Source organism: Anas acuta, unplaced genomic scaffold, assembly GCF_963932015.1.
Source record: "Anas acuta unplaced genomic scaffold, bAnaAcu1.1 SCAFFOLD_137, whole genome shotgun sequence".
Taxonomy (NCBI): domain Eukaryota; kingdom Metazoa; phylum Chordata; class Aves; order Anseriformes; family Anatidae; genus Anas; species Anas acuta.
This window is the reverse complement of record NW_027076073.1, coordinates 1-221,000: the sequence shown is the minus strand read 5'-3', so window position 1 is coordinate 221,000 and position 221,000 is coordinate 1. Positions and strand designations below refer to the sequence as shown.

Genomic DNA, 221,000 nt, shown 5'->3' with positions numbered 1-221,000 from the left:
TATATTTAAAAAAAAAATAAAAAAAATTGAAACTGTTCTTCTTGTTGGATACCCCGAGGTGATCCTTTTTCTAACTGAGGCTTTGCAATGAGACTTAAAGCACAGTCCGAACGGGTAGAAATTGGCAGGATCTGCACTCAGTTGTCCTAAATTTCCCTGCTGGTCAGAGTTAAGGGCTTGTGCATCCGTTCTGTAACTATAGGTGGCTACCTTCGCTATTGAGAGGACAAAGCACTTCTTTTGGCACAGAAAGATCTCCATTGGCACGCCACGGTGGCTGCAAATCGATCTTCTGATGGAGCGATGCTCTGAAGGCTTAAACGTAAAGCTTCTTCCTTCCTCCCCCCTTGGCACAACTCGATGTTGGGCACATTGTGAAGCTTCGGTGTTCTGATTTCTCGGACAGTTGATAGCCAAATCCTGGAGTTACTATGTCAACTCTTGACTTTTACTCGTGTATGCCATTGTTTTGACTGTACCCGTGTCAGATGATGAAGCTGTAGGGGTGTGAGGGAGCAGAATCGTTATTCCAGTGTGTTGTGGACCAAGCTTGCTGCCAGGACTGGGGGTGGGGGTCATCCCACCCAGCCTTACTTTCAATTATCAGGGATGATCAACTGGTGAAAAGCAGCAGCTCTGCCATGCGGCTCCGCTACCTCCACTCCCTTCTCTTGTGCTGTACCAAAGTTCCCCCAGGCTTTGGTTGGTGCTTTTTGCTGGTGTGAGTACTCCGGGGCGAGAAGTCGGGACTCTGCCGCAGTCGGAAAGGGTAACCCCTCCTTTTTAGTGGCTTTTTCTTGCTTACACATTAATCTTACAGACCAGGCTGCCACTTACAAGGAACAAACCCCTATTTTTAGGGTCACAATTTTATTATAACCTTATTATTGCCACATCAGGGCCCAGGGACCATCTCTGGAACCGGGAGCAGGGCCTCTGTGGCAGGTCCTGTCCCAACGGACACAACGGACCTGGTTCCCTGCAATGCGGACTTCTTAGATGGCGAGGCCTTATTGGAGAGGAACAGCCCTCCTTTCAAATTCCCAAATCCTCATGCTAGGAGATGAGGCCTGAATGTTAGAGTCCAAAGCCTCCTCTTTGGGTCCAAACACCCATCTGGAGGGATCAAAGCATCACTTTAGGATCCAGACAGAGGAAGCGAGCTGCGCTGTGCATGATTTTTAAGCTGGGTGCTTAAAAACAAGGCTGTGGTCTATACAGAGGAGCCTTGGTGCCATGCCTGTATGCTTCTCAGCTGCAAAGCAAAGGTGAGAAAAAGGATTTGGATCCGCAAAAGATGCTCTTAGCCCTGAAGAGAAGGGGAAATAGGGTGAAAATGAGGCATTTCGCCCTAATAGTGCGGCCCAGCATGAGGATTTGGGAATTTGGAATGGGGTGAGGCCTCTCAAAGAAGGCCTCAGCATCTAAGAAGGCTGCTTGTCAACTTACAATGAACGTGTGGACCCTAAAAACAAGGATTTCTTCCTTGAAAATGGCAGCTCGGGCATTGTGCCATTTTTAGGGCACAATGCCCGATTTTTTGGGTCCACATTTTCAATGCAAGGTGTAAAGCGGCCTTTATAAATGGCGAGGCTTTCTTTGAGAGGAACACCCCTGCTTTCAAATTCCCAAATCCTCATGCTGGGAGCCGAGGCCTGAATTTTAGGGTCCAAATCCTCCTGTGCGGGTCCAAAAACCTAGATGGAGGAAACAAAGCAGCACTTCAGGATCCAGACCCTGAGCTGCAGAGTCCAAAGGCCCAGCTTTCAGCTCCAAAGCCTGACTTGGAGATACAAGACACGCCCTCTCCTCCTCCTCACTGCCTCTTGCCTCCTCCCCTCCTGATATTTTAACCGTCTCAAACCTCATTATTAGGGCCCCATGCTTCCTTATTTCACCCCAAATCCCTATGTTCAGGGTCCACAACCTCCACTTGGTATCTGAACTCTTCTTCTGATTGCCTTATCCAAGGCAATCAGAAGGGCACGCCTCCTTTTAAATTCGCAAATCCTCATGCTAGGAGCCGAGGCCTGAATTTTGGGGTCCAAACATCCATTTCGAGGAAGCAGAGAGTGGAGGGCGGGCCGCACTGTCCAGCATTTTTAGGCCCCAGCATCACATATTAGGGCAGAAAGCCGCTTCCTTGGGCTTGAAAGCCTTGTCTGAAAGGGTAACCCCTCCTTTTTAGTGGCTTTTTCTTGCTTACACATTAATCTTACAGACCAGGCTGCCACTTACAAGGAACAAACCCCTATTTTTAGGGTCACAATTTTATTATAACCTTATTATTGCCACATCAGGGCCCAGGGACCATCTCTGGAACCGGGAGCAGGGCCTCTGTGGCAGGTCCTGTCCCAACGGACACAACGGACCTGGTTCCCTGCAATGCGGACTTCTTAGATGGCGAGGCCTTATTGGAGAGGAACAGCCCTCCTTTCAAATTCCCAAATCCTCATGCTAGGAGATGAGGCCTGAATGTTAGAGTCCAAAGCCTCCTCTTTGGGTCCAAACACCCATCTGGAGGGAGCAAAGCATCACTTCAGGATCCAGACAGAGGAAGCAGGCTGCGCTGTCCATGATTTTTAGGCCCCAGCATCACATATTAGGGCAAAAAGCCTCTTCCTTGGGCTCAAAAGCCCTTTTTAGAGAACGAACCCTTCTTTTCAGTGCCAGGATCATCATTTGCTGAGTCAAGGCCTGACAGTCACATCCCAAAGGCTCAACCTGAGAGCCCAAAGCCTCTTTTTTAGCACCCAGAGCCTTCTCCTTGGGACTCAAAGCCTCAGGTTGGGGTACAAAGGCTCATTTTCTGGGTTCAAAGCCCCATTTTAGTGTCCAGAGACTCCCATGCTAGGCTCTAAAACTTCATTCTTCATGGCTGACGTCTCATGCTCAGGCTCCAAACCCTGATTTTCAGGGCCCAGACGCTGCTTTGGGATCCTAAACCCCCTCCTGATTGCCTACCTACTCCTTTGTAGGGCCAAGAGTCTACTTTTTGGTGACCAAAGCCTTAATATTAGGGCCCAGAGACCCACCTCTTGAATTCAGAGCCGCCTTCTTGGGGCCTTCCTCATTAGGGCCAAATGCCTCATTTTCACCCTATAACCCCTTCTCTTCAGGGCTAAGAGCATCTTTTGCGGATCCAAACCCTTTTTCTCACCCTTTCTTTGCAGCTGAGAAGCATACAGGCATGGCACCAAGGCTCCTCTGTATAGACCACAGCCTTGTTCTTAAGCACCCAGCTTTCAGGACGTTTTCAGGACAAGAGAGCCTATAGTTGGGATCCAAAGCCGTCTTTGCTTACACGTCAATCCTACAGAGTAGGTTGCCATTTCCAAGGGGCAATTCCCTATTTTTAGGGTCCACAATTTTATTATAAGATGCAATGCGTCCTTCTTAGATGGCAAAGCCGTAAGTGAGAAAGCCCTGCTTTCAAATCCCCAAATCCTCATTCTAGGAGCCGAGGCCTGAATTTTAGGGTCCAAACATCCATTTTGAGGAAGCAGAGAGTGGAGTGTGCACCACGCTGCCCTGACATTTTTTGGCCCCAGCATCACATATTAGGGCAGAAAGCCTCTTCCTTGGACTCTAAAGCCTTGTTTGAAAGGATAATTCCTCCTTTTTAGTGGCTAATGATTTCTTGTATCCCCCTAACTCCCTCTCTCAGCCATCCAACCCGCAGGGCTCAGGACTTGTTGATGCTCTAAGGAAAAGCCTGAGGAGACAGAGAGCTAGCTGTGTGTCCAGCCCACAGGGTGCCGGACAACAGGCTGGCCAGGACAAGGAGACAAAGAACAGGCAGGCAAACTGCGCGAAAGAAGCAGGAAAGCTGGAGGAAGAGGTTCTGCCTCTGTTCTGCTGCTGGCTGGAAAGCGGATCTGAGAAGGGACAGCCTCGTTCGCAGCTGCTCGGAAGAGAGCCCCAGCTCGTGTCTGGAATGCTCTGGTGTCCCCAAGTCTGCCAGCACTGGGAACAGCCTGTTTATGGCGGTGCCTCCCCTTTCCTGGTCTCGCAGAGAAAGGGAAGCCCATGCAGGACCCCGTTGGGAAGGCCTGCAATGCCATGGGAGGGCCTGCATGCTGGAGCAGGGCAAGAGAGCGGGGACAAGCGGCAGAAGAGGCTGGAGAGGGGGGAAAGGTGTCCGCAGGTTGCTTGTAGCTTCTCCCTCCCCTGGCCACTTAGCGCAAGGCGAAGCACAGCCTGGACACTGGCGATTCGGGTGCAGAGCTTTACTCAGAAAAGCTGCCGGACGGCTGCCAGTCCTCACCCCCCCGCTGCCCCGCACGCCGGGGGGGCCGCCCCCAGCCCTGGCAGGAGGGCCGGGACGGTGGTGGGGGCCGGGGGGGTGGTATCCACGGGGGCTGGAGGGCGCTGGGCCGGTCGCGCTGCAGCCGGCTGGGGTGCGCTCGTCCAGGCCCGGGTGGCGGCTGCTGGCGCTGGGCCCGTCTCGGTGCCCGGGCTTCTGAGGCTGCGGAGAGGCGCCTGCGGAGAGAGGAGGCTGGGCAGCACCCGGCGGCCGCGCCGCAGCACCTCACCGGCGGTGCTGCAAGGCCAGCGGCAGCCGGCCGACGGGGAGCTGGGGCGAGAGACGGCCGCTCACTGCTGTCTTCTCCTGCGCAGCTGGATGACCCCGCAGCACAGAAGTGTGCTGAAGAGCAGGGAGCCCACGATTGCCGCCGTGCTCACGAGGCAGTGCTTGCGCACGGCGGCACCGGCCGAGGCACTCGCGCTCCTCTCGCCAGCCGCACCTGGAGGAACAGCTCTGGGCCTTAGCGCGTCCTCGCGCTGCTGGGCAGCCTGCGGGAGCTCTGGCAGTGCCGAGACGGTCGCTCTCCTGCTGCCAGCCTCTCCGGGAAGAAGCTGCCTTGCTTGCAGCAGAAGGCGCCGCCGCCATGCTCGCGGCTCCCGCTCACGGGCTGCTCAGTACCTGGATTCTCTTGAAAAAACTGGAACACCCCGGTGTGGCGGGCTTCTCCGGGCTCCGAGAGCACTGCCAAGAAGGAGAGAAAGGGAAAGCCTCAGCATGGCTTAGGCACAGAGGATGCCAAAGGACGGGCGGACAGACGGGTGGATGGAGAGGCTCCCTCTGCGAGTCCGTGCAGCCCCCTGGGCCGCAGGTCACAGGAGGGGTCCCACTCGCTGCTGCGGTGCTGCTTTGGGCCCCTGGGGACTTGGGCAAGCTGCGGGGCTCAGGTGCTGCGGGAGGTACGCTCCGGTACGGGTCACGGGCTGCAACTGGCTGTGGTGGGAGGCAGGCGATCCCCACCCACAGGCACAGAGGCCCGCCAGCATCTCTGGCACACTGCTGGCGCTGAGCTCCACGCGCCAGAGCCCACAGCCCTCCTGCAGAGCGCTTCCAGGCTCCTTTGGCAGCACCTGCTCTGTGCTAAGCATGCCACCGGACGGCAATTACCTGGCGGGACGGTCGCTGGCGCTGCCTCTGGCACTCCCTCCGAGCCTGGCAGCGTGTTTCCCCTGGGAAGCGCCTCCTTCTGCACAGCCTCTCCGTCCGCCCCTTCGGCAAGAAAGCGGCACAGTTGCACTGGGAGCGACCGCTCCTCAGCAGGAGGATGCTTCTAGCTGCAGCAGGCGATGCTTCTCAGCATGCACACGGCTGTAGCCAGCCCCTCAGGCTTCCCCGTGCAGCACACCCACCCTGTGCTCCCTCCAGTTCCTGCAGGATTTCCTGCAGGATTGCCGAGGTCCTCTGGGAGCTTTGGCCTCTTCTCGCTTGATGCCTTGCTCTTCGAGGACCCAGCGCGGAAGCTGGAGAGCCGTCGCCTACAGCCACACCTGCAAGCAAACACAGAACAGAGCAGCTCCCACCAAACAGGGCGGGATGCTTCTTCCCATCGCGCAGCTCCCACAGGGGATTGCTGCACGGCCCTGGACTCTCCCTCCCGCCCAGGAGCCTCTTGCAAACAGGCAGCAGGGGCCTGCAGTGCCAGCGTGCCGGGACAAAACGAACGAAGCGTGCATGCAGCTGCCCAGAGAAGGGCCTCCCCAGAGCTCAGCCCAGGCTCGAAACTCAAGCCCACCGTGCCCGCTGGCTCTGCAGCACGCATGGGGGCGGAGCGGCTGGCAAAGACAGCTTGGCAAGGCAAAGCGCCCCAGGCGTGTCACCGAGCCTGAGCCCTTCCCTCTCTGCTCTCCTGCGCGGCTGAGGCCAAGGAAGGCTGAAGGTCCATTGCAGGCAGGCAGCAAACAACAAGGGCAATGCTCGCTCCTCCCTCCCGCTGACTTACTTGTGGGATCGCCCTGGGGCACGAGGACAGGACCATGCTCGGACGTCCCGGACAAATCACCTACAGGCACAGAGCAAAACCGTTGCCAGTGCGTGCTGGGAGCTCCTTCTGCCCCAGCGCCCTGCGGTGGCTGACAGAGGGGCCGGGGCACGGCGCAGGGCCCAGGAGCAGGGCGAGCTGGCGGAAAAACACTCGTCCCCGCTTCTTGTGGAGAAGAGCCCACTGGCCAGGGAGAGGCTGCAGCACTGCTCAGCTGGCGCAGAAAGCCACCAACAAACCCCAAGGAAAGCAAGAGCCACACCGTAGCCCACGTACCTGTGGGGTGCCACCCAGTCTCAGGAGCAGGATTCCACGGCGCAGCTGGAACAGCACGGCCTGCGGGCACAGATGGGGGCCAGGACAGGTGAGGAGGGCTTCCACTGCGTGCTGCAACCAAGTCTTCCCTCGGGAAGCCCCCCTAGGGAGCGGACGACCCCTCGGAAGGGGGTGGTCTGCCTGCGCAGGACCTCCAGTCGCCCGCGGACCAGTGCTGCTGCTTTGGAGGCAGGGGACGGTGACAACTTACCGCTGGGCTGCCCCTGGAGCTCCACTCCAGGACCCAGCTGAGGAGCTGGGGAAGCGCTGCCGAGCGCATCGTCACCTGGAAGCAAGAAGAGAGCAGACACGTTCCCCTTGCCCGCTGTGCCCCCGAGCACCCTGCAGTGACGGAGGGGCCGGGGCACGGGGTGAGATGCCCGAGGCTGCGGCGGGGCTCAGGGACCTCCCGACGGAGGGGAAGGCTGGAGCCGGGGCAGCGCGGCGCATGGCTCGGCTCACAGGGGCCCCGGGGGGGCTCAGCCCAGGCTTCGGCCCCCAGCCCCTCCGGCGACTCGCCCGCATCCGGCCCTGCCGCTGCCCCCGGCGCTGGCGCCCACCTGCTCCCAGCGCTCGCCTTGGCATAGCCCAGGCATCCCGGGCACACAGCACGAGGAGGAGGAGGAGGAGGCGGGTGGGGGCCGCAGCCCCCCACATCCGCCCCATGCTGCCACCGCTGCGTGAGTGCCGCCGTTGGGGCCGGCGCAGAGAGGTGCCCGTGGCCTGGCACAGCATCACAGCGCGGCGCTGTGACCTCATGGCCGCACCCTGCTGGCACAGGGGCTGCATGCATGGGTTGGGGCTGCGTGGCATCAGCCACAGCCGCAGCTCCACTGGGCCACCCGCCCTCAGTGTGGAAAGTGGCCTCCTCCTCCTCCTCGTTGCCATCAGAGCTGGCCAGCAGCATCCTCAGCATCCTAGAGGCCTTGGGTCTGTACGATTCAAAATAAATAAATAAATAAATAGAAAACAAATAAAAACAGAGAAGGAAAAACAGAAAGAGAAAAATGGTGTTGGATCCTAAAAGGCTTCTTTGGTCCCTCAAAGCCTCTGGGCTGCATGGTCTGAAACCCAAAAGGACACTCAGTGCTGGCCAGAGTCAGAGGGGGCAGATCCTTCCTCCGGGAAAATGGTGAAGTGGAGAAAGGCAGCACTCCAGCACGCCCCTGCTGTCCCAACAGGGTGCTGGTTTTCCTCAGGTGGGCAGCCGAGTTCCAGCACGGCCGCTCTCTCCCTGCCCCTCCTCCAAGAGGCAGGGGGAGAAAATATGACAGACACATGGAGCTTGTGGTTTGAGATACAAAAAGTTTAATCAAAGGGAAAAGGGAGAGGGAGGAAAAAAATGAAGGGACGGGCAGGGCAGGGCAGGGCAGGGCAGGGCAGGGCAGGGAAGGGCAGGGAAGGGCAGGGAAGGGCAGGGAAGGGAAGGGAAGGGAAGGGAAGGGAAGGGAAGGGAAGGGAAGGGAAGGGAAGGGAAGGGAAGGGAAGGGAAGGGAAGGGAAGGGAAGGGAAGGGAAGGGAAGGGAAGGGAAGGGAAGGGAAGGGAAGGGAAGGGAAGGGAAGGGAAGGGAAGGGAAGGGAAGGGAAAGAAAATGGGGGAGACCGCGCGAAAGGCCAGAGAGAGGGCAAAAGAGCGAGGCCCCCAGGCATGGGGCGTGTGCGCAGAGCTGCGCTCCAGGGAGGGCTGCACAGTGCCCCCGGGGCTGGGGAGGCACAGCCTGCGTGTAGCTGAGGATGCTGCTGGCCAGCTCTGATGGCAACAAGGAGGAGGAGGAGGCCACTTTCCGCGCTGAGGGCGGGTGGCCCAGTGGAGCTGCGGCTGTGCCATCCCTGGCAGTGTCCCAGGCCGAAGCGGGGGTCTTGGAGCAGGCTCGCTGCTGGAGAGGCGCCGGCTGAAGCCCTGTTGTTCATGGGCTTCGGGAGCTGCTTCGGGCGTGCCCCCGGCACGCAGAAGGCCGGAGAAGTGGAGGCAACGTGCCCGGGGAGCGGGGCTGCGCCGCAGGCAGGAGGAGATGCCGGGAGCTCTCCAGCACGCTCAGCTGCCTGCCGGGGAAGAGCATCGCCTCCTCCACGCCTTCTGCAGCCTGGAGCACAGCTGCCGAAAGCTGAAGCGTGAGCGTGGCCTTGGTGCTTGCAGGATCAGCCCCGTCTGAATCGCCAGCGATGAGACCGACTCGCAGGGGTCATTTGCCAAGCCTCGCAGGACTGAGAGAACAGAGAAGGAGAGGCGAGGTGACGGCCCTGTACCCGCAGAGTGCCCGGCCCCCCGCAGACGTTGCCCCCAGCTCTCCGCACAGCCAGGAGGGAGCAGGGGACAGGCTCCTGCCATCCCCCTCCCTGGCTCACCTTGGCAGATGTCCTGGCTCTTGCTCTGGTGCTGATCCAGCAGGTGCCTCCCCACGAGCCCTGGGGACACACGGCCTGTCAGCGCCCCCGGCTGCTCCCCGGGGCACAGCACGAAGGCACAGGGACGGGGGACCCCAGGCTCGCGGCTCACCAGTGAACCTCACAGCCTCCCGCCGCAGGGGCTCCTGCAGGCTCTGCAGGTAGGGCAGGCTCTGGGCCAGGTACTCCTCTGCTGCGCTGTTCCTCCTGGCCAGCTGCAGAGGGAAGGGCGCGGGCTCAGCGCAGGGCGGCCCCGGCCCCGGCCCCGGGTGCAGAAGTGTGCGTACCAGGCACTCGCTGATCTTCCAGCTCTGCAGCGTCTCGGCCAGGTGCGCCAGCTGCCTCCAGCGCAGGAAGCGCGCGACACCAAGGAGGGCTTCCCGGGAGGCCTGCAGAACAGCTGAGATGGCAGCAGAGCCTGGGCAGAAGACCCTGCTCCCCCCCCCGCAGCCCCTCCGCAGGGAGGGGGCCTCAGTGGAGACTAACGCTGCCAGCAGCTGCAGCACCCCTGGTGCTCGGGGGCCCCCAAGGCAGGGCAGGGCAGGGCAGTCAGCATCGCCCTCCCCCGAGGAGCAAAATGCCCACCTTGGCCACGCTCTCGTCCTGGTCGTGCAGGTGGAAGGACAGCGGGAGCAGGCTTCTGTGTGCCACCTGCTGCAGCTTCTCTTCTCTGCCCTCCACAAAGCCCAGCGTGTCGAGGAAGAGGCGAATAGAGAGAAGCCGCACCGTACTTGAGTCCTGGGGAGGGCGAGAGGGGGACATGGGTCCCGCTGGGGGCAAAGTCCCCGAGCCCCCAAAAGCGCTGCAAAACGAGCCTGCCCAAGGGCTCGCGGCGCCCAGGGCTGGGAAGCGGGCAGGGAGAGCCCCCAGCGGGCTGTCCCAGGGACGCAGCCATGGGGACGCAGCCTTATGTCGCCAAAGAGGGCTGGGAGCTTGCCGGCCAGCTCCAGAGCCGCGAGGCTGAGCGTCCTCCCCTCCAGGAGCCGCAGCATGGTGCTGAGCACGGGCAGAGCGACAGCGCGGGTGTCGCTGTCTGCAGCCTGCAGCTGCTCCGTGATGCTCGGCAGCAGGACGAGCGTTTGCCTCGCCTGTGTGAACAAAACACCTTCCTTTGGGGAAAGCAATGACTGCCCCCTGGGCGAAAACACTCTCCCAGCCCGCCCAACGCCCCTTCCCCTCCCCGCTGCCTGGCAAGGTGCCGAGCCACAAGAGCCCGGGGCCAGCCCAGCCCAAGCCGCGGCACTCGTGGCGTTGCCGGCTGCCCCCGCTCACCGTGGCCGGCCTCTCGGTGAGCCCCAGGATCGCCCTGAGCACCAGGCTCTGCATGCCCAGGCACGGGCTCCGCAGGTAGCTGGCAAAGAGGCTCACGACGCAGTCCAGCTCGTCGCCGAGCTCTGTGCACTCCAGCAGCTGAAAAGGACGTGGGGCGCAGTGCCGGCTCAGCAGCAAGAATGCCAGGGCAGGAATGCCAGGGCACGGCCAAGCCTGGCCCCGAGGCAGCAGGGCTTGTGCAGAGCCCCACGTGGGCTCGCTGCTCCTGCTGCCCCTGCTCACCTTGCTGAGGATGACCATGGCCACCGTCTGCCAGGAGGAGGCCTCCGTGCGGAGCAGCTCAACCAGCTGGTGGATGATGGTGGCGCACAGGCTCCTGGGCAACTCCTTCATTTCCCTGGCAGGGAGAATGGCAAGCAGGCGCCGTCAGCCCCGAGCCGGGCGGGCCCAGCTCTCCTGGCTTTGCAGCGCTCTCTTTTGCCACCAGCCCAGCGGCCACGGGCACCCATGCTGTGGCAGCACTTCCTCCGAGAAGCCCCTGTCACCTCCAGGGCTGGGATGGTGCCGACGAGGGGCTCTCACCTGGCCACCACCTGCACGCCCCAGAGGTGGCTCTCGGCGCTGAGAAGCGCGGCCCAGCCGCCCTGCGCCTCGATGGCCAGCACCTGGATCCCCAGGCCCACGCTGCGGAGCAGCGCTTTCAGGGCCTGCACCGTGGACCTGCAGGCAGAGAAGGGCCCGGGTCACGCCGGGAGCCCCAGCCCTGGGCTCCTCTGAGCAGCAGGGGCCGGGGATGTGGCACCTGACGGGAGTGAGCAGGTCCTGCCGGTGCTTCTCCCAGAAGACCTGCACCTCCTGCAGCTTCAGCTCCGTGGTGAAGGACACTTGGAAGAGGAGGGCCAGGAAGAGCTGGGGGAAAATGGCCTTCGCCTCCTCCCGGCTGGTAGGCAGCAGGAGGATCTCGTGGAGGGGCCTTGCTGCCTGCAGGAAGCAGCTGGAGGCGGAGGCGTGGGCAGGGAGAGACAGAGGAGGACGCAGCCCCCCAGGCTGGTGCCCCAGGGTGCGGAGAAGGCTGGCAGGGGCCAGGGGAGGGGAGCGGGGCCCCTGCCCCTGCCCCTGCCCCTGCCCCTGCCCCTGCCCCTGCCCCTGCCCCTGCCCCTGCCCCTGCCCGACGGAGACGCAGACGGGCAAGCGAGGAACTCACGGCCAGGGCCAGGATGCGCGGGTGGTCCTTGGTGGAGGTGGATGTCTTGCAGCCAGACTGGTTCATGAGGATGCGGAGCAGCTTGCGCAGCACCCTCTCTGTGGCTGGGAGCTCAGACACCATCGCCCTCCACATGGTGACAGCGACGCTGTGGGACCCCCGGGCTGTCAGCAGGGCTGCCCCCGGCCCGGCTGACGGCTTTGGGGGTGTGCGAGAGGAGCCCTGCTGGGCCCCGTACCTGGTGCAGGTCAGCGAGCACTGCAGCAGGCTGGCAACCGTCTCCCTGGGGCGCTTGCTGGCCAGCAGCAGCAGGGCCCTGTCCAGGCTCTGAAGGGCCAGCACGGCTCTGACGGACGGCAGGCTTCTGTAGATGGCCCACACGATGTGGAGCACCTGCCGGTGGGACACGGCTGAGACTGGGCCGGCACCAGGGCAGGAACAGAACCCCGAGGAGCTCTGGAGGCTGGAGCCGTGGCCGTGGCTGGGGGTGCTGGCGGGCACCCACCTGTCCCGAATGGAAGTCAGTCTCTGCCGCCAGCACGTCCACCATGTGGGCAGCCAGCTCGGTGCTGTGGGGACTCGGGGCTCTCATGCTCTGGACGGCGGTGAGGAAGACGCCCAGGCGTTCAGAGGGCTGCAGGTACTTCATGAAGATCTGTGGGAGGAAGGGCAGCATGTCAGCCACTGCGAGGGCTGCGACGGCCCCGCTCAGCCCTGCTGCTCCCAGCGCCCCAGGAGAGCTGGGAGCAGGGCCTGGGCGACGGCTGGGGTGCGGCCGCGTGTGGGCCCCGTGGGGACCGGGCTTTGTCGGGGACAGCGCCGGTCCTCTTGCTGCCGTCGCAGGGCCGGGCTCTCCTCCGGGGCTCAGGGCTCGGGGCTCAGGGCTCAGGGCTCAGGGCTCGGGGCTGGCGCTTCTCACCATGAACATCCTGTTGCTGTTGCTGTCTTCGGAGAGCCACAAGGACAGCCGAGCTCGCCAGCCCTGCGGCTGCTCGGCATCCTGGTCGCACAGCCTTGTGCCTGGAGAAAAGCGGACACAGTGTCTGTCGGCGGGGGGGCCTGGGGAGCTGGCAGTGGCAGCCGGGGGCTCGGGCACAAGCCTCCCTGGCAGGAAGGGGGCATGCCAGAGCAGAGCCGGGGGCAGCGCGGCCAGGGAGGGCCCGGGCTCTCGCGCTCAGGGCAGGGGGAACGGCTCGTCAGCCCGCGGCAAGGCAGCCGGGCTCGCTTGCTCGCTCGCTCGGGTCTCTCCTGCTGAGGAGAGGGGCCCAGGCGGCCTGGTGCTGGCCTGGCTGTGCCTGTGTCTGGAGGGACCCGGCCCGACGCGGCTCCGCTCACTTCTTTGCTGTGTGACGAAGAGGCAGAGGTGGCACACAGCCTTGGCTGCCTCGTGGCTTTTTCCCTCGCTCTCACAGGTGCAGCACAGGAGGAGGTACCCCACCAGCCTCCCCAGCAAGGCGAAGCGGTGCTTCTTGGGGTGATGATGCCTCAGCACTGTGGCTCCTGCAAAGCAGGAGCTGACCTGGGGAGACAGGCAGCGCGGGAGCACGGCTGAGCGGGGCGGCAGGGCCCCAGCCCCAGCCCCGGCTCTGCGCAAGCCTGGAGATGGGGAGAGCCGCGGCCGGGGAGCGAGGCCGGGGGCACCGGGGCTGCCTGCAGCAGGGGCTCCCTACCTGGGGCTAGGAGCAGGTGTTGAGGAAGGCGGCCAGCCCGGCGATCCGCGCCATGGCCCTCTCCTCCACGGCCTCCGGCTGCTGCTGGGTGAAGGGCAGCAGGAGCTGGGGGGAGAAAAGCTGCTGGTGTGCCCGCAGCACAGGGCACTGCTCCTTCCCGTCGTCCCCCCGCTGCGCTGGCCAGGCGGGTGGCCATGTCCCCGTCCTGCTGAAGCCCAGCCTTTGCCCAGCCCCACCTTCAAGATGTTCTGCAGCTCCAGGAGACCGCAGGCGCCGGCGCTGCTCACCAGCGCCTGCAGCAGGCTGTCCAGGGCTTCCACGGTCTGCAAAGAGGAGGACAGGGCTCGGGGCGCCCGAACACGGAGCAGTGGCATCCCCAGAGCCCAGCCCGTGCATACCCTGACGTAGAGAGACGTGTCCATGTCTGTCCCGTCCTCGTGGCCAGGGAGGTGGAAGACCCCGCGGAAGCAGGCGCGCAGGAGGCCGTTGGTCATGCCCTGTGGCAGCAGCCGCGCTGTGCTGCAAGGGGAGGGGGGCAGAGGTGTGGAACGCCCCCTGTGCGGCACCCTGTGCCCCACTCGGGGCCCCTGGCCGGCAGTGGTGGCCAAGCCCGCGCTGGCCCAGGTACCTCATGGCAGCGATGGCGAGCATGGCTTTCTGCTGCACCTCCGTGTCCAGGCGATCGCTGGGCTCCTCCTGCAGCAGCGCCTGCAGGGCACAGCGCGATGGATGGCACAGGGCAGCATCTCCTGGCCAGCGAGCGGCTCCAGGGGCTGGCCTACAGCCTACAGGATGGCTGCCCCGTCCCAGACGGCTCCCGGTGACCAGCACCTGGCCAGAGGGTGCTCCCCGTGGGGCAGGGCGTCCCCTCACCTCGATGCTCTGTGCCACCTCCAGCTGGCAGAAATACACCGCGTCCCACGTGCGCGGGTCCGCGACGGCGGCTTGGCAGGCGTCGCAGACGGAGGCCAGAAACCTCAGCTTCTGCGCCTCTCACTGAGCCGCGGAGGGGAGAGATGAGCGAGTGGGTCAGGGGAGCCCAGCAGGGGCTGCCCGCAGGAGGCCAGCAGCCGCGGCACAAAAGCAAGCGGTACCTTGGGTCTGCGGCTGTAGCAAGCGCGGAGGAAGCTCAGGGTGTCCTCTTCCTCCTGATGCGCCACGGCCGAGGCAGAAGGGCCCACGCCTGAGCCAGAGGGCGCCTGCAGTGGCTGCACCTCAGTCTCCTCATAGGGCTGCGGCTGGGGCCTGGAGGCCGGGGAGGCCCCAGCCTCCTCCAGCCAGGCCGCTCGCGGGGAGCAGGGGGGTCTCCCTGACATCCTGCCGGGAGCGCTCAGGAGGGAATGTGGCTCCTGCTCCTGTGGCGGGGGAGGGATGCCACAAAGTGCCACCACTGCCACCGGCCCCAGGCCCCCGTGGGTGGCCCCAGAGCCCCGCGGGGGTCCTGTCCCCAGGGGACTGCAGACGCCAGCCCCTGTCCTGGAGGGAGGTCCCCCTGCCCGGGGCTGCCCCCAGCCCCACTGCTGAACCAGGCCCCATGGGACCGGCCCTGCTGCGCAGCCCTGGCAGCACTGCCCCACCTGCTCCTCAGCCCTGGCTCCTGCGCTGGGTTTCTGGGGCAAGGTGCCTGCGCTTTGTGCCTTTGCTTCGCACCTGGAGCACCTGGGAGCACTCCAAGCGGTCGCTGCTGCACGGAACCAGGTCCGTTGTGGGACGTCCATTGGGACGGGACCCGCCCCAGAGGCCCTGCTACCGGTTCCGGAGACGCTGCCTGGGCCCTGCAGTGGGCAGACTAAATTAGAATAACATCGTGGACCCTAAACACGGGGAACTGTTCCTTGGAAGTGGCCGCCTGGTCCACAACATTGAAGTGGAAGCAAGAAAAAGCCACTAAAAAGGAGGGGTTATCCTTTCAAACAAGGCTTTAGAGTCCAAGGAAGAGGCTTTCTGCCCTAATATGTGATGCTGGGGCCAAAAAATGTCAGGGCAGCGTGGTGCACACTCCACTCTCTGCTTCCTCAAAATGGATGTTTGGACCCTAAAATTCAGGCCTCGGCTCCTAGAATGAGGATTTGGGGATTTGAAAGCAGGGCTTTCTCACTTACGGCTTTGCCATCTAAGAAGGACGCATTGCATCTTATAATAAAATTGTGGACCCTAAAAATAGGGAATTGCCCCTTGGAAATGGCAACCTACTCTGTAGGATTGACGTGTAAGCAAAGACGGCTTTGGATCCCAACTATAGGCTCTCTTGTCCTGAAAACGTCCTGAAAGCTGGGTGCTTAAGAACAAGGCTGTGGTCTATACAGAGGAGCCTTGGTGCCATGCCTGTATGCTTCTCAGCTGCAAAGAAAGGGTGAGAAAAAGGGTTTGGATCCGCAAAAGATGCTCTTAGCCCTGAAGAGAAGGGGTTATAGGGTGAAAATGAGGCATTTGGCCCTAATGAGGAAGGCCCCAAGAAGGCGGCTCTGAATTCAAGAGGTGGGTCTCTGGGCCCTAATATTAAGGCTTTGGTCACCAAAAAGTAGACTCTTGGCCCTACAAAGGAGTAGGTAGGCAATCAGGAGGGGGCTTAGGATCCCAAAGCAGCGTCTGGGCCCTGAAAATCAGGGTTTGGAGCCTGAGCATGAGACGTCAGCCATGAAGAATGAAGTTTTAGAGCCTAGCATGGGGGTCTCTGGACACTAAAATGGGGCTTTGAACCCAGAAAATGAGCCTTTGTACCCCAACCTGAGGCTTTGAGTCCCAAGGAGAAGGCTCTGGGTGCTAAAAAAGAGGCTTTGGGCTCTCAGGTTGAGCCTTTGGGACGTGACTGTCAGGCCTTGACTCAGCAAATGATGATCCTGGCACTGAAAAGAAGGGTTCGTTCTCTAAAAAGGGCTTTTGAGCCCAAGGAAGAGGCTTTTTGCCCTAATATGTGATGCTGGGGCCTAAAAATCATGGACAGCGCAGCCCGCTTCCTCTGACTGGATCCTAAAGTGATGCTTTGCTCCCTCCAGATGGGTGTTTGGACCCAAAGAGGAGGCTTTGGACCCTAAAATTCAGGCCTCAGCTCCTAGCATGAGGATTTTGTGCCCTAAAAATGGCAGCCTGGCTAGTAAGAGTGTGGCTGGAAGCAAGGAAAATCTAGCTTTGGATCCAGAAGCAAGTGTCAGGGCCCTGACCCAAAGCACTTGGTCACTTTAAAGGAGCACCCTGTCTCTTAATTGGAAGGTTAAGGCAATCAGAAGAAGAGTTCAGATACCAAGTGGAGGTTGTGGACCCTGAACATAGGGATTTGGGGTGAAATAAGGAAGCATGGGGCCCTAATAATGAGGTTTGAGACGGTTAAAATATCAGGAGGGGAGGAGGCAAGAGGCAGTGAGGAGGAGGAGAGGGCGTGTCCTGTATCTCCAAGTCAGGCTTTAGAGCTGAAAGCTGGGCCTTTGGACTCTGCAGCTCAGGGTCTGGATTCAAAAGTGTTGTTTTGCACCCTCCATCTAGGTGTTTGGACCCAAAGAGGAGGGTAAAAAACAAGGTGTAAGCATCTTAATATCTTTATTATATTTTTTATAATATCTTTTTAATAATATCTTTATTATAAATGGAAGGCACAAAACAAGCCAGCAACAGAGACTGTCCAAGAGAAATACTTGGTGCTTTATAAAGAAACAAGGAAGTACCCTTAGGTGGGTGTGATAATCCTCCTCTAATGCGTTTTTGGAGTGCAAAAATAGATTTGTTCTTGCTCTTCTCTCCAGGACAAAGGCAGAATAGGCAACTGCAAAGTTAGACCAGGGAGGTCAGTTTGTTCCATACTGAGAAAGACAAGCCTGTAAAACAAACTAGACAGATTTTCTTGGTACTATTCATCTTCCTTCAGCAAAGGCAAAGCTTATGACACTTGTTGGTGTGTGTATATATATTTATCCAGTGCTCTCACAACAAAATTTTGATTTGAAGAGGGCACACAGATCTGATTTTTTTTTTCTTTTCCAGTAACTAGTATAATAAGCACTGGTATTTTTGTATAAAAACAGAAAAATACAAAACAAAAGACTGAATATTATGTGGTATGCATGACATCATTAAAAAAAAATGGTGGTTTCAAAGCAATATGTACCCTGGTGTGTTTGCCATATCCTAGAGTCCAGCTTAAAGTGCATCTGATCTGTATTGCATTTTGATATTAATCTCTGTGTACAATGTTTTGCATGTAATTTATATAGTTCTTGGGAGAAAAAAAAAAAAAAAGAATGAATTGTCAGTTAGCTTCTTCTGAGAAAACAGACTCCAAGCAGAGATATTACTCAAATCAGAAGTGGACGAGCAGTTGAGGGGTGGGAAAAGGGATACATATACAAAATTTAAAAATAAATAAATAAATAAATAAAACATGCTGGGGGTGGGGGAGAAGGGAAATGGTTTTGAATCAATAAAGCTTTGGCTGTTGAGCAGAAACAATGCGCGAGTGCATCCAGAGAATAAAATGTGCCCACATGTAACTGTGACGTCCTCAGTGTGTCCACCAGCTTGTGAAATCAATCCCACATCTTCTCGTGGTGCTGGATGAATGGCTGAGCTTCCCATCTGAGCAAGGCAGAGCGTGCAAGTAGGGCCTGCAGGGTGGAAAGAGGGATGGGGCTCAAGAAGCAAGCCCACTGCTATGACAGAGTCCCTATAGGCAGTGTGGGTTTTCTCTCTATGCAAGCCTCATTATTCAGAGGCAGAGTATGGCTTCGTCCATTCAAGGTCCAGAATCAGTTGTCAAATGCTAGCCAAAGCCAGTGGCTCCTGGGCTATGTGACAAACTAACCCTAGAGCAAAAACCCTCCTTGTCCTCTTACCTGGTGCCCTTTCTGCGATGCCTTTAGGGTGAGTCAAGGCTATGATCTCCACCTTCTGGGGCTGGTGTTTGAGCTATGTCCTACCTCAGTGCTGAGACTCTTTTGCCTCTGTAGAGGCCCTTTGCCATGACACGAGTGACGATGAGAACTAAAATCAGCTAGCCTCTGAAACGTTCTTGTTCCCAAGCACAGCTTTTTCACTGGATTGCTTGAACTCCTAGTTTTTGGCCGAGAAGCTATTGTTTCTCTGTGCCTTTAATAAGAGGCTTTCTCTGGAGCCAAGTCAGGATGGCAAGATTGAGCTGGGCAAGGCTATCGAGGAGGAAATTCAATCTTCCCAGCTGGGTGTCTGACCCTTGGAGCCCGGGCCAACTGATCTGAAGCGGCTGTAAAAGCTTTATTTCACAGCATCGCTGTCTTCCCTACTCGCATTCTAGGCACGGTGTTTCTGCTGACAGCATCTTCCACCTCCTCAGCAGAAGCTGCTTCTGTCTTTAAACGTAGTACAGGCTGGACGCAAAGAAAGAAACTGCTAGCGGTACTTTTAGCTATTTAAATGGGGAGAAAAACAGCCACTGTTTCTTTCTTTGTCCAGGGCAGCCACGAATGCTTGCGTGACGTGGGCTCCTCTCCCACGTCCTTAATTGCCAAGCCGATAGCGGCTCTGGTGACGTGTCCCATGGGTGTCTGTGCAGTGACGGGGCTGCCTCACCCCTGTGTACCCCAGGACAGACATTTGGGGGGCTCTTTGCTGCTACCACAGGGCGCAACCTGCGGGTCCTGGGGCAGGCAGGATGAGTGCTGCTGGGCCCGGAGGGTAGGCCTGGCCTGAGAGGAGACAGTAAAGGAGGCAGGTTTGGGGCTTAAAGCAGGCTTGTCCTGCCCCAGCCTTCTCCAGAACCTGTGTGCCTGGCTCTGGAAAGCCGTGACAAGACATAAAATGACTCGCAGCTTGCCAAGAGAGCTGCGGTGGTGGAGGAATGGCCGCCTCAAGGGGCTGAGGCCAGGCACCATCACGGGCAGGACTCGAGAGACGAGGCACGATCTTGGCACAGACAGAGAAGGGAAGGGGAAGCACTGCTCTGCTGGCCCTGAGCGGTGCAGCCCCAGGAGAAAAGAAAAATCTGTGTTTCCTTCCGCTGATGTCCACGCTGAAGGTGCAGAAGGGTTCCGTGCTGTTGCTTGGGTCAGCCTTGTTGCCAGGTTGGGAATGGTTAGCCTCCCGGTGCTTCGGTGCTGTTGGGCTGCACTCAGAGTGTGAGCTCTGGGCGTTATTTCTCAACTACTGCGTTATTGGAGCGTACAGACCCGAGATATTCTGCGGATAGGTGATTTAAGCCACGTCAGAAACACCGCTGTGGCATGTGCCAGCGTCGGACGCCCGTTCGACTGATCGGGCGGAGCAGGTGAATTGAATTTGGTGCTGGATGGCAAGGTGGTGTTGGGAGAAGAGCTAGGCTAAGGAGAGCTTCCTCTTGCTCTACCCCTTCCCATCTCAAATGGCCGCTTCCTGGGGAGATGGGTTCGTTGGGAGGTTAACTACAACGTTACAGTGAGGATGAGGAATCCTCTTTAGTCCCATAGGTATTTGCTGCCAGGCGGCAGCGTTGATTTCAGAAATTGTATTTCAAAAGGGAAAAAGAAAGGAAATCTGTATTCTTTGACATACTCTCTTTTCTCGGAGAGTAGATGTAGGAGCTTCAGCAGTGCCCTTCCTCCAGAAACGATTCCCAGTGTCTGCTCAGACACTGAGGAGGAAAATGGAGGAGAGCCACCCGCTATAAATAAAGGAAAGAAGGGGTCATGGATTAAGGGAGAACCACTACTTCAAAAATTGGTGCTCTCTACAAACCGGTTAAGGGTTTGGGACCTGCAGGTGCTGCCTACACCTGTGTGCGTTGCAGTCGTGCCTGTTGCCACTGAGCAAAACGGGGAGAGCTGCTTTGTTGAACGCGGCGTGTTAAAGCACGTGCCGCTGCCTGGAAGAAAAGCACGGACTTCTTCCCTCGTGTGGGACTTCTTCCCTAGCGATCTGTGGTTTACCTGATGGTTTCCCATAAGCTGTGAATGTTTAAAAGAAAAAAAAAAAAACAAAACCAAAACCCAACCCCAGCGTTGAGAGTGGTGAGGCAGATCCTCACCTGGGGACTCAGAATCAGCGGTGACATCACCATGCGAAGCATTGTGTGCGCTTCGGGTCGGGGCTGCTGCGAGCCTCGCAGCGGGGAGGGAGAGCGGATCCGGGGTGCCTCTGTGTCAGGCCTGTGCCCTGGTGGCTTCGTGAGCACTGAGAGTTTGACTCCTGTGTTCCCAGCTTTCGCTTGCGCACCTGCGGTGTGGCAGAGCCAGCGAGCTGCTTCCTCAGCTGGAGGAGGAAGAGGAGTGACCTCAACGTTGCCGAGGTAAAGCACAATTATTGAAAAGATTTGGCAAAGATGTGGGTTGTAGCAGCACGGCTGCTGCAGCTGCAGCAGATCCTGGAGTATTGGAGAAGATAGAGAGGGGTTTCTTGGTGAAAAGAATGCTGTTAAAAGTGTTTTCATGCCAGAAATTAGGAGAAACGCCTCTGTTGTTTGACATCCTCTATTGACCTGGCACATTGGCATTACAGCGTACCCTGGCACGCTGTTTGTATGGAAAAAAAAGGTCTTTTAGTCAGGGCAGGCCAGAAACCTGTCTTGGCACTTCCACATCGCAGCAATGCTTACAGACCCTGCATCCTGGCTGCCAGGCCAGGATCTAAATCCGATGGTGCTGTTGGTAAACTGAAGCTCAGGAAGCGCTTCTGGGTTTTTCTGTACTTCCATGTGAATTTTTACCCTCTGAAGATGGTGTATTAAGCTATTTTTGTAACAACAACTAGGTTTAAAAGCAGTTTCAGTTTAACATCTACATGCTTGGGTGTTATTAACAGAGCTTTGTATACTGAGCTGGTGCTTGGTAGGAGAAAAACCATAAATCTTCCCTGGGAAAGTTGGACCCCCTCAGCTACATACTGCTATGAGGAAACTCAGATGTAAGAACACACTTAAATAACACATCAGCAGAGCTGTTGTGCTCCTGACCACCAAAGGCACCTTTTTCCAACACCGTCGTACTGGAAGTTGATGCAGCTGGTTCCATCCTTAACGTGGGACTGTACAGTGCTGTAAAAGAAATATTTTTTCACAGCTTTGGAGAAAGTGAAGCAGAGAAAACCCCACCTAACCACTGATACCTGGACCCCAAACTGCCACAGACTGACAGCGATGCCCACTGGATATCTCCTGCTGCCTTCTGACTGCTCCAGCAGAAGTCCCGTTTGAATTAGCCAGCAGGTCCCTCTGAGTGGCTTTGCTGAAACTCCTGCCGTAGGAAGTATCCTACGGGAACCAAGTTGCTAAACTGATGTGTGGTTTTCCCTTAACCCCCTCAGCCCTGACTTTGCAGCTCCTGACGACACTGCCAACGTGTGCAGTGTCACCGTGTGCCAACTAGGTGCCAGCTGCCATGGTTTATAGATTGTAAAATGAGTGATTTGGGACTCGTGAGCACTGAGAACAGGTTAGCAATTGCTTAAGAGCTTTACTTGTGTCGCTCTGGGGCAGGGAGATGGGTGAATCATAGACCAAGAAGAACCAGCAAAAGTCGGGTGAAAAATGAAATGAAAAATGTTAAGGCCAGGCAGCTTGCTCACTGCAAGTGCTAATCTGAAAGCAGATGGAGTGCATCTTCATACACTCCATCCTGAGACACTCCACTCAACAGGCCAGCCCAGCTGATGAAGTGCATTGCTGTCCTGAAGTTTAATGTGATGGGCTACTTTTAAGTCTCTTGTTTATGCTGTAGTACTTGAGGTCTATGGCAGGACCACAGCACACTCTTATTTGTCTACCCTTCTTTCTTGATCGTGTGTGGGAAAGAGAGAACGTGCAGAGGCCCTCAGCCACATGTTGCACCTGTCACTCTGTGCAGCTACATCCCTGAGCCAAAGTACCAAACTTCATGCTTGTGAAAGGACTTTACACAAACTACAGAAATCTAAAATGAAGCATCCAAACACTTACAGAAGGGTGGGCCCTCTCGATGCACCTCAACGTGGGATCCACAAGTCCTCACGTAGTTTCATCCAGCACACTTCTCTGTCCCTCCTCGCTAAACTTGCTCAGAGGCAGCTGTTACCAAGGTGTCACAGTGACATCATTCAATTCTGTTTCTGAAGTCATCACCATAGGCCCCTGGCAGCGGCAACACAACACTCTCTGTTGCTAATGCGAATGTCTCAGAAACAAGTAGAGAAGTACCACTCTCCCCAAGCTGACTTTAATTGGAGTAGTTCCAAAATTATTCTCTGCCCCCCTACATCTGGGGAAGGTGTGTGAGAAATCTTTTCCTTAAGAAAGGATTACAAGCCAAAAAAAGCTTGCTTCTGATACGTTCCCCTTCCTTTTAGAGCTGTTCTCCTTTGATTTCCAAGGAAGAAAAAAGAAGGTGAAATCAACAATTCTCCTCCTCCAAGTTGGGAATATGAAATAAGCCCAATTATTTAGGAAGCCTGAAAAAGGAAACTATACGTGTCCTTGTTAAACACCTTGTTGCTTCTGAAAACTTTTCCAGTACTTTGCAGCTGCAGTGCTTTTCGGTGGGTGGGCAGCCGAGCTCCATCACGGCCACTCTCTCCCTCCCCCTCCTCAAAGAGAAAGGGAGAGAAAATACGATGCAAAGGGCTCAAGGGTTGAGACAAGGACAGGGAGATCGCTCAACAAGGATCGTGATGGGCAAAGCAGACTCAGCATAGGGAGACAGTAAGATTTCCTGCCTAACTACTACTACTACCAGGCTAGACAAGTGAGAACCAAAGGAAAGAAACCAAAAACACCTTCCTTCCCCCCATCTGAGCTCTTCCAGCTCCTCCCCCCGTGCAGCGCAGGGGAACAGGGGGACTGGACTGGGGGTTGTGGTCAGTCTGTAGCACTTCATCTCCACCACTCCTTCTCGGTCCCTCTCTGCCCCTGCTCCACGTGGGCTCCTCTCCACGGGCTGCAGCTCCGGCCCGGGGCCTGCTCCTGCGGGGGCTCTCCATGGGCCGCAGCCTCCTCCAGGCCACATCCACCTGCTCCACCGGGGGCTCCTCCACCCATGGGGGGGCTGCAGCGTGGAGATCTGCTCCATGGGGGACCCATGGGCTGCAGGGGGACAGCCTGCTCCACCAGGGGCCTCTCCCTGCACAGCCCACAGGGGAACTGCTGCTGCCTGCCTGCAGCACCTCCTGCCCTCCTGCGGCACTTCTCTTGGGAGCTGCAGGGCTGCTTCTCTCATGCTTTCACAATCCTCTCTCTCCCGGCTGCTGTTGCACAGCAGTATTTTCCCCCTTCCTTAAATCTGCTCCCCCGAAGCCCACCCAGCAGCACTCCCTACCTTGGCTCTGGCCAACAGCAGGTCCTTTTTGGAGCCATCTGCAGCTGGCTCTGCTGTGACATGGGCCAGCTGCTGGGCTCTGCTCACAGAAACCACCCCTGCAGCCTCTCCATTATCAAATCTTTTTCATGTGAACCCAATTACCCGACTTTCCACAGAACACTGAGAAGAGCTTAATATCAAAAAGTCCTTTACAGCCAAACGTTTACCACAAAGCAGTTCAACCATGATCAAATGTCTTTCAAGGATATTTCATTGCATGTTAGTTTCCAAGTCTCAAAAGAGTTTCAGAAACTGACAAATCAGTTTGCTATGGATAACAGGGGCAAAGAGAAGTAATGTGTCTTTATTGAACACTGAAAAAATATATATATATGTTGGTACCTATTTATAAGCAGCAGTGCACTTTTCTATTCCGTTACCTAGCATACAAAATGGATGTAGAAAATGAATGCCAGGACACAAATGAGGGTTGCCATGATGAGACTCACACTAAGTCAGTTTCTCTCCACCTTTAAAGACACATCACAAAGCATTGCATTGCATTATCTCACTCTCTTTCTTTAAAGTGCATAAAAACTATCCCTCCTACTAGATTCAGAATATTCCATGCCACATTTTTTTCTGAATCTTTTTCTCTGAGCGGAGAGAATGACAACTTCAGCCAGTACTGCAGAGTTATAGAGATAGTCATTTACCTCTGCTGGAAATCTTCTGCAAGACTTTTTATTGATGACTTTGGGCTCTTGCTACAGTTGGAGCAAGTTTGATCTGGGATTTCTGGACATTTTGTCTGAGCAGCATGGTCCATTACTTACTTACATGGTCTGTTACTTTCTTATGGGTACCAGAGAAGGAATGTTTTGATTTTGTTTTCCTTATATCTAGACTTTTGTTGCCCTCCACTGGACTCTTTCCAGGAGATCCCTGTCTTTTCTGTAGTGGGGAACCCAGACCTGGAGACAGTACTCCAGGTGAGGCCTGACCAGGGAAGAGTAGAGGGGGAGGATCACCTCCTTTGACCTGATGGCCACAGTCCTTTTAATGCAGACATTAAAAACTTCCTATAGTCAGCAGGTTAAAGATATTCAGAGAGTAAACACAGATCACATTGACGCATGGAAAGATCAATATCATCCAATTTTTGTAGTGGTGAAGAGTCTTAGAAAGATACTGATATTATGAAAATGCTACCAAAGTGAGAGAAATACATGAGACATGGTTTTGAAAGCTCTAATAAAAAAGTGAAATATTGTTTATTTGTAAATGGCACACTGGCCTAGTTATCAGTGAAGCATCTCAGGCCTAGTTATCAGTGAAGCATCTCAGATCCATGCTTTAAAATGAGATTCTGCATGCTGAGTCATTAATATTTTTATTCTTCATACCTTTAATTTTTCTCATGAAGTACACATTGCATTTTGACTGTACTTTCTTCTGGATCACTAACATCAGAAATGCAGTGTACCGATAACAAAACTAAAGGGAATTTTGGGTAACACTGACAAATTCAAATTAAAAGTAGAAAGAGGAAAAAATAACAGCTTTTTATATACTAATCACCTACATATAATAGTTAAAAATATTGCAAAATCTCACAAACATTTCCCTCTGTTACTCCTTTCAGTGCAATATCAGAGAAACGGGACACTAATAATGAAGTTGACAGAGCATCATAAATTAAACTCTAATATGTTTTTTTTTGTTGTTTTTGTTTTTGTGGTGTAGTAAATTTTCATAATGAAATGGGACACCCATTCATAAGTTGTATTTCCTTCTCAAAAAGTACTTAAAGCAGCTTTTAAATATATGGTTAAAATAACTCAAATTCATAAACAAAGATCAGAAAATGAGTTTTAAAAATGAGGTATTCATACTATAAAAGCCTGGCAGCTTTCTAAGACAAAGAATGTCACCTCCCTGAATGTGGATAATGGCTGAAAGAAAATAATTTTACCTCTAATGGCTTTGATTTTGCTAGCAATATCTCATAACAGGGTGCCTGAAAAACAGCTTCCAGACACAGCCTCCATAGTAAAGCAGGAATGAATGTGATAAAGGGAGCACTCTGTCAATACCACTTTACAATAAAAGGCCAAAGCAAATTACTCTCAACAATTAATGCAGACAAAATGAAGATTCAAACAGGATTTTTTTTAAGTAGGGGACATGGAGTGAATTTCTATATAAGCAACCCATAAATTTTGCACCCTCATTTTAAATTCCAAGAGATGGGGAGAAAAAGAACATGATAGGCCTTCAATCCACAGGACAGAAAAATGCAGGGATTTCTTGTTTTCCTTCTCTTCTTTATATCCCATGTAGACAATCTAAAAGAAGCTTGGTGTTTAAACTCTAATTTTTGACTGATTGTTTTGCCATGGCGTATATTGCTTTGTGCTTTCTCTGGGTCATTTTTTCCTTCCTGAATGTTGTGCAAATCTAATTTGCCATTCTGCTCTATTATCACTAAATGAGCTTGATCTAACAGTGTAGACGTACAGAGTTGCAAATCTAACTATAATGTAAATCTAATGAGAAAGGAAAGGAAACAAGAATACAGAATTAAATACAACCTTCACCATGTTACTTTCATGAAATAGAGTGAGATACCAGATGTGTAAGTACCTTTTGCTATGCTTGCTATACTGAGAGCTGCAGTGAGTGCAATTGGTCCTCTCTGGACTTTTTCACATATTGGTCCTCTTACCTTTTGTATGCCTTATGTAGAATAAACTACAGAAGAAGTTATAGAGAATTTCAGAATTTTCAGCCAGGGTACAGAGTAATGTAAACACTAACAACCCCTCTCTCTCTTCCCTTCATGATCCAAATAATTCCCTACATTTGTAAATTTAATTGGAATCAAAGCTGGCTATAAAATTTGAAGAGTGGTAAGGGAGTATGAATGGAAGGAAAGCAAGAGAAAAGATATAAAAAACTGCATGCAGAAAAGCATGATAAAAAGTGAACTTTGTGTCACATGAGTTCTGTGTATCAATTCTCCTCTTGTTTGTAAAAATGTTCACAAAGATCAAGGGATAGTTACACAGAAATGTTTGTGTTATTCAGAGTCCTGTCTTTGCAGATGACATGAGAAAAAAATCTTAATTACTTACTTAATTAAAAGCTGTTAAGAAGAAGCTACTTAGATTTCTATGCCAAGCACAAAAAGTAGGAATAGTTAAACATATGTTTCAGTGAAGCTAATCATACCTTGTTGGTGCATACACATCATAGTACAGATTTTATGAATTAAACAGCTTGCAAGATCATTTAGTTATTTTTGCGAAGGTCTGCTGGGCAGTTTTATAGAGATACGCTCAGCCCATCTGCTGATCTTTGTAAAGTAATTTGTGGGTCTGTGTGGTGATTTATTACTGAAACACTGTGAAGACGTACGAGGAACGGCTGAGGGTGCTGGGCCTGTTCAGCCTGGAGAAGAGGAGGCTGAGGGGAGACCTCATCAGAGTCTACAACTTCCTCGTAAGGGGGTGTCGAGAGGCAGGAGACCTTTTCTCCATTAACACCAGTGACAGGACCCGCGGGAACGGGGTTAAGCTGAGGCAGGGGAAGTTTAGGCTTGACATCAGGAGGGGGTTCTTCACAGAGAGGGTGGTTGCACACTGGAACGGGCTCCCCAGGGAAGTGGTCACTGCACCGAGCCTGTCTGAATTTAAGAAGAGATTGGACTGTGCACTTAGTCACATGGTCTGAACTTTTGGGTAGACCTGTGCGGTGTCAAGAGTTGGACTTGATGATCCTTACGGGTCCCTTCCAACTCAGGATATTCTATGATTCTATGATTCTAAATACAAGACAGCATGTAAGACATAGGGGATCTCTTAAAGAAATGTCCTAAACCCTGTTGGATACCAAGAAAAAATTCCTCATGATCCAGAGTCACTAGAATTAGGTATATGAACTAAGACTTCCTAACACAACAGAAAAAATACATAAGATACAGTCACACAAATTTCTTCTCAGATCTCTACAATTTCATTGCCTAGACATTATCAGATTAAATAAAAAATTATCAACAAAAAAAAAAAACATTAAAAAAAAACAAACAACACATTAAAAATAAAATATTAAATAACGTATAGGTACTAATACAGCAAGAATAATTCAAATACTTTAAAATCAACAATTAAATTGTGCAAAACTTCCACCATGTGCATATAAACACATACAAACTATCAGGAATAAGCAGACTGATAGCCTGTTAATTAAGCAATTATTGCAAGCATTATAAAATGCAAAGAAGTACCTAATGTGTCTCAGCAAATGTATTAGATTTCAAATAGATTCAATCTTTTAGCTCAGCAAGCTCTCTTGGAGTTTGCATCTCTTCTATTCTTGATTATAGCCCTCCTGTAGGTAATTTTTTTTTTGTTATCTTGGGTAAAAAATGGTCTTGCATATGAAAACTCACAGATGCCAGGCTGTATTTATAGCTTACGTACTAGCCCTTACAATGGCAATGCATATATTTAATGTGACAAATAAATTTTCCAGTTCCTTTCTCAATTTGCTTCTTTTTAATTGAGTAAGCAATCATTTTGTCTGTGTCCTGGTTACATTTGGGATAATTTTCTTTCTAGTAGCTCATATGGTAGCTGTGCTTTGGATTTAGGTTGAAAATACTGGTCATAACATACCAATGATTTAGTTACTGCAGAGCAGTGCTTACACAGAGCCAAGGACTTTTCAGCTTCTGGTGCTGCCCTGCCAGTGAGGAGTGCACCAGGAGCTGAGAGGGAACAGAACCAGGACAGCCGGACAAGACTGGCGAAAGGGATGTTCCATACCCTGTGGTGTCATGTTGAACAATAAAAATGGGGGAGTTGTCTCAAGTGCAGTGGAGGGCTGTTGTTTGGGGTCTGGCTGAGCATGACCAGCAAGTAGTGAGCACTTGCATTGTGCATCACTTGCTTTGCTTATATTCTGTTGTTGTTGTTATTGTTTCCCTTCCTTTTCTGTCTTATTAAACTGACTTTATCTCAACCCACAAGTTTTTTTACTTTGTTTTTTTTTTTTTTCATTTATTTATTCCCTCTCCCATCCCAATGGGGTCAGAGGCAAGGGGGTAGTGTACAAGCAGCTGTGTGGTGCACTCAGCTGCTTGCCAGGTTAAACCGCAGCAATCTCAAATACAGTTAAGTGAAGTTAAGACAACCAATGAAGTTATACTGGTAGAACAAGTGGAAATTCCTTGAAGTTATGCTATACATTGGACACAAGCAACTATACAAAGTCACAAGAAGTTTCAGGCATTTGGGCAAACTAACTTTTTCAACACAAGGTCCCTAACACCATATTCAGAACCTGGGAATTTCACATGTATGAATAAGAAGTTCATAGTGCTAACTACTCTGAAAATCATACCCCTTTTAACATGGATAAGTTTGGCTGTCAGGATTTAACTTGAGGGAAAGACATAGTGATATGTGAATGTCCTGTTGTGTACTATTCAACTACACAGTCCTGATATCTATAATGTATTTAACTACCAAAAGTATCAGGTGAACACTAAAAATTCATGGTACTTCTCTAAGCTAAACCTGGAAATTTATTAAGAATTGCTTTTCACTGGTAGAAAAGTCAAAATGTTAACTGTATTAAATTTAACAGTTAAATTTCAAAGCTTTTGCCATTAAAAAAGACACCAAATGCTACTCTACAATTTCTGTGAATAACAAGGTATATTTTTTCACCAATTGTCCATTTGCAATTATTTTAAGGAAAATGGCAAAAGTTGCGAAGAGAGTTTAAGGCATCACATAGCTCTGATAGAAGATTTAGTACAAGATATTAATTGAATAGTAAGCAAAATAATGAGACTATTGAAAGACAAAATAATGAGAATATTGAGAGACAAAAAAAAAAATAAAACAGCCCCAACCCCCCCCCCCAAAAAAAAAAAAAAAAAAAAATCTAAGCATTTAGAGCTCTCAGGGAAAAATGGGATGAAAAACAGCACTAACATTGCAAATCTATGCTATCTGGGAGGCATGATTTTTCGTCGGGAGCTAGGACTAATAGAAATGCTCTAAGGTATGAAATGAAATCATTAAATATTTAGACACAATATAAAGACTTTTTAAGTTCAGATTAATTAGCACTTATGTTATTTATTAGTTGGATTTGTTTTTACAACAGGAAGGATCTGTCAGGGCTTTGAGGGCACCAAAAGGTTTTTATGTCCCTGACCAGCCTCTCCTCAGGACCATACCCACACTTCCATAGACTTAAGTTCAGGCCTGGGCTTTCTGTCCTTGTCTGAATTATATTGTAGGTGTGCCTGTCTACAGTTCTGTCTCTTAACCTGGACAGTCTTTGGACCCATGCTTCAGGCAGCTTTTCTTCTTGGATGGTACACTTTGATGTATTCTATAGATTGCCCGTAGTCTCACCTTTGGCTCTGTCTCCTTTCACTCTTGACTGGATTCCTTGTGTACCACTGGATCTGGCTTATTGCTTGCTGTGTCTGAGGGTATTGATGTTACTGACGCAGTTACCAGCACCTATCTCCTGACTCACCTGGCTTTAGGGAGCAGCTAGCTTTCACTGCTTTCTGACAGGATTCTTTCTTTTATGAGATGAGCCCACTCAAAATAGAGACAGATAAGGCCTAAGAAGGAGTCCTTGCTTGGCTGCAACACTTAACAACACAAGAATGCAGATGTTATACATCTACATGTAGATAACTGATATATGAAGGCATTCAGAGGGACATTTGTTGTCGTTGTTCCCTGGCCCTAGTCTTTTAATGTTGATTTGGGGAGAAGTTTTCAATATCTTTCAGAATTTTTGTTGTTGTGGTAGTCATTATATTTTTTTTTATTATTATTTTTTTTAATGATAAACTTTATCTTTCACCTCCCTTGCCAGGTAATTCCTTACTTGAGGTACCACTGAAGTAGGGTTGGTATATGTTCAGATAGCTAGACAGTTCAGCAATGTCAGTGTGTGGATGCCACACAGGTGTATATGGAGGCCACACACAGTTTTCAGCTAGTAGCCATATTAGTCAATAGCCAACAGCTTCCTAAATTTACTCATTGTTAACTGTTTATAGTTTAAATGAAAATTGAAACCATGAGTTGAAGCCCCACAAGGGCTTAAACAAGTAGACCTCAGGTATCTACTCACAATTCTGTCCAGTGCCTTACATACATGCTGCCAAAGTGGTGAAACATGAGATCACTGGTGAGCTTCAAATATTTGGCACTCATAGGATGTTAAGGTAGAAACTAAGGTAGAAACTCTGGAAAGTGTGAAGATTCTAACAAGCTTCCTTTTTTTTTTTCTATGTGAACTCTAAAGATGTTACATATAGGGATCATAAATTTATTTCATTTTATATCTGCTGAGACAAGACATTTTATATCTGCAAGACAGCTTGTATTAATCTCATAGTCTATTATTATTATTATTATTTGTGTGTGACTATAAACTGGTGTTGATTTGCTCTCCTCACCTCCCTCATATATTTAAGAGAAAGCTTTGCAAAACAAGGGTTATTTGTGTTAATGTGTCAAGCTCATAAACACTTACCAGCTTATGAGTTCAGCCTAAATAAGAGTATTTATGTGTGTGGGGTGAACCATGAACCTAAGGCTTATTTCCTAAGAAAGAAAAATAAAAAATGTGCTAATTCATTACATCACATAACCTCCTCTAATTCTGAGCTCTTAAAAAAAAAAAAAAAAAAAAAAAAGTGAACTTACTCAATACAAAATTTCCCAGAGTTTACTGTTGGATTCACACTTGCAAACTTTATGAAGCAGGCATTATTCATAGAAGCAGTAGACAATATTAAAAGTAAATACTAATTTTGAAAAATAATTATCCCATTTGGTATCTACTAATGCAAGAACTCTTTTCAGATGATACAGTCTTTATGCTTTTCCATACAGACAACCTTTTTCTTCAGAACAAAGTCACACGGCTACCACAGCACAGATGTGAGAGGGTAGAAAAACTAGCCACCTGTGTAGATTAGAAAACATTTTGCTTTACACTTTAGATCACATGGTGTTTGAACAGTCTTTGTTGAGCTTATTAGCAGGCCATAAAATAACAAAGACTGAAAATTAAATTGATTGTACAGAAACAAATTGCAGTTGCATTGTGATACAAGCACCATCTTGTGATACAAGTTCACCATCTAGATGCCCTCCAGCAGAAGCAATATGGAGCACTACAACATACATATTTCTAGATATCAAAGAATCACAGAATTGAAGGAGTTGGAAGGGACCTCTAAAGATCATTGAGTCCAACCCCCCTGCCAAAGCAGGTTCCTCAGAGCAGGCTGCCCAGGTAGGCGTCCAGATGGGCCTTGAATATCTCCAGAGAAGGAGACTCCACAACCTCCCTGGGCAGCCTGTTCCAGTGCTCTGTCACCCTCACCATGAAGAAGTTCTTTTGCGTGTTGGTGCAGAACTTCCTGCGCTTCATCTTGTGGCCATTACCCCTTGTCCCGTCCCCACAAACCACTGAAAAGAGGTTGGCCAAATCCCTCTGTCTCCCACACGTCAGGTATTTATTTACATTGATGAGATCCCCTCTCAGCCATCTTTTCTCCAGGCCAAGCAAACCCAGGTCTGTCAGCCTTTCTTCATAGGGAAGATGCTCCAGGCCCCGTACTATCTTTGTGGCCCTCCACTGGACTCTTTCCAGGAGATCCCCGTCTTTTTTGTACCGGGGAACCCAGAACTGGACACAGTACTCCAGGTGAGGTCTGACCAGGGCAGAGAAGAGGGGGAGGATCACCTCCCTTGACCTGCTGGCCACGCTCCTTTTAATGCACGCCAGGATCCTACTGGCCCTCTTGGCCACAAGGGCACACTGCTGGCTCATGGTCAACCTGTCATCCACCAGGACCCCCAGGTCCTTCTCCTCAGAGCTCCTCTCCAGCAGGTCATCCCCCAGCCTGTACTGATATATGCAGTTGTTCCTTCTCAGGTGCAGGACTCTACACTTGTTCTTATTAAACCTCATTTGGTTTCTTCCTGCCCATCTCTCCAGCTGGTCCAGGTCTCACTGAATGGCAGCACAGCCTTCTGGCATGTCAGCCATTCCTCCCAGCTTTGTGTCAGCAGCATACTTTCTGAGGGCAGACACTATTCCCTCATCAAGGTCATCGATAAAGATGTTGAACAAGACCGGACCCAGCACTGACCCCTGGGGAACACTGCTAGTCACAGGTCTCCAGCCAGACTCTGTGCCACTGATCACCACCCTCTGAGCTCGGCCAGTCAGCCAGTTCTCAGCCCACCTTACTGTCCACTCATCTATCCCACACTTTCTCAGCTTTGCTATCAGGATGTCATGGGAGACAGTATCAAAAGCCTTGCTAAAGTCAATGTAGATGACATCCACTGCTCTCCCCCCATCTACCCAGCTGGTGATGCCATCATAGAAGGCAATGAGGTTGGTCGAGCACAAATTCTCCGTGGTCTTCAAAGGAAGAGCCTTCTGCCTTTAAATATTTCCCCTTTGTTGATGGTACTTCCTCTGAACAGTTTTCTGATAGTTTAAGGCCACTCCGCAGACCAGAAAACCCAGTCAATAATTTTCTTGCATAACCTACTTACTGACTATTCATGATTATAAATTAATATGGTAGGATATGGAATGTTTCAGGTGAATAAACACTGTATAAAATAAAATGAATTTGAAGAAATCCAGGACTTGTAAGCAGATGAGTCAGATTCATTCCATCATGAAACAAATGTGTCTTATTGGCGGAATCACTAAGAAGACCTGCGGAGCTAAAGATTGCCTAATAATGTTCTATCGGTCCTGACCTGTTGAGTTTGAAGGTAGAGAATATGGCACAGGTAACCACCACTTGCGGTATTTGCCATAGTTGATTCCTTTGATAGGAAACTACTAGTCAAGTAAGATCAGAGAGAGCTTTCCTGGACATCCTGAATTTGGAACAGGCCATTGTCACCTGGAACAGTGATAGTAAGCTACTGTGCCCTCCATTTTGTAGACTAAGGATTTTAATGTTAGTGAGGGTGCCATAGCTGGCCCCTCTCTCGCATGAACATCTTTGTGGACTAGTAGGTGTACTGTAGTTTCTTTGATTTGGAAATTCTTCAGACACAAAGCAATCCTTTGTGTGTGAAAAAGATAGTAAAAGTCTGATAATTTTTTATTTATATTGCTCCTTTCGTCTTGCTAAGATCTACCTTAAATTATTGATTCTTGCTGTTCTTAATCAAACTTACACCAAGAGTCTAGATCTCCTCCTGTAAGGGAAGAATATTGATCTCTTCAGTTTCTGTGTTGACCCTGTAATCTTGACCTTCTTCCCCACCCTCTTTCCATTCTTGTGAGAACAACACTAATGTTCACTTTGATTGCAGTTGCTTTAAACTGTACATCTGGAATATAATCTTGAGTTACCATAGTCCCAACCCTTCTTAATACCAGATGTTGCTCGTCTGCCAAATGCTCAAGCAGCAATTGTTCAGACCACTTGCAGTTCTGTGCTTCAGCCCACATCTGAAGTCAGTCTATGCACTGCAGAAAATCAATATTTCAGGAAGGTTTGCCTGTATTAAAGTCCTCAGACCTTCTCTGTTAGCAGCTCCATGAAGCTTCTGGCCTTTCTCTGAGATGTCATTAACAGCTGTCCCATGCCTTACGCACACATCCAGAATAAGATCAATTCCATAAAGAGATTTTAATAAGGCTACTAGAAAGCAACCAATACTTAGCCCCTTAGCTATACCGTAAAACTGCCTGCCCTGCCTTTGCTCAGACCCCCCATAGGCAGTTGCAGCTAACAGTATGGTTCACCCTGCTCTCATCTTACAGGAGAGATATGTGGCACAGATGCACCTGCCTCTGGCCTCTAGCATGGAACTTGTTTAGGGGTCTTTCTGCTCTTTTTGAACGCCATCACTATTCATGGTATCTAAGTTGGAGATAAGTTATTCCATTCTTGATTAAAAAGAATACTGACTTGCACATTAGAGCATCTTTCTTCACAATTTATTGTCTTCCACTGAATCCTCTACTTAGTCAAAATTGTACAATATGGATCAATTCAGATGGCATCAGTTCTGTATCTTAAAACTGAGGCTTACAAAGATTTTTCTCTCTCTTTGAATGTCCCATGACCTTGTCTGCCATTTTTAATGCAGCTAAACATTGTCCAGATGGTTTTAGTGCTAATGATCTTCCCAATGATACCACATAATGACCTGCTCTTTGCAATATGTGAGAAACATGCTGGCTATCTCATCTGATCAAATTACTAATTTGCTAAATTATTAGCTTCCTAAGCATCACATTTTCCTATACCTAAATAACCTTCATAAATGTAGTCATGAAATAAATTAACTTTGAGGCCAAAATTATACAATAAATTCAGAGAAAGGGGAATAAAAAATCATTTTCTTGGCAAATTTCAAATTTCAAAATATGTACATGCAAAAAATGCCAAAAAAAAAAAAAAAAAAAAAAGGAGTCAATGAATAATTTCAAAAATATTTAACTGTTTATCATCTGACAGGCACATTTTTTTTTTCAGTTAATTTGGTCAGGGAAACTTTACAGATGGAGTCTTTGTTTTTTTGCTTCGCCTCTTCATTTGCACACAGTACACATTTTTTACATGACTGCATTCTTTTCTTCTGAACATGAACATGCAAATAAAACTAACTCTTTACCCCCAGAGAAGTTTTGCAGAACCATAGTTACAGTTCAGACTGAATTATAACAACTAAATGGTTTTAAATGATACCCCATGTTCCAAACTAACAATAATCTCGGTGATGGCAAATTAGAGTTTCTATTGCTCAAAGCACAATTTAATTAAAGTAACTGCTCAAACTAAATCACCATAATTCAAATAGATAAATAAATAGATAAATTGGTTAGACTTTCTGGTGATTAAAAATTGGAACCACAAGTTGGAATTTTATTTTTTGCCTAAAATAATTCTATTTATCTTTTTCCAAAGCACAGGAAATTAGGAATTGGTTTAAAGCTTTACTGCTAAAATAGGACATGGTTGTGGACATTAGGAAAAAATAATAGAAAAAAAAAAACAAAAAACAAAAAAAGAAAAATCTAGAGAAAGTATCTTGGAAAGCAAGGAACAAACACCTTATTAAATCTATCTCTCTATATATACATATAAACTGTTTGCACTTTCTCTCTTTCTTCCACCCCCACCTCCCAATATATTTTCTTAGAAATACCAGCATCGATTAATTTTTTGCTGTTATTGCATACTAGCATTATATTCAATCTTCTTATTCACATTAAGTTTTTCTCTACTTATGGGCATCTGCTTAATTCTATTATGGGGCGATTGCCTATGGCTAAGGCATCTGGATGCTGATGAGCATTTATTTCACAAGAAAGCATCAAGCAGCCCTTGCCACTCAAGATAACACTCAAAAACATATTTTCAGGATTATTAGGGTGAAGTAATAAGGTGGAGCTATCGGAGGACATGTGAGAAAAAAAAAAAGTCAACAGAAGTAGCAGGTAAAACAGCAACAACAGCAAACAACAATAACAACAACAACAAAACACATTATTTCTGTTTTGGTATATCCAAGTATAATAAAATCTAAAGTTTAAGATAAACAAACTTGCTGCAGAGAGGCGGTTCTACTTTCAAAGTTTAAGTAAGGGACCTTTAGCAAACAAAACATGATTTGAAGGTTTTCCTTTTATATATCTCCCATGTAGTTATAAGATGCTTCTTTAAGTATGCTTGTCTGTGCTCTTGAATAACCATGGAGATACTGAACCACCACTGTTGCATCTGTTATCAACATAAGTATATGAAAATTAAGTCTGTTTAAGTTAACACTTCCCACCTCCCCCCCAAATCATGTTGGGTTTTAAAGAAAATACTTTTAATATTCAACAAGTACACAATAAAGTCCCAGTTCAAGGATAGACTTACAGCATAGGGAATTTCCTTTTTTTAAAAAACAAACAAACAAACAAACAAACTATTGTGTTGTCAGCTATGAGTTGAATACACATACACACAAAAGCTACAGTTTGTTGGGTGTTTCTAAAGCAAGTAAAAAGCTCAGTTTTTGTGGAACTAGAATGACTTTCTATCTGGGAAATTTCTGAAGTCATTTATATATATATGGTATTGATGCAGAGGTAGTGCTCATCTGGTATTCTGTTCTTCTACCTTGGCAGTTACAAATTGGCACCTTTTCCCCGAGTCACCCCAAGCTCTCCAAATATAAGTGAATAAATGTACAATGTTCTTTATTTGCAGACAAAAGGTCTCGCACATGTTACATGTATATCTATCAGATCACCTATCACATGAGAAAACATGCTTCCCTTCTGAAAACACATGTGTGGGAAAAGACTGGCTTCTGTTCCTACACAATCTTCTATGAACACCAGAGGAGCACTTCTGGACTAAGAATAAAATCCACTCTCCCATATGGTCTTGCAAAGTAGGTGGCAGATGAGGAAGAGACAGAAAGAGCCATGTTCTCTCATGTTTAATTACCACCAAAAAGCTGGTGCCCAAATGCCCTCAGCTTCAATTCAAATGTTTTCTTTACTTCTTTTTATTGGAACAGTGACCCAGAAGCTGGGATTTGACTAAGACAAAGGGTAGAAAGCCAGAGAATGAAGAAGGTTATAGAAAAACCCTTGTTTTCTATAACCCTGTTATAGAAAAAACCTTTTACCAATTGTAGACTCTGCCAAATGTAAAATCAATAAAATTATTCTATCTGCATTCCTACAGAACTTTATTCCTAATCAAAGGTCACCACTGTGAGAATGGTGAACAGACAATAAACTATTATAAACTAAATAAGTTTCAGGGGAACCAAAATAATGACATGTCAAAAGGGTATTGACTACACTACCCTTCTGCTGATTCTGTCTTTAATGATAGGAAGCAACAGCTAATTATGCTTTTAGCATATTGCTTTTTACTATGTAAGGTTTTCAAGGAATTTATGCATAGAAAAGGTCAAAGCATTTTCTCTAAAGACAGGACTGAAGAAGGTCACAGTCCAGTAAAGAAATCTTGCTGCAGTGAATGATGCTTCTAGGATGAAAGCAAAGCCAAGTTTTCTTTCCAATATATTAAAAACACACTTCCAAAGGAAACATCTTCCTTTTTGTCTACGTATGGGTGAATTCCTACTAATAGTGTTGTAGTGTGTTCATTCTGCAAACTGTATTAAGAGCTAGAGACAATGACAAGTGTTCATAAACACGGGAACGCGATTTAACAATCCATGCTTTTGTATTATGCTTTTGTGCATGGAAAGGTAAATGGATTTGTAGGCTCCTATTGAATCTGACCCCCTCCTCCCCCCCCCCCCCCCTTTTTTTTGTACCTGCAAAAAAACAATGATTATGCAATAAAGGCAGTAGAAAGGCATTCTGTAAACTGAGTCACGCTCTCGCAAAAGGTCATCTTAGAAATTCCCACACTTACCAGGAACCTTCTACAAAAACAAATGTACTTGCCTAACAGCCACTGAATCCCCAAAACATCACATAATTTCTCATATCCATATTTTCCAGTGTTATGAATGCACATTCAATGAGCTTTGTTTGGGTTTTAAAACAGCCTACTGCAAATATCCCAGGGTTTCTGAGCAGTTGAATTCACTTGAAAGCGAATTCACAGATGCTTATATTCTTATTCAAAACTAAGTACATACTGATGATGCAGTATGGCCAGACAGCCACACAGAGGTACAGAATCTTCTGGTCTGATAGAGATTTTCATCTGTAATTTGTTCATGCTGGGTTTCAACATTGAAGGGCCATGTAAAGTTGTGATGCCTTACCCTCCTTTCCATCGCTCCCTCTTTCCCCCAGCCTCCCCTCCACTAGTACCAGGAACAGAAAGCCAGGCATTAACAAAAGTCTTTGAAAATGAAGTAGAAGATTCTGAGATCGATAAGCAATTAATTGAAGGTGTAAACGGAAAGTGTTAGCTACAGGTTTAACACAAAGAACTGATGGGAGAGTTGTGATACTGTAGGATATTGGACAGTAATTGGAGAACATAAGAAAGCATGCTGGGGAGCTGAAATATTATAACAGGTTTTAAGTAGAAAATGTATAGGGCCTAATTTGTATACCATTGTTAGACAGGCCTAAAAGTAAACCTCAGACAGGAATCAAACCCCAAACAGGAGCAATAGGGAAGGGAAATGTTCCTGGGAAACAGGGGCAAATTGATTTTTTCAAACTCTCAAGAAAAGGAGGCTTTAGATGCCTATTGGTGCTAACAGACACCTTTTCCAGATGGCCAGGAGCATTCCCACATAGAACTAACAAAGCCAGAGAAGTGTCCAAAGTATTGTTGAATGAAATTATACTGAGATTTGGTGTACCCTCAGTAAGGTCTACTGACAGGGGACCACATTTCACTGCAGAACTGACCCAACAAGTCAGCAAAGTGTTGGGGATTGACTGGCAACAACACACTCCATATAGGCCGCAGGCAAGTGGCCACGGGAAAAAACATGAACCTTTTGATAAAACAACAGATTGGTAAAATCTGTCAAGAGACCAATATGTATTGGTAAAGATAAGCCTCTGTTGAGATATTGTATGGAAGGCCTTACCAAATGCCATACGAAGGAGAAGATCTAATGCAAGGAGGAAACCAATCTTTGCAACAACATCTTATAGTTTGGGGCAAGCAACTAGAACAAATCAAAAAGAATGTTTAAGCACTAGACCTTTTAGTTGCCTTCCAAGGGGAAGTATGCACTTTAATAAAGATTAGTTGCTGTATGTATGCAAATGAGACAGGACGAATTGAGACTGATCTCTCTCTCTATATATGTATTTGGAAAAGACCAAGATCCTACATAAGGTAGCTCAAGATGACACCTCATAGGGTTTTGGAGAATAAATTTACCTGCTTTATAACCATCCCAAGGTTGTAGACAGAGTCTGATTTCCGCAAGTCATTTGCTGAACAACACAGTAGAGCTCAGAACAGGTGTCGTCAACAGACTTCAAGTGACTGATCGGCTAATTTGATGAGCTAATATGACTAATTATCTATAGCTACCAGGACTAACAGTTGGGTCCTTGTGGAGAAATGAAGGAGTGTTCAAATGATGATGTACTAGTTTTGAAGTCTACGAGGATATTCCACCAAACTTTTGAAGGATAAATTCCATGCTAGGCCAATTGTAATGAAATTTTTCTATTATTTCTACAAAGCTGTCTCAGTTTGAAAACGTGAGACAGTTCAGTGTTGGGTAGTCATCTGTCTTAAAATGCTGAGAAGATGGGGCTGCATTCATTTCCAAACTGGCTGTCATAAAGGCCTTAAACTTTGCATTACGTTGAGGCAGTGGTGATCTCAGCCTTATTATATTTCCCTGCGTAATGTAGCTCCCAAAAGAGATCCCAAGGTCCAGAAAAGACATGGAAATAACTGTGGGTTGTAAGGAAAAATCATATTCCATTCTACAGCAACACCAGAGCTGTCTGGAGAGTTTAGGAGTCATCTGAAGTTATTTATGTTTGATTTGAACTGAGTAAGATCTTACTGAGTAAGTATTTATTAATAATTAATTATTTAATATTGCAGAACTTACTAGCACAGGTATTATGGTTGAGTTTGGGCCAGTGATCTTAATGTTGCCATGAAGATTTAAAAGGCAGTCCAGGGAAATGTCTTCCAAATATAGAATCATTAAGGTTGGGCCTTCAGAATCATCTGGTCCAACCATCTACCAACGTCACCCACTAAACTATGTCCATAAGCAACACATCCAACCTTTCCTTAAACACCCCCAGGGACGGTGACTCCACCACTTCCCTGGGCAAACTGTTCCAAAGCCTGACTACTCTTTCTGAGGAGAAATGTCTCCTAATTTTCAATTTAAACCTCCCCTGGCAAAACTTGAGGTCATTCTCTCTAGTCCTATCACCTGTGAGAAAAGGCCGACCCCCTAGATCCCCATAGATTCCTTTCAGGTAGTTGTATATGCATTACTACTATCTGTTTAAAACATCTGTTACTTTCACTCCTTATCAAGATGCAAGAGAGATTTCAGACAATGCAACTCTTCCACATCTGATTTTCTCCATAATTTTCATTTTTCATCTGAGACATCTCCACAGAGGGCACAAGTTCATAAGAACTTCCTTCATTCTGCTATAGATAGAGTCTACTTACTGGAGATGATTATGCTATTAACATAGCAGCAATTTAAATTACCAGAAATATGTGCACCAACACTGGGGAAAAAGGCCACAGTATTAATGTAATTAATAATAATCATCATCATCATCATCATCTAGGTAGGAAATTAGTATTTGCCTAAACTGTCTGAGAGTTGTATGAGTCAGCTGAATTTCTGCTGATATTCAACTTACTGTTACACCAGCCAGGATGGACTATTTTATAAACAGACTTAAATAAACTCCATAGTGCAGTGATTACAAAAGTATAAAAGCCTTATTAAAAACACAGATTAAATATATTGTTATTTAAATCTATTTCTGGAAGATGATGTTAATGTTCCCTTTTTAAGTACCAAACATAGCATTCACATTATTACAGAGCAGTCTTGGTCAGCCTTTGTAATTTTAATGAATCAACAACTGCAATAGTCTGAGTGCATGTGTATAAAAGGGGTTTGTAAGTATAAGTAAGCTCATGTTTCTTTTTCAGACTATGTTTTGCATGATTTCACACAAAACTGTGTTGCCATTGCCCATCAGACAGAATCCTGCCACAGAAAACAAAACAGGATTTAACTCTGCAAGGTATTGGATGACCAAGAAAATTATGTTTGAAATCATAAATGATTAAATTTTACTCAAAACATATTTTTTACTGATTCCACTACTAACACAGGAAGTCTCTGGAGCCAAAATGAAGAACGTGAAACACATGGATTTCACAATGGAGGAAATAATGTGGTGCCATGTTTGTATTTGGCTATCTTATTGCACTAAGGCACATATTTTCCTGACGGTGCAATGGAACGATTACAATGCAGTTATATACACTCCCAAAGTAATTACACAGCCCAGCATGACTGCATCTGTTCCCTCAAGAGACCCTTCTTGTTTTACTATGATGTTATCCTCTATAAACAGTTTTGGGTGAGACATTGAGCTAAATGAGGCTCATGAAATTGAAAAAACTTTGTACATAAGGAAAGAGGCTGGCCTTGTAGAAAAAAACTCTGCTTAAAAAAAAAAAAAAAAAAAAAAAAAAAGAATAAATTATATCACTGTGATTTCCTCATCTGGATGGGAGAATGGAAGCCAGACTTTGTTGTAGACACAATGGCTCCCACTGGGATAGATATAAAGTCATCCAGCCACAAATGTGTCTCCAAAAGAGATGAAGTGATTGCTTCTCCAAAGAAGAATCCTTCCTATTTGCCTGCAAGTAAGAAATATGTGTGTTTTGTGCCATCCCTTTGGATATCTGCAGCCTTCTGTCCAAGATGAATCCTGAGGCCCTTAGAAGAGAGAACAGAACAACATTTTGCATCCTTAGTTTTCTATAAGCCCTTAAATTATTCACATTCCCTACTAGCATTAGGAAGAACCCATTTCTGTTCCATAATTTCAGGGCTTTCCTCTACAGTTGTAGTAAGTCTTCAAAGGGCTAATTTCTTTCACTTCCTCTAACCCATTGTTTCTCAATGGACAAGACCAAACAAAGGGCAGGTAAAATAACTGGTGTGATGCTGCTCATGTGCTGTCTATGGTAATTCCATAATAAAAGTACAAGAAGAAAAGAAAGTTCAGATCAGTTTCCAGAGCATAAATATTTGGTGTTAACATCCCTCCTTTCACTTTTATTCTTAAACTCCTACTTTAGCCCCTACTTAAAATGGCTTTCACTTGCTTGACAAAAGTCCTGTGAATTCTCCAGTGAAATTAGTTTATTCTTTCTTCAAACTGAACTGAAGTTTCTGGAAAACCTGAAGTGATACTAAAGCCAAGAACTCCCTACAAAATGCCTTTGCATTTAGATGGAATCAGTGATTCTCTAGCATAAAGTGACACCTTCTTCTAAGAGTTAAATATTCAAAACTGAGATGTTTTGCATTTTTAACTTCCTTCCATAATAAGTATTACCATATTGATATTTATATTCATGTATTTTTTCACTCTATTTGTTCCATGTCTGATGAGTTGAAGCAAACATCAGTCTCCATTCCATACTTGCCTACACTAGCTGTTTATGTAGAAATATTCACTTGCTCCACACTTTGAAAAATCTTGAGAATGTAAGTCAATCCTCTTGATCAATTTGGTGTTTAAAATCTGTTCAAAGTCATATCTGCAAAAGCTAGCACTTGAGCTCACAGAGCCACATTAATGGTTAGTGAATCTACCAGGGGAGGTGCCCCGCTGGACATGCTGTTCACAAACAGAGAAGGACTGGTGGGAGATGTGGTGGTCGGGAGCTATCCTGGGCAGAGTGACCATGAAATGGTGGAGTTTTCTGTTCTTGGCGAAGTAAGGTGGGGGACCAGTAAAACCGCTGTCTTGGACTTCCAGAGGGCTGACTTTGAGCTGTTTGGGACACTGGTTGGTAGAGTCCCTTGCAAGGCAGTTCTGAGGGGCAGAGGAGTCCAGGAAGTCTGGGCACTCCTCAAGAAGGAAATCTTAATGGCTCAGGAGCGGTCTGTCCCCATGCGCCCAAAGATGAGCCAGTGTGGAAGAAGACTGGCCTGGCTGAACAGAGTTGTGGCTAGAGCTTAGGAAAAAAAAAAGAGAGTTTTTGAGCTTTGGAAAAGAGGGCAGGCCACGCAGAAGTATTATAAGGATGTTGTAAGGATGTGTAGGGACTGTGTAAGGATGTGTAAGGAGGACTAAGGAGAATCTTCATCCTTTACTGGATGCGGGGGGAAACTTAGTGAGGAGAGATGAGGAAAAGGCTAAGGTGCTTAATGCCTTCTTCGCCTCAGTCTTTAGCAGCAAGAACAGTTGTTCTCTGGATACCCGGTACCTTGAGCTGGTGGAAAGGCATGGGGAACAGAATGTGGCCCTCATAATCCAGCAGGAAATGGTTGGCGACCTGCTACAGCACTTAGATGTACGCAAGTTGATGGGGCCAGATGGGATCCATCCGAAGGTACTGAGAGAACTGGCAGAGGAGCTGGCCAAGCCACCTTCCATCATTTATCGGCAGCCCTGGCTATCAGGGGAGGTCCCAGTTGACTGGCAGCTAGCAAACATGACGCCCATCTACAAGAAAGGCAGGAGGGCAGACCTGGGGAACTATAGGCCTGTCAGTTTGACCTCAGTGCCAGGGAAGCTCATGGAGCAGATTATCAGAGTGTCATCACGCAGCGCTTGTAGGGCAACCAGGTGATCTGGCCCAGTCAGCATGGGTTTATGGAAGGCAGGTCCTGCTTGATGAACCTGATCAAGTGACATGCTGGGTGGATGAAGGAAAGGCTGTGGATGTGGTCTACCTTGACTTCAGCAAGGCTTTTGACACAGTTCTCCACAGCATTCTCCTCAAGAAACTGGCTGCTCATAGCTTGGACTGGTGTATGCTTCGTAGCATATTCGTTTACTATAAGACATTGCACCTTTGAAACTGATGGCTTTAGTATTGTATTGCTACAAGGTGTTTCTCTGCCAACATTGGCCAGTAATATCATATAAGCTTGATAGTTAAGATTTTATAAGGCCACTTATGAGTTTCTGTAGCATGAAGTTCTAGTCCCAGAAGTGGAACAGCTCTTACTCATATGGCAAATTCAGAGGACCATCAAGCAAGCCAGACTGCTAATGTGGTTGTGCTTAGGCAATAATGAGTATCTTGTTTTATATCTTTATATCTTGTTTAATATTGATGTATCAGGCATCATAATTTTGCAGACCCCTATTATTTGACACTCTTATAGAAAGTCTCTATTTTAGTTTTGCATACTGCTAGTAACACTTATGTGACACTAACCAAGAGCATGGAAGTGCATTTTGATGTTTGCCATTGAGCAGTATACAAAACAACACTTACGTAGTAGTAATACCTTATATCACTGTATTGCAGGACAGATCACAAACAGAATCAGCTTATCTAATAGAGAGGCACAACAAATATAAATTCTTTTAGATTTAAAGATTCAGTGGCTCAGTGCCTGGATGACAAGAAGGATAAAGATCTCTTGATGTGACGTGTGTGACATGTGACAGGCAACTTTTTACATTTTTTATGGAAAAAAAAAAAAGCTAATCAACCAAAGATGGAAAATTTGAAAAATTACTATACCTTTATGGAAAACAATTAGCTGCCATTAATACAAATAGCAGATGTATTGTGTGTACTTGGTGCTCAATTCAAAGACACTCTGCGATGTCACTGGGCTTTAAAAGGAAAATCAAGACCAGTTACTGTTTGCATATTTCATATGTAATCAAAGGTTGAATACAATCCAGAGATTCACATTCGCTGATATCTCTACTCAGACGAATGCTACTTGGTGATTGGCTGCAGTTGGCCTTCAAAAATTTAGTAAAATGATGTGTTTTTGAATGTACCAAACACAAAGCAGTATAGTCAGTGATGACTATACACTAAACAATTTTGCAACTATAAGCCTGCAGTTATAAGTGTGTTATTCATTTCTTGCTTTCAATAGGCTGTTTCACAGTATGTACCTATCTGTCTCAAATATTTGTCATGTATGTTTAAGAACCTGGGTTAAATAATGCTAGTTTACAAAACACTGAATGCACACAAAGTTATCCCGAGAAAGAGGTATGAAGAGGTAACGAGGAGTGAAGACTCCAAGCAGGGATTTTGGGCTGGGCAAGGAATAGATGAAACAGAAGAAATTTATGACTGAAACAGGGCAAAGACTGTTCCTTTTAGGAGTGGCTTTATTATAGAGCAGTTTGTGTCATGTATAAGTAGTTTATATTTTTAAAACATAGTACCCTTGCACTTCTGAAACAGGCCCCAAGCCAATCTTATCTGGTTTCAGATAACCATTATTAATTATCTCCTCTACTTCCAATGCTTCAGGAAAGAATAGGGGTCCATTATAATAGGTTTTATACAAATGGCTATTAAAAAAATTCTCCAACTGTAAATAGCTCACACACGGAAATGGTGGGGAAAGAAAAATAATATTCTTTGTTTACTCATAACCATCCTCAACATAATTAGTTTAGTAATTTAAAGAAAACCTTGAGCTGGAGGAATTAATAACTTCATGGTTATTCAAGTCATATGGCATGTGATATATTTCTTGATTACAGCAGGACTTGCTCCTAATATCTAAAACTTATTATGCCTCTGTGGCAATTAGGAATAAAACAGCTTCTGAGAAGTCTTTCATAAGCTACTCTACTTGTCATTAGTTCTTTAATTTTATGGTCTACACTACTCAAATACGTGCATCATGATCATTGGCAAGAAAAATTCATAGACAGTACAAAGTCAAAGAACTGCATGTGAACAGTAGAGAATGAGCAACTGTCACACTGTCTCGGAAAAGATAAAAGTTATTGGGATCCTTAAACTCAGCTTTTACGTTTTTTTGTTTGTTTGTTTGTTTTTTCTGTTATTTATTATTATTATTATTATTACTATTATAAAGATAGCTTGAGGCATTACTATAATTATATGAACAGCAAATGAAAATCTTTGTAATCTCTTAGGACAACTACAAATACAATTTTATAAAGAGATGAATAGAACTTGCCAAATTCAATTTGTATAGACAACAAACAAGCAGCTGCTGCAAACAGCTTGCTGTCTTCATTTTCCATTTGCCATTTTCATTTAAAATGTTGTATGTCAGCTACTTTCTAGACAAATAACAGGTGCTTCTACAAAACAAATGGATGGAGCACCTGAGTAATTGCATACACTATGGAATTACACACAGCACAATAAATAAATAAATAAATAAATAAATAAACAAAGGCCCCCCAGTGTGATCATTTTAAATTCTACCTGAGTAAGTAGGTCCTTTTGTTCATATTTATTTACAGGAATTTGTATTTATTAAATTTGAGAAGTTACCTTATTATCCTAGATCACATTTAAAAAGACACTCTCTGTCTGTCTCTACATTACTGACTGTGACAATAAATCAAATAACAAAAGAATTAAAAATTCATCTTCCAATTTAAAACTGTACATATTCACTCTCAAAGCCTAAATTTACCAGCCCAGTTTTATTGATAGCTTTACTGTAAAAAAAAAAAAAAAAAAAAAAAAAAAAAAAGAAAGAGGGAGAGGAGAGAGCGAAGCAGTACTAAAATGGTCTAAAACAAATCTCTCTAAACTTCTCACATTACTGAAGAGAAACAATAAAACACTACCTATTTTCTGTTCACAGAAACTCACAACAAAACCCTGAACAGATACCTGAGGATCAGGGAATTGGCCCACAAGGCAGACATCCTGGTGGGCGTCTGTTGTAGACAGCCAAACCAGGATGAAGAGGTGGATGTGGTCTTCTATAAGCAGCTGGCAGAAGTCACTCAATCAACAGCACTTGTTCATAGAGGACTTTAAATTCCTGGAAAAATGCTAGAAATACTATACAGCTCAAAGGAAGCAGGCTAGGGGATTTCTAAAGTGCATGAAGACAGCTTCCCAGCTCAGCTGGTTAGTCAGCCGGCCAGAGGGGGTGCCCTGCTAGACCTGCTGTTCACAAACAGAGAAGGACTCATAAGGTGGACTGGCAGGGAAGAAGAACAGCATGACTGAACAGGGAACTTTTGCTGAGTGTCGGTGAGAAAAAGAGAGTTTATGTCCAGTGGAAGAAGGGGCAGGCAACATGGGGAGAGTACAGGGAAGTTGCCAACATATACAGAGAAAAAAACAGGAAGGTCAAAGCCCAGCACGAGCTCAACCTGGCCACTATGGTTAAGGATAACAAAAAATGTTTTTACAAATACAATTACAGCAAGAGGAGGAACAAGGAGAATCTTCATTATTTACTGGATGCAGGGGGGAACTGAAGATAAGGAAAAGGCTGAGGTTCTTAATGCCTTCTTTGCATCTGTCTTTACAGACAGATGTCTTTACTAGCCAGACCACTTATCCTTGGCATACTCAGCCTCCCAACCTGGAAGTCTGGGATGAGGAATAGAAGAAACCCCCCACAGTTCAGGTGGGAACAGAGACCTGCTGCTCCACCTGGACCGTCACAAGTCCATGGGGCCAGAAGGGATCCACCCGAGCTTGCTGAGGGATTTAGTGGGTGTGATTGTTGGGCCACTTTCCATCATCTATCAGCAGTCAAGGTCAACCTGAGAGGTGGACCATGATGACTGAGATGACTGGAGACTTGCTAATGTGATGCCCATACATAAGAAAGGTCGTAAGGAACACCCAGGGAACCACAGACCTGTCAGTCGGACCTTCGTGCCAGGAAAGGTGATGAAACCAGTGATCTTGAATGTAATCACACAGTATATGCTAGACAACCAGGGGATCAGGCCCAGTCAACGTGGGTTCATGAAAGGTAAGTCCTGCCTGACCAACCTTGTCTTCTTCTACGACCAGGTGACCCATGTGGTGGATGAGGTGTTGATGTAGTTTGCCTAGACTTCAGCAAGGCCTTTGACATGGTCTCCCATAGTATTTTCCTGGAGAAGCTGGCAGCCCATCGGTTGGACAGATACACTCTTTGCTGGGTTAAACACTGGCTAGATGGCCAAGCCCAGTGAGTGGTGGTGAATGGAGTGACACCCAGTTGACTACTGGTCACCAGTGGTGTTTTTCCACTGGGGGCTGGGGCCCATCTTCTTTAATATCTTTATTAAAGATATTAAAATAAAGATATTAAGGATATTAAAGATATTAAAGATTATTAAAATTAAATTAAATTAATTAAAATTAAATTAAATTAAAGATTATTAAAATTAAAGATATTAAAGTGCACAGCTACATGGCTAGTGTAGCTGTGCACTGCATCAACAAGGTTCAAGTAATTCAGGTCAGTCCCTTTCTGCTTTTACTCCCCAGGTTTGGCTTGCAGGATCTTTTATCTGTCTTACAACATGCACTAACTTGCATAAAATAAACTTGATCTTTCTCTGAACTGTATTTTTGGAATCTTTTTATATTAAAGACTTTAAAAATGAAAATATAAATAATTTTTCATTTTTTCTGCTTCTTCCTCTTCCATACTCCATTAGTACTCATTTTATAAGAGAATAATCTCAAGAAGTCAGTCTCTGAAAACACAAAAAGCTGCAAGTTTCAGATCTATGTTTGATCTGTGAGAGTGTGTGGGTAAGTTAGTTACACTTCTCACTTGTCAAAAGGAGAAAAATTTTAACCTCTCCCTATTTTTCCTAGTACTTGAACCTATTAGAATGATTATCACAACTAGAATGATTATCACAACTTTAACCCAGATTCATAAAGCTTTGTACTCCCTTACACTTTTCAGTGGAAAAACTTTGCTGATTTAAATGAGCCTTCAGTGAGCTGAAGTCTCACTCTTTCAAACTTCAAAACTTCAAAAGCAAAGAACAATCAAGGAAAGAAGTTGGCACTCCTCTGCAATTGTGCATCTGTTGTATTGAATAGTCTTCACATTAATCTGAATAATAATCCTTTCCAATTTGCTGATAAAGTGACATTAAAGGCAGTGACACATTCAGCTTGGCCCCACAATTAATTTTTTGGCACTTTAGAGTTAATGCATCATCTCTGCAGAGCCTCTTCCAATAAAGTTTTTGCTGGCAGCAGTGTCTGTCCTTGTGAGGCATTAAGATGGTGAGAGGAGTCTCATGATGTAAAGGACAGCAGTGAAATTGCTAGACTGTCAGCCTGATGAGATCTTTCTGAAAAGAGCAAACAGTTCTGATTTAAATCCAGCTGGAATGTCATAGAGTTTAACTCACAACACATTGTTTATCTCACTCACAACACATTATGTTAATTAGATGGTGACAGCATCAGAAAAAAAATCAAAACAAACAAACAAAATCTTTTCTACAGGGGATGGTTTAGGATTGGATAAGACAGTGACACATGAAAACCTCTGAACAAAAGTACATCTGTTATTTGGCAGATTAAAATATTAAGGATTTGTCCATATATTTGTTGTTGTTGTTGCTTGTTTGTTTAGTTTGTTTTTATCTCATATACATACTGTCTGCATAACCATTTATTGCTGACAAGTTTTCACAAAACAAAAGCCAGCATAGACAGTACCGGGCAAGGAAGAGCAGAACTTTCCTGTCTCCTTCTGTGCCTAATGGCAAACAAAGAACTGTCTCACTGAGTCAAGAGAGTCACACTGGTGTAAAATTAGGGAAAGTAAGGGGAAATATAGGCTTTGTGAACTATAAAATCTGGAGTCTAAAAGCTGTCCATTTGGCTCAGTGAACTAATACTGTAATCTCTCTGACTGCTAGTGAATACTCACCAAGTCAATGAAGAGCTCACATTGTCACCTGTGGATCAGCTAACAGCTCTTGATGTATGCTACAGAGAAATCATCAGATGTTACTGGAAAGAGTACTTGAGCACTTTACAATAATATTTAATTGCTTTTTTAAATAATTTAAGATGTAAAGACAATAATTTAAGATGTAGAGACAACTACAGAATGCTGTAGAAGCCAGCAGGGGATGGGAAGGACTGAATTTGCTGGTGACCATGCAGAACGTAAAACAAATGGAAATGTATCATGTTAACAGGGAAGTAGGTGAAGTAGAGAATGCCTCTTAAGGATTACAAGCCACATGCCAGTAAGGGAACACAGTCAAAAGCAAGAAGGAAATGTACTGTTTTTTGAATCTGAAATGTCTCACTGCATGGTAGCCTGTTAGTTCAGCATCACCAACAGGCATCAGCTGCTTTGTCAGATTCTGTTTTCCATCTTCCTGAGCATGTGGTGTGCTCGCTATGAATATTTTCAACATGTTGATTCCAGACCAGCTGGCACAGTACTTGCTGCGTATTGAATGTGGCAGACATACAAAATTGTTTCCAACATAGTGAAAGGGCCCTCAGTAAAAAAAGTGGATGCTTTAAAAGAGGATTGTTTTGTCCTTCAATCCTTTTTGATAGTCAAGCAAGCTGTAAGTAGGAGCTCTATGGTTACCAATGGTTACTCAATGAATAGTGCACTGGCTCTAGAAAGTTTGCTGAGATTCTCCAAATGCTCTACCAGAGCATGTGCACCAATTTATTTATCACCCAGTTTCAATAAATAACTTATCTCATGAAGCAGAAAGAATAAAGTAGACTTAGGAAAATCTTATATATATATATACATGTATATATGGAATAAATAGAAAATTTTAAAAACACATACAAGCTCATTGTAATTTGTGCCATATACACATTAAGCACAGACTCTCTCAAGAGAGGTTTGCTGCCTGCCTGTGGCCCGTATTCTTGACATCACAAGGAGGCTACCGAGACTGGTCAAGCCAGGTGGTTACAGCTGAGGCCATGACAAAGAGACTCGGAAACATCAAAAGGGACTTTATGTCCTTTGGAATGATGCTGAAGAGATCAGGAACACAAGCAGTGTTCTCATCAATCCTTCCAGCTGGAGACTGGGATCAGAGGAGGAGGCAGTGTACGGATCAGGTGAATGATTGGCTGCATAGCTCATGCCACAATCAAGGTTTCAGGTTCTATGATCTTGGCATGCTTTTGAGAGACGGAGCATTCTGACACAGGAGGGGCACACCTGACCACATGAGGCAAGAGCAGTTTGGGTAGCATGCTGGCTGGATTCACTAGCAGGGCTTTAAACTAGATTCGGAGGGGAGCAAGTAATATTGGGGGAATTCACATCAAATTGTAATTATGAATACTGTAATTCTGGTTATGGCCATACTACTTGTTTGCAGAAGACAGGAAAGAGTCAGGACAGTTTTATAGAAACATGTTCTGTTGTATTTAGGAAATTTACTGATTTTGTAAACACAAACCACTAAAAAATCTTAGTTAAATGGCTTATAAATGTGAAAGTAACTGTCAAAATTAATTGATTTTGTGTCTAAGGATAAACCATATGCCCTCCTGCACAGCAATGAAATTAGATTAGTTTCTGCAGAAGTGCAGGAGTAAAATTCTCTGAAAAAAAACTGTCCTCTATGCAGAGTTGATTTAGTGGGACAGTTTCTACCTTTTCTGACTACTTTATTGTCTATTCTTCTGTACAGTAAGACAGAAACCAAATATCAGGGTGCAAAGACGATCCATACTGTAATGAACAAAAATTCCTTTCCATTTCCTCATATAGTCAAAATTTCAGTGACAGAACTGTAGAACTGCAGAGAACATTAACCTTCCAGGAGTGACCCTGTCAGACATACAACCACTAGGTCAGGTAGGACCTGATTCCCAGCACCTTTATGTGGCAGCATTAGACTGCAGTCATGAGGTCTTCATGCAGAACCAAATTCTCCATTATTTGTCTTTTCCTACACTCTAAATCCTGTCTTTCCTCATGTGTTTCCTTATAATGAATAAAGACAACAGGAATAGACAGAGAATTTGGAAATTTTCTCTTGCTCAGCCAAGACTTCAGCACTTATGTGAGAAAGAAGAGGAAATGAGAGGCAGATAGTAAACAGGCTGGGGAAGCTGCAGTGGAACACATTCAGAAGAAAGAATGATGGATTAAGTCTTAGCATGGTACTCTACAAGTCATTCTTATAGTGTCACAAGTCTATCCGTTGATAGTTACATAGCAGATCCTAACAGGATTTATAATACGTGGAAATTCCAAATTCAAATACATCATTTGTCCAATAAATTGAATTATAGTCTATTGGTGCTGCAGAATGATAGCTATCAGAACAACTCATGCTTTTTTAAGCTTCTTAATGCAAGGGCAGAATGTTTGCCTACCCAGATTTTTAATATTTTCTGTATATGTTAAAAAAATGGAAAAAAAAAAAAAAAGACAAATTTATGTGTACCTTGGTTCCTTTTATTTACTGCTTCAATTTTCAGCTCCTTAACTGGGTTTTTGCTGTCACTGTCGCTCTACAGGTTTAAATCAACTGTCCCAGGTATGTGTAGTGGCAAGGCTTTTGTAGTGGGGGGCATAGGGGTGGCTTCTGTGAGAAGAATCCTGAAGCTGCCCCATGTTAGATAAGGGGCCAACCGCTGGCCAGAGCCAAGACAATAAGCGATGTCATTTGCATTTCTGTGAGAACAGATTTAAGAAATAAAAAAAAAGAAGTGATGAAAAACAAAAAGAGGTGATGGGCACATCACCAGAAAAAGAGGTAATGGGCACAAACGGGAACACAGGAACACAGGGGCTTCTCTCTGAGCATCAGGAAGCACTTCTCTACTGTGAGGGTGATAAAGCACTGGCATAGGTTCTCCACAGAGGTTGGGGGGTCTCTTTCCTTGGAGACCTTCAAAAGCCTTCTGGATGTGGTCCTAAGCAACCATCTTGAGCAGAGGTTTAGACCAGATCACTTCTAGAGGTCCCTTCCAACCTCAGCCATTCAGTGATTTTGTGAGATAAAAATGAGACACTTTGCCCAGTGATTTTGTGCCTTCATTGGTGAAAACATGTAATTTTGAGAGAAATATAAGTTCTGTTCCAGGCTCTGGGAATAATACAATTAGAATCTAATTAGAGACAAGAATCTAATTAGAAAAATGAAATGGAAATAAATGGAAATTTAAAATATTATTCTATATTGTTTTTCAACATTAACTAATCTCTTTCTTGAGACGAGCCACACATGACAAAGAACTTGTCACAATTAGTGGCTTAAAACTCGTCTGATTTGACTTAAGTTGTTCTGCATCATTCACACTACCTCAGAACCTAAGCAGAAGAAATTTATGAATCTGAAGCTTTCCTGTTGTAAGACACTTTCTTACAGTTGAGATGCAACAACTAACAGTATGATGCTCTTGCCTCCTTTTTATCAGACCACAGCCCCAGTTCACACCCAGCACAGTTGGGTAATCAGTTAAAGAAGTGATTTCTGGTTCTTTATTGGACTACATTACTGTGTTACCTGATATACAGATGAATTTGAATTAACCATGTGCTATATTGTATAGGACAGTTTAAAATCTTTAGTGTCTCTAGGCAATGGAGTAAGATAAAAATGAGAAAACCCCTCACAGTTCTGATTCAGGTTTCCAGTAAAAGTTCCAGTCCCCTTTTCCGAAACTCCTCTTTGAATGTCATCACATTTCAATTCAATTCTTAATATTATCCCAGTGTCATGGGTGCACTTGGTTTCCTGCTGACCTTGTATCTGACTCCTAGTCTTACTGTAAGTTTATATTGCAGGAGTACATTTTTTTTTTCTTTAGAACTTTTTTTAAATCCTTTACTATTTTCGCTGAAATACTTCAGATCTCCAAGTCAGATCTACAGCATGAAAAACTTTAGTCTAAAAAAGATAAAAGCTCCTAACTGTCACAAATAGGATTTTATTGCAGAAACTCTTGGGCAACTTAAATAGACAATACGACGAGACCAGGATGAAATACTGTAAAGTATTTATTGTAAAGTATTGTAGACGCACTTAGAAAGAGTAATCTTTTATTTTTTTAAGGTGACAGCAGTTTCTCTTCTGAGGGCTAAATGTTTCTTTGACATCTTAAAGCATTATACTTTCTAAAAATATTTTTTAATTAGTCCTCTTGCCTACTGTCTTTAGGATCTCAGAGAATAGAATGTATATATATTAGAAGGAGGAAAATAAATCATTGTCTCCTGTGATTTTGATATCACTTTTATTAACGTGTAGTCTTAATCTCTCTCTCACGAAAGCCTTTGAATCACAGTTTGTAATGATGGCCTGATGACTCTTGTGATGAATGATTCTCACTGAGTTCCTCTATTCTAACAATCATGTAGTGTGCTTCAAGACATGTTCTTTGTTTTAATATACTTCCTAAATGTACTTGATTTCATAGAGCTATCTAGAATGAGTGCTTGGTTTAAAACAAACCACCCAGTACATCATGAAGTACAGACAAAAATCAGAACAGTCGCACACATGATAGAGACCTTCAGCCATCATGAGGTTTTGGTCTGCAGTGTGTTCCATGAGTGGTAGCACATTTTCAACGAAGCATTGTGGCTTTTCTCCAGTTCCCTAAAATGTGAATATACTGACTAGTAGAGAATTTCCATGTGGAACTAAAAAATCTGGATGATATCACCAGCAGTAAAAGGTAAGGAGTTATGAGAAGATTAAAATATCTTTATGAGTTTATGGTATTTAACCTCAGTCAGTGTTTTATGGGTATCCAACCTTTTTGGTTTTTGCTTTTATCTAAGGTAGTTGGCTCAGAAATTGCAGAGTCCAAGAAATAGTTTAGCAATAAATAAATCCTGTTAAAATTCTTAGACCTCATTTACTTCATTAACTGACAACCATTCTTTATTTCCTCTTCATCCAAAGCAGCCTGAATGCAATAAAATTCCATGCATTCTACAACTAAAAACAAATTTAAAGATAACAAAAATAAAAACAAACAAACAAAAAATGAAACCAAACCAACAACAACAACAAAAAATACAAACAAAAGGCAATGAAAAAACAACCCCCATTTTTTCCATTTTTCAGAGATTTTTGAAGAGGATAAGGAACTTTCATGAAAGGACAGAAAACCCTGAAAAGACTCTCTGGGAGTCCTTTCAATTATTATCTTTTTTTCATTGATGATTTCATTAATGGAAGAATTAGCTGTGTTTGAAGGTATGCAACATTTGTTCTTTTTTTTTCCTTTTTTTTCCAGATCTGTAGAGAATGGTTTACCAAGCTCTGCTGCAAGTGACAAGTTGATCGAGCTAGGAAAAAGAACATTTCATCAAGTCTTGGCAAAATAATTTTACAGTCATTTCTACAGTACTAAATTTCTTCCAGTACGAGAGAACAACAGTTTTCCCTGCACTGAGGTAACTTATGTTTGTGTATGAGTTTCAGCATTGGTTCATTTTGATTTATACAATAATTTAATTTCCCTGCTATGAGAATAAACAAGGAAAAATATTAGATCATGGCAATGGACCTTTTGGTAGGAATGAATATAATACTTATATAGAACAAAATCACTTTTTACAAGTTCTCAAAAGAGAACTGTTTTTGTGGTTGGTTTTCTGCTTGGGTCTTTTTCCTTAGGCAAGTATCAAAAAATCAGTTAGTCTGATTATATAGAAGTCAGAATGTGTGCTTCTGAGGAATGGAAGGAATACTTATAACTACAGCACCCCTACCATCATGGTAGAAAAATCTGCTTACTTAATCAGTGTGCAAATTCTGCTGACAACTATGCTGACAGCTTTTTAAGTTGTTAACATACTTCCCAGAAGCGCATCCTGTGGTCCCAAACTGAAAGGAACTGGTCTTGAAAAAGAACATAATGAAACTGTATTATTGTTTCAAATATTACACTTAAAGTCATTTTTCCTTCTTTCCTTCATCTTTTTTCTTTCTTCTCAGATTCAACCTGTTGACCTCAGAGTCCCTCCAATCACATCTATTCTACTCACACTGACATGGAAGAATTTGAAGAAACAGAAAGGTAAGAAAAACAGTCACTTGGGCATGTCTTTTTGCTGAAATCCTGGCGATATACCAAACTAAGTGACATCATGCACCAACATTTCTGAGAGGTGAAACTAAAGGTGAATGACCTGTTGATAAACTCAATCACAAGCAGTTGACAGATTTAATTATCTTGTCACCAGTTCAAGTGCTGCCTTATTGTACGTTTCACTGAAGCACAGGCTGACAGTAGCCAGAGGAACTGTGTCCCCACTTCTCCCATTCATCCATCATTAGTATTCATTCTGAGTTAAAAAAAAAAATAAAAAAATGTTTCTGGCACATTTATCCAAGTTGTCAGCAGAATTCCTAACATCTCTGTTACCTTCCAGGTGTCATGACTGCTCATTTCAAGTCAAGAAGCACTCATCTCCCTTAGTCATTTTTAAAAGTAGAGCAGATTACATGCCCTGACTTTAATTTTTTCCCTCATGGCACACAAAGTAATTTCTCTTAGGTTCACAGTAGTTCTTCTTGTCTTCAATACTTATTACTAAGAGATCAGACTAAAAAGAGGAGAAAAAGAGTGTTTCTGACAGAGGCTTCGATACAAAGCCCTAAATTCTTAGATGTTCCCAGCTTCTCAAGATAAAGTACAATATCTGCACTTACTTGCTAAGCAGTAGTAGATGCACAAGCCCAGACATCAGAGATAACAAAAGCATCTAGAAGAGCTGTGAAAACAAACACCAATACAAAAACAAGGCATATTTGTTGTTGGTTCATAAAAACAGGTGGATGTTCTGTGTTGGCCAATAACGAAAAGTCCTATTACATTAAGTATCTAGGTGTAAGCAAGAACTGGAACTTGACAAACCTTCCCCTGAACCTGTTCTTTCCCACAGAAGGACATGCCACTGTGCACCAACTACACCTTCTTTAAGGTTCACATGGTACACGATATGCATCCATAATGATGCATCAGCAATATTCTGTTATGACTAAGTAGAGAAGAAGCTATTGTTTCAAACTAAGTTACAAAAAAAGAAGATAGAGCAAGAGTAGCTTGGGAACAGAGAGAAGGCTAGTTTGAAGAACTGAAATTTTTAAGTAAAACAGAGAAAAGCTGGTCAAAAAGAGAACAACTACTCCAAGTGAGGAAAAGTCTGCCACTTTCATAATTTTTATCAGTGTAATAATTGTGAAGACTTAAAATTCAATTTATTCCATATGAAATGAGCCTATTTTCTACACATACTTAATGTTAGTTTGTAGAATTTGGCTGGTGTAGCCAGAAATCCACTGAAGATTATGAAAACTATTTTTAAGATTCCAGCTGCTTATGTATGCAAGAAATTAATCCGAAGCAGAATATCCTGAGCTTCATCCTTTTGAACTAGTTTTCAGAGCCAAATGAACAGGTCTTGGAAAACACTATAGAAGCTGATTGTGCCCATTAAGTTTTTCATGGACAATGCTGCATATTCCTGAGCACAATGAACTGTTACTTTATCTATGGAGATGTTCCTCCAGAAGAGTATTCCTGTATTCTCATGTCTGAATAGAAACATGAGGACAGCATTGTGGCGCTTTCAGGGGCTGTATGACAGAAGGATAGCTGTTCTTCAACTGTACATGCTGTATCTCTGGAGCTGCAAAATCCATTCTGAATACTTTTTTTTTTTTTTTTTAATAGAGTTTGTCCCATTCGAAATACATTTTTTAAAATAGTGTTTGCTTAGTCTTCATTCTTAAAATCTTGTGTTACCATTTTGCATATGTATACTAGCTATATCCAGTAACCTCATGAAACCCGTATGTATGTCATAGAAATTAAATTAAATCAAACAGAATACCTGGGCTTAAATTTCATTATTACCACAATGAAATAGAACATTGCCAGAGTTAACCCTCTGCTTAGAATACTTAGAGACATGACACAGCTCTAAAGAAAGGGAGACAGTGGTTAGGATACTTTGGAAGCCAGTCAGAGACAGTTGATGATAATCCAACCACAAAGCAATCTGTTGGGTCTGACATTAACTACCCCAACATCTAATAAATCCCAGTACCATTAAAGTACCCAACAGAAATCATGCAATAAGACTACATTTATGCTACATCTCCAGGGAGTGAACCAATGTCTGAGTGGTAGGGTGATATATAGGCCCAATTTCATTTCTCTGTATGGAGACTTGGCATTTTTTCTAGAGTAGTTTGCTTGTGGTTTGGGTTTGATACCTACTCTGTAGTCTCTATGTGGACATTCCCATGTAGTTCTTAGTTTCACAATCTGTAAGTCCACACTGGCCTGTTCACAAGTTTATCTGATACCCAAAGTAAGCTGCAATGATCTGCTTCAGTAACTTGCCCCATATGTTTTCTATGTAGATATCTCATCGCTCTTCTTCCATAAATACAACAACAGTAATATGTGACCATAGAGTCTTGATACAGCAAAGAAGGAAGCAAATATTTAATCATTACTGTTGCCAAAGTCTTTGGTAATGGTGGTTTTTTGTTTGTTTGTTTGTTTTAATAATAAAAAGAAAAAATTCAAGTGTTGAGGCACTTTCGAATGTAATCTCTCTCTTTTTATTAGAGACCACAGTGTTAACTAGCTCTAATGATTGAGATCACATGACAAAAAATTTTGCCATTTGACCCATTTTAGAAAAACTTTCTATTGAGATCCATTACATCATTTTATGCAAGAGTAGCATTTAATAAACAAATAAAATTACTAGAATGGTCTTTTTTTTTTCTTCTTCTAAAACAACAGTATTTAAGCTAATTCAGTATTGATAAGCTTACATCATGCCATATCACAAGTGAAAGCAGATACACACGTGTAGATTCCCTTCTCTGACACCCAATATAAAGTGGCATTACATTGAGAAAAGCAAATGCAACATTAAAACTGTAGAATCTTTTCTTTGTCAAGGATTCTGGAGAATTTCAGGGAAAGTAATATGATTTTCTTGATTCTCAGCTGACAACTGGGGTTACGAAAGAAGACAGACCTTAGTCATGCAGTAAAGATGAACAGAATTACACTAACAAAGGTGAGTTCTAATGCTGCCCACTAGTAGAAATGAATGGATTTCTATTTCACTTGACTATATTTTTATACTTCCTTGGACTATGAAGTAGCTTATTGTCAAGAAGCATGTTCACTGAAAACTATCCAGGGAAAGCACAAATAATACTAAAAGCAAACAACAAAGCAAAAACAACCCTAACAATAAAAAGGAGCTCTGTCCTGTTACATCTCCAGCTTAGTTCTCTTGAAAAGCAAAATTCTCATTCTTTTAGTGAAAACCACACCCTGGTTTCTGAAAGGTTGATTGCAGTCTAACTGCTTTCTGGTACATATGGTCAGCATCTGCCTTAGTAAACAATGACTAAAGAACTTTTTTTCTGTTAATCTTTAAATAAGTCTGTCCTCTTAATCTCAGTTAGCCAAATAGAGAATAACCTTACCTAACCTTATGGATATGAGAACAGTTGTAGTGCCAGGTGTTACTCTGTAAACTTCAAATGTAATCACTCTTTGAACAAAACTACAAAAATTTCAACTATGGTCTTAAAAAAAAAAAAAAAAAAAAGATGTTATACGTGCCCTAGCATACCAAAAAGATGGTCTGTATTGAAATTAATAAAATATTGATTCCTCAATAAATTGCAGAGTTACACTGTAGGAAGCTTTTAAATAAATATATAAATAGTTTTCAATATGCCAACTCATTAAGCTTAATTTGAACAAATCTCTTTGTGTCATAGCAGTGCATCAGTGATACAGCAGCACTTATCAATTAAATTACTTCTCATTAAATTTTTAAAAAGAAATGAAAACACAAGAGTTAAAAACTTCAGTACACCTAAATAACTAAACTTAATAGATACAACTTTAAGACAGTGCATAATTTATATATATAGGGAGAAAAACAACAGGAGAATACTTCCCATTTTTAATCAAATGGTATTGAAAGAGGAGGTGAGGCTGAGTACATCGATGACAGTAGAGAGGAGAGGGGGCAGATCCTCCTTTGGCATTGTATCTGAAAACAGTTTCTGCTCTAGTTTAGTTTCTAGACAGCCCTCTGTCTCCACTGACCGCACAAGGATCCTGGGGAGAATTGAAGTGCTGTATAACCTTTATGGCGTTGTCCCATTATCAGACCATGGGCAATCATAGGTGAATTTCTGATTAAAGGAAAGGGAAGTTCTATGTTCCCCTAAGTGGTATCAAGTGCTCAGTACTGAAGCCCAAACCCATAAAGTCCATTCTTCCTCCAGATGATAACAACATCATTTGTTTTTTATAAGCAGGTTCTTGCTGATATTTGATTTAAACAAAGAATAGAAAAGCACAGGATAAAAGTGTGTCACTTCCTTGCAAACCTAATTCTATTACTCTGCTTTCTCACTGTTGTTTTGACCAACATGTTTATTATTTCATAGAAGAGGAGTACTCATAGTAAAAATCTGAAGGAAAATGACATTTTTTCATTGTTTTTGTAATTGAAGTTATTGTTTTGCTACAAACTTGCAGTCTTCATTATTCTTATTTTTTGTCCTTGTGTGTTTACATCCCTCAGGTTTGGGGTGGAATAAATCATCAGGTGGAATAGCAGGTGAGGAGGAGAATATTGGCAGACAGATGATAATGCTGCTTAGCTTTCTGCACAGGAGATGCTTTTCTGGGCAGCACATTGCCACCTACCAGCAGCTTGGCTGAGCAGCACATTCCCCTTTATGGCTGAAGCATTTCCAACTGCACTGAAATGCAACGGGAACGGTGGAAATAACATGCAACACTGCAAGCTGCACTTAGCAAGTGCAGATGGAGATCTCCCTGGGCTCATGCAAAATAAGAAACTAAGGGCATGAGACTACCACATGAACTAGAGAAAGCCCAAATTTCAGCATCAACACTAAAAGGAAATTCAGTCTACCTTCATGGTGGTTTTGTAGCTTTACTTTTAACACCTTTCCATGCACAATCACTGAGTGCATTTGAGAGACCAGTAGCATTAGGGTTTTTAAGTAGTTGACCATGTTGCAAGGAGTAGTCTGATGCTTAGCAATTGTTTAGAAATTCAGACATAATTAGGCAGTTCCTCCAAATATACTGTTGTGCAGCAAATTGTTTAGGAGAATGCAGCTACAACAAAGAAGCTTCCAGAAAAATCTGAAAAATCTACCTGGCCATGTGATGAGAAATTCTAAACTGCGTGAGTCTTTAAAACGTGATCAACTTCTATTCCTTTCTTGCAGGGAAATAAGAAACTTTTTCAGTGTGCTCAGTGACCAAGGTGTATCTAGTTAAGCACATGGTTTCATAAATCCAAGCTCTTGAGGTGCTAGCTATTCTGAGAAAATAAGTCTTTGGAAATTTCTTTATGAAGTCTTCAATCTGAAAATATTTTATCTAAAAAATGCTACTTTTTAAAGTCTTCTGTGCATGAGCAGATTGACTATGAATCTCTTTTGTCACACCTGTAGAACTCTATTTACCATATATAAGCTAACAGTGACAAGCACTCCTTTGCTCTGCTCTGGGCTAAGAGCCAGCTGAAGTCAGCTGCAAGCAGCTGGCTTGGCTCCAGTGCACCTTACACTCTTTCCCACCATTGAATTATTACCAAATTCATCTTCTTAACAAGTCATCAATCCTTCATTCTGCTGCCCTGTGCTGCCCTGAGAAGCTGTCATCAGCCCAAGCTTTTCCTGTTGGTCTCTGCACATTCCCTAGTCTTTCCATTTTTTTTCCCAGCTGTGGATAACATATTGAAGAAGGATCCTGTAAACATCTGTGTCAGGTTTATCATTCATTTTAAATGAAGATACTGTTTTAGTATAATATCCAAGCTGGTAAACTCCTGACAGACTCTCTGAGATGCAGTTTCAGCACTAAAGCAAATAGGGAAACCAGAAGCTTCCTTATCAATTGCATTCTATAACAAAGAGAGAGACAAGAAAAAAAATGTTTTAACAGAGGGGAGCTTGCAGAATGACAGGCAAATGGAAGAGAATCTACTAGGAAATGCTACTACGGGAGTGTCTAAAAATAAGTATTTCTATTTTAAGATTGAAAGAAAGCACAAAGTACTGCACGACTACGTCCTTTTGTGCAACAAACGTGCCAAAGATCTATTTTTTGATGTGTTTGTTTTTTAAAGCAATTATTTATACAAATAAGAAAAATTGAAATATTGAAGTGAAATCTGCAGCTTAGGGGTTGAACAAGAGCAATTCAGTCCCTTATCCATAAGGACTGATTCACTGTCCTGGAACCGCCTCAAAATCCCAGTACATCCTACGCCTTCTTCCTCTTAATCAAGTAGCAGCAATAGTTCAGACCCATGGGCCATCTAGGTCGCAGCCAGAGAAAGGGATATCCAGTGCTATCCAACAGTCGTTTGCAATATTCCACAAAGGAAAGGGCAGCCAGCCAACAGACAGTAGCCTGGATTTGGTCTGTAATTCACACTGATTAAGGGTACAACAATGATGACCTCTGTCTGATATCAACTACAGAACACTGACATCACTGTTCTATGCCTTAGCTTTCAGTTTGAGATGGCTAGACAATAGCTGTTGAGAAATACTATCAGCTAAGATAGTATATCTTAACATACAAAATAACTTTAACTAAGAAGCAGAAAGATTTCTTGGATTTTGGCAGTCCTGGCTACCAACTTGAAAGGAAATTGTAAATATAACAAACACTCAGGATAAGACCTGAGTTTCGTAAGAGGACTGTAGATTCCAGCCAGATATTTGATTGAAACAAGGAGCATCCTTCTATCACTAAGTTTCGTTAGCTAATAAATTTTCAAACTCCTATCGAGCTGATGAAAGTCACAAACAAAACACTGTTTTTGGTGGCCTTCCTTAAGCACAACGGCAGTTTCCCAGATAATATTCCTCACAGCCTCCTCATCGTCTAGCACTTATCTTCTGTTTGACTTTGACTATGCTATTATAATAAAATGCATTGCAGAGCACTTTACCATTAAGCTTTAAGTCTGTGAAGCATATTGCAATGATCTTTTTTGCTTGTGTTAAAGGACCATGCCAGATTTAAGAACATGACATCTCATGGCATACAACTTGTCATTTGGAACACAAATGCATGTTGCAGTATGTCTGGTCCAGAAGACAGAAGTTTCACACGGTGAAACTAGTAAATTAACCGATATTGCAAGATGACCTCAGATAGCTTCACTGCAAAACACTCCCTTTCAGTAGACTGATTTAAGTAGTCAGAAACAACTTTCGGAGAATGAACCACCAAAATAAATAAAAGCCTTTTGTGTCCCATATAACTTTAAAGAACCAAGAGCCATATCAAACAGGTTGCACATTTTTTATCTCAGGTGTTCCTTGGTAAAGAAAATATACCAAGTTTATATTATTTCCATAAAAGGTCAGCTTCAGTGAAATTTCATTTCTCAAAGGCTAAAGAAAAGAAAAAAAAAAAAAAAAAAACAACAGAAAAAGAAAAATTAATCCAGGCAAAGTTTAGCTACAGTTGCATATTGTACACAAAAACTACTCTCCGCCTCCCACCCCTACATCCACCTTTTAAAAATCAGCTTGCCAGTTGCTATCTCCAACACATTCCTTGAGAGTTGAGGCATATCTTCTAATTTTTGCTATTTTCTGAAGCACCGGACATGTGCCATTTGCAAGCACCTTTTAAAATAGAGTTCTCCAAGGACAGCTTATACAGCATGCATCCAAAGTTTTAATAGAAGTAAAGGCAAAGACAGCTATTTGAGAACAAGATACGGGTATTGATCCATTAATAGAGTTTTAATCTTCACATAGATTATGATTAGACATTTTTCCTGTTTTAATAATATATTACATGAAGGATGGAATAACATTATACTGAAAAAGTACATTTGCTTCCAATTTGATTAAACGTAGTCTGTCAAAAATACTTTATCTCCTCCAGTATTCTTCCCCTTAAATTTTTGTTTCTTTTGTTCTTAATAAGCACAAAGCCAAACGTTAGTGCCCTGAAATCCTTTAAGAAATGGAAATTCAATCCTCAGCACACATGCTTTTGTCACATGTTTCTGGTTTTATTTTATTACAAGCCACAGCACCAACACAAAGCTTGAGTACAAGCACAATATTTCATGAATGCTGCAAAGTAAGCAACAAAATATAAAAATCTGTTTAGTAAAAAACTCGAGCAGTGTCTGCCTAGCTATAGTGGTGCTTCAAATATCTTCGGATTAGTGCCAAAGTAGTGCAGTATATGATTTAACAAGCACTTCAAATGAAGTGTTTATTTCATTGGTTATTTTATTTCATACACCATTCCCCCTAGATCTGCTAAAACATTTGAGAAACAGTAAAATGTAGTGGCAGACACACTAAGCCATACAACAATCTACTGAGGACTTTCTCAGACAGAAACAGATGCTAAGCTTTCCAACAAAATTTACTCAAAGAAAACAACCTTTTTGTTTTGAAAATTAATTTATTAAATGCTCTTTTAAGGTTTTAGAAAATAAATACTTAGTGATCAACAACATATTTCCAACATATGGCTTAATTAAATCAAATTGATTTGTAATCTTACAAAGATACTAAGGAATAAAACTAGCTCCTTAGCATTTAGGAAGGTCGTTCTTTTTTCCCCTGATTAAAACTCATAATTAAATTACAGCAGCTATGTTTTTCATCAAGGAAGTAGTTAAATTACTAATTTTATATAAATACATTACATGCTAGCTCAATAAATTAGAAAGAACAAGGATAATCTGGTTAGAATCCAATTCAGAGGAAACTGTGGGCGGATGGCCATTTACATGAGAAAGCACAGGATAAATAAGGTTCATAAATTATTCACAGCTCACCAACAAAATTTAGGGCATCAAATCTTTTTAGAAATTAAATGAGAACTGCTGGCAGAGTGATTCAATTTATTCCCCCTGAAGGGAGAGAAAAAATAATTTCCAATCTTCTAATAATTCTGATTTCTTTATTTTGTCAAAATTACCCTAAAAAGGAACCAGTGACACATCACACTGTCACCAGTACTGGTATTAACCGTCTTGCTACAGTTCCGATGTTTCAAGGCAGATAACATAAGATTTTTTTGATTAAGTCTTTCATTTAATTAATGAATAAAAATGGCTGGTATTCCATTTTCTGTGTGAGTTACTCACATTAAATGGAATTTGGCCAATTCAAAAGCCAAATTTTTTTTGCAGCTTTAGAAAACTGCTGGTAGTGAAGTAACAGTCTGCAACCCTGTCAGAAAAGCAGTCTGTGGTGTGCATCAGAACATTCTAACAAGCTGGTTTTTAAGCTGTTCCTAAATCTTCCTCTGTTCAGGATCTGAATCTACCACTATTATACTATGTGAAAAGTTCCAAATTTAGGTGTTATCTTAAAACAGAGTAGGGCTTTTCACCTCCAGAATCTTTTTTTTTTCCTCTTTCAAAAGAAGAAGAGCAAGACTTTGCTCTCCCTCCTTCCGGCTAAGCTAAGGTTCTTTCTTCTTGTGCCGCAATAAAAGTTATGATGTAATCCTTATTTTTCCACATATACTATCAAGGCTTTATTAAATTAAATCTTATGATTAATATGGCAGTTACAGAAAGGAAGCTGCTGTCATCATACAAGGAAGCATTTCCAGAACCATTACTCTCTTCCTCCCTGCCCTGCCTTCTTTAAGCCCTTTCCTTCTTCATGCCCACACTGTTTACAGAATCTTTCTTCAATAGCTAGTTAAAGCCAAGAAATATCTAAAAGGGAATGAATTGTACCTGCTTCTTCAATGCCTGAAGAGGGTGCAAAGTTCTGCAAAATCTGTGAAGTGTGAAGTATAGGAAGGTATTTGAAGCACAAAATCTGTCATGAAAATGAAACAGGCTGAAAAGGCTTTGCTATTTTGAGGCACCTCACAGGACTAGTCAGATTAGTGAGTTAGTTCTGCACAGATTTGTTTAGAATTTGTTGATTTGTTTAGAATGTAGTAATTTCTTACCGTATTTACAGTACCCCCAAACCATGTATCTCTTCTCTTTATTTTAGGAGGTAAATAATGGACAGAGAAAAATGGCTTCTCCTTTCCCATACAAACTAAGCCTGGGCCATAAAAACAAAAACAACCACAGATTTTACAAGTTTCTGAAGTTGTGTATTTTTTAATGTATTTGTTGTATCTGCACATACGGATTCAGTATTTATGTACTTGCAGACTGCTATGGTTTAATTTGACACTTCTCATCTTTCAAGTGGAAAATTTTTAATGATGTTTAAAAGTCAAACATAAAATTGTGAACAGGATGGGTTTTTTGTTGTTTGCTTTTTTGTTGTTGTTTGTTTGTTTTTGCAATCATTTTTAAGCATGTTTCTTGAAAGAATCTTCCCTTAGTCCTACCCATACTTAAAAAGGTTTTTCTATTTGTCAGTGTTTGCTTCATTTAAACAAGCTGGTACCTCGATTTTCTAGTGCACTTCAGCACACTGAAGTCATTCTGACTTCAAAAATTAATCTACCTGCCTGTCTATTTCATGAGTAATTAGTTACCAACTACTTTTATTAAGAAGCAAAACAAAACAAAACAAAATGTAATGTGTGCAATGAAGTGACCTGGATTGTTTTCTGATAGATAATCTATGCAAGTAGATTGAGGACAGTATCTACCCTAGACCTCCACTGTAGAAGAGCAAACTTGGCTAAGATACAGGCCTATGGCACCAGGTTTCATATTGGTCTATGCAGATTATGAGGTATTTTATCCTACAGAAATAAATTACTGTTCTAAATCTTCAGAGTACAGAAGAACAGATTGGAGTGCAGTTTTGTTACATTCAACAATAAGCAGCCCCATATCATTTTAGAGCATCTAACAAGTTTTTCCACCCTCAGCCTTTGACAAAGATTTCATTTTACAGACTTTTTACCTGTTGAAATCTTTTGGATACAGAACCAATGACTTGATTGATTCTTCTACTGATTTCTTGTGTAAGTTCATCCTTTGTATAACAGGAATAAAAAAAGATGAAGCACATAAGAATTCAGCCTCACCTTCACAACCAAAGTAGATTGTTTGCTGACTCTCAATGTCCAATATGGACTGTGTGGATATTTGCCAGGCTAGACTTAAACAGCAGAATATGAAACGTCATAAACTCATGTTCTGTTTCAATTTTTCCTCTTCTCAAAAGACTGACAGCAGAAGGTGGTCAAAATAATGGTATTTAACATGATCAAATGATTGCATCTGAACTTCCCAGCTAACCTTCTAAAGGGGCTAGTGCAATCTTTGGTTTGGGGCAGAATACAGAAAAAATAAATAAATTTTATTGAAAATTATCAGTGCACTTATGCTGCAGTCACTAACCTTTCAGATAACTGAAAACCCTTTCCAAATTGTGGAAACTACGTTAAAATACTTGAAGTCTTCACGGATTCTTGCCTGCTAGCTGTCTTAATCTCTGCTAATACAACTGTATACTTCTATACTACTAGCCCTGCTATGGAATGTGACAAATTAGTATTTTAATTTGGGACAGTCACAATAGCAGCTTCCACTGGCTATATGTATATTTGGTAATCATCATTTTCAACTCAGATAACAAGAACTGGAAAAAGAGTCAACCGCTCTGAGCAACCATATATTCATGATATGTCCATCCCTGGAGATATTAAAACTTGACTGGACAATTCACTTAACAAGCCAATCTAAACTGATCTGGATTTGAATATGACAGTTAACAAGATGTCTTTCAGAGACCAAATTATATAATTCTGATTTCTGTTTTGTACAAGTCCAAGCAAACATTCCCAGCAAAGACATAATTTTTTCCACTTACAGGTTTGGTACTATAGAAATGGACTGTAGGAGCACACATATTGATGTGATGGAAATATAGAAGTTCCTGTATTGTGCCTTGAATTGGTGTTACAGCAAGACCACAGGGACAGACTCTGAAGAGTTGAAGACTTCTAACAGTATATAAAGGCAGTTCTCAGTGCTTTTGTATTCTAACATATGATGTTTGGATAGATATTATTTCCTCTCTTCATTTTCAAAATGCATCATTTTTCTCTACTCCTGCACAGAATTTGATACAACATGGATTTTAAGATATTTTATCTGCTGTATCCCAAACAAAAATTAATTTATTCTTTTCCATGGGTAGAGAAGGAAGGAGATGACATTGGCCTAAAGCACTTGACTTTGCCCTGCATCATGTAATATTTCAAAATGATGCAATAGGAATTTTCTTCAGATGGAATCATTCTGTCATCAATGGTCTTAGCCTCAGATGTATCATAGCATCTATCTTCAGTTCTCAAAAATGTCCATGTAATCTCAATGGAACAATGATCCTTGAATCACAGAATAGCAGGTGAGACTGGATACAAAAGAGCCTTTCAGCTTGTGCTCACCAAAAATGTTATGACTATATTTCACAAAGCCATCTTCATCACTTCTTTCCTATTATGTCCATCTCTAGCCTCTACCACGCCCACAACTCTTCCTCTTACTACCACAAACTCCGTTTTGAAGCCAGCCTATTCTATCTGATCACAACTGATAAGCACTGGCTGTTGATACTTGTCTCAGCTCAGCACAATGAGAAGCCAATGACAAGATAAAAAAAGATCTGTTCGAGAAGCAACTCAGATGATCTTCCAGTGGTACAAACTACAACTAAATATACACTCTTCCTTCAGCTGGAAAGACAAAATATATGAGCCAACCCTTGACAATCATAAACATGAGCTTTGAACTCGGCAACCAACACTACCCTATTAGCTTGCATATCAAACACATTTCCAGGGGTTCATAGACAGAGATCAGAAAGCCAGTCTAATAAATATAGTTCTTGCCTTTGAAGTTAGAAGTGTTGAGGCCTACTTTGATTTATTTTTGCTAACAGAAACTGCACACGTAGTTGAAAGGAAATAGTTAAAAAAAAAAAATCAAAACAACAACAACAAAAAAAACCCTGCTGAACTGCTGCTGGAAGGAAAACAGAAGATTACATGTATATGATTGATTACTAGCCAGCTACAGTACATTGCAGAGCAGCCATAACAATTGTAAAACAAAATAAAATCAAGTGCTACACATGCATAAAGAAAAAAAAAAGAACAGACACTGTCAGAAAATAGAAGTGATGGGCATCAAGGGTTCAGTTATTCCTTGATGTTACAAGTGATACTGATGCACAGCATCTGGAGCATGCGCTGCCAAGTTCCTGCTATAGTTTGAGTAGAGAAGATGAAGGTTCCCCTCAGCTGCATTCACTTCCAAAAATGTATTTATATATCTCTCAAAACACTACGGAAAAATAGAGCCAATTATTCTGAAACAGAAAGGCCATGTCCTGGCTTAGTACCCATACAAACATAATGGATTATCCAGTTGATTTTAAAAGGGCTTTAAAATTTATGCCGCTGTTCTCCCTCTATTTTCTACAAAATTTTCTCTGCAAAGGTTTGCACTCAGCTTCAGGGTGGATATAAAATTCACACCACCTTATCTCCTTCCCTCAGCTACATCTGAAGCTGTGCTTAAAACCATAAATAATCCCATCAAGATGGCTATTTTACTGCAAGCTTTCAAACCTTCATACACATTTTAGAAAACATGGACAACCTGTGTATTGATTACTGTTTTGAGGTTCCATTTTGCATGGACCTAGCCAATTTTTTGGAAGGGTCCTCAAACCAGCTGCCCAGGTATACAGAAAAAAATCTACATGGAAAATTCTTTGTACACTGTCCTCCCAGTTTCCTGCATTATCTGCTCCCTTGTGAGACTGACATAACACCTACATGCTGTTGCTTCTTTACTTTCTGTTCAGCATCACATGTTCTCTATCTACTGACTGTCACTGTAAATGAAGCAAGTTATATATTTTTGAATGACACACTAATTTTCAGAGCAAAACAGTCAAACTTAGGGACAAGGCTGGTGCAGGCCAAAAGTAATATTCCCCCTCTGCTGTACAGGTGACAGAGCACTGGCACAGGTTGTCCTGAGAGGTTGTGGGGTCTCCTTCCTTGGAGATCTTCAAAAGCTGACTGGGCATGGTCCTGGGCAGCCTGCTGTGGCCGGCACTGCTTGAACAGCAGGTTGGACAAGATGACTGCTAGAGGTCACTTCCAAACTAAAATAGTCTGCAACTCTATGAGATGTGAGATAAAGTAGAGAAGAAAAAAATAAGTTCAATTTGGCAGGAATTTTGGATAATCTTCTATTTGTGAGAGAGATCAAAGTAACTGTTTACTATAAGTGATCAACTGTGCACTAAGGCAACAGACAATAGCTTGTAGGTGTTGGCTTTGTAGGTGTTTTTGTGGCTTTCTCCTATCACTGTCTATGACCAGAATAAGCATTTGCATGACTATATGAAAGAGGATTTTTTTGGTTTTCATCTTCATCATTAAGAAAGAAACCACTAACAATTTACAGAGATCACAGACAAAGGAACTAAATGACAGATGGTTCTGATTTTTAAGCGGCACAAAGTACCCCAAAACATTGGAAAGTAGAATTTACAAAAGGCCTGGGTGCTCAAACTAATGCTGAAATTGGTAAATTTCAGTCCCACAACTGATCATTCACCTGTGATACTACACATAGCTTTACAAGCAGCACCTGCTTCAGGTACAGTTTCAAAGAAGCACATTTCAAAAGTTTAATATCCTTTACTCAGGATTCATTTTGCACTGTTATAATTAATTGTGTGTGACCTGTACATAAGCTTAAAAGGTTCTAAGACATATTATCGACAGCTATGGCAGGCACAGAAGATTTTGAATATTGCACATTAGAAACTATTTTCTCCTTACATTTACACCTAAATTTAGCAGATTTGTTTTAAAGAAAAAGTTTAAGTACATGCCTATTTGTTGAGAAGCCTAGATTACAATTTTTTTCTTTTCCAATCTTCTGTTGCAGAGGTGGAACTAAGCAGTTGGTTGCTTCCAACCTTACTGAACTGATTCCATCTGTTTACAAAGAAAACAGCTTGACTTTTTTCCTCCTGGATGAAAAACAAGATTTTGTTTATAGCAGGATGGCATAAACCATCTGCAAGGCTCCTTCAGATCAGTGAGAGTGATTTAACTTCCGTTCAGTACAGCTGTAGATCTTGTACAAACTTAAAGCTGCTTTCATTTATAATTCATAAAGGATTGACCCCAGTTTTCCAGATGGATGTATATGCTGAAAAAATGTGTCACAGTCTTCAAAGGCTGTGATTTTGCCATAGCACACACTCGTTCAAGTTATGGCCTATTTTATGCTACTACCAGTTCAAAATAATTTAAATAGCTCTGACTAATTTAAACAAAGCAACAATAACATAGGCAAAAAAAAAAGCCCTCTCAGATGCCATTAGTATTTATGTAAGGTATCCTTCAGCTAGTGTATGTATTTTGATAAATAGATTCTTCATTTAGTTAAAAGAAATATTAGGGTACCCCAGTAAAACAAACCAAAAGTGAAACCATGAATTTGCAAAGTTGCTTTAGAATTTTACATTTCTGCTATTGGATTTCAAAACATATGTGGTATTTGACAACAATAAAACAAAATTAAAAGACCTTATAGTATACTGGGAATTACGCACTTATGATTGTATATATTCTAGAAAACAGCTTTATTTGTTGTTTTCATAACTACATACATTTATAAAACAACAGCAGAGAATCAGGAGGTAAGTACTGATATAAATATTTAGGTGTATCTCTTTAAATAAAAAGCAATTAGCCTTGATAATAATTTTGTTCTTCTGTCATATGTGAAATGTTGACTAAGATAATGGATGTCATTCCCATATGAATCATTATACTTACATATTTACAGAGGAGAAAGTTTCTTTGTTTTAGAGATAAAAACACTAAATTGTGATCCTACTTGCTTAGTCTTTGCATTGAATTTAATCGGAAAATTTTGTCTGACAATTCCAGATATTTAATACACATACAGCTGAGGAGCAAAAAAGTAAATAAACAAACAAACAAAAATCTGTAAGATCACTAGAACTACTAGTATAATACACAAAACAAAAAGTTTAAATATAGTTTTAGGATGAACAAGTAGATGTTTTAAATGAGTACATTTGGATGTCGGCATTCACACTGATCAGTTTAAAATGGCTTCTGTCAGAGAGGTAGAGATAATTGAGCTTTCTTTAGCTGGCAATCTTGAATCTGAGTATTAGTCACTTTTTCATTTCCAAAGTCATTCTTAGGGAGAAAAAAAAAATGTTTTTTTTTATTTATATATTCAGCTGTTCGAGACATTTATGCATTAATATAGAAATTAATGCGTTAATATGGAAAAAGCATTATGTTTCAGACTGAATATGTGTATGGAGAAAAAGCAATAGGAAGTTTTTATGATTAGAATAATCAGCTACAATGAAAATAAAATCTGTAACTAAAAGAAACCAGCAGAAATCTTTGAAAATTGCTACATAAACTGGTCTGGATGGATAAGTCTGTATGCACAATTATCAAGAGGGCAAAGTTCTGATATGGACATTTACTGACTTGCTTCATGGAAACGCTTCTTCTGAAGAAGAAGCCAGCATACTCTCTTGTGTTAGAAAGGGCCAACTGCAGTGTGCTGTTTGACACCTATAGCAGTAACACTTTGGTATAAACATAAGCCATCAAGCCAATAGCAACAAAAAAAGTTAAATAAAAATTCACAGGAGATAATATATGCAACCAGTGCTTTGATGTGAATTTTTAGTTTTAAGGCCACAGTAGCTGATAAAATGTTAACAACAGAGCTATATGATACAGCTTGTAGAGTAACCTGGATAGGAATAATCATATTTTATGACACCTCTCCATCCCCACTACCTCTGGAATATTGGGTAATCCAGAAAGTATTAAGAGACCCATTTGAATTTCCTCTCTGTCACAGTGAAAATCACAAGGTACTAATAAATATTATATCACAGCCACCCACTATAAGTGTTACTATAACCCAAGGCACTGTATGTCCTTCTCTACTAGCACCATAAATAACTGATTATGACACTCTAGGGAAGGTGGGTGGTTATTTTCAGTTATAAGCAGGATCCATGTTCAAAGAACAGATTACAGATAATTATGTGTGCATTTATCTCTATTAATTATTCATTAATAATTATGCATGTTTATGTCTCCTGTCAGCTCAGCCAGCAAATCACTGTTTTGAAGACAGTCTCATCATAAGACAGCTGGAAGCAAAATGAAGGCTTACACTCCATCTTTCAATAAACAGACACTATGCATTTTGTAGAACCTAGATATCTTCTAAATCAAAGTGTGTTCTACCTTACTAAAGTTTCACCTTCACCTTGTAAAATGCAAAAAGCTGAAACAGGAATACGACCAAAAACTTATATGCTTTCCTGATATTTAAAAAATAAAACATCAACATACATGTATATGCAAAATAATAACTACCAAACAAACAAACAAAAACACTTATTATGAATATTTGAAAGGGTCAAGCCAAAGAATTACTAGAACTTGACAAAACAGTAACAGTCCACAGTCACTTTACTGCAGAGTACTGAATTTCTTTTTAGATATCACTGAAAAGGAATGAAAAGGAATGAAGGGTACATCTGTCTTTTTTCCTGTTGGAAAGAACAGAATTTTTTTTGAGCCATAATTACTAGAAATGAGCAACAAAAAGGGAACAGGTCCTTCATATCACTCCCAGAGTCATCTATGCCACAGAACCACAAGTTCCAAGTCTGTGCTTACCAGCAGTAGCTGTAATGATAATCAGCCTCAGAATATTGCTGTGTCAGGACAGAACTGAAAATACGATGATTCAGCAAATCATGAAAAAGTTCACTGCTCTGTCAAGAGAATGTCACAAGATTTCACTGTTACATACTTTCCCATCTACTTCAATTATAATGTACATTTTAAAAATAATCTAGTTTATATTAATTAATACTAATTAAATATAAACACTTTACCAAATCAGAGCTATTGCTAGATAAATTTATTACATAAAATAAAGTGTAGGCAGTTTGTAGGTACTGAAATCTCTAAATCTTGTTAACAGTATGCACTGAGCATGTATGGTGAATGTGTAACAGGAAACTCTGTACCACAGCATGCCAGAAGATGAAGCATCTTATCTGCACAGTCCCTTCTCAGGACACTTCCCCAGCTGGCTCCAAAGGCAGAGTTGCTCATGGAACTGCCACCTAGGCTGGCCATGACAAGGTGCATGTGGAAAGATAATTGGGAAGTCCCAACATGCTAGTCTTGTGATTTCACCACTGAATTAGACAGTGAGAATCTGCTCTACAATTGTGCACTTCAAGCTTTATCTTTTAAAACTAATCTGAATGAGGTAGGCTTTTGTTTTTATATTACCCCATCAGCTGAAAAGAGTTTGATTCTATCATGCTGTCCTAACTTGGAAAACCTTACCTCTGCAGTCATTTACACAGAATAAGCAGATTCACTCTGCACAGACATCAACTGACATGATAGTTCAATCTCATTTCTCAACTTTTTTTGCTGGAAACAGTCTCTTTGTACTGTTGAAGAGAATTCCCCTGGAATATACTACTCAATTTTATTCAAATGTACTGTTACTTTTCAAGCATTTCCAGATAAACATACCTTCATTTTAAAAACAGCAACATAGTAACACAGAACACACAAAAGAGGAAGCCGGTGCGTAAAGGACATATGCCTTCAGTTATAAACCGAAATGATAAAGTTATGGGAAAAAAAAATCCAACTTGCAATGCTCTCTTCTTTACTCCACACCAATACATGTATAACTAATTAAAAGGGAAATTTATTATTTCTGTAGCTTCATTTCTTCTACTCTGTTACCACAGAATTTTGTTTTACTTCTGTTATTAACAAAAATGCTTAAGAATAGCAGTATTTATTATACAAATACTGTTGCTTAGTGCGTTTTCTAATACATTTACATTAATTAGGAGGAATTTATGCTTGCACAGAAAATTCAATATATCTTTCCCTGTTGCATTTTGTGTCTCTTAATATCTCTTAGTTTTCCTCCTCCTTTTTCTTCATTTCCAGGAAGTTTCTTGATCTTTGATTTAAAGTCAAAATCTTAAAAGTTTTGGCTCTCCTCATCAAATCATCATCATCATCTAGAAGAAACTGAGAACCATAGCTTGCTTTAGTTTTTTGAAAACATTTTGGGGAAGGAATGGAATAACAATCATTAAATATTTGTAGTCATCAATATAAAAATAAGCTTTGTTTCTGCTTCATTTCTCTCAGTCATTCTTCACGAATCTTCACCCATCACCACCACAACTAATACTTCATACTAACAGCATCTGCTTAGCATATTCTTTTCTATAAACTTCTTGTGGAAAGCTTTACCTGAACCTTGTTATGTAACTTAACATCAACTTTTCCTCAGAAGTCCATTTAATGACATTATTACTTGCAGTCTTGGAAGCAGAAGGCAATCTAATCCTTGTCTTTCGGTTCTACTCAGTATTTTCCCCAGTGAACAACTAGTCTGAGTACAACGATTTACAAATACTGAGCTAGTGTCTTCCTACACCTCCCAATTTGTCTCAGAAACTATTCTTTCTGAAGGTCTTATTGCCTGGCATAGGACGCTGGTGCAATTGCTAGGCCATCCCTTGTGAAAGCAGTAACTAATGCTCTTCTTTTAAGAAACGCAGCATTCCTCTGAGTTAATAAATACAACTTACCTTGCCTGAAATTCCCTTCTTTTAACTATTCTTGCCATCTTCTCCCAAGTCTGTAAAGCAACAGAGGCCATAAGTGAAGGAAGAAGAGGATAAAACATGGATGGAAACACAAATGGCAGTCACACACTGTGCAAGCAGAGATGCACTTTTCACACTGTGGGAGGCCTCAGTAGCTGTTCAAACAGCAGGGTCTGAGTAAATCTCAGCTAGTCTGCCATGAAGAGAGTTATTACTCCCATTTCCAGGGAATTATAGGCTACCTGGTATAAGAGACTAAGAAGCAAAAGAGGATGATGTCTCGAACTCTCAGCAGAAAAGGTTGTAGCCACATTTTAAATTGGCTTAGAAAAGAGCATCCTGCAAAAGCAGGAGAGCACTGTTCCAGGGCCAGCCTCCTGGAAACCATTTGAGACATCTCTGCAGCTGTGGTCCTGGCAGTGGGCAGAAGGGAAGGCCTTAGCAACACCTTTCTCCAAAGACCTTTCTAAAAGGTTCTGCACATGCAAAGTAATGGCTACTGGCTTATTAATGTGGTTATAGCTTGTTTTGTGATTACCTGAAATACATGAATACGGATATGCATGAGATTTTATGCCAGACCTCCACAAATCCACAAATGACTTCACTGTGAACTTCTACAGAAGAATTTTTTTTCTTCTAATAGAGAAAATAGTTTACTAAAAATAAATTTAACTGAAAAACACTTCTGAAGATCTAGCATGTTGGAACTTTGGATTTCCTGTCAAATGTCATTGAAGCATGAAACAGTAAGATTTGAATCCTGTTTTAATTGAAAATATTGCTACAATTTCAGCCAGGAAGCTGCTAACAAAGCTTTCATAATAAAGATTTTAAAACAAAATTGTTTGTTTCTAAACTCTACACATGCACTCAGTTTTATTTTGACTGAAAATGTAATTATATTCTTAAAGGCAAGAATTATATTCTCTTAAAACTGAGACTACTGCTGAATTATGCCAGTTATACAGCCATTTCAAATTCATATTGAGCTTTTTTTTTTTTTAAGAGAAAATAAATACTTCCAAACAATCCTTTGCTTCAGAAAATATAAGCATCCTTTCATGATAAATTTGTGTGTGTGTGCATGTACAAACACGTAAATGCATGAAAAAATAATTCTTCCCACAGTACTTGTCTTCAAGAATCTCACTGATCAATCCCTTATTCTATCATCCCTTATTCTATCATGGCAGCAACTAGGAATTAGTTTTATGCCTTGCAGTAGATGGCACCTTTTGTGTTAATCATGCTACAAAGCTTAAATTTTATAGCTAATAACTAAAATTCAACAATGTGAGGGATATGCTAAAGGCCACTTCAAACTTCAGAATAGCAAATCTATTTTCTGCTCATGGTTAAGTGTATTTACATTTCTGGAGGCCTGAATAAAGAGGTCCTATTTACACAAAGGGTCAGCCATTCTTGAATTCTGCATATTGAATGGCATATTTTCTTTTGTCACTCATGGTATGGGTACAGGACAAACAACTCAAGTTCAGGATTTCTACAGATATTCTTTACTTTTTGCAATGTGGAGGTGTGTCATTTCTCTGTTGTTAATATTTTTAATTCAACAACCTTCTTAGCAAAGAGGGAGTTGTTACATAAAATACAAGGACAGCAGTAACATGAAACTACTTAAATTTACAACTGAATTATGTTGTGATATTATTGCACACAGACATGAATTCAAGCAAGAAAATGAAACATTTAATAAAGCAAGATGAATAAAAAATAAAAATAAAAATAAAAATAAAAATAAAAATAAAAATAAAAATAAAAATAAAAATAAAATTTGCAACTTGTCATGACCACACTTGCACTTCCTCTCAAATCACTTTTGAAACCTGTTTTCATAACTTAACCAAGACTCTAATCTTGACTTCCAAAGCTTGAAGTCATTTTAAAAAATAACCAACAAATCAAACAATGAACAAACAATTCACAAGAATCAACTCACTTAGTTTGCTACACTGTCCTGGGTTCAAATGATATGACTGAGTTTGGGGAATTACACATCCAATATTGGTATACTACAATTTGAACTTTTGAATTTTTTGAATTTTTGTTTTTTTTTCATTTATTATTATTATTATTATTATTCCTATGGCTTCACAAAGATGGAAACAATTTTGTTTCAAGGGAAAAAAAAAAGTTTTTCTAGTTAGAAAACATTCTGGTTTAGGCCACTTACTTATTCACATTACACTAAAAGGGACCTCAGCATTTCACATGCTTCATTTCTCAGCACTATGACAGGAAAAGCTGTATCTCTAGATAGTCCTGACAATGATATTTCTAGAATTCTGGTAGGAAAAACTCTAAAAACTCATAGACACATGTAGCCCATTCCTGTATGATTCCATTACTTTTATATATATATTTTTTTTCTCCTGAAGTGTTGTCTGAAGTTCTTTCTTTCAGTTTATATCTGTTACATATCTTAAAATACATTGCCCAAATCTGAAATGGACACCTTTCTCTGTGTAGCAGACTTTTTTTATGGTCAAATATCTATGTTTCTAAATATTCAGAGTTTTTCTAAACTTCTTGGACTAAGCAGCTGCAATTCATTCACTTGTACCTAGCAGATAAAGATTTCTAGATCTCTGATCATGTTCATTTGTAGCTTTTGAGACACTGGGGATCAACTATCTGGGGGCTTGGCCAGAGTAATTCAGTTAAAATTCAAAGCTGAACTTTGAAAAAAAGCAATGCTGAGCACTTCCATTACCAGGGCTATAGCCCTGTTCATTCATCAGAGAAACAAATTTGCTAAACATTCCTTCTCTCAGTTAGTTTTTTTCTCTAGTTAGTTTGTTATTAAGCAGATAAATAAACAAATCTAATTCTTGTATATTATTCTAGCACTGGCAATTAAATAATTTCTTTCACATTTTTGTGTTTTGTTTTGTGTTTTTTTTTTTTGTTGTTGTTGTTGCTGTTCTCAAAATCATGTTATTTTAAGTACATTCCATTTGTTCTATTTTTCCTATTTTTGTCACTTTGTTGACTTCTTGATTAGACAAGTCTGTCGCTAAAAATGAAGTTCTCAAGCCATCCACCTTTCTTGTTCTTGCTGTACAAAAGTTGACCTACAGTCTGCAGTATCTAATGTTTTATTTTCTACTTTCTAGTTAGGGATTAAATTCTAGACCTCCTGCTCTTAAATTTTCTCTGAACAGAATGATCCCTCTGGCGTTATTCTCATACAGCACATTTCTGAGTTCCTTGAAATCACCTGTAACCCCTGATGACTCTCATGGAAAAGCATGTTTATGTGTTAAAATATGTATGCTCAGAGACAGCTAGATAAAGAAGCCCACTTTATCATGCAACCTTAAATCTGTGTGTGTGTGGTGGTTCTACTGTGCTAGGCAGCCAAACACCACAACCGCTCTCTCACCCCACCCCCCCAATACAGTGTGCAACAGTGTTATCCACCTTTTCTAGGATGCATAACTTACGAGCATCACCTGCTATTAACAAGTAAGCAAACACTTTCAAGCTTGACATTTCTTACAAATTGCTATAATTGTCTCATACGCAGAAACAGAGCAAAACCTGCCTCAGTTTTCTGTTCATGCTCTCTAATACAACAAAACAAACTAACCAAACATTTAATTTTACCATTTAACAAATACACTACTTACAAACACAGAGACCACAATACTGGCTTGTGAAATCAAACCCGATCTCCTGCTTGATTATTTACGTTTCAAAATCTGTCTTCCCTACTGAGACTCTACAGAGAGGTTCAAGTCATTGCAAGTTCTAGTGGAGACAATTGCCTATTCATTTGAAACCACATAAGCATATTTCATCTATACAGCTAAAAAAACCCCACCCATGAGATGGTAAGGTCTTGCTGTTTTATTACAGGGCTGCCTATGAATCAGTCGCTATACAGACAAAAAAGTTTCAGAAGTCTTTTATTATCTCTGAATCAGAAGTGATCCAAGAATCAGCATTTTCTCATTTATCTTCCTTCACTGAACATAATCAGGAATCCTCACTGATCAACAGAATTATTTTGCATAGGTTGGCACATCTGGAAAAAATGGATTGCATCACTCTTCATGCTGATAAATATTTTAAATTACAAACAAACTTTGATTATCATACTTATCCACTTATCCAAAGCATAGAGAAGCATAACTAGAAACATGGGAAAATTATATGCATAAAAGCAACAGACAAATGCAGCAAGCATAATTTAGGTGATTTAAAATGTAAGGATTTGGACCTAAGAAATATTCTGCCAAAAGTCTGTAAAATTTGGTTTTATTATTTACTGAACTATAAAATACAAAGTTCAGAAATGTAAATTTTGCACAGTGCAGATGACACACGATGTGAAAGTAAGCAAGTCACTATCACATTCCTTCAGAGACTGATGACGTCTAGTTGCATGATAAATGTGCCTTAGGGAGGCTGTGGTAAGCTCTCATAGGACTAACATGAAGATCAGTGTTTGCCTTGTGGCAAGCAGGTGTTGGAATAATTCGTTAAGTTTTCCTTTAAGAGCACTGTGTAAAAACAATAAGGCTATGCAAAGGAATAGTAAATGTTGTGAAATAAAAGGAAGCTGATTATGCTAGGTGAAAGGCCACAATCTCCTTTAAGCACCTGCAAGAACAACTGCAAAAATGCTGATGTTTATAAAGTAGCCTGCTGGGACTATAATGAAGATGTCAAAACCTCAGGCGGGCAGCCTTTCTTTAGTCCCCTTAAACCATCTGTGGATAATGTGTGGAGGGGGGGATGATCTCACAAACCATGTAATCACAAATTTCGTGTCTTTTAGTCTCTTAAAACAAATATATAAACAAAGATCAAAGCCACCATCTAGACTGTGCTGATTGACTTTTTGAAGAACAGCCCAAAGCTAGCATAAGCAAGCATTCAGAGTTCTAAACAATCAGTATCAAAAAAGACTAAACAAGAACATGTTTATCTACCAAATATCTTCTTGTATCCTTTTTCTGTTTAAATCTTCAGCCAGCTGGACATTCAATTTATTGAAAGCATGCCTTCATTTACTAAGAACATGAGTATATTCTTATGGATATGAAAATATATATTTATAGACAAAGTAGAGAGAAAATACATATTAAGCTGTACATAAAATGAGGCAAATGGCTGAGAAAATATGTACTCAGGTAATGCATCAGCTGGTTATCTTTATTTTTTCTTTTTTTTCTTTCTTTTTTTTTTTTTTTTAAATGGGAAGTTTTTATTACAACTTATTACATAGCTTGTAAAGTAATGTAAAATCTCTGATGTAAAGTCTTATATTTCATATTGAAATGCAAAGAACCTGGAATTAAAACTACCACTTAAAGATGATATTTTTATGGAAACTTGAATCCTATCACTGTTTTTGATTCGAAGTGTTCTGAATCATTATTTCTCATAATTACATGCAAATTAACATCTCATATGAACACATGGATTTCTATTTTATTTCATTAAGAGACAGAAAATAGCAATCACAAACAAAAAGTAACTGAACTCTTTCCAAAGTCTGAAAGTCTACAGACAAAATTTGCTTTGGTCTTTCAATAACCTAAGCACTTGCCCAAATTTTTAATCTTTCTGGATCCTGCTTCTCTGCAAGTCTTCCAATGTTTTTGCTAGACATAGCCTGATTTCATATGGCAATAAATATTTAAAACAAGAACAGACCCAAAAGCACAGATTTCCTGCAACAGACACCGAGATTTAACTCTTAGTTTTTCACTAATCCAGGAGCTCCAATCGTCAAAAATAATTTACAGCCTTTTTTGTCTTGGTCCCTCATTAGCTATGCTAAATGTCCTTGGCATCAAGAAATGAAGTAGCCATTTGCTCACTGTAGTATCCTTTGAATGGCTGTAAACCAGTAACATCAGGAAAGGTACTGCTTTGCCTCATTAGATTTATTGAACTAGCAGGGAACCATTCTGTTGCATGACTGAAGTCACTATTTGACTAAGTAAACATTTAATGTATTTTAACTAATGTTTCATGCCTACTCACAGCTTACAACTATTGCAACTATATATTTCAGCCATTTTCCTTTTTTTTCCATAACTGCCTCTGATTTTCTTCAGTCTAAACAAGACAAACTATAAAAAGGTCTTGCTCTGCCAAACTGCCAACCTGCATTGGTAATTTACATATTAATAATTACATACATAAAAGAGTAAAGCATTACTTAGCACAATTCATTAACAAAAAGCAGTTTGCATGTTGCCAGAGTTGAACATCACACAAGAATTGCAAGACCTGTCGCCTTTACATTAATATGCAATGCAGGACTTCAGCAGGTGCTCTACCTCCTGAAATCATTTTCATGAACAATTCGTCATGAAAAGTACTCTGATGGAAATATAATTTGCAATAGAGACCAGTGAAAAAATCAGATGTTGTCTCTGGCAACTGTACCAAAATTTCCAGTCACTTGTATGGGTCAAAAAAAAAATTAAATCCAGTTCCATACCCTCACGTCAAATAAAAAGATAAACTTATTAAGTACTGTCCATAAGGATATGAGTGTTTTTATCTGCTTTTCATGAAAAACAAAGAAAGAAAAACACACGCACCCTATCCCAAAGTATCACCTCTCCTAAGGCTTGAAATTTGCTTTTAATTGAAGTTTTAACACATCTGTGCTCCATTCCTACCTCATCTCTGTGTGCCAATGGTGTCCATACAGAAATACATACTTCATAAGAGAAAAAGAAAGATGATGACAGTCCCCTTGATCAATTTTTAGCAGGCTCCTCTAGGCAGCTGTAGCTTTAATCCCAGAGTCAGAAATTAAGACTAAATCTGTGAAGAAGTGCATTAAACAAATTTCACCCACTATGAGGGTGGTGAGGCAGTGGCACAAGCTGCCCAGAGGAGCTGTGGGTGCCCCATCCCTGGCAGTGCCCAAGGCCAGGCTGGATGGGACTTTGAGCAACCTGGTCTGGTGGGAGGTGTCCCTGCCCATGGCAGAAGGGGTGGAACCAGGTGGTTTTAAGGGCCCTTCCAATCCAAACCATTCTGTGATTCTATGAATTGTTGGAACTGTACTGTAGCATTCCAGCCAAGCTTTGTGTACTGGGTACACATGGTAAGGGTTTGGCTGCAGGGGTGAGCAGAGCCCAGCAGCTGCCTCATGTCAGAGCAGAGCTAGCTCCGGCCGGCTCCAAAAGGTTCTGGCTGCTGGCCAGAGCTGAGCCAGAAAGTTTAAATCACGAATTTAAACTTTCCACTTACCACAGCAAACTTCTATGTATGTCACCTGTTGGTTGCTTAGATCTCTTCCTGATGCACAGTAGCGCAAGGCTCAATTTTAAAAAGTCCCTTATTAGGAAACCAGGATGAATGTGACAAGGAGGGAACAGTTTATCACTTCATTCTTTCTCTAACTATCTCCCATTCTTCACTTCTAGGGCAGGACGCTCAATTCACTATAAGCAGTAAAAAAAAAAAAAAAAAAAGGCAACAGGCTGTAGCCACCAGGAAAAAAACAGCTATGATGGAAAGCCTTCAAGGCAAATCATTAGCTCCTAGACCTTTTTAAGTCCAGTCAACTGATCTCGTCATAAAATGAAGATGAAAGACATGGTCAATACAAATTCAGAAAATGGTAGAACAATCTGTTTCTTCAGACACAGAACGTCTGCATCCAGCTAGTTTGCAAGTAATCCAATGTGCACAGGAGGATCAGGTGGAGCAGTCAGTTTACTGCAATACTACTTTTCTCAACTTATAACTTTGTAAGTGCCTTGTTTTATCTCTGCTTGTCAAGCCTTTTGTACCAGGTATGTTTTTGTACCGTGCCTTCTGCCTATTCAGGAGAAAGCAGAATGATAAGGACAATATGCTTGCTTGCCTACTGCATGCTACAGTAGACAAATCATGGAAACCTGAAACATGGAAGTTAAAATTTTCATGAACGTCTTAAAAACAATAATAGGAAACTTCTTTAATAGTTGCTATGATCAATCTAAGCACAACTTTTAATTTCCAGACCACTTGTTTTCAATTTTTAATTTCTAGACTATGTCTTTCTAACTGTGGGATGGGAAGTGGACAATAAAATTAAAAAGAATCATGGATGGATTGAAGATAAATTAATACTGATGAAGATATATTTGTATTAACAGGCTGTGAGCTGTGTCTATTTTCAGATTAAAGTTTGCTATAAAAATACGAAGCCAGCATAAGTTTAAAGCCTTCAAATATATTTTGGGTATTTGCATAATTACACTTGCAAATTAAAATTCCACTATTAAATACATATACATACAAGCACACCTTTTTATTACTTTTTTTTTTTTTAATGGATTGGCACTGGACATTTTCTGTAACAAATCTTTAAATGATGTTTAGATGTAGAGCTTAGTGATATGGTTTAGTGGAGGACTTGTTAGTGTTAGGTCAGAGGTTGGAATAGGTGATACTGGAGTCCTCTTCCAACCTAGATGATTCTGTGATTTTGTAAAATATGAATGACCGTGATTTTACCACACTTATTACAAACAATTAAATATCATGCCAAGTTTATTACATCAAGGCACATATCTTTGTTGAAGAAGATAACCACAATGCAATTTTAACATTTAAATGATAGTACCCAGCACCACAATTAACCTAGTGCTCATGGCACTGAAAGGAAAAAAAAAGACAAAGAACTCCATATGCATCTGCACATTTCTTAGCAAACAGCAAATTAATTCTGAGTGAGCAGTTTTGAAGTTAGATACATCATGCATTTGTGTCTCTTGGTATGAAGTCAGTTTCTCTCGTATGCACGGTTGAGCTACAAAATAAGGAATTACCAAGCACCTGACCTGTTGTATGTCCACACAGATATGGAAATCAAGCTGAATTGTTTGCAGTTTCTATCTTTTCTAGAAACCCTAACAGAACGCAATGAGGATAACACAGGTTTAATTCCTATTTTCCAGACAAATGGCAGTCCTCCCTCTAACATAGTCTATACTTACGGGTTTAGCTTTAGACAAGTGTACTTCAGAGAACTGAAAGGATTGGCCATCTTAATGGTAACAAAGGAATTTCTCAGAATTACTGACCACAGAGATTCATAGGAGCAAAGAGTAAGAAAAGATTTTGTAAAGGTTTGTGTACTCTAGGAGACCACAATCTCTTTGTCCCCTCCCCCCCCCCACCGCTATAGCCAGAATTGCAAATGGCTCTGTAAATGTTATGGAGAGCTTTTCTGAAATCAATTCTAATAGCTTTGAATATAACTATAATCAGATTTTGTTTAAAGCTCTTGATATGTTCTTTGCACAGGATGGCTATCGGGCACATATAATTGAACATTATATAATAAAGAAAAAATACATTGGCTTTTTGTTCTAGGCACTAGTTTCCATGGACTACTTCTCATTGTATATTACCATTTTCATAAAAGCAGCTCCAAACAGTTGCAAAGACTTATATATGTAGTCATTTTTTTGCAATGCCCACAAGCTTTAACATTTCAGTTGTTCAGAATCTTACTGGCCTATGCCCCTTTCCCCAACAAAGGAAATAAGGGCACAAAAATAATTTCTCTTCTTGTTTTCTAATGTCTTAGAACAACACATATTCTACCTACACCTGAAGAGGCAACAAGTCACCAAATTTCAGGAAGCATAAAGCATTTAAGCAGGGAAGTCATGCATACACTATTTGGCATGTGTGAAAACCATTCAATTTCAAACATTCTTATCTGTATGGAGAATTTAGGCACTTCAGCAATTCCATGCAAATGGTCCAATACTGCTTTCACCATGTTCTCTCTTAAATAATGTTAACCTCATTCATCTCCAGAATCACAAAATTGGTGCAGTTTACTAAAATTTTGAATGAATTCTCCACCTATTTCCAACACTTGCTTGGAAACAGAGCTGAGAGTGACACCTTACCAAATATGTTTCATTTAGAAAAGATTAGAAGACAAAACGTAAGTTTACTGCAAGGAAGTACATAAATTTTAAATTAGTTAGAAATATTAGTACACACAAAAAGCAATATACTATTTTGAATAAATTCCTGGTGCATTACTAAGTAACTTTAGGTAAAATCATGTTTATCTAAGAGAAACACGGAATTGCTTTACAGGCAAGGAGTAACCTGAAGAGGGGAGGCTTAGTTTAGATATAAAGAAGAAATTATTTGCTCTGAGGGTGGAGAGGTACAGCAACAGGTTGCCCAGAGAAGCTGTGGATGCACTTACCCACAGAGAAGATGTGGAACACTTCCCCACCCCTGGAAGTATTCAAGGCCAGGCTGGATGGGTCCTTGGGCAACCTGGTCCTTGGGCACCAGGGAGGTGTCCCTGCCCTTGTCAGGGGGCTTGGAACTCAATTATCTTTAAGGTACCTTCCAAACCAAACCATTCTATCATTCTGGGATTCTCACATCCTCTTTCCTTACTACCCTTTTGGAAGTCAGTACTCTTCAGACAGCTGCAGGCCCTCTTTCAACTTACATTTCTGGGAACAAAAACAAATTTTCATGTTGAATTTATGTCTCACTTTTGAGTATTTGGGCTCCTTAGTGTTGTATTTGTAAATATTTCATTTCTCTGAGTTTGCCCTTTAAAAACCAAGGGCATTAAAGATCTCTACCTGTTTACCCATTTAAGTTAAAGCAAATCAATGAAGATTCATAGGATCTAAAGTTCTTTTGTTTTTTCCTAAAATTTTTCTTAATCCTCAATATCAGATTTGTCATGGCAAAGAAATCAATGAAGATACTGGTTGAATGTCAGTACCTAGGCTCTTGGATTATTACTACCATTTTTTTCCCCATAATCCATATTTAGAAAGCTAAAATGTCATATATGACTAGAGTGAACACTCCTATCTACTTTTTTCCCTTTAATACTGTTAGAGAGATCTACAGTTTCCAAAAACTACCTCATCAGAAATTCCTTAGTATCTCTTCCAGACTTCACTGACTCAAGAAACAATGTTATTGACCACACATCTTAGCTTCCTTTCTATTTTCTCTGAACATCATCTTAATTTTTGTAATTACTTTCATTAGTTAACCTATAGAGCTGGGGTTCAAGCAGATCAAGTTCCTATGTCTAGACATATGTTCCTATGTCTATGAGACTTCCCCCATTCCACACGAACACCTCTATAGTGGCATGCTGACCACAACTAATTAATAATCAAATCCATTCTTCAATGGAGTTACATATCTGGTTATCCCTATTATCAGTATTTATATCTTCCTTTTTCCCTTGCCATTTCTCCTATTACTCTTTTGCTATTTTTACTACATTTGCCATTTTCTTTTTTTAATTCTTCTTAAGTACTAAGTTAGTTTAAAAGAATTCATTACTTCTTCCGAAGTCTCATTTTTGACACTTTCTTTTACTATTTTTCCACTCTCAATTTGAAGATTACACTATTGCAGTGGAATCTATCCACCATGAAGAGCTTGATTTCGTTGAATGTTACCTTGTAGTCAAGTATTCTAAATGAATCTTGAAGTGATTTTTGTTTCTTTTTTAACTTTTATTTATTTATTTATTAAGGGGATTAAAATAATTTCACCCATATAGCCCCAGCACCTTTCCTAATCTTGGGCAATTACTCGTTAGAGCAAATAATTGTCATTTGTTCCAAGTACCAGTCTTTGCTAGTAGTGACATTGTTACCAGCTTACCGTCCCCCTCCATACTAGACACCCAAAATTTTCTTTTTAAGTGAAAGAATGTCCTTCTAGAGAATGGAAGTTTTTACCCTGACATCTTTTAAGGCACTGATCCTTTATTTCCGTCTTACTATTCTAATCTTACTAATTACTATTTAACCCCCAAACTACTCTTTCCCATTATGTTTTTGTTTGTTTGTTTGTTTTTTTAACATAATTTGCAAATTGCTTTCAGCAAAGCATTAAAGATAATGTTATTTCATTAATTTAAAATTAGTCAAGGTGATTCTCATGATATTTTCTGTTGTTCTTATGCACAAATTGCAAAACACAACTTTTATTAGCCTCACACTGAATTACTTAATTACAGGATGAAATCATATTCAGTAATAACAACTAAAGCACTTAGCCGTGTTCAAGAATGAAGTGAAAATCATTTAGATTCTTGCAAGTGCGTTCTCAGAGTTCCAATACATTTTTAAAGATACTTTTATATCACATAAAACGCATTCTTTTATATGATAGGACAATCCATAACAGAAGAAAATGAAGATCTTCATCCACTACAGCACTCTTTACTCTGAAAGAGAATGTCATGCTATAACCATTACAAAGAATTTCATTATTCTCTCAACCACAGCAGCCACCCAGTGGCTACTCTTTTTAATACTCAGACACGCATAAAACCAGGAATTTAGGAGATGGTCAGAACCTGCAATTTTCAGTGATAGCCTCTTGCATTAAATAGTCCTTTTATGTGAAAGAGGAAATAAAGCCATCAACATTTTTTCTTTGGAAGCAGACTCTACACAAACATTCAGAAGAAGAGGAAGAAGAAAAAAACAAAGATATGGATGTAAATGTTGTGAGGCTCTTTTGTCATTACTGTTTATATATATATGTGTCGATATGCTCGAGGGTAGGAAGGCTCTGCAGGAGGATCTGGATAGGCTGCACCAATGGGCTGAGGTCAACTGCATGAAGTTTAACAAGGCCAAGTGCCAGGTCCTGCACCTGGGGCGCAATAACCCCAAGCAGAGCTACAGGCTGGGAGATGAGTGGTTGGAGAGCTGCCTGGCAGAGAAGGACCTGGGAGTGATGGTGGACAGTCGGCTGAATATGAGCCAGCAGTGTGCTCAGGTGGCCAAGAAGACCAACGGCATCCTGGCTTGTATCAGAAACAGCGTGACCAGCAGGGCTAGGGAGGTGATCGTCCCCCTGTACTCGGCTCTGGTGAGGCCGCACCTCGAGTACTGTGTTCAGTTTTGGGCCCCTCGCTACAAGAAGGACATCGAGGTGCTTGAGCGAGTCCAAAGAAGGGCGACGAAGCTGGTGAGGGGCCTGGAGAACAAGTCCTACGAGGAGCGGCTGAGGGAGCTGGGCTTGTTCAGCCTGGAGAAGAGGAGGCTCAGGGGCGACCTTATCGCACTCTACAGATACCTTAAAGGAGGCTGTAGTGAGGTGGGGGTTGGCCTGTTCTCCCATGTGCCTGGTGACAGGACGAGGGGGAATGGGCTAAAGTTGCACCAGGTTAGATGTTAGGAAGAATTTCTTTACTGAAAGGGTTGTTAGGCACTGGAATGGGCTGCCCAGGGAGGTGGTGGAGTCACCATCCCTGGAAGTCTTTAAAAGACGTTTAGATGTAGAGCTTAGGGATATGGTTTAGTGGGGACTGTTAGGTTAGAGGTTGGACTCGATGATCTAGAGGTCTCTTCCAACCTAGAGATTCTGTGATTCTGTGATATATATAAACATATATATATATATATATAGTGTCTGTTTGCTTTTCTTTAAATAAGAGACTGTTAATAAGAAGATATATTGTTAATAAAGTTTTAATGGGAAAATATTTCTGTGTGATAGGCTATTTTTTTTCTTTAAACTATAAATCTAGAGAGAAAAAAAAAGTTATTAAATGGAAAAAAAGTTATTAATGGATGTTAAAAGTATCAAGAAATTTAGACCAACAGCACTGACAGATGTTTCTGAACTACATTATAACTCGTTATGAAAGTTTTGCAACAGTTCTCAATCTTGCAGGAACATAAGAGAATTTATTTCATGCCTTATTTAAGTGTCTTTTTGCGTAGGTGCCAGAAAATGGCTTCATATCCAAAAGCTTGCCTGTTTTTTTTAACTGTATTGGTCTAGCTAAAAATGTTACTCTCCCTGCCATTTTTGCCTTGAAGATATCCGTAAACCTTCACAGTTTCAATATTAGTGATTATTAGACACTTTAATATTTATAAAGCAATTATATACAGCCAAAGAGGAACTTAAATAATAAAATTCATTTAAGATGACAAGAAGCATGAAGTTCTTCATCCACATTCTTATGATCTTCCAAATACTCTACTTGAAACCACTTCTTTCCATTTTCTAAGTTCCAAGTTTAACAAAATCTGTGTACATAATGTTTCAATAATGAGGAAAACCTCTATAAAATTCAAAAACTATAACAAATATAAATTATTATCAATGAATAATGCATGTTACTACCAGACAAGAAGTGACAGACGATTACAAAGAAAAGAACCAATACACTTTGTTGTAAATGGCATCGGTTTCTGCTGTGCATACCTAAGTATGTTGGAAGATATATACTTATTGTTACAGGAGTTCCCTCCAGCAATCTTAATATTTGGAAACTGCTATAGTGCACTCTCATTTCAATTGAATGAATGCCATTCTTTGATATTCCTGTATAAGAAACAGAATCAGGAATGATTCTTTGAAATATAAACTTGTGTAATAATTTTGCATTCTTTCACGTTATTACTAGCCTCTACAACTGTATTACTTGTGCTTTCAGTAAACTGATAAAAATTTTTGCCATTTCATCTATAATGATAATGATCTCTAGGAAACAAAATACATAATTAAAAAATCATAAGCTGACCTTCAATGTATGTTTGACCAAAGTCTGGAATTTCTCTTTGAACTGAATCTGATAATTGTGTTCTGTGCTAGAGACGATCACGTACAGTCAGGACTATGCTGCAGCTTCCTTGACACAAAGCTACACAGTCAGTGTCACCAGTCTTCCATACATGTGTAGGACAAGCCCACTTTCTGCATCAAGCTGAGTGAAGGTCTACATGAAGTCTTTTAGCAGCACCTACAGATTCCTGTTTTTTTTTTGTTTGTTTTGTTTTGTTTTTCTCTCAGAGATAGCCACTTCTTTTTGTCACATTTTCTGCTTACTTAAATTTCTTTTTCTTCTCCATCATTATTAGTCCCCAACTTCAAGATGACCCATTTATTTCTGCCCATTTTAATTTGTAGAGGGTTCAGAACCTCTAACTGAGAACCCAGGAATCAAACATTTTGACACATCTACTTGTTGGTTTGACACCTGGAATTTGATATATAAGTTCAGGTTGAGGAACTGGTATGTTCTCCAAAGCAGACTGCAGGCAACACACAAAAAGTTAATGGAAATATGTAATTTCTTCATACATCATCCCTTCTCATGGAGGAAAGTAGTTACTAACTTATCTTTGTTCAACTCCTTAACCTGAAACTATTTGCTCTCAATAATTTATATTTGACTTTAATTACGTTTCAGTTCTAAGTTCCAATGAATTCTGATAGACCATATTACTGAAAACATTTGCTTAGTGTTTGCATCATTTAACCAAGGCTAGGGTAGATAAACATTAGCTAGCAGTAGGCCTACAGTCCTAATTTTTATTTTTTTTTAAATTCCTTCTGCTGGACTACAGTACTACCTGAAGCTATGACTTCAGTTTTTCCACTGCAACATGCTTGGCCACTGACAGACTAGGCTGTTGTATGGATAATACCCTTGCCAGAATTTTAAACCCTGCCCAGTGAGATTCAATTTTTATTGGACATTGGAATTAATAATGAAATCAGTTCTTAACTGAATTTAGCAAATCCCAAAGACCTTAAATTCTCTAATACTTGTTTTTTTATTTTCCACTTGGAGTTTCTGAAACAAAATGAGAATAATATTAATAAAGTAGTGGAAGTAAACAAAACCAAGCATTAATATTGGATTAATATTAATGATCCAATTAATGGAGCAGTTTGTCATTCACTGATGGATCATCAGATTAGCCATAAAACATGCAACATGTTACAAAGAAGGGTTCAACATATCCACTATTTAGAATAAACAACTGATGTAGTGTATGCCTCTGTACCTGATGTACGTAGTGTATAAGTGAATGAGAAATTTGGAAGAAGCAATAAAGTAGAGTGAGCCAGAGCACAAGACGGTATGAGAGATGAAGAGGGACAATGTGACTGTGTAAGAAAAAGACTTGGGCAAGCACACAAGACTAAGCATGAAGAAGCACGTGTGAGAAAGACAGAGCAAGAGAGCACGTGCCCATGACTGAACACAAAGGAGCATACAGAAGACTGACGAACAGCAAGTGAAAGGGCAAGAGCCAAGACAATGAGAGACAGCAAGTGAGCCAGAGGTAAAATGAAGAGAGGGCGTAACAGAGGGCACACGGGGGAAGGGGTGCACACCCAATAATGGCATGAGAGCACAACAGAGATACAGAGCACAAGGTCTCTTCTCTGGTATCTCTTTTAAAAATCAGTGCATTATAGCATCCAGATATTTTCTCATATTAGGAAAAATCAGGCAATGTTACCCACATGAGTGATCACCACTCAAACACTGTAACTTCGCATAGCATTTGGCATGAAAGGCAAATTACTGGTTTGGAAGGTGGGGGGGTTAAATCTGACAGCGAGCTAACACACACACAAGTGAAAGAGGAACTCTTCACAAGCTACTTTCGTGTACAAACAAGAATTTCATCACAGTGGAGCAAAAACATATAGTAGCAATAGCACAGGTGTCCTATGATCAGCAATATCAACAATAAAACCACAATCTTACCAAAGACAGGAGAGAATATTTAAGGTTTTAAAAACAGAGTCAAAAGTTAGTAATTATTTAAAAAAAAAGACTCACCCACTCACCTAGTGCATTTTAAATTGGAGAGCAAAGTTAGGAGAAAGACAGCAGCTGTCTCTTTCACCAATTACCTGCCAGTGCTAAAGTACTACATTTGCATCCGCAAAATGCAATGCAAAACTAAATTTTACTGCATTAAGAGAACTGCTTAGTCTATCGCTTCACAGTTCAGAGAAAACATAGAAGACCCAGAACAGAATCTTGATGCACTTCTGTTTTAAAATGCAAGTCCTGACAACCTGACAATGTTTCATGTAGCCCCTTTATCTCAAAAAATATATAATAATAATAAAAATTAAAATTAAAAATCTCTCTCTCATATGAAACTTGAGCTATCCCAGAATGTATTGTTTCATTTCCAGCACACATGAAATGTAACAAGATATTGCACTTTGGTTGCCTTTTAAAAACAGAAGCACAGCAGAACTCAACATTATCCATAATCCTTTCATTCACATATTTCCTCTCACCTCTTTCATTTTTTAATCAGAGAATTGAATTATTATTGGCCTTAAAAGGCTGATACTTTACCACATCTTGCAAAGTACAAAAGCAACTTTACCTTTTCCCTGCTGCAGCCTGCCTTTTGTTCTTCTTAATCTTTAGATTAGTCATTTTTAAAATCTTCTCCACTGTGAAATCAAATAAATACAATTAGATAACATTTCATTTACTGGGGCTAGCATACTTTATTATATTAACATCATGCTCAAATTTTTATTCTAAAGTTTATTTTAAAAAATCCATTATTTCTAATGATAAAAGAACATAAAGTGAAGGCATCCAGTATCTACCACACTGTGTTGGGTTTATGAGGCAAGGTTTTGGCAGAGATTGCCCTCCAGACTGTGGAGAAGACCACAGTGAAGCAGTCCTCCTGCAGACCACGTTGGTTGTGCTCTGAAAAATGCTGCTGCCCATGGAGAGCCCACACAGGTGTTTTTTTGGCAGAACTGTGGCCCAAGTTGGGCCCATGCCTGAGCAGTCTGCTGCTGGAGGACTGCACCCCACTGGAGCGTTCTTGAAGAATGGCAGCCAGGGAGAAAGGGGAACTTGTTAGGAGGAAGGAGTGACAGAGGCTACCTGTTACGAAGAGACCACAACCTCCACTGCCAGCCTCTCACACCATTCAGGGCTCAGGGTGCTGAGGTGGAAGAGTTGGGAGTGAAGTTGAGGCTGGGAAGAAGGAGCAGGTGAGGGGCAGCGGTTTTGGTTTGTTTCTCACCACGCTTCTCTATTTTTACTTGACAATAAACTATAATAAATTTCCCCTAGTCAAGGGTTTTTTGGCCATGATGGTAACTGGTGATTTACATGTTCTTATCACAGGTTAGGAGCTTTTCCACCCTGCCCTGTCAAGGACAGGGTGTGGGAGGCTGGAGGAGGCTAGGTGGGCACCTGGCAGTTGCCACGGTCAAGCTGTTTTACTGGTAAATAATATTCATGGTGTATTTGGGTGACCCCTGAAGAGACACTCCAGAATACAGACCCAGGTCTGTATTTCCATGAAAAATACATGCCAAAACAAGCTCATTTTAAAAATCTTACCCCCTTTGCAGAAACATACCTGTCTCTAAAGGGAAAGAGGAAAAAAAGAAAGAATTAAATGAAGCATTTGCCCTGCCAATAACCATTATTTATTAATGGCAACACCTCACACATAGTATGAATTAATCATATTGCTTACAGAGTTTGCATTTACTGCAAGGTAAGTTTTAAATTTTTATAGATGGTTAAAATATAAATGTATCCTAAATTCTCAGAAAGTTGCAAGCATAGAGGAGTAATGACTCTAAATTTCTTTACGAGCATTACGTGGGCAAAAATATATGCTGGGTTTTGACTGCGGATTGGATTCTTGTTAGAGAGAATACTTTTCTTCTTTTTTTTTTTTTTTTTTTTTTTGAGCAGAATAATAAGGGTGTATTCTTATAGCTCCCTTTCTACCTCTACAATTACTTTAAAATGTTGTGAAGACTCAGCTTCTCAGCACAAGCTAAATAGGCAGTTCTTTGCCAAGATCCCTGTCCATTGTGCATTCATGAAAGCAAACATGAATGCCATTGATCCCAGCAGGAAGGCTTGCAGGCTTGACACACTCTGTGCCAAAGCAAGGGCTCTAATTAGTGATCCTTCCAGCTGGACAGTAAAGGCCTTACCCTTCCTTACGGAATAATAAGACAGGCAATGTCTGAAGTCCCCAAGTAAGCTTTATAGAATAGGGAGCATGCAGAGAACTGCATTAAAGGCACTAAACCAGCCGACACAGGTGACCGAACAGTGAACTGTGCACTTGGCAATGAACAGAAAAATGCCTGCTACACAAGCATCATCTGGTCTTTGGTTCCTCCTGTTTGCCTGAATTACTGTCAGAATTCAAAGGACTGTAATGGATGGCGCAACTACTTAAAAGAAAGCAATAGATTTGTTGCAACAGTGATAGTTTTGAATATCTTCAAACCTTTTCTTCAAAAACAATGCTTGTTGACAATATAACATACCAATTCATAACATCACCATTCTTTGCAGAATAATGATAAAAAACTCATTAGCAGTAACAGGCTTTGAAAAATAGGCAGCATGTGTAATTTCAGCACTTCAAAACTGTTTGCAATAAAGTCACTTTTAATTATATTTCTTTATAAAGAAAAATTATCTAAAGGATTAAAAATAGAAAGTCCTTTCATAGTAAAGATTACTAGCACTAGACTGCAAACACTGTAACCAGAGAAAAGCACTTGTACATATATGCAAAGTGTACATCTAGGTTTCTGTATATAAAAGATCTTATACAACTTCTTTTATTGCATTGCTGCTTCAGAATTCTGACAACCACAATATTCAAAACGAGAGTTTCACTGAAAAAGCAGGATCTACTGAAAACAGTGGCTTATTTAAACATACTTTACATATAAGCGCATGAAATGTATAAAGAAGCATTGACATCTTGAAAGATTACAATGCCAAAAATTGCGTGAAGCTACAGTAGAAAAAAAATCCAAATGGTATATGCATATCCATTGTATACATCAATTATCTATTAACAAATTCCCAACGTAGATAAATTCCTCCTCTGTTAAAAAATAAAAATAAAAAAATCATAAGTTAACACTTTCAAAAATAAACTAGAACGTACAAGTTTACACCCTTCTAATCCAACCACATTTGCTTTTTGAAAGCAAATGCAAATTCTAAAAGTGAAATATTAAAAGTATTTAAAAATGAAAATTTTTCACTTAGAATTATTATCCTACCTTGAGAACTGCAGTTTCTTTAGCCAAGCAAAATGCTTGGTCCTTCTGATGTTTGTTCCATTTTCACATCAAGTGGATATTAATTTTAACTACTAGCTTTCACTGAGAATCTTTCATTCTTGAAGAGAAATAAGAAAATTACTTATTGAAAACAAACAAGTCTCATTTCAAGATAGCAGCTTTTAGCCAATAGTTTTCTGATTTTCTACCTTTTGTTTAATACTGGTTATTCTTACTTGCCTGAAAGACTGCTACATTTCTCTTATCAGCAACATTATTATATTTTTTCTAAAAATAAGATTGAAAAAAGAGAGGAAGAAAGGCTGTAAACAAAAAGCTGTAGAATACAAAGGCAGTTACAAGTTGGCTTCACAGCTCCTCAAAATAAATACTGAAGGATTATGATTCTGTAACCACAATCAGGATCTTTTTTACATCAAAGCTAGAGAAAAAGTAATGATATTAGTGCTTTGGACTCTAAATGGAACATACTGTTATTGCTGGGCAATAACTGTCCTTGTGCTGAGTGACAAAAAAAAAAAGGGGAAAAGGCGCACTTCCCCTCCCACATTCCCTGTATATCTCTAAAAATAAAGGACAGGTGAATATTCAAGGTGAAAATCAATATAATTTTTAAGATAGCCAGGAAGCCTTTAAATTACCTGAAGCACATTCTGTGCTCATTTAGAGAACATTCTGTATGCAGGCTGTAGTAAGAAAAGTATCTGTAGAATTAAGCAAAAGATCAATGAACAAATTTTCAGTGTACCACAAACACAAAGAATCCATAATGTAATAGTTATAAAACAATTGACTTAATGATTGTTTAATATTATCACAGGCTCATAGAGATGTATATTCAAGGTATTATAAGGTTGCATTAAAGAAGGTCACATTAAAGTGAGGACAATAGCTCTGAATCTCAAAGGATTTGGTCTAAGAATGTATTGAAAACGAGAGATTCATAATAGTTTTTTCAGCCTGTTTTAGCATGTTTTCTAATACCATGAAGTCTTATGACATATTTAAAGTCAGTTTAAAGCTTATTTTTCTTCATTAAGACAATAAAGTGTGTTTTTCCTACATTCATGCTATCTATAGCACTTTGGTTTGCACTTCCGGATGCAGCCCAGCTACTATGCATTTTCTTCTACATTCACTAATGAGGTGGTACAAAAATAAAAATAAAAATCAGGGAATAAATTAGGAGACTAAAATGCAACCTACAGTGAGATGCAATCTACAGGTGGAAAAACATAAAAATTGAGAAGTATGTCAGCGTAAATTCATAGAATCATAGAATCATAGAATATCCTGAGTTGGAAGGGACCCTTAAGGATCATCAAGTCCAACTCTTGACACCGCACAGGTCTACCCAAAAGTTCAGACCACGTGACTAAGTGCACAGTCCAATCTCTTCTTAAATTCAATCAGGCTCGGTGCAGTGACCACTTCCCTGGGGAGCCTGTTCCAGTGTGCAACCACCCTCTCTGTGAAGAACCCCCTCCTGATGTCAAGCCTAAACTTCCCCTGCCTCAGCTTAACCCCGTTCCCGTGGGTCCTGTCGCTGGTGTTAATGGAGAAAAGGTCTCCTGCCTCTCGACACCCCCTTACTAGGAAGTTGTAGACTGCGATGAGGGCGATTGTTAATTGATTGTTAATTGATTGTTATGCTCTGGTAAAAGACGTATTCAAGTGGAGAGAATATCTGTCCAGGCTTGGAGTCAATCATATGCAGTCAGTAGAACCTGGCTCAAATAACAAAACCAGTTTCTGACACTAGGTCCTTACTGCTTCAAAAATGAGCAGCTAGGTTCATTTGATGCTAGACACTGCCCCTCTGGTAGTCTACCCAGGGCCTAGAAGGGACATACCTCCAATCTCTAATGACCTAATAGGTGGGCTGGCAGGAAACTGGCCATCCAGAAAATGACAGGTCCAAGTTTGAGGTTTGATAGGAAGGTTTTGAGAGCTCTCGCTTTGTCACAGCCTGCCAGTTTTCTATGCCCAGGAGAGAGCTCTACTCTTTTTCTTCTCATGGTTTTATTCTCCATCTGAACACATAGAAACTGGCTTCAAAGTCTCAATTCTCCCCACACTGTGATCAAATAAATGAAGTAGTATCGAGGCTCATTCTGATCTCTCCACTCTAATTTATGTACCAGAGCTCTCTAAATGGCATCTGACAGACAAACTCCCTCTGCACCCATGTCTCTGGCTGGACAGCAATTCAAATTCAAATAATAATAATAATAATAATAATAATAAAGCTCTCTGTCTTTCCTTCCTTTTTTGAAAACTAAGCAGTTATCACAATGACAAAGAAAAATGACTGCCCTCCTTAAGACATATGCAAACAACAGATGATTGATGATTATAGAATTTGGCTTACAGAACCTTAGTAACCAGTCAGAAGAACTGCCAATGGCATATACATGTATACAATTTTACCACATGGCATCAACTTGTACCCACCTCTGACTGCCACACACCTTAAGTTAGCACCACTCAGTCTGCAGGAAGGGGCTGTTACCTGCCTTTAATGTTAAATGTTTAATGTCTAAAAAATACACTACTGTGTATAGAACTTGTTGGAAGTCTCTCACCAAACATAAGAAACTTAACTAGCTTAGAAAACGAGCCAACCTTTCAGACTTTATGTTTATCCCTACTACTGAGAGCAGTACCACCACGATGAGGCAGAGCTGAGAAGCCTGCATGTGTGGAAAGAAACCTCACTAATGTACTGCACGAGCACTAAGCTTTACATACTGCTCAACATGAGCATTAAAATAATGGTGTGCTTTGCAAGCCCTATAGTTTTTAACAAATAAAAGAATCTGAAAAGCTGAATTAGTAAGTATTTTAGGAAAGACTTAAGTGTTAAATATTCTGTATCACTGAATTAAAGCTGAAAGGTTCCCATGTTATCCACTCTAAAAATATCCACTACCCTGCTTTACAGCCTTTTGGAGGCTGTTTTCAGCTACGATGGGGGAATAGACCCCAGCTAGACCTCACACGTATCAGACAAGCCTCAACTCCAATGCAAACGGAGCTGTCTGACCACCAACTAAGGCTTATGAAGTGACTAAACACTTCCTTGACAAGTGCCAAACGCTGATCTAAAATTCCAGATATAAACATGTAGGTAACATAGAGCCACCACTGTGGGCTCTTTATACATACAGCAATTACTTTTTTTTTTTTTTTTTTTTTTTTTTTACTAATTCAGACACCTTAGCAATTACCTAAACTATAAACTTTAACGCTCCCACAATCTATTCCCTTTAGGTTTATTACAAATTTTCATTTGAAACAGAACACCAGAAGCAATAAAACTGCTAAGCACTCATATCTATCTTGAGAACAGTAGTTTCCTAAAACTACTATGAAAGAGCCCACTATATGAACTGCACTGTTCAAACCTTACACTAACCTACAGCTTTTGGGGATTTATAAAACTCCTTGCAGAAGAGAATGTGCAGCATTTGTACACTTGGCATGGATTCTGCTATTCATTAGAAAAACTTTATAAACACTGAGTTTTTTCTGACACCACAATGATCATTCATGTACATACACATATACATGCATGCATATAAAATGGGTGAAACCTATAATGCTTAAAAATACAAAAAATTGAATGTACTTATGTGTATTCTTCATGATGTCAGCCAGGTCCTTAGAAGTATACTGACCAGTCAAAAATAACAGTATTTTTTACAGTGCTTATTAACAGTTACATCAGTACAGACTTCTAGAGAAGTTTCATGGTTAAACTTCTGACTTTAAGATCACATTTTGTTTTTTGCTTGTTTGTTTGTTTGAACTGTTCGTCTGTTCATGCTGAAATTTAAGATCTGATTTCACAAATTCAACTTTCCAGATGCCTTAAGAGCCAAGAATTAAATTCTGGATAGCCTTACTGTCCACTATATTATGCATATATTGAAACAGACAGCCTCTTAATTAGCTGATTATACAGGGAGTTAACATCCCCTTTTTTTGCATGGAGTTACCTCATTTGGATACTCACGTTGCAGTCACATATTCCTCATGTTTCTAGCAGAAATACTTTATAGACTAGTCCATATAGGCAGCCTATAAGAAGGACTACACGAGGACCTACATGAGAAACCAGAAAATAATTTCTCTGCCATGCCATCTTGCAGGACGGAGGGGGAAGGAACCACCACCAAAAAACACTTCAGTTTCATCTCCTGTTTTCTAAAACACTGCCACCCCCCAGAGGCAGCGGTTCGCGAGCTGCAGCTCTGTCAGCTAAAATTTGCAAAATTCGAGCAAAATTTGAGCGCCTGAGAAACATTGCTGGGCGTTTTCGTGTTAACCGGTGCAGACAGAGGTAACCGTGATAACATATAATGGAAAACCAGCCTCCGTGAGCAACATCACACCGCAGGTTAGACATGATTTGTTCCCAGGTATTGCTACCTAACCACACACGGATGGGATGGCTGCAGCTGTATTTCTGCCTCTTTGGGCCCCGGTATTAGTTATGGCAATAACGGGGTGTCACGGCGAAGAAACGTGTCCGCCCCGGGACTCGAACCCGTAACCCCTGGGTCTGGAACCGCCCCGCCCCGCCCCACTGCCCTCTGCGTGCGCACCGAGCGGGCCTGCCAGGCGCATGCGCACTGGGAGCCTCCACCCCTCCCCCCACACACACACCCTCATGGCCGTGGGCGGTGGCCGCGCATGCGCAGTTGCAGCCGGGGGCAGCGCTCTGGGTGTCTGGTGCCGTGGGTGGTGTTCCCACTGGATCGGTCTGGGCAGATACACATGCAACCCCATTAACTCTTTTAGAGTAGAGCGAGGGGTTAAGCCATCACCTTAAGGCTTATTCTGTCTCGATTCGTAGAGGCTTGTTTTGTCTCTATTTTGAGTTGTAAGTGACTTTGCTACCGGCTCGGTATGCGAAGATACATCGGAGGACACGCGTCTCTATGTAGCTGCCAGGACCCAAAACAGGCTCCGCCGGTAGGGCGAGGTAGGGGAGAGGGGGGCGTGCGCATGCGCGGTGCGTCCGCGTGAGGCCGGCCAGCCCTGTGAGGGGGGTGCGGGCGCGGCCGCCATGGGGAAGCTGAACGTGGCCGTGCTGCGGTACCTCAGCGGGCAGCACTTCAGGGTGCTCACCGCGGTGAGACGGGACGGGACGGGACGGGGACAGGGGAAGGGAAAAGGGAAGGGAAGGGAAGGGAAGGGAAGGGAAGGGAAGGGAAGGGAAGGGAAGGGAAGGCGCAGCTCCCCCCCCTCCCCTCCCGTCCCCTCCCGTCCCCTCCCCGCTGATGCCGCCGACCGTTCCCTCTCGCTCCCCGGCAGGTGGAGATGGGCATGAAGAACCACGAGATCGTGCCTGGCAGCCTGGTGGCGCCCATCGCCAGCCTGAAGCACGGCGGCTGCAACAAGGTGCTGCGGGAGCTGGCCAAGCACAAGCTCCTGGCCTACGAGCGGACCAAAAGTGAGTGTGGGGCCTGCGCTGGGAGCCTCCTCCCGGCCCTCCCGGTTCTTCAGCGCCACAGAAGTGCGGTAGCTTGGTCATTCGGGTATCCGGGGCGTTTGTGAGCCCCGTCTCGCCTTGGGGCTAGCTGGGGAATGTGAACTCCTTCAGCAACAAATGGTGTTGGTGATTTCTGAAATTCATGGATTCGTTCGTCCAAATTCGTGGATAAAATAAATAATTGTTAGCTAAGGTAGTATTTAAGTTCACATAGGGATCAGCCCAAATGTGTTACAGTCTTACAGCAGACAAACTGGAGCGGACTGCAAAAACCTTATACCTTCAGCCAGTCAGGAACGATCACTAAAGTAGTATTTATTCTGTCCCATTCTGTTAGTAGCGTTGGATTTCCTTTAGTCTTGCACTTGCATCTGGCTTTGCAAGCACAATGTGGGAGTCTTCATGAAATTCATCTCCTTTTTGTCTCCATTTTTCAGACCATTAAGGTTTGGTTTAGGTCTTTGAAACAATCCTGAATCCTTGCCGTGTCTCCTAAGTAATCATCTTTCAAAGTAATCCTATGCAATTTGAACCATTGTCACTGCCTGCGTTACCAAGGGGCTAACAAAATGTCTACTTTTTATCCAGTTAGTTTTCAAAAGGCTTGCACAAATTTAAACTTACTGTCAAGTTGGGTTGATACTAGCCAACAGTGAAAATACTATTTGAGTGTTGTGTACCATAAGCAGGAAAAAAAAAAAAGAGAGACCAAAATGAAACTTCTTTTAAAAGAAATACATGCATAATATGGAATGAAATGTTGTGTAATTTATTTTTTCCTAGCTGTCCAGGGCTATCGGTTAACTAATGCAGGATATGATTACCTTGCCTTGAGAACTCTGTCTTCCCGGCAAGTCATCAGTTCTGTTGGAAACCAGATGGGTGTTGGCAAAGAATCAGGTAATTTAAAAAAGTGTTTTCAGTATATAATTTTTTTTTTTAGAAGAAATGGGTCTGTATTTTTGTTAATTTGTTGGAAACTTGGTGAATTTACCTTTGGATAGTCATATCAGTTAATCTGTCAAACACCAAAATTTATGGTCACTTCAAGTTCTGTGTGAGTCTTGACTACATCTGATTTTTTTCACAAGTGTTGTTCCACTTTGACCATTTTGTACAATTCTTGGATGGTTCCTTAAAAGGTATTTTGCAAACAGGTGACAGTTGTCTTGTGACTTGCAAAGAATTTTGAAGCCTTCTGTCAAAAAAAAATAACATCAAATGTTTCATCCCACCTAAAAAAAAAAAAAAAGTAATATACAGTCCAAACTATTGGAGTGCTATCTTGGTTTCTCATGCTCATATGTTGATTGTAATTTGGCACAGCATGTCTTTTGACATTAAAAAACGACGAAAAAAAAAAAAAAGAGGATTATTGGGGACAAATGGTAAAAATGAAACATAGCCAATTGCTAACACTGTTTTAAAGTAAGAGGTACCTTGAGTTTTCTGTCCAGTCAAGAGAAGTCTTTTCTAGTGTGCAATTAAGTTACTTCTTATCCCCTAGTCTGAAATATGTTTCAGATCAGATGGATTGTTCAACCAGATGATCTTGGAGGTCTTTTCCAACCGTAATGATTCTATGATATTCTACTAGTGGAGCAGCATAATCTCTTCACCAATGACTTCTTCTTGTTCAGATTTGTAATACATAATATACAAATTTGGTTGTCTTTTCTGTTAAAAGAAGTGTAGTAGACTTTGCTATTCCAGAAATAGCAGTTACATGAAGTCAAGTAACCGATTTCTCACTGCACTGTTGCATTATATACCTGTCAGATACCATTTATTTCTCAGATCTGTGCTGCTGTTTTTTCTCCTAGATATTTATATTGTTGCAAATGAAGACGAGCAGCAGTTTGCAATGAAATTGCACAGGCTTGGAAGAACTTCCTTTCGCAGCCTGAAAAATAAGCGTGACTACCATAAGCACAGGCACAAAATGTCATGGCTGTATTTATCCCGGCTAGCAGCAATAAAAGAGTTTGCCTACATGAAGGTAGGTGGTTGTTTGCACCATATTAACAACGATGTAATAGTCTGGAATGTACTTCTCAGATTATCTTCTCATCACTTCATATTTGCAGTATATGTTAGGATGTATGCTTTTTATTTGTTTTTTTTTAGTGGACTTAAAGTATACATTTCAGAGAATGACAGTGCTGATGCATTTTGTATACTTTCAAGTGACAAAATCAAACTTTGCTATGGAAGTCGTATGGAACTGAAGCAATTTCCATAAAATTTCAGGTGAAGCTGTCCAGTCATCTGAGTCTTAATAAAGGCAGTGAATAAACTATCGCCATTTCACTTAACCTTGTCTTAGGAAAGACTATATGCTAGGGAAAATTCGTGAAGTATCTACTAGTATTTTAGTCTTGTCAATTTGGATCACTTCCACAAACATAATTACAGAGTATTTGTTAGGTCTGTAAGCGATGAGTTTCAAACTGGGGGGAGAGCACACTGAGAGCAGCCCTGCAGAGAAGGACTTGGATGTTCTGGTGGATGAAAAGCTTGACATAAGCCAGAAGTATTTGTTTGCATCCCTGAAGGCCAGCAGCCTCCTGAGCTGCATCAACAGAGGAGTGGCCAGCAGGTGGAGAGAGGTGATTGTCTCCCTCTGCTCTGCCCTTGTGAGGCCCCACTTGGAGTGCTGCATCCAGGTTTGGGGCCCCCAGCACAAGAAGTATGTGGAGCTGTTAGAGTGGGCCCAGAGGAGGACCACAAAGGTGATCAGAGGGGTGAAGCATCTCTCCTGTGAAGAAAAGCTAAGAGTCAGGGTTATTTAGCTTGGAGAAGAGAAGGCTTAAGGGAATGCTAATAGCAGCCTGCAGTACTTAAGGGGGCCTACTGGTAAGCTGGGGAGGGACTCTTTCAGGGAGTGTTGTGATAGGACAAGGAGTAACAGTTTTAAATTAAAATAATGGTAGATTGAGATTAGATACTAGGAGGAAATTCTGTGCTCAAGATGGTGAGGCACTGGCATAGGCTGCCCAGAGAAGCTGTGGATGCCCCATCCCTGGAGGTGTTCAAGGCCAGGATGGATGGGGCTTTCAGCAGCCTGGTCTAGTGGAGGTGTCCATGCCCATGGCAGAAGGGGTGGAACCAGGTGGTCTTTAAGGTTCCTTCCAACCTGAGCCATTCTGTGAATCAAGTGAATGATTTGGTAAATATGGTTAGAGCAAGCTAACAGAGCTACAAAATACTATGGCCTACCTTTAGTTAATCTTTAATGTAGTGTAATACTGGATATTAATATTTAAGAAGTAACTTCTGCCTTACTGAGACTGAGTGTGGATTACCTGACCAGGCCAAACTGTATTTACAAGAACTGTTGAACCTTTTTCTAACACCCTATTCCCAATTATCTGCTGGTGGTTTCTTAAGCTAACAGACCAGATACGATTCTGCTGTTTTTCTATCCCGTTGTGTTTTCCTGCCACCTGCAGGATAACTAAACTCTGGAAAATACAGAAGCATAGTTAGTAGTGAAAGTTCAGATTGCTCTTCCTCCTTAAGCACATGATTTGACTTTTACAGTTAGCAGTTGAATAATGTGTAGGATGCTGCTTCCGCAATGGTGCTTAACTGCTTATCTTATATTTGTAGTTTGTCATGTATGTAATGTTTTCTTAATGGTTATCTTTTATTTTTTCAATATGTTGTCTCTTTCCAGGCTTTGTATGACAGAGGATTTCCTGTTCCAAAACCTGTAGACTACAACAGGCATGCAGTTATTATGGAACTCCTTGATGGCTACCCTTTGTAAGTTTGGAAGCTTGAAGTCTGTTTTACAGAAACCCTAACAACGATAGGTTCAGTAAGACAGCAGGGATGACGTTTTTCCTTATCGTGTGAGTCAGTTCTGATTATGCTGAATAAAGCATGAATAAAGTCAGGCCCAGAACGGCTAGGGTTCTGCTTCATTATATTTGGAGAAATTGGTGAGAGAAGGAAAACTAAAAACATACTCTCTTTGTCCAAAAAGACTGGTGGAAATAGACTTTTTTTTTTTTTTTTAAGTACGGAATACATCAGAGGAGCAATGTGATACAGAGGTTAGTGCTACAACCATTTTCTACACAGAAATTTTATGTTCTATATGTTATCTATTCAATGATATTCAATATTGATATATTCAGTATATCAAATATTCAGTATTGAGTTGTGTATCCTCCACGTTCTGAGCTCCAGTTCATGATCCATGTTGTGGTAAAGATTCAGGTAGGATTACAACTTGTACAGTTGCCATTGTAGAACTTCTGTGTTGATTTTTTTGGGGGGTGTTTGTTTTTTGTTTGTTTTATTTTTTATTTTATGTATTTGTGTGCATTGAACGCTGTTTTTTGCTCAAGGAAGATTACTTTTCTTCAGTTTTTCAACATCCAGAAACATGAAAAAATGTTGAATTTTGTATGTGAATGAATGGCTTGTTTTGTTTCCATAGCAGAATGCAAAATAGCTATTTCATAGAATCATAGAATCATAGAATATCCTGAGTTGGAAGGGACCCTTAAGGATCATCAAGTCCAACTCTTGACACCGCACTATTTGATACTCTATATAATGTACAGTAACAAAGGTTCAGTGTAATTAATCCCAAAGTATACAGTTGAAGAGTTAAATTGAAGAAGTGCCTTTTAAGACTTTATTCTATCCCGTTTCCCCGCCTTTGTTAAATAGTTCCACATCTGTCCTGTAGACAGAAAGCTTTAAAGTTACATGTGGGCATTGCAGGTGAGGCTTACCATGCTATCCCAGTTCTGCAATTTTAACTAAGCATTTCCTGAAGGAGATGCTGTACTAGATGAGAAATTATTTCAGGTGATCAGCATCTCAGAAGATACCAGTTTAGATGACTTCCAAATTCAAAGAACAAATGATATATTTTATGATACAGACCTCTGGCTATAAGAAATGTCACCAATTAATTTTGCTGTTAATATGAAAATATTCAACAGCAGCCTATTACAGAGCTGCTTGAATTCCATTGTGTTTTGTTTGTATGTGCAACTGATATGTTCTCATAACACTACAGTGTTGCATTCAGGCCAAAATATATCACAAATTAGCTGTAAATGACGGCTTCTTGACAGCTCCTGGTATAATAAGACAGCTGCCTATTTATTCTGCTTGTAAAAATAAGGTGATGTCTATTGTGCGCACTTTTGGGGCAAAACATATACTTTGCTTTTATTCTGGAGTTTATGCTGGAGTATATTCTGGAGTGCTTTAAGCTTTTTTTTTTTTTTTTTGGCTTTGCCTTATCCCCAGCTTAGTCTTGAAAACACTTTTTTGTGAGACATTTGAATGGCATTTGAATACAAGAAGACCTAAGTTACCTAAAACAATCCAGACATAAAAATTTGCTGATCCATTGTTTAAATTAGGCAGCATAACCATCGTGTTTGATAGGAGTACAAGAGACAAAGGGCTTTAGTTAAAATGAGGGATTTAACCTGGAGATAGGAGAAGCTTTCTCCCCATGAGGGCAGTGTGGTGGAGATCGCACAGTATGTTTCCATCCCTGGAAACTTTCAAGCCCGCATTGGTAGAGCTCTGATTAGTCTCATCTAATCTCAGAATTGACATAGCTGTGAGCAGAGTATTGGACTAGTAACCTCTGGAGATCCCTTACGACTCAAATTGTGACCCTGTCATTCTCTCAGATGTAACTCATATGCCTTGTCTATATTTTTAAATTAATTCCTTCAGGGTTCAGGATATTTTCTTTTTTATTTAACTTTACAGATGCCAAGTACACCACATCGAAGACCCTGCTGCTGTCTACAGTGAATTAATGGATCTAATTGTAAAACTTGGCAATCATGGTTTGATTCATGGGGATTTCAATGAATTTAATCTCATACTGGATAATGATGATCATGTCACTATGATTGATTTCCCTCAGATGATATCAACATCACATCCAAATGCTGAATGGTACGTACAAATGATGTATGCAAAATAAACCAGTTAAGTGCTGATAACAACAAATAGTCAACCATGATTTGTTTTCATAAGCCTGCTTCAAATTCTTTTTCTACTGTTTTCACCATACATTACATATACATCCAAATGCCGTAAATGTTACGGTGACGCAGAATTAGTTTCTCTGACTCTTAAAACCATATTTAACAGTCCTGGGGGATCAAGTATTAACTTAGTTTTTAATTTTAAATTTAATTTTCAAAATGCTAGTACATGTGGTGACCGCCTCTTCAAATATTATCTTCAAAATTTTTCTACTGTAGTTTGTCCCTTTTGAAAAGCAAACAATTTTCTCACATATTTTAAGAGCAAAGCTGATTCAGTTAAAAGGGTTTTATATCACTCTGAGCCCTTTCTCAAAGGGGAATTGTCTGTGTGTGTGTCAACATGTCCTTCATCGTTCTGTTTGCACAAGCATAATTTAAGTATTATATTTGTTAAAATCAAATTGTTTGCTTTCAGTAAGTGCTGATTATGAAGATGGAATCATCTTGTATGAAAGTCTGGTTCTGTTAGGCTACATTCTGCTAACTACCCAAAGCCCTGCACTGTAATATGTTACCTATGTTCCAATGGAGTATACTCTTTTTGTTAATAGCATGGTAATTATAGTCTAACTTGATAGTATTTTTAATCCAAAATACAGCATAATGATTTGATATATTAAAAGAAAGCTCACTTCTATTTCTTTCAGGAGAGAGAGTTCTCTTGACATAGAGATTGCTGCCAGTGGTTATACAAAGGAAATGCAGGAAGATGATGAGCTGCTTTTCCCAGAGTGCTCTGATGAGGATGATCATACAACAGAGGAGAGGGAATTTGTAGAAGATGCTGAAAGTAACGCCAACTTCCTCAGCCAAGATAAAGAAAACAATGCAGACTTCATATATGAAGTGGTTTCTGAAAGCAGAACCTCTGAAGACTTGTTATCACAGTGAAGATGCTGAAGCCACAGAAAGTAGTGAAAATTCACAAGGACTGAGTATGTCAGAGTTGAGTTCAGCCTTAGAAAAGGTTGAAGGGCAGCCTGTGCTTTCGAAGTCCAGTGAAGATACAGAGAGTTGTGCACTTGGTTTTTCTGAGCACAAAAGAATACCTGACAATGCTGCTGAAAATCAGACAGAGGGCAGCAGTGATAAGGACAACGATGAATGCCCTGATCTGGTTGACTTGTCAACTTTAAATAAGGAATTGAGACCTTACAGGTAAATACTTATATTTACTGTCTAGTGGTGTGGTGAAATTTTCTTCTTTTTTCTTTATTTGTAGTAATAATGTGAGTAAAAGTTTTTTTTTTTTATATTAAAACGCTGCTGCTGCTAAGTAGCTTTGACAAGTGAGTTTATAATTAGAGTGCTCTTTCTCAGCCTCTGCCCCTCATTCGGCTGAAATTAGCAAGAACAAGCTCTTTGGAATATATTATTCAAATATATTTTACTGAACGTCATACCATGTGGCTTTTAATGCCTTTACTGACACACTTGGAAATTCCTTCTTACCTTTAAGCTAACCCCTTCTTATATAAAATTCAAACTATTAGTTTGCAAGCTCCCCACGTACCTGAATGCATATATAAAGTTCATACACCCTGTTTTCTTTTTGAATTTTTCCTTTTTCATGAAATTCTACGCCTAGGCAATGTACAGAATCTGAATTAATCTTTTTAGTGTTCTGAAGCTTCTTTTTCTTACACTACTTTGTGTAGTATGTATGTGGCTATTGCACTATAATCCTTCCTGTCATAAAATGTGTTTTTTGAACTAGTGTTAATATTTCAAATGTAAATGTTCTTTCTGTAGTACTCAAATGTTCTGCTAGCACTTTTGATTGTATATCAAAAAAAATGACTGAAACATGATGCTCACTGAATGGAATAAAACATTAATTTACATATTTTAGAAATGAAGACAGTATGGTTCATATTGCGGAGCACAGAACAAGAACTAAAAGTACGTCAGCCAGCAGTGTTGGGAGCTGTTCAACCATTCCACCGGTAATTATTACTGCTACTGTCTAGTTTACTCTGATACCATCTTAGGACGTAGCTGTTGAAGATATTTTTACAAATACCTAGTTAGCAGTAACTGTCTTTAATTGATTACTACTATGTACATCTTTGGTTTGTAGTTCCATGTTCACAGAAAATAGGTCTGATGCTTTCTACATGTTTACAAGTGAATTATATCCAGTGCTGTACTTCATGTGTTGTTCTTTGCTCTTTCACAAAAGCTCTACTCCGGCATTAGCAACTTTAATTTCATTTCTGTTGCTAGAAATCAATTCTGTTGCCCATAATTAATGTTTTTGTATTTTAAATTTGCATGCGTGAGTAAAGATTTAACTTGGCCTTTTTTCATCTGTCTTTTTAACACATCTCTTACCACATTTCTGAAACATAGATATGAATTCATTATAGTCATGGTGTCTTTGGCAATATGAATTTGACTTTCAGCATTACATAAATCAATACTTTGTGGCAGAATTTTACATCTTTCTTCATCCCTACTCAGTATACTATCCATTATGGCTACCTCTATCACATTTTAAAGAGTGTGTCTAAATTTTAAATGGAAGAAAGGCCAGTTTTATGCATAAATAAATGTGTTAGGGAACAGCATGTTTGCAAGTTGTGTAAGACTTTTACAGGACTTCGTGTGAAGGAAAGAGAGACTTTTGTTAGTCATCCCTGTTCTTACTGTAGGACATGGCCTTGTGCCTTATTAAGGAGAAAAAGAATTGAATTATGAAATGAAGTAAAGAAGAGCTAGGATAAATGCTAGGATAAATGCTAGGAATCGCCTGGCTTCTGATCCATGCGATACATATTTTTTCCCTTTCAGTTTGCTAACCTAAATGTGTAGGATTTCTTTTTAAATCGCCTATAGATCCCTATTTGAAATTATATTTCTGTACACCAGTAGGTGGTAGCAGTGGTCACTCACTGTAGAAACCTTCCTGATTGTTTAGCGAACACATGTTTTTTCTGTAGGCAGACACATCAAACTTGTTAAAATATTCAAATGGCATTTAAGTACCTAATATTCTGTTCTAAAAGAAAGATAAAAGCAGAAGCAGCTTTCAAGAGATTCAGCCACATAAACATCCTGTGTCAATTTACTTTGTGTAATCTTTCCATTTATATGCTCTTACGCTAAGTAAAATGTTTCTGCCCATTGTTAAATCTTATTTGAACTTTTGAATACTAGAACTAAAGAAAGGATATGCATGATGAGCTATTTGTAACATCAGAACGTGATTGCAAAACTAAAAACACAAAAGGCACTGCAGTAAGACCCACTGAGCTGCTTAGAGCCAATGCCTGTTACTGCTTCTAGCACTTCTCTGTTGTTTATATAGCTTTCTCAATGAAGAAACACATTAAAACATAAGCAGGTTTCCAGATTAAACACACAGAAGGAATTCATATGGGCATGTATAAACAATAGCAGTAATAGCAGTAGGTGCAGTCATAGCTGGGTGACTGTGCCAAAAAGAAAGCCTTATGAGTTACAGACAATAAGCTATTCCAGACAAAATAAAATGTCTTGTTGTGCTTGTACAAATCTTTGTAGGGACTGCTGCAATTTAATTATAGGAAATAATGCAAACTATGCAAAAATTTAAATAATAAATGATAGATTTGTTTATTCATTTTGCTTACAGTCAGGCTTAGGATGATGGAGAGACTAGTGAGACTTGCATGCTGTGGTTGAGCAGTAGTATTTTGTGAATTTACATTTTTTGCATAGTGAAAATATCTGGTATTTGTATTGCAAAGTTTCTTCTAGCGAGCCTTGTATGAACTGTGAAGGAAGTCATCTGTCCACTGAAGTGGGAGAAGTAGAGAAGCCTTCTTTCAGAGCTCTGCCTATAAAAAGCAGAGGATGACAATTGTCTTACTGACAGAAGAAAAACATCAGTGGCCCAGTTTAAACTAGTTCTTACCAGCTTTCCTCAGGAATTTCTTCTGGAATATTTTTAAAGAGCATTCACAGATTTAATTTCCAAAATGCTCTTGTTTAAATACTGAGTTCTGCTAAGCTTCCGAGGAAAGAAAGACAGATCTTATACTACTCTTTTTATTCACATTTTTGATAGTCAACCTGCATGTGGTAAAGCTTAGGAAACTACTATTCAGGTGAATACTATGTAATTACTACAGCATTCTTACTGAAATCAGGATTGGGTACCTGGATTTATTTACTACCTTGTATTTGCATAATTTAGTTGTATTAGTCACAGCAGTTTTTAAACAGTGCCAAAAGAATTCTTTCTGGTTCCTGACTTAACTACCAACTTACTACTTAATGTGCTGACAGTATCATAAACAAAAAACAAGGCAAGAGAAATTGGGGTAAATGCAAAAGAAATGTTACTAGATTGTGGGGTAATTTTGCACCAGCAGGTCAAATTATTTATTTATTTAATTATTTATTTAATTATTTATTTAGGTCAATTGCCAGGGCAGGCCTGGGCAAACTCGAGTTAACCCTGGTGTGGATCACCAGCTGCTCAGCGCATGGTGGTTTTCTCGACAGGTTCACTACCACATGTTCATGTTAGTACTGAGAATACAGTATCATTATGGTAATGTTAGTACTAAATGATGTTCAAAAACTTTTGATACTGAATTGTTTATTTATTTGTAGGAACTGGTGAAAAGGAAGATAAAACGTCAGCTGACAAAACAGCAGAAGTCTGCTCTGAGGCGACGACTACAGAAAGGAGAGGCAAACGTTTATACCAAACAACGTCGAGAAAATATGCACAACATTAAGTCAAGCTTGGATGCAGCTAGTTTCTGGGGATAATTTATCATAGCTGCCACCGAACATGAGAAAACTCACAGTACATACAGCTAAAACAGTTACCTAATAACCAAGCATCCTTTTATACAGTGGAGGAAAAAGTTCTTAACAATACCGTGTATTTTTGGAAACTAATAAACATCATGCTGGTTCCTCTGGTTTTGTTTGCATGATTTTATTTTGTGTTCCTAGTTAAAAATATCGACTGTGATTTAAAATAAATTAGTAGTACTAGGTACGATCATTTAAGTACAGTATTTCCAACAGTATCTTGTTTTAGGTCAATTTTACTGTTTTTGTATAGATTAAGAATCTTCTGATGTGCAGAGGATTCCTCTTTAAAAATTTTCCTTTGTTCCTACAACATAAAATTTAAATGTGAAATTCTGCCCTCAGGTTACAAACAGATATTTGTTTGATTTAATTAAAAATCAAAAGGAAATAAAAACTGATAGCTTTTAACACTCTAAACTTTCTTTTGAACCTGTACAAGGATCATCAAACAACATGATAATGTACATTCTTTGAACCAAGCAATTCTTACTTGTTTTTCCTTTCACTCCAGGATCTTGTATAGATCTTGAAAAGATCTATAGATAAGAGAAAAGGAATAAATCAGTGCTGTAGAGATCTGGCAGTCACTCAGGTTTTGAATTTGGCTGTGCAGTTACCAATAAATCTAATTCATTTAACAATTTACATAAAGTGGTGAGCATTCTGAACTTCTCTTTTTAAAAAATATTACCATGTGTTTTTTTTTTTTTGTTATTTTGGGTCTCTGAAGACCTAGAAAAACAAGTATCTTGATGTATCTGTGATTTAGGTGAAGAGCCTTCCTAGAGACGTATGACATGGTAAAGTTTGTCATCAACCCATAGTTTGCAACGTTTTAAATCTTTTACTTGGCTGGGGAAATGAGGAAGTTTGGATTTGAGGTTGATTTTTTACTCACACCTGATACTATCTATATTCTACTTTACCCTAACTGAAAATCAGCTTTTAGTCTATTGAGAATTACAGCCTCTGTCCTGTCTTGCAGCATGCTCTGCTTTGAAAGTTTTCAACTTCTGTCTTTTTGCTCTTACAATAAAAAACCTAGTCTTAGCTAGCAGCGGTATACATTCTTAAAAGCATGGCAGGCCAGAGCAGAGATGTAATAGATAAGTGTTTCTTTTAGCATCAGAGCTGCAGGAAGGTCTGGTGACAGAAGTAAGGAAGTCCAATTAAATCTTAAATGTGATTGTTATCAAGGTATGTAGGGCTGTTTCCTGATGCAAATAGCTCTTTTTAGCACGGGCAGAAAAGCAGCCTAATTGAATTTAATTTTATTTCCATTTTAAATGTAAAGGGAAAAAACATATTTTTATGTTTCTACACTCTTATCTGTTAAGGGGTTGTTTCAGTGACTGCTTAATAAGATTTCAGTTGAAGCTCTTTGCATAAGATGTGCACACACTTTTTGGCTTCTAATTTAGAGCTTTTCACAGTGGGTGAGTTCTTTCTGGTGCATGACCTTAAGTCTGTCTTGGTAATGGGTTCCAAAAATATACAAAGCCTGTCCCGTTTGATTGTGCTCCATGAGAATAGAAAGGATGGAATGATGGAAATCCATGCTGTTTATTTTCAAAATGTTCCTTTAAAGCATCCATTAACTCTTTTAAAGGTATTCTAATGGATGGCTGTAAGTTACCATTTTCATTTACTCTGCCAGACGAGACTTTTCAGAGAGTAGAGTAAGTGAGGGAGTTACAGCTTAATATATCTTTATTAAGCCTTTTTTTTTTTTTTTTTTCAAAGCAGCAGAATTCCTGAAATATCTGAAGTCATCAAAGGTCGCCACAAAGTTTACACATGGGATGAAGTTTAGAGTTCTCTTAGAGTGAACTTGGAAAATGCAGAGGTTAAGACAATAGCATTATTGATTATCTTAGCGAATTCACCTAGCAAGGAATGTGCGGGTAATAACAAAATGGGTTTTAAATGTTTTAGTAAACAAACACAATGTTATTTCATTAATTTGTAAACAAAACATGAAGATAAAGAGTAGATACACCTTGTGCAATGCACACTCTATAAATGAAACAGTATGTACTGAAACTTGCAAGTGATGGAGATAAAAGGTTGCCCAGCAGTTACTGCTGCATCTTTAAAAAGAAAAAAAGAAAAAAATAATTTTTCTTTGGGAAAGACTGTACAGTAATTAAAGAACACACATCCTTACTTTGGGATTTTTTCCAAATCAAAAAGAAGACTTTACTGGAATTGAAATAAAAGTAAGCTGAGCAAAGCAACTATTTTGTACAGTTTATGACTCTTACACAAATGTGTGTGACAGCAATGTATTTACATTCGTGCTTCAAGCTTTTGCCACTGCATCTGTGTTTGCCTTGATTGGAGTGCCTCTTCAGACCTCTGCATATCCCACAGGTCCTTTTAGATGTAAACAGTTTAATTCACTGGTATTTTAATACATTTATTGTATAGGGAGTAAGGAAACTGCTTTTCAGGAAACCAGATTCAAATTGGGTTAACCTAATATATCACAAGTTTAATTTTGCTAATCGGATTAATTTTCTATTTGCCATTAATATCCTTCTTCTCCAGTTACATAGTTACAGGAAGAAAAAAAAAAAAAAAAACACCATACTTTTTATCGAATTTGTTGTTTTTAAACAAGAGCCTGCATGCTGCTTTCAGGCTATCACGTTTAGTATAGCTTTACATAAGTATTTCCTTATATTTGCAATCTTTTCCATAATTTGAGGGTTTGGGTGAGCAAGAGAGTCTCTTTATTCATTTGGTATGAACCAGAGAGGTCTTTGCCTCAGCACATCGCCAATAAACCGATGAAACAAACTTCTTTCTGGTGATTAGCTTCTCTCCCTGGCCTGTAGGTGGGTGTGTTTAACAGAAGGAAGGAGTAGGAATGCGCCTGTCAGCCTGCCTTTGCAGCTAATTAGCTCAGCATACAGCAAAGATAAGCAGTCCGGGGAGGTGGACCCTGCGGAGGGTCGTGGGGTTTGAGGCAATGCCTGATTGGGAGACGTGGGGAGATTCCTCAGGAATCCAGCGCATCAATGAGCTGCGGAAAGTTGGTACAGGACTTGCCTGACTCAGGCATGAGGGCAGCTTGTGGCTGCTTTCTGGAAAAGCAGAGCAGAGATGGACAGAACCTTGGAGTCTCTGCAACTTGTAATTGCCCAAGTTCTGCCTCATCGAGACCCTGCCCTGGTTTTTAAAGACTGTAAGTACCAAAGATAATGATTTTATTTCCCTGATAGTGAGTGTATTTAATTCAAATGTCTGTTGTACCCAACAAATTAAGAGAGAGAAGTAATTAACATGCTTGTACATGTATTCGTGTGCATACCACAAACTATCATTATTTTATCTTGCCTATTTGAAGGCAGTGTTGCTGCTTATTTTTTAAGTTTGCATTTCAGAAAACTGATTCACAACTTTTACCTAGGATATTTAATTACATTCTAATAACATGGTAAAAACTTTACTGCTTGACAATTTTGGAAAACTTTATGCCAACTCTCTTTCTGTGGTTAGTTTGTCCTATAAATTACCTTTCTTGACTGTAGTACTGCAAAATATCAAATATTGCAATCTTAAAACATAAGATGTTTTCCTGCAAGTATATGGAATGTGATTTCTCTCCCCCCCCCCCATATCAGACTTGACTATGGATGCACTTTTTAAACCTGGCCAAAACACTTATTTATTCTCTCTTTCTCTCTCATTTTACAAACTATCCCTTGTGAAATGTTCTGAAGTACCTTTCAGTAGATGGCACATAATAAACTGGCCTGATGCATCCCTTGAAACAGAGTTCAATGCAACTCACATCACAGAAATAAGAGTATTTAAATTTGAATTTATGATTTGAGTGGGGCTATGCATGGAACAAAGTGCTATTTAATTAGTAATTTCTTAGAAAATACATCCACAGATTTCATACAATGGAAAAAACCCTCTTCAACAGATCAAATGAAACAATAGTTAAATTCCATTGTTCTCAGTTTTCTTCACAGGTGAATGAGATCTCTTGATGTCATGCCCCCAAATCCGATCCTACATAAAAAATTTGATTGTAAAATTAGTATTTTGCTGGGTGTCATTTCAGTCTGAATCACCTAGTCAATCATTTAACATGCAAACAATGCTGGAACAATGTTAGATTTTTAGAAGGGAGTTTTATTTATTTATTTATTTAACATTCACTTCTAATTGTAATCTCCCGTGTGACCTGAGGCACACTGCAGAGACATTTATTTAATCTCCACTTCATTCTTTTGTCAACAGCTGTTAGAGTTAATAAAATCAGTCTCATACAGTCAACTGTTGCCTTCTAAACTTGCTGTAAAAGGAATAAAGACTTAAAGACATGGCTAGTGATGGACCTAGGGGAAAAACCCATGTACATCTGCATTAAACAACTCCACTTGCCAGATTCTTATGCTCATAGCCACACTGAAAAGTCAGAGGCTGACCCAGTAGTTCCCTGGAACTAAGTTGGATTTACTCTTGTAGAAGGATGCTACTCTTGTGTGAATGTAGCATAAGGATCTGTCCCAGAGCTTAGGAGTCTGACATCTGTTTCTCAGGCCATCCTGCAGGAGGTTTGTATGCTGCTGGGTAGGTTTGTATTACTGTTGCAGTCTTGGGACCTCGTGGAGCAGTCTGTGAATGTACACACATCACAGGAACAAAGAATTTGATCGGGGTGCAGTGTGGGGGGTGGGCTCAAGGAGAGGGGCATTCCCTTTCATAAGTTTCCACTGGTAACCAGTTCCTGCAGGTCTACTGACAAGGCTTTTATTGAAAGTGTACGTACAAGCTGCTTGGACAATGCATTTGTGACCACCCACAGATCTAAGGGAGGGAGAGATGATTAAATAGAAACAAAAGTGCGAGTGGATTCGAGTAGTTTTTTTTTTTTTCTACTTTAGATTTTCTGAGGTATGAAAAGAATTTTGAAGGCATTCTAATATAAATTTAACCTATACAGGCTTGAAGTTGCTGTGAGTGTGTGCCACTAATTCTGACTGGTGACAGACATTCATAGTGCTTTGTCTGTAAGTCAGATGAGAATTTACATGCATTCTTTTTATCTTCAGCAAAAAGTCATCTTTAGATCTAGGTGGTGTCCATCTCTGACTTTTAATCAGATTTAAATACAGCAAGCAAGTATTAGACTAGAAAGAACATAGTGTCTCATGTTTCCCCATGGGACCACGTCCACATCTCTTACAAACGCATTACTTTCAGACCTTATTGGAAAGAACAAAGTAAGAATGAAGTCCATTCAGGATCTACTTTGTTGCAGCAGCATCTACCCTTTTCACAATGTGGTGTGACTCAGTATGTCAACAGGACTGAGTTTTGCTAGGGCAAGATGTCAGAGCAAGTCTGCTCATCACTGCTCAGCACCACATACACTTTTTGTTCCCATTCCAACCTAGAGGTCTTGGCTTGCACTGTCCCAACACTTTGTTCTGTTGGGAATGTCTCACAGAGGGCTTTCTTCAACAGCAGCAGGGAGAGACAAGATGTTCAAAAGTCCCTGCCCTCCTGGGTGCAGCTTGCAGGAGCAAATACAGTGAGTGGTGCTGTGCCTGCTGCAGCAGTGCTCCTTCTGGGCTAGCATCTGCCCAGCAGAGGCAGAGATGATGGGATTTGGGAAAGATGCAAGATCATGGCTAGGTGCCCTGGCAACAAGACAGCAGGGATAATCTGTTTCTCACAAGTTCCTCCCTGCCATGAGAATGCTTTATCCTTATAGTGGTAGACAATCTTTGGCAGAGAGCAGGGGTCTGAGCAAGGCCCCGTGGTGCAGGCCTGTCACCAGCCCACCGATGGGGGACGGGGAACAGTGGGCTGCAGAGGGGCTGGCAGCTCCAGCAAGAATGGGACAGGCAAAGACATGGAGGAGGAAGGCAAGAAGAAGGAGCCCAGTGCTCAACTCATGCTACTGCAAGAGTGTTTGCTTTTTGGTGTGTGTGTTTGCCTGAACTGTGCGCTGTATGTAGCTTCCATCCCAGATAACATGATAAAAAGATAATGCTTTCTACCATGCAGACCTAATTAACCCCAGCACTGGTCTAATCCATATGCTGACCTTATTACGACTTCGTTTTCATATCAAAAAATATTATGGTATCAGGTAGGAGTTACGATAAAGCTTGGAAAAAAGCTAAGTACTTCCAGAAAGTCTTTTTAAGCCCTGACTTGAATTTATGGTTCCTAGCTGGATTGCTACTTGGTTGGTTTGTGAACATTTAGCAAAGTGATTTTACATCAGCTGAACAGCACTGTGTCTCCATTTCTTTTTACTGGTAGCAACAAATCGCACATTTTCCTTTGCACGTTTTGCCAGCAAAGATTTCAGGTCAGCAATAGATGGACAGGTTAGACTGTAGAGTTTTTAATAAGAAAGTATGTTAACTTATGGGGATCTGCCCATAATTTTTGGTAGAATCAGCCCAGCTCACTTTTCTTCATTTAACATTGAAATAGATTTGTCAGTGGGTACCATACTAGCTCTCTGATACAAGCTGTTAAATTGAAGTGCACTATAGCCAGAGTAAGTCAGTTGCCTTGGAGAAATATTACAAGATTAAAAGTTTTATCAAACAAACAGTCTTTTCCTTTCTAGATTAATGTTATTATTACTATACTATTCCTGTGCGAATCAGTTATACTTCTGATTATCACAAGAGATTGACCAATTTATAATTCTTTATTGCTATATTCAGATGCTGAAATTATACCAAAGTTCTTATCATTTTCCCATGTAATGCTACATAAGAATGTAGACCAAGCCAAGCTGTTCGGCAATGATTAACAGTTGTCTTCAGACTATCAGCTTAAAAACACCTGACTTTAGTATGTTTACTCATTCTGTTCCAAGTGATAACCTGCTTACTCAATTCATAACGCTGCAGGGATTGACTTTTTGCCTCAGTCCAACGGTGGTGTCAGTGAAACCCTCCCAGTCTCTACCCTTCCTTTCCCTAGCTGCATCTAAATCTGCTGTGACTACAAACATACCAATGGTTCACAAAGCCTACACCATTCTCTGAGCTGCTTGCCTCCAACATCTTCTTCTTTCTTCCTTTACTTGGTAACACGTTCAGAATGGCTCTTGAGGAGGCCATCCAGTTCATTTATTTAATTTTATTTTGTTCTTTTTCCAAATCCTTGAAGTCTAGGAACTGTCAGTCAGTGCTGGATTTAAGGTAGTCATTGCCAATTAAAGATGTTGCTTCTCACAAGTGGAATCTCACCCCACAATCAGATCTTCTTTTCCTGAAACAACATCTTGCTACTTTTTGTGCTTTTTAAGGGTTTTAGACAGAATCACCTAGTAGTCCACTGCTAGATCAGCTCACTCATATAGCATCCAAATCCATCATGGAGAAGGAAAAATGCCCCTGAAGTCCTCTCAGCATATTGTTGGTGTCCCAGTACATGATACTTAATAATGTTTTTATATATATTTAACAATATACCTAATTTCATTAGGTTTAGTAAGGATATGGGGCTTTTTATTTTTGTACATAAACATGGAGAACAGAATAGTATAGCATATGGACCAGAATATCCTAACAAAATCACTGCTAACATGCTAATACATAACATAATATATATGATAAATGCATAGTAAGATCATGGGAAAATTAATTGATATTGCCTACTCACATTTGTACCTTTTTTTTCCTAAAGCTATTATTTATATGTTTAAAAATATGCAAAATAAATCAAAAGAGAAGCAATAAAACCTTCCCTCAAAACAGCTGGATCCCACTCCAGTTGCTGCCTTTTTTTTTTTTTTTCTAGAGATTTAAACAGTATCTCTTTGCTAGCCTGAGCCCAATTTAACAGCTTCCCTAAGATGTATGCATTAAGTTACAAGCCTTAATAGGCTGCAGCTGGGGAAGGGTGCACTTGTAACTTATGAACTTTGTTTAAACGATATAGTTTTACTGATTATGTGCCATGGCTTGATTTAAGACATGTAAGGGAACTTTACTAGCCTCTCACTGAAGAATCTTCTTTAATAGATTTCATATTACATATTTCTTTCATTCAAAAAGCTTGTATTTTTCTTCTGCATTCACGTATTAAATTAAATCCACGAAGGCAGTTAAAAGGACTTTTAGAAACAGCTGTTTTAAGTTTTAAAATGACAAAGTAGGTGGTTATCTTGTGTGTGTGTTCTTTATACTCCACTCTCTCAGCAGTGAGACGTTGTCAAGTATATGACTCCATTCCACTTCAGTGGCAGAGTCACTTGGCTCCCACTCCGATTTGCCCTTCCAGTCTTGGCCAAAACACCCCCCTCCCAGTTGGCCAGCCTCCTGTTTATGGCATTGTTTGTTTGCCTTGGTTGAGGTGAATGCCTAGCCAGTATTTTTAGCAGTAATTCACAGAAACCTGGTGCTATTTTTCTTCTGGCATCAATGCAATGCAAACTTACTGACATAATCCAAGTTGGAGAGTTCTGTTTCCCACTTAGAATGATATTTAATTTGACTCACAGACTTCCTTGAGCAGAGGCAAGACAGTTGCTACTGAAAGGTGAGAAATTGTCTGGAAAACAATGTTGTGTTATAATAAATGTGTTATCATTTAATCCTCTTTCAAACACAGTTCACATCAAACTGTATTTCTGAACTCTCAAAAGAGCTCAGGGTTCATTTAGGGTAAATGCAGCTGTATAACCCACATATTTGTTGTTCCACAGAACTCGCAGCCTGTCCTAAATTCAAATATATATATATATAAATAAATAAATAATAAAAAGTCCTTAGAGTCTAGGAAAACTTCAAGAACTCTACCAGGATTTGCACTTGGGGACAGCTTCATTTGGTACAATGCTCAGCCCCTGGGCAAGAGGCTTTTCCAGCTGAGTAAGAAGCAAAGTAGAGAAGAAAAATCATCTTCTCACCTCGTAACTAGGCATTACAGCCAGCATCAAATAGACTGTTGTGGAACCATTAATATTCACAGATGGGAGAGTACTAAAGGAGGGTATATGGAATTCTTGCTCTTGAACTTGGTGATGCACGTACTACTATGAAACTCTAACTGAGAAAGATCTGAGGTATAAAGTGGATAAAATATTGTCTGAATGGGGTCTTGGCATTGCCTACAACAAAATCAATACTGTTAACTAATTCAGCAACTGACAGTGTACAAAATAAATTGTTTTAAAGCATGGATGATTTAATCCTGAAGAAAATTGTTTGTCGTTGCATACAAATACTATAAGCATTATCTTAAAAACTCAACCACATCATAGGCATCTTTCAAAATACGAAAGTCAATTACAATGAGAATGTCCTTTCAAAATGAGACGTAAATTACAGTATTTTGCTGCATTAAACCATGAATCTTGTTGTTTCATTTATGTACTTCTGAAAATTCTCATTGTTTTCCATACTGCATTTTTAGACTTAAGCCAGTTGGATGCCAAATACTGATATACAGCATAGAGACTGAACAACATTCTGCCTAGAATGTTTAGAAATGAAGGCAAACAATGCATGTGATTGCAGGAAAAATGAATATTGAGAGATCTTAATACAACATTAGTAATCATCATATTAGTAATCATTAGTTACTACCTTAGAATAGTAACTTAGTATATTTGATTGTGCATCTGATCATATGTATACATTTTTCACATCTTCCTAAACTACTACAAATCCATGTGATACATAATGAAGGAAAAAAAAAATAATAGTGGCTGTAGTGGCTGTTAGGCATAAATAAAATCTTTTTTTTTTTTTTTTTTTTTTAGTAGAGAACTGTTTTCACACACACCGAATTTTTACAAGTTTAGCTGAAATTGTTTTAATTATATATTTGAGATTGATATGCTGTTTTAATTTAATGATGATAAACATACTGATTCAAGCTAAACAGTTGAGTAAAATAAAATTAATTAAATCAAAACATAAAGAATTCTTAGGGAAAAAAAAGTTTGAGGCTTTGATATCATGGCTGCATTCTGTAGTTTAACCTGATGCATCTTCATGTTCATCACTGTTTTGAGGTGCTAGTTTTGGCTAGGATTGAAAAAATCACAGCAAAAACTGCAGTGATAATTTGATGCTGCCACTACATACATACCACCAAGTATTTCCTGCTACCATCCTCACAGCTAAGCCAGGTTTTATGTTTATCCAATTCAGTACAAACCCAGGCACTTTTAATTACTTAATTACAGAGATATCCAGCTGCACTGTGGGATAGGCACATAGCTTTCATTTGACAGAAATTCTAAACAGAATAAAAATGATGCTGCTCAGCTACTGTTTCTGTGTTAGTCATACACGTATTAGTTTAATCTGTAGCAGCTACTCACTGCTTACTAGTCCTCTGGTAAAATATTGCTTTATCTGTAAAATTTGAGACAGCTTAAGGCATGTTTCAGGATTTCAGGAAAAGAAGGGAAATATATTTCTGTTGGTGTATTGCAGTGAAAGTAGATACCTCTCTATAGCTCTAAAAAGTCTTTTGAATATTAGTTTTCAGAGTGGAAACTTTCAGCCAAGTGAGAGATGCAGGCTGTCTAAATGCTGAATTACCATCGAAAGGACTCATGAACAAGAATGGAAATTAAAACAGAAATTTTACACTCTGAACTCTTAATTTCTGTAAAACTAACAACAGAAGAGAAGCAAGGATCAGACACACAGCAATTTAGGTCACTTATTGCTATCATTGGTACTAAACAGTTTAAATACCTGTTTCTTTTATAGACCACTATACCAGTATAATTTCCTCTTGGTAAGCAAAAGCACGCATGATATTTATGGGTAGTTTCCCCTCCATCAATGAGGGGCATAGGATACTAAAATCTAGGGACTTGGACTGGACAAAAAATGATCATGCTTGGGATTTCCCTGTGCAGCTTTGCCAATTGCATTGTACATCTTCTTAGAAGACTCAGCAGTTTATTACCTACAGAATAATCGATCTCATCATGATGTGGGAGAAATCAAGCTTTATTAAAATTTATTTATTTATTGTTTTACCAAAAGTTGTATCATACAGGCTGAATGATGAGACCAGAAAGAGTACTGTGGGTTACCTACACCACCAAATTCATTATTCCTGTGGACTTTGCATTATTGTTTTTAAGGACTGCACTCTTGGACAACAGTTGTTTCAAAAACCAAAGCACTTTATGGAAACATCCTAAATCAGTGATATTCTTAAAGCTGATACTTTCTGTTGCTATCTATTTCAATACCAGTAAAGGACTGAATGTCACCAATACCATTCTCACACTGAAGCAACAGCTCCTACTGAATTGTCATGTTTAAACTTGGAAATTTTACATTCATGAATTTTATGTTCAAATATCAGTTTTCACTTAATGGGTTTAAAATTAGATTGTTACCCAATGTGTGCATGCTCTGTGGAGCAGAAGGTCTCATAAAAAAGAAAAAAAAGAAGAAAAAAAAAAACACTCAGATGTTTACATCAGTGAGGTATTCAGCCAGAGACCAGTTTCTGAAGGTGGATTACCATTTGGAGTCCATACTGGTAGCAGTTTCCCTGGCTAGTAGACCAGTTTTTCTCCCACATTCATCATCATTTAGAAAAGCAGAAGTCAGTTTCTGTGGTTAAGAGTTCCTCAATATTTCAGTTTTTTCTCACAGCTGCACTGAGACAGTGGTTATCCCAACATGTTTCCTGTTACAAATACAAAATTTATTCAGATAGCTTTCTTCTTTACGGTGAAGCAATATTCCAATGCCATGAGAGTTCTGCAGCTTTAAATGCCCACAATGCCAGAACTGGTAGGAGCCAACACTGCTGCTGCATCCGTGACACCATCCAGTGGCAGACAGCAGTGTGCTCCAAACACCCTGCCTCGCCTCCCCAGAGCTCAGACCACGCCACCCGCACTTCCTCATGGCTTGAGCACAGCAAAAAGGGAACTGGTGATGACCACACTCTGTGTGTCTCCCCTTGTCATGGCTAAATGCCAAGAAAAGCTGTTGTCTGTGAGAGCAGTGCAGCTGCCAGAAGTCAGGAAACAGGCGGTGACAATATTGGAGCTCACATTGCTCACCCTGCAGCAAACAGAGCAATGCCCTGTCCATAGATTGCATGTGAGCTACCACCAGGGTGACACTGTCTCAAAATGGATCACTTCTACATTATTCCACTACTAACAAGGTCAGACGAGATGAAGAAAGAGGAAAATTATACATGTATGAGGAAAATTATCTCTGCCACTGATTCCTGTATGCACTAATACTTGATACTGAACCGGTATCAGTACTCTGAAGGACCCATACTGCTGCCTAGGGCTTCCATACTTCCACTGGAAGGTCCAAATTAAGAAACATACTTCTTACCTTCTGAATTTAAATTTTCAAGTGAGAAATGATGAACATCATACACAGCTGTTTTTTTTTTGTTTGTTTGTTCATTTGTTTGTTTTTGCATAGTGTTGTGGTTTAACCTATCAGGCAGCTAAGCACCATGCAGCCATTTGCTTACCCTCCTCCCTCCCTCTGTGGGATAGGGGAGAGAATCAGGAAAAAGAAAAAAAAAAAAAAAAAAAAAGGAAAGAAAGCCTGTAGGTTGAGATAAAGACAGTTTATTTGGAGAGAGGAAAAAAAAAAAAAAAAGAAGAAGAAAAAAAAGGAAAATAATAATAATGATGATAAGAGTATTAATACCACTAATGTGTACAAAACAAGTGATGCACAATGCAATTGCTCACCACCTGCTGAACGATGCCCAGAAAGAAAGAAAATTATCTCTAAGCTACACATGGCTCTGTAAAAGGAGTCTAGATAAACTATACTAAAATTCTTTTTGAGTCCAAGCTGAAAAGTGTTGAGAAAACCCCAACACAGAACGTAAAACTTTGGAGTACTGGCTCAATAGTCATGATGTCAATTGGATTTCTGGTTTTCACATTTCTATTTTCACATTAGCCTGCAACTATTATCATCATAATATACAACACCTTTTTTTCCAGCTACTTCATAAAGTTTTGCATTAAAAGTCAGCTGCTTTCCTTGCATGACCATGTGTTTTTGTTTTGTTTTTTTTGAGAATGGAAAAGAGGAATCTGAGTATAACATTTTCTCATGTTTGAAAGTGAGCAGCTTAATGGCTGCTGTGATATCAAAGTTCCAACACATTGACTTAATAGTACAATATTGCTGACCTGCAATTTATGTACTACAGTAGCCTGCAATCCCAGAAAGTCCAAAATTGCCACAAAATCATATTTTTCACACCAGCAGAGATAATCACAGACATTTTATTATCAATAATAAATGTATCAAGCTCATATGTCTGCATTTCTTGTGTAACACAGAAAACACTAAGATCAAGGACATGTATGCATCCTACATTCAGCATTTTTATGTCTTTGACAGTGAATGTCGTAGCAATATTGCAGGAGTTCTGGGAAAGCAAACAGAAGCAGAAGGCCATATTCCCAAGCGAAGGCATCATTGTGTATGAATCACTGAGCTCCCTGGGCCCACCATTTGTGAGCTATGTTACCTTGCCGGGAGGAAGTTGCTTTGGTAACTTTCAGGTAAGTGTCAGCTTCCAATCTTTGCCAGGGGAATTTTATCTATTTATTTATATATTTATTCAGGAAAATTCTTTTGCCATAGAAGATACAGGACAACTACTTCTGTAACAATGAATACTACACTTGACTTTTCCAATCTCATTCTGTCCCAGCCCTCACCGACTTGAGAGACAAGGTACCTGAAGGAAAACAACACAGAGTTCTAGGAATGATTTTACCAGTCTTGTCTCTGGTTTCCAGTCATATCTACAATGAAGTGAAACATTATGAGTAACTCAAGCATTTCTGTCAGTTGAATCTAAGACCAAGGTGTTTGTAGTTTCTTTCTTTCAGAAAACAATAATATATTTTATGGTGGAGAAATAGCTTAGTATTTTATTTTATTTTATTTTATTTTATTTTATTTTATTTTATTTTATTTTATTTTATTTTATTTTATTTTATTTTATTTTAATTTTATTTTATTATGTTTTCCTTCAAAACAAGGGTCTGATTTGCGATCCGTAAAGTAGAATGACACTGAATTTCTTCCTGGTTCTGTGCTTCGTTTCTTTTAAACCAAATATACTGTGAGGAATTTTGAGGAGGTTTGACCACTGGAAAGGACAACTTGAAACAAGGTTGTCACCCACTGTTGTTCATTCCACCTGGCTGCAGAGCTGCTTAAGCTGGCAGTTGCTTGTGCTACCAGCTGCTGGTAGCTGCTGTCCTTGCACAGCTTACAGGGGGCTACTCACCAATTACATGTAAGTCTAACCTTCAGAAGCTCCAGCTCGTGTTAAATTTCTGTTTTTGTAATAAGTTATGAACAATTCTTAGCTTTTTCAACAAGCAATGCTCTCCATGGGCCGCAGCCTCCTCCAGGCCACATCCACCTGCTCCACCGGGGGCTCCTCCACCCATGGGGGGGCTGCAGCGTGGAGATCTGCTCCATGGGGGACCCATGGGCTGCAGGGGGACAGCCTGCTCCACCGGGGGCCTCTCCCTGCACAGCCCGCAGGGGAACTGCTGCTGCCTGCCTGCAGCACCTCCTGCCCTCCTGCGGCGCTCACCTGGGGGGCTGCAGGGCTGCTTCTCTCACGCTTTCACAATCCTCTCTCCCAGCTGCTGTTGCACAGCAGTATTTTCCCCCCTTCCTTAAATCTGCTCCCCCGAAGCCCACCCAGCAGCACTCCCTGCCTCGGCTCTGGCCAGCAGCAGCTCCTTTTTGGAGACATCTGGAGCTGGCTCTGCTCTGATGCTGACAAGATGGGGCTGCATTCATTTCCAAACTGTCTGTCATAAAGGCCTTCACCTTTGCATTACATTGAGGCAGCGGTGATCTCAGCCTTATTGTATTGCTCTGCGTAATGTAGCTCCCAAAAGAGATCCCAAGGTCCAGAACAGACATGGAAATAACTGGGGGGTTGTAAGGAAAACAATTGTATTCCATCCTACAGCAACACCAGAGCTGTCTGGAGAGTTTTGTTTCATTTGTTCTGTTCTGTTTTGTTTTCTCAGTAAGGTTTCTTAGAGAGAGAAGATTGAAGTGATCGTATTGCATGCCCATCCAGCCCTCCCCTTTGCTTGTCCAGAGCTTTTACCTTGTCTAGCACGATGCATGAACTTGGTCATAGGCACAGTTGTTTCAAAGACATTCTGCTGCTCGACCTGTTGTGAAAACAGAGAGCTAAGTATTTGGACGAGAACATGCTTCCACCTGCACTATGACCTCCACAACTAGATATGGAGCCATATCAGCCAGAAGGAAGTTTCCTTCACAGCTGCTGCTTCTTACACTATCTGGACTCTTACTTTTACTCTTACTTGCCTTTCCTGCATTAGCACAAAAAAAAATAAAAAAAATAAAAAAATTTGGGAGATTACCTTTGCCATCTGATGTCTTCGTTTCCAGAAACTACACGGAATCACCTTTATGAGAACTGTCCCACACTGCGAGCATGGGTGTTGCAGTCAGGCCAGATATGTCCCTTCCACGTCAATAACCAAACCTGTCAAGTTAAGAACATGGAATTAATGAAAAGGAAATCCTTCTATTTTGATCTGAGTTCACTTTTTTTTTTTTTTTTTTTTTTTTCTAGACCAAGAAGAACCAGCAAAAGTCGGGTGAAAAATGAAATGAAAAATGTTAAGGCCAGGCAGCTTGCTCACTGCAAGTGCTAATCTGAAAGCAGATGGAGTGCATCTTCATACACTCCATCCTGAGACACTCCACTCAACAGGCCAGCCCAGCTGATGAAGTGCATTGCTGTCCTGAAGTTTAATGTGATGGGCTACTTTTAAGTCTCTTGTTTATGCTGTAGTACTTGAGGTCTATGGCAGGACCACAGCACACTCTTATTTGTCTACCCTTCTTTCTTGATCGTGTGTGGGAAAGAGAGAACGTGCAGAGGCCCTCAGCCACATGTTGCACCTGTCACTCTGTGCAGCTACATCCCTGAGCCAAAGTACCAAACTTCATGCTTGTGAAAGGACTTTACACAAACTACAGAAATCTAAAATGAAGCATCCAAACACTTACAGAAGGGTGGGCCCTCTCGATGCACCTCAACGTGGGATCCACAAGTCCTCACGTGGTTTCATCCAGCACACTTCTCTGTCCCTCCTCGCTAAACTTGCTCAGAGGCAGCTGTTACCAAGGTGTCACAGTGACATCATTCAATTCTGTTTCTGAAGTCATCACCGTAGGCCCCTGGCAGCGGCAACACAACACTCTCTGTTGCTAATGCGAATGTCTCAGAAACAAGTAGAGAAGTACCACTCTCCCCAAGCTGACTTTAATTGGAGTAGTTCCAAAATTATTCTCTGCCCCCCTACATCTGGGGAAGGTGTGTGAGAAATCTTTTCCTTAAGAAAGGATTACAAGCCAAAAAAAGCTTGCTTCTGATATGTTCCCCTTCCTTTTAGAGCTGTTCACCTTTGATTTCCAAGGAAGAAAAAAGAAAGTGAAATCAACAATTCTCCTCCTCCGAGTTGGGAATATGAAATAAGCCCAATTATTTAGGAAGCCTGAAAAAGGAAACTATACGTGTCCTTGTTAAACACCTTGTTGCTTCTGAAAACTTTTCCAGTACTTTGCAGCTGCAGTGCTTTTCGGTGGGTGGGCAGCCGAGCTCCATCACGGCCACTCTCTCCCTCCCCCTCCTCAAAGAGAAAGGGAGAGAAAATACGATGCAAAGGGCTCAAGGGTTGAGACAAGGACAGGGAGATCGCTCAACAAGGATCGTGATGGGCAAAGCAGACTCAGCATAGGGAGACAGTAAGATTTCCTGCCTAACTACTACTGCTACCTGGCTAGACAAGTGAGAACCAAAGGAAAGAAACCAAAAACACCTTCCTTCCCCCCATCTGAGCTCTTCCAGCTCCTCCCCCCGTGCAGCGCAGGGGAACAGGGGGACTGGACTGGGGGTTGTGGTCAGTCTGTAGCACTTCATCTCCACCACTCCTTCTCGGTCCCTCTCTGCCCCTGCTCCACGTGGGCTCCTCTCCACGGGCTGCAGCTCCGGCCCGGGGCCTGCTCCTGCGGGGGCTCTCCATGGGCCGCAGCCTCCTCCAGGCCACATCCACCTGCTCCACCGGGGGCTCCTCCACCCATGGGGGGGCTGCAGCGTGGAGATCTGCTCCATGGGGGACCCATGGGCTGCAGGGGGACAGCCTGCTCCACCGGGGGCCTCTCCCTGCACAGCCCGCAGGGGAACTGCTGCTGCCTGCCTGCAGCACCTCCTGCCCTCCTGCGGCGCTCACCTGGGGGGCTGCAGGGCTGCTTCTCTCACGCTTTCACAATCCTCTCTCCCAGCTGCTGTTGCACAGCAGTATTTTCCCCCCTTCCTTAAATCTGCTCCCCCGAAGCCCACCCAGCAGCACTCCCTGCCTCGGCTCTGGCCAGCAGCAGCTCCTTTTTGGAGACATCTGGAGCTGGCTCTGCTCTGATGCTGACAAGATGGGGCTGCATTCATTTCCAAACTGTCTGTCATAAAGGCCTTCACCTTTGCATTACATTGAGGCAGCGGTGATCTCAGCCTTATTGTATTGCTCTGCGTAATGTAGCTCCCAAAAGAGATCCCAAGGTCCAGAACAGACATGGAAATAACTGGGGGGTTGTAAGGAAAACAATTGTATTCCATCTACAGGCTTGGGTGTTATTAACAGAGCTTTGTATACTGAGCTGGTGCTTGGTAGGAGAAAAACCATAAATCTTCCCTGGGAAAGTTGGACCCTCTCAGCTACATACTGCTATGAGCAAACTCAGATGTAAGAACATACTTCAAAAATTGGTGCTCTCTACAAACCGGTTAAGGGTTTGGGACCTGCAGGTGCTGCCTACACCTGTGTGCGTTGCAGTCGTGCCTGTTGCCACTGAGCAAAACGGGGAGAGCTGCTTTGTCGAACGCGGCGTGTTAAAGCACGTGCCACTGCCTGGAAGAAAAGCACGGACTTCTTCCCTCGTGTGGGACTTCTTCCCTAGCGATCTGTGGTTTACCTGATGGTTTCCCATAAGCTGTGAATGTTTAAAAGAAAAAAAAAAAAAACAAAACCAAAACCCAACCCCAGCGTTGAGAGTGGTGAGGCAGATCCTCACCTGGGGACTCAGAATCAGCGGTGACATCACCATGCGAAGCATTGTGTGCGCTTCGGGTCGGGGCTGCTGCGAGCCTCGCAGCGGGGAGGGAGAGCGGATCCGGGGTGCCTCTGTGTCAGGCCTGTGCCCTGGTGGCTTCGTGAGCACTGAGAGTTTGACTCCTGTGTTCCCAGCTTTTGCTTGCGCACCTGCGGTGTGGCAGAGCCAGCGAGCTGCTTCCTCAGCTGGAGGAGGAAGAGGAGTGACTTCAACGTTGCCGAGGTAAAGCACAATTATTGAAAAGATTTGGCAAAGATGTGGGTTGTAGCAGCGCGGCTGCTGCAGCTGCAGCAGATCCTGGAGTATTGGAGAAGATAGAGAGGGGTTTCTTGGTGAAAAGAATGCTGTTAAAAGTGTTTTCATGCCAGAAATTAGGAGAAACGCCTCTGTTGTTTGACATCCTCTATTGACCTGGCACATTGGCATTACAGCGTACCCTGGCACGCTGTTTGTATGGAAAAAAAAGGTCTTTTAGTCAGGGCAGGCCAGAAACCTGCCTTGGCACTTCCACATCGCAGCAATGCTTACAGACCCTGCATCCTGGCTGCCAGGCCAGGATCTAAATCCGATGGTGCTGTTGGTAAACTGAAGCTCAGGAAGCGCTTCTGGGTTTTTCTGTACTTCCATGTGAATTTTTACCCTCTGAAGATGGTGTATTAAGCTATTTTTGTAACAACAACTAGGTTTAAAAGCAGTTTCAGTTTAACATCTACATGCTTGGGTGTTATTAACAGAGCTTTGTATACTGAGCTGGTGCTTGGTAGGAGAAAAACCATAAATCTTCCCTGGGAAAGTTGGACCCCCTCAGCTACATACTGCTATGAGGAAACTCAGATGTAAGAACACACTTAAATAACACATCAGCAGAGCTGTTGTGCTCCTGACCACCAAAGGCACCTTTTTCCAACACCGTCGTACTGGAAGTTGATGCAGCTGGTTCCATCCTTAACGTGGGACTGTACAGTGCTGTAAAAGAAATATTTTTTCACAGCTTTGGAGAAAGTGAAGCAGAGAAAACCCCACCTAACCACTGATACCTGGACCCCAAACTGCCACAGACTGACAGCGATGCCCACTGGATATCTCCTGCTGCCTTCTGACTGCTCCAGCAGAAGTCCCGTTTGAATTAGCCAGCAGGTCCCTCTGAGTGGCTTTGCTGAAACTCCTGCCGTAGGAAGTATCCTACGGGAGCCAAGTTGCTAAACTGATGTGTGGTTTTCCCTTAACCCCCTCAGCCCTGACTTTGCAGCTCCTGACGACACTGCCAACGTGTGCAGTGTCACCGTGTGCCAACTAGGTGCCAGCTGCCATGGTTTATAGATTGTAAAATGAGTGATTTGGGACTCGTGAGCACTGAGAACAGGTTAGCAATTGCTTAAGAGCTTTACTTGTGTCGCTCTGGGGCAGGGAGATGGGTGAAACATCTTAGGCTTGAAAGTGATTCCCTGCAGAGGGACGTGCTCAGATCTGCACAACAGATCTGTCGTTTTGGTCACCTTATTAGATCCCTGCTTGAGAGGTTGCTTGCAAGAATCGATTCCTCTTCACCTTGATGTGTCAAGCTAAAGACAAATCTGTGCCGAAGCACTGTCTGCTCAGACGAGTGCCTCAGTTCAGGATTGTTCTTGGACAGCTCCAGAAACACCAGGACGATCAGCGCCTTCAGGAACAGATTAATTGGATCTCGAGGCTGTCATAAAACAGGTCCCTGAAGTTTGAAGACTCTTCCAATAGTTTGGGCCAGCAAGGAGCAGCTGTAGCTGGCGGCTGCGGTAACTCGGGGCTCAGAGTCTCAGAGAGCGTGCTGAAAGGTGACCCCCCGCTGGCTGCTGGAGGAAGCTGAGGCAGCGTTCAGCTCTAACCTTTGCCTTCTTGGCTGTCATCTTTGCACTCCTGCTGTCAGTGGGTGTTGAGTGTCCTTCCCCCCAGCCTCAGCACGTGCCCTCAGATGTAGGCAGCGTTTAGCAGCTAGAATTCACTCCAATATAAAGAGTACAAATCATGCGTTTTCTGCTTTTGCTTTGGAACTCTTAGCTTGAGGTTTTCCTGCAGGCCATGAGGTTTCTTGCAGCAGCAGGGATGAGTTCTGTTAGCAAGAGGCTGTTCTGTGCTTCGACTGTGGGAAGATGAATGGTTACCCGTGCACCGTTAAATAGAACTTGACACCTAGCACACCGCACTTGCAGCCTGTGGGGTGCTTTAACAAGCAGGTAAATCAGCAGAGGCTGTTTTGCAGCCGGGGTGATGCTGGGTGATTAAAAAGCAGGGGCAGAACAAGGAGTTTCTAGTGTTTGTTCTTGCTTGTCATCTGACTCTCCACTTCCACTGTTCGTTAGAAAAAAGAACAAAAACAAAACAAAACAAAACAAAACAAAAAAAAACAAGGGGTAAGCATCTTAATATCTTTATTATAAATGGAAGGCACAAAACAGACCAGCTACAGAGACTGTCCAAGAGAAATACTTGGTGCTTTATAAACAAACAAGGAAGTACCCTTAGGTGGGTGTGATAATCCTCCTCTAATGCGTTTTTGGAGTGCAAAAATAGATTTGTTCTTGCTCTTCTCTCCAGGACAAAGGCAGAATAGGCAACTGCAAAGTTAGACCAGGGAGGTCAGTTTGTTCCATACTGAGAAAGACAAGCCTGTAAAACAAACTAGACAGATTTTCTTGGTACTATTCATCTTCCTTCAGCAAAGGCAAAGCTTATGACACTTGTTGGTGTGTGTATATATATTTATCCAGTGCTCTCACAACAAAATTTTGATTTGAAGAGGGCACACAGATCTGATTTTTTTTTTTCTTTTCCAGTAACTAGTATAATAAGCACTGGTATTTTTGTATAAAAACAGAAAAATACAAAACAAAAGACTGAATATTATGTGGTATGCATGACATTAAAAAAAATGGTGGTTTCAAAGCAATATGTACCCTGGTGTGTTTGCCATATCCTAGAGTCCAGCTTAAAGTGCATCTGATCTGTATTGCATTTTGATATTAATCTCTGTGTACAATGTTTTGCATGTAATTTATATAGTTCTTGGGAGAAAAAAAAAAAAAAGAATGAATTGTCAGTTAGCTTCTTCTGAGAAAACAGACTCCAAGCAGAGATATTACTCAAATCAGAAGTGGACGAGCAGTTGAGGGGTGGGAAAAGGGATACATATACAAAATTTAAAAATAAATAAATAAATAAATAAAACATGCTGGGGGTGGGGGAGAAGGGAAATGGTTTTGAATCAATAAAGCTTTGGCTGTTGAGCAGAAACAATGCGCGAGTGCATCCAGAGAATAAAATGTGCCCACATGTAACTGTGACGTCCTCAGTGTGTCCACCAGCTTGTGAAATCAATCCCACATCTTCTCGTGGTGCTGGATGAATGGCTGAGCTTCCCATCTGAGCAAGGCAGAGCGTGCAAGTAGGGCCTGCAGGGTGGAAAGAGGGATGGGGCTCAAGAAGCAAGCCCACTGCTATGACAGAGTCACTATAGGCAGTGTGGGTTTTCTCTCTATGCAAGCCTCATTATTCAGAGGCAGAGTATGGCTTCGTCCATTCAAGGTCCAGAATCAGTTGTCAAATGCTAGCCAAAGCCAGTGGCTCCTGGGCTATGTGACAAACTAACCCTAGAGCAAAAACCCTCCTTGTCCTCTTACCTGGTGCCCTTTCTGCGATGCCTTTAGGGTGAGTCAAGGCTATGATCTCCACCTTCTGGGGCTGGTGTTTGAGCTATGTCCTACCTCAGTGCTGAGACTCTTTTGCCTCTGTAGAGGCCCTTTGCCATGACACGAGTGACGATGAGAACTAAAATCAACTAGCCTCTGAAACGTTCTTGTTCCCAAGCACAGCTTTTTCACTGGATTGCTTGAACTCCTAGTTTTTGGCCGAGAAGCTATTGTTTCTCTGTGCCTTTAATAAGAGGCTTTCTCTGGAGCCAAGTCAGGATGGCAAGATTGAGCTGGGCAAGGCTATCGAGGAGGAAATTCAATCTTCCCAGCTGGGTGTCTGACCCTTGGAGCCCGGGCCAACTGATCTGAAGCGGCTGTAAAAGCTTTATTTCACAGCATCGCTGTCTTCCCTGCTCGCATTCTAGGCACGGTGTTTCTGCTGACAGCATCTTCCACCTCCTCAGCAGAAGCTGCTTCTGTCTTTAAACGTAGTACAGGCTGGACGCAAAGAAAGAAACTGCTAGCGGTGCTTTTAGCTATTTAAATGGGGAGAAAAACAGCCACTGTTTCTTTCTTTGTCCAGGGCAGCCACGAATGCTTGTGTGACGTGGGCTCCTCTCCCACGTCCTTAATTGCCAAGCCGATAGCGGCTCTGGTGACGTGTCCCATGGGTGTCTGCGCAGTGACGGGGCTGCCTCACCCCTGTGTACCCCAGGACAGACATTTGGGGGGCTCTTTGCTGCTACCACAGGGCGCAACCTGCAGGTCCTGGGGCAGGCAGGATGAGTGCTGCTGGGCCCGGAGGGTAGGCCTGGCCTGAGAGGAGACAGTAAAGGAGGCAGGTTTGGGGCTTAAAGCAGGCTTGTCCTGCCCCAGCCTTCTCCAGAACCTGTGTGCCTGGCTCTGGAAAGCCGTGACAAGACATAAAATGACTCGCAGCTTGCCAAGAGAGCTGCGGTGGTGGAGGAATGGCCGCCTCAAGGGGCTGAGGCCAGGCACCATCACGGGCAGGACTCGAGAGACGAGGCACGATCTTGGCACAGACAGAGAAGGGAAGGGGAAGCACTGCTCTGCTGGCCCTGAGCGGTGCAGCCCCAGGAGAAAAGAAAAATCTGTGTTTCCTTCCGCTGATGTCCACGCTGAAGGTGCAGAAGGGTTCCGTGCTGTTGCTTGGGTCAGCCTTGTTGCCAGGTTGGGAATGGTTAGCCTCCCGGTGCTTCGGTGCTGTTGGGCTGCACTCAGAGTGTGAGCTCTGGGCGTTATTTCTCAACTACTGCGTTATTGGAGCGTACAGACCCGAGATATTCTGCGGATAGGTGATTTAAGCCACGTCAGAAACACCGCTGTGGCATGTGCCAGCGTCGGACGCCCGTTCGACTGATCGGGCGGAGCAGGTGAATTGAATTTGGTGCTGGATGGCAAGGTGGTGTTGGGAGAAGAGCTAGGCTAAGGAGAGCTTCCTCTTGCTCTACCCCTTCCCATCTCAAATGGCCGCTTCCTGGGGAGATGGGTTCGTTGGGAGGTTAACTACAACGTTACAGTGAGGATGAGGAATCCTCTTTAGTCCCGTAGGTATTTGCTGCCAGGCGGCAGCGTTGATTTCAGAAATTGTATTTCAAAAGGGAAAAAGAAAGGAAATCTGTATTCTTTGACATACTCTCTTTTCTCGGAGAGTAGATGTAGGAGCTTCAGCAGTGCCCTTCCTCCAGAAACGATTCCCAGTGTCTGCTCAGACACTGAGGAGGAAAATGGAGGAGAGCCACCCGCTATAAATAAAGGAAAGAAGGGGTCATGGATTAAGGGAGAGCCACTACTTCAAAAATTGGTGCTCTCTACAAACCGGTTAAGGGTTTGGGACCTGCAGGTGCTGCCTACACCTGTGTGCGTTGCAGTCGTGCCTGTTGCCACTGAGCAAAACGGGGAGAGCTGCTTTGTCGAACGCGGCGTGTTAAAGCACGTGCCACTGCCTGGAAGAAAAGCACGGACTTCTTCCCTCGTGTGGGACTTCTTCCCTAGCGATCTGTGGTTTACCTGATGGTTTCCCATAAGCTGTGAATGTTTAAAAGAAAAAAAAAAAAAAACAAAACCAAAACCCAACCCCAGCGTTGAGAGTGGTGAGGCAGATCCTCACCTGGGGACTCAGAATCAGCGGTGACATCACCATGCGAAGCATTGTGTGCGCTTCGGGTCGGGGCTGCCGCGAGCCTCGCAGCGGGGAGGGAGAGCGGATCCGGGGTGCCTCTGTGTCAGGCCTGTGCCCTGGTGGCTTCGTGAGCACTGAGAGTTTGACTCCTGTGTTCCCAGCTTTTGCTTGCGCACCTGCGGTGTGGCAGAGCCAGCGAGCTGCTTCCTCAGCTGGAGGAGGAAGAGGAGTGACTTCAACGTTGCCGAGGTAAAGCACAATTATTGAAAAGATTTGGCAAAGATGTGGGTTGTAGCAGCGCGGCTGCTGCAGCTGCAGCAGATCCTGGAGTATTGGAGAAGATAGAGAGGGGTTTCTTGGTGAAAAGAATGCTGTTAAAAGTGTTTTCATGCCAGAAATTAGGAGAAACGCCTCTGTTGTTTGACATCCTCTATTGACCTGGCACATTGGCATTACAGCGTACCCTGGCACGCTGTTTGTATGGAAAAAAAAGGTCTTTTAGTCAGGGCAGGCCAGAAACCTGCCTTGGCACTTCCACATCGCAGCAATGCTTACAGACCCTGCATCCTGGCTGCCAGGCCAGGATCTAAATCCGATGGTGCTGTTGGTAAACTGAAGCTCAGGAAGCGCTTCTGGGTTTTTCTGTACTTCCATGTGAATTTTTACCCTCTGAAGATGGTGTATTAAGCTATTTTTGTAACAACAACTAGGTTTAAAAGCAGTTTCAGTTTAACATCTACATGCTTGGGTGTTATTAACAGAGCTTTGTATACTGAGCTGGTGCTTGGTAGGAGAAAAACCATAAATCTTCCCTGGGAAAGTTGGACCCCCTCAGCTACATACTGCTATGAGGAAACTCAGATGTAAGAACACACTTAAATAACACATCAGCAGAGCTGTTGTGCTCCTGACCACCAAAGGCACCTTTTTCCAACACCGTCGTACTGGAAGTTGATGCAGCTGGTTCCATCCTTAACGTGGGACTGTACAGTGCTGTAAAAGAAATATTTTTTCACAGCTTTGGAGAAAGTGAAGCAGAGAAAACCCCACCTAACCACTGATACCTGGACCCCAAACTGCCACAGACTGACAGCGATGCCCACTGGATATCTCCTGCTGCCTTCTGACTGCTCCAGCAGAAGTCCCGTTTGAATTAGCCAGCAGGTCCCTCTGAGTGGCTTTGCTGAAACTCCTGCCGTAGGAAGTATCCTACGGGAGCCAAGTTGCTAAACTGATGTGTGGTTTTCCCTTAACCCCCTCAGCCCTGACTTTGCAGCTCCTGACGACACTGCCAACGTGTGCAGTGTCACCGTGTGCCAACTAGGTGCCAGCTGCCATGGTTTATAGATTGTAAAATGAGTGATTTGGGACTCGTGAGCACTGAGAACAGGTTAGCAATTGCTTAAGAGCTTTACTTGTGTCGCTCTGGGGCAGGGAGATGGGTGAAACATCTTAGGCTTGAAAGTGATTCCCTGCAGAGGGACGTGCTCAGATCTGCACAACAGATCTGTCGTTTTGGTCACCTTATTAGATCCCTGCTTGAGAGGTTGCTTGCAAGAATCGATTCCTCTTCACCTTGATGTGTCAAGCTAAAGACAAATCTGTGCCGAAGCACTGTCTGCTCAGACGAGTGCCTCAGTTCAGGATTGTTCTTGGACAGCTCCAGAAACACCAGGACGATCAGCGCCTTCAGGAACAGATTAATTGGATCTCGAGGCTGTCATAAAACAGGTCCCTGAAGTTTGAAGACTCTTCCAATAGTTTGGGCCAGCAAGGAGCAGCTGTAGCTGGCGGCTGCGGTAACTCGGGGCTCAGAGTCTCAGAGAGCGTGCTGAAAGGTGACCCCCCGCTGGCTGCTGGAGGAAGCTGAGGCAGCGTTCAGCTCTAACCTTTGCCTTCTTGGCTGTCATCTTTGCACTCCTGCTGTCAGTGGGTGTTGAGTGTCCTTCCCCCCAGCCTCAGCACGTGCCCTCAGATGTAGGCAGCGTTTAGCAGCTAGAATTCACTCCAATATAAAGAGTACAAATCATGCGTTTTCTGCTTTTGCTTTGGAACTCTTAGCTTGAGGTTTTCCTGCAGGCCATGAGGTTTCTTGCAGCAGCAGGGATGAGTTCTGTTAGCAAGAGGCTGTTCTGTGCTTCGACTGTGGGAAGATGAATGGTTACCCGTGCACCGTTAAATAGAACTTGACACCTAGCACACCGCACTTGCAGCCTGTGGGGTGCTTTAACAAGCAGGTAAATCAGCAGAGGCTGTTTTGCAGCCGGGGTGATGCTGGGTGATTAAAAAGCAGGGGCAGAACAAGGAGTTTCTAGTGTTTGTTCTTGCTTGTCATCTGACTCTCCACTTCCACTGTTCGTTAGAAAAAAGAACAAAAACAAAACAAAACAAAACAAAACAAAAAAAAACAAGGGGTAAGCATCTTAATATCTTTATTATAAATGGAAGGCACAAAACAGACCAGCTACAGAGACTGTCCAAGAGAAATACTTGGTGCTTTATAAACAAACAAGGAAGTACCCTTAGGTGGGTGTGATAATCCTCCTCTAATGCGTTTTTGGAGTGCAAAAATAGATTTGTTCTTGCTCTTCTCTCCAGGACAAAGGCAGAATAGGCAACTGCAAAGTTAGACCAGGGAGGTCAGTTTGTTCCATACTGAGAAAGACAAGCCTGTAAAACAAACTAGACAGATTTTCTTGGTACTATTCATCTTCCTTCAGCAAAGGCAAAGCTTATGACACTTGTTGGTGTGTGTATATATATTTATCCAGTGCTCTCACAACAAAATTTTGATTTGAAGAGGGCACACAGATCTGATTTTTTTTTTTTCTTTTCCAGTAACTAGTATAATAAGCACTGGTATTTTTGTATAAAAACAGAAAAATACAAAACAAAAGACTGAATATTATGTGGTATGCATGACATTAAAAAAAAATGGTGGTTTCAAAGCAATATGTACCCTGGTGTGTTTGCCATATCCTAGAGTCCAGCTTAAAGTGCATCTGATCTGTATTGCATTTTGATATTAATCTCTGTGTACAATGTTTTGCATGCAATTTATATAGTTCTTGGGAGAAAAAAAAAAAAAAAAGAATGAATTGTCAGTTAGCTTCTTCTGAGAAAACAGACTCCAAGCAGAGATATTACTCAAATCAGAAGTGGACGAGCAGTTGAGGGGTGGGAAAAGGGATACATATACAAAATTTAAAAATAAATAAATAAATAAATAAAACATGCTGGGGGTGGGGGAGAAGGGAAATGGTTTTGAATCAATAAAGCTTTGGCTGTTGAGCAGAAACAATGCGCGAGTGCATCCAGAGAATAAAATGTGCCCACATGTAACTGTGACGTCCTCAGTGTGTCCACCAGCTTGTGAAATCAATCCCACATCTTCTCGTGGTGCTGGATGAATGGCTGAGCTTCCCATCTGAGCAAGGCAGAGCGTGCAAGTAGGGCCTGCAGGGTGGAAAGAGGGATGGGGCTCAAGAAGCAAGCCCACTGCTATGACAGAGTCCCTATAGGCAGTGTGGGTTTTCTCTCTATGCAAGCCTCATTATTCAGAGGCAGAGTATGGCTTCGTCCATTCAAGGTCCAGAATCAGTTGTCAAATGCTAGCCAAAGCCAGTGGCTCCTGGGCTATGTGACAAACTAACCCTAGAGCAAAAACCCTCCTTGTCCTCTTACCTGGTGCCCTTTCTGCGATGCCTTTAGGGTGAGTCAAGGCTATGATCTCCACCTTCTGGGGCTGGTGTTTGAGCTATGTCCTACCTCAGTGCTGAGACTCTTTTGCCTCTGTAGAGGCCCTTTGCCATGACACGAGTGACGATGAGAACTAAAATCAACTAGCCTCTGAAACGTTCTTGTTCCCAAGCACAGCTTTTTCACTGGATTGCTTGAACTCCTAGTTTTTGGCCGAGAAGCTATTGTTTCTCTGTGCCTTTAATAAGAGGCTTTCTCTGGAGCCAAGTCAGGATGGCAAGATTGAGCTGGGCAAGGCTATCGAGGAGGAAATTCAATCTTCCCAGCTGGGTGTCTGACCCTTGGAGCCCGGGCCAACTGATCTGAAGCGGCTGTAAAAGCTTTATTTCACAGCATCGCTGTCTTCCCTGCTCGCATTCTAGGCACGGTGTTTCTGCTGACAGCATCTTCCACCTCCTCAGCAGAAGCTGCTTCTGTCTTTAAACGTAGTACAGGCTGGACGCAAAGAAAGAAACTGCTAGCGGTGCTTTTAGCTATTTAAATGGGGAGAAAAACAGCCACTGTTTCTTTCTTTGTCCAGGGCAGCCACGAATGCTTGTGTGACGTGGGCTCCTCTCCCACGTCCTTAATTGCCAAGCCGATAGCGGCTCTGGTGACGTGTCCCATGGGTGTCTGTGCAGTGACGGGGCTGCCTCACCCCTGTGTACCCCAGGACAGACATTTGGGGGGCTCTTTGCTGCTACCACAGGGCGCAACCTGCGGGTCCTGGGGCAGGCAGGATGAGTGCTGCTGGGCCCGGAGGGTAGGCCTGGCCTGAGAGGAGACAGTAAAGGAGGCAGGTTTGGGGCTTAAAGCAGGCTTGTCCTGCCCCAGCCTTCTCCAGAACCTGTGTGCCTGGCTCTGGAAAGCCGTGACAAGACATAAAATGACTCGCAGCTTGCCAAGAGAGCTGTGGTGGTGGAGGAATGGCCGCCTCAAGGGGCTGAGGCCAGGCATCATCACGGGCAGGACTCGAGAGACGAGGCACGATCTTGGCACAGACAGAGAAGGGAAGGGGAAGCACTGCTCTGCTGGCCCTGAGCGGTGCAGCCCCAGGAGAAAAGAAAAATCTGTGTTTCCTTCCGCTGATGTCCACGCTGAAGGTGCAGAAGGGTTCCGTGCTGTTGCTTGGGTCAGCCTTGTTGCCAGGTTGGGAATGTTTAGCCTCCCGGTGCTTCGGTGCTGTTGGGCTGCACTCAGAGTGTGAGCTCTGGGCGTTATTTCTCAACTACTGCGTTATCGGAGCGTACAGACCCGAGATATTCTGCGGATAGGTGATTTAAGCCACGTCAGAAACACCGCTGTGGCATGTGCCAGCGTCGGACGCCCGTTCGACTGATCGGGCGGAGCAGGTGAATTGAATTTGGTGCTGGATGGCAAGGTGGTGTTGGGAGAAGAGCTAGGCTAAGGAGAGCTTCCTCTTGCTCTACCCCTTCCCATCTCAAATGGCCGCTTCCTGGGGAGATGGGTTCGTTGGGAGGTTAACTACAACGTTACAGTGAGGATGAGGAATCCTCTTTAGTCCCGTAGGTATTTGCTGCCAGGCGGCAGCGTTGATTTCAGAAATTGTATTTCAAAAGGGAAAAAGAAAGGAAATCTGTATTCTTTGACATACTCTCTTTTCTCGGAGAGTAGATGTAGGAGCTTCAGCAGTGCCCTTCCTCCAGAAACGATTCCCAGTGTCTGCTCAGACACTGAGGAGGAAAATGGAGGAGAGCCACCCGCTATAAATAAAGGAAAGAAGGGGTCATGGATTAAGGGAGAGCCACTACTTCAAAAATTGGTGCTCTCTACAAACCGGTTAAGGGTTTGGGACCTGCAGGTGCTGCCTACACCTGTGTGCGTTGCAGTCGTGCCTGTTGCCACTGAGCAAAACGGGGAGAGCTGCTTTGTCGAACGCGGCGTGTTAAAGCACGTGCCGCTGCCTGGAAGAAAAGCACGGACTTCTTCCCTCGTGTGGGACTTCTTCCCTAGCGATCTGTGGTTTACCTGATGGTTTCCCATAAGCTGTGAATGTTTAAAAGAAAAAAAAAAAAACAAAACCAAAACCCAACCCCAGCGTTGAGAGTGGTGAGGCAGATCCTCACCTGGGGACTCAGAATCAGCGGTGACATCACCATGCGAAGCATTGTGTGCGCTTCGGGTCGGGGCTGCCGCGAGCCTCGCAGCGGGGAGGGAGAGCGGATCCGGGGTGCCTCTGTGTCAGGCCTGTGCCCTGGTGGCTTCGTGAGCACTGAGAGTTTGACTCCTGTGTTCCCAGCTTTTGCTTGCGCACCTGCGGTGTGGCAGAGCCAGCGAGCTGCTTCCTCAGCTGGAGGAGGAAGAGGAGTGACTTCAACGTTGCCGAGGTAAAGCACAATTATTGAAAAGATTTGGCAAAGATGTGGGTTGTAGCAGCGCGGCTGCTGCAGCTGCAGCAGATCCTGGAGTATTGGAGAAGATAGAGAGGGGTTTCTTGGTGAAAAGAATGCTGTTAAAAGTGTTTTCATGCCAGAAATTAGGAGAAACGCCTCTGTTGTTTGACATCCTCTATTGACCTGGCACATTGGCATTACAGCGTACCCTGGCACGCTGTTTGTATGGAAAAAAAAGGTCTTTTAGTCAGGGCAGGCCAGAAACCTGCCTTGGCACTTCCACATCGCAGCAATGCTTACAGACCCTGCATCCTGGCTGCCAGGCCAGGATCTAAATCCGATGGTGCTGTTGGTAAACTGAAGCTCAGGAAGCGCTTCTGGGTTTTTCTGTACTTCCATGTGAATTTTTACCCTCTGAAGATGGTGTATTAAGCTATTTTTGTAACAACAACTAGGTTTAAAAGCAGTTTCAGTTTAACATCTACATGCTTGGGTGTTATTAACAGAGCTTTGTATACTGAGCTGGTGCTTGGTAGGAGAAAAACCATAAATCTTCCCTGGGAAAGTTGGACCCCCTCAGCTACATACTGCTATGAGGAAACTCAGATGTAAGAACACACTTAAATAACACATCAGCAGAGCTGTTGTGCTCCTGACCACCAAAGGCACCTTTTTCCAACACCGTCGTACTGGAAGTTGATGCAGCTGGTTCCATCCTTAACGTGGGACTGTACAGTGCTGTAAAAGAAATATTTTTTCACAGCTTTGGAGAAAGTGAAGCAGAGAAAACCCCACCTAACCACTGATACCTGGACCCCAAACTGCCACAGACTGACAGCGATGCCCACTGGATATCTCCTGCTGCCTTCTGACTGCTCCAGCAGAAGTCCCGTTTGAATTAGCCAGCAGGTCCCTCTGAGTGGCTTTGCTGAAACTCCTGCCGTAGGAAGTATCCTACGGGAGCCAAGTTGCTAAACTGATGTGTGGTTTTCCCTTAACCCCCTCAGCCCTGACTTTGCAGCTCCTGACGACACTGCCAACGTGTGCAGTGTCACCGTGTGCCAACTAGGTGCCAGCTGCCATGGTTTATAGATTGTAAAATGAGTGATTTGGGACTCGTGAGCACTGAGAACAGGTTAGCAATTGCTTAAGAGCTTTACTTGTGTCGCTCTGGGGCAGGGAGATGGGTGAAACATCTTAGGCTTGAAAGTGATTCCCTGCAGAGGGACGTGCTCAGATCTGCACAACAGATCTGTCGTTTTGGTCACCTTATTAGATCCCTGCTTGAGAGGTTGCTTGCAAGAATCGATTCCTCTTCACCTTGATGTGTCAAGCTAAAGACAAATCTGTGCCGAAGCACTGTCTGCTCAGACGAGTGCCTCAGTTCAGGATTGTTCTTGGACAGCTCCAGAAACACCAGGACGATCAGCGCCTTCAGGAACAGATTAATTGGATCTCGAGGCTGTCATAAAACAGGTCCCTGAAGTTTGAAGACTCTTCCAATAGTTTGGGCCAGCAAGGAGCAGCTGTAGCTGGCGGCTGCGGTAACTCGGGGCTCAGAGTCTCAGAGAGCGTGCTGAAAGGTGACCCCCCGCTGGCTGCTGGAGGAAGCTGAGGCAGCGTTCAGCTCTAACCTTTGCCTTCTTGGCTGTCATCTTTGCACTCCTGCTGTCAGTGGGTGTTGAGTGTCCTTCCCCCCAGCCTCAGCACGTGCCCTCAGATGTAGGCAGCGTTTAGCAGCTAGAATTCACTCCAATATAAAGAGTACAAATCATGCGTTTTCTGCTTTTGCTTTGGAACTCTTAGCTTGAGGTTTTCCTGCAGGCCATGAGGTTTCTTGCAGCAGCAGGGATGAGTTCTGTTAGCAAGAGGCTGTTCTGTGCTTCGACTGTGGGAAGATGAATGGTTACCCGTGCACCGTTAAATAGAACTTGACACCTAGCACACCGCACTTGCAGCCTGTGGGGTGCTTTAACAAGCAGGTAAATCAGCAGAGGCTGTTTTGCAGCCGGGGTGATGCTGGGTGATTAAAAAGCAGGGGCAGAACAAGGAGTTTCTAGTGTTTGTTCTTGCTTGTCATCTGACTCTCCACTTCCACTGTTCGTTAGAAAAAAGAACAAAAACAAAACAAAACAAAACAAAACAAAAAAAAACAAGGGGTAAGCATCTTAATATCTTTATTATAAATGGAAGGCACAAAACAGACCAGCTACAGAGACTGTCCAAGAGAAATACTTGGTGCTTTATAAACAAACAAGGAAGTACCCTTAGGTGGGTGTGATAATCCTCCTCTAATGCGTTTTTGGAGTGCAAAAATAGATTTGTTCTTGCTCTTCTCTCCAGGACAAAGGCAGAATAGGCAACTGCAAAGTTAGACCAGGGAGGTCAGTTTGTTCCATACTGAGAAAGACAAGCCTGTAAAACAAACTAGACAGATTTTCTTGGTACTATTCATCTTCCTTCAGCAAAGGCAAAGCTTATGACACTTGTTGGTGTGTGTATATATATTTATCCAGTGCTCTCACAACAAAATTTTGATTTGAAGAGGGCACACAGATCTGATTTTTTTTTTTCTTTTCCAGTAACTAGTATAATAAGCACTGGTATTTTTGTATAAAAACAGAAAAATACAAAACAAAAGACTGAATATTATGTGGTATGCATGACATTAAAAAAAAATGGTGGTTTCAAAGCAATATGTACCCTGGTGTGTTTGCCATATCCTAGAGTCCAGCTTAAAGTGCATCTGATCTGTATTGCATTTTGATATTAATCTCTGTGTACAATGTTTTGCATGTAATTTATATAGTTCTTGGGAGAAAAAAAAAAAAAAAAAGAATGAATTGTCAGTTAGCTTCTTCTGAGAAAACAGACTCCAAGCAGAGATATTACTCAAATCAGAAGTGGACGAGCAGTTGAGGGGTGGGAAAAGGGATACATATACAAAATTTAAAAATAAATAAATAAATAAATAAAACATGCTGGGGGTGGGGGAGAAGGGAAATGGTTTTGAATCAATAAAGCTTTGGCTGTTGAGCAGAAACAATGCGCGAGTGCATCCAGAGAATAAAATGTGCCCACATGTAACTGTGACGTCCTCAGTGTGTCCACCAGCTTGTGAAATCAATCCCACATCTTCTCGTGGTGCTGGATGAATGGCTGAGCTTCCCATCTGAGCAAGGCAGAGCGTGCAAGTAGGGCCTGCAGGGTGGAAAGAGGGATGGGGCTCAAGAAGCAAGCCCACTGCTATGACAGAGTCCCTATAGGCAGTGTGGGTTTTCTCTCTATGCAAGCCTCATTATTCAGAGGCAGAGTATGGCTTCGTCCATTCAAGGTCCAGAATCAGTTGTCAAATGCTAGCCAAAGCCAGTGGCTCCTGGGCTATGTGACAAACTAACCCTAGAGCAAAAACCCTCCTTGTCCTCTTACCTGGTGCCCTTTCTGCGATGCCTTTAGGGTGAGTCAAGGCTATGATCTCCACCTTCTGGGGCTGGTGTTTGAGCTATGTCCTACCTCAGTGCTGAGACTCTTTTGCCTCTGTAGAGGCCCTTTGCCATGACACGAGTGACGATGAGAACTAAAATCAACTAGCCTCTGAAACGTTCTTGTTCCCAAGCACAGCTTTTTCACTGGATTGCTTGAACTCCTAGTTTTTGGCCGAGAAGCTATTGTTTCTCTGTGCCTTTAATAAGAGGCTTTCTCTGGAGCCAAGTCAGGATGGCAAGATTGAGCTGGGCAAGGCTATCGAGGAGGAAATTCAATCTTCCCAGCTGGGTGTCTGACCCTTGGAGCCCGGGCCAACTGATCTGAAGCAGCTGTAAAAGCTTTATTTCACAGCATCGCTGTCTTCCCTGCTCGCATTCTAGGCACGGTGTTTCTGCTGACAGCATCTTCCACCTCCTCAGCAGAAGCTGCTTCTGTCTTTAAACGTAGTACAGGCTGGACGCAAAGAAAGAAACTGCTAGCGGTGCTTTTAGCTATTTAAATGGGGAGAAAAACAGCCACTGTTTCTTTCTTTGTCCAGGGCAGCCACGAATGCTTGTGTGACGTGGGCTCCTCTCCCACGTCCTTAATTGCCAAGCCGATAGCGGCTCTGGTGATGTGTCCCATGGGTGTCTGCGCAGTGACGGGGCTGCCTCACCCCTGTGTACCCCAGGACAGACATTTGGGGGGCTCTTTGCTGCTACCACAGGGCGCAACCTGCGGGTCCTGGGGCAGGCAGGATGAGTGCTGCTGGGCCCGGAGGGTAGGCCTGGCCTGAGAGGAGACAGTAAAGGAGGCAGGTTTGGGGCTTAAAGCAGGCTTGTCCTGCCCCAGCCTTCTCCAGAACCTGTGTGCCTGGCTCTGGAAAGCCGTGACAAGACATAAAATGACTCGCAGCTTGCCAAGAGAGCTGCGGTGGTGGAGGAATGGCCGCCTCAAGGGGCTGAGGCCAGGCACCATCATGGGCAGGACTCGAGAGACGAGGCACGATCTTGGCACAGACAGAGAAGGGAAGGGGAAGCACTGCTCTGCTGGCCCTGAGCGGTGCAGCCCCAGGAGAAAAGAAAAATCTGTGTTTCCTTCCGCTGATGTCCACGCTGAAGGTGCAGAAGGGTTCCGTGCTGTTGCTTGGGTCAGCCTTGTTGCCAGGTTGGGAATGTTTAGCCTCCCGGTGCTTCGGTGCTGTTGGGCTGCACTCAGAGTGTGAGCTCTGGGCGTTATTTCTCAACTACTGCATTATTGGAGCGTACAGACCCGAGATATTCTGCGGATAGGTGATTTAAGCCACGTCAGAAACACCGCTGTGGCATGTGCCAGCGTCGGACGCCCGTTCGACTGATCGGGCGGAGCAGGTGAATTGAATTTGGTGCTGGATGGCAAGGTGGTGTTGGGAGAAGAGCTAGGCTAAGGAGAGCTTCCTCTTGCTCTACCCCTTCCCATCTCAAATGGCCGCTTCCTGGGGAGATGGGTTCGTTGGGAGGTTAACTACAACGTTACAGTGAGGATGAGGAATCCTCTTTAGTCCCGTAGGTATTTGCTGCCAGGCGGCAGCGTTGATTTCAGAAATTGTATTTCAAAAGGGAAAAAGAAAGGAAATCTGTATTCTTTGACATACTCTCTTTTCTCGGAGAGTAGATGTAGGAGCTTCAGCAGTGCCCTTCCTCCAGAAACGATTCCCAGTGTCTGCTCAGACACTGAGGAGGAAAATGGAGGAGAGCCACCCGCTATAAATAAAGGAAAGAAGGGGTCATGGATTAAGGGAGAGCCACTACTTCAAAAATTGGTGCTCTCTACAAACCGGTTAAGGGTTTGGGACCTGCAGGTGCTGCCTACACCTGTGTGCGTTGCAGTCGTGCCTGTTGCCACTGAGCAAAACGGGGAGAGCTGCTTTGTCGAACGCGGCGTGTTAAAGCACGTGCCGCTGCCTGGAAGAAAAGCACGGACTTCTTCCCTCGTGTGGGACTTCTTCCCTAGCGATCTGTGGTTTACCTGATGGTTTCCCATAAGCTGTGAATGTTTAAAAGAAAAAAAAAAAAAAAACAAAACCAAAACCCAACCCCAGCGTTGAGAGTGGTGAGGCAGATCCTCACCTGGGGACTCAGAATCAGCGGTGACATCACCATGCGAAGCATTGTGTGCGCTTCGGGTCGGGGCTGCTGCGAGCCTCGCAGCGGGGAGGGAGAGCGGATCCGGGGTGCCTCTGTGTCAGGCCTGTGCCCTGGTGGCTTCGTGAGCACTGAGAGTTTGACTCCTGTGTTCCCAGCTTTTGCTTGCGCACCTGCGGTGTGGCAGAGCCAGCGAGCTGCTTCCTCAGCTGGAGGAGGAAGAGGAGTGACTTCAACGTTGCCGAGGTAAAGCACAATTATTGAAAAGATTTGGCAAAGATGTGGGTTGTAGCAGCGCGGCTGCTGCAGCTGCAGCAGATCCTGGAGTATTGGAGAAGATAGAGAGGGGTTTCTTGGTGAAAAGAATGCTGTTAAAAGTGTTTTCATGCCAGAAATTAGGAGAAACGCCTCTGTTGTTTGACATCCTCTATTGACCTGGCACATTGGCATTACAGCGTACCCTGGCACGCTGTTTGTATGGAAAAAAAAGGTCTTTTAGTCAGGGCAGGCCAGAAACCTGCCTTGGCACTTCCACATCGCAGCAATGCTTACAGACCCTGCATCCTGGCTGCCAGGCCAGGATCTAAATCCGATGGTGCTGTTGGTAAACTGAAGCTCAGGAAGCGCTTCTGGGTTTTTCTGTACTTCCATGTGAATTTTTACCCTCTGAAGATGGTGTATTAAGCTGTTTTTGTAACAACAACTAGGTTTAAAAGCAGTTTCAGTTTAACATCTACATGCTTGGGTGTTATTAACAGAGCTTTGTATACTGAGCTGGTGCTTGGTAGGAGAAAAACCATAAATCTTCCCTGGGAAAGTTGGACCCCCTCAGCTACATACTGCTATGAGGAAACTCAGATGTAAGAACACACTTAAATAACACATCAGCAGAGCTGTTGTGCTCCTGACCACCAAAGGCACCTTTTTCCAACACCGTCGTACTGGAAGTTGATGCAGCTGGTTCCATCCTTAACGTGGGACTGTACAGTGCTGTAAAAGAAATATTTTTTCACAGCTTTGGAGAAAGTGAAGCAGAGAAAACCCCACCTAACCACTGATACCTGGACCCCAAACTGCCACAGACTGACAGCGATGCCCACTGGATATCTCCTGCTGCCTTCTGACTGCTCCAGCAGAAGTCCCGTTTGAATTAGCCAGCAGGTCCCTCTGAGTGGCTTTGCTGAAACTCCTGCCGTAGGAAGTATCCTACGGGAGCCAAGTTGCTAAACTGATGTGTGGTTTTCCCTTAACCCCCTCAGCCCTGACTTTGCAGCTCCTGACGACACTGCCAACGTGTGCAGTGTCACCGTGTGCCAACTAGGTGCCAGCTGCCATGGTTTATAGATTGTAAAATGAGTGATTTGGGACTCGTGAGCACTGAGAACAGGTTAGCAATTGCTTAAGAGCTTTACTTGTGTCGCTCTGGGGCAGGGAGATGGGTGAAACATCTTAGGCTTGAAAGTGATTCCCTGCAGAGGGACGTGCTCAGATCTGCACAACAGATCTGTCGTTTTGGTCACCTTATTAGATCCCTGCTTGAGAGGTTGCTTGCAAGAATCGATTCCTCTTCACCTTGATGTGTCAAGCTAAAGACAAATCTGTGCCGAAGCACTGTCTGCTCAGACGAGTGCCTCAGTTCAGGATTGTTCTTGGACAGCTCCAGAAACACCAGGACGATCAGCGCCTTCAGGAACAGATTAATTGGATCTCGAGGCTGTCATAAAACAGGTCCCTGAAGTTTGAAGACTCTTCCAATAGTTTGGGCCAGCAAGGAGCAGCTGTAGCTGGCGGCTGCGGTAACTCGGGGCTCAGAGTCTCAGAGAGCGTGCTGAAAGGTGACCCCCCGCTGGCTGCTGGAGGAAGCTGAGGCAGCGTTCAGCTCTAACCTTTGCCTTCTTGGCTGTCATCTTTGCACTCCTGCTGTCAGTGGGTGTTGAGTGTCCTTCCCCCCAGCCTCAGCACGTGCCCTCAGATGTAGGCAGCGTTTAGCAGCTAGAATTCACTCCAATATAAAGAGTACAAATCATGCGTTTTCTGCTTTTGCTTTGGAACTCTTAGCTTGAGGTTTTCCTGCAGGCCATGAGGTTTCTTGCAGCAGCAGGGATGAGTTCTGTTAGCAAGAGGCTGTTCTGTGCTTCGACTGTGGGAAGATGAATGGTTACCCGTGCACCGTTAAATAGAACTTGACACCTAGCACACCGCACTTGCAGCCTGTGGGGTGCTTTAACAAGCAGGTAAATCAGCAGAGGCTGTTTTGCAGCCGGGGTGATGCTGGGTGATTAAAAAGCAGGGGCAGAACAAGGAGTTTCTAGTGTTTGTTCTTGCTTGTCATCTGACTCTCCACTTCCACTGTTCGTTAGAAAAAAGAACAAAAACAAAACAAAACAAAACAAAACAAAAAAAAACAAGGGGTAAGCATCTTAATATCTTTATTATAAATGGAAGGCACAAAACAGACCAGCTACAGAGACTGTCCAAGAGAAATACTTGGTGCTTTATAAACAAACAAGGAAGTACCCTTAGGTGGGTGTGATAATCCTCCTCTAATGCGTTTTTGGAGTGCAAAAATAGATTTGTTCTTGCTCTTCTCTCCAGGACAAAGGCAGAATAGGCAACTGCAAAGTTAGACCAGGGAGGTCAGTTTGTTCCATACTGAGAAAGACAAGCCTGTAAAACAAACTAGACAGATTTTCTTGGTACTATTCATCTTCCTTCAGCAAAGGCAAAGCTTATGACACTTGTTGGTGTGTGTATATATATTTATCCAGTGCTCTCACAACAAAATTTTGATTTGAAGAGGGCACACAGATCTGATTTTTTTTTTTTCTTTTCCAGTAACTAGTATAATAAGCACTGGTATTTTTGTATAAAAACAGAAAAATACAAAACAAAAGACTGAATATTATGTGGTATGCATGACATTAAAAAAAAATGGTGGTTTCAAAGCAATATGTACCCTGGTGTGTTTGCCATATCCTAGAGTCCAGCTTAAAGTGCATCTGATCTGTATTGCATTTTGATATTAATCTCTGTGTACAATGTTTTGCATGTAATTTATATAGTTCTTGGGAGAAAAAAAAAAAAAAAGAATGAATTGTCAGTTAGCTTCTTCTGAGAAAACAGACTCCAAGCAGAGATATTACTCAAATCAGAAGTGGACGAGCAGTTGAGGGGTGGGAAAAGGGATACATATACAAAATTTAAAAATAAATAAATAAATAAATAAAACATGCTGGGGGTGGGGGAGAAGGGAAATGGTTTTGAATCAATAAAGCTTTGGCTGTTGAGCAGAAACAATGCGCGAGTGCATCCAGAGAATAAAATGTGCCCACATGTAACTGTGACGTCCTCAGTGTGTCCACCAGCTTGTGAAATCAATCCCACATCTTCTCGTGGTGCTGGATGAATGGCTGAGCTTCCCATCTGAGCAAGGCAGAGCGTGCAAGTAGGGCCTGCAGGGTGGAAAGAGGGATGGGGCTCAAGAAGCAAGCCCACTGCTATGACAGAGTCCCTATAGGCAGTGTGGGTTTTCTCTCTATGCAAGCCTCATTATTCAGAGGCAGAGTATGGCTTCGTCCATTCAAGGTCCAGAATCAGTTGTCAAATGCTAGCCAAAGCCAGTGGCTCCTGGGCTATGTGACAAACTAACCCTAGAGCAAAAACCCTCCTTGTCCTCTTACCTGGTGCCCTTTCTGCGATGCCTTTAGGGTGAGTCAAGGCTATGATCTCCACCTTCTGGGGCTGGTGTTTGAGCTATGTCCTACCTCAGTGCTGAGACTCTTTTGCCTCTGTAGAGGCCCTTTGCCATGACACGAGTGACGATGAGAACTAAAATCAACTAGCCTCTGAAACGTTCTTGTTCCCAAGCACAGCTTTTTCACTGGATTGCTTGAACTCCTAGTTTTTGGCCGAGAAGCTATTGTTTCTCTGTGCCTTTAATAAGAGGCTTTCTCTGGAGCCAAGTCAGGATGGCAAGATTGAGCTGGGCAAGGCTATTGAGGAGGAAATTCAATCTTCCCAGCTGGGTGTCTGACCCTTGGAGCCCGGGCCAACTGATCTGAAGCAGCTGTAAAAGCTTTATTTCACAGCATCGCTGTCTTCCCTGCTCGCATTCTAGGCACGGTGTTTCTGCTGACAGCATCTTCCACCTCCTCAGCAGAAGCTGCTTCTGTCTTTAAACGTAGTACAGGCTGGACGCAAAGAAAGAAACTGCTAGCGGTGCTTTTAGCTATTTAAATGGGGAGAAAAACAGCCACTGTTTCTTTCTTTGTCCAGGGCAGCCACGAATGCTTGTGTGACGTGGGCTCCTCTCCCACGTCCTTAATTGCCAAGCCGATAGCGGCTCTGGTGACGTGTCCCATGGGTGTCTGCGCAGTGACGGGGCTGCCTCACCCCTGTGTACCCCAGGACAGACATTTGGGGGGCTCTTTGCTGCTACCACAGGGCGCAACCTGCGGGTCCTGGGGCAGGCAGGATGAGTGCTGCTGGGCCCGGAGGGTAGGCCTGGCCTGAGAGGAGACAGTAAAGGAGGCAGGTTTGGGGCTTAAAGCAGGCTTGTCCTGCCCCAGCCTTCTCCAGAACCTGTGTGCCTGGCTCTGGAAAGCCGTGACAAGACATAAAATGACTCGCAGCTTGCCAAGAGAGCTGCGGTGGTGGAGGAATGGCCGCCTCAAGGGGCTGAGGCCAGGCACCATCACGGGCAGGACTCGAGAGACGAGGCACGATCTTGGCACAGACAGAGAAGGGAAGGGGAAGCACTGCTCTGCTGGCCCTGAGCGGTGCAGCCCCAGGAGAAAAGAAAAATCTGTGTTTCCTTCCGCTGATGTCCACGCTGAAGGTGCAGAAGGGTTCCGTGCTGTTGCTTGGGTCAGCCTTGTTGCCAGGTTGGGAATGGTTAGCCTCCCGGTGCTTCGGTGCTGTTGGGCTGCACTCAGAGTGTGAGCTCTGGGCGTTATTTCTCAACTACTGCGTTATTGGAGCGTACAGACCCGAGATATTCTGCGGATAGGTGATTTAAGCCACGTCAGAAACACCGCTGTGGCATGTGCCAGCGTCGGACGCCCGTTCGACTGATCGGGCGGAGCAGGTGAATTGAATTTGGTGCTGGATGGCAAGGTGGTGTTGGGAGAAGAGCTAGGCTAAGGAGAGCTTCCTCTTGCTCTACCCCTTCCCATCTCAAATGGCCGCTTCCTGGGGAGATGGGTTCGTTGGGAGGTTAACTACAACGTTACAGTGAGGATGAGGAATCCTCTTTAGTCCCGTAGGTATTTGCTGCCAGGCGGCAGCGTTGATTTCAGAAATTGTATTTCAAAAGGGAAAAAGAAAGGAAATCTGTATTCTTTGACATACTCTCTTTTCTCGGAGAGTAGATGTAGGAGCTTCAGCAGTGCCCTTCCTCCAGAAACGATTCCCAGTGTCTGCTCAGACACTGAGGAGGAAAATGGAGGAGAGCCACCCGCTATAAATAAAGGAAAGAAGGGGTCATGGATTAAGGGAGAGCCACTACTTCAAAAATTGGTGCTCTCTACAAACCGGTTAAGGGTTTGGGACCTGCAGGTGCTGCCTACACCTGTGTGCGTTGCAGTCGTGCCTGTTGCCACTGAGCAAAACGGGGAGAGCTGCTTTGTCGAACGCGGCGTGTTAAAGCACGTGCCGCTGCCTGGAAGAAAAGCACGGACTTCTTCCCTCGTGTGGGACTTCTTCCCTAGCGATCTGTGGTTTACCTGATGGTTTCCCATAAGCTGTGAATGTTTAAAAGAAAAAAAAAAAAAAAACAAAACCAAAACCCAACCCCAGCGTTGAGAGTGGTGAGGCAGATCCTCACCTGGGGACTCAGAATCAGCGGTGACATCACCATGCGAAGCATTGTGTGCGCTTCGGGTCGGGGCTGCTGCGAGCCTCGCAGCGGGGAGGGAGAGCGGATCCGGGGTGCCTCTGTGTCAGGCCTGTGCCCTGGTGGCTTCGTGAGCACTGAGAGTTTGACTCCTGTGTTCCCAGCTTTTGCTTGCGCACCTGCGGTGTGGCAGAGCCAGCGAGCTGCTTCCTCAGCTGGAGGAGGAAGAGGAGTGACTTCAACGTTGCCGAGGTAAAGCACAATTATTGAAAAGATTTGGCAAAGATGTGGGTTGTAGCAGCGCGGCTGCTGCAGCTGCAGCAGATCCTGGAGTATTGGAGAAGATAGAGAGGGGTTTCTTGGTGAAAAGAATGCTGTTAAAAGTGTTTTCATGCCAGAAATTAGGAGAAACGCCTCTGTTGTTTGACATCCTCTATTGACCTGGCACATTGGCATTACAGCGTACCCTGGCACGCTGTTTGTATGGAAAAAAAAGGTCTTTTAGTCAGGGCAGGCCAGAAACCTGCCTTGGCACTTCCACATCGCAGCAATGCTTACAGACCCTGCATCCTGGCTGCCAGGCCAGGATCTAAATCCGATGGTGCTGTTGGTAAACTGAAGCTCAGGAAGCGCTTCTGGGTTTTTCTGTACTTCCATGTGAATTTTTACCCTCTGAAGATGGTGTATTAAGCTATTTTTGTAACAACAACTAGGTTTAAAAGCAGTTTCAGTTTAACATCTACATGCTTGGGTGTTATTAACAGAGCTTTGTATACTGAGCTGGTGCTTGGTAGGAGAAAAACCATAAATCTTCCCTGGGAAAGTTGGACCCCCTCAGCTACATACTGCTATGAGGAAACTCAGATGTAAGAACACACTTAAATAACACATCAGCAGAGCTGTTGTGCTCCTGACCACCAAAGGCACCTTTTTCCAACACCGTCGTACTGGAAGTTGATGCAGCTGGTTCCATCCTTAACGTGGGACTGTACAGTGCTGTAAAAGAAATATTTTTTCACAGCTTTGGAGAAAGTGAAGCAGAGAAAACCCCACCTAACCACTGATACCTGGACCCCAAACTGCCACAGACTGACAGCGATGCCCACTGGATATCTCCTGCTGCCTTCTGACTGCTCCAGCAGAAGTCCCGTTTGAATTAGCCAGCAGGTCCCTCTGAGTGGCTTTGCTGAAACTCCTGCCGTAGGAAGTATCCTACGGGAGCCAAGTTGCTAAACTGATGTGTGGTTTTCCCTTAACCCCCTCAGCCCTGACTTTGCAGCTCCTGACGACACTGCCAACGTGTGCAGTGTCACCGTGTGCCAACTAGGTGCCAGCTGCCATGGTTTATAGATTGTAAAATGAGTGATTTGGGACTCGTGAGCACTGAGAACAGGTTAGCAATTGCTTAAGAGCTTTACTTGTGTCGCTCTGGGGCAGGGAGATGGGTGAAACATCTTAGGCTTGAAAGTGATTCCCTGCAGAGGGACGTGCTCAGATCTGCACAACAGATCTGTCGTTTTGGTCACCTTATTAGATCCCTGCTTGAGAGGTTGCTTGCAAGAATCGATTCCTCTTCACCTTGATGTGTCAAGCTAAAGACAAATCTGTGCCGAAGCACTGTCTGCTCAGACGAGTGCCTCAGTTCAGGATTGTTCTTGGACAGCTCCAGAAACACCAGGACGATCAGCGCCTTCAGGAACAGATTAATTGGATCTCGAGGCTGTCATAAAACAGGTCCCTGAAGTTTGAAGACTCTTCCAATAGTTTGGGCCAGCAAGGAGCAGCTGTAGCTGGCGGCTGCGGTAACTCGGGGCTCAGAGTCTCAGAGAGCGTGCTGAAAGGTGACCCCCCGCTGGCTGCTGGAGGAAGCTGAGGCAGCGTTCAGCTCTAACCTTTGCCTTCTTGGCTGTCATCTTTGCACTCCTGCTGTCAGTGGGTGTTGAGTGTCCTTCCCCCCAGCCTCAGCACGTGCCCTCAGATGTAGGCAGCGTTTAGCAGCTAGAATTCACTCCAATATAAAGAGTACAAATCATGCGTTTTCTGCTTTTGCTTTGGAACTCTTAGCTTGAGGTTTTCCTGCAGGCCATGAGGTTTCTTGCAGCAGCAGGGATGAGTTCTGTTAGCAAGAGGCTGTTCTGTGCTTCGACTGTGGGAAGATGAATGGTTACCCGTGCACCGTTAAATAGAACTTGACACCTAGCACACCGCACTTGCAGCCTGTGGGGTGCTTTAACAAGCAGGTAAATCAGCAGAGGCTGTTTTGCAGCCGGGGTGATGCTGGGTGATTAAAAAGCAGGGGCAGAACAAGGAGTTTCTAGTGTTTGTTCTTGCTTGTCATCTGACTCTCCACTTCCACTGTTCGTTAGAAAAAAGAACAAAAACAAAACAAAACAAAACAAAACAAAAAAAAACAAGGGGTAAGCATCTTAATATCTTTATTATAAATGGAAGGCACAAAACAGACCAGCTACAGAGACTGTCCAAGAGAAATACTTGGTGCTTTATAAACAAACAAGGAAGTACCCTTAGGTGGGTGTGATAATCCTCCTCTAATGCGTTTTTGGAGTGCAAAAATAGATTTGTTCTTGCTCTTCTCTCCAGGACAAAGGCAGAATAGGCAACTGCAAAGTTAGACCAGGGAGGTCAGTTTGTTCCATACTGAGAAAGACAAGCCTGTAAAACAAACTAGACAGATTTTCTTGGTACTATTCATCTTCCTTCAGCAAAGGCAAAGCTTATGACACTTGTTGGTGTGTGTATATATATTTATCCAGTGCTCTCACAACAAAATTTTGATTTGAAGAGGGCACACAGATCTGATTTTTTTTTTTTCTTTTCCAGTAACTAGTATAATAAGCACTGGTATTTTTGTATAAAAACAGAAAAATACAAAACAAAAGACTGAATATTATGTGGTATGCATGACATTAAAAAAAAATGGTGGTTTCAAAGCAATATGTACCCTGGTGTGTTTGCCATATCCTAGAGTCCAGCTTAAAGTGCATCTGACCTGTATTGCATTTTGATATTAATCTCTGTGTACAATGTTTTGCATGTAATTTATATAGTTCTTGGGAGAAAAAAAAAAAAAAAGAATGAATTGTCAGTTAGCTTCTTCTGAGAAAACAGACTCCAAGCAGAGATATTACTCAAATCAGAAGTGGACGAGCAGTTGAGGGGTGGGAAAAGGGATACATATACAAAATTTAAAAATAAATAAATAAATAAATAAAACATGCTGGGGGTGGGGGAGAAGGGAAATGGTTTTGAATCAATAAAGCTTTGGCTGTTGAGCAGAAACAATGCGCGAGTGCATCCAGAGAATAAAATGTGCCCACATGTAACTGTGACGTCCTCAGTGTGTCCACCAGCTTGTGAAATCAATCCCACATCTTCTCGTGGTGCTGGATGAATGGCTGAGCTTCCCATCTGAGCAAGGCAGAGCGTGCAAGTAGGGCCTGCAGGGTGGAAAGAGGGATGGGGCTCAAGAAGCAAGCCCACTGCTATGACAGAGTCCCTATAGGCAGTGTGGGTTTTCTCTCTATGCAAGCCTCATTATTCAGAGGCAGAGTATGGCTTCGTCCATTCAAGGTCCAGAATCAGTTGTCAAATGCTAGCCAAAGCCAGTGGCTCCTGGGCTATGTGACAAACTAACCCTAGAGCAAAAACCCTCCTTGTCCTCTTACCTGGTGCCCTTTCTGCGATGCCTTTAGGGTGAGTCAAGGCTATGATCTCCACCTTCTGGGGCTGGTGTTTGAGCTATGTCCTACCTCAGTGCTGAGACTCTTTTGCCTCTGTAGAGGCCCTTTGCCATGACACGAGTGACGATGAGAACTAAAATCAACTAGCCTCTGAAACGTTCTTGTTCCCAAGCACAGCTTTTTCACTGGATTGCTTGAACTCCTAGTTTTTGGCCGAGAAGCTATTGTTTCTCTGTGCCTTTAATAAGAGGCTTTCTCTGGAGCCAAGTCAGGATGGCAAGATTGAGCTGGGCAAGGCTATCGAGGAGGAAATTCAATCTTCCCAGCTGGGTGTCTGACCCTTGGAGCCCGGGCCAACTGATCTGAAGCGGCTGTAAAAGCTTTATTTCACAGCATCGCTGTCTTCCCTGCTCGCATTCTAGGCACGGTGTTTCTGCTGACAGCATCTTCCACCTCCTCAGCAGAAGCTGCTTCTGTCTTTAAACGTAGTACAGGCTGGACGCAAAGAAAGAAACTGCTAGCGGTGCTTTTAGCTATTTAAATGGGGAGAAAAACAGCCACTGTTTCTTTCTTTGTCCAGGGCAGCCACGAATGCTTGTGTGACGTGGGCTCCTCTCCCACGTCCTTAATTGCCAAGCCGATAGCGGCTCTGGTGACGTGTCCCATGGGTGTCTGCGCAGTGACGGGGCTGCCTCACCCCTGTGTACCCCAGGACAGACATTTGGGGGGCTCTTTGCTGCTACCACAGGGCGCAACCTGCGGGTCCTGGGGCAGGCAGGATGAGTGCTGCTGGGCCCGGAGGGTAGGCCTGGCCTGAGAGGAGACAGTAAAGGAGGCAGGTTTGGGGCTTAAAGCAGGCTTGTCCTGCCCCAGCCTTCTCCAGAACCTGTGTGCCTGGCTCTGGAAAGCCGTGACAAGACATAAAATGACTCGCAGCTTGCCAAGAGAGCTGCGGTGGTGGAGGAATGGCCGCCTCAAGGGGCTGAGGCCAGGCACCATCACGGGCAGGACTCGAGAGACGAGGCACGATCTTGGCACAGACAGAGAAGGGAAGGGGAAGCACTGCTCTGCTGGCCCTGAGCGGTGCAGCCCCAGGAGAAAAGAAAAATCTGTGTTTCCTTCCGCTGATGTCCACGCTGAAGGTGCAGAAGGGTTCCGTGCTGTTGCTTGGGTCAGCCTTGTTGCCAGGTTGGGAATGGTTAGCCTCCCGGTGCTTCGGTGCTGTTGGGCTGCACTCAGAGTGTGAGCTCTGGGCGTTATTTCTCAACTACTGCGTTATTGGAGCGTACAGACCCGAGATATTCTGCGGATAGGTGATTTAAGCCACGTCAGAAACACCGCTGTGGCATGTGCCAGCGTCGGACGCCCGTTCGACTGATCGGGCGGAGCAGGTGAATTGAATTTGGTGCTGGATGGCAAGGTGGTGTTGGGAGAAGAGCTAGGCTAAGGAGAGCTTCCTCTTGCTCTACCCCTTCCCATCTCAAATGGCCGCTTCCTGGGGAGATGGGTTCGTTGGGAGGTTCACTACAACGTTACAGTGAGGATGAGGAATCCTCTTTAGTCCCGTAGGTATTTGCTGCCAGGCGGCAGCGTTGATTTCAGAAATTGTATTTCAAAAGGGAAAAAGAAAGGAAATCTGTATTCTTTGACATACTCTCTTTTCTCGGAGAGTAGATGTAGGAGCTTCAGCAGTGCCCTTCCTCCAGAAACGATTCCCAGTGTCTGCTCAGACACTGAGGAGGAAAATGGAGGAGAGCCACCCGCTATAAATAAAGGAAAGAAGGGGTCATGGATTAAGGGAGAGCCACTACTTCAAAAATTGGTGCTCTCTACAAACCGGTTAAGGGTTTGGGACCTGCAGGTGCTGCCTACACCTGTGTGCGTTGCAGTCGTGCCTGTTGCCACTGAGCAAAACGGGGAGAGCTGCTTTGTCGAACGCGGCGTGTTAAAGCACGTGCCGCTGCCTGGAAGAAAAGCACGGACTTCTTCCCTCGTGTGGGACTTCTTCCCTAGCGATCTGTGGTTTACCTGATGGTTTCCCATAAGCTGTGAATGTTTAAAAGAAAAAAAAAAAAAACAAAACCAAAACCCAACCCCAGCGTTGAGAGTGGTGAGGCAGATCCTCACCTGGGGACTCAGAATCAGCGGTGACATCACCATGCGAAGCATTGTGTGCGCTTCGGGTCGGGGCTGCTGCGAGCCTCGCAGCGGGGAGGGAGAGCGGATCCGGGGTGCCTCTGTGTCAGGCCTGTGCCCTGGTGGCTTCGTGAGCACTGAGAGTTTGACTCCTGTGTTCCCAGCTTTTGCTTGCGCACCTGCGGTGTGGCAGAGCCAGCGAGCTGCTTCCTCAGCTGGAGGAGGAAGAGGAGTGACTTCAACGTTGCCGAGGTAAAGCACAATTATTGAAAAGATTTGGCAAAGATGTGGGTTGTAGCAGCGCGGCTGCTGCAGCTGCAGCAGATCCTGGAGTATTGGAGAAGATAGAGAGGGGTTTCTTGGTGAAAAGAATGCTGTTAAAAGTGTTTTCATGCCAGAAATTAGGAGAAACGCCTCTGTTGTTTGACATCCTCTATTGACCTGGCACATTGGCATTACAGCGTACCCTGGCACGCTGTTTGTATGGAAAAAAAAGGTCTTTTAGTCAGGGCAGGCCAGAAACCTGCCTTGGCACTTCCACATCGCAGCAATGCTTACAGACCCTGCATCCTGGCTGCCAGGCCAGGATCTAAATCCGATGGTGCTGTTGGTAAACTGAAGCTCAGGAAGCGCTTCTGGGTTTTTCTGTACTTCCATGTGAATTTTTACCCTCTGAAGATGGTGTATTAAGCTATTTTTGTAACAACAACTAGGTTTAAAAGCAGTTTCAGTTTAACATCTACATGCTTGGGTGTTATTAACAGAGCTTTGTATACTGAGCTGGTGCTTGGTAGGAGAAAAACCATAAATCTTCCCTGGGAAAGTTGGACCCCCTCAGCTACATACTGCTATGAGGAAACTCAGATGTAAGAACACACTTAAATAACACATCAGCAGAGCTGTTGTGCTCCTGACCACCAAAGGCACCTTTTTCCAACACCGTCGTACTGGAAGTTGATGCAGCTGGTTCCATCCTTAACGTGGGACTGTACAGTGCTGTAAAAGAAATATTTTTTCACAGCTTTGGAGAAAGTGAAGCAGAGAAAACCCCACCTAACCACTGATACCTGGACCCCAAACTGCCACAGACTGACAGCGATGCCCACTGGATATCTCCTGCTGCCTTCTGACTGCTCCAGCAGAAGTCCCGTTTGAATTAGCCAGCAGGTCCCTCTGAGTGGCTTTGCTGAAACTCCTGCCGCAGGAAGTATCCTACGGGAGCCAAGTTGCTAAACTGATGTGTGGTTTTCCCTTAACCCCCTCAGCCCTGACTTTGCAGCTCCTGACGACACTGCCAACGTGTGCAGTGTCACCGTGTGCCAACTAGGTGCCAGCTGCCATGGTTTATAGATTGTAAAATGAGTGATTTGGGACTCGTGAGCACTGAGAACAGGTTAGCAATTGCTTAAGAGCTTTACTTGTGTCGCTCTGGGGCAGGGAGATGGGTGAAACATCTTAGGCTTGAAAGTGATTCCCTGCAGAGGGACGTGCTCAGATCTGCACAACAGATCTGTCGTTTTGGTCACCTTATTAGATCCCTGCTTGAGAGGTTGCTTGCAAGAATCGATTCCTCTTCACCTTGATGTGTCAAGCTAAAGACAAATCTGTGCCGAAGCACTGTCTGCTCAGACGAGTGCCTCAGTTCAGGATTGTTCTTGGACAGCTCCAGAAACACCAGGACGATCAGCGCCTTCAGGAACAGATTAATTGGATCTCGAGGCTGTCATAAAACAGGTCCCTGAAGTTTGAAGACTCTTCCAATAGTTTGGGCCAGCAAGAAGCAGCTGTAGCTGGCGGCTGCGGTAACTCGGGGCTCAGAGTCTCAGAGAGCGTGCTGAAAGGTGACCCCCCGCTGGCTGCTGGAGGAAGCTGAGGCAGCGTTCAGCTCTAACCTTTGCCTTCTTGGCTGTCATCTTTGCACTCCTGCTGTCAGTGGGTGTTGAGTGTCCTTCCCCCCAGCCTCAGCACGTGCCCTCAGATGTAGGCAGCGTTTAGCAGCTAGAATTCACTCCAATATAAAGAGTACAAATCATGCGTTTTCTGCTTTTGCTTTGGAACTCTTAGCTTGAGGTTTTCCTGCAGGCCATGAGGTTTCTTGCAGCAGCAGGGATGAGTTCTGTTAGCAAGAGGCTGTTCTGTGCTTCGACTGTGGGAAGATGAATGGTTACCCGTGCACCGTTAAATAGAACTTGACACCTAGCACACCGCACTTGCAGCCTGTGGGGTGCTTTAACAAGCAGGTAAATCAGCAGAGGCTGTTTTGCAGCCGGGGTGATGCTGGGTGATTAAAAAGCAGGGGCAGAACAAGGAGTTTCTAGTGTTTGTTCTTGCTTGTCATCTGACTCTCCACTTCCACTGTTCGTTAGAAAAAAGAACAAAAACAAAACAAAACAAAACAAAAAAAAAAAAAACAAGGGGTAAGCATCTTAATATCTTTATTATAAATGGAAGGCACAAAACAGACCAGCTACAGAGACTGTCCAAGAGAAATACTTGGTGCTTTATAAACAAACAAGGAAGTACCCTTAGGTGGGTGTGATAATCCTCCTCTAATGCGTTTTTGGAGTGCAAAAATAGATTTGTTCTTGCTCTTCTCTCCAGGACAAAGGCAGAATAGGCAACTGCAAAGTTAGACCAGGGAGGTCAGTTTGTTCCATACTGAGAAAGACAAGCCTGTAAAACAAACTAGACAGATTTTCTTGGTACTATTCATCTTCCTTCAGCAAAGGCAAAGCTTATGACACTTGTTGGTGTGTGTATATATATTTATCCAGTGCTCTCACAACAAAATTTTGATTTGAAGAGGGCACACAGATCTGATTTTTTTTTTTTCTTTTCCAGTAACTAGTATAATAAGCACTGGTATTTTTGTATAAAAACAGAAAAATACAAAACAAAAGACTGAATATTATGTGGTATGCATGACATTAAAAAAAAATGGTGGTTTCAAAGCAATATGTACCCTGGTGTGTTTGCCATATCCTAGAGTCCAGCTTAAAGTGCATCTGATCTGTATTGCATTTTGATATTAATCTCTGTGTACAATGTTTTGCATGTAATTTATATAGTTCTTGGGAGAAAAAAAAAAAAAAAAAGAATGAATTGTCAGTTAGCTTCTTCTGAGAAAACAGACTCCAAGCAGAGATATTACTCAAATCAGAAGTGGACGAGCAGTTGAGGGGTGGGAAAAGGGATACATATACAAAATTTAAAAATAAATAAATAAATAAATAAAACATGCTGGGGGTGGGGGAGAAGGGAAATGGTTTTGAATCAATAAAGCTTTGGCTGTTGAGCAGAAACAATGCGCGAGTGCATCCAGAGAATAAAATGTGCCCACATGTAACTGTGACGTCCTCAGTGTGTCCACCAGCTTGTGAAATCAATCCCACATCTTCTCGTGGTGCTGGATGAATGGCTGAGCTTCCCATCTGAGCAAGGCAGAGCGTGCAAGTAGGGCCTGCAGGGTGGAAAGAGGGATGGGGCTCAAGAAGCAAGCCCACTGCTATGACAGAGTCCCTATAGGCAGTGTGGGTTTTCTCTCTATGCAAGCCTCATTATTCAGAGGCAGAGTATGGCTTCGTCCATTCAAGGTCCAGAATCAGTTGTCAAATGCTAGCCAAAGCCAGTGGCTCCTGGGCTATGTGACAAACTAACCCTAGAGCAAAAACCCTCCTTGTCCTCTTACCTGGTGCCCTTTCTGCGATGCCTTTAGGGTGAGTCAAGGCTATGATCTCCACCTTCTGGGGCTGGTGTTTGAGCTATGTCCTACCTCAGTGCTGAGACTCTTTTGCCTCTGTAGAGGCCCTTTGCCATGACACGAGTGACGATGAGAACTAAAATCAACTAGCCTCTGAAACGTTCTTGTTCCCAAGCACAGCTTTTTCACTGGATTGCTTGAACTCCTAGTTTTTGGCCGAGAAGCTATTGTTTCTCTGTGCCTTTAATAAGAGGCTTTCTCTGGAGCCAAGTCAGGATGGCAAGATTGAGCTGGGCAAGGCTATCGAGGAGGAAATTCAATCTTCCCAGCTGGGTGTCTGACCCTTGGAGCCCGGGCCAACTGATCTGAAGCGGCTGTAAAAGCTTTATTTCACAGCATCGCTGTCTTCCCTGCTCGCATTCTAGGCACGGTGTTTCTGCTGACAGCATCTTCCACCTCCTCAGCAGAAGCTGCTTCTGTCTTTAAACGTAGTACAGGCTGGACGCAAAGAAAGAAACTGCTAGCGGTGCTTTTAGCTATTTAAATGGGGAGAAAAACAGCCACTGTTTCTTTCTTTGTCCAGGGCAGCCACGAATGCTTGTGTGACGTGGGCTCCTCTCCCACGTCCTTAATTGCCAAGCCGATAGCGGCTCTGGTGACGTGTCCCATGGGTGTCTGCGCAGTGACGGGGCTGCCTCACCCCTGTGTACCCCAGGACAGACATTTGGGGGGCTCTTTGCTGCTACCACAGGGCGCAACCTGCGGGTCCTGGGGCAGGCAGGATGAGTGCTGCTGGGCCCGGAGGGTAGGCCTGGCCTGAGAGGAGACAGTAAAGGAGGCAGGTTTGGGGCTTAAAGCAGGCTTGTCCTGCCCCAGCCTTCTCCAGAACCTGTGTGCCTGGCTCTGGAAAGCCGTGACAAGACATAAAATGACTCGCAGCTTGCCAAGAGAGCTGCGGTGGTGGAGGAATGGCCGCCTCAAGGGGCTGAGGCCAGGCACCATCACGGGCAGGACTCGAGAGACGAGGCACGATCTTGGCACAGACAGAGAAGGGAAGGGGAAGCACTGCTCTGCTGGCCCTGAGCGGTGCAGCCCCAGGAGAAAAGAAAAATCTGTGTTTCCTTCCGCTGATGTCCACGCTGAAGGTGCAGAAGGGTTCCGTGCTGTTGCTTGGGTCAGCCTTGTTGCCAGGTTGGGAATGGTTAGCCTCCCGGTGCTTCGGTGCTGTTGGGCTGCACTCAGAGTGTGAGCTCTGGGCGTTATTTCTCAACTACTGCGTTATTGGAGCGTACAGACCCGAGATATTCTGCGGATAGGTGATTTAAGCCACGTCAGAAACACCGCTGTGGCATGTGCCAGCGTCGGACGCCCGTTCGACTGATCGGGCGGAGCAGGTGAATTGAATTTGGTGCTGGATGGCAAGGTGGTGTTGGGAGAAGAGCTAGGCTAAGGAGAGCTTCCTCTTGCTCTACCCCTTCCCATCTCAAATGGCCGCTTCCTGGGGAGATGGGTTCGTTGGGAGGTTAACTACAACGTTACAGTGAGGATGAGGAATCCTCTTTAGTCCCGTAGGTATTTGCTGCCAGGCGGCAGCGTTGATTTCAGAAATTGTATTTCAAAAGGGAAAAAGAAAGGAAATCTGTATTCTTTGACATACTCTCTTTTCTCGGAGAGTAGATGTAGGAGCTTCAGCAGTGCCCTTCCTCCAGAAACGATTCCCAGTGTCTGCTCAGACACTGAGGAGGAAAATGGAGGAGAGCCACCCGCTATAAATAAAGGAAAGAAGGGGTCATGGATTAAGGGAGAGCCACTACTTCAAAAATTGGTGCTCTCTACAAACCGGTTAAGGGTTTGGGACCTGCAGGTGCTGCCTACACCTGTGTGCGTTGCAGTCGTGCCTGTTGCCACTGAGCAAAACGGGGAGAGCTGCTTTGTCGAACGCGGCGTGTTAAAGCACGTGCCGCTGCCTGGAAGAAAAGCACGGACTTCTTCCCTCGTGTGGGACTTCTTCCCTTGCGATCTTTGTTTTACCTGATGGTTTCTCATAAGCTGTGAATTTTTAAAAGAAAAAAAAAAAAAAACAAAACCAAAACCCAACCCCAGCGTTGAGAGTGGTGAGGCAGATCCTCACCTGGGGACTCAGAATCAGCGGTGACATCACCATGCGAAGCATTGTGTGCGCTTCGGGTCGGGGCTGCTGCGAGCCTCGCAGCGGGGAGGGAGAGCGGATCCGGGGTGCCTCTGTGTCAGGCCTGTGCCCTGGTGGCTTCGTGAGCACTGAGAGTTTGACTCCTGTGTTCCCAGCTTTTGCTTGCGCACCTGCGGTGTGGCAGAGCCAGCGAGCTGCTTCCTCAGCTGGAGGAGGAAGAGGAGTGACCTCAACGTTGCCGAGGTAAAGCACAATTATTGAAAAGATTTGGCAAAGATGTGGGTTGTAGCAGCGCGGCTGCTGCAGCTGCAGCAGATCCTGGAGTATTGGAGAAGATAGAGAGGGGTTTCTTGGTGAAAAGAATGCTGTTAAAAGTGTTTTCATGCCAGAAATTAGGAGAAACGCCTCTGTTGTTTGACATCCTCTATTGACCTGGCACATTGGCATTACAGCGTACCCTGGCACGCTGTTTGTATGGAAAAAAAAGGTCTTTTAGTCAGGGCAGGCCAGAAACCTGCCTTGGCACTTCCACATCGCAGCAATGCTTACAGACCCTGCATCCTGGCTGCCAGGCCAGGATCTAAATCCGATGGTGCTGTTGGTAAACTGAAGCTCAGGAAGCGCTTCTGGGTTTTTCTGTACTTCCATGTGAATTTTTACCCTCTGAAGATGGTGTATTAAGCTATTTTTGTAACAACAACTAGGTTTAAAAGCAGTTTCAGTTTAACATCTACATGCTTGGGTGTTATTAACAGAGCTTTGTATACTGAGCTGGTGCTTGGTAGGAGAAAAACCATAAATCTTCCCTGGGAAAGTTGGACCCCCTCAGCTACATACTGCTATGAGGAAACTCAGATGTAAGAACACACTTAAATAACACATCAGCAGAGCTGTTGTGCTCCTGACCACCAAAGGCACCTTTTTCCAACACCGTCGTACTGGAAGTTGATGCAGCTGGTTCCATCCTTAACGTGGGACTGTACAGTGCTGTAAAAGAAATATTTTTTCACAGCTTTGGAGAAAGTGAAGCAGAGAAAACCCCACCTAACCACTGATACCTGGACCCCAAACTGCCACAGACTGACAGCGATGCCCACTGGATATCTCCTGCTGCCTTCTGACTGCTCCAGCAGAAGTCCCGTTTGAATTAGCCAGCAGGTCCCTCTGAGTGGCTTTGCTGAAACTCCTGCCGCAGGAAGTATCCTACGGGAGCCAAGTTGCTAAACTGATGTGTGGTTTTCCCTTAACCCCCTCAGCCCTGACTTTGCAGCTCCTGACGACACTGCCAACGTGTGCAGTGTCACCGTGTGCCAACTAGGTGCCAGCTGCCATGGTTTATAGATTGTAAAATGAGTGATTTGGGACTCGTGAGCACTGAGAACAGGTTAGCAATTGCTTAAGAGCTTTACTTGTGTCGCTCTGGGGCAGGGAGATGGGTGAAACATCTTAGGCTTGAAAGTGATTCCCTGCAGAGGGACGTGCTCAGATCTGCACAACAGATCTGTCGTTTTGGTCACCTTATTAGATCCCTGCTTGAGAGGTTGCTTGCAAGAATCGATTCCTCTTCACCTTGATGTGTCAAGCTAAAGACAAATCTGTGCCGAAGCACTGTCTGCTCAGACGAGTGCCTCAGTTCAGGATTGTTCTTGGACAGCTCCAGAAACACCAGGACGATCAGCGCCTTCAGGAACAGATTAATTGGATCTCGAGGCTGTCATAAAACAGGTCCCTGAAGTTTGAAGACTCTTCCAATAGTTTGGGCCAGCAAGAAGCAGCTGTAGCTGGCGGCTGCGGTAACTCGGGGCTCAGAGTCTCAGAGAGCGTGCTGAAAGGTGACCCCCCGCTGGCTGCTGGAGGAAGCTGAGGCAGCGTTCAGCTCTAACCTTTGCCTTCTTGGCTGTCATCTTTGCACTCCTGCTGTCAGTGGGTGTTGAGTGTCCTTCCCCCCAGCCTCAGCACGTGCCCTCAGATGTAGGCAGCGTTTAGCAGCTAGAATTCACTCCAATATAAAGAGTACAAATCATGCGTTTTCTGCTTTTGCTTTGGAACTCTTAGCTTGAGGTTTTCCTGCAGGCCATGAGGTTTCTTGCAGCAGCAGGGATGAGTTCTGTTAGCAAGAGGCTGTTCTGTGCTTCGACTGTGGGAAGATGAATGGTTACCCGTGCACCGTTAAATAGAACTTGACACCTAGCACACCGCACTTGCAGCCTGTGGGGTGCTTTAACAAGCAGGTAAATCAGCAGAGGCTGTTTTGCAGCCGGGGTGATGCTGGGTGATTAAAAAGCAGGGGCAGAACAAGGAGTTTCTAGTGTTTGTTCTTGCTTGTCATCTGACTCTCCACTTCCACTGTTCGTTAGAAAAAAGAACAAAAACAAAACAAAAAAACAAAAACAAAACAAAACAAAAAAAAACAAGGGGTAAGCATCTTAATATCTTTATTATAAATGGAAGGCACAAAACAGACCAGCTACAGAGACTGTCCAAGAGAAATACTTGGTGCTTTATAAACAAACAAGGAAGTACCCTTAGGTGGGTGTGATAATCCTCCTCTAATGCGTTTTTGGAGTGCAAAAATAGATTTGTTCTTGCTCTTCTCTCCAGGACAAAGGCAGAATAGGCAACTGCAAAGTTAGACCAGGGAGGTCAGTTTGTTCCATACTGAGAAAGACAAGCCTGTAAAACAAACTAGACAGATTTTCTTGGTACTATTCATCTTCCTTCAGCAAAGGCAAAGCTTATGACACTTGTTGGTGTGTGTATATATATTTATCCAGTGCTCTCACAACAAAATTTTGATTTGAAGAGGGCACACAGATCTGATTTTTTTTTTTTCTTTTCCAGTAACTAGTATAATAAGCACTGGTATTTTTGTATAAAAACAGAAAAATACAAAACAAAAGACTGAATATTATGTGGTATGCATGACATTAAAAAAAAATGGTGGTTTCAAAGCAATATGTACCCTGGTGTGTTTGCCATATCCTAGAGTCCAGCTTAAAGTGCATCTGATCTGTATTGCATTTTGATATTAATCTCTGTGTACAATGTTTTGCATGTAATTTATATAGTTCTTGGGAGAAAAAAAAAAAAAAAAAAAAAGAATGAATTGTCAGTTAGCTTCTTCTGAGAAAACAGACTCCAAGCAGAGATATTACTCAAATCAGAAGTGGACGAGCAGTTGAGGGGTGGGAAAAGGGATACATATACAAAATTTAAAAATAAATAAATAAATAAATAAAACATGCTGGGGGTGGGGGAGAAGGGAAATGGTTTTGAATCAATAAAGCTTTGGCTGTTGAGCAGAAACAATGCGCGAGTGCATCCAGAGAATAAAATGTGCCCACATGTAACTGTGACGTCCTCAGTGTGTCCACCAGCTTGTGAAATCAATCCCACATCTTCTCGTGGTGCTGGATGAATGGCTGAGCTTCCCATCTGAGCAAGGCAGAGCGTGCAAGTAGGGCCTGCAGGGTGGAAAGAGGGATGGGGCTCAAGAAGCAAGCCCACTGCTATGACAGAGTCCCTATAGGCAGTGTGGGTTTTCTCTCTATGCAAGCCTCATTATTCAGAGGCAGAGTATGGCTTCGTCCATTCAAGGTCCAGAATCAGTTGTCAAATGCTAGCCAAAGCCAGTGGCTCCTGGGCTATGTGACAAACTAACCCTAGAGCAAAAACCCTCCTTGTCCTCTTACCTGGTGCCCTTTCTGCGATGCCTTTAGGGTGAGTCAAGGCTATGATCTCCACCTTCTGGGGCTGGTGTTTGAGCTATGTCCTACCTCAGTGCTGAGACTCTTTTGCCTCTGTAGAGGCCCTTTGCCATGACACGAGTGACGATGAGAACTAAAATCAACTAGCCTCTGAAACGTTCTTGTTCCCAAGCACAGCTTTTTCACTGGATTGCTTGAACTCCTAGTTTTTGGCCGAGAAGCTATTGTTTCTCTGTGCCTTTAATAAGAGGCTTTCTCTGGAGCCAAGTCAGGATGGCAAGATTGAGCTGGGCAAGGCTATCGAGGAGGAAATTCAATCTTCCCAGCTGGGTGTCTGACCCTTGGAGCCCGGGCCAACTGATCTGAAGCGGCTGTAAAAGCTTTATTTCACAGCATCGCTGTCTTCCCTGCTCGCATTCTAGGCACGGTGTTTCTGCTGACAGCATCTTCCACCTCCTCAGCAGAAGCTGCTTCTGTCTTTAAACGTAGTACAGGCTGGACGCAAAGAAAGAAACTGCTAGCGGTGCTTTTAGCTATTTAAATGGGGAGAAAAACAGCCACTGTTTCTTTCTTTGTCCAGGGCAGCCACGAATGCTTGTGTGACGTGGGCTCCTCTCCCACGTCCTTAATTGCCAAGCCGATAGCGGCTCTGGTGACGTGTCCCATGGGTGTCTGCGCAGTGACGGGGCTGCCTCACCCCTGTGTACCCCAGGACAGACATTTGGGGGGCTCTTTGCTGCTACCACAGGGCGCAACCTGCGGGTCCTGGGGCAGGCAGGATGAGTGCTGCTGGGCCCGGAGGGTAGGCCTGGCCTGAGAGGAGACAGTAAAGGAGGCAGGTTTGGGGCTTAAAGCAGGCTTGTCCTGCCCCAGCCTTCTCCAGAACCTGTGTGCCTGGCTCTGGAAAGCCATGACAAGACATAAAATGACTCGCAGCTTGCCAAGAGAGCTGCGGTGGTGGAGGAATGGCCGCCTCAAGGGGCTGAGGCCAGGCACCATCACGGGCAGGACTCGAGAGACGAGGCACGATCTTGGCACAGACAGAGAAGGGAAGGGGAAGCACTGCTCTGCTGGCCCTGAGCGGTGCAGCCCCAGGAGAAAAGAAAAATCTGTGTTTCCTTCCGCTGATGTCCACGCTGAAGGTGCAGAAGGGTTCCGTGCTGTTGCTTGGGTCAGCCTTGTTGCCAGGTTGGGAATGTTTAGCCTCCCGGTGCTTCGGTGCTGTTGGGCTGCACTCAGAGTGTGAGCTCTGGGCGTTATTTCTCAACTACTGCGTTATTGGAGCGTACAGACCCGAGATATTCTGCGGATAGGTGATTTAAGCCACGTCAGAAACACCGCTGTGGCATGTGCCAGCGTCGGACGCCCGTTCGACTGATCGGGCGGAGCAGGTGAATTGAATTTGGTGCTGGATGGCAAGGTGGTGTTGGGAGAAGAGCTAGGCTAAGGAGAGCTTCCTCTTGCTCTACCCCTTCCCATCTCAAATGGCCGCTTCCTGGGGAGATGGGTTCGTTGGGAGGTTAACTACAACGTTACAGTGAGGATGAGGAATCCTCTTTAGTCCCGTAGGTATTTGCTGCCAGGCGGCAGCGTTGATTTCAGAAATTGTATTTCAAAAGGGAAAAAGAAAGGAAATCTGTATTCTTTGACATACTCTCTTTTCTCGGAGAGTAGATGTAGGAGCTTCAGCAGTGCCCTTCCTCCAGAAACGATTCCCAGTGTCTGCTCAGACACTGAGGAGGAAAATGGAGGAGAGCCACCCGCTATAAATAAAGGAAAGAAGGGGTCATGGATTAAGGGAGAGCCACTACTTCAAAAATTGGTGCTCTCTACAAACCGGTTAAGGGTTTGGGACCTGCAGGTGCTGCCTACACCTGTGTGCGTTGCAGTCGTGCCTGTTGCCACTGAGCAAAACGGGGAGAGCTGCTTTGTCGAACGCGGCGTGTTAAAGCACGTGCCGCTGCCTGGAAGAAAAGCACGGACTTCTTCCCTCGTGTGGGACTTCTTCCCTAGCGATCTGTGGTTTACCTGATGGTTTCCCATAAGCTGTGAATGTTTAAAAGAAAAAAAAAAAAAACAAAACCAAAACCCAACCCCAGCGTTGAGAGTGGTGAGGCAGATCCTCACCTGGGGACTCAGAATCAGCGGTGACATCACCATGCGAAGCATTGTGTGCGCTTCGGGTCGGGGCTGCTGCGAGCCTCGCAGCGGGGAGGGAGAGCGGATCCGGGGTGCCTCTGTGTCAGGCCTGTGCCCTGGTGGCTTCGTGAGCACTGAGAGTTTGACTCCTGTGTTCCCAGCTTTTGCTTGCGCACCTGCGGTGTGGCAGAGCCAGCGAGCTGCTTCCTCAGCTGGAGGAGGAAGAGGAGTGACCTCAACGTTGCCGAGGTAAAGCACAATTATTGAAAAGATTTGGCAAAGATGTGGGTTGTAGCAGCGCGGCTGCTGCAGCTGCAGCAGATCCTGGAGTATTGGAGAAGATAGAGAGGGGTTTCTTGGTGAAAAGAATGCTGTTAAAAGTGTTTTCATGCCAGAAATTAGGAGAAACGCCTCTGTTGTTTGACATCCTCTATTGACCTGGCACATTGGCATTACAGCGTACCCTGGCATGCTGTTTGTATGGAAAAAAAAGGTCTTTTAGTCAGGGCAGGCCAGAAACCTGCCTTGGCACTTCCACATCGCAGCAATGCTTACAGACCCTGCATCCTGGCTGCCAGGCCAGGATCTAAATCCGATGGTGCTGTTGGTAAACTGAAGCTCAGGAAGCGCTTCTGGGTTTTTCTGTACTTCCATGTGAATTTTTACCCTCTGAAGATGGTGTATTAAGCTATTTTTGTAACAACAACTAGGTTTAAAAGCAGTTTCAGTTTAACATCTACATGCTTGGGTGTTATTAACAGAGCTTTGTATACTGAGCTGGTGCTTGGTAGGAGAAAAACCATAAATCTTCCCTGGGAAAGTTGGACCCCCTCAGCTACATACTGCTATGAGGAAACTCAGATGTAAGAACACACTTAAATAACACATCAGCAGAGCTGTTGTGCTCCTGACCACCAAAGGCACCTTTTTCCAACACCGTCGTACTGGAAGTTGATGCAGCTGGTTCCATCCTTAACGTGGGACTGTACAGTGCTGTAAAAGAAATATTTTTTCACAGCTTTGGAGAAAGTGAAGCAGAGAAAACCCCACCTAACCACTGATACCTGGACCCCAAACTGCCACAGACTGACAGCGATGCCCACTGGATATCTCCTGCTGCCTTCTGACTGCTCCAGCAGAAGTCCCGTTTGAATTAGCCAGCAGGTCCCTCTGAGTGGCTTTGCTGAAACTCCTGCCGTAGGAAGTATCCTACGGGAGCCAAGTTGCTAAACTGATGTGTGGTTTTCCCTTAACCCCCTCAGCCCTGACTTTGCAGCTCCTGACGACACTGCCAACGTGTGCAGTGTCACCGTGTGCCAACTAGGTGCCAGCTGCCATGGTTTATAGATTGTAAAATGAGTGATTTGGGACTCGTGAGCACTGAGAACAGGTTAGCAATTGCTTAAGAGCTTTACTTGTGTCGCTCTGGGGCAGGGAGATGGGTGAAACATCTTAGGCTTGAAAGTGATTCCCTGCAGAGGGACGTGCTCAGATCTGCACAACAGATCTGTCGTTTTGGTCACCTTATTAGATCCCTGCTTGAGAGGTTGCTTGCAAGAATCGATTCCTCTTCACCTTGATGTGTCAAGCTAAAGACAAATCTGTGCCGAAGCACTGTCTGCTCAGACGAGTGCCTCAGTTCAGGATTGTTCTTGGACAGCTCCAGAAACACCAGGACGATCAGCGCCTTCAGGAACAGATTAATTGGATCTCGAGGCTGTCATAAAACAGGTCCCTGAAGTTTGAAGACTCTTCCAATAGTTTGGGCCAGCAAGAAGCAGCTGTAGCTGGCGGCTGCGGTAACTTGGGGCTCAGAGTCTCAGAGAGCATGCTGAAAGGTGACCCCCCGCTGGCTGCTGGAGGAAGCTGAGGCAGCGTTCAGCTCTAACCTTTGCCTTCTTGGCTGTCATCTTTGCACTCCTGCTGTCAGTGGGTGTTGAGTGTCCTTCCCCCCAGCCTCAGCACGTGCCCTCAGATGTAGGCAGCGTTTAGCAGCTAGAATTCACTCCAATATAAAGAGTACAAATCATGCGTTTTCTGCTTTTGCTTTGGAACTCTTAGCTTGAGGTTTTCCTGCAGGCCATGAGGTTTCTTGCAGCAGCAGGGATGAGTTCTGTTAGCAAGAGGCTGTTCTGTGCTTCGACTGTGGGAAGATGAATGGTTACCCGTGCACCGTTAAATAGAACTTGACACCTAGCACACCGCACTTGCAGCCTGTGGGGTGCTTTAACAAGCAGGTAAATCAGCAGAGGCTGTTTTGCAGCCGGGGTGATGCTGGGTGATTAAAAAGCAGGGGCAGAACAAGGAGTTTCTAGTGTTTGTTCTTGCTTGTCATCTGACTCTCCACTTCCACTGTTCGTTAGAAAAAAGAACAAAAACAAAACAAAAAAAAAAAAACAAAACAAAACAAAAAAAAACAAGGGGTAAGCATCTTAATATCTTTATTATAAATGGAAGGCACAAAACAGACCAGCTACAGAGACTGTCCAAGAGAAATACTTGGTGCTTTATAAACAAACAAGGAAGTACCCTTAGGTGGGTGTGATAATCCTCCTCTAATGCGTTTTTGGAGTGCAAAAATAGATTTGTTCTTGCTCTTCTCTCCAGGACAAAGGCAGAATAGGCAACTGCAAAGTTAGACCAGGGAGGTCAGTTTGTTCCATACTGAGAAAGACAAGCCTGTAAAACAAACTAGACAGATTTTCTTGGTACTATTCATCTTCCTTCAGCAAAGGCAAAGCTTATGACACTTGTTGGTGTGTGTATATATATTTATCCAGTGCTCTCACAACAAAATTTTGATTTGAAGAGGGCACACAGATCTGATTTTTTTTTTTCTTTTCCAGTAACTAGTATAATAAGCACTGGTATTTTTGTATAAAAACAGAAAAATACAAAACAAAAGACTGAATATTATGTGGTATGCATGACATTAAAAAAAAATGGTGGTTTCAAAGCAATATGTACCCTGGTGTGTTTGCCATATCCTAGAGTCCAGCTTAAAGTGCATCTGATCTGTATTGCATTTTGATATTAATCTCTGTGTCCAATGTTTTGCATGCAATTTATATAGTTCTTGGGAGAAAAAAAAAAAAAAAAGAATGAATTGTCAGTTAGCTTCTTCTGAGAAAACAGACTCCAAGCAGAGATATTACTCAAATCAGAAGTGGACGAGCAGTTGAGGGGTGGGAAAAGGGATACATATACAAAATTTAAAAATAAATAAATAAATAAATAAAACATGCTGGGGGTGGGGGAGAAGGGAAATGGTTTTGAATCAATAAAGCTTTGGCTGTTGAGCAGAAACAATGCGCGAGTGCATCCAGAGAATAAAATGTGCCCACATGTAACTGTGACGTCCTCAGTGTGTCCACCAGCTTGTGAAATCAATCCCACATCTTCTCGTGGTGCTGGATGAATGGCTGAGCTTCCCATCTGAGCAAGGCAGAGCGTGCAAGTAGGGCCTGCAGGGTGGAAAGAGGGATGGGGCTCAAGAAGCAAGCCCACTGCTATGACAGAGTCCCTATAGGCAGTGTGGGTTTTCTCTCTATGCAAGCCTCATTATTCAGAGGCAGAGTATGGCTTCGTCCATTCAAGGTCCAGAATCAGTTGTCAAATGCTAGCCAAAGCCAGTGGCTCCTGGGCTATGTGACAAACTAACCCTAGAGCAAAAACCCTCCTTGTCCTCTTACCTGGTGCCCTTTCTGCGATGCCTTTAGGGTGAGTCAAGGCTATGATCTCCACCTTCTGGGGCTGGTGTTTGAGCTATGTCCTACCTCAGTGCTGAGACTCTTTTGCCTCTGTAGAGGCCCTTTGCCATGACACGAGTGACGATGAGAACTAAAATCAACTAGCCTCTGAAACGTTCTTGTTCCCAAGCACAGCTTTTTCACTGGATTGCTTGAACTCCTAGTTTTTGGCCGAGAAGCTATTGTTTCTCTGTGCCTTTAATAAGAGGCTTTCTCTGGAGCCAAGTCAGGATGGCAAGATTGAGCTGGGCAAGGCTATCGAGGAGGAAATTCAATCTTCCCAGCTGGGTGTCTGACCCTTGGAGCCCGGGCCAACTGATCTGAAGCGGCTGTAAAAGCTTTATTTCACAGCATCGCTGTCTTCCCTGCTCGCATTCTAGGCACAGTGTTTCTGCTGACAGCATCTTCCACCTCCTCAGCAGAAGCTGCTTCTGTCTTTAAACGTAGTACAGGCTGGACGCAAAGAAAGAAACTGCTAGCGGTGCTTTTAGCTATTTAAATGGGGAGAAAAACAGCCACTGTTTCTTTCTTTGTCCAGGGCAGCCACGAATGCTTGTGTGACGTGGGCTCCTCTCCCACGTCCTTAATTGCCAAGCCGATAGCGGCTCTGGTGACATGTCCCATGGGTGTCTGCGCAGTGACGGGGCTGCCTCACCCCTGTGTACCCCAGGACAGACATTTGGGGGGCTCTTTGCTGCTACCACAGGGCGCAACCTGCGGGTCCTGGGGCAGGCAGGATGAGTGCTGCTGGGCCCGGAGGGTAGGCCTGGCCTGAGAGGAGACAGTAAAGGAGGCAGGTTTGGGGCTTAAAGCAGGCTTGTCCTGCCCCAGCCTTCTCCAGAACCTGTGTGCCTGGCTCTGGAAAGCCGTGACAAGACATAAAATGACTCGCAGCTTGCCAAGAGAGCTGCGGTGGTGGAGGAATGGCCGCCTCAAGGGGCTGAGGCCAGGCACCATCACGGGCAGGACTCGAGAGACGAGGCACGATCTTGGCACAGACAGAGAAGGGAAAGGGAAGCACTGCTCTGCTGGCCCTGAGCGGTGCAGCCCCAGGAGAAAAGAAAAATCTGTGTTTCCTTCCGCTGATGTCCACGCTGAAGGTGCAGAAGGGTTCCGTGCTGTTGCTTGGGTCAGCCTTGTTGCCAGGTTGGGAATGGTTAGCCTCCCGGTGCTTCGGTGCTGTTGGGCTGCACTCAGAGTGTGAGCTCTGGGCGTTATTTCTCAACTACTGCGTTATTGGAGCGTACAGACCCGAGATATTCTGCGGATAGGTGATTTAAGCCACGTCAGAAACACCGCTGTGGCATGTGCCAGCGTCGGACGCCCGTTCGACTGATCGGGCGGAGCAGGTGAATTGAATTTGGTGCTGGATGGCAAGGTGGTGTTGGGAGAAGAGCTAGGCTAAGGAGAGCTTCCTCTTGCTCTACCCCTTCCCATCTCAAATGGCCGCTTCCTGGGGAGATGGGTTCGTTGGGAGGTTAACTACAACGTTACAGTGAGGATGAGGAATCCTCTTTAGTCCCGTAGGTATTTGCTGCCAGGCGGCAGCGTTGATTTCAGAAATTGTATTTCAAAAGGGAAAAAGAAAGGAAATCTGTATTCTTTGACATACTCTCTTTTCTCGGAGAGTAGATGTAGGAGCTTCAGCAGTGCCCTTCCTCCAGAAACGATTCCCAGTGTCTGCTCAGACACTGAGGAGGAAAATGGAGGAGAGCCACCCGCTATAAATAAAGGAAAGAAGGGGTCATGGATTAAGGGAGAGCCACTACTTCAAAAATTGGTGCTCTCTACAAACCGGTTAAGGGTTTGGGACCTGCAGGTGCTGCCTACACCTGTGTGCGTTGCAGTCGTGCCTGTTGCCACTGAGCAAAACGGGGAGAGCTGCTTTGTCGAACGCGGCGTGTTAAAGCACGTGCCGCTGCCTGGAAGAAAAGCACGGACTTCTTCCCTCGTGTGGGACTTCTTCCCTAGCGATCTGTGGTTTACCTGATGGTTTCCCATAAGCTGTGAATGTTTAAAAGAAAAAAAAAAAAAACAAAACCAAAACCCAACCCCAGCGTTGAGAGTGGTGAGGCAGATCCTCACCTGGGGACTCAGAATCAGCGGTGACATCACCATGCGAAGCATTGTGTGCGCTTCGGGTCGGGGCTGCTGCGAGCCTCGCAGCGGGGAGGGAGAGCGGATCCGGGGTGCCTCTGTGTCAGGCCTGTGCCCTGGTGGCTTCGTGAGCACTGAGAGTTTGACTCCTGTGTTCCCAGCTTTTGCTTGCGCACCTGCGGTGTGGCAGAGCCAGCGAGCTGCTTCCTCAGCTGGAGGAGGAAGAGGAGTGACCTCAACGTTGCCGAGGTAAAGCACAATTATTGAAAAGATTTGGCAAAGATGTGGGTTGTAGCAGCGCGGCTGCTGCAGCTGCAGCAGATCCTGGAGTATTGGAGAAGATAGAGAGGGGTTTCTTGGTGAAAAGAATGCTGTTAAAAGTGTTTTCATGCCAGAAATTAGGAGAAACGCCTCTGTTGTTTGACATCCTCTATTGACCTGGCACATTGGCATTACAGCGTACCCTGGCATGCTGTTTGTATGGAAAAAAAAGGTCTTTTAGTCAGGGCAGGCCAGAAACCTGCCTTGGCACTTCCACATCGCAGCAATGCTTACAGACCCTGCATCCTGGCTGCCAGGCCAGGATCTAAATCCGATGGTGCTGTTGGTAAACTGAAGCTCAGGAAGCGCTTCTGGGTTTTTCTGTACTTCCATGTGAATTTTTACCCTCTGAAGATGGTGTATTAAGCTATTTTTGTAACAACAACTAGGTTTAAAAGCAGTTTCAGTTTAACATCTACATGCTTGGGTGTTATTAACAGAGCTTTGTATACTGAGCTGGTGCTTGGTAGGAGAAAAACCATAAATCTTCCCTGGGAAAGTTGGACCCCCTCAGCTACATACTGCTATGAGGAAACTCAGATGTAAGAACACACTTAAATAACACATCAGCAGAGCTGTTGTGCTCCTGACCACCAAAGGCACCTTTTTCCAACACCGTCGTACTGGAAGTTGATGCAGCTGGTTCCATCCTTAACGTGGGACTGTACAGTGCTGTAAAAGAAATATTTTTTCACAGCTTTGGAGAAAGTGAAGCAGAGAAAACCCCACCTAACCACTGATACCTGGACCCCAAACTGCCACAGACTGACAGCGATGCCCACTGGATATCTCCTGCTGCCTTCTGACTGCTCCAGCAGAAGTCCCGTTTGAATTAGCCAGCAGGTCCCTCTGAGTGGCTTTGCTGAAACTCCTGCCGTAGGAAGTATCCTACGGGAGCCAAGTTGCTAAACTGATGTGTGGTTTTCCCTTAACCCCCTCAGCCCTGACTTTGCAGCTCCTGACGACACTGCCAACGTGTGCAGTGTCACCGTGTGCCAACTAGGTGCCAGCTGCCATGGTTTATAGATTGTAAAATGAGTGATTTGGGACTCGTGAGCACTGAGAACAGGTTAGCAATTGCTTAAGAGCTTTACTTGTGTCGCTCTGGGGCAGGGAGATGGGTGAAACATCTTAGGCTTGAAAGTGATTCCCTGCAGAGGGACGTGCTCAGATCTGCACAACAGATCTGTCGTTTTGGTCACCTTATTAGATCCCTGCTTGAGAGGTTGCTTGCAAGAATCGATTCCTCTTCACCTTGATGTGTCAAGCTAAAGACAAATCTGTGCCGAAGCACTGTCTGCTCAGACGAGTGCCTCAGTTCAGGATTGTTCTTGGACAGCTCCAGAAACACCAGGACGATCAGCGCCTTCAGGAACAGATTAATTGGATCTCGAGGCTGTCATAAAACAGGTCCCTGAAGTTTGAAGACTCTTCCAATAGTTTGGGCCAGCAAGAAGCAGCTGTAGCTGGCGGCTGCGGTAACTCGGGGCTCAGAGTCTCAGAGAGCGTGCTGAAAGGTGACCCCCCACTGGCTGCTGGAGGAAGCTGAGGCAGCGTTCAGCTCTAACCTTTGCCTTCTTGGCTGTCATCTTTGCACTCCTGCTGTCAGTGGGTGTTGAGTGTCCTTCCCCCCAGCCTCAGCACGTGCCCTCAGATGTAGGCAGCGTTTAGCAGCTAGAATTCACTCCAATATAAAGAGTACAAATCATGCGTTTTCTGCTTTTGCTTTGGAACTCTTAGCTTGAGGTTTTCCTGCAGGCCATGAGGTTTCTTGCAGCAGCAGGGATGAGTTCTGTTAGCAAGAGGCTGTTCTGTGCTTCGACTGTGGGAAGATGAATGGTTACCCGTGCACCGTTAAATAGAACTTGACACCTAGCACACCGCACTTGCAGCCTGTGGGGTGCTTTAACAAGCAGGTAAATCAGCAGAGGCTGTTTTGCAGCCGGGGTGATGCTGGGTGATTAAAAAGCAGGGGCAGAACAAGGAGTTTCTAGTGTTTGTTCTTGCTTGTCATCTGACTCTCCACTTCCACTGTTCGTTAGAAAAAAGAACAAAAACAAAACAAAACAAAACAAAACAAAAAAAAACAAGGGGTAAGCATCTTAATATCTTTATTATAAATGGAAGGCACAAAACAGACCAGCTACAGAGACTGTCCAAGAGAAATACTTGGTGCTTTATAAACAAACAAGGAAGTACCCTTAGGTGGGTGTGATAATCCTCCTCTAATGCGTTTTTGGAGTGCAAAAATAGATTTGTTCTTGCTCTTCTCTCCAGGACAAAGGCAGAATAGGCAACTGCAAAGTTAGACCAGGGAGGTCAGTTTGTTCCATACTGAGAAAGACAAGCCTGTAAAACAAACTAGACAGATTTTCTTGGTACTATTCATCTTCCTTCAGCAAAGGCAAAGCTTATGACACTTGTTGGTGTGTATTTCCAGACCCCCAGCTACTGGCACTGTAGCGCATCTCTAATTCTTTGGTAGAAAAGGTTCAAAATCTCTTAATGCAAACATTTTACCAGCACCCTGGAGCAAAAAAAAAGAAATCTAAAAATCTTACCAACTTCTATTACAGACCTGCTGAATGCACCAGAGTTACTCATTTTTATTCAGGCTTTCAGGGACAACTTCAGCTGGTTTAGCGCCCGGATTGCCGTGTTAGCAGGTGTCAGTTTAAAAAAAAAAAAAAGCTTTTGAGGTCCTTTTTAAAATGAGACTGCTTTTTTGGAATTTAGGGCTGCGAGGTATGCTTGGTTTTGCTTTCTTCCTATTCCTTAGACCAGATCTATTCAGATTCTGAACAGTGTTCCTGGTCTGTTCAGGAAACTGGAAGGCAACAAGCAAAATGATGAGCTCCTTGGGCAGTCAAAAGAGCTAAATCTGGAGAGTGTTTTGAGTCAAACTTCCATGCTAAGGAGCACCAGTAATTGTTAGAAGTAGATGCAGAGGAACCTGCATGGCACTGGGTGTGTTTCTGAAGGTGCTAAAGGTGTGAAGTGACGATTCCTATCCATAGTAAAGAAGAGAAGGAAAGCTTGCACTTAACTACTGTTTTTATTCCCTTTGCCCAGCAGTCAAAAGCAGTAACTAATATGAGAAGCCAACTTTTCCTCTCTTTATCTTAGATTTGGGAAAATTCCCTGCCAAAAAAATATTTCCTGGAAAATTCACTAGTGTTTGTGTGAGTAAAAGGTTCCAACCTTTGATTATTAATTTGTAAGAACTATTTCATCCACTTTTGTCCAGAAGAGTCAGAAATAATTTGCACAGAAATGTGCAGCGTTTTAATGAAAGGATTCAGAATCACTCTAATTTGAACTTTATCTGGTCTGGTTGCAGGTTTTGTGTTTAGTGTCTTTAAAAAAAATAATAATTAAAATTTCTGACTTCATCTCAGAAAAAAGAAAAAAAAAATGCTTGTGGCTAAATAAAATCTGTTGCAGCTCTGCTCATCGAAAAATCATTGGCTGTTAAATTGGACCTAAGTCGTCTTCTCTAACCTTTCATGATCCTGAAGCAATGGATGAGGATGGATATATGGATTAGGGAACAGCACCTGGTGGCAAACCTGTGGTATTTGCTACAGCGCAGAAAGAAAAACCCAATTGCTTCCAAAAAATCCAACTAATTCAAAATCCTTGGCATCATGCAGTCATGCCACTGGCAAAGTGAGCATTCCCCTGCCTCTCAAAGCTTGCTGTACCCTTGATCTGCTGTCTTCCTGCTGTTAATTGATTGCAACTCTACGTGTCTGATCAGGGCTGATCAGGGCTACGAGTTGTTCTCGCTATGGAGATCATACAACATATACTGTGCACGCTTGTGTGTATAGATCTGTTTATCCTGTATGCATGTACATACGTCTGCATATTTGTGTGGTGGCCCCCAGATCACTCATGTTACAAAGCATCGGCCTCGAAGGCATACTCATCAAAATCTTTTGTAGAGCCTCCATTTTTTTCTAGTTCCCTCAAAATGAGAGAATTTTTACGCGCTCTCTGTGTCGAAAAGGCAAAAATTCTGATTTTCACTGTCGCTCTCGCTAACTTTCTCTCACTCCCTCCTCGTGTGTGTATAAACACAGATGTGTGTATGCGTATGCACATCTGTGGATTTATATGCACTGGTATGTTTTTTGCTGTACAGGTAATAAAGACGGGGAAAGGTTTTTGTGTTTTCTTAATAGGTGAAGAAATCTTGAAGACCAGAGATTGGAACATACCGAATTTTAAATTAAAAAAAAAAAAAAAAAAGTTAAATTGTCCGGCTGTGGAAGATGGAGCCTCATTTTTGCAGCCACTTTGAATCACGAGTTCATCTCTAAATGCGCTGGGTTTTTTGTTTTTGTTTTGTTTTGTTTTTTGGTTTTTATTTTTTTGAAGAGCTAACTAACCCTGGCTGTCTCCAGTCTGAGAGAGCATTCAAATGGACTTGCTTCCTCTATTAGTTATAAGCTGTTTAAAAGCACATCCTATGTTTGAATTGTGGATGAGAGGTTCCCTTGGCAAAGTGAGGAGGAAAATTCTTCCTACCCCTTTATTATTAATTCATGGATTCAGTCTTGGTTTGGCCTACAGGAGAAGTTAACTGGAAGTCTTTGAAGATCGATAACTTTGCTGAGGTTGTCCAGGTAGGTGAAATGGAAGACCCACAGTGCCTGGAACGTGCTGTTTAATGCGTCCTAACTGTGTTCTAGAGAAGTTATTTGTAGCCAGAGTTGATTATTGACTTGCATGTATGATCAGGTGGTTTTTTAAGGAGTGACTCCGTTTTCAGGCTTCCAGATGTGCTCCAAGTCATCTTACTGAGGATGTGGAAGAGAACACTTGCTGACAAAGCTCCTGGCAGCTTTACGGAACTTTCATATTTAGTTAGTTCATGTAACAGCTGATTTCAAGGCTTTGCTCTCTTCGAGAGACTGATAACTTGATTTGATGAACTGAAGAAAGCTGGAAAAATGTTGGTTCCTCATTATTTTTCACTTGTTACTTTCTTTAGGGTTACTTTTCAAAAGAAGATTTCCCTGCTCACAAGCCAGTAGAAGACTTTCAGCCCAAGCAAGGGTGAAGACAGCTCTCTCCAAGAGCAGAGGAAGGCCCTGTGGAGAGAAGCCGAGCTTGTTAGCAGAACTCGTCGGCATGTCTAAACAAGGAGACGATTGCTACTTCTATTTCTATTCTACCTGTACCAAGGTATGGCTGGCTTTCCTTTGCTTTGCTTTTTTTTCCCATTTTTTTTCAGGAAGGAGTAGATTAGGAGGAGGAAGCACGCTGGTCTTTGGTTAACTTGAGAACCAGATAGATTCTGAATTCAGTTGTAGCAACATTAGGCAGCAGCATGGCCATTTTTGAGGCTGTACTCTATTTTCCTCGTTGGTTTCCTTTTGGTTCCAGGGAGACAAATGTGCCTACCGCCACTGCGAAGCTGCTCTGGGCAATGAGACGGTCTGCAAGCTGTGGCAGGAGGGTCGTTGTTTCAGGAACGTCTGCCGATTCAGACACATGGAAATTGACGTGAGTGCCTAACGATGTGTTCTCAAAATCAATCAACAAAAGCATTTTTCAGTGCCGTAGGTGTACTGATTGTGCTTTTGCAGGATAGATTTGTTTGCTTCAAAATCATACTGGTTTCTGTTACCAAGAGAGGGGGTGGGAGGAAGCAGAGGAAAATAAAATCAATGCCTTAGGTATGTCTTAGCAATATATATATATATTTTTATTAGATGCTGACAGTTTTCTCAACAGATGCAGAATAGCTGTTAAATAGACTGCTAAAACCTGCTGGAGCAGGGGGGTAATAAACAGGCTGTTCTATCGTCATGGGAGCAGGCTTGATAATGAACTCTCAGGTCTCTTCTGACCCACAGTCCTTCTGATAACGCTGTTCTAGCTGCCTGGGGTAGGAAGTGGGGAAAGTTAAAGGTGCAGAAGAACTAAGTCTCCAAGAAGTAGTTCTAGACAGGGTTAACCTAGGCAATTTCAGATGTTCTTTTTCCCTCTGAATAATGTTAGTATAATCCTAGGTGTATTAGTTTAACCCACCCTCAACTGGTGTCTGAGAGTGCCTGTCTTCTCTAACTGAATGATGACAAATCTAAATGTGCATAGTGGTTGCAGCTTATGCAAACTTTGTGAATATGCCCAGAAATACTCCACTGAACTGAGAAACTGACCTTTGGAATGATGTTTTAGCACTGTGTTGTGACAGCTGTCATGATCTGGAGCTGCGCATCTCTTTGCAAGCCTCAGGTGCATGTTATCACAAGCTTTTCTTTCTTTCTGTCTTCAGAAAAAGCGCAGTGAGATTCCTTGCTACTGGGAGAAGCAGCCGGGAGGCTGTCAGAAAGCCAACTGTGCTTTTCATCATGCAAAGGGATGTTACATCGATGGACAATTCTTCCCACCAAGCAAGAGTGAGTTTAGGTCCTTTTTCTTTAAGCGCTGAAGACTTAATTTGGAGTATTACTTAGTGGGTGCCAATCCTGTAGGGGGCATCAGGTAACTGTTCATTTGTGAGTACAGGAAAAGGTCTGCAGTCATAGGTGTACTGCACCGAGTGTACTGCTGGTGTTTGTTTTCTGCTTTCGTGCTCAGCTTCTCTTGGCTTTGTGTGATGTTTGCCTTGCAGTTTGCTTCCTGTTGTTTCATCTTTTGCTGGGTGGTAGGGAGATGTGTTGTTGTTCGAAGGGAAGTCATTGTTGACGGTGTAAACAGTGATGGGGTGGGCAAAAGGAGATGCTGAATTCGTTGTCTGTGCGGGTTATCTGCCTTTCCTACCACCTCTTTGCTAAATTGTGGTCAAAGTTTTAAACTGTCATATTACCGATGATCCTCCTCTTCCTCTAGCTACACTGCCAAGTCCGCCTGAGTCCACGGACGATGCTTTGAAAGTGGCTCAGATGTCACTGCAGCAAAACAAACTTTCTGTCCAGTCAAATCCCTCTCCACAGCTAAGGGGGTGATGAAAGTGGAAAACTCTGAAAATGTCCCAAGCCCTACACACCCTCCAGTTGTAATCAATGCTGCAGATGATGATGAAGATGATGATGGTGAGCATGTTTTGGTTCTTGGAAGGAATTTGTGCTGTAAATGATTGTGTAAATCTTTGTTTCTTGAAGGAATCTGTGCTGTAAAGGAATGTAGAAATCACAGATGACCTGAGGTCTGACTAGCGATAGGGCAGGCAGTGTGGCCAGGTCACTGGTGGCTTTGTCCGGCAGTCAGTGGACAGAACCTGAAACGTTGGAGGAAAGCTTGGAACCACTCCTGGCTTTAGCTGGTCTGTTGTGTAAAGTTCTATGTGAAACTAGGAAGGAAATTTCTTTTTTCTGTCTGAAGAGCAATGTGTTGTGTAGTAGTTAAAGCTGCAGAGAGAATCTAGAGTCCTAGATGTTTTGTCCTAGTGTATTCTACTTAGGAGTTCATCAGGTCAACGTAGCTCTTTAAAAAACAAAACAAAACAAAAGAGCAACAAAGTTTTTTATATGAAGCATGGGCTGAAGTGTCACTGCATGAGCTACGTAATCATGAACAATCTGGTCTATGCATAACTGAATAGATTTTTCCCCTTCAGACCAACTTTCTGAGGAAGAAGAAACTAAAACTCCCGTCCAGCAACCAGCTGTGGAAGGCAAAAATGGATTACGGGTGATTTCCACTCGCAAAGGCAGTTCTACTGCTACTAAACAAGGTATTCCAGCACCTTAGTAGGATAAATCAGAAGAACTTGACAGTTAACTCAAAAGCAGTGTGGTGTAAAAACACAACAAAATGTAGGGGTGCTGAATGGACTCGGTTATTTCCATGATCTCATTTCTGCCATGAATACCATCATGTGCCCATTGGGTCAGAAAGGTGAACTCCTTTTCTTTACTTTTGGAGAACAAAACAGGGCCACAGCATGGAGTTGAAATGGCCGCACGTGCAGCCTTGCAACCACTGTTGATAAGCCATATCTAACGATAGAGGGATCTAATATCGTGTAAATGGATTAAAATTAAAACTACATTTTTAAGCCTGAAGGATGAAAGGAGGGGCAAAATGCCCTTGGTTCTCTGGCTCTTTCACTTGTGAGGAGTGTTGCCAGGCTTTATTCTAAATACTTCAGAAAGTTGCTGAGCGCTAAGAAGCCTGAGGAGCTGTGGTCCTCAGTGAGTGCCTCTAAGCCAGTCTCATGAACTGTTTCCTATTTTCAGAGGGCAATCTGAATTTTGGAATAAAAACACTTGAGGAAATCAAATCTCAGAAGATGAAGGAAAAAAATAAGAGACACAGTGGTGAGTTAGTACAGTCAGTACTTTAGGTGTTAGCTGAGCACGTGTTTCGATGATAGATGGTGGCAAATAAGCATGTTAGTAATAGACACAAGGAGACAGCGTGTGGGAAGATGCTCTTTTCAAAGTTCTTGGAAATCTGTGGCTTTATTAGTTTAGTTGAAGATGGAAGTGGTTCAAGAAGAACTGAGTTGTGTTTTTGGGCTATTCAGCGTATTTTCCTTGAAACAGTAGATCACCGTATTTAAAGCTATGTGGTTATTCCACAAATGCTTGAAAGTCTGCTCCTAACGTCAGCCTAGAGTCCTAAATTGTGATGTGCTGCTCATTTCTTTGTGGTGTTTGAACATTTGCCAGTTAACTGTAAATTCATGCATGTATAAAAAGCTGTACGCAGACCAGGAAGCTGCTGATGCTCCAACTGAGTTTCTGGGTGTGCATTACGCTCCTCTTAACATGTGTGTTGGGGGCTTACAGCAGTGCTTACAGTAGAGCTATTTGACCTGCAGTGTGGGTTAAGGTGGGTAACATAGAAAAGGGATTCGGTGTTACTGAAACACTGGATATGTTACTTTTATTATAGTTAGCTTTGTTACATCATGTCTAAAACTAGACTGAAGCTCTTCAGGGCATTGTCCTGTCTTCTGTTTCTGAGAAGTACTTAAATGCTTTAGGGAACTGAAGCTAGAAATACACCCTTTTGTTTCAGTCATTTCACAGTTTAGCTTTCTAAATGTCTCTTTGTTTATCAAGTCTTTAGGGTGGAGTAAGCTCTGTGTACTTACAAATTGCTGCATCAGACATGCTAAAGCAGTGTTCCATGTCATTAGTGGGACCGACTTGGTCTTATCTGTTGTTTTAATATAAAAATCTGAAATAATCCATTCACGTATGCTGACATGGTTTGTAGAAAAGCATGACCTACAAATGAGTAAAGCACTAAATAAATAAATAAATAAATTACTACTTGCTAGAAATAACCATTGCTATAATGTTGCCTTAAAATTATATGGTACATGTATATAATGCTCATCTTCTGTTGGTGATGCATGAATCTGAGTAACAGGTACTTTTGGCTGCAGGAGCTGTGTTCACAACTCTTACTGCTTGGAGCAGACTGCACAGAGAGTTGCACTAACAGCCTGCTAGTGATATGCAGATCAGAAAGTTGGGAAACTGGGTCATTTATGGGAGCTGTCAATCCATGCCATGATGGTGTTGCAACTTGGATTATTGAGGGCTCTTTTTGTAACGGGGTTACTTACTTCCTTGACACATTAGTGAAAGTCTTCTCTCAAGACTGTGGCTCTTGCTAATATATAACACAAATGGAAACAATTTCAAATACTTGCCAGCAGGCTTTGCTTCCTTTTACCTTCATGCGGATTTTTCCTGTAGCCTATGTAGTAGGGAATATTGTGTTCAGATAAATAGGGTTTGGGCAACAGGCTGTTATTTACTTCCAATATTTTACCGCACTTCAAAACTCTTCCTTGAAAACTACTGTAGAAGTTGAAATAATGCTTCAGGTCATAGTTTGATCTGTGGAATTCTGAAACTCCTTGTGGTATTTGATTAAGGAGGCAGTGGGGAGGCATTGGGGAGGCAAGGACAATCCCCAGACAAGGACTGTATATCTCGAAACAAGACGCTGCAACTCATGATAAGGAAGCGGCAGACGGACAGAGAAACAAATGGAAGGACTATAAATCTCAAAACTGGACATTGGAATTCATTATAAAGATACAACAAATGGAAGAATTAGCAACAACCAGCGCTTGCAATTAAGAAACATGCCAGCTCAGCAGATTCCTGACCAAAGGTGAAAAGTACACTGTGAGGAAGACTCGGGGTCTTCCTCCCAAAGACCCCTGCCCACGTCCCAAAGACCCCTGCCCACAATTCTTGGGAGGCTCTACGCAGGCGCAAGGTGTCAAAAGGCTAATTAGCATGAGAAGCGAGGGAAGGCAGGGATAGGTAAGGAATATGTATAGGCGCTTGTAGAATATTGATAGATTGATTGTATAAATTCAAGACTGCTTTCCGCCTTGGGTATGCACGATAGGTGGAGAGATCCCCTGTGCATCATCCAGCGCTGCAATAAAGAATATACCACTTCAAGGAATTTCGGCTTTGATCTTTGAATCATATTTGAACACTTTCTTTCTGTGATCAAAAAGCTTCCTTAAACACAGCCTCAAGCTCAATTACACCAGTGTGTTTTTAATTTTCTACGGCTGGTTATTTCTATAGCAATACAGAATAACACTGCTCATAATTCCTGAGGTGGGGGGAACTATACCAGCCTCTGAAAGGGTGCTAGCAAGCACCTCTAATTAGCTGAAAGCTTTTGAGGTATCAGCCCATTGTTTTTTCAGGGAGGGGGGAATGGGAGCCATACTTTGAAACTGAAGTGCTAGGTGCTTAATAAAATGGGTCTGCCAGAATTGTAGGTGTGGTGCTAAAATATGAAGCCTGGCATGGTGGTAGGCCTTGGTGAATCACTGGATCCATCTTTAGGTGTTGCAGAAGTGGGATAATTTGATCCTGCTGTAATATGAATAGTATTGAAATGTCCTACCAACTGAATTAGCAATGTTAACAACTATCTGCGACTCAACTAGAAAATAACCTGCAATCTCATGTATTTGCAATTCACTTTATAAACTCATTGCCATCCATTATGATGATGATGATGTAGAAACACCGAATTCAGGAATAAGGTTTTGTAAATTGATATCATGTTGTCACTGTAGTATTTCAGTGAATTGGAACAGCAGAATTCCATGGGTAGTACTTGTTAAATGTACTTGTCAGCTGGGCTCTTAATTGCATGCCAACTACGATAAGACAGCAAAGGTATACTTACTGGTGTATTTATATTGGTGTATTTATAGACGAAAGAAGGGAGTTTGCAGCCACTTTATGTACCTGTGTAGAGGTTCAGCTACGTGTAATTGTTTTCAGATTGTATGTGCAAAAAGAAGGATTTGGCAGCATTAGCCACTGCTGCCACTGTACAAATAAAGACTGTTGTGCCGTTGTACTGTTTACATTAACTATAAATACACCACAGTAGAGAGAGACTAGAAATTCCAAGCTTTTACTGAAGAGTCATACTATAGTTCTTTTTTTTTTTTTTTCTTAAGCCAAGCACAGCAGGGAGTCTGCAGACAAAACTTTGAGTGTTGTCTGCTTTAGAGCAACATCCAGCATCATAAGTTCTTGTGGAACATGACTGAGCACTTTTATCTGGTGCTTTTTCTTGCTGTAAAGATGCACCTGTAATCTTTTCTCTGAGCTTCAAGTTTCAACATATTTTGTGTCCAGCTAGTAAGAGCATGAAGTCTCTCAACTTTAACTAATTTCCTCAGCTGGTTAACTATATAGTTATTTAGCATTAAAATATTTGTCAATGTATGCACACGTGTGCATATGTGCACAGTCTTGTCTGCACAAAAATCCAAATGTATCCTGTTCTGTCATTTAAAGAGTGACAAATATGAATTACTTATGATGTAGATATGATTGACCTGTATTTTCTAGATACATAGTTGTGGTCTGATCAGCTAATCTGAATATCAGCATCAAGTAGATTCACAGCTCAATGGCCGTTTTCTCCTAAGAATGACCAGCTTCATTTTCTCTTCTTTTGAGAGAAATGGAGTTGAGTAACTTTGTGTGATGAGAATGCTCTTTTCTGTAACCTTTTTGTCTCCTGTAAACTTAAGAGTAGAGCATGGTTCTTTCATCTCTGGTAAGTGAAATGACATATTCCTTTTAAATCATTATTTTGGGGAATGGTCTCTGCCATGCTATTGTTGCATGTTGACATACCTGAGTATATATGGAGCACCTATACAATTTTGGACTGGAGAAATTCTGGAGTTAAGTGGTAAAGAGAGCCTGTGGAAACTTCTGCAGAGTCTCATGTTCTTTTGTAATAGTACTTAATAAGGAACAGATTTGTAGGTTATCTAAGCAGATAACTCAAGAACTTGTTTCAAACTCTAAAGATCCCTTTTGAACAGTAATTTCAAGAAGTATGTATTATCTCACTACACCTCTGTCATAATATGTCAGCATATCTAGATGTCTGTTTTCTATGAAATTTGTAATCAGAGATGGATATCATCACTTTCAATACTCTGCTAATTGACCAAACTCTGCATGGAAAAACTGCAGTTGGACAAACATAGATATACCCAGGATCTAGCTTTAATGCTAGGTAAATGATTTGATCTTTAGAATGGTGCCCCAGGGATGTACATGTTGCTTTTAGCTACAGGCAACAACAGAAGGCATAAGTGTTACTTAGTTCTGTCTCCTCCCAACGTATCCTCTGTGTCTTGCTGTAAGAACAGGTGAACTTGATGTTTGTGGACGGTACCAGCTGAAATGCTGGGTTCACCTCCCTGTGGAGAAAACTGCTTGCTGAATCTCCAGTGCATTGCAAACAAAATTAAACTTCTTGTAAAAGAAGAGATAAGGCTCCTTACCCCAAACTGGAGCTTGCGTATGTGTATTATCTACTTCATTTTTAAATTGTGTTTGTCGAGGCTCTGGGGATGGCATCTGAAATAGTTTTTAAGCACTAAATTATTCTATTCTATTCTATTCTATTCTATTCTATTCTATTCTATTCTATTCTATTCTATTCTATTCTATTCTATTCTATTCTATTCTGTCTATTTCCACCCAGAACATGAAGACCAGCTTCTTGTAGAGCCACCTTTTTTCCACGAAATCTCTCAAGAGCGAATGTATTAGCCTAAAATGTGTTTGGTAGACAGTTTTTTTTTTTGTTTTTTTTTTTTTTTTAATGTAATTCTTCTTTAGTTACCTAAGGTAATACAGTGTAGTCGGTTAAAATATAAATAAATTATACTGTATCTTTTTGATTTCTCCCTCATTCCCCCAATTCCAGCCCTGTCTTATGCTTTCTGAGCCAAAAAAAAGCCACTTCTGTGGTTTAATGATATGAATTATTGCTTGTTTGATCAAACAATGTTTTCATTCTACCTTCTGTGCTACTTTCCCAGGAAACTGATAATTAAAAGAAGCCAGCTCCCTAGAATTTCAGACAATGGCAATGGAATCTGCTCTAATCAGTTCAGTCCCTACCACTGCATCTCGTTTTGCCTTACTACAACTGGAAAGTGATACTGATTCAGAGCCTGGAAAAGGCAGAAGTGGCCGACGTGCTGGTAAATCTCTAGCTTCAGGGTGTAGATCTATAAATGTGAAGAAAAGAGAGAAAAGAAGAAAAAGGAGAGAACAGCAGCAGAGTGAGGTCAATGATGTAAAGGGATTGTATTTTCAACAGTGAGTAAGGTTGTTGTCTCATCAAGAGTTTTTGCTGTCCCTGAAAAGTCATTGGTTTTGGTTTTCCCTGTGAAAGAAGAACTACTTAATCGCAGATTACATCTTTACATTGTCCTGTCTTATGTTTCTGAGAAGTACTTACACGCTTTAGGGAACTGAAGCTGGAAATACACCTTTTTGTTTCAGTCATTTCACAGCTTAGCTTTCTAAATGTCTCTTTGTTTATCAAGTCTTTAGGGTGGAGTAAGCTCTGTGCACTTACAAATTGCTAAAGCAGTGTTCCATGTCATGAATGGGACCGACTTGGTCTTACCTGTTGTTTTTCATATACAAATCGGACAGAATCCGTTCGTGTTTTGCTCCTTGAGCTCTGTCGGCATTGTGTCTACAGATGTGTCTGTGTGGACGTGTGCCTGGGCACTCCCGGCGGCTGCTGGGCCAGCAGCTGCGAGCAGTTGTGAGCGTGGCTCGCCTACTTGGAGACCGCTTGTGTTTGAGGGAAAACTCAGCCTTTACCGCTGAGCTCCACCGGAGCCGTAAGGAGACGCTCTCCTCCATGACGAGCGCGGCGATGGAAGCCGCATTTCGCACCCCTGCTTTGACCACAAGCAGACGGCCCCCTCCACCCTCCCCAGGACTCGAGGGCGAGCTGTGCGCGTCCCTGGGGGCCGGGGGCTGCCCCCCGCTGCCCTCCGGTGTCCCCTCACACCCACCCCCCAACCCCCGCTCCGCCCGCGCCCTCCTGCCGCGGGGGGCCGCTGTGCGCGGCGGGGCGGCGCCGCCGAAGGTTGCGGCCGTTGCCTAGCGAGGCGCTGTCACCAGCAGCTCGGGCGGCCCAGGCGCGGCCCGCCGGCCCCTCAGCCCGCCCGGAAGCTGCCTCCCGCCGCCCGGAGCAGGTTTGGAGCGGGGAGCGACGGGGCCGGGGCTGGGGCTGGGGGGAGCCACCCCACAGCGCCGCTGAGCCGGCATTTTGCTTGGTGTTTGTTTGAGGAAGTAGGAAATGGGATCTCTCCCCTCCTCCGCCCCTCCCCTCCCGCGACTGGTTTGGGTGTCATTTTGGGAGGGGGGGGCGGGGGGGGGGAGTCAGTAAGTTTTCAGTATGTGCTCGTGATTGCCGTGCCCTTTCTGAAATGAGCAGGATTTCAGGCTCTTGCTTCTCTTTCTTGGTTTCCCTTTGCTCTGTTCTGTACAACAAGGCTTTTTGTCAGCTTCCAATGTTTCTCAGCTCTGAATGGACAAGCCCTCAATGCAAATGGGTGTGAGTGAAATGCCAAAACTCTTCTCTTTGCAACCACAGAAGACTTGTGTTTCAATCTGGTTGCATTTTCATGCAGGCTGAATTTGATGTGCTTAGCTGGTGAGTCCTGCCAGTTGGGTAACAGAGCAAAAAGGCTGCGTGGGAGTTGAGCAAGAAGGAAGTTCAGCAAACTTTCCTTTGCATGGCAAAGCCTCCTTGACTGAGAATCAGCAAGAGCAGAAGATGTGTTTGGGATCCGGCAGCATTTGATACCCATCGAGGCTTTGGAGTGTTTCTGGTAGACATTTGTAAAGAAATCCTATTCGATGCTTCTTCTTGTGCTTCAGAATTAATAGATGGGGGGCAGTATAAGGAACCATGGTTGCTGAAATATATAACTAATAAAAAATAGTTCCATATGGGCATAAAGAGACGGATTAAAATCAGAGGAATGCTTGGTGTGTAGTAATCACAACTATTTAAAATCATACCCACCATGTAAGCAATACGACAGCTTTCTGTGCTTCTGAAATTCTAAATACTTGGCCCTTGTAAGCAGAAGATGGCTTTCAAGCACGTGTGTGTCTATAGGTATAAATTCAGGATAAAAAGGTTTTGTTTGAATAATTTCTGTTGCCTATGCATCGGTACTGTAGCAGTGAGAAAATAAGGTTCATTGTAAGTCTATGCTTTATCAAGAGTTCATTAACAAGATCTTACAATATTGTTGCTTCATCCGGCAGTATAACATCCAAACAGAAAGTCTGACCACTTTCAGACCAAAGGTTAAGTCTGCTAGCTTAGAAGGTAATAGAAGCAAAATTAGTTTCTGCACTGGTTTAACAGTTGTTAACATATCTGCTTTTTTATCACAGTTCCTTTCCAGGGTGTAATGATGCTTATGTATTCTTTGGGAAACTCTTCAACATTCTGTTTCAGCAGGGAGTTAATTCTTTATTATTTAACTCGGAGAACATTTTTTCTTAGGTGCAGAAAATTGCAAATGAGGTGAACAGAGGAATTGTAACAGATCTCGTAATGACTTCCTGAATACCGAGTGGGGAGCACAGAGATGGAGGCCGGCATGGAGGAGATCCTGGTTAAAGTTGCAGTAAGGGTCAGACCTCTGCTTTCCAAGGAAGTACTTCATAACCACCAAGTATGCGTGAGATTAGTCCCAAATACACAACAAATAATCATTGGGAAAGACCGTGTCTTCACTTTTGATGTTGTATTTGGCAAAAACTCAACCCAAGAAGAAGTTTATCCAGTTTGCATTAAACCTCTTCTAGTGTCTTTGGCTGAGGGATATAATGCTACAGTATTTGCATACGGACAGACAGGTTCTGGGAAGACTTACACCATTGGAGGTGGTCACATTGGTACGTTGTAAAAAGTCTTTTTTTGTGTGTGTGTGAACAATGTAGTTCTGCAAATTAAGTATTTAATACATAACAGATGATGCTTGAGAATTTTTAAGAGATAATGAAAAAATGTATAGCAAAAAAAGACATATATATTCCAAAGTTTATGTGATGGTTGTGTTCTAAACACAAATTCTGTGTCCGTTAGGCTATACCAAAAGTATGAGAGAAAAAAAAAATAAAAAAAAATTAAAGTGCTCTTTCCCATTCTCTATTCTAACAGGCAACTTACACTACTTTCTGAAACACAGTGCTTTAGAAATTTTGGCTACATTTATCCTACTTAGAAAGTATCTGCTTTAGGTAATTGTATGAAGCAAACTCACTCTTGGACTTTTTTCAGAGTCTGACAAAGAGATTTCATAGATAAATTTCATGGAATAGAATCCTAGAATGGTTTGGGTTGGAAGGGACCTTAAAGACCACCCAGTTGCAACCCCCCGCCACGGGCAAAGATGTCACCCACTAGACCAGGTTGCCCAGGGCCCCATCCAGCCTGGCCTTGAACACCCCCGGGGATGGGGCATCCACTGCTTCTTTGGGCAACCTGTGCCAGTGCCTTGCCACCCTCTGAGTAAAGAATTTCTTCTGAATATCTAATCCAAATCAACCCTCTTTTAGTTGGAAAGCCATTCCTCCTTGTCCTATCATTACACCACCTGCCAAAGAGTCCCTCCAGAGTCCCTCCCCAGCTTTCCTGTAGGCCCCCTTTAGGCACTGGCAGGCTGCTGTGCCTAAAGCCTCTTCTCCAGGCTGCACAACTCCAACTCCCTCAGCCTGTCTTCGTAAGAGAGGTGCTCCATCTCTCTAAGTATCCCTGTGGCCCTCCTGGACTCTCTCAAATACTTCCACGTCCTCGTGCTGGGGGACCCAGAGCTCCAGGTGGGGTCTCACGACAGCAGAGCAGAGGGGGACAATCACTTCCCTCCCCCTGCTGGCCATGCTGCTTTTGATGCAGCCCAGGATGTGGTTGGCTTTCTGGGCTGGAAGCACACATTGCTGGCTCAGGTGGAGATTCTCATCATCCAACACCGCCAGGTCTTTCTCCTCAAGGCTGCTCTCAATCTGTTTTCTGTCCAGACTGTAGTTGTGCTTGGAACTGTTCCAGCACAAGTGCAGAACCTTGCATATTGGCCTTGTTGAACTTTATGTGGAATTCAAATTTTGCTTTTTTAAAGGCAGATATCTGAAACTCTACTATTCGACTTAGTTGGTATTTCCAAGTCAGTGTTTCTCAAACACCTGAGACTGGAAACTACTATTTTTCTGTATTAGTTCGCAGAAGAATTCTTCAGCTTCTGCATGTATACAATTTTGCTTTCTGACTTTCCCTGAAATCCTGTATCACCAGCTCTGGTTATCTTCCCTTCCGTATCGAGAAGTCACAATTTGTTTGTCTGTTCTGCTGAATAAGAGAGAAGAAGTGGAGTAGCAGGAATTAGAAGACTACCTGGATTTTTCTTGGTCCTTGATTCTGAATTTGAAACCCTGAAAATTATGTATTCGTTCTTTTTGCATAAAGGATTTGAAGTTTTATCATTAATTCATTAGCAAGTTCAAAATATTTTTTTCTTCTAGCGTGATTTTTTACTAATTTAATTTTCTTGTAGTCTCGTACCCGCAGAAAGTAGTAAAGTTCTGTATCATTTCCATGCATTTCTGATCAACAGAAAAGCAAATCTTTACATGAAAACTTGGGAAAACTGAGCTCTTCCTATTCCTTATTATATTGAGTGATAAACCTCGCAGACTTCTCTTTAGTTTTAGTCTTTGTAATTTGTGTGACAGAATGACTGCAAGTATCTGTGACATCTGTGTTTATATTTTAGCATCATTTTCAGAGGATGAAAAAGGCATAATCCCACGGGCTATTCAGGAGTTATTTCAGCATATTTCTGAAAACCATAACATCAATTTCCGAGTGAAGGTATCTTATATAGAGGTTTACGAGGAAGAACTTTGAGATTTATTGGAGTTGGAGACCTCTGTGAAAGATTTACATATCTGAGAAGATGAAAAGGGAAATACAGGTAGGATTTCAGCTCTAGAACTTTGTGCATTTGATTTCTGTTGTGTGCACAAATTATTGTTTCCATCTCTTGAAAAGAGAGCTTACCGATGACTAATACTAGACGAAGTCACGTTTTCAAAATATCAATTCAGTTTAGCTGATCTGAAGCAGCCTTCATTTGAGATTCCTATGAACAATATCAATGTTCCTCCAGAAGCAGCATCAGGTGGTAAGGTAGTACTGTTACTGTTTCTGCAAATTCAGCATAGAAACACAATTGTGCATGATTATTCAGTTGAATGAATGCTTTAAGATTAAGCCTTTGCTTCTCACTTCAAAGTTATATTTGTTAAGCTACTTATGCTGTAAATATCTGCTTCCATTCCACTAAGAACTATGTTCTTAACATAGGCTGGGAGTCACTTTTACTACAAACTTTCAAAATTTCTGTCTTTTTTTTTTTTTTAACTGACAAAGTAAGCTTTGAGCTAGGTTTGCTCATACTTTTTTTCTAGATAGCACTAGGTTGCAAATTGCATAAGACGATGTGTAAACACCTAAGTGTATTCTGTGTATTCTGTTTACAATACTGTTTCAAATGGTGTGACAAAATACACCCATATATTCTATTTCTGCAGGTTTCAGATGTGTTGTACTTCATGCTTTCCACATACTGTTTTATTTTATTTAGCTATGTGCTACGACCTTATAATAATGCAGGCTGGTATGCTTCTGTGATTTGTGTTTATAGATTGACTCTTCATAATTGCAGTAAACTTTTACTGAAAAGTTTAAAATTAATGTAATTATTCTGATTTTCTTTTGGTGTTTGAAGTGATTGTTGGTGCTAAGGAATTCCTAGTAGAATGTGCAGATGAAGTGATGAGCCTGTTGGAAAGTGGCAATGCAGCTCGTCACGCAGGCACAACACAAATGAACGAACACTCTAGTCGATCACATGCCATTTTTACTATCAGTATTTGTCAGAAACAATCTGCAGAGTCTCAAAAAAAATAGTGATCCACAGGATTCATCTTGGAAATCAGTCCAGATGATTGCTTCAAAGTTCCATTTTGTGGATTTGGCAGGATCAGAGAGGGTGACAAAGACTGGAAATACCAGTGAAGGATTCAAAGAATCAATTCAAATCAATAGTGGTTTGTTGGCCTTGGGAAATGTCATCAGTGCTCTTGGAGACCCAAAAAGGAAAAGCGTACATATTCCATACAGGGATGCTAAAATCACTCGCATTCTGAAAGACTCCCTAGGAGGGAACGCCAAGACTGTCATGATAACATGTATAAGTCCATCCTCATCAGACTTTGATGAATCTGTAAATTCGCTCAAATATGCAAACAGAGCCAAAAACATTAGAAATAAACCAGTTGTCAACTACAACCCTGATCAAGACCGGATTGATGAAATGGAACTTGAAATCAGATTGCTCTGAGAAGCTTTGCAGAACCAACAAGTTGGTAATCAGTGTTGACATGACTTAAATCAAGAAAGAACCTGAATCAGTTTGCTAGAAGAACAGCTCACCCAGCTTCAAGTTCAGTGCTTCAGCTACAGAAACTGTTTGGACGAAGCCTTCCCATTCCTGGTTGATTTGAATGATGATGTTAGCTTAAAAAGCAGGAAGCTCTCACCGTGCAGCAAATTGACACTGGAACTGGCACCATGCAAGAGCCCCATCATATCACAATTCTTCAGCTGAGGAGAGAACTAAAGAACTGCCAGGTATTTCTTTCTAAGTTGATTGTTTAGGTACCTATGAACAAATCAGGAAAGCTAATGTGTCTGTCTTGTAGGAGGAGGAGATAGAGTTCCAACAAGCTAGAATTTTATAAAATCAACCTATTTTCATTTTTCACACTGAATTCTGGTAAGCCTGTAGATTGTTACCTCGCAATCGCATACACAAATTCTGGCTTTTCTTGGTTCTCATCATCCTAAATTACAGCTCTGTTATTTATTCTTCATTTTTTTTCTCTGGCTTATTGTAAAGCTCTGCTTCCCAGGTTCAAAACAGTGTAAGAGCTGGGTAAGAGCTGGATACACTTGGTGGGTGATGCAAAAGAACGGAGAGGTGCGGTGTGTACCTCAAGGAGACTTAATACTGGGTGAGAATAGCCCATGAACTGAATTGTACCATGTTAATTAGTATATTACACTGTATGTTATCACTACCATGATTACTATAGGTGACTAATTAGAATGTATGGAAAAGAGTGTAACCTGAGCATGACATAAATGGTATGGAATAAGGGGTGGATAGATGTCCTGGTTTCAGTTAGCACAGAATTAATTTTCTTCCTAGTAGCTGGTGGAATGCGGTGTTTTGGCTTAGGATGAGAAGAGTACTGATAACACCCCGATGCTTTAATTGTTGCAGAGCAGTGCTTATACTAAGCCAAGGACATCTCAGCCTTTTGCTCTGTCCTGCCAACGGGCAGGCTGGGGGTGCAGTAAGAGCTGGGAGGGGACAGACCCAGGACAGGTGACCCAAACTAGCCAAAGGGGTATTCCATACCATCTGACGTCATGCTAAACAATATATAGGGGTGGCTAGCCGGGGGGGAGGGGGCCGGACTGCTCGGGGTTAGGCTGGGCATCGGTCAGCGAGTGGTGAGCAATTGCATTGTGCATCACTTGTTTGTATATATTATTATTATTTCCCTATTATCACCATATTATTATTATTGTTATTATTGTTATTATTATTTTCCTGTCTTATTAAACTGTCTTTATCTCAACTCACGGGCTTCACTTTCCATTTCTCTCCCCCGTCCCGGAGAGGGAGGGGGGAGGGTGAGCGAACGGCTGCGTGGTGTTTAGCTGCCGGCCGGGTTAAACCACGACAAAACTGAAAGATACCCAGGTAAGCATGCCATCCACAGCTCGGAGGAGATGGTTAGGGAGATGCTAAAATAAACAGGGCAATAAAGGCTCTTGAGCAGCTCTTAAGAGTTGTATTTACTTGAAAGATATAGGTTGTACAGAAAAGACAGAGTTGTACAGAAGTATCTGTCTTTAGAATAGTAAGACATAGTGTGTCTATACTTTGCATTTGGCTCCTAAAGGTTTTCTGGAAGGCCAACTACATTTGGAAGTAACCTTCAATCACTATTGGATCACTTACCCAGAAAAACATCTGAAAAAAAATAACATTATAATTTCTTTAATCTTTAGGCTCTTCTTTGAGATGAAAAATGAGGAGGGCCATCCTTATTTTTTTGTTTGAGAAGTGTATTAATATTATGATTGATGCTGAGATTTTACAGCAAAATCTCACAGCACACCGAAGAAAGTAATTGGATTTAAATACCCACTTTGTAAGGTAGTGTTGGTTATGGGTCCATTATTTCCTTTGGGAGAAAGAAATTTGTCAAAACAAAATCAATAGATGAGAAACAGAAGTAAAGAAACGACTGGTGGAAACCACTTTTGAAGGGAGCAGCTGATTCCCCAGAGGGCCATGCTGCCATAGCCACAGGGACCTTGACAGCCTAGAAAGGTGGGCTGACAAGAACCTCATGAAGTTCAGCAAGGGCAAGTTCAGAGTCCTGCACCTGAAGAGGAACAACTGCAGGCACTAGTGCATGCCGGGGGCCACCCTGCTGGAAAGCAGCCCTGCAGAAAAGGAGCTGGGCGTCCTGGTGGCCACCAAGTTGAACATGAGTCAGCCATGTGCCCTTCCTCCTAAGAAGGCTAGTGGTTTTGTTGGCTGCACTAGGCAAAGTGTCACTAACAGGTCAACAGATGTGATCCTTCCGCTCAGTGAGGCCACAGCTGGAGTAGTGTGTCCAGTTGCAGTTGCAAACTGTATTTTGTGGTGCGTTATACACAGCATAGGCAGCCAGTCAAAAGAGGTGATTCTCCCACCATATTTAGCATTGATGTGGCCTCACCTTGAGTATCGTGTGCTCAGGGGCACCCCAGTTGAAAAAAGGATGTGAAGATAATTGAAAGTGTGAAGAGGAAGGCAACAAAGCTGGTAGAAGGGCTGGAAGGCAGGTCCTATGAGGAGAGACTGAGAACACTTGTGTTGTCCAGTCTGAAGAATAGGAGGCCAAGAGGCGACCTCATGGCTCTCAGCAACTTGCTGAGGAGGGAAGGTGCTGGTCTGTGCTGCTGGTAACTGAGGGAAGAATGCATGGGAATGGCACAAAGCTGTGGGGGATGTCCAGTTCACGCTGGACATCAGGGAAAATTTCTGTACCATGAGGATGGTCAGACACTGGCACCGGCTTCCTAGCGAGCTGTTTGGTGCCCCATGCCTGTCAGTATTCAGGAGGCGTTTGGGCACTGCCCGCAATAACATGCTGTAACTTTAGGTTAGTCCTGAAGTGGTCAGCCAGTTGGACTTGATGATCTTTGTAGGTCCTTTCCAACTTCTCTACTGCATTCTGCTTGATTCTGTTCAGTTCCGGGCTCCCCCATGCAAGAGATTCAGGGACATAATGGAAAAAGTGCAGCAGAGGGCCACAAAGATGCTTAAGGGACTGGAGCACCTCTCCAATGAGGAAAGGCTGAGAGAGATGGGACTGTTCAGTTTGGAGAAGAGGAGGCTCAGTGGGGGATTTTAGCAATGTCTTACAAATACCTGAAGGGAAGGTGCAGTGAACGTGCAGCCAGGACAAAAGGCAGTGGGCATATACTGGAACACAAGAGCTTCTAGGCAAACATCTGGAAGCACTTGTGTACTGTGTGGTGGCCGTGGCTGTGCACTGGAACAAGTTGCCCAAAGAAGTGGAGTCATCCTCTGAGACCTGCAAAAGCCACCTGGACATGGTCCTGGGCAACCTGCTCAAGGTGGCCTTGCTTGAGCCAGGGGTTAAACCAGGTGACCTCCAGAGGTCCTTTCCAGCCTCAGCTGTTCTGTGATTCCATGGTGGGAGAATTTGCCATATATACGTCACAACTTTGCAGTTCCACTCACATCTTTGAACAACAAATAAATATATGTATGTATTTAATTTTCCAACGTCAAGAATAACAATGCCTGCTTTTCCACTGGCTGAATTTTCCTTTTATTATCTAGCAGGCTCTAGCTATGGATGAAGAAGTATTCAGCCAGAAGGATCATGAATTGAAGATATTGCAGAATCAGATAAAGACATTAATACAGGAAAATGAAGAGCAACTGGAATCTTTAAAGAAGGCTGAAGAAAGACATAGATTACAGGTATTTTTCCTCTGGCATATATTACATATATCTATATCAAACCATCCGTCCACCATAGGAATGTACTCATGATTTCAAGACAGATCCTTCAGAATTTTTTTGGATGTAAACACCTACCAGTCTTACAAGCACCTTGTTTGAATTAGAGCTGTATTCCCTAATGAGCTGAGATCATCTAGTGGGTGAATCACAGTACTGTGATTCCTGAAGTTTGTGTATCAGCCTAACTGTGCCACAGCCTTCCTGTATGATATTAAGTGGTTCATTCACCCTCTCTTTGCTTCCTGCCTTCCTCCAGATCTGTGTTGTTGCTAAGTTGTTTCAGGACGATTCATGATTTAGGACTTGAAAGGCTTTAAAAGATTGTTTAGAATCTCAAAAAGACCATCAAGTTCCTACAGAATGCTTTAATTGAAAGGCTGTGTAGAAACATGCTTTGTTATATCTTTATTCAGTGTGAGAGTAAAGTATTGTTGACTTTTGACTTTTTAAGACAGAATTTCATCCTAGTATTCTGAGAGTTTACTATTACAAGAAGCTGAGTGACACAGTGGAAACACTGCTTGCCTCCTTCCCTCTCTAGATCTTGTATATGCTAATGAAATTGTAATGGGTAGTAAGTGAATAGCATTTCAAGATCCAGGAGACCATATATAGGATAGTTGATAGATCTGACTTTATAGGATGATAGATCTGACCTTTTTTAAAGAGAACAGCATAAACATGGCTAGTTAGTACTCTTCTCCTTTTTCTCCTTTTTTTTCCTTATTCTCCTTTTCCTCCTTATTCTCCTTTTCCTCCTTTTCCTCCTTTTTCCTCTTCTTTGCTGATGGCTTGGGGAGAGTCAATGAATGAAAGGTAAGTACACTGGTCACCATCTTTTCCTTCCCTCTGTAACTTTTTTTCTGTTCTGTCATTTCTGGATAGGCTTTTTTTGTGTGTTTTCCCTTTTTAACCCATACTGCATATTGTCAGCTTATTAGACTAAAACAATCCATGCTTCTAATACACATAGATGCTTATATACGATTATGCTTATAATTGTATCCTATGGAGGATACGAGGCAGATGTTATGAACAGAAACAGTTGTACTGTAGGCAAAAGATCGCAGCTCTCACTTTTACTTAAAAACAGAAAAATCAGTATAATAATCAAATCAAATGCTTGTGTCAAATGGCTTAAAGTTGTATGCACAGGAAAGTGTCATTTCAATGATACATGACAGAATAAGAACTGTAAAAGTAGCATGTAAATGTTTGTACCCATGTATTTATGTAACAGGTTATGCACTATGGGGTTGTATGTACAAGGGCATAAGGGACAGAGTCTTATAGGGATTAAAAAAATAAAAAAGTTGTAAGGTGGAGTTGCCCATTACTACTTCCACAATCATAAAATGTATGGTATTGACATATATATTCTTTTTGCTATGACACAGAAATATTATGTATTGTATTCCAACAAAATGTCAATTTGTGGGGCATTGTCTATGTATGGGGAAAGGACTTGCAGTCTAAGAAGATGAGAAAAAAAGAATAAATAAAAAATATATGATTCAAAGTAGGAGAATGCATACTTTAGTTAACTATCTCTAGCTGTTATTCAAATTTCCTGTTGGTAGGCAAGATTTTCGATGTATTCTGAAAGGAACAGAGAAGACTGAAAATTGTATGGTCTTGGCCTTATGGATAAATCAGTTCAGTGAAGATATGTAATTTTGAACAATGCACAGAGATTGCTGTAGGAAAGGCAAGTAAGTTCTTCAAACTAGCATTACCGACAAATTTGAGGCTGGGTAGAAAAGAAAGTAACGGTTGATACAGGGGATCCTGGGGTCACGTACAATTTTATGAATGTTAATTAATAAAAATAATCTTTCAAGTTGGACCACTCCAAGAGGAAGAGGAAGCCTACATGTATGTACATTTCATTCTTTAAACTCAGACCATGTGCTTCATTTGAACATTTTTCTTGAATTACCGTTTTATTTATCCATGAACACACAAATAAGGCAAGCAAGGGCTGATAAATATGTCATCTACTTCTCACTAGATGTCTAAATCTAGCTGACATAATTTATATAGGACAGGTCCTTTAGAGACAAAAATGTCTCAAAAAAAATGATTGGAGTTTGGGGAGAGGTAAGATTCTACCTGTCATGCCAGAGAATTTTCAGTTTGTTGCAGAATTTGCCTGTGCACTGCAGAAGAATTTAGAGTTAGTGAATGATATACAAGAAGACTGACCTTTATAATGAATTTAGAAAGGTATGATGCAAACCTGATGATCAGCAACCGTTTTTGTTTTTGTTTTTTTCATATGAGAATGAAAAAATGGTGGAACAGCAAATCCTTATTGATCAGCTAAAAGAAAAATTAGAGAAGTTTATGGTTGTGAAAACTTGGGACTTCTCAAGTGCTTGTGGAGATGGGCCTGCTGTTACGGCATCTGCAAGAAGGCCATACAGTGTCCCACTCACAAAGAGTCTGCTACACTCGCTTTACCCATCTTCAGGGACAGAGACACGAAAGGTAAGGTCTACCTAAGCATTACATTTTTTTTAACAGTTATCGTTCAATAATTCAGTTTGGCGTGACAAATTATGGTGACCTATTGTCAGCTGCTGTTTAGCTTTGAAGCATTTTAGCATGGAAGACTGAAAAAGTACTTTTGAATGTCTTGCAACACACGCTATGTCCCAGTTGTCCAAAATCTATGGGCTTACATTTTGAATCCCAGAATGGCTGGAGTTTGAAGGGACCTTTAAAAATCATCTAGTCCAACTCTGCCATGGACAGAGACACCTTTCACTAGATCAGGTTGCTCAAAGCCCCATACAAATTGACTTAAAACACAGAATTTATCACAGTCATAAAGCTGTAGTCTTTAGTGATCTTTTTGTGCAATGTTTAACAGTTCAGATAGGAAGCATTACCAAAATGAATGATTATTCTGTACTGATAAACTGAACATTTTGGGTAATAAGTTGGTAACAGTACCTTCTTTTGCACTTGGGACAAGTGTTCTAAGCAGAACCTTCTCTTGCAAAACCTTCTGGTACACAGGTACTCAGAAATATTATTTAAACACCTGCAATTCTGCATACAAGGTCAGGTAGTGAAAGACTTTTAAACTGAAATACTATTGGAATATCAATAAAGAATTACTGAACTATTCCAAGTGTTTTTTTGGTGCTTTTTGGCAGGTGTATACCAGTCCCCCTGCTTTTTCCCTGGCTCGGATGATGGCAGGATTCCGTGCTCGTAGCCAGATGATACTGAGCTACATAGAAGATCAAGATGAAGTCCTTCACTGCCACCTCTCTATCAGAGTGATGAAGAGAAAGAAAATACAGACAGTCAAAAGTAATTTATTTTTTTTTTTCTCATTTAGGTAATTTTTTCTTTAACTTTTGTTACAGATAAATATATAGCAAATACAATATTACTGCCTAATCCTACTGTAATGTGAGGCCATTTGTGATACTACTTAAAATAAATTTGCAGGACCAACTAGGCATATTATGAAACTAGTTTAAAAACCACGTTTTTTTGATGCGATAAAGATTGCATGATCTTTGTTTTGGGGACATCATCCAACAAGATCAAGCATGGGAAGAAGAAGGTGCAAATGCTTATGTAAGCTTTCTCAGTTTGGCACTCTTCTCTTTAATATCATGTACTTTATATAAAGTTAAAAGAAAAAAAATCCCTTTGTGTTTAGAATGTATCATGTTTTCCATTCTTTCTTAGGCATTCAATAAACCAAAAATGGACACGAAAACAGGCTTCTCTGTGCTTTCCCTTTGAGCAAAGTGACATGAAATGTCAAGTTGACAAGTCCAGCTTATGTGACAAATCTGTGCCACAGACTGATACAGCCACAGGTAAAATGGAAGTCATGAGAGTAAATTGTGTTAGATATAGTACTAGAATATGCAATAATGTCTTTATCACATGTAATTATTTTTCTCATCAAAATGTCTTTATTTGCTACAAATACTTTTTTCATTATAGCTCAACATAAATTTATTTTTTAATTATTTTCCTTTTCCCTTTTCTGAAATTGACATCAGTGACCTTAATGTTTGAGTACTACTTACTAGCGAGAAAGCACTTGACCTACAAATCTAGTACTAGTTCAAGAAAAGGAAACATGCTATTATTTCATCAGAGATGCACTGAAAATGCTTAAATTAAATATGTTTTTTCTCTCTCAGATTAGCATTCATTAGCATTCTTTAAATGCTAATGCATGCTGTCATTTCCGTATTTAGATGGCAGGGAAAAGACTCTTTGCAATACTCTCTCCTTTTGGCTCTTTCGCTTCATCTGTAAGAATTCTATACATACTATATTTCAGATCACTGTCTTTTGGCTAAAGAGTGTATTCCTTTTATTCCATTTTTATTCCTTTTTTTTTTGGTTTCCACATTGCTTTGTTTTCTTTCAAGGTGAAGAAATCGACTGCCTCCAGAAAAGTCATGTTTTTAACATGCAGAAATTAAAGAATTCAGAGTTGAGACTCACTGAGGCCAAGCAAAAAATGGGAGAACTTGCACTTAACATCAAAATGAAAGAAGAACTTATTAAGGAATTAGTAAGAACAGGTAAGTGACTGAAAAATTGAAATGAAGACATTCAGAAATAAGCAAGAAAAAAGACACAAAACTTCTGAAGACCTGCATATCTTAGTTTTTGGGTAATTTTCTTCTGCGGGAATACTTCTGGTAACTTACAGTTTCCTAACTTCTATGAATTACTTGCTATGAGTGCATTGAAGGCTGCAAATTTTTATTGTGTCCTACTCAGCTGTGATCTGCAGATTTGTTTGTTAAATATTTTTTTGTGTTTTGTAGCTTATTGTGTTTGTCCACCTATAGTGTAATTTTTCATGTATGCTTAGTGCAACTGATCTCTTCATGGACATGTGTTTGTCACCCAGTGTCTGGGATAGGAGAGAAGATACGACACTGTGCTGGGAATGCTTGCATTGCCATCATAGCAGTAGAGAAGCAGGAGTCAGAAGTGGATGAGGGAAAAGGTCAGTGTCCCTGTTAGCCTATATCATTACACACCTGTCCTGATATATATATGCTTGCCAGAAACTTATCATTGTGATGACCCTAAAGATCTGTGCTTACCTGTTTCAATCACACTCTTCTAGTGTGTACATATTCTCCTGAGGCAGTCTTTTGGCATTGAGAAACATTGTGCGCCCCCAGTAACAGTACTCACGGAATCCCAAACAGAGCAAATCAGATTGCCCGAACAGGGCAAATCAGTAGAAACACAATCGAGAGTTTTTTGCTGATTACCAAGTTGAAAGCTGAGAAATATGTAGCATATTCTTCTGGGGAACAAAGAAACAAACATACAAACAAACAACAAAAAACATAATAATACAGGCAAGCTATTTTGTCAAGGACTGCAGTAGGCAGAAAATTTTCACTTGATGTGGCACTCAGGTGTTACTTTCTTTGGTGACATCAGATGATTTATGAAGAGTTCAGATTTAAGATTCCTTTGTTCATCTATATTTCAGTGTTATAAGGGAGCTGTTTGTTTAGGTTTGGAAAATGTCTCAGAAATTTTTGGTTTAATCAGGATGAAGTAAGTAACGATTCAATTACAGGTTTAAGTGATACATTGCAAATTATTAGCTTGCTGTTTTAAAACTATTTGGATATGATGTCTTTAAGGTAAGGATGCAGAGTGTGTAAGCAGGCAATATTCTTTGAAGATAACTAAACCGGAACAAGAATCCCAGCAGGCCAAAATGGAACTGGCCGAAACTCAAAAGCAGCTTCAGGAGCTGGAGAATAAGGAGCTGAGAAAGCCAAGCTGCAAAGAGAGTTCCGAAAGAAGATGGATGCAGCTAAGCTGAAAGTGCAGGTATTTCCAATATGACCATTAGGATTTGCAAATTCCTGTCTCAGCATCACCTTTGAAATCCGTACACTCTGATTGTGAAACTCTCACCAGCTTCACACAATTGAAGCTAGTTGGATTGAAGTAGCCAATGAGAACCTTCACACAGTTATACCCACTACTATTTAACAACTAAGTAGTTAGATAGTTCTGTCTTTGATGATTTTACGAAGGCTCAGAGACCTTAGAGATAATGTGTGATTGTTGTGGCAAAATGTAGCAAGTCTTGCTCACTGTCCTAACTCAGTGAAATAGAGAATTAACCTGAGTCGGGTTTTAGTTTTAAGTTTTCCTGTTGTTAAGCTGAAATTTTCCGTGAACATTCAGGCCTTACAGAAGAAGAAGCAAGACACTAAGAATCTGGCTTCTCTATCTAACCAAAGTGAAAAACGAGCAATAGAACTTGAGCAGAACGTGGCTCAGATGAAGCATCAGCAGACCCTGCTAGAGAAAAGACTGCGTGAGGAGAGTGAAAAAAAAGAAGCAACTAGAAGCAGAGCTTCAGCGGGACCAGCTACAAATTAAAGTAGGATTCTTTCTGTTTCCTTATGACAAAGAATAAGATCAACCAGTTTGACCTTTGTTTTCCCAAAGGCAATGTACTATACTACCAGATTTTGTCCTTTTAAGTAATTGCTTACTTGACACTGAAGAAATTGTGTATAAGTATTTTCACAGAAATCTTCATTCTTCCTTTCTCTTCAGCTATTTTTTTGAATGTTATTATGTGATGTCTAGCCCTGAGTTGCAATTTTGCATGTAAATTAGTTCAATATTTCTGATTTCATGATTGTGTAGATTCTGTCATTAAATGTGTTTGAAAAACACACTGACTGAGGCAGAAAGAGTTTTGTTTGTTTGTTTTTGTTTAGAGGAACTTCAGCTTAAGATGGAACAGCAACAGAAGATTCTTAAAGACAGAGAGATTGCTGCATTTAAAAAGAAGAAAAATAACTCGGTGTGGACTTTACAGAAATCAGAGGTAGCTAATCTATTCCAAATCTGTGTGGACACTGAAAAGAAAGGTGTCTTTATTCACCCCGTGTCATCTTTGTAAAGCGTTTGGAAGAAGAGTATTCCGTCCTCCCTCCCCTGTTTTTTTTTTAAATTGTTATTTTTTTGTTGTAGCAAAAACTGAGACAAGTCAAGAAGCTCTTTAACTGGTTTTGAATGAACGAAAGGAGAGGGCTGTAATGTCTTTGTTTTTTCTATGACTTGTCAAAGGTAGTAATGCAGATAGCTGGAAATTCAACGAGTTTGGTTGTCTGGTAGGTTTGAAGGTGATTCTGATGAGCTCTGTTATAAATGTTGCATGGTTTGTTTGTTTATTTCTTTTCCCATCTGACAAATATGACAAATGGCTATGGTTTTGGTTGTTCATGACAGTGTTAGAATAGTAGGTTTCCTGTGCAACAGTGCTACCTGCATGATTTCAGAACTAGACATTGGAACATGAGAGTTTCATGAGTTAACCAAAGTCTTTAGAGGTGAAAATCAATTTAAAAAATGAAATAAAAGCAACTTCTTAGCCATACCAGCAATATGCCCACTGATAAACCATTGCTTCAGAAGAGACTTATAATAGACTCTGCTAGCAGGATCAGAACTCCCATTTTTTCTTTCTTTCAGCATCAGAGTTTCTCATCACGATGTGTTTTTCCACAAATCTTGGTCTTGGGCAAGAATCATGCAATGAGGATGGGCTAGCTGATTTCTTGTGGTACCTTTCAAACTTAGTTGTTGTCATTCTATATATGACATCTATTTCTATAACTGTTTTTAGGAAAATAATACATTTCCTTAAAAGCATCTGATAAAATTGTTTGCATAAGATGTAGTAATATAACATTGCTGAGCCTCTCCTTAAGTCAGTCCTATTTCTGTATTATCCTGAATCAGGATTCTGTTGAACACTTAATGTTAAGAATTGAAATGTTGATTTCTCACGTTTTATCAGTTACTCTAAAAGAGGAAAAACATAGTCATAAAATTCTGACCCAAATAGTCCTCGTTAATGCTCTCTGGATCTCTGTTTAAATTGTAGAAGTTAGAAGAGCAAAAGAAATGGCTGGATGAAGAAATGGAAAGAATTCTGCAACAGCACCAACAGTTAGCGGAACTAGAAGAAGATTTAAAGAAAAGAGAAGCCATTGTAGCTAAAAAAGAAGCATTATTGCAAGAGAAGAGCCTCCTAGAAATCAAGAAACTGAGATCTAGCCAGGTGATTTAAGAAATAAAAAAAAGAAAGAAAGAAAGAAATTTAACACAATTGTAGAGCTGCCTGAAAAGACTATGGGAGGAGGGCAGCCGGATAACAGAAGAGGTTTAAGCCATGCAACTTGTATCTCTAGCGCTGCCATTACATTATTGTGTGGCTTGATCAAATGAACATTTTAAACATGAATAATAGAATGTAATAACCTTTATTTACATGATATCCCCGAAATTCTAACAACAAAACAAAATCTGACTTCCAAAGTTCTGTTATTGCAGCACATTAAATAACGATATCTAAAAAATTGCTCAGTGCCTGCAAAGTAGAGAACATGGCAGAGAAACATTCTGTATTATTTACTTTGGCTACTGAGAAACAGAAATTGAAGTGTCATTGTCACCGTAATGACTAACTCATGTAAGATATGTAGAAAACTGCACATTGCTTTTCTTTGTTTTCTTTCATCTTTTGATTAAATAGTAAATTTTATGGTAGCTGTCTACTTAGCCTAAATGGCGTCCCTTTACAAGAAGTAGACAGGTCTTCCACTTTAGGATGCGACAGTCTCATGTACATGTTTATGGGGAAGGAGTTTTATACTTACGGTTTCTTTCATTCTTCCTCTTATTTCTTTCTCTCTCTCTCTCTCTCTCTCTTTTTTTTTTTTTTAAAGGCTTTAAACAAAGATAGTATGAAATTGTCTACTCGCTTAAGTATGCTGGACCAGGAATTGTGTGATAAAGGTATGCAGCTTCAGGACAGCACTACTGAAGATAAGACAGACATTCTGGAAAAAATTCAGGTTCTTCAGAAGGAAAGGGATCAGCTACTCAGGAGAAGAAATAGTGTGGATGAGAAACTGAAAGAGGGTAACTGAAAAGTGTTGTCAGCTGAAGTAAGTAACTATCTCTGAGATACATCAAAGTTTTAGGCAATGTTGTATAATAAAGTATTCCAATCATGACCTAAAATGTCTCCCAGTATTAGACAGTAGAGAATCAAGGAACTGAGGTTGGGTGTTTTTGTTAACAGCCGACATGAAAGTACTGCTATAATGGCACTACTTCCATAACAGGGAACAACATATACTTTCAGAGGAACTTACTTACTTTAGCTAGAGTCCGGACAAATGTCGCTGGCCTAACAATTCTATAATTAGAAATAATGAAACAGGATGTCCATCAATTTATCTTAGGCAGCTATTTTCCTATCAGGACATAGAACAAGGTGAAGTACTCTAATAGTGATGTCCCTTGATTTTTTTTTTCATAGGCTTTTGTGAAAGACCAAACCTCACCTGAAGGCCTCCATATAGTTACAATGAAAATAAGCCATATTATGGATGTTACACACTTGAATTGATCAGTATAATTAAGTTGAAGATTGAATAAATTGATGTCAAATACACAGTTTTGTTTTAGGTCTTGAGAAGCAGCAGTTGGGGCCTATTACTGAGCTGATAGCATGCCAGAAAGAATCCTATTTGCTTCACTCCACAGAATCTTCTGCAATACTTCAGGGCATGAATTTCTGCCACCTTCCTGCACAGATAATGGTCACCAAACTGCTTACAGATCTGATTGGTTCATTAATCGCTAATTAGAAAACTAGTTCAACTGAAAAAGTAATAGAAGTCATCAAATTGTGGGGAGGGGAAAATGGAGGAAGAATAGAATGTAGGCTTTTGTGGTGATGAACCATTTGTTTGAACTCTGGTCTGTGGAAGGGATATCAAGACATTTCCTGCTTGCTCCAAGCAGGTTCTAGATTTGTACTCTTCCTCTTATTTTTCCCATTCCATTCTCTGTACAACTACTAGTTAGTCTTGCTCTTCAATTTAGATTCACCTTTGAGAATGAAGTTAATGTCTTATGCACACAAAGGTTTGTTTTGTACTTTTTTTACAATCTCACTCCTGTGTTTCTGTGTAGGAAGAACATGTCCTTTTGCAGCTGGAAGAAGGAATTGAAGCCCTGGAGGCTGCTATTAATTACAAGAATGAAAGTATTCAGAGTCGCCAGTACTTGCTTAGATCCTCTTCACAGATCCTTTCACAGAGTGAGGATAATGCAATAGGAAAACTAGTTTCCTTGTCTGCTGATGAGCTCAGAGCTATCCTCTTCAAATACTTTAACAAGGTTTGCTTTGGCTAACGATCAATATTTTAGCCTATTACCTGTTATTGCGCTAAATAGTTAAATGAAATAGTGTCAAGAAGTAAAGTCAATTTAATCCACTTTCCTTGAAAGCCTGCTTAGGTTACTCACATCTGTTGTTAATTTGGATATTTTGCATCTTGACATCAACATAAAAAAGGATGCTTTTCTATTACTTGTTTGTATCTTGTTTTGGTGTCATTAGCTTAAAAGGTGTTGCAACTCTGGAAATTTCCTTGCTCCTTTCCACTGCTTTATGCAGTTGTTTTAAGATTGCCTAAATTGCAAGTTAGAATGGTGAAGCTTGTATTACAAGCAAAGAGCCAGCGGAAAGTAAAAGACACAGTCTTTTACTTCCTCGTCTTTCGGGTGCTTAACATACAATGGTGCTAGCTCAGACCTAGGAATCACCAGTCTTTATCTTGTTCCCTGTCTCAAGTCCCCCCTTTTCTTGAGCCTAAGAAAATTCTTTGGCTTATTACAATCCTTCTTGATTAAAAGTTTTCATTAAATTCTTACCAGTTTTGACTTGGTGCTTGTTTCAGTTACACTTCCAGGTATCATAATCTAGTCCTTCATACAGCACCAAAATGCACATTGTACCACTACACAAGTCAAGACTACTACTCTTAAAAAGAAGATCAGGATTCCTCTAAACGATTGCTTAAGCCAAGAAAAGTTGGGTAACCAAAAGGTTATTTTGTTGCATAATTCTCGAAAACCCCAGGAGGTGTCATCTTGAATTACCTTACGTAATCACCTTAGACTAATCACCTTATTACCGTAGTCTTTCCTCAAATGTTTTCGTGCTCAGTCTCAATTCCTCCTGCCTCATTTACACACATACAGCAACTAATATTGATTAAAGTGCATCCTTCCCCTTGGGAGGCAAATAAAAGGTCTAGTGCCTAAAACATTGATTTGTTCTAGTTGCTTGCACCAAACTGTAAGATGTTGTTGCAAATATTGGTTTCCTAAATGGGTTAGATCTTCTCCTTTGTCCGGCATTTGGTAAGGCCTGCCATACAATATCTCCAAAGGGGCTTAGTTTGACCAAGTTTGCTCCTGGGGGATGGATGGAGCCCGTGGTAGGGAGCCGTGTGGGAGCAGTGCTTGAGGAGCTGCTGCCTTTGGCAGCCCCTGCAGGCTCACTTCAGGAATCCCGTGTGAGGGATGAAGTTCTGTGTTTTTTGTTTTGTTTTTCTTTTGTTTTGTTTTGTTTTGTTTTTCTGAAGAAACCGGGTGTTTAAGAAGGAAATGCAGAGTTGCCTTTGTTTGGCACTCGATGGTCTTGAGGTCTCTTCCAACGTAGACATTCTGTGATTCTGTGAAGTCACAAACGCCAAGGCATCACACTGGCTGGCTCTGCAGCACAGATGCCAGGAGTGCCGCTTGGCATGGCGGCGGCGGCGCGGTGCCCCAGCCCCAGGCCCGTCCCAGCCCCAGCGCACATTGCCCTCCGCTCCCCCATGGAGCCCCCCGCCGCCTCAGCAGCCCCGCGGCGGACGCCCCATGGCAGAGCCGCCCCCGAGGAGAAGGAGCCCGCAGCCCTCTGCCCACACCGCACCGCACTGCACCAAGCGCCGCGCAACGGCTGCCACCACCGCGGGGGCTCCTGGTGTGAGTGGCAAGCGGTGGCAAGGGGGGGCTGCGCTTCCTGAGTCGAGCTGCTGGACACCGGCTTGCCTGGGCAATTGCCCATGTTGCTGAGGAGGCAACAGAGCCAAAGCCCTTGGGGCTGAAGATCCAGCACAGCTGGGGAGGCTTTGGCATTTCTGCACAATGCTGCTCAATCCTGCTTGGGAGCCCAGCCTCAGGTGCGGAATGAAGCCAAGCAAGCTCGAGGGAAACTGTGTGCTGGTAAGTTGTCAGTTCTTGCTTTCTTTTTCATTCCTCACGCCTAAGAAAACCTAACTCTTTCAAGCACCTGTTTGAAGACACGGTTTGATGGACTTGATTCTGGGTGTGCTCCTTAAGCTTGTTTGGCAGCTGTTGAACCCCGCTACACTTGCAGGAGACCTATGCTCGAGTTGATGCTTGCTGTGATCAAGCGGTGTTCTTTTGCTCTTCTTTGCTTTGGGGATGGCGGGTGAGGTTGCAAAGAGTTTTCAGGAGGATTCTTCTTTTCCTTTGCAGAATCCCAGACTGCGTATTAGAGCTGATCTTCATCTCTGCTCGGAAAAGCTTCACGGGCCAAAAGAGAATGGAGATGAGGAAGGCAATGGAGAATGATGAGGACTATTTGCAGTCAGCACCCGTAAGCTTTGTGAAAGAATCAGGTGCATTTCTGTAGTGGTAGAAAGCGTAGCTGGAAAGACTTCCTAAGGACGTCAAGTCCAATTCATTGTTCTCAGTTAGAGCAATCCCGTAGTTTAGACTCCTGATAAGGTATTTGTCTGTAGGCAGCTGCCAACTTGTCCAGCTAATCCAATTCAGCCTGGAAAACAAGCAAGCAAGCAAGCAAGCAAAAAGCACAGAAACCTGCAGTTTATGGAGTGCAACTGTCTCCTTTCTAATCTCATGGGTTTCACCAAGTTTTGGGTGACTCCAGGGCTGGCTTGCCAGGGAGACTTTCTTGAATTGCTGGCAGATCAGCCAGAAGGGCAATACAAGGCCCTGGCTAAACACAATCTGTAGGCTGCTTCTAGATCAACAGTTTCCTTGGTTACTCCACAACCTCCACAATCTCCACTTGCTTCGAAGCTGTGAAGATTGCAAGTCCACTTTGTGTTTTTCAGCCACTCTGTGTCAAATGGTAAGAGTTTTCACTGGCTGTTAAAACAGAAAGGACAAAGAGCCCCTCCTCTGGGTCTTCAGAAGGCTCCTAAGATCCCCCAGACTGGCTAAGTAGCGACACTCTAGTATAGATGCATCTAGATGCAGTAGAGCTAGATGGTGGGAGAGAGGCTCTAGCATGGACGTGACACGCTTTGACAGCATCTTTTCTCTGACAGCAACTTCTGCCTTGGCTCTTCCCATCAAGCCAGAGCAGTTTCTTGGCCTGCGCAACCTGCAGACTGACCTCTCGTGTGTATCCGTGCTGGACTGAGGGTAATGTTTGGAACACACACTGATGCTGTATTCACTAGAACTTTGAGAAGAGAGCGCAAGAAGCTAACCTGCATACGAGTTTCTTAGGTTTCTGTAGAGAGAGAGAGAGATGTACATGCATGCATATTTACTTCTGTCTTTACTTCTTTCAAGATATCTTTTGTTCTCCAAAATGAATCCTCTGACTGTTACTAACGTATGGGACACACCTTGACACTCTAATGGCATAGAAATACTTTTCAGCTCATCCTTGCTATTGTTTCTGGATTGAAAAAATAATTGTGAATATGATTACCTGCTTGGAATCTTTTTTTTTTTTTTTTATTTAGTATATATCTATTCTATTATGAAATCCTATAAAAAGGAGTGAACTCAAGAGGAAAAAAAAAAAAAAGAAAACAATTTTATATCCACTTCTAAATTAGCTCAACAAATGAAACAGTAAAAAATGCACATAATATTTCTTCTATCCCAAGATTTCATGGTACAATAGTTCTTTGCCTAACCCTGCAATAGCCCCATAGGCATTGCAATTGCTTACTTGTGTTCTTCTCCTTTGCTTGTGTTTAGTGTTTGCTTTTCTAATGTTACAACATTGGATTGATTTACCTCTTTAGGTATCAAGAGAAGAAGGCATTTGCTTCAGAGGACAGTACTTTGATGCTTTCCAGGGCTAATGGCCAAAGTTCTCAAAGCACTTTTTTTTCTTTTTTTTTTTTTTTTTTTTTTTTTCCCCATCAGTGATTTATACATTTGTCAATCTTTCCATCTTCATTTACAACTCCGAATTTAGGTTTTAGGTGAACAAGAACCCTGAAACCAGCTGAAGCCATATCAGACATGAAGCCATATCAGACATAGTAAGGACATGTGTCTGTGAGGAAGTAATTCAGAGTGATTCTCTGGTGTCCTTTGGACAGCTTTCCTCTGGTCCTCTGCACTAAGCATCCCCAAGGGATATTTCAAAGCTCTCGGAATGATCTGTCATTCTCTCTTCCACTGGAGTCTCTATTAGAAAAGCGTGACTATTCCTTGCCCATGTGGAAAAGAAGTCCTCCTTGCGTTGTTTCTAAGCAAAACCTCTTTCTTGTGTTCTATGGACAGAAACCACTTGGCTAGACAAACTCAATCATTGCAAATGGAAGGAGTGGAACTACTTCAGCACCGTGCTTCGGCTTCTAAGCAGAACTGTAATGTAGGTGGGGACGTAGCAAGAGGACATGGCCAAGCCAGGGTGGACTTGAAAGTGCCGTGTCCGAGCCACAGCAAGAAGTCCGTGATTGCCCCTTGGAGACTGCTGCTCACCTAGTAGCACAGCAGCTGGAACGCTTCTGGATACTGCTGATGGATTGCCATGAATCAGGCAGTGACACAAGCTACGAGAACGACGGAAGTGACTGGAAGTGATGCTTCTCCCTGTTCTCCATTGCAATTTGTGAAAGAAAGGAGAAGAGAGGAGAAGAAGAAAGGAGAAGATGGGAGGGAAGGGGAGGGAATGAAGAGAACGGGAGGGAGGGGAGGGAAGGGTAAAAACGAGAATGGGAGGGCAGGGGAGGGCAGGGGAGTTCTGGGGAGGGCAGGGGAGTTCTGGGGAGGGCACGGGAGGGCAGGGGAGGGCACGGGAGGGCAGGGGAGGGCAGGGGAGCAGAGTGTAGTGGAGTGTAGGGTAGTGTATGGTAGTGTAGGGTAGTGTAGGGGAGGGGATTGTTTGGTGAGGAGAGTGTAGGGGAGCGTAGGGGAGGAGAGTATAGGGGAGTGTAGGAGAGGAGAGTGGAGTGGAGTGTAGGGAAGGGGAGTGTAGGGGAACTGAGTGAAGGTGAAGGTAGGGGAGGTGTGTGTAGGGGAGTGTAGGGGAACTGAGTGAAGAAGAGGGTAGGGGAGCAGAATGTAGGGGAGGGTAGGGGAGCAGAGTGTAGGAGAGTGTAGGGGAACTGAGTCAAGAAGAGGGTAGGGGAGCAGAATGTAGGGGAGTGTAGGGGAACTGGGTGAAGAAGAGGGTAGGGGAGCAGAGTGTAGAGGAGTGTAGGGGAGCAGTGTGTAGGGGAGGTGTGTGTAGGGGAGTGTAGGTGAGGAGAGTGTAGGGGAGTGTGTGTGGGGGGAATGTATGGGAGTATAGGGGAGGAGAGAGTCGGGGAAGGAAGTGGAGGGGAGGAGAGGGAAGGGGAAGGAGGGAATATTGCCTTATTTGTTACCTTTTTACTGTCTTCGTGTAGAGCCGTGACAGGCAAAATAAACTATGTTGGTGAAAAGGACGTCTTTGTCTGGTGTGATTCCCGCTCCCCCAGTTTAAATTAATCAAGAATAATCTGCTCCTGATTGAGGTCTTCCCTTACTAGTGCAGTGCTAGGACCTACGTGCTCAATGTGCTGAGGATGTGCAAGAGTCTTAGAAAACAGTCAAGTTTTCCTCCCTCCTTGCTTCTTTATGAAATAAACATGATATCATACAGCACCGGGCTGTTTTTCATGATGGAAATTCACTTCTACCCTGCACAACAAAGCTTATGATATATCCAGACCAGAGCTAAGCCGTCAGCTTGGGCAGCCACTGTCAGGCGTTCGCTTCTGGCCAGTTGCCCCTTGGGGAAGCCACTTGCACTGGTTGCTTTCCTCACAAGTTTACCAAGTTTGCGTAAAGCTCCAAAGCTCAGGCCTATGCAGACACAGACCTGCTGCTCCTTTAACACACAAGAGGGGGCTATTGTTCACAACAGCTTTTCCAGTGCTTCTCTCCGTTTTTTGTTGGAAATCCAGTCCTTGCTTGCAGATTGGCTTTTTCAATTCAGTGATTAGTGGGTACTGGAAGGTTCAAAAACAACACCTGACAATCTTGTCCATACGTAGGTAAGGAGAGATCTAAGGAAGGAACAGGTTGCAATACCTAAGGCTTATGCATCGCTCAAGCTTCCAGTTGAGCTGTGAAATCCACACCTCAGGTCACTTGAGGTACCAGGAGTCCCTGTAGAACATACAGGGGTCTCCAGCAGTGAGGTTCCCTGAGCAGAGGGCTTCAAGAGCTCCACAGGGAATGAAAAGAAGACTTGTGATATCCATGAGGAATGTGGCTTGCTCTCGGCAATAGAGACAAATTCCTTTCTGATTAATGCTCCACCCTGCTCCACTCCAGGGACAGATGCCTATGGCAACCTGGTCCCAGTACGTAGTACTAGGATGAGGTGGCAGGGACTGTCCCCATTCATTTTATTTCTTCAGGGTGGCCATGCCTCCTCTCTGGCTGAAGGTGGGCTTCATGGACCGTGTGAAGGGGAGAGGTCTGGGGAAGGACTGAAAAACTTGAGAAATACTCCGAGGATAAATCAAAAGTTGGTTGCACTGAAGTAGATAGGAAGTGCAAATGATAGCCTGGGTAGATTTGCTGCAAAGAATCTGAAGAATCTGGGTCTGCTTGCCAGAGCACTCATCCCAGTGGCTCATGATTTCTTTTGCACAGTTTTGGTTTTTTGTTCCCCAAGTCAGGACGGAATTTTGGTAATGCTCTTACACTTACCTCATGAAAGAAAGACATGTTCTTTACTAGGTATGATTTTACCTGCTTAGATTTAGGGTACTTAGGCTATGCTATACAACTCTTCTTCACAAGAATAGTCTTCTCTATACAACTCTGTATAGTTGGTCTAATGAAATGAAAGGAACAGTGTCAATTTACAGGAACAGTGTCAATTCCAGCATTTGAAGCAGTGCTGTGGCTTCATAATTAATAGACAGCTTTTAGAAGAACAGACAAAAATGATTCTATCTATCTTTATTTCCTGTGTAGATTTACTTATGTGGTTCTTTCCCATTCATACTAATCCAGCTATTCACATACAGACCGGAGTTATGCACTAAAAAATTATGTCACTCTATCACTTTCTGTCATGATGTAATTATTGCTTACAAGCAGCAGTCAATTGAACAAAGCCTTTCACATTACTGGCTGTCTAACAACTATGCTGCTGTTGTATTTCCCAGGTGAACCACTTCAGAATTTCATAGAAGTGAAGAAGGATGCCTATATGGTATGCTATCTGGCTACCCAGGTGTAGTCTGTTGGTTCCAAAACTGCCTGTCTTCACCTTGGGCAAAAGAACACAAGGTACTCAATATTGAAAAGATACCAGATAAGCATTAGTATCTTGAGTGTCGTAAGTACTCCAAGCCCGAAGGGAATTGCCACATTTCCTCTTGGCCAGCACAGCCGTGGTGTTTTTAATATCTTGGAAAACAAAATGATCAGGTATGCTGTGAATCAGCTGGCAATTTGCTTTGTGGCTTTTCTCATGAATTCTGCATGCTTCCTTTCTTTGGAGATACTTGACTTGTACATCCAGGTCTTTCTTCTTTAAGAAAGTAGAAGCATCTCAAAAAGCAAAAAGTTACCAAGGTGTTCGAAAACAGGAGTCCAAATCTAACAGATGTAGGGATTTATAACAGAGGAAGTGGAGACAAAGATCAGCCATGAAATAGATCTGAGAAAAACACAGGTAGCAGTGTCACGTGCGGATAAAGGAAAAGAGATAACCAAATGTCTTTCCTGAAGTGGAAAAATAATGGGGAAAACAAGACTCATGGGAAAAGCAAACATCTTAGCTGGGATTGACAATAAGTAAAAAGCTACTACGCAGAAGTCTGTAGCTGTTGTAAAGTTGCCATGCCATTTTGCAGAGCAGAACGCAAACACATCAACGTGCATTCTGGGCTTAGAGGAAGAAGCTCGTGAATTCTTGGTAGTTCTCATTCTGAAGTGAAGGGTCTGTAATGTGCATATTGAAGCAAAAGTCACACTTGTACAATATGTATAGAATTCCCTGGAGCATTTAACAAAAACGCCTGACTGGTAAGGTAGGACTGGTTAGAAATGCTCGCAAGTTGGATGACAGCTGATGACTAGGTTACAGTGCAGAGTAACCTTGGATTTCAGATGACAACATTGCGGTTGTGCCAGAAGATAAGCTGTAGATCACCTTACACGAGCATGACATTTATTTCACCCATTCTTGTAGAAAAAGGGAAGGATTAATTCATTAGGAGGAAAGAGGCACAAGAATACAGTGTGCCTCTTTGATTTGTTCCGTACCTAGTTGACATCAAGAAATACAGACCTAGAAACCCAATGACAATCTTATCTACATCTATGTCCAAAACCTAATTTGATGGAAATCTCAGAGCATGTGCTACTACAAGACTAACAATGAAGATCCTCTGCCCAGAAGAGTCTTTCAGAAAATGCTTCTCTCTACTCCAAATTGTCTCAGAGCAGAAGCCCCTGAAAGAAAAAAGAGCCTTGCTGCAGAAACACATAGCTTTCCCAGTGAAGATTGCTCAAGACTTAGTGCTGGAAGCCTGTTGTCCGAACTGAGCAAATGACTGCTTGAACAAGAATTTGTTTCCAGCAGCCTCTGCTCCACAGTGGCAACATCTGGCCAGAGGAAGACAGGAAGCCAAGAGGAGACTTGCCTTTGTATGTGTGCCAGCCTCAGTCAATCCTTCTGCACACAATTCAGCTGTCACCCCCATGGAAGACAAACACCTGCGAGGAAGTACAGAAACTGCTGGGATTGGAGGTGGTGGTATTGCAACCAGCTTTGGCTGCATTCTTCGACAAGTCCGGCTGTTCTACTGGATGGAAATGGGAATGCAAATTCTGGCATGACAACTAACACCCTGGGATGAAAGAGGACATCCAACAGGAGACTGCAAGACAAACTTTCTTTCAAAGGAGGAAAGAACAAGGACAAGATCATATTTTTACAGATTTGTTGTTGCATTGCTTCACTCTCTCCAGCACAGTAAAATGGTGACACTGATGGACAGTAAAACCAGTTCATTTTCTTCCTATGAAAGTTTCTCTTCGGGTCTTCTTCCCAGACTCCACTCTTTTCCAGTGGCTATGGCTTGAAAGCAAGACCAAGGACATAAAGACAAGATTCACTTCAACAATCAGGTTTGCTTATGGACAGAAGAAGTAAGGTTAAGACACGGCTGAAGATGAGTGAGAAACTACCAGAGAGGTGGGCTAATCAGAGAAAGGCTGTAGCAAAAACCAGTCTGTTGGGTTAGCTCTTACTCTACATTTTTAAGCACTTGTAACTCATCTTGGTGCCAGGAACTGCAGTTTACTTTTCAACTTCTTTTTTATAATTTGTGATAGTTACACATTTTCAGTCCAAAAATAAGATAAATTGAAAGCTGACTATAGGGTAAAAATACATAAAAAACAGAGCTGTGTATAGAAATTAAAATAAAATAAAATAAAATAAAATAAAATAAAATAAAATAAAATAAAATAAAATAAAATAAAATAAAATAAAATAAAATAAAAAAGGATTCTGACCTACTTATTATATATTTTTAATTTCCTTCATAACTTACCAAGGAACAGACTGAATTTTAATAAGAGCTTTCTTTCTCCACCTCTCAGCCTTTCGTGTCTTTGACAGACTTCCGCAGTCAGCCAGTTCTTGCTGTTTCCGTGATCTCTGCAAAGAGTCTTGTACTCCCTTATCTTCGGGTCGGTAACCTACAATGGTGCTCGCTCAGACCTAGGAATCACCAGCCTTCATCTTGTTCCCTGTCTCACTACAGAGCTCACCCTGACATCCCTGTTGGAAGGAGAACGCTTTCTTACCGGAGAGGACTACTGTGCATGGCTGCCCTGTGTCTCCATTGATCAGACTCACAGCAAAGTAAACCACATGAGGATGAAACGGATTTCCCTCTGGACGTATCAGAGTATGTATCGAAATAGGACCTGGAAGAACAAAGGGCGTTCTCAAGAGCCTTTCCCATTCATTTGCTTAGTCATTGGGAAACTCTTTCAGAAAATTCAGGCAAACAATTTCCCTGCATGGAAACCTCATTTTGTCTGTAGAGCTAAGCATTTATCCAAGGATACCCAGTTTTCTTGACATGGTATAAGCCTTTCTGCTCTAACTTCCCTCGGATTTTCTTTTCTTCTAAAGTTCATTTCTCTGGAAAAGCAATGCAATCCTTGAATTCAGACACCTGTGGAAAACTTCAGAAACTTCCTGGTCAAGAACTTTCTTCAGAAAGCATCAATGATATCACAACAACAGAGACTTCTTTAACACATCCTTTAAAATACCCACAACAGACTCTGTATCATTTACATGCAGACCAATCCCCAGCTTGATCATCTACATTGAATTTGTTGCATATTAAACGTATTTCTTTT

General features: G+C 42.9%; 3 long non-coding RNA genes and 2 pseudogenes across 8 annotated transcripts; 3 read left to right on the top strand and 2 right to left on the bottom strand.

The window, feature by feature from the left end:
* Positions 1-7,613: 7,613 nt before the first annotated feature.
* Positions 7,614-9,362, bottom strand: LOC137848908 (uncharacterized). Its single transcript, XR_011091582.1, has 3 exons — positions 9,097-9,362; positions 8,946-9,005; positions 7,614-8,804 (listed from the first exon to the last, which is right to left on the bottom strand). It is a non-coding gene; the product is annotated as an uncharacterized lncRNA (long non-coding RNA).
* Positions 9,363-71,460: 62,098 nt separating this feature from the next.
* Positions 71,461-100,453, bottom strand: LOC137848905 (uncharacterized). 6 transcript variants are annotated; one of them, XR_011091578.1, is made up of 8 exons: positions 100,136-100,453; positions 99,483-99,571; positions 96,106-96,168; positions 95,444-95,561; positions 92,752-92,821; positions 75,554-75,603; positions 73,590-73,687; positions 71,461-72,068 (listed from the first exon to the last, which is right to left on the bottom strand). It is a non-coding gene; the product is annotated as an uncharacterized lncRNA (long non-coding RNA). The 6 variants fall into 6 exon arrangements; XR_011091576.1 differs by lacking the exon at positions 100,136-100,453 and adding an exon at positions 99,899-100,019 and having other exon boundaries at positions 92,195-92,821; XR_011091579.1 differs by lacking the exon at positions 100,136-100,453 and adding an exon at positions 99,899-100,019 and having other exon boundaries at positions 92,660-92,821.
* A 9-nt stretch (positions 100,454-100,462) lies between these two features.
* On the top strand, positions 100,463-111,925 carry LOC137848907 (serine/threonine-protein kinase RIO2-like; annotated as a pseudogene).
* A 2,714-nt stretch (positions 111,926-114,639) lies between these two features.
* Positions 114,640-210,752, top strand: LOC137848904 (kinesin-like protein KIF27; annotated as a pseudogene).
* A 786-nt stretch (positions 210,753-211,538) lies between these two features.
* On the top strand, positions 211,539-215,307 carry LOC137848906 (uncharacterized). Its single transcript, XR_011091581.1, has 3 exons — positions 211,539-212,615; positions 212,892-213,012; positions 213,710-215,307. It is a non-coding gene; the product is annotated as an uncharacterized lncRNA (long non-coding RNA).
* The last annotated feature ends 5,693 nt before the right edge of the window (positions 215,308-221,000 follow it).